The sequence below is a fragment of the Schistocerca americana genome, chromosome X (genome assembly GCF_021461395.2).
Source record: "Schistocerca americana isolate TAMUIC-IGC-003095 chromosome X, iqSchAmer2.1, whole genome shotgun sequence".
Taxonomy (NCBI): Eukaryota; Metazoa; Arthropoda; class Insecta; order Orthoptera; family Acrididae; genus Schistocerca; species Schistocerca americana.
In genome coordinates this window covers 318,480,653-318,769,010 of record NC_060130.1, presented here as the reverse complement: position 1 = coordinate 318,769,010, position 288,358 = coordinate 318,480,653, and the positions used below count along the sequence as shown (strand labels likewise).

Genomic DNA, 288,358 nt, shown 5'->3' with positions numbered 1-288,358 from the left:
GTATTAGTCAGGTCTAACCCTTGGTTATGGTTTGTACCGTCTCACGCTTCACGAGGATCCCAAATGCCCTCGTTGCTCTCGGATGGTTTGAGAAAATGTTTTCTGCAGTTGGGCGAGCAACGGTATGGTACGATGGTGACTTTCGAACAGCCGGGTTGTTATCAGCCTTATGCCCCATGCCAAGTTACCACCAGATGATAATAGGCGGCTCCCGAGCCACAGCACGTAGACTGGGTATGTAGCTGGTACTGTAACCATCTGTAGCCATCGTGAACTGCTCATGGTGGATTGCGCCAATGAGAGTGAAGTAAGATGGTCTTCCTTATCCATACGTCGTGAATAAATATTCTAGCCGGGATCTCACGAAAGGCTGGTAAAACTTGAGCAGACGCACAATTTCTGCTTCCAACAACTGTTGCTACGGCCCTATAAGATAAACCAGGGGTCTCCAAACTACAGCCCGCGGGCAGAAACCGGCCCGCGAGGGCCGGCAAACCGGCCCGCGTTGGCTGGCCGGACATCCCCAGTATCCGGCCCGCCGAATATTTGAGGTAGTACCTATACTGCCAACAATCGAGTTTCGAGGCCTATCGCGACAAATACACAGCGACTTGGCTCTGCTACTCGTTACAAGACTACACAACTAAACCTATTGTTGCGCCGCTTTAAATAACAATGCGTTGACATACTCTACCTCTGTTACGTCTTGCAGTAGTAGTGTTGCTAACGATGATTTTGAGATTTCGTTAACTTTGCAGGACGCTTTCGTGAAGAATGTGTAGTGACATACTTTTTTGTCGGTGAAATTCGCCAGAATAAAATACTCCAGAATTTTGGTCAGGTACGTCCACCAATCAAAATTATGTAATTAAATTAAAATCGTAGTTCGTTTCAGTGCTAGCTATTCCCACAACCTTAGATTTTTGCGATTGCATCATTCCTTTAGCCTTACGTTACCGTGATTGTGGAGTGCTAGGGTGCTTTAATCCCACTAGGTAGATCTTGGCCCTTATGACTTCGTAGAGGAGTTAATGTGGCCCGCGGACAAAAATGTTTGGAGGCCCCTGAGATAAACAATGCTTTCACTACAATTTTGCACCAAATATGAGATCCACATATCTCACCAAATTATTATAATGAATAGAAATGTAACGCGCATTTGTAAGTTAGATAAATTAAGACTACTACGAGAATGTTTAAAATAAACACACGTGCACAGATCTGTGGAAAGTTTATAACATGTTTTTCTATCTTTTTCTGCAGCCTCTTAACAGTGAGTTGTAATAAACAAGATGCCGTTGGCAGGTTGGGGGAGAAGAGAAATCTGCAATAAGGTCCACAAATAAATTACGTCACACAGGATTCTTTGCTCTGGACGGTATATTGTTTATGCCAATAGTAAAGGGGAACCCATAAAACACTTTCCTGGGAAACAACATTCTATTACGAAAAATATCAGAAAGCAATTTACTATCTCCGTCTTGAAAAGAATTTTGTTAAGAAAGTACCAGTTAGCACAGATACGCTGCCAGGGAAGCCATATAGAGGGTGTTTTCCCAGAATAATGTGCATCCAAGAAGCGTCGTACTCCTTACTTACGTCAAAAGATATTACTACACAGTGCTGTTTACGAATATAGGCCTGATGTTTTGTCGCCACTAGCAGGCTCAGGTTGTCGATGGTGGATCGACACCTTCTGAGTCCACTCTGTGAGGGGCTAAGTAGCTGTCTGGTATCCAGTGTCCAGACCAGACGGTGGCTGACAGCTCGTTGCAGTTTTTTAACTAGTGCGGTACCTTTGGTCCTTTCCACGTTTGAGAAGGGATATCAGTATTGCGTCCCTCATCAAACTGGGAGACTTTCCTTTTCGGCATATGGAATAAGAGCATTCTACGAGGATTTCTATTGAATCAGTTTGGAAGTGTCGTAGCATGCAATAGTGGACTCGGTCTTGCCCGGGCGGTGTCTAGTCCAGCTACCACAAGAAGATGGGCAGTTACATTTAGCAGTATTGTCGTACACGTAATCTAGACAACCCCTCTCTATTATAGAATGATAGCGACGGAATGCTAGATCCTGAAAGCGGTGGCAGTATCCATCGAAAAATGCTGTGTCATTGTTTGTACTACGTCTCCGGGTGTCGTTTGGAGACACCCCTGTTTCAGCACCGCTGCTATGGGTGACCGACTCCGTTTATCGGAACTTCTCTTATAGTATCATTTGCATTTTTAGAATAAGTGAAGCGGTTGATATAATTCAGGGACAGATTACTGAACTATTTCTTGTTCTTCTTAATGGTATGCAGAGTTTTGACTCTCAACCGAAAGGCTTCGTGGTTTTCCATTGTTGATCGCTATTTAATTCGTCGTACAGCTTCAGGCCTGACACGGGTTGCTGAACGGCACTCGTCATTCCCTAATGCAACAGCCCGCCTTCTAAAGTAGTCTGAAGACCTTGTAATGAATAAGCCAGCGGCATAGTCGACCACACTTGAGCTGTGAACACCCATTCCCGGATACAGTCTCGGCATTCAGAAACAGCCTGATGGCTACACAACGTCCAGCTTACATTGCTGATACTCCATATTTCGGTGACTGTTGAATCTAGTAGATGTTTCTAGCGAGGCTAGTTTTCACACGAATGAAAGTCGAGTATTCCTTCCTGTTGTTGTGGTCTTCAGTTGAAAGACTGGTTTGATGCAGCTCTCCGTGCTGTGCAAACCTCTGCGTCTCCGAGTTACTACTGCAACCTACATCCTTCTGAGTCTGCTTAGTGTAATCATCTCTTGGATTCCCTCTACTATTTTTACCCTCCACTCTTCCCTCCAGTACTAAATTGGTGATCCCTTGATGCCTCAGAACTTGTCATGCCAACCGGTCCCTCCTCCTAGTCAAGCTATGCCACAAATTCCTCTTATCCTTAATTCTTTTCAGCGTCTCCACATTAGTTACGTGATCTACCAATCTAATGTCCAGCATTCATCTGTAGCACATCATTTAAAAAGCTTCTATTCTCTTCTTGTCCACACTGTGTATCCTCCATGTTCCACTTCCATACACGACTACACTCCATACTTTCAGAAAACACTTCCTGACATTTAAATGTATATTCAAGTTCACATAATTCTCTTCTTCAGAAACGCTTTCCTTAGCATGGTCAGTCAACATTTTGTATCGTCTCTACTTCGGCCACCATCATTTATTTTGCTGCAGAAATAGCAAAACTCGTCTACTCGTGTAAGTGTCTCATTTCTTAATCTACATTCTTCAGCATCACCTGAATTAATGGGATCCATTATCCTCGTTTTGCTTTTGTTCATATTCATTTTGTATCCTCCTATCAAGACACTGTAAATTTCCGTTCAACCATTTTTCCAAATCCTTTGCTGTCTCTGATAGAATTAGAATGCCATTGGCAAACCTCAAAGTTTTTAATTCTTCTCCCTGGATTTTAATTCACACTCCAAATTTTTCTTATGTCTCCTTTACTGCTTGCTCAATATACAGACTGAATAACGTCGGGAATAGGCTACAGTCTTGTCCCACTCCCTACTCAACTACTGCTTTCCTTTCGTGCCCCTCAACCCTTGCAACTGCTATCTGGTTCCTGCACAAATCGTAAATAGCCTTTCGTTCCCTGTATTTTGTCTCTTCCACCTTCAGAATTTTAAATAGAATGTTCCGGTGAGCATTGGAATGTATAAACGCACGTTTGCCTTTCCTTAACCTATTTTCTAAGACAAATCGTAGGGTCAGTATTCCCTTGCGTGTTCCTACATTTTTACGGAATCCAAACTGGTCGTCCCCGAGGTCAGCTTCTACCAGTTATTCCATTCGTCTCTACAGAATTCGTGTTAGTATTTTGCTACAGTGACGTATGAATCTGATAGTTCGGTAATTTTCCCACATGTCAGCACTTGTTTTCTTTGGAATTGGAATTATTATATTCTTCTTGAGGTCTGAGGGAAATTCGCCTGTGTCATACATCTTGCTCATCAGATTACCACTTCTTCCCTTTCGTGCCCCTCGACTCTTGCAACTGCCTTCTGGCTCTGCACAAATTGTAAATAGCCTTCCGTTCCCTGTATTTTATCCCTTCCACCTGGCTCTCCCAAGTCTATCAGAGTTCTAATGGAATGTTGTCTACTCCTGGGGCCTTGTTTCGACTTAGGTCTTCCTGTGCTCTGTCAAATTCTTCACGCAATATCACATCTCCCATTTCATCTTCATTTACGTCCTCTTCCATTTCAATAATACTGCCCTCTAGTACATCGCCCTTGTACAGACACTCTATGTACTCCTTCCGCCTTTCTGCTTTCCCTTCTTTGCTTATAACTGGTTTTCCATCTGAGCTCTTGATATTCATACAAGTGGTACTCTGTTCTCCAAAGGTCTCTCTAATTTTCCTGTAGGCGGCATCTATCTTACCCCTAGTGATACATGGTTCTACATCGTTACATTTGTCCTCTAGCCATTCCCGCTTAGCCATTGTGCACTTCCTGTCAATCTCATTTTTAAGACGTTTCTATTCCTTTTCGTGTGCTTAATTTACTGCATTTGTATATTTTCTCCTTTTATCAATTAAATTCAATGTATATTGTGTAACCCAAGGAATTCTACTAGGCCTCGTCTTTTTACCTACTTGATTCCCTGCTACCATCTTTGTGTCATCTCTCAAACCTACCTATTCTCCTTCTACTGTATATCTTTCCCCTGTTTTTGTTTATCGTTCCCTAATTCTCTTCTTGAAACTCTCTACAATCTCTGGTTCTTTCAGTTTATCCAGGTCCCATCTCCTTAAATTCCTATCTTTTTGCAGTTCCTTCAGTTTAAATCTACTGTTCATAACTAATAAATTGTGGTCAAAGTCCATACCTGCCCCATGAAATTCCTTACAATTTAAAACCTGGTTCCCTATATAATCAACCAGACAACTTCCGGTGTCTCCAGGTCTCTTTCACGTATACAACCTGTTTTCATGTTTCCTAAACCAAGTGTTAGTGACGATGAAATTCTCCTCTGTGCCAAACTTTACCGTGCGGCTTCCTCTTTCATTCTTTATCCCCAGTCCATATCCACCTACTCCATTTCCTTCTTTTTCTTTTCCTACTACCGAATTCCAGTCCCCCATGACTATTAAATTTTCGTATCCCGTAACTATTTGAATAATTTCTTTAATCTCGTCAGTCAGTTCCTCAATATCAACATAATCTGCAGAGCTAGTTTGCATATAAACTATTACTACTGTGGTAGGCCTGCGCTTCGTGTCTGTCTAGGCTGCAATAATTAGTGCACTCTGCTCCTCATAGTAGTTTATCCGCGTTCCTATTTTTTTTATTCATTATTAAACCTGCTCCAGCATTACTCCTGTTTTATTTTGTATTTATAAACCATTATTCACCTGACAAGAAGTCCTGTACCTTCTGTTACCGAACTTCGCTAAATCCCACTAAATCTAACTTCAGCCTATTAATTTTCCTTTTTAAATTTTCTAAACGACCTGCCCGATTAAGCGATCTAGCATTCCACGCTTCGATCCGTTGGACACCAGTTTTGTTTCTCCTGATAACGACGTCCTCCTGAGTAGTGAATGAACGGAGGTCCGAGTGGGGGACTATTTTACCTCCGGGATATTTTACCCAACATGACGCCATCATCATTTAACCATACAGTAAATGCCTCGGGAAAAATTACGGCTGTAGTTTCCCCCTGATGTCTTCCGTTCACAGTACGAGCACAGCTGGGCCTTTTTGGTTGATGTTACAAGTCCTGTTCGGTCAATTATCCAGACTGTTGCCCCTGCAACTACTGAGAAGGCTGCTGCCCCTCTTCAGGAACCAGACGTTTGTCTGGCCTCTTAACAGATACCCCTCCATTGTTGCTGCAGCTACGGCACGGCTATCTGTATCCCTGAGGCACGCAAGCCTCCTCACCAACGGCACTGTAGATAGCTTGGTTCATGGGGATTGGGGGGTGGGGGAGGGGGAGTTATTCCTCCAAGAAAGACTGCTCCTGATACTTCACGAGGCTCTATGAAACCCAATCTTTGGGCCAGGTAGTAAATAATCCCCAAAGAACTTAATACGTATTGAAGTCTCTTAATAGCAGAAATGTTTTTCTTGTGGTGTATGTGCAGAGAGGAGAGAGTGACCCTTGCTCCCCGCTAATTTCAACTGCAACTCGTTTCAGGTTAGTTATCGAAGCTGTAACAGAGGAGTGGTGCATGCTGTTAAATGAACACAGTTATCTCTTCCTCTCTCGCTTCCTCAGTCAAGTGATCCTTTCGATGGAGTGTTTCAGTGTGTTTCAACTTGTTTCTTGCAAACACAAGGACAGATAAGTTGCCTGTTGTAGGAGTTTCAGACTTTCCACATGTACCCTGAGCGCAATAATGCCCCACTGCAGTATAGGAGATTTTATATCTGTGAAACGTTTCTTTCACCCGGTCTCTGTACCGGAGTGTGATTCTTGCGAGGGCTGGGAGTTTTGTTGAGGGGCTGGAAGCTCTGGTCAGGTAGATTTCATGTTCAATTCTCTCCCAAGCGGAATAATTACAAACTTTAGGCCGTCTGAACGTTTGCGTCATGTTTTGTCTTATATTTGTCACTTTCGTTTTGGTTTGTCTGTTGGAGTAGTCTTCGGAGGAAAGTTCGTAGCAGTAGTCAGCCTGTTTACTTTGTCTTGCCTGTTGAGGCGTTGAAAGACCTGCAGTGTTGGCACCCGTGGACTTTCTTGACAATCTGCAGAGTGTTGTAGGGTTTATGGTAACAGCGATTTTGCTATTACACTTACAAATGTTGGTGTTAGTGTTGGTACCATTTACCTCTGTTTGTGTAGGAGCATCTGCTTTCATAACAGACTTTTTGAGAGCCGTAGTAGATGAAGTAACTGAAGTTGTGGATTCTATAGCTTTGTAGATCTATTTATTTCACGGTAAATTATGCACTAGGTTGTTTTAGCTCCTGTGCCTTCTTTTCTTCGAGGTATACAGTACAGTCTCTTCTACAGTTAAAGTGCTCCCTAGAGCACTTCATCCATGTCAGGGGAGAGGAACAAGCAGTTTCGTCGTAGGCAGCCTTACCACATTTGCCATAAGTAGCTTTTCCCTTGCACTCTACAGTAGCGTGACCGAAGTGCTAGTATTTAAAAAGACCCATCAGATTGGGCATACAATGATTAAATTTGAAACGAGCTACTCCAGCGAAGATGTTCCTGTGTCGTGTTGTGATATTTAATGTAAGAATCAGGACATCCGCTTTTACAAGTTCACAATCTTCTCTTTTTACCGTTGTACGGCTTCTTGTTTTCACCCATCTTTCAGTTCTTCTTTGGAATTATCTGTAATCTGCATACATGGTACAATAGCTTCGCTATAGTTCAAGATATTGTGTATCTCTGATTCGATGGCGCACTACCTGAGGAGTTTAGCTGCCTGCATGTTTGTTGGTTGTTATGAAACAGAATTTACAACCAGCGATGTTCAATTTATGAACTACTTTACTTACTTTAAGGTGTCAGTAATGCCATCTCGACTCATTTGGGTAAAGAAAGATGAAGCTTTCTCAAAGCTGTACTCTTTTCTCTTAGAGATTCGAAACGCATCCTTACTAGGAGCAGGCGTTCTGATGTGACTTTTCAGGATTTCCCGGCGGATCTGTTGCATATACTCTTCTCTAGTTTGCTGCCTTGCAAATCCCACAATATTTCGTCGACACAACTGTCCGACACCTCCGGGTGGTGGTGGTTGCCGTTGGCACTACAGCAGGACACGACTGATAATAATCATTCACCGAACTCCAAAATTGTCAGGCCAGGAACAGTCAATACGCGTACCCGGGGAAGGCTCTCACTGTTGAGCGTCGCTCATCGTGCGCCTTCCCGGAAGCAGCAGAAAGGCCTTCCGCACGTACGCTGTGAGCAGTGACTGAGTTGCTGGCCACTCTTATGCTTAACAGCCGAATTCAACCTCAGAAATGCGCCGCGTAGGCTCATGAATCGGAAGTTCTTTTTCTCCTGTTTTAATTTAATGGGAGCCAGTGCTAGATTCCTGGCGGCGCTTACTTGGAAACCGGCACCCCTGTTGATAAGGTTGTCCGCAGTACGGATATGTATGGCCTCTATGAAAACACAGTCCCTGAAAGCTGACGCAGAGGATAAAACTTCAGTCTTCTCTACGACCCGTCTTTAAGCAATGCTCCACTGCTGCTGATTTATCATGTTCGGCCCGGTGGTGGTGTTCAACACAACGTTCTCGCACAGTTCGGCATATCTGCTCAATATAAGCTTTCCCACAGTGGCATTGGATCTTATATACGCCATGTTCCATAAGGCCAAGAACATCTTTGACCGAACATAACAAATACATCAACTTTCTAGTGATCGTGAATCATCCTTGATGTAGCATCTCTTCAGCAGTAACACAGTTCCAAAGGGTGTCTCCGCATCTTCATTTACATCCCTGCTTTGAACCTGCTTGGAACGGCTTGGAGCGGAATGTATAGCGTATCTGTCTATCAGAATAGTTGACCTATTGGAATATGGTGTCCGTCCCCGGTAGCTCAGTGGCCAGTGCGACAGACTGTCAATCCAAAGGGCCCGGGTTCGATTCCCGGCTGGGTCGGAGATTTTCTCCGCTCAGGGACTGGGTGTTGTGTTGTCCTAATCATCATCATTTCATCCCCATCGACGCGCAAGTCGCCGAAGTGGCGTCAAATCGAAAGACTTGCACCAGGCGAACGGTCTACCCGACGGGAGGCCCCCGTCACACGACATTTCATTTCATTGCAATATGGTTCTTAGGTGGTGTAGCTCATCAGGCAAACTGTCGGTATCTGAGACCACTACCCCATTCTGCAGAATTATGACAGCTTTTCGCCTGCAGATATAACTCTGTGTGAGTTGGTTTGCGGTAGACACCGTCAATTTTTCTTCTAATCACGACATCCAGGAATGACGTAATGGAATCTTTTTCGCAATTCTATGATGAACTGCAAATTCGGATTGAGGGAGTTCAAACGAAGAAGAAAGTTTTTAATGTCTCCATTACATGAGGCCACACAACGAATGTATTGTCTACATGCTATCAGAATCAGAAAGGTTGTATACTTGCGGACTGCAGTGCTTTCACCTCAAAGTCTTCCGTAAAGTACGCAAACAGAAAGAAATCAAAACACAATGGAGGAGTTGAGTGACGTAAACGATAGTTTGTAGGCTGTTTAGAAATTTGAAAGATGAGGATGAAAATCAGGTTTGCCTTAAATACATGTTGCAACGGTAGTGAGCGTTAGTTACCTTTGAGACTGGGAATGGTGAGCTGATGTAGTCAAGAATGCCTTTAAGGCGACAAAGACGCCATTGCCCATTGAGTTTGAACGAGGTCACGTAATAGGGGTACGAGAAGTTGGATGTTTCTTCTGCGTTATTATAGAATAGCCACTGTACATGGTTACTGTCAGCGGTGGTTACCACAATGTACGGTCGCAAAAAGATCAGGCTCCGGACGACCGTGTGGCACTACCGAGAGGGAAGAACGTCGTGTTCGGCATATGGTTCTGGCAAATCATAATACATCTGCAGCATCAGTCTGAGCAGCACTTGGTACCAGAGTAACAAAACGAAACTGTTGGAAATCGGTTACTTCAAGGGGAGTTCCGAGCCAGACGCCCTGTAGAGTGCATCCCACTGACCCCAAAACCACCGCCATTTGCGACTTCAGTGGTGTCACTCGAAAGCTTATTGAGAAGCAGAGTGAGGGTCTATTCTGGTGGATGAAGGCTCGTTCTGCCTGGCTGCCAGTGTTGGCCGTGTGTTGGCTACAGAGGGAACAGCTGAGGACCTGGAACCAACACGTCTGTGTTCTAGACACACTGGACCTACACCTGGAGTTACCGTCTCGGCTGCGATCTCGTATGACAGCAAGGGCACTCTCGCGGTTATACCACACACCCTGACTGCGAATTTGTGTGTCAGTCTAGTGATTCGAGCTGTAGTACTGCCATTCATAAAAAGCATTCCAGGGAATTTTTTGCAACAGGATAACGCCAGCCCACAGGACGTTGTTGTACCCCACTATGCGTCAACATGTTACCTTGGCCTGCTCGATCACCAAATCTGTCTCCAATAGAACACTTATGGGACGTCGTCGGACGACAACTCCAATGTCATCCATAAATAGCATTAACCGTTCCTATACTGAGCGACCAAGTACAACAGGCATGGAACTCCATCTTACCAACTGACATCCGGCACTTGTAAAACACAATGCATGCATTTTTGCACGCCTGTATCCAACTTTCTGGTGGTTACACCGGTTATTAATGTACCAGAATTTCACATTTGTGATGGTTTATCTCGCATTTATATTGACCTGTGATGTTACAACGTCAACCATTCAAATATGACCGAGCGAGGTGGCGCAGTGGTTAGCACACTGGACTCGCATTCGGGAGGACGACGGTTCAATCCCGTCTCCGGCCATCCAGATTTAGGTTTTCCGTGATTTCCCTAAATCGTTTCAGGCAAATGCCGGGATGGTTCCTTTGAAAGGGCACGGCCGATTTCCTTCCCAATCCTTCCCTAACCCGAGCTTGCGCTCCGTCTCTAATGACCTCGTTGTCGACGGGACGTTAAACACTAACCACCACCACCACCATTCAAATATGTTACCTAGACAAACGCATTCCCGAAATTTAATTACTCTACATAAATTATTTCATGGTGTTGAATTTTTTTCCCGCCGCGTTGTTCACCACCATGGGAGATAAAGGACTTCCCATGACTACACTGTCCACTTGTTCTAAATACTGGTTATTGTATAAGAAATAAGTTGAGGAAAGAACATGTTTAAACAATACAACAGTTTCTCAAACGTGCTACTGATAAGCTGTAATGAGTCCTGCAGAGGCAAATAATGATACAGCATCTAATCAAGTGATGTGACGCTTGTAACTTAAGTGACTTTAGTTGTCCTATGAAGCCTTCTCGAATTCCGAATACGATGGTCACATTTTCCTGCAAGTGGTCCCAACAGCGAAGTAAGGCGTTTAGTCAGGAAACAGGCCATGATCACATAGGAAACCGCTACGGTTATTACTCTATTGTAGATGTAAATAGGCTTAGTGACACATTTGAATAGACAAGCAGTATCATTTTCAATTAAACAGCAATGGACACTAGAATACACATTGAGCTCCTACTCCACGTCAGTTTGCGTTTAATAACGCTTCGTTGAAAAGAGCTTAAAAATCCCACCCTCGAACAACGGTTTCAAGTGACATTATAATCTAGGCAATTATGTCTCGTGTACATTTCAAACTATAACATTCGTCAACTTTTAATATTTCACCTATTTCTTAATTCTGCATTGGTTTCGACAAGTTAAGCTAAAAGTATGGATACATATACAACAGCTCTGTGTAAAGAGGGCTCTACGCAGCGGCGGCTAGCCAGGCTACAGGCATACTCTGACTCCTATCCACCTGTTTGTTAGACAAGTCTGCCAGTTCAGCGACCCCGCAGCTTGTAGAACTCGGCTGCCTCACTGTACTCCACTAATTCCTCTGATGATGTGCTCGTTACGGCACTCGTATATACCTTGAATGATATAATAGATCGGTGAAGAGGTTGGGTGGCAAACAAATAAATACGATAGTCATCTAATAAAAACAGAATATGTTTTTGGCCCTGTGTCCTTCAGGTAGGTTGATATACATGTCGTATTTATAATTAAAGCAATGTGTGAGTCACACCAGAACTGAAGAAGACTGTACGGGAGCCACTAATTCAGATTAGTTGCCTTCTCTTCAGGACATCCTTGAAAGATAAAAAAAAACCACGGGAGCGTTACTCACACACATTTAACAACACAAGTATGAAATACTCTGTCACGCGAGACCGTTCTCATTAATCGCCAGGATATTAAAATACTTCGCTGTTCACCAAAAGATTCTCAAGTTCTACCACGTTTCCTCACCCAGTCGTAAGCATAACGCCATCAGTCAGTATCTAAACCAGACTGAGAATATCGCACAGCCGGACAGTAAACACAGTGGAGCGCCTTGAAGCAATGGATTGACGTAGGCTATTTTTCATCTGATTTAGCCTCATCCAAATCTGTAATTATTCTCACCGTACAAAATTAAACATTTGTTCACCAGTCTAAACCACTACCAACACGATTTTACGGATTTCACTTGACAATTTCAAATGAGCTATTGATTCAACTTATTGCCGTACTGAGGTTCAACAGCCACCGATGGAATAATTCGCGATCCGACTAACCGAACGAAACCTATCCTCACCTCACTACCCGTCATTGTCTCTGGGCAGCTACTCCTGTTTGTAAGTTCTTTCCCGCCTGTGCAGCGCATATGCTACGTACCACGACACCGATGCGGGTATATAAGCACCGACATGTAGGCAAGCTATTAGGTCGCATTCGCGTCTTTCCAACAAGCTTGGGGCAAATCCGAAAACGTGAAGTATGCCCATGTTATTACCAAATGCGTCCAAACAGGACCAACGTGCTCTTATTCTTTTCTTGGCTGCCGAGGGACAAACAATGGTAGACACCATCGGAGAATGAAGGAAGTGTATGAGACAGTACGCCTATAGGAAACCACGACTGCGACAAAGCTTGGATGCTGCTTCATTGGAACGCACGTCCTTATATCAGAAATATCGTCACACTCAAGTGGGAGGCACACGAGCACCCACCCTACAGTCCTGATCTCTCCCCGTGTGACTATTACTTTTTCGGTCGGTAAAAAAGCCTTGATGGGTCGACAGTTATTGTCGGGCGAGGATATGCAGCAGGCAGTCACGGACTATTTCGTGCAGCAGGGCACGGTGTTTTTCGAAACGGGTATCTTCTAATTGGCGCGCAGCCGGGGTGATTGTCTCAAAGCTCTCAGCAACTTTGTCTGATTGACATATCGATTCTGTACTTTACGGCCTTCGAACACAAACTTTTTCATCGTCCCTTATACTTTTTCAGCTCTAACTGTGGAATTTGTCTATAGCCAATCGTATCAACTGTCATGAGAATTTTAGTATGCATATTTATGATACAAACAGGACTCTTTCTGGCAGACTGCTTTGTGTCTCTCACTCACTTCAAGAACGTTGACAAGTTCACTCCTATGAGCCCAAAGAGTAACCTCCCACACATTTTGCGTCTCAAGTTTCTTTCACTTGAAGTGCATTCATACCCCAACCTTCTAGAAGGTCTAAGAACCCACTTTGGCCGCTCGACATAATACACTTCCCGCCCACGCCAGCGTCCCCGCTGCGCGCTTAGCCGCTTCGCGTTTCACCTTCCCGAACAATAATACAAATCATTTTCTTCTGTGTGGGCAACACAGCCTCAATAAATCTGAAGAAGAGAATGAGTCTAGCAGTCTGTATATTGAAGTACTATATTCTGCACTCTGGGTCTCAGGCACGGCCCACTGTTAAGTGCATAGAAGAACATAACGACACATAATAACGAAAAAAGGTAAAAACAACATAAAAATCATACAGCTATATTCGAGCTATTGTTATACAAACATGTTAATTGCGTATAGCAACAGATTTGGATACATTATCCCCGTATCGTCAAAAAATTGTGTCTCATCTGTAACTGTGCATAGCACGGTCGTCAGAATTCATCATTTAAAATATAATGTACACACTGTCATAGTGGTTTCGAGACCAGTGGCCGGGGTAGCCGCACGGTCCCAGGCGCCCTGTCACGGTTCGCGTGGCTCTCACCGTCGGAAGTTCGATTCCTCCCTCGGGCATGGGTGTGTGTGTGTTGTACTTAGCGTAAGTTTAAGTTAGCTTAAGTAGTGTGTGAGCTTAGGGACCGATGACCTCAGCAGTTTGGTCCCACAGTACTTACCACAAATTTCCAAAATTTCCGAGACCTGTAGTAATATCATGCCATTAAAACGCCGTATGTAACCAGAAGTACTAAGAAGACAAACCTCGAAATACATAGCTATAAACTGCACTTATACACACTTCCTCATGAAACTGGCACATGTGTATCGTGTGCGAGATATTGTAACTTTCAATCAAAACGTAATAATATAATGGTCTTACAACACTATGGATACGATTTCTTAGTACATATATGTCTTATAATGAACGTCATATGGAAGACATGGTGACTTAACAACTTAATATTTATGAATCAGTGTCATAGATAAGCGCTGGTACACTGAATGTTTTGCTCAATACTCAGAATACAGTTCACGAGCAGAACAAGACTGTTTACACTGCATATACAGATTGGTCCATTTATCGTGACCGGCCCAAATACCTCACGAAATAAACGTCAAACAAAAAACTACAAAGAACGAAACTTAACTAGCTTGAAGGGGGAATCCAGATGGCGCTATGGTTGGCCCGCTGGATTGCGATGCAATAGGTCAAACGGATATCAACTGCGTTTTTATAAATAGGACCCCCCATTTTTTATTACGTATTCGTGTAGTACGTAAAGAAATATGAATGTTTTAGTTGGACCACTTATTTCGCTTTGTGATAGGTGGCGCTGTAATACTCACAAACATATTGCCCACATTTTGAGACGAACAGTTGATAACAGGTAGGTTTCTTAAAGTAAAATACAGAACGTAGGTACGTTTGAACACTTTACTTCGGTTGTTCCCATGTGATACATGTAACTTTGTGAGTTTATCGTTTCTGAGAACGCATGCTGTTACAGCGTGACTACCTGCAATAAATGTTCAAAACGATGTCCTTCAACCCTCAATTCATTTGGCAATACGTGTTAAGACATTCCTCTCAACAGCGAGCAGCTCGCCTTCCGTAGTGTTCGCAAACGCATTGACAATGCGCTGGCGCATGTTGTCAGGCGTTGTCGGTGGATCACGATAGCAAATATCCTTCAACTTTCTCCACAGAAAGAAATCCTGGGACGTCAGATCCGGTGAACGTGAGGACCATCGTACGTTGCTTCGACGACCAATCCACCTGTCTTGAAATTTGCTATTCAATACCGCTTCAACCGCAAGCGAGCTATGTGCCGGACATCCATCATATTGGAAGTATATCGCCATTCTGTCATGCAGTGAAACATCTGTAGTAACATTTGTAGAACATTACGTAGGAAATCAGCATACATTGCACCATTCAGAATGCCATCGATGAAATGGGGGCCAATTATCCTTCCTCCCATAATTCCGCACCATACATTAACCCGCCAATCCACTTGTCGCAGACATCGTGGATTTTCCTTTGCCCAAAAGTGCATATATTTCGGTTTACTTTACAGCTGTTGGTGAATGACGCTTCGTCGCTAAATAGAACGCGTACAAAAAATCTGTCATCGTCCCGTAATCTCTCTTGTGCCCAGTGGCAGAACTGTACACGACGTTCAAAGTCGTCACCATGCAATTCCTGGTGCATAGAAATATGGTACGGGTGCAATCGATGTTGATGAAGCATTCTCAACACCAACGTTTTTGAGATTCCCGATTCTGGCGCATTTTGTTTGCAACTAATGTGCGGATTAGCCGCGACAGCAGCTAAAACACATACATGGGCATCATCATTTGTTGCAGATCGTGGTTGACGTTTCACATGTGGCTGAACACTTCCTGTTTCCTTAAATAACGTAACTATCCGGCGAACGGTCCGGACACTTGGATGATGTCGTCCAGGATACCGAGCAACATACATAGCACACGCCCGTTGGGCATTTTGGTCACAATAGCCATACATCAACACGATATCGGCCTTTCCCGCAATTTGAAAACTGTCCATTTTAACACGGGTAATGTATCACGATTCAAATACCGTCCGCACTGGCGGAATGTTACGTGATACCACGTACTTACACGTTTGTGACTATTACAGCGCCACCTATCACAAAGCGAAATAAGTGGTCCTACTAAAACATTCATATTTCTTTACGTACTACAGGAATATGTAATAAAAAATGGGGGTTCCTATTTAAAAAAAACGCAGTTGATATCCGTTTGACCTTTGGCAGTTCCATCTAGCGGGCCAACCATAGCGCCATCTGGTTTCCCCCTTCAAGCTAGAAAAGTTTCGCTCTTTGTAGTTTTTTCGTTTGACGCTTATTTCCTGAGATATTTGCCCCGGTCACGATCAATGGACCACCCTGCATATCCTTTCGAATGTTAGTAACTGACATATATAAGACTGGATCTCAAGAACTATTATTGTAATACATATAGCTGAAATAAAATGAAATTATACATATTTCATTAGTGCCAAATAAAGCGTTCACAATCACGCTAAAAAAACCTTGCAACAACAGCATTGCACACTGCAACATGGAGGACGGATCCCAGGAAACTAGGTACAGGTATAAACATAGTTCCAGGGCTTCTAAGAATAACCGTTAGTCGGTACAAAGAACAACTATGGCAACATAATAATAGTGTATCCTGGGTACAACAGAGAACATTGGCCATTATGTAAGCAATCTTTTAACTGAAATATGTATTTCGTGGTGGATGATAGAACAGAAAAAATCCATCTTATGTAATGTAGATGTTGTTCAAAGAAACTGTTACAAAATTTAAAGAAGACATTTATTGCAATCGTATTAGCACAAAATTGTAAATTGTAAAAGTAACTGCACACCTGGCCAATAAATTTAAATGCAAAAATGAAGTTTTATTTCCTTAAGAATAATAAAAGCATGCCAATCTCGAACTGAGAGACTGAAAATATATTGGGCGGGATGATAGAAACAAAAAGTACAAGTTAACACTTAAAAATACAACAACGAAGAATGTAGGTAGCATTGCATATTCATGTACATTATTGAGGTTAGATTGTTAGCTCTACACTTGTTGATAGTGTATGGCACAGTGGATGAGATGCAGTCATCAACAGTAACGTTCTAGCTTAAAACAAGGCACACTCCAGAACTAACAGCAATTGAGTGCAGACAGTTCGATCGAAGTTTTCAGAAGCAAAATTTATATTTCAGTTTTGTTTGTTCATCGGGAAGATCTTCGGGCTGTTTCTTCAAGGATATTCTTCTCTCTACCTTTACCGACTTAGTGTAAAACCTGAAGTGTGCTGTCAGTGCCCCATGAGGTATGATTTTCAGTGCGTAGGTGAGCTCGGAAAGCAGATTTCTTACTCTCGCTTGGCATTGTACGTTTCTTATGCCGTACCTTAAAGTTCCGTCCCATTTGCCACAGGTAGAACTTATTACAGCTACTAAAACACATTTTGTGTATCAGTGATTGTGGGAACGATAGGGAACTATTAATAGTGTGACGGGTATTTTTCTCCAAATGAGTATCAGTACTGAAGCCTATCTGAAAGTCAGTGTTCCTGAACAGTATTGTTATTTTGCCTGGTTTGCCCGTACACATAGTATCAGTGCTTATCTGTACTTTTCAGTTACAGTTTCTTCGTCAAGTTTGATTGCTTAATGGATATGTGTTGTTTTTCTTGCATATTTTTGCGAACATTTTGCTAGCCATTTCTGTATTCTATACGTTGTTCCTACCTGTATCTTGACTGATTAGTAGCTCTTTATCTTTTTCTTGTTTGGTCACAGGTATCTTAATTAGTCTGCTCTGCGTAACATGGACTGGAATAAGGCTTTTTTATGTGATTCAGGATGACGTAAAGTTTTGTGGATGACTGTGTTGTTATTGTACTTTCCCAGTACGTGATGAACTGCTGCCTATGTTCTCTATTCGTTACTTTTAATCTAAGAAGCTGATGATCTTTTCCTTCTCTATCTCCATGGTAACATTTTTTATGGATGAATAATACTGAGTTGTATGAACCATGTATGCACTTCTTCAAGAGAGCCGTTAAACAGAACTAATGTGTCATCGACATAGCATTTGCAACATACAATCTTGTTCACTGTTTGTTTGTATTTCTAAAAAATTGTTTCTGAATATAATTCACAAGGATAGTTGTAGTGTACCCGACAGGCAACTACCCTTCGCAAATCCTTCAGGCTGTAAGTGTATTTCCCCTTTGAAACTAACTAATTGATGCAGAATATTTATTCTAGTAACGTTATTACTTCATTTGCTCCTGCTTTGCTGATTTTCTCATGCTTGGAAAAATTACCTTTAATAATGTTAACTGTCTCAGCTATTGAGACACTGGTGTAGATTCTCTCAATGTCGAATAAAACAAATGTACAGTTCTTTTGGTTCTTCATACATTTAACTGTAATGACTAAATTGATGGAATTTTTGATGGTATTATTGGTTTCAAACGTATAATATTCTTTAACTGAAGAATTGGAACCGTTGCTGAAAGTGTATGGTGGACTGTTGACGCAGTTAACGATCAGAGAGACCAGGTTATTTTTTCCATGTATCTTAGGTAGCACTCTCAGAATGGATGCTTTTGAATCTATTACAGTGCAATGCTTAATATCGTTAATGTCAAATAAATATTCAGACTGTTTGAAGGTTCTTTTAATTGGTACATTAAATTCATTTGTAGGATCCCTGTTTAATTTCACAATTTTATTAATGGTGAGGGATTCATGTTCCTTCTTCCCATATTTCTCTGCATTCTTGACGACTGACGTGTTGACTTTATGTGGCTTCTCACCTCAGGAACTACATGCTTTCAGCTTATTGCTTACATTACATGCTACTGTATTTGTTTTGTTATTGTGTAAACTTCTCTGCCCATCTAGCTTAATTTGTTGTGTGATCTAATTCGATACCTAACTTGTATTTTACATTTAAAATTTCCCATGCACACTCATACACGTCTGTCAAGTATCTGTCAGTGTCATTTCTACTATCCTTTTCGACGTTTATTTTCTTCGTATTTCTGCTTACATGTGGCGTTTAAATAGTGTGGTACTACCACTGTACTCGTAACCACTATCATTTCTTGCACTTTATGTTTTGGCTGATAAATGTTTATGTCTGTCTACGCACAAATTTGCATGACACACGATGTTTTGACGACATGAGGATGATGTATCCACAACTGTGGCTGTAGGTAATTCTCATGTTTGTGTAACGGTGCATCCAACTTGGTTGTATGGTTTTTACTATTGTCACTCCCTGTTTCCAAGATGGTTTGTAGTTATGTTCTTCTTTACACTTGAGAATGAGTGGTGTCCGAAACCGGCGATACATAATAAATTTAATATGCAGCCTGGCGAAACAACGACCTTCTTCGATGGCCAACCTAGTTGCCTTTCACTTCTTGAATTCTGATGTTCTACTGTCTTCAAAATTTCATAGAAATCAAACCATATGTTTGATTTACATGCAGATTGCATCGGTTGACTGGAAATTTTACGACTGAGTATTGTCGAGTCTAGTAAAGAGTAATACATTCTTTACCTTACTTTACGATATTACGTAATATTGTGGTCGGTAACGAGCGTAGGCAGGGAAATGAAGTATAACAATTACGTTTCAAATTGATGTGATGAGATACCTTGATGGATATTGTGCATCAGTATCCCGTATTTATTATCTGCTCTGATATCTTCGTTCGCTGAGTATGGACTGGGTAGCTATTAACACTTGCCTCGAGAGAATATTCTCCTCTTGCGCTACACTGAATTACAACGTAGCTCATGCTTACTGATCTAATATTGCATCTGGTCTCATTAAGCTTTCCACAACATTCTAATTCCAGGTTTGTAGTTCCATGCCATGACTAATGGACCGTGTTTTGCACGATAGTTGTGCTTCGCACCAGCGTTGCATCTGTTTCTCTTTCCCACTAGATGAAAGCGTCTGTAATATCGAATTCCTCATTTCCATACTCTCAGAAGGGTAAGTAGTATCAAGGAATTGCGTCAGCCATTCAAATAAAAAGGACTTACTACGCACGAATTATTGTTGATATGGTGGTTTTTAGTCCGAAGACTAGTCTGCTGCATCTCTCCACTCTACTCTAACCTGTGAAAGCCTCTCCATCTCCGAATAAATACCGCAAGGTACATCTTTTAAACCTGCTTCTGTATTCATGTATTGGTTTCGATCTACAATTTTTACTCCCAACACATCCCGCTCATACTAAATTGGTGAGCTTTTGTAGTCTCAAAAGATATCCTGTAAACCAATCCCATGTCCGCAGCTCGTGGTCTAGTGGCTAGCGTTGCTACCTTTGGACCATGGGGTCCCGGGTTCCATTCCCGGCCGGGTTGGGGATTTTCTCTGCCTGGTGACAGGGTGTTTGTGTTGTCCTCATCATTTCATCACCATCCTCATCATTCGTGACGGTGGCTATATTGGACTGTGACAAAGAATTGGACTGTGAAAAAATTGGGACTTTGTACGGGCACTGATGAATGCACAGTTGAGCGCCCCACAAACCAAACATTATCATCAAGAACCGATCCCATCTTTTAGTCTAGTTAGGCAAAAATTTCTTTTCTTCTCAGTTACATTCAATACCTCCATATTGGTTATATGAGTTATTATTAACAGCGAAACAACTTTTCTTAACTCTTGTGTCTACCACTGAAATGTCTTCCCTGTCTACGATATGTTGGTGTTGTTCATAATTTTCATATTAACATTTACATTCGTCATCATTTTCAGTAGACCTTACAGGAAAGATTATAGTTATATTCGCCAGCGTATGGGCTTTTAACGGAGTGAATATCTGACAAGGTTCAAATTGCTCTGAGCACTATGGGACTTAACTGCTGTGGTCATCAGTCCCCTAGAACTTAGAACTACTTAAACCTAACTAACCTAAGGACATCACACACATCCATGCCCGAGGCAGGATTCGAACCTGCGACCGTAGCGGTCACGCGGTTCCAGACTGTAGCGCCTAGAACCGCAGGGCCATTCCGGCCGGCTATCTGACAAGGGGAGGCTACGACGTCGGGATCACAGATTTACTTCAAACTATGTACACCTTCAGTAGGTCATTTAAACAATGTAATGCGCAAGTAGTAAGGTGCACTATCTGGGAATTCGTAGAAAACAGCAAGACAAATTTTAAACGTCTGTCATGTAATTGACATATCTGTGCTTAGGGGCCGGACACTGGAGTTCTTGACGGTCAAGTGGTTAGGGATGGAGCAACGTAAGACGAACGTGTATGAGGCCACGGTACGACTCCTGCTCAAACTTAATTTTTAATCTAGATTTTTTTTTCATCACAGGTCATATCATTTATTATATATGACATCAGAGGGGTAATATAATTTAAAAACCACGATTGTTTGCATGAACTTTTACTGAATTTCATGTTATTTGACTACTTCCTATCTTTAATTAAATGTAATTATTAGAACAAACATATTTATAACTATTGAGAAGTAAATGAAGGAACGCGTAGAGTTTTCCATAAAATGAATGCCTGTCGTCATTTGCGAAATCCCTTAGACGTGCAATCTGGTACGGTACCGGGAACTACTTTGCACCAAAACGCTTCGAGCTGCAGACACAGAGGCAAGCCCATTTGGCAGTCAACCTTTGTAGCCGTGAGACTTTGCTAAAGTAGCAAGAATAAATAGTGTAGGTGCAAACTTGTTGAATATCACAAAATTTACACTTTAACTACAAAATGAAATTCGAACTGTCGTCTCATACACATTCGTCTAACGAAGCTCGAAAGCTAACCACTTACCCATCATGAACTACAATGACCGTCCTCTGTGCACAGATACGTCAGTTACATAATAGCCGAGAAAAACTTTTCTTGCCGTATTCTCGGATCTGCCAAAGTAGTGCACCTCACTACTTGCTAATTATGTTGTTTTAATGGCCTATTGAAGATGTGCAAAGTTTGAGGTAAATCTGTGATCCTAATGTCGTGCCTCCCCTTTGTGAGTTTCGAAACTCCACCCGTCTCTTATTGTAAACCACACATATTCCCGGTTGTTGTAGGTAATTGCCACGATTATGTAACTGTGTATCTAACGTATTCGTGTGGTTTTTGCTGTTGTCACTCTGCGATTCCATTATGGTCCAATTTTAGATTGCCCTGTGGACTCTGCAATTATGTGAGAACTTAAATTTGGATCTGCTTTCTTCCCGAACAGCATGCTTCTTGCATAGCTGTTAGGCGATACTGTGTCATTTCAGCTTTCATCTGTTTTCTTACTCGAGATTTTATATTGCTCCTCTATCCAGAGTATCGTCATACTTGGAGCCTACGTGAGTTTACTGGAATGCATACTGCGCACAAAGAGAGGAACTGGAAGGCGGAGAGAGCTAAAAGAATGTTCAAGTGCGAACAAGTAAACTACGAAAAAAGGAGATATTCAGTGTATGTCACAATGTCATTTTAAGAGCACTTATAGCGAATACTTGATTCCGTCAATAAATGTGAGTAAGCGGCCAAAGCGGGAAGCGGTCTGTTCGTGAGTACGCCCTACTACCACCCAATGACGGCAGCATCAGAACAAATACTCGGTAAACATGACCATTCGCCTAACTTTTCCTGGTCTATGGGCGCTGCCTCCTTTGCTTATCAGCTCCCAGACAATGGTTATTTGAGCAGAATGTTTTACTAGCGAAAACGTCTGACCCTTGATTTATTAGTAGAAATGGAATTTCTTCGACAGATGAACGCCTCACACCTCATCTCCTGGTGGCTTCTAAGCTGAACTGAGACTACAAGGCTATTATTTCACGAATCAGAATAAATGAAACCATTAAGAAAGGTACAATATCAACGCAGGATTAGGCTAATGCCCTTTTAATAATAAATTGTCACCCAGGCCTCCTTCCACAGATTTTGCCTTACGGTGACTCACTTCGGTCTGAACGAGATGGGGGTAAAGGTAATGACGTTGTGCTATGGAGTAGTGTGGATATAAATCTCTATCTGAGTGTCAATATTTACGATTTTTTTTGGTTTACCTACATCATTTTAGATGAACGGCTGAATGGTTCTTTTGATGAAAAGAAATTAATCCGTTCTCCAACATACAAATTAAATTTGCCGCTGGGCGAGCTTTCTCTGGGGAGTTACTTTTGTTTCATTACAGGGCATGCTCAAATTCGGAATGCAACTGAATATACACTACAGGCCATTACAATTGCTACACCAAGAAGAAATCCAGATGATACACGGGTATTCATTGTACAAATATATTATACTAGAACTGACATGTGATTACATTTTCACGCAGTTTTGGTGCATAGATCCTGAGAAATCAGTACCTAGAACAACCACTTCTGGCCGCAATAACGGCCTTGATACGCCTGGGCATTGAGTCAAATAGAGCTTGGAAGGCGTGAACAGGTACAGAGGCCCATGCAGCTTCAACACGATACCACAGTTCATCAAGAGTAGTGACTGGCGTATTGTGACGAGCCAGTTGCTCGGCCACCATTGACCAGACGTTTTCAATTGGTGAGAGATCTGGAGTATGTGATGGCCAGGGCAGCAGTCGAACATTTTCTGTATCCAGAAAGGCCCGTACAGGACCTGCAACATGCGGTCGTGCATTATCCTACTGAAGTGTAGGGTTTCACAGGGATCGAATGAAGGGTAGAGCCACGGGTCGCAACACATCTGAAATGTAACGTCCAGTGTTCAAACTGGCATCAAGGCGAACAAGAGGTGACCGAGACATGCAACCGATGGCACCCAGTACCATCACGCGGGGTGATACGCCAGTATGGCGATGACGAATACACGCTTCCAATGTGCGTCCACCACGATGTCGCCAAACACGGATGCGACCATCATGCTGTAAACAGAACCTGGATTCATCCGAGATGCCTGTCATCTCGACTGCTAGTAATACGAGGCCGTTGGGATGGAGCACGGCGTTCCGTATTACCCTCCTTAACCCACCGATCTCATATTCTGCTAACAGTCATTGGATCTCGACCAACGCGAGCAGCAATGTCACGATACGATAAACCGCAATCGCGACAGGCTACAATCCGACCTTTATCGAAGTCGGGAAAGTGATGGTACGGATTTCTCTCCTTACACGAGGCATGACAACAACGTTTCACCAGGCAGTTTGTTTATGAGAAAATGGTTCAAATGGTTCTGAGCACTATGGGACTTAACTTCTGAGGTCATCAGTCACCTAAAACGCAGAACTAAACGTAGAACTACTTAATCCTAACTAACCTGTGGACATCACACACATCCATGCCCGGGACAGGATACGAACGTGCGACCGTAGCGGTCATGCGGTTCCAGGCTCTAGCGCCTCTAACCTCTCGGTCACCCCGGCCGGATGTGTATGAGAAATCGGTAGGAAACTTTCCTCATGTCAGCACGTTGTAGGTGTCGCTACCGGTGTCAATTTTGTGGGAATGTTCTGAAAAGCTAATCATTTGCATATCACAGCATCTTCTTCCTGTCGGTTAAATTTCGCGTCTTTAGCACGTCATTCTCGTGGTGTAGCAATTTTAATGGGTAGTAGTGTATTTGAGACTGATTTATCGTCGCATTCGCCATGTGAACACTCCATCGCCCACTCATCTATCACTGTGGAAACAATTGCTCCACAAAGTGGATGAGACGTAATAGCACCTGAGTCAGTTTTATGAAGTCACAGCTGTTTGTTGTGTTTTTCCATACAGGCGAAACGAGAGGAAATTACAGTGTGAGGAAAAGCACACTAGAACAGATGTGTGTAATGCTGAATGGATGCAATGTGCTTGTTAGTAGACGACCACTGGGTGGTCTGGATGGAATTTCGCTCTCATAAGCCACAGTGTTCATGGATTTCATGAAATGAGCATCAACGTTCTCGGAATTGCTAATTCACTCGTGCAAATATGTCATCCATCTCCACATACACTTTGGCGAATTGCGCTACGCCGAGACGCCTCGCGGCACCAATTCCGTGCCGGCTCGGCCTCCACCCTTAGAGCAGTTCGAATTTTTATTTACCACCGCGCGAGCACCGTCATTTAAAGTCTGTACGTCCGTCCAATGTGGAGCGTGGAGCACTCTGAGGAGAAGAAAACTATCAGTAAGTATTCTTCTACCTCTAATTGTTATTATTATTATTGTGTATCTGTTTTGGTATACTTAGTGCTTTGTTATTGTTACATACAAAGACACGTAAATGGTCCCACCTGATCCACCACAGCTGCAGCAGCTGCTTTCGGAACTTGGGTCTCAGCGGAGTGGTAGCAGAATACTGCTATTGGTCAGTAGGCATAATTTGACTGCAGGTCGATCAAAACGTGTGGATGTAGACCTAACACCTCACAGAGGTTTTGATGTATGCATTGAGACAGAGACTGTTCAATGTCTTGGCACTAGAGTGCAGTATTCGTGGTATGAATTGGCCCATCTGATTAGTATGGTGGAGTTCATAGTCAGAAAGACGACATCTGAATGCAACCCACCGCATACGCTTACCAACATCGGTATATAAATGTTTGAAGCATTAAGTATCGATATGTACGGAGAGGCAGTGCTTGAGTTAAAACTTGAAGGTGAGGTCATATACATTAAACATTTGAGTGTACCAAGTTAAACAACCTGTAAAATGCCTTACTGGTTGCGACAGTCAGAGTGAGTCGCTGGCGTCATTGTATTAGAGCTGCATATTTCGAATGTATCGAATATTCTCGCGTGTGCGAAACAGATATAACTCAATTAGAAGAGTGTATAAAATGCTGTGTCCATCCAACACCAAAACATGCATCTGAAATCATTAAATCACAAAATCTGTGGAGATTGAATTTACTGAAGGAATGCCTTTGTATGTAGTTCCACCTATAGGTATTAATGCGATACATGCCAATTTGAAGGCATATAGAAAAGAATTATTTGGACAAAACTATAAAAATGAGTGATTCATATGTATCATAAAATTTTTTCTACCTATAAAAGTTGTTCTTGTTTCCTTACACCATACAAAAGCTTTCATAGTGAAAAGATTAGGGTCTTTTATTAGGAATACTACTTATATAACAAATGAAATTATGGTTTATTATCATTAATAATACATTTTCAACGTTTTAACAATAATATTGCTTATGTACATGGACACATCACAGTGATACAACTCATTGTTCTGTATGTGACTAGCAACGTCAGACTGCAGACATACGAGGTGCGGCTAGAAAATAACCGGACTGATGCTGGAAAAAACATTTATTTACAATTATTTACAATTTCATGTTATCTCCTTCAATGTACTCTCCTCCTCGGTCTCTACACCGCTCCATACGAATTTTCCACTGTTCATAGCAATGCTGCAGATCATTTTCGGTAAGTCCATACATTACTTTCGTCGCTTTTTCTTTTACTGCTTCAACAGTCTCAATTCTAGTTCCTTTCAAAGCTGACTTGACTTTAGGGAAAAGAAAAAAGTCACAGGGGGCCAAATCAGGTGAGTAGGGTGGATGATCTAAGATGGGAATGTTGTGTTTTGCCAAAAACGTCTTCACTGACAACGCACTGTGAGCTGGGGCATTGTCTTGGTGAAGGATCCATGACTTTTTTCTCCACATATCGTTCCGTTTTCTCCGTACTCGCTCACGTAGGGTAGCCAGGACGCTAATGTAGTAATGCTGATTCACTGTTTGTCCCTCTGGTACCCAATCAATGTGCACAATCCCTTTGATGTCAAAAAAATCATCATTGCCTTGAATTTCGATTTTGACATTCGTGCTTTTTTTTGTCGTGGAGAACCAGGAGTTCTCCAATGCATCGATTGGCGTTTAGTTTCGGGATCGTAAGTAAAAACCAACGATTCATCGCAAGTAATAACATTTTGTAAGAAGGTAGGATCACTTTCAATGTTTTCCTGGATGTCAGAACAAATCATTCTTCGGCGTTCATTCTGTTCAATTGTGAGACACTTTGGAACCATTTTTGAACACACTTTGTTCATGTTGAAACTTTCATGAAGAATCTGCCTAACACTTTCCTTGTCAACTCCTGTTAACTCAGACACTGCTCTGATTGTTAAACGGCGATCTTGTCGAACAAGTTTACCGATTTTTTCAATGTTTGCATCAGTTTTTGCTGACAATGGTCTGCCAGTGCGAGTGTCATCACTGGTGTCTTCGCGGCCATCTTTAAATCGTTTAAACCACTCAAACACTTGTGTTCGCGATAAACAATCATCGCCGTACACTTGTTGTAACATTACAAACGTTTCACTTGCAGATTTTCCTAGTTTGAAACAAAATTTGATGTTAACACGCTGTTCTTTCTGTACACTCAACATTTTCCGACGCACAGACAAAACGTCAACTACTTAAAACAGACGCCACGGGCAGACTGAGTGCAGGAGGCAGATGAAATTCGAGCAGTAGGCGGAGCGAGAGTCACGTGACAGGCCACGCGACGTTCAGCCTTATTGCATTCGTTTTATTGTTTCACCAGTACTAGTCCGGTTTTTTTCTAGCCACACCTCGTACATCATACTGACACTAAGAGAGGAGCAGAAAGATTTTTACGTGAAGTTCATTGTTTTTATACGTGATCAGCAGCATCTGATTGCTAGTATACGGACTGGAGGTGTACCGCCTGCTCCACTAGTTTAATCCTGAGATACATTCCAATGATCTAATTTACACATAACAAAAACCAATTCAGTGGTCTATACCGATTCTCAGATCAATGTGACAGCCATATTTCATCACAGCTTTTAGTAATGAGAACAGCAATCGAAGCTTTTACGAGTGGATGGCACAAGTTTCTGGGTCTATCTACGGACTGCAAATGTCATTAGTCAAATTCTAACTGTAAACAGTCATATGCGGACTCTCTGGTACAAGATCTGATTTTTGTTCATTTGCCAGATAAGGGCTTTAACAATGAATCACTGAAATTAGATGAGTCCACCTTGGCTGTATGTTCTCCACTCATTCGGGCATTTGAGCAAACCATGGCGTGTTCAGCAGTCCTACCGGATACCCTGAAGGTTTTTCTGACTCGCTAGTCTCGTCAAGGCCAAAATCACTCCAGCTACTTATGGAATCCAATGCTTATAAAATCTACCAACTACACTCAGGATACATTGGGTCTTCAAGCTCCTCTGTGGTTACGTTCTTGAACTGAATGCTGTGTCACTCACGGACGGTTGCAGTGTTACTTCCAGAAAACTTGGTGTATGTTTTGTCGCAAGTCGGGCACAGGGACAAAGTTTTCAACTCTGCCCCTAAAATGAGTATGGACTGCAAACACCTACCAGATATCGACTTAGATAGTGAGCCGTATCTCTCAGGGGGAGGTCCTGATGTCCTTCAATTACATGCAGTCTTACGTTTTGCCCTTATGCTGACGTTGGAAATATCAGTGAACGAGGTTCTGGTCCACCTTGCGACGGTTCTCAACATGCCAACACAAAGGACATGATGTTCGCCGACCAGTCAGCCTTCCCCAAGACACTAACAAGCTACAGCAATAACATATTGCATTGCAGGGCTAATTCAGTCTAAATGTCACGCATAAATATTCAGTCAATTTAGCCATGTTATTGACCATAAGTAACTTGACATTTGAATAGTTAGGATAAACAGGCCCTCGAGATGATATGCACCACATATAATGATGTGGTTCACTTTCCTGGGGTGTGCTAACTTATACCACGGCAGTGAAGCACAGTATACCGCTACTACCGGAGGCAGAAGGAGTGATTACCAATCAAAAGCGCATACCGAATACCCCAAGCTCAGCAAGATGCACTACAAAAGGAAGTGGAAGAAATGCTAGGAGATGGGCTAATATCACGTAATACCATCCTGTGGAATTTCCCAATATATCAAAGAAACGAAATGTCAGTGGCCGGCAGGAGTGGCAAATAGTAGCTGATAATCGGAATCTCAACGACATTTCCTTAAATATGGTCTATCCGCTCCCTATACTAGACAAGATATTAGACAGCCTGGCTAAGGCAAAGCATTTCTCTACGCTAGATTTAGCAAAATGGTGCCATCAAGTACTAATAGATGAGAAAGACCAAGAGAAAACCGATTTCAGCACCCCACAGTGCATTATGAGTACAATAAAATGGCGATGGTACTGAAAGACGCGCCGTCGACTTTCCAGAGACTGATGAACACGGTACTCAGTGGAATACAAGGAAATCGAGTTGCAATATATCTCGATGACGTCGTAGTAGTGGGCCCATCATTAGAAGAACGTAACGCCCACCTAGAAGAAGTATTCTGACGCTTGAGATAATATAATCTAAAGTTGCAGGTAGACAAATGCGAAGTTCTGCGAAAGTAAGTTACTTCTCTGGGCCACATCCTAACCATCAGGACTACTGTCAGATCCCGCCAAGATAGAGGCCATCACAAAGTACATCTTAGATAAAATCCTTTCTCGATCTCGTCGGGTACTACCGACGTTTTATCAGTAATTTTAATAAAATGGTCAAACCGTTGCATGATTTGTAAAAGTTCCCTGTGAATGGGGATCGAGCCAAAGAGATGCATTCCAGCAACTAAAAGAAAAACTGATCAGTCCGCCAATATTACAGTATCCCGACTTCGAAAAGAAATTCATAGTGACCACGGACGCCAAAAACGATTCAGTCGGGGTCTATCACAGATCACAGTCAGCGACCAATGGGGAGAGGGGGGGGGGTAGGATTTACCCATAGCATTCATTTCGCGAACGCTAAATAAGGTAGAAAAGAACTACAGTACCGTCGAACGAGAGTTACTCGCCATAGTATGGACAGTAAAATACGTCAGGCCTGATTTGTTTGGTAAAAAGTTCAACACAAGTGACCGACCACAAGACACTCGTGTGGTTGGGAAGTGTCTCAGATCCATCCTCCCGGGTAATGAAATTCCCATCAAAACTAGAAGAGTAAGATTACCAGATAGTGTACACGGAAGGAAAACAAAATAAAGTAGCGGTCGCACTATCCCATACAGAAGCATGTGAGAGGGAGAAGTAGTGTCCGTACTGAAGATGGAAGACGAGATACCTGACGGACCGGAAACCGCGACCAGGAGGCACTCAAGGAGCAATTATGATGCAGAGGCGGCAGAGCAAGGAGAGACGCCACCGCCAGACAGTATGATAGAACTCAGAACCCGAAAATAGTCCTAGTGCATGATAGAGTACTGTTATCTGACGAGAGTGTACGACGAGGACGATCGAGAATACTGGATAGTCAATGGAGATGACCTTTCACTGTTGTAGACGTAAGAGGATCAAATTTAGTGATTAGTTCAAGTGGTGCTGCGCACTATGGGACTTATCATCTGAGGTCATCAGCCCCTACTACTTAGAACTACCTAAACCTAACTAACCTAAGGGCATCACTCACATCCACCACAGCGGTCGCGTGGTTCCAGACAGAAGGGCCTAGAACCGCTCGGCCACACCGGCCAGCTAGTAATTAGTCTAAAAAGACAGAAATGTGTGAAGGTTCATGCTAACAGACTAAAAGAATTACTTTAATTACATATGATTGGAGCGAACATGATGTGGAGAATAATACTGATCGGAAACCTTTGGTGTCCAGTTTATTGGAGATCAAGCCACCTCCCCAAGATATTCAAGTACAGCGATTCGTCATCTCCTGGAATATATTGCGATAATCAAGGAACCATCAGCCTACACAGCGCTACGGGGCGCATCGTAAGTCATTTTAATCCACAAGTACGGCATGACAAGTTTAGAGCACCGATTAGACAACCACGAGGGCGCTGATAAGTTGAATAACAAGGTTACAGAAGGCAAAAATAAGCACCGCCGAATGTGAGAATGCGCACCAAACCCCAACTTGACATGTCGAAAAGATAATGGAAGCAAGAAAACTAATAAATCAGTTGTCCAGACACGAGGAAAAACGCTCCAAAAGAGGAATTTTGAATTTGATTGCAGAAAGGTGTAAGATTTTATTCGGTACGCTAGATGAGGCAGACGCGTCATCCTTTAAAGCAAAGATCGATTTTCTTGAAGAACAGCGGAGGAAACTATTGAGACTGTCGAAAGAACAAGCAACGATGGTAAGGGTCTCCTTGAATGAAACGTCCCATGCTTCATGAGAGAGCGTAGGGGAACTATGCGGGAGAGCCGCACGGTCGTACTGGGCATGGTCCTAACGGAGGTGGTTTGCCGTTACCTTCCTGCGACCGTAAAGGGGATGAATGATAATGATGAAGACGACGCAACAACACCCACTCATATTAGGACACCGTGCACGGGAAGCGAGAACGCTAGCGCGAGACCTCCTTAATGGATTAAAATCAGACAGTGAATGCAGTAACAAAGAATCAGGGAATCATAGAAAGAAGCATAAGGAAATTATGCGCACACATAGAAGACTATGAAAATAGTACGAAGAAGATGTTTGACGATCAAGCCGGTCGCCCAAAGTGACCAACCACTAATAGACCAACTGCATCGCTTACAGCTGGAGGAAGAAGTCTTCGCAATAATGTTCATCAGAGGCAAACGCCGGTGGATCCCAGCTCGGATCATTAGCCTCGTGGGCCCTCTACTATCGAGATTCAACACCAGAATCACTCCAGGGCATACGAACATATTAAGCAGCTCCATTTCTTCAGGGGCCTCTTTCTCACCAATGATGATTCTGCCGTGATATCTTTTCTAGGGGCACCAAACCTTATGTGCGCTCCAAATAAGAGCTGATTCAGCATCTGAGGTTCCTGCAGCGGGAGCTCCTTCACAACACAACCACACGTCCAAGGATGGAGTCACAGCCGCGATAGAAGCCCCAATTATGATGTACGTCTACCCCCACGGACCTGGGCATCTCCACTAGTGAATATCGCAATGGAATAACCAGACATCTAGATGGTTCTACCATCTGCCCCATAGGCAGGGGGGGGGGGGGGGGGCACTATATTATATCACAGTTTCATGCTGTGAGTGGATATATCTGCAAGGCAACTGCATCTGTTGGTTTGCCATATCTTAGGTCCACTACTGACTTCACACGTGGCCCTCTTGAGAACTAACACATTAGCAGAGCGAGACGACATTTTGTTCATAAACAATCTTACAGCAGATGCCACGTGAACGTGTGGTCATACCTTAACCATCCGTGGCACTTGCTTGGCCACAAGTGGTGTCACATCTACAGCACTTCTTTACCTAAGCAGAAGCTGTGTCTGCTGACTACTAAATCAGTATCTATCAAGCAAGAATGTATTTAATTGTCAGCTGAACACCAGATCAGCATGTTCCTTCTACAGCCATTGTCCCAGAGAAACAACATTGAAGCACCAACAACGATCAGCCCAGCAGTCGCCAGGAGCCCTCGCTTTCCACAGACCGCAGGTTTATTAGACTAAGGAATGCATTTCACTGATCGAGCTTAGAATCATTTCCAGCGAATAGCCGCTCATTTCAGTGAACTGTTTTGCTAGTGACTAACTTTCAATGTTAAAATTATTCAGTTTACTTTATTTGTGCATAATTCAGACTTAATTGTACTTGCGTCCTCCAGGGTACAATCCAAAAGTTTTTGAAAGCCAAGATCGTTTCATCTGCTTTAAGGGAAAAGTTATGGTTAGAACTGCAGAGGCTGCAGGACGAGGTGGTCCACGCTCCAGTCTTAAACAGTCTGGGCAATACACTTATCATACAGGGTGATTCAAAAAGAATACCATAACTTTAGGAATTTAAAACTCTGCAACGACAAAAGGCAGAGCTAAGCACTATCTGTCGGCGAATTAAGGGAGCTATAAAGTTTCATTTAGTTGTACATTTGTTCGCTTGAGGCGCTGTTGACTAGGCGTCAGCGTCAGTTGATACTAAGATGGCGACCGCTCAACAGAAAGCTATTTGTATTATTGAGTATGGCAGAAGTGAATCGACGACAGTTGTTCAGCGTGCATTTCGAACGAAGTGTGGTGTTAAACCTCCTGATGGGTGGTGTATTAAACGTTGGTATAAACAGTTTACAGAGAATGGGTATTTGCGCAAAGGGAAAAGTTCTGGACGGCCGAGAACGAGTGATGAAAATGTAGCACGCATCCAGCAAGCATTTGTTCACAGCCCAGGAAAATCGACTCGCAGAGCTAGTAGAGAGCTGCAAATTCCACAATCAACTGTATGGAGAGTCCTACGAAAAAGGTTAGCTATGAAACCTTATCGTCTGAAATTGGTTCAAGCACTGTCTGCAGCTGATAAGATTAAAAGAATCTATTTCTGTGATTTTATCCTTGCTCAAATAGAAACAGATGAATCTTTCGTTTCAAAGATTGTTTTTAGTGATGAAGCAACTTTCTACACTAACGGGAAAGTCAACCGTCACAATGTCTGTATATGGGGCCCTGAGAATCCGCGGGAAACAACTCAGTATGAACGTGACTCGCCTAAGGTGAAGGTTTTCTGTGCCATTTCAGCCAATAAAGTTTTTGGTCTCTTTTTCTTCGAAGGTGCTACTGTAACTGGACTACAGTATCTGGAGATGTTAGAGAATTGGCTGTTCCCTCAGCTCGAACAAGAAGCACAACAATTCATATTTCAGCAGGATGGAGCGCCACCACATTGGCACTTATCTGTCCGTAACTACCTGAACGTCAACTACCCGAGGCGATGGATCGGCCGCCAGGCAGCCCGCGACAGAGCACTTCATCACTGGCCTCCAAGAAGCCCTGATCTTACCCCCTGCGATTTTTTCTTATGGGGGTATGTTAAGGATATGGTGTTTCGGCCACCTCTTCCAGCCACCATTGATGATTTGAAACGAGAAATAACAGCAGCTATCCAAACTGTTACGCCTGATATGCTACAGAGAGTGTGGAACGAGTTGCAGTATCGGGTTGATATTGCTCGAGTGTCTGGAGAGGGCCATATTGAACATCTCTGAACTTGTTTTTGAGTGAAAAAAAACCTTTTTAAATACTCTTTGTAATGATGTATAAAAGAAGGTTATGTTATGTTTCTTTCATTAAATACACATTTTCAAAGTTGTGGTATTCTTTTTGAATCACCCTGTATAATGGAAAAATCAGCTTACTTGTGGTGACTTTATTCCAGTATCTGTTCTTCAGGGAATGCTAATCCTCATGATTTCCTAGGGGAATTTCTGGGACGTTAGGATGGTAGGAGATGGGATACTGGCCGAAGAAAAGCTATGAGGACGGGCTGTGAGCCATTTTCGGCTAGCTTAGTTTGTACTGTGTTTACCCGCAAGAAGCCACGGACCTGGTTTCGAGTTCCTGGCCGGCAGACAGTTTTAATCGCTCAGGGATTTTCATATCAGCCCACACTCCGCTGCAGAGTGATCGTTCATTGTGGAAACAATCAACCAGGCTTTGGTTAGGCCACGTCTATGAAATATCCTTTCTTACTGGAGTGCTAGTCCTCCAAGCAAGGGCAATTTCTGCGTAGTTTAGATGATAGGAGATGAGGTTCTGTTGGCAGCAAAGCTGTGATGACGGCTCGTTAGTCATGGTTGGGTAGCTAATTTGGTAGATCACTTTCCCATGAGAGGGAAAGATCCTGGGTTCGAGTTTCGGAACGGCACGTAGCTTTAATCTGGTAGGAAATTTCATACAAGTTCACACGCGGGGGCAGAATGAAAAATTCGCCATCAATACTCTGTGTTGCTCATCCTAGAAGTAAACTGGTTTATAAGTGACTACCTAACCTTCGTTGTAAAACTATTCATTATCTTTTATTTGTATTTCAGTCAGACTTGCGCCCGCCATTATAAATTTTTCTTTCCTTGTGTGTGAAGAAACTGCTTACTGCACAGTTCTACCCGGGAATCACTTACTGCGTGTGCGTTGTTCCGCGTTAGTCACCACAGTCCGCAGCTTGTGGTCGTGAGGTAGCGTTCTCGCATCCCGCGCACGGGTTCCCGGGTTCGATTCCTGGGGGGGGGGGGGGGGGGGTCAGGGATTTTCTCTGCCTCGTGATGACTGGGTGTTGTGTGATGTCCTTAGGTTAGTTAGGTTTAAGTAGTTCTAAGTTCTAGGGGACTGATGACCATAGATATTAAGTTCCATAGTGCTCAGAGCCATTTGGACCATTTAGTCACCACAAATTACAAATTTAAATATTCTAGAGAAGATATGCGTTTTAGAGAGTAAATTCTTTTCTTTTCATTTTTAGTTGAGTCCTTAACTCTTACTTGAACTTCCAATTTCGTAGGTTACCTTGTTAGCATGTACTAGTTACGAAACCTCCGAAGATCGGCGTGCCAATCTTAGGAACACAAAATTCATACTTGGCAGTAGCGTCAAGGTGCAGCTACAACAATGCATACTTTCTTGACAGAAGATGATTTCTTTCCTCCACATGTCGTCTTGCTTGATATTCTTCTTCTTTCACTTTTTTCGGTTCATAATAGCAAATGATCCCTCGTTTTCTACTTTTTCTTTTTTATCATCGTCCACACGTTACGGTATCTGAATACTACCCGCGTCTGTTAACCGTCAAGTTCACATGGTCTGGCGTTTAGTCTCCTTCCTCAAGCCGCGTAACTTACACTGTTTGTTAGATAATTTTTGACTGCACGTCAATAACATACAACTGGCTATATATCAGACGCATTTTGAGCGATTGTCATACCATCACAGTGTTACGCATTGCCTTCTCACCCATCCTTGCCACATGATTTGTACACTCGAGTTGCACGTGACTAAGTCTGTTTGTTATCTTTATTCGTCCAGCATTGGTGGAATTACAACACTACGTCACAAAGACGCCGTGTGGACCTTCCTTTATTTAATAGGAATCTCGGACTCGCTGAAGCAGCCGAAAAACAAGCTACAATTACAGTACCGTTAATTGTACCACAAAATGTAATATCGAAGCATAGGCGGCGGTTCCCAGACACAGCAACTATTCGTAACTAATTAAAAGGCCAGCCCAGAGGAGCTAGTACACAACTAAAGTTATGTTATCCCTTAACTCACAATGGAATCCGACTAGTTCGGCATGCCAGTGTCTCTGACGCTTACAGCTACCTCAGGAAATGTTATTCCACGACAAACTGTTAACAGGTATCACAGATCCGTTGGTCTGTATCCAAAGTTCCACCAACGCCAGTGCACAGACGCTCACGTTTATTTGGCAGCGTTAATATTAGACCATGAATCACTTGAGTAATGATCCCTTTAAAAAATGATAAGCATTACCGAGGGAAAATAAATTTGGTTGTAGAGAAAAGTAGGAACACATGAGGCAATACCTGCCCTACTACTTGTATTTGAAGGGAGGTTGAAGAAAGACAAACTTAAATTTACAAAATTTGTAGATTTATATTGACAATATTAACTGGAATACACTCAAAACTTATCAGAGGTGCAACGCAGGGAAAGGAGGGTCGTACAGGAAGCAGGAAGAAGTTATATAAATCTTTCTGGCAGATTAAAACTGTGTGAAGGACTTTGTCCGTGTTCGTCACACAGTTTTAATCTTTCAGAGAGTTTGAAATCAGTGCACACTTCGCTGCAGATTGATAATTCTCTCTGGAGTCAGTTTATCATTTTAACGACAAAAATATGAGACAGCAGTTGAGAGGAAAGGAGACAGTGGGCAGATTGTCCCCTTGTGTGCAGTAACCAAGTAGTGAAAGGAGCCAAGGAGAAATGAGCAAAAGGAATTAAAACTCAATGAAAAGGTAAAAAAATTTATGATTTAACCATGATACTGTAATTATGTTAAAGACACCAAAGGACTTGGAGGAACATATGTAGAAGATATGTAACAAACAGTTACCATCAAAGTGAAACAAATAATGAATAATTACGGCAACGCTGAGGGAGTTAGGTTAGAAAATGAGCACTGAAAGTAGTAGACGTGATTTGATATTTTATCACCAAATAACTAATGATGGCCGAAGTAAGCAAGAAATAATATTCGAAGTGACAATAGCAAGAAAAGCTTTTCTGGATGCGAGGTATACATTAACATCGAATATAAAATTAAGTGCTATGAAGTCTTTTCTGAAAGCATTTGTCTGTACTTAAAGATCACCTGTGCACTTGCAAGAAAAACTTAAGGCTAACAATGGCGTTACAGCTATACTACGGCTATACAGCATAAGTCTCTCAGTGCATTGCATGCCTCTGTCTTCTTATTCACTTGTCAGTAGTCACTAATATTTACCATTGGCTGTTCCAACACAAAAGATTTATTTCGAAAATTTTTAAGAGGATGTTTTTTTTTATGTCCCAGTAATTGCATATCATTAACCACCTTGCCATGGTATTTTACCAGCCTGGCAGGGCTGCGATTATCTAACATATGTGAGACTGGTTCTGATATATCTTTCTACCACAGTTGCGCAAGAACGCCCTGTAAGTGTTTTAAGAATTTGGTGTTGAACCTACAACCTGCAAGGTAAGAACGAATCATCTTACGCATGCAGAGTTCAGAAGAGTGCAGCAGTATGGACAGTGATGTAACCAGACAATGATCTCAATGTCGATTCCATTACACTCCCTGCAAATAAAATGGTATCGTTAACAGAAATTAGTGTACGGGTTCAGGCGTAAATATTTGTCAGTGAAAATGAAAACATTAGATTTTTGTTATTGAGGTTTATTTTTTCTCCAAGTATGACACCATGACGTAGCAATGTTAGAAAAATTACATACAGGATTAAAATATTGATACTCGGTGTTCACAACTGTGAAGCGATATTCCTAACTGTTATAAGATTGTTTAATGGTAAGATGATTGACGACCATTTCTGGGGGTGGATAAAAATACAAGCAAATTAAATACCCCTGGGGCCAGAGATATCAATTACTTCAAAATGCACAATGAAAATACTCAATGTTGAATGGGGGTCGGTAAAGGGCAATCAAAAAGAAGTGCCGGCCGCAGAGGTCTAGCGGTTCTAGGCGCTCAGTCCGGAACCGCGCGACTGCTACGGTCGCAGGTGCGAATGCTGCCTCGGGCATGGATGTGTGTGATGTCCTTAGGTTAGTTAGGTTTAAGTAGTTCTAAGTTCTAGGGGACTGATGACCACAGATGTTTAGTCCCATAGTGCTCAGAGCCATTTGAACCAAAAAGAAGTACACAATGGAAACAATTCATAACTTTATAGTGGCTGATCAATCCATTTAATTAGATACTTCAGCTAAACCCGACTGTCATGAATATGTTTAACTATAGGTGATGGCTGAATGTACGAAAATTAGGAGAGAGGGAGACGTCTGCAGTTCTGAGTGTCAATTGAATATCACTTGCTAGCGTAGCATGAGCACGTGTGATTACCTTGCGTTGGCGGCGGCAGTGGCGGTTTTCGGCGCGAGCTGTCAATCTAAGAAGCTATTCTAAATCTCTCTCGATTGTTAAACACCATTCTGATACACTTCCTACGTTTTTGGTGAAGCCAAGATTTCTGTTTATTCCTAGCTAAGTTACTTGGAATGGTATATGCTATTTGGCTGGAATAGCACGTATGTTATTGGCCACAAATCGCTCGCAATTGTTAACTGTCAGTGCTTGGTGCGATTCTCTGCACTACGAGACTCTTCTGAGTTACGACGAGCCTGAGACCAAGTGTTCAGATAATGACTCACGAAATCGTCTCAGCGCAGCGCGAGTCTCCTTGCTCAAACACCCGACGGTTTTCTGCAAGAGATGTAGCCAATTACCCTGCAATTTGCCCATATCAAAGCTGGTGGCCACGCGTTTTCCTTCTGGCCACTCAGGGCGTTCGTACTTGTTATATGTACACCCAATAGGGTTTTTGTAAACTATCACAGGTGTCGTTTCCCCCGTAGGGCAGAGTTTAACATCTGCTAGGTAATACTGAGATAAACAGCTTTATCTTTCATTTGAGTTTTAATGGAGGTGGCTACAGTGAGTCACCAGTCTTTTGCGTTGGGTTTCTCAAGACCTTTATCTGCGATTTCCGGGCATGTTCGTGTAGAAAGGCTTTCCGAAGGGTCGTTGTTAAAAGCAGCAAAAGGGCTGCTTTTGCTGGTGGCTGTGGCGTCTCATTGTGTCCACTAGGTGACCCGTGGCGAGGGATTCGGCTGTGCGAGACAGCGTGCCATCATCAAATTCTCCTTTCCCTCAGAACTGCGTCTCGTAGCTCGGATGAGGGAAATTACTTGTGACAAATTACTAGCGTGACTGTTAGTGGTCTTTATTCACGAGATGTCGGTTTGTTTACTCGCTTCGCTTTGCTTATCAAAAAATTCGTACATTTTCACGTATCTGTGTCGTGTGACATATCGAGTTAATGGGAATTGTTTCAGGAATTCAGTATAAGGTGTGTTATTTGTTTGACACCTTACAAACGCACCATGACGAGAATTTCACATGAACCAGGTAGCTCAAACAATACCTTGACGACAAAATACAGGTTTCAACATATAGGCCAAAAGGTCACGATAAAGTCGCAGGCAAAAATCTTACGCAAGCAGTGGCCATATATTGGTGGAAGTCGAGTGGGACCTTATCGTGCCCTCTTCTACTGTGTTATGAACATAGTGGCATAACAACCATGCAATAGTATTTCACTTTCTTCCCAGGAAGTAAGAGGCGTCTGGACACAATAAGACAGCAGCCTGATAGGCAAGTTCAACGCATCAGGTTAGATTTGATAATTGTTTTTTAAACCAGTGCCAGTTCGATCTGTGGCCAAGATAGGCAAATGTATGTTGTAGCGTGTCTTTGCTGGGACAGCAACCGTAATAATCTGTGACATCAAGTCCAATACGAAACAGGCACTAATTGGTGTTTAACAGACTGTGTATCCCGTGATACCACGATGACACCACCGCTGTTGGTAGATCAGGGAGGTTAAGATGAAATCACACAGTCTTCCTAGAAGTTTTCAGTGATGTCCGTTCAACTGGGGCCTTGCAATTAGTCCGTCTCCCAACCATTACCAATATTGTGGATGTGAGATGCTGCTTCTGTAGAATATCAGCCCACAAATAAATGACAGCAATATAAAATCCAGGGATGTATTTTAATTGGATATTCACTCGAACAAATAACACAGAAGCTTTCCTTTGAGTACCGGGAAGTCCCCTTCGCGAGAGAATGGCACGTGCAGCCACCTCGTATCGTAATCGAAAAACGTTGTAATTCCATAAAAACGACTAAAAGTTATTTTATGTTCCTAGCCATCTTTACGGGAAGAGGCAATATCTGAACGATGTAATGTGCTTTGCATAAGCGTTGGTATTCAGGATCTGAACCTTCTGAAGTAGGTTAAGGGAGAGCCGTACATGTTCCAGGATTGCTACTTGTACCTTCTCTGTAATCGAATTCCAATTAAGTATAGCCATTTGTAATGATGGGCAGTTAATTACAACTACCAAAGACCCATGTCTATCGACCGTTGTCGCCCACGAAATGACAGCAGAGTGAAAACACCGTACTTAAAACATTCGACATTTGTCTTCGTTAACGCGGCCACCAGATGCAAGGCAAAAGACATCCAACGTAGTCTTGGGCAACGGAATCTAACTAGGAGAATGGAGTAAAACAACCACACTGTCCGCATATGCATGCACCGAGATCGTCTCGCCCAAGGTGTCCATCATTGTAATCAAGCGACGATTCTTCGAAGCAGGGGCTCAAGTGACAGAACAAATAATGACACTGACAGTTCAGTTCCCTGAGGAAAACCACTACAGATAGTAATCTGGAGTGTCAGTTGGCCATTAACAGACACCAGAGCTTGGATACGCTCAACACTTTATGCGAGACCCTGCGCGCGTCATTTGTGAACCCAAGGAATTCCGGTACCTGCTATGGATGACCCGGTCGAACTCCTCATAAAAATCCAAAAACGCCAGAGAAATAGGAACAGAAGTAACAACGACCACCGATTTGCTATCCTGATATTCTTCCACCCGGTTTATAAAAGTATAGTCAGGAATACAGTTTCGAAGGTGAACAATTTCTTTCCCCAACAACGAAGACAACCGTCTATTCATCTTCCTCGCCACATTCTTATAATGGAAATTTAATAAGGTGATCGAACGAAATTTATCTGTTACTGCCTGACCAGAACCTTCAGGAATTAACACAATTTTGCTAGCATTGAAAGAAATGGACACAAACTATTCTCTCAACAATTCGTTATAAAGCAACATAAAAGTAATACCCAACAAAGGCCAACAACTGACTTAAAACTCAGGCTGACCATCCAACATAGCCGAATTACGAGAATGCAATCTGGCAATAAAGTCATAGACATCGCCACATTGAAAAACTCCTAAAAACGCAGCGTTATGAACTGGTTTAAGTGTACGATACAGAGCCTCAACAAATAAATTGGATGCCGTATCGTCAGGAACGGGTACACCATTCAGCCCAACATATGATTGTTATCGAGAGTGCAGTATGTCGTTTTTTGTAGTCATTACATTGCCATCCTGTGCCTTGAGAGATATGATACACGGACGGTGATGACATGTCTGATGTCAAATTAGCTGATATAAAGAAGTTAGTTTATCCGCTATTAGGTAATGTGCTTTGGATGGTATCCTTAACCCTTCCATTTGAAGCTGCTTCAACCGTACCAATTTCACTTTTACACGCATGAGGTCTACAATCCCTAGCGGCGCCTGATGCACACTTTCATAAAGGTCACGTAAGAGAGAGAGAGTGATAAAATTCTAGCGTCTTCCGGAATTCTTGCGCTTTACCAGGGATGAATCGTATCAACGTTTGTCTGAGCCTCGGCTTTGCCAGCTGAAGCAACCATCCCAAAATGGAGACGTATCGCGCAGTAGAATGGAGACTACGTTCCCACACTTCCAGGGTCACCTCATCGAGAGAGGGATTTTCAAAGAGCGCCACAATCAGCGTCTATGGGAATCGAAATAATTTCGCCGACTTTCGCGAGTGATTTAAAGTAACACTCATTGCACAGTGGTCCACGAAGCTGCCGAGGATGACATGGACATCCTAATCCTACGGTGCAGCCAAGCAGATAAATAAAATCGGTTAAGCCTACTCCTAGAAGCACCAGTAAAATAAGTAAATTTGACAAAAGTCTAACATCTACAGATCAAAACGTCTTGCAGTCTCAAGGAACGAACTAAGTCCTGCAATTCCCGACAGAAATTGAAATTGCAAGACTTATCTACGGTACGCCACACACAGTTACAATCACCACCTATCAAAATACTCTACTGACTATTAAGTTACAAAGAAACCTCCTCACCCTTATAAAATCTCCAAACGGTCCAAACTCCGTTCGGTGCCGGACAGTGCATAAGAGAGTTTCGAGGTCAGGTGAAGGAAAGTACATGTACCTCTACCATTATCAATATGCTAAATCCCGTCAATGGCAATGCCCTAACTAAAAAACAAGGCAGTCCCCGTGGAACACGCGAGAGCCACATTAAACACAGTGCAAAAGTCACAGAGAAAAAACGATTACATTTTACTGCGTAAAGTAATATCACATTCGCAAAGGAATCATCGATATACTGACGGAAGGACGCGTGCCCCAACGATTCCACCCAACTAACGTTCAGTGAAAGAAAAGTATAAGTCTCCATACTTTAACAACAATAAACAAATTTGAGGTGCTGACCAACTGAATCATTTGGAGTCAAGATCCATTGCTGACACCAGTGGCTATTCAGAATATAGGGCCTCCCACCTCAGCCGCTAGAGTCTTTATGTTTCTTCTTTTCACGGGCCACCCCCCACGCAGATTGGACACATTGTTTATCACTACTACGAGGCAGTAAAGCATCGGCAGTCGGGGATGTACGCACTTCTTGAACATTAACCAAAGTAAGTGACAAACAAGGAGCAACAGTGGCCCACTCTGTAGGATGGAATCCTTGCAATTGGGATCGAAACACAGGAATGGGGCAGGGACCACAACATATGGGTCGTCAGGTAGGATTTCCTGGCCACCAACCACCCCCACTGGTTTAAAAACAATTGTTCACTCCAACTTCACTTGAGTGGGTGAAATCAAGAGAACAGTTAACTTCAGGGGTTCCTCAGTATACTGCTGCTGAATCATTGGAACATCAGAAGGCTCAAAGTCTACCCCTCTCTTGGATGATACCAGAGTGGCTACCTCAATCACGAAGGAATACTAGAAGGTATCAATAGCTGTTTCCGCACTATCGAATACATCAAGAAAGCAGGACTGAGCGCTACAAGATACATCAGTCGAAAAAATTACTTGAAGGAGGTGTTGGAGAGGAGTAAACACATTTGACTCCTCACCATCCTGCGTAGGACGTCTGTTATGTTGCTCTATGTACACTGTCGACTTGATGACAACATTTTCAGTACCGTGCTCCGAAAGTAAAGACGAATAGTCGTTATCAGTAAGCTGCGCAACCCGCTGTTATTCCATTGCAATCGAGAAAGCGGTGGCACCAACCTGGTGACCATAGTAACGAGAGTAGCTAACGTAAGTCTTAGATGTGAGATACTCAGTACAAATACCCGCCACGCGCAATTAGATCTAAGGTGGCCACTTCCATTGCTGAGGAAGTATTATATATGCTCACTTGCCCGCCATACGTTATATGAGTGAGGTAAACACAGAACCGTAGATGAGAAGGAATGTTACGTTCGGCTCCCATCTCCAGTGAACGGATTCCTCTACAACATTGGAACTGGTGTTGAGTGGACCGGCGTTCGCGTCGTATACCTCGCACTGCATCACGATTGAGCAACACCTACTAAAATAACTTTCTCGACTACCGGTCGGCGATTGAACACTCAGACATTGATATAATCCAGTCCCGCGTTATCAACAATCACCATACTTATGGAACTGTCACAATGGTTAAAGGGAACTTGAGAACAATAAAGCAAAAGCACCCTATCTACTGGTAGTGGGTCCAAAAGCTTTACATAAAAGACATAACAATTAGAACAGTCAGTATGATCTTGATGAGACGATACCTGAATTGTATTAAAGAGCCAATCGTGAATCCCTAAAGATGAAGGTTGTGCGGAACGCGTGGGTTTATCGAAACTGAAGCCGACTGTACCTTTTCTGCAAACACCCTCGAAACACTTGGCGAACATTATGAACGGAGTGCGCCACTGCTAACGGATATATGCACAAAATGTAACATTACTGTACAGTCAGGCACTGTGCGACCGCTACGGTCGCAGATTCGAATCCTGCCTCGGGCATGGATGTGTGTGATGTCCTTATGTTAGTTAGGTTTAAGTAGTTCTAAGTTCTATGGGACTGATGACCTCAGATGTTCAGTCTCATAGTGCTCAGAGCCATTTGAACCATTTTTTCTGACCAAACAACAATGCGACGAATACGAAGATACAAGTAAGACTAAGGGAAAGCTGTCCAGGCGCTGTGGTGCGGCGATTAACCAACAAACCTCCCGGTCGGAGTTCGAGGCGGAACTTCGTCCAACTTAGATAGTCAAGCGTGACTTACGCCCCGACCTCACAGGCTTACTTCCGGCAGTACCGGTACCTCTTATTTTGCCTTCCCAACTTCACAGTCGTTCTGCGAAAGTTACTGGACTAGCTGTCCTGGAAGAAGGGATATTGCGGAGATATGGTTTAGCTACAGGCTGGGGGATTTTCCAGAATGAAACATCTGAAAACGTCCCCCAGACTGTGGCTAAGTCACTTTTCCACATCTCCTCTCTTCCTGGAGAGCTAGTCCCGCAAGTTTTGCAGAACGTCTGTGAAGTTTGGAAGGTAAGGGACGAGGTACTGGTAGAAGTAAAGCTGGATGGACGGGTCGTGAGTTGTGGTGGGCTTGATCAGTTAGTAGAGCACTTGCCCCCAAAGGCCCAGCCAGCGAATTTCTTATCAGCACACACTCCACTGCATGGTGAATATTTTCGTTCTGTACCGTTATTTTATTTAAGTCTCGTATGTCATTATTTTTATATTATTAGCACCTATTCCTAATGGTTTCTTAGACAGAGCACATTTAATAGACATTGTTCTTCAGTACATTGTCAGGTTTAGAGCGGGGCAAAGTTGCGATGGAGGTCGATGTGGCCATTAGGTTTCGGTGGCTGTATGGTGCTTACACGCCGCGGGAAATGCTTCAACGTATTCTCCCTGGAGGGCGTAGTCACTCAATGAACTCTAACCTGTTTAGTGTGCCACGCCTCAGGTTACAATAGTTTTTGTGCATTTTAGTTATCCTGAAGTGAGATAAGTGTTTAGTTTGTGTATTTGTTGTGGAGAGGGAATGTGACTTGAGTCCCTTCAATGAAACAGTGTTTGAAGTATAATATCTTGACCCCATAAACCTTCTTTAATGTTTGACACTTCGTTCATGGACAACGAGTGCATGTACTACTAAGAAAAATTTTCAGATTCAATGCGAGAAGAGCATTGGATTTACTGCCATTCCCGCTCCCTCTGGGCGCACGAACTCTACACAGGAGGAACATAGTCTGACTTTTATGTGTGAGAATTGTAAATAATTTAATTCGAATCATGTTTACAGTAAAATATATTTAGTTATTTGTTAAAAAAGCTTTTATCCCTCATTCTTGAGATTTAAAATAAGTGATCACTTTGCCCACTCATGTCGCAAAAAGCGGTCATTTTGCGACTTGGTGGACAATGAATTATTTAAAGTACTTAATTTGATCCTAAATAGTTAAATTATTAGGTATTATACTTCAATAGTTGGAGACTATTATCATTCATTTGTATGCATATCTGTATATTGTTACTCAGCTTAAAAATCACGAATACCTTAGCCTCGTCACTTCGTTCGGCTGTCACCTACATTTGTACAGCAGCTAGTAAACAATAAAAATGCGTTATACAAAGTATCTATTGCGAAATACGTATTTTTGACACATTCCGTCCTAATCATCGACGAACGCGTCACACTGCAGCTTTTGTACTGTTCACGATAAACGTTCCAATAGCCCACCGTCAACGTCAGTGCACTTTTGCACTCTTGGGAGAACATGTTTGTAACTTGTCGGAGTGCCTCTGCACGTGCGTTGATGAGGGCAACAGCGTCCATGCTGGGACCAGGCAGTTTATTTCGTGTATTCATCTTTCCTTTGTACGCCTCAAACTTCATCCAACCCCACAAAAAAAATCCAAATGGCATAAAGGTAAGCCGATCTTGGTGGCCGGTTAATTTTACATCCACGGCCAATCGAGCGATTAAGGTAAGTGTGAGTAAGACGTTCCCTCACACGTCTGGTAAAATGTGGAGAGGTTACATCATGCTGGAAGTGTATTGGAAACCACATGGCCAAAGCAACGTCCTCACAGCGTTCAAGAAAAGAAATTTCAAAAGATGCAAGTAATGCCGTTCCACCATTCGCTCTTCCAAAATGACTGAACGTATAAACGTATTACTGATTATGCAGCACTAAACATTGACAGAAAATCTTGGCACTGGGTTTGTGGACTTTTCTGCGACCATCGATGATTATTACTTTTATTGTTGATGCCATTCCGCGTAACGTGTCCCATTCCACGTAAACGTGTCTTCCTCAGCGAATAGTGTTAATGGGAGCAAATGACGATCGTCAATTACCCACTGACAAAATTTGTGTTTTGGGGATTGTTGTCAATGTGAAGATTGTGGAAACGCAGTATGTGAAATGGGTACAAGATTTTCTCATGTATTGTTAATCATACACGTGTTTGTGGGAGACTGATACGTGAAGAAAGCTGCCTTATGCTTGTAGCAGAACTACGCTGCACCATTGCAACAATGTGTTGCTGTTCCTTTACAGGTTGCTGAACTACACATTCAGAAGAAAAATAGTAACTTGGTAGTGTACCTGTTCCACACAATGCGCTGAAAACTCTGGGCAAACAGCCCCGACATGTCGGTATGCGCCGACAAATTCATTGCAGAAGCCGTAAACGTACACCATATCTGCAAATACTTGAATACTTGATTATTGTATATATGTGGCATTTTGTCCTGCGCTTGTACGAACACCGTTAACCGATACTTCTCTTTGATATCCTCTCGAACGCTCGCACTACTTCAATCACAGGACACCACAGCAAGGGCAACTCTGCGTTCAACGGGTTGGGTTAATGGGAGAAAAACACCCAGAAAAATAGGAGATTGAAAGTCACGAGGTACGTTTTGCCAGAATAAAGCGTCAAATCGGTTGGGCTAGTAAGACACGTAAGTGCAGGCCAACTGCCAAAAACAAATGTGCATAACATCTTATCTGTCTCGGAAACTATTTGGAGTAGGACACATGTCCATTTAAAGGTTTTTCTTCAAATGGGAGTACCTGTCCTATGTTTCATAACGACAGTTCCTCCTGGGACACTGTGTATATGCTTTAACTCTCTCCTAAGGGTCATCATACGCAGATCCAATTTCTCTAATGTTTCTGCTGATATTTGTATTTTCGTTTTTTCAGTCAGCCCAAAGAACTATTGATCTTTAGGCAATTTATAAGACTCCCAGTGTCTAATGACAGGAAGAACGTAGGTTCGTTTCTAATTACAAACAAAACGTTTCATAAAATGCAATTTTAGTTATCTATCCGATAAAACCCTCTCAAGTCAGTACAGGTTATTGATATGTGTTAACCGGGACAACAGAACATGATGAATACTCAGTACCACAGCAGCTACCGAGTAGCGCTTGTGCATGGCGGTATTAGACAGACAGCGAAGCGTCGGGCAGCATACAATACAAGGTAGCTTGATCGAGAAACACGTGGTTTCGACTGTACTAGATACTGATACAGAGAACAGTTCTAACACAATACCCCACTTTCAAGGCGTTTTTGTAGAATGGCTTTTAGTTTCGGTTTACATGTATCTAAAACATTAATATTTAAGGTGTTTTATTATACTCCGGTATTCAAATAACAGTCAGCTCTAGTGTCTTCTAGTACTTATTGAATCCGTAAATAGTTGTTCACCAAGTCCTCTTCGCTCGACTTGCTCTGTTTCGCGTGCTGTGTGTGTGCTAGTGACGCATAGCAGCGTTGCTCAGTCGCTGCTTCAGCACTGCATATTCTTCTGGTATTGCTGTCGCTGGTAATACATATCCTTAACTCAAACATCACATGTGACTGATTTTGGACCTTTCTGTGCAGCGGGCACATAAAGTCCGATCGTAAAAGTATTTTCTTATTATTAACCTTTAGGTCCTACTGGTCACGCGATGTACAACAAAGGGCATTTTCGGTGCTTTATTTTAGCTTTTGGCTGTGCCCATATTTTTTTCAGTCTCTCAGAATAGGCTCTGTTCGACTCGTCAGGCCAAGCTCTTGTAGTATTCTCTGGTTTTTCTACCAGACCAACTTCCCTGTCATGTATTTTCGACCTATTTTTTTCTTTGTAGTATATGAAGTTCTGCTATCCCAGAGTCCTTCAAGTCTTCTTCAACAGCATCGATCCATTTCATTCTTTAAATTTTAGCTTTACAGCAACTTTCATAGAAATTCCGCATCCTGTCTCAGTTCCGTTGAACGCATTCTTTTAATATGCCCAGAAACTCTGTGCCTGCATTTCATTTCATATCCGAATAAATGTTGGTATACTTTTCAAATGCTTTATTTGCGCATAGTAAGTTGTATGTTCCTCCTTCAATATAATTTCAGTTTGAAATTTTCGTGATTACTTTTTCATTTTGCTTTCGGATTTGTTCAGTGTCTCTCTTCATGTTCAAAATGAGTGTTTCAGCTCATTAAACGCACTTTGGTTTGATAAATGTGTTGTTTCTGTCTCCATTTTGTGTATGTTGAGATGCATTTTTGTTATACATTTTGTGGCAACTAACTTCTAAACTAACATTTTCGGGGCCAATGTCCTGAATGGGTTGGCCAAATTTTTGTACTAAGTCTCTCGATTTTTATAGTTTTTAGTTTTACAATTCGGGATTCCAAATTGTTGTTAGAACTGTATTTTGTTGTACGAATGGTATTTTGAGTCTTACTCGTCATGCTCTTCCTTCAAAAATTTCAATTTGTCTCTCTGCTATTTAAAGACCTGGCTGAGGATCGTTAAATTGTCTGAAACGGCTAAGCAATCTGTCCAAATACTGGAAGTCCCTAATTCGACTAGATCGTCAAAAGTAAGTTCCGATCTCAGTTTTCTCCACTTCTGGATTATTTCTTCCAAGATACAATTCAAATGTAATCTATAAAGTCCATCATCGTGCCTCACTCGTAATTTAATTTCAAAATTTTACTAAATTTATCGCTTGATTTTTGCAATACGTCATTTGCTAACGTTCAGTGTTTCACTAAAATCTGGAGTGGTTTGGAGGTCAACATCTTATTTATTCATAATTTGGAAGAGACGCTTACAGTCTCCTGAGTCATTAACTTTTTAAACAATCTACAAAGGAACCTTGTGTCTCCTTTATGTTAGACTTTTAGTGCCTAAGAAATAACTTCAGAACTAAAATTTGTTCTGTCCAAAATCTATTAGGTGTGAAAACTGCTAGCTGTTCTCAAGTTTTGTATTCAAGCTGTTGTTATTCTCAGTCCCAGAGCCATTGTCATAGAATTTTGCAACGATCAAGAAGGAAGAAGCTTCCTCTACAGTTATTAATATCAGTTCTGCCTCCCTTTTTTGTAGTGGGTATTTCAATGTTTTTCCTTTGGTCATCCTGAATTTTTTCTGTTCTACAAATGCCTTGCACGACCAATTTAACTTTCTTTACTGTTATTCAGTCAGCTGCCACAATTTAGTCTTCACCTGATTAATTTGTCTAGGAATTTCCTCTTCATTTGATTCTTGCGAGTGTGGATTGGTTTTAGAGGGATTTCTGGTGGAAATGTTTCTGTAGGATCTGAGCAATTTATAAACTTTCTTAAGCATTTGAAAAAGCTCTGAAGTTTCCTTGATTGTTAAGCGCCAACTGTCCTTTTTCTTTCTTGAAGCAGAGATTTTGGAGCTGATAGCACTTTACGTTCATTTCATACAGTTTTTTTAAAAAAATCCTGTTATTCAAGTCTTTTTCAATTTTTTGGAGTTACCTGTCCTGATATTATGTTTTTGATTGTATTATTAATTCTGAAACTTCTTTTCTATTTGGTGGGAGTGAGTAACATGTAGTTTCTGATTTCTACTATTCCATCTTTTGAGTGGTGCTCTTTCCACCTTTGGGAAGGAATTTGGTGTCGGATAGTTTAGATACACCTGTGTTTGAGTTTTTCTCAATTTTGTTCTCGTGTTTTGCCGATTTCATTTGCTTACAGCAGAGGTTGTATTTTTATGATCTGAGAAATATTGCCGTCCCTTAGCTGAATTTTTTCGGGCTCTAATTTTGGTTCCAATGGAAGGTCACTGTCAGTCTTCGCTGCTTTGTGTAATTGAACGTTTATAATCTCCTTGCATGTGGATACGATATTGTGATATGATCAGTTTGAATCTCACGTATATTTTAGTGGGACCAGTTCCATGTGTGTATATATATGCCCTGTGTGTTTTCTTTCAATGGGTTCTATAATTTTGAAGGTGAAATTTTTACACCGTTCTGCCACTATTTTTCCATTTTTATTATTCAGTTTGTATGCAGGGAAGTCATAAATCTTTTCCTGAATGTTCTCTCTTTCCCTAACTGTGCGTCGATATCACCTATTAGAACTTTTACATGACTTTGTGGAAGTTATAAATGACATTTTCTCCAACTTCCTACGCTTTATTTACTCTTCCTTGGTTTCTTATATTTTCTTGTTTGATGTATGTATTTACATCATGTACCTTCTACATTTAATTTGCATATGCAAGCAAATTGTCATTAATCTGATGTTTGCTGGCTTTATCTCGATTATAGAACTTATAATATCTTGTAAAACATCTAATTCAAAACCGCAATGATATGTATTTTTAAGGATCCGTTGCCTGTTTTACTTTTGAACAGTCTGTAATATTCAAAATCCATTGCCCTCTCTTCTGGAAACCTTCTTTCTTGCGTGATTTAACTTTTACATTTGTCTATTTATGTATTTATCCTAGTTCGTTGATATTTTATGGCTTTAGAAATGACTTGATGTTAACTGAGCCAAGGGATGTTGCTATTTTGTTCTTTAGTTGCCAGAGGACTCTTGATTTCCTTTCAATTGTTATATTGCGTCTCAGCCACATCTTTTCAGAAAGTCAGCAGACTAGTTGCACCACCGACAGCGGAGACTATGTTACCTCCTGGACTATTTTGTGATTAGACTACTCTATTGCATCTGGAATTACAGGTTTCAGTTTGTATAAGCACTCAGTGGCTTAGAATGGAGGAATGAACTCCAGAGTTTTAAATCCCGGCTGCACGTCTGTTGACAGAAACCGACCACACCGTTTTGCTAAATGAGATGCCTCGTCTGATAGTTCTTTTGTACGCAAATGAATTCTCTCTGCCTTCACTTCCAATGAGGTCTTCGCTGCCACCCTAGCAAGGGGTCCTCACAGGGTTCTGTCAGGTGGGTCACACATGGCTGAAACTGGGATTTTAGCCAACGGGACAAGCTTAAATTTACTACCCTTCTTTCATCCCACCCCACAGAAATCAACCGTTTTAAATAACAATAATTTATGTAAGTCAGATTGGAATAAATCTCGTTTCATAGCACTGACGTATTTTTTTGACTGAAATAATGTCGAAGTCAAAACGAAGAAATTAATAAGTAATATAAAACAATGAAACATATTTATTCACTGTGCAAATAATAATTTAAAATTTCACTTTCTCAGATTTTCTTGTACAAAAACGTTTTTGATATCGGCAGATTTTATGGAAGCAGCTCGACTGTGCTCTGTGGAGATCACCCACAGATTTGTTAACCTTTGTCGAGAAGTCGCGCTCCTCATATACTTTTAATTAGTTTGTGCTTGCTGAAAGTCATTTCTCCAGAGGAAGCAAAAACTGTGATGTCATGGAACATTTGTAAGGCTATCGTAAATTTGGGTACCTTTCCATCAGTTTGTTTTTATATATTATAACTTATGTGGGTGATGCAGCGGTATCTTGGTGGGCTCTCTCTATTGCCTGTGGATGTTGTTTGAAACTTCGTGTTTCAAGAACAAATTCTTCCTTGTTAAGATCTTCCAATGCCGCTGCTTTGGCATTTACGTCTTAAACTTCCATTTCTTCAATATGGACGCCACACAAAAGACTATGCTTTGCGCTAATTTTCTCCAACACCTTAAACCTGGTACTCAGTTCCTTTATCACTCTGTCACTATTATTTCTAACAGAAATATCCTGCATAAATCTTCCTGTGAAAGTCTGGATACTTAATCCTCAGAAACCTCAATTACCAAACTTTTCTCTCCCCTAATCCTATTTCCTGAGAATTCCTCTCATATAATAGTATTTTCCACTAATGCTTTGGCCTGAGAAATAGCTTCGGATGCACAGGTGTCTCTAGAAACTTTAAGGATACTCAAAAGCCCTTGAATATATCGAGCTGCTTTACCAACCGTAAGATCTTCTTTCTCAAATACTGCTTGTCACGATCTGTTCTTTTTTCTTTCCAGTATTGCATACCAGAAACAAGTTAAAACAATGACTTTGAGGTTCTTCATATTTTTTTAAGAAGAGATTATATCTGTAACCTATTAATATGTCTTCAGTGAGGAAAGGAACAATAACACAGTCAACAGACCCACAACACAGGTCCACCATGGACTGCCTATGATGTTCAAGCAGCTTCAGATAATGCTGATTCTTAGCTGTCTAGTGATATATATTTTTTACAGTCGGCGTTCTGTCATTTGTAAAGAATGCTTCATCGGAAATGAGAAGCTTTTGAAGAAAGAACCTATTGCCCTGATGTCGTGTCAGAACGGAACAATAGCGTCGTATGTGTCTCCGCAGTTCTGATGGTTAACATGTTGCTGAAGATACACATGGCACAGAAGGAAGCCATTAGCTCGTAAACAGGGAATAATGTTCACCCTGTATAGACAGAACATTAAGAATTCGAGCGATTTCTCATAACATGTTCATCGTTCCCTCGAGTTGTTGCAGCCTTACTGCTTACCCTCTGCGTAGCCTACTGGTTCTCTTCCTAAAACAATTTGTGCAAATTCTCTGATCTCCCCTTCTAGTTTAATACCATCGGCCAGGTTATCTTTGTTTGTATATCTCACGTACCGTCTACACTGTCTGTAAAGAAGAGGAGTATCTAATTTCAGTAGGTTTATATAAGATATATATTTATTTCAGACTAACCAGCAATTGATACATATGAAGTAAACAGTTTCAATAGAAAGATATACTTTCTCTTTGCCAGTTTTATACCAGAGTTGCAACATCGTGCTACCTTCTTATCCAGCGTTGCATATTTTCTAATTTGAATATCAGATCATGAGCTTAAGTATAAGACAGTTATCATTTTAACAAACCCGAAATCTGAAACCAAGTAGTATCTCAGAAACGTCTAGCCAGATGTTGGAAAGTGAAAAGTGGTAGAATTCGTATATTTGAGCTATAATATACTGATAGCAAGAATGAGCGTATTTCTACATACAATGAGCTCCTCGTCCAGGCCATGTAGACCCAAGGCACAACGACCGTCTGCTATTTTGTCCTCTGCCTCCGGGCGTCATGCGAATGCGGTGTAGACGGCCATGTGGTCAGCGCACCGCTCTCTAGACTGTTTCTATGACTTTCCGGACCTCAGAACCAGTACTTCTCATTCCGGTATCTCCTTAGTTGGCATCAGTACGCTGAAAGCACACATATACACATGGCAGACACCTACTCTGATCACCTTTTTTTGTCTGAGATCTGTTTCTTCTTCGTTACATCTTCAGTAGTTTTCTTCGGATGTCGCATGAGGTTTTTATTATCCTGTTGATGAGACCCTCACTCGGTTTTTAATAGAACGGTTGCCAGTCCTCTGAGCGAACCCACTGAGCTACCCAACCGGCACCACTTGATTAAGGCGGACATCATACAGATGTGTTTGTAATTTTTATAGTTACGAAAAGTCGCTATACCTGAACAAATTATTTTTTAGTCCTTCTGCAATCAGTACTTCAGAAAATTACCAGATAAGAATTTTTCTTTCCAAATACGCAAAATTTGTCTTCAAGCCAATTCATATGTTCTAAAGATTACCAGTAATACGAAGAACAAAAGTAGCTGAACTTATTTGTTTGATAAGCTCAGTGATGATCATCTGCCAGTAAAAAATGTCATCGACATCTACACAAAATATGTGGAGGATACTGTCCTGTTTACTGACTACTATTCACATGCTAAATCAGTTGTAGGTATGTCTCCATTTGTTGCACAGTACTGAATAGAGTATGTTTTCTCAAAACTTTTGGTATGACTCCAATTTTTACATAACTGAATAGACTGTGTCTTTTCAGAATGGGGGCGAATCCATTTTCATAGAAATACATCATATTTCCTTGTAAATCGTAATTAACATTCGCCTCTTCTGCTTCCTATCTAGTAGGTTTTATTGTAACACTAGTATCGACTTAAAAATGTACCATTTCGGATAAAAGGGATTTGAGTGGACCCAAAATTGAGCCCTGTGGGATCCCCTTTATGGTATGTCCCTGATCTCTAAAACCTTCTACCTTCGAATATTGTGGGAATTATTCAGCACAATTTTTTGCATTCTGTTTGTTAAGTATGATCCAAAAAGTTATGTATGAGGCTATCAATTCTATTAAACTAGAGTTTTTCTAAGAGTGAAATATGGTCTACACAATCAAAAGACTTGAAAAGATTATAAAAAATACTAACTGCCTATATTTTAAGGACCATAGTGTTTGATGAGGGAACGAATAAATAGCATTTTCAGTCGAGAAAGCCTTCTGGAATCCAAACTGTAATCTGCTAAATAAATTGGTCCTTAATCTGCCAGAAAGTTTCAAATTGTTTCTTACTTAAATATGTCATGGAGTTCATTCCTTTTTGGAATATTTTTGTAAAAGATGTCAGTATGGAAACCAGACGTAATTATTTAAATCTTTCTGGTCACCTTCCTTGCTAAGAGGTTTATCAGTTGCTTATTTTAATCTGTCAGCAAAATCCCCTGTGTCAGTGATGCATTACACATATAAATAAAAATATTACTGATGGAGTTAGGATCATTTTCCAGAATTCTGTTTGAAATTCAATCAACACCATATAGCTTTTAATTTAAAAGATTTTTGTATTTCTTTTAGTTTCAGTGAAGGATATTGATGCTGTTACTAGTTGCTTAGAGTATTATGGAATGATATTTTTAATGTATTCTCTTTTTGATTCATCTGAACCACTTAATCCCAATTTTTCCGCTTCATTTAGGAAGTCTGTGTTAAAAGTACACGCAACTTTTCAATTAACTGTCACAACATTGTCATTTGGTTTAACTGATATGGTATCTTGTACACTTAATGGCTGTCCTCCTGTTTGGCGGTATTCCATATCGTTTTAAACTTATTATCTGCGTTATTGATTTCCTTCAGGACGTACATACTTCCTGACATTTAAATGATTTCCTTAAAATGTTACAGTATTATTTTGTAGTATACTAGTATCGTTGAATCCTGACTTATTCTGGCCTTTATACAAAATTTCACTATTCCTTCGAAATTGGATTTTAATTCCTTTAGTTATCCACTGTGTACTTGCTGTTTTTATGTCTCTTCTAGATAACTTCTTAGGAAAGCAACTTTCAGATACTGTAACAACTTTACTGTGGAATAAACTGAATCTGAAATTAGCTTCTCTTTCTATATATGCCTCAAGCATTCACTGTGATGTTGCTGTCTGCGCTCTGCTGCGAATCATTCGGGCAACAATAGTCATACGTCGGCAGCTGAGTTCTTAGACGTCGATTCAGTTCAAGAACGAAATTGAATTTACCGCAGTATCAAAAGGTATCGTTTGATCTTCACTCAGGCGCATATTCCCTTCGCGTCTAAAAGAGAATGCTTGAATAGGAACAGAAACAGCAATTTCTCAAGAGGCAGACACGAGAACAAAGGACACAGGAAATCTTCGTTACAGATAATTGCTCACAGTGATGATAACAGTTTGTTTAACGCCAACTTATATGCATAATTGCACACATATATGTGTGTAGTTGAACTGAATTGAGATGTGTGCTGCCGGCCGCTGTGATCGAGCGGCTCTGGGCGCTTCAGTCCGGAACCTCACGGCTGCTACGGTCGCAGGTTCGAATCCTGGCTCGGGCACGGATGTGTGTGATGTCCTTAGGTCAGTTAGGTTTAAGTAGTTCTAAGTTCTAGGGAAATGATGTCCTCAGATGTTGAGTCCCATAGTGCTCAGAGCCATATGAAGCATCTGAGATGTGTGCTGTACCTCTGTTGTAACTCATCATAATACGTTCCTATGAGTCATACGGTTTGTCAGTTTTCCAATCACACTGACTGCATGTATTCGTGAGAGAAAGAAATGCATGACAGATTACAGTAGCTTTATTTCAAATTCGTACTGAAGCAGCTATTTTGGGTTTAAACTTTTCACTACGACGTTTTAGTGAAATTTGCTTCCTTTTGAGTCCTTTATACTTCTCCATTACCCCAGAAAGTTTCATCCTGTTTGTTCCCAATTAGGCTGATAAGAGTGCTATGCTACACTCGTGCATTTAACTGTCTTCTTAAGTTGTGTTAATGTGTATGTACTACAATACCCTTAATGTCTTACACTCTCCACGTCAATTGCACGCTTATTTCGAGGTACAGCAGCTTTTGTAGACAGCGTGCTTCAGCCAAACAGCTTACGAGAGTACAAACTTGAGTCCGTTGTTGAAAATAAGTGATGAAATACGAAGTCAAAAGTACCTGGGTGCAAAATGTAGTGTCTGAGAAGTTCGAGGCATTCCATTACCTCTTGTGTCATTCATGCTATAGAAATAGCTTAACGATAGCACAAACACATACCACTGTTGTTTCCTGATAGTAAACATCTGAAAACTATTACCAGTTGCACGAAGCAAGAGGCTAGAGTGATTACGTGGCAGCGGAATGAAATTTCGGAACGATCGTTCGAGCATCCATCACAACAGCGACGAAACATTCACTGGCCGTCATTGCGAAAGCGAGAGACACCATGTAACATATGGACCAGACTGATTTGGACGTAACTGGCTTGGATATAAGTGCATAGCGATTACACACGAGAGATTAGGTGTACAGTCGACCAATTGTTATATTACGCACTTAGAAATTAAGAATTTGACGATAATGTGGTCCGTGTTTTGAAAATTGAAGTGAAGAAACATACTCCCTAGTGTCTGGTCGTAGTCTGTCTTCAGGCTCTAACTGCCTATGATGATCATCCCATATGTGAGGGGTTTGCAAAGACAGATAATTTATTATCACAATGCTCCAAATTGAATTGTATGGCAAGAGTTTAGTAGCTCCTAAACGCAACCTCCTCCATCAGTAATCAAGATACCAATACCTACGCAAGAAACACGACCAGCCTGTATCGACTCAAACGGTCTCATCGTACCATAAAAATTTCCAGACAAGCCCATTGCAAGATGTCAGCTAACAGCCCACTCACCTCATCAAAGGATGCTGGGTTTCCGTCACCAGGAAGTATTTCTAAATCACATTCTTCACAACCCTCAAAAACGATTCTGTTGCCAACTCAAGATAGTTTGCACCCTTCAGCACGCTCACTAGGGTATAATATCTGTAAATTTTGGATAATAAATCCGACAATGCCACTGCCAAACACGCACTCTAAAACGCCAACGAGAAGAGGTCAACAATAACGGAGACCGCAAAATATTACGATATCGGAGAGTTAACAGATGAAATACCACTACAGGCAGTGAAACCGAACCCACACCAGTCCAGTGTGGGATGACTGACTTGCCTTCCTTCAATAGAAGACCCACAAGAATTTGGACATGTCTCAATCCGAATCTTATGATCTTTAGATGATATGGACAGAAGATAGCCAGAAGTAGTGAGGCAAACTTATAATATCGTTGCCTCAAGCTTAAATTGTGTGACTTATCCTATCAAAATACTTGATTTGAAACAAAACCAAAATCGGCAGTAGATGTTGACGTAATACTACTTCAAGAAAATGACGCTTCCAAGGTAACTGATATAACAAGACATAAATCAGTAATAACTACATGCAGTCCGCCAGTAATGAACCAGCAGGTCATTGTATAAACACATGGGGCGTTTAATGTATGCACACCAGGAGCATTTATTCCATTAAATAGTGGCGTATCTTTTCCAATTAATGGACTACTCCTCACCGATATCTATTTTATCTGGATCTAACGCCCACATGACGGAAATTTTATCGAGAAGGCATTACAAGGCTGCTTGAAGGCTAACGTACTCCTATCGTCTTGGGCGGTGATTTTATCATATTCTCAGCCGCAAAAACCACCCACCTAATTTCTGTTGTTTCGGTGCGTCACAAGTTCTGGTCTGAGAGTTTCATCTTACGGATACATAGAGACATATCCATTCAAAAATCCCAGCATATACTTCGATACCGTCGCTGTGATGGCCAAAATGGACTGTGCTACTTTTTCTAAACCGCGTAATTGTCTCCCGCTGCTATGCATAAGTTTGAAATTTGGATCGGAGGTGCAAGTTACCTTCGCCTGTAATGGTTCAAAAGCGTGGCGCCCTACAACGTCACCATCGATCTCGGAGATACTTCAAATAGCAAGGTGTCGGCATATAAGAAGAATAGGCCAGATCTCAGAAGTTCATGTGAGGTGGAGGGTGGGTTAATGGTGTCACATTGCAATAAAATCTCACCACAAACCCCTGACATGTTCAGTTGATTCCAGCACATTTCGCGGTCAAAAACGACAATTCGCAGTGTGATGGGCAATAAGACAACGTTCTTGACAACCTTTGACACTGCTGACAGACCCCACACGTTTCGACCTTTCTCTAAGGACAACATCGCCTCCAGCCCTACTAAAAGTGATCGCACTCCTTTTGAGTGTAGTGGGACAGCCATTTTTACTTTGGTGAACAGGATGACACCACTAGGGAACATACGAAACCATTCGAAGACATCTGAACATGATCCAAAGCAGCAAATCGTGTTTATTCTTTTCCAGTTTTCCAGCCTTCCTGTCTCGAGCCTCCCGTGGCTGTATCGAGGTAGGGTGTTATGGGAAGGGGGTGCACAGCACACAACATTGCGTATTCTTTCAAGGCTCTGGCAGAAACAATAGCGGAAATATTACCGTACTTAACAACACATGACGCGCTCGTAGTTGCCAAATACTTTGCCTTACAGTTGGTGAATCGAACCAACAACATTATGTGAATAACTAGAATAAATCGGCAAAGTGTCACTATATGAGCCCCTGTTCGGCAACACCCTCGATGCCACCACTTATCTTTGTGTACCATAAAAATGTCCCTGTACAGAGAAAGCCATTTACTGATTCGTGATCGCCTGCGTGACAGGCATCCATTTCGACATCTGTTAGATTTCTCAGTAGGTAGTAATACAGTGATGTAGCGCCACTCAACTTTGGAAAAACTAATACATTCATAAGAAAAAATGAACTACTTCTTTCAGGAGAATGTACAGCAAAAGGAATGTGGAGAGAACAGTTGAGTTGCACACACCAAGGTGTCCTAACAGACGCTGTCCTACAAGGAAGTCAGTTCACCAAATGTGCAAAAAATTATTATTGGATGGTCAATTGAATACCATGCAGAGGTAACGAGCCCTGCAAAAAGCGGCTCTCCTACAGCAAATACTCTTTGAAGTACTTAGATCTAAGTGGTACGATAATGATTGCTTCGTACCATACTACATGATTCTGCCAAGGAAAACGCTCCCTGGTTCCATTTTTGTCGCTGCATTGGTCTTGAATGCTAGATCATATGGCGTGCACTTTCGTCTTACTTGACGCCACTGGGGGGTTTTCTTCAGGGTAAACTAAACGATAAAGTCTATGCTCAAGTTTCGACGACCCAAGAGTGTTTAAAACATCTCATTGTAGTATCATGCGCAATGAAATCGAATTAATCTCTTCAATTTTCCAGAAGTCCTTGCGATTTCAAACATGTATAACAGTAGGCTGTTGGTATTTCGAACACTTGATGATATAAATGGAATTATAAGGATCACTTTCACATGAGACTTTATTAATATTGTTTATATAAATTAGCACTGTTAAATATATATCTTGGCATTAAAATCATTAAGTGAAGTTACTATTAATAATCATTATACTTCAATTCCCAGTTTTACAATACCCCATCAGCTTTTGACGTGCACTTTCTTTCAAGTCTCTGGCCTTATTTTAAGTAGACCGTCTTAGCTGAGGCAAGCTGTAGCACCCTATTGGCCAAATGCTATTGTTCCGCATACGACAACAAATGATTTCATCTTAAAAACAGAAACATTGTAGGTTTTAAATGTTTTAATTTAGCAGGAAGTACTCAGTGGATTTCGAAGAGTGATACTATGTGGAATTCGTCTCTTTTAGACCTAAGATCCTAGCTTCAGAAATCACTATCGTTTCATTTGAAAAATCGAACTTGATAACGATTCCTGTCTAATTAATATAAATATGAAAAGAGAATGTGCGTCACTTAGTCAGAACTTTTTCACAGCTGGTTGATGTCAAAAGTGAATTATAGTATTTGAAGTGGTTAAAGATATATCAGGTGAACAGCATAGCTGAATCATCCTATATGCCCCACTTTCTGCGAACTTACTGAGCCGTTTCAGTTTTCAAATCATAGGTATAAACAGAAATAGAAACTGTTGTCGAACATCATACCACTTCAATAAAAATATCGTGATAGATTCAGAGGGACAGGGTGGACCTGCTGTGCCACGATGGAAATTACAGAAAACAAAATCGTAACACTAAGAAAGAGATGTGTGACACAAACGAAAGTTGGTAGTCGTGTTTCTACATCTGAAAGCTGATGTCTACTCAGATTTCGCGCCAGGCGGATAAGAGTGACTCTAGTAGCGCAACAATGAGGGTGGAAATCAGGTTTGCTTTAAATACATCCTCTAAAGGCTGTGAGGGTTAGTTAAATCTCAGACTGGACGTTATACGTTGATGTTTTTCAAGAATGCCTTTAAGGCGACAAAGACGCAACTAGCTACACCTCAGTGAGTTTAGACGAATGCGTGTATTAGTGATACGAGAAGCTGGATGGTGTTTCTCCGATATACCACCTACTGCACTTCCCTGACTTAAGCCATAGTGAGTTAAAACTCGATTTCTAAACTTCAGGAAACACTTCACGACATTCACTTCAGAGCTGCTACAAATTCGTCCGGCAATAGACTGCGCCGCCCGAACTGTTAACACAACTGGCACTGCTAACAGTATCCTACGACTTCCACATCGCTGGCAACGGGCTATACACAATGCTGGTGACTACTTTGGAGATAAGTAAAACTTTGAAACAGGTATCTATTTTGTACGAGCTGTAAATAAATAGTTGGCACTATTGAAGCTCCAACCCTCGTACATTATTGCTGGCAGTGGTGGTCACGGGAATGTACAGTCGATCGAAGACAGGGCTCAGGACGGCCACGTGGCATTACCAAGAGGGGAGACCATAGTGGTTGGGTATGGCTTTAGCACATCGTACTGCATTTGCAGCAAGTCTGCGCGGTAGACACACTGAACCTACACATTGAAATATCCTCCGGGCTGCGATTTGATCTGACAGAAGGAGTACTCTCCTGGTTATCCCATTCACACTGACTAAAAATTTATACACGAGTCTCGTGATTCGACGTGTTGTGCTTCCATTCGTGAACAGCATTACCGGAGGTATCTTCCAACAGGATAGCGCTCTCCACGTACCGCTGTTGTAACTCAACATGTTCTGCAACGTGTTGACATGTAGCCCTGGCCTGCTTGATCACCAGATCTGCCTCCAATCGATCACGTGTGGGGCATCATCGAACGACAACTCCAATGTTATCCGTAACCACATTAACCGTTCCTGTATTGACTGACCAAGTGTTAGAGGCATGGAACTCAATCACACAAACACACATCCGGTACCTGTACAACACAATGCATTCCCGTTTGCGTGATTGCATTCTACAATTTGGTTGCTATACCAGTTATTTATATACCAACATTTCACATTTACAATGGTTTTCCTCGCGCTTACATTACGGTGTGATTTTACAGTGTTATCCACTTAAATATGTTACCTAGGCAAATGTATGGCCGAAATTTCATTACTATACATTAATTTGTTTTTGGTGTTGCGATTTTTTTCCGTCACTGTAGCTTCCTTTTTAAAGTTATCTCTGAATTTGGTCCAATAAAACCAAGGTGTGTTATTTCTCAGCCCTGTAACATGTTTAAAATGAGGATGCTAATTTATCGACTAATGGCGCTATTAACAATAGTTGCAAGGCATATATAGGTCAAATATAACCCAGTCAGCTGCAAGTTACTAAGTTTGTGGCAAGGTTCCGCTCACCGGTAGCAGCAGACCACGGTCGTTCATCTTATAATTCAATAAGTCCGACACGCATGTGGCTAACTGATGAAATCTATGCAGGGCGAATGGAACGTAATATATAGCTCAACAGGATATAAAGAAATATATTACCCAGAAATTGATCAACACTTGATCAATACCACAATTGCAACGAACAACGGCACTTTATAACAAACTAAACATTTCTTTTAAGACTGAGAAAGTGTAGGCTGATAGTAAGCATGCTTCATGAAATAAATGATCATATAGACTTCAGTCAGAACTCTACCTGATCTATCGGATTATTTTGGGAGAGGAACTCACACTGAAATTCAATGTATTTATGCAAGGAATCAGTCTACCTCTCGTGTTCACTGAAGACGTTATGGTACTTATTGTTAATAAAATTCGATCTTGTGCCACCCAGGACTTCTCCCCTAAAAGGATGATATATCTTCTAATACGTTTTCCTAATACAAGGACCCCAACAATTTAAGCTTCTATACTACGCCCTTCAGAAACTAGCACTATGCACGGTCTTTATGGTGGACGCCTTGACCTTGCTAACCTAACTTAGATGCATAACACGTCCAAACGTATCGCCTGTTTTAGACTTTCGGCAAGCATATGATAAGTGGGAACATTATTATAACATTCCTCCGTCAAATCAATCAGATTTCTTCATCATTTTATTATTCTGATTCAGAATAGCAACCGTGATTGAAAAAGAGAATTCAAACAAATCAGACACTCACAAAATACGTGGATAGCTTCCAAACTTTTAATCAAGGATGTCACTTACCAACTATACTCTACGATATTCCCAATTGTACGGAAGCTATAATGCAGCTTACTTGGATTCACATTCTGTGAATTAGAATGTGTTTACGCATGCGCTGATGATATTAATATTGTGATTCACAGCAAAGAGGATATACAAACATAGAATATCAACAGGTTAGTAGCTCACGCCTCAACAACTTTATATCTACTGTTTTCACCACCGGTCTACATTCACAACTGATCTATATTGACTGTTGCCATGTCACCACATGCAAACAGCCTGGAATGCTATAATAGCATGTTCACAGGAACTACTCGATATTAAGTGGCGTAATGAACTTTGTGCCCGCAAAACTGTACCACATCGTCAAAAGGTGAGGTCGTTGAACCGAATGCAACGAGCTTTCTGTGTCAGCAACTACGTTTTATCTGAAATGTACCATAATGCGGCTCTTACTACACAGTAAAAAAGATAATGAGAGGTACATAATCATACATACGGAGCCCGAATATTTTTTAAATCCCACTGGCCACCACAGCCACGCCAACAATTAAAGGTGAATGCTGTCTCACAGGTTTACCCAATTATACTTAAATATTTACAAAATACACACAATAATTGGAATAAAAATTTTGGATAACTTTCATCCCTCGCTAGTGCCAACGTGTGTTCCATCTTGTCGATAAGACGTGATCAGTGGCTCGGTAGCAACACGGCACGGTAGCTACGAATAGAAATGTTTCATAATTAACTTAGCATTCACAGCGAGCTAAGATATATGCTTGCTCGATATGTCCACTGCTTTATATGTCTCGATAAAATGTACACCTGAAACTGAACAAGGAAAATTTTGACCCTTTTTAAGGGACCTACGACACATGCCATTGATTTAGCAGACATTATGCATCCAGACTGGCGAATGTTTCCACCACAAACAGAAAATATTTAGGTTGGGACTGCTAAACATGTTATATTAATGTCAGAATAATGGTGCAGAATTTATACTTTAAGTATAAAACCAACATTGGGAATATAAGACAGCGTGAGATGTCAGGGAGGGGGTGGTGGGGCGTCCTGAGAGTGAGAGGAAGACAGAGTGGTTTCTATTTTTGAGGAATATATTTACTTTGGATTTTGTTGTCTGTGATACCTTGATGCAACAGAACGTTCGACTGGATATATTTCACATCAGTATTTCCTTTGTCATATAGATAAACTTCACAATTCCAATTACAATATAACAGGGTGTTCTTCAGTGGTCTGGTTGGTTTATGCTTGTTTCGTACACTGAACGTTCGGGTTCGATTTACACTCCAATTAAAATTACTTTCTGTTGGACAGATTATAGTGGCAAGGGGCAGTGTTGCCAATGTGTAGCCAGTCTCGCTTCACAAGGCGCTGCGTGTACCTGCATAACAGGCAAAGCAGCGAGCACGTGACGTTCCGAAAGAATTACCATGGGATGGCGACTCGCTGAAACGTCAGTAACAAATTAATTTTAGTAGAAGTGTAACATGCATGGCTACACTACCTTCACATATGATTAATCGAAATGAAGAACACGTGTACGCCACTGTTACTCTCGATTCGGAGTACACGTTTAGTATGAAGTTGGACTATGACAAAAGTGGAGATCGTGGCAAGTAGAATCTATTTCTTTAGTACGTATCGGATACACAATAATTGTTTTAATAAATCAAGTGTACGAATAACTGCCAAGCCCTGAATTCTTGAGGATATGCCTCGTTATAAACAAACTCGTGACCTAATAATTAACTGAAGACCGTTATCTGATCATGGAAAAGAAAACAAAGTTCAAGTAAGAAACTTACGTTTACAAACATGGCGCTACTTAATAAATGGAAGGGATTTCCTGAATAACAGAACATCAATAAATATGAAAATAACTCATGGGTTCAAATGAAAACTACCAAAGTATGATAGTGAACAGGCTATATTCCAACATTATGCAATGGAATCGAGGTCCCTTAGCATAATCACAATACACATATTTGACAAGAGAATTGCTGGGATCACTTCGACTTAGAGTGGAATGAATGAGGCTGTTGTTTGAAAGATTGGTACACGCTACAGTTGCCACGTAATACTAGCCAAGTGGAGATAACATTATGTAATTTAGTTGTGCAACAAGAACAGATGCACTTTATTCAATCAGCCACACAACCTCTCCTCTCGACACCCGACGTTAAGACTTTCCCTATCTGCTAAAATTTGCATACATGAGAACAGGGCACATATTGTTATAAATAGGGAAAACTATGTGAGATATTAAATGCTTGACAAATTGTAGCATTTATAACAGTTAGTTAATCCAAATATGGCGCCTTGTAACACTTGACAACAATATGGTTGTTGACAGATAATATGCCACTATGTTCTAGAATGTTCAGTGATTTAATAGGCAAAACGGAAGTAAGAAGTAGTATGTGCATTGTGATTATATAACTGGTTCTGAAGCAAGTATCCATAACAAAGAAGCCATCTGCATTCGGAACGCAAGTGCAGCACCAGGTGGCTATAGTAAAAGTCACATAAATCCATCGACGAGATCCAGAACTCTAAGGAATAAACTAAACTGGATGGGAGAATGGCTGCACAGGTTGCATAATGCTTCCGATTAAACATATGAATAATATACTGTCACCAAATTAAACCTTACTGACTTCCCAATGCATGAAACTGTCATAACAGCTTACACGTGAATACCAGTTGTAGGGATTTGGTGACGTCAGGACACCTTTGGTATCAAATTGATATGCAAATTGATTAAATTGATCAATTAATCTGCTCCTCCCCCCACCCCCGGCCACCTCCGCCCACCCCCGCCCACGCTCACCTAAGCCCCCAGATGACGTCACATGTTTTCTCAGCTGCATGTGTGACTCAGGCCCCTCCTCACCCTCCCTCTTCTCCCCCCTCCCCCTCCCGCGACCTACGCTATTGGCGGGAGTTTCGAATTTTCGTGGGAATTTGGAATTTTCGTGGGAATTTGGAATTTTCGTGGGAATTTCGAATTTTGGCGGGAATTTCTTTGTCCCAGGGCTGTGCCGACATCCCAGCTCATCCTCCACCCGGCAACTGACGGAAAATTAAAATTAGCATTCCCCTTTCTGGGACTCGAACAACGGTCCTCCTGGGCGGAAAGCCCAAGTGTACACCCCTAACTCATGGAAACCGTCCAGATGCGAGAGAGGAAGGTTAGGTTAGCGTACTTTATTTATTTTGGTCAGGAAACTGACACAAATAACGAACCTAATTAACTAATTAGGCTTAAAGATTGGGCCCTTGTACCAATGCCATGTCATATCGTACTAGCATTTACGAAACAAATGGTGAGAACCTATCTAGCCGTGTGCAGGTGGGAGAAATTTCGTTAAAGGATATCGTAGCAACGAAAAAGAAACGCTTGTCAAGAATCATTCCATGGTGCCCTAGCCATCTGTTCCACGAGCCAGGCTGCACGACATTGCTATAATTTTAATAGGCTAATTAATGAAAATTATCATGTGAGTTACTTTGTTTGGCGAATAACTTTTTCTTTTCTCAGCTGTCGTCTTACACTTGCCAAGTGGGACAACTTTGAATCCATGGAGGGAACACGAAGTTCTTTTTGAGGAACACTATTGAGAAATGACATCTGTAGCTGACCACAGAGGGATTCTACAACCACAACTTACATTTCGCATGAGGACAGCATGCACCCTGCATAAAAAAGCTATCTCGAGTCTACAGGCACACACGGTCGCTGATAGTGTTACGATTTCAGGCAGAAATGCTGTCCGAAATGCTGTCCGCAATTTGGTATCAAGTCTATCCATTCAACTAGATATTTGCATTGAATCCTGTAGAGACGTCTTTTAATGATTACAGCCACTGGTGAATCATATTCGAGCCACTCTTGTATCTCCTAACGAGTCATTCTTTTTTTCGAACCTATCTGCTGAAGATCCCAAACCCCCAGAACTTCAGTGCTGTTTTTAGACAGGCTTTCTGCATCTTGTAACTCCTCCTAAGTCTCTGCACCGCACTCCCTGCAGCTTAGGCCATGTGATCGTGCCAATTTAAGTCTGACCTGTACGGAAGTTGGAGAGCACTATACCTAAGACCTTCTTCATCCTGTGGGGAGGCAGGACGAGCTGAGTTAATGCGACAGGAGCGCCTTTTGACCACTCGGTGGAAATGGGAACATCGTGTCACAGGTCAGCCAACCATGTACAGAGTGTAAGGCCAGCGCCAAACGAAGGTTTCCCTTGCAACACGAGGTAATAGAAGAGATAGTACGAGCAGTTACAGTGGTGTTCCTTGTTGGAAAAATTAGGAAGACTACAAATCATACATGGCATGGAGGAAGGACGAAGATTTTGCGACACATCTCCAAACTACGTACAGGTAGTCTGAAGGAGATCGTGTCTCTCAGTGTGGATTCATGTGTATCACCCAAACATATGTCGCGATCCTATTAAGTATACAGGTATTGTTTCATTGGGACAGGTGATACCTGATCGGAGTCACTTCCACCGACCAGTGTCAGGTTTCATCACCTGTACTGTTGGATGCCCATTTCCAACAGACTATCAATCACACGAGTGGGTTCCTGTATTGCTCATTCATAAGCAGTTTAATACTTTTTTTCTGTTGTAACACTCCCAATCAGTGTACACCGCCATACACTTCGTTTTTTCTACCATACTGCTGCTAAACTGACATTAACACGTTTTGATCCTCTGGCTCTCACAGAAAACTGAACATCGCATGGCATAAACTATACAGCTAGCACACCACAGGCTAGTAAAAATAAAACATGATCGCATGGGTTGAAGTGACATAAAAAATTGATAGAATTGCGAAAAATAAGTATAAATTGAGGGAAAATAGGGCCGAAATTCGGGGAAATTGAAGGAGTACTTGCATGTCTTCTGGTTGGTGCAGAACAATTCTTTTACATGGGATCGAGTATACGGCAGCAAGAGGAATGAGGGAAAATGACGAGATGGAAGCACTGGGAACCGTGGATACAATAGTTTATTTTTCGTAGAGGCAACGTTCTACTGGATACCTATTGATGTAATAGTGACACAAGCGAGTTGACAGCCGTCTTCGATGCTTTCCTGGAAAAAAGAGAACCATCTGCCTCTAAACTTACTTGCATGTGCGTTAAAGGATGACAGAGAGTGGATGGAGTGATAGGGTGGTATGGAGCTATAACGAGATGGGATTTAATGGCATGTTGCTGCAGGTCATTTGACCCTTTTTTCCGTTGCTCTGTCGGGATGCTTTAGTTGTGTGACATAACTTGCGCTCGACTGGCATTCAACTGCATGTTCTATGTGTGACATAGAGCACTGTCTACTTGCGATCGTTAACACCAAATCTCTCGGTCATCGGAGAACTTCCAACCTGTTTCGACACATTCCTCTAGACGAACGAAGATTTTGCGACGTACTCCATTCCCCTGCCGCATCCTGGGCATAAAATCGAGTCTTCAGTTTCAGAACTACGGTGATTCTAAGTTAGCGACAGGTGTTTGTGAAGTACTACAATCTCCATGTATATATCTGCCTGACAGATGTCCTTTTTATGGAGATAGTGGCGGAATGACATGTAATTTCACGTTTCAGACACCGCTGCTATGCGTTTGTCCCTTTCTTTGTAAGAGGAATTTCCCGTTACCAACGATCATTTTATATAGGACTGATACGAGCATTGTATGATTTCTGAACTGTGAACGGATGTGAATAGTGGTGCTATACACCTGTGGAAAGCTATAGTGTACGTGTATCACAAGGAATCGAGGTTTTTAAGGAAGTACTTTCTAATTTTACAGTTTATCGCCATAGTTTATAGTAGAGAAACATGCAAGGAGAATATATGTCATGCGCTGGAAATATATTTCTTACATGGGATAGTAAGAGCGCTGCATTCCAGAAACCGCAACGATCTAACATCATAGCGTGTTTTAAGTGCAGAACATTGTAGCCTTAGGAGTACATGTGTTTATGTTCTCTCTTACCAGTACCTTCTTGTTAATGACCACAGACACTACAACAATAATTTGGAATAGCTAGTACAGTTGATTGAGGTAAAATACAGCAAACTCCCTCCACCTGGAATGCCATCATTCATACAAACCGTGTCTTTCTTGATCTTAACCACCTGTTACATCATCACAATAGTTTCATATCTACTGTACACCGATAAGGGGTGCTTACCTCCTCGACATTCACGAATGTGGAGAAATATTGTGCTCTTGGATGGGTGCAGGGCAGCAGTTACAGCCTCTTTTCGCACTGTTCCTAAATGAAACGAGGAATGTAGCGGTCTACTTCTGGTCAGCTGTAGGGAGCGTTGGTCAAAGACAATGCGAAGAGATTTTTTGTGATCTAAGTTTATCATAAGAAGGGGAGCATACCCTGTGACTCCCATCAACACACAGTTACGCACTATGATCGAAGTGCTAGAGACATGTAGGTCGCTGTGTGGTATCCTTTGGTGCATATGTTCGAGAATTAACAATGAATGAACATACTGCACAGTCATCTACTTACATTTGCGATGGTACTCGCAAAGTAGTGGAGGGGCTTTAGCGATGATACAGAAATTGTTAAGCATGCCACCACATTTTTGGTAGGTGTTGAAATTACGACAAAATTGCTAAAATTGATCGCACTGTCAACTATGATGCTTATAATTACAGTACTGCGACAGTGTCTTTTCCATCCCCACAGCCCAGATATGCTGTTCATTACCACATAATGTGATAAACACCGTGCGATGTCTAGTTTCCTGGGGGAGTCAATGGACCAAACATGTTAATGTCAGTTTATAATCCGACGCAGACGTCGAAGCCACGGTGGAAAAATATGTATTGCAATGTACAAAGCGTGTTACAGCAGAAAAAGCGGTATATCAAACAATGAAACAAGGACTCTCTCCTGCGACTGATAACATGTGGGAGAAGATTCTCGTACAGTACAGGCGATAAAAATTTACACTGTTGTGTGCAAGCGACATCTATCACTGGTCACCAGCTCCAGTGGATACCACGCGGGATTAGCCAAGCGGTCTGGGGCGCTGCAGTCATTGATTGTGCCGCTGGTCCCGGCGGAGGTTCGAGTCTTCCCTTGGGTATGGGTGTGTGTGTTTGTCCTTAGGATAATTTAGGTTAAGTATTGTGTAAGCTTAGGGACTGGTGACCTTAGCAGTTAAGTCCCATAAGATTTCACACAAATTTGAACAGCTCCAATGGATAAATACCTGTATACTTAATAGGATCGCTGTATATGCTCGACGCCAGCTTGTAGACGGTATTCATTTTCGATAGGTATCAGAAGGAGTAGATGCGGTAAATATCTATCGGATGAAATTAAGGGAGTTTTATAGTTCGTAATTTTTCTCTGTTGGATGGTACAGAATAACGAAGATAGAATGTTTTGGTATAGACGTGAATGGATCCTGAGGGATGCGGATCTGCTTCGATGTTGAGTATTCCTAACTTTCCCAGCAAGGAACACCGCAGTAACTGTTTGTACTGTCGTCGTGTGGCAGGAGCAGACTTCATTTGAAGCCGACCTTACACATGGTGCATTGGTGGCAGAGCAACGTCAACATATTCCCACTTCCACCAAGAGGTCAAATACGCTCCTGTAATATTAAACCAGCACATTCTGTTTCTAAACAAGTTGGTGGATATTGCTGTCTCTGACGTCTGGGTAAAATTGCTAAAATTGATGTCGCTATCAACTGCGGTGTATATTACTGTGCATCGCTCCATACCAATGGCAACTTCCCAATCCCGACTGTCAACTGGGTATGCTGTTCATTACCGCATAATGATTGACTGACACCACTCCATTGAGATGGAGGGAACCTTGGCGGAACACTGGATATCTGCAACTTGTCGCTGTGAAACATGGGATCAAATGTAGAGGTCATCACCTTAATATAGTTGTTTGGGAGCGTTTATCTTTGCTAAAGACTCATCCTATTTCCATATGCTGCTATACCCTATACATATATCTATTTTTATTTTTTTTCCACCAATAAGATAAGAGTACCTATTTTTATTTGTGCTACCTCACGTGTGTTGTGAACAGCATCTTCTGGCGATGGTCAACACCAGAACTGTAATCACGCGTATTAGTACAAAATGAAGGAACAATGTTTTTCGAATCGGAACACCGAAACATCCGTTACCCCGTCGACGGGAAGGTGTGTTTAACTGTACAGTTAATCACCTTCGAATAGTTGTTGGAAGCGCTCTACAATTCCACAAACTCTTCCAGTTTCCATATGTTGCGATGTCTTCCACATTTTTGTCAATTAAATGCATCGTTTCTGTATTTTGTTTCTATCAGCGTGTGTTGTGGTAGCTGTATGGTTTATGCTATGCGTTGTTCAGTTATTTATGAGAGCCTATCAAACTGATATGAATGGTGTGCCGCCTGGCGGATGAAAGATATGGGTAGGGCACCACGGAATGATTACTGACGTTTCTGTTTTTTTTTTTTTTTTGTCATTGTGGTGATATCTTTTAACGACGTTTCCGTCTCTCACCTACACCGGGCGAGATAGGTTCTCACAATTTGTTTCGTAAACCCTAGTATGACATAGCATCGCATTGGTAGAAGAGAACCTGTCATAGTGTACAAAACAGCTACGTTCTCTTGAATTATAGCTTCTTGTTGTCAAACGCTAAATGAATGTTTTTTTTTTGTGACATGTGTGCCAGTGGGATGAAAGATTGTCGGAAATGTTTGTAATACACACGTGCATGAAAGTTTATTTGCAGACACTGAACACGAGAGACGCTGTCAGGTCATGGAATTTGTTCAAGAAGCTGGAAGTATTTGCTTATTGTAGATTTTTTTCTTTGGAGTTTAAGATCTCGCTTTTTCTTTATTTTGATGATGGTTTAGAAATAACGAGGACATTCTGCGGTGATCAGTAGTTCTCGCATCTAAATAGTCGAAGTTTTATTTTTCCTGATTTTACGTAGGATGCACATGTCTCTGCTGATCATTTGTGGTTGGCGGCGGTACACTTCGCTGGACGCCACAAAATAATGAGATGCGACTGCAGTCGAGCGTAAAAACTATACCGATTTTGCTCATAAAACTAAAAGAAAATGGACGTTACCTATTGTCGTGGAAAGAGGACATTTATTATGGGGGCAAATGTGTTTTGCCTTTTTTGAATAGATGATTGATTATAGATGCGTTGACCTCAAATACAACAGTTCTCCATCATCGAACGGTTGGCTGCTGCGGGCGAGGAGGGGGGTGGGGGAGGGCGTGTGTGCTGTGGTTGTCGCCGGACACCGCCGCTCTCTGTCCAGGAGGAGAGCGGCGTGTGGGGGCTGTGTCGCTATATTTTAGAGGAAAAAGTTGCACTTGGGGCGGCCGTCCTTTTATCTCCTATTGTTAGTTGACTATACACACTATTGTGCAGGCGTAGGAATATCACCTTAAGGCGGCTTCCAGAAGGTGGAAAGCCGAGTGCGGGGAGCGGCCTTAAAGGGTAGCGGCGGGGAAACTTGACGCTCGTCGGAGCATTGTAGAGGGCTAGTACTTCAATTTCACTGTTCACAACCCCCTAATAATACACAGTTATACGGCCAGTGCACTATTGTTTAACTTTCGGTAAGCCTCATTAATGATTTACAGACTCCACATACGACATAATAATTTACTATTGAACGTGAACACTGAGCGATAGAAACCTAAGCACAAAGTTCACAGATGTAGTAGAATAGTAAGGTACGCATGAAGCTGACATTGTTATTGTTTTTACACATGGCCTAATTGTTTATTACTTGTTCCACAGTTAAGTTGAAGCAATGTTGTTGTAACCATTACTGGTTCCTCGTCAGAAACTGGGCCCCGATCTGACTGTCTCGTGACCAAAAATCGGGTCATTTATAAATCATCACAATAGTAGGTACAGAAACTACACATTGTTCGAAGCCAAATTTACAGAAATTATAATCACATCTTAACTCATTAAATTAACTGAATACATCGAAAAATTCGCTCCTGTTAGCAGTTTCTTCTATTATTAGGTTTAGGCCGACTTATTTGTTTAAATTATGAAATTAACGAATATAGTTACTCAAAGAATACTTTTGACAAAACTGTTAATTCCTTTCGAAGTAAGTAAGATCTAGCTTTGCTAACATGTTTTCGAATAGATACAAAAGAAATGCTTTAAGACAACTCGTATTTTGTCTTCCAAATGTTTATGATCGGTACAAAATTTATATTTTTTATATGCCAAAAATAGAATTTACATTACAAAGCAACTACAGATATCACCCTATAACAAAAGGTACTAACTAGGCATAGTCAATATAAATAACAAAGTCATTTACATACATAAAACTAAGTATAAAATTAGATCTGATGTTATATTCTTTAAAACTGAGGGCCAACCTCTCACTTTTATGAGAAGGCTGATTAAATTCACGTATGTTAATGGCAATCAGTTAAAATTGAAAAAACGAATTTTAAGGAGGCAGGTGGTGAAACAAGATCGAAAGTAAAAATATCCCAGCTTGCTTCGTCATAAGGAGAAGTGAGAAGGCTTTGGTTCTCACCTGTTTGTGATTGTACATCGAGAAGAACGCACGTTCAACTACCACATCCTCTGCACTCTGCAGTATTTTAATACGACGAATTTCTCTCAGTATATGTGCTGCATTATGACCCATTCATTACGAGTGCTGATTTCTTCGCGACAATTTCAAAGTGTCATTAGAACTGTGACGTATTTATTTTCCATTAGTTGTAGTAGCGTGTACTGGTTTCGATTACTTGGGCTGCAGGATGGTTTTTGAGCAGGCATCTGTAGTGAACTCTGAGGTCAAACAGCGATATATACTGCATGCTTACAGGCCATACACTTTTTAAACTCCTTTCTGTCTAACACTAGCATCTCGTCAGTTGAACATTTGCCCACCAAAAAGTATAAAGATATTACGTTTGACCCCTGCCTTTTTGCAGCCAGCGTGTAGGTGTAGGATAAAGTTTGAGTGTGTCTGTCGCTAGTTTCGAGTGGCATTGCGAAATTTTTTCCTAGTAGTATAACACCAGTTGTATGGTATCGTCAATTTTTGATCTGTATTGCGCTTTTATGCCGTCCTTGTGTAGCGCTATGCATATTGTTGTGTAATTAGGCCCGATCTTCGTCATTAATAACGTAATTAGGATCGATATTTGTGTCAGTATCTCGACCAAGATAAATAAAATACACTAACCTAACCGTCCTCTCCCGCACTTGGACAGTTTCCATGTCTGAGGGGGTGCACTTCGGCTTTCCATCCAGCTAATTACGTTTCGAGTCCCGCAAAGGGCACAGCCATTTTCAATTTCCCGACCATTCCATGCACCTCTCGTGATTTATTTATGTTAGGGGGGTACACTTGGGCTTTCTGCCCAGGAGGATCGGGGTTCGAATCCCAGAAAGGGTTCTGCCAATATTAATTTCCCGTCAGTTCCCGGGGGGGGGGGGGGGGGGGTGTGAGCACAGACTTGAGACAATGAAATTCCCGCCAAAATTCGAAATTCCCGACAAAATTCGATATTCCTTCCAAAATTCGAAATTCCCGCCGATAGGGTAAGTTGGGGGAGTGGGGTTGGGGAGGGGGAAGTGAGAGAAGAGGCTTGGGGCACATGTGCAGGTGAGAGAATACGTGACGTCATCTGGGGGCGGGGTGTGCGTGACTGGGGGTGGGGGTTTGCGGGGGTGGGGGTGATTAATTGACCAGTTTCATTAGTTTGCATATTAATTTGATATCAAAAGTGTCCTGACGCCACCAACTCCCTACTACTGATACCAGCTTACTTCCACAATTCATAGTAAAGTCCAGCTCATGAACTAGTGAAAAGTAGAAGTGGGATACGAGACCACTCGCATGATAGAAAGCTTTTGCATATGAGCAATCACACAGAGTAACATAAATAATTGGAACTTACTCACCAATACTCCAGGACTACGACTGCGCATCTAACTCCAGCCAACCCATCTGGTCATACCTAGCACCCACGAACGAGTGTGTATTTCCAAGCTATTAATAAATGAGGGCTCCCAACCACCTACACACTGATTGGATCCTCACCTGGAAACTCCTGACCAAAAGCTTCCACCCAACATCTAGGAGAGACAATTCATATATCTTTAATGTCCATATCGATATTGATTACGGAAATGTTTTTACAAGGAATCGGTAAAGACAGTTTCGATAGTTAATCAAAGGGTATAATTAAAAAAGTGAAAGAGCACGGGTTTCATGCAGTCTTACACAAGTGAAGAAGAAGTTAGAAGAATACTAATTTTCATAGTAAATGATCGAATAATGTCTGCAGGGTTAATTCCACGCTTTCGTACAAATTTATGCCAAGAGTATGTATCTTCACAATGAAAGAAGCAATGAATCGTACAATAATATAGTGAAGAAACAAAAATTTAAATTATTTGAAAATCAAATGAAAATTAAATAATAGTTCGACAATGAGCTCACAAATCGTAAACAGCAATTATTTGCTGAACACACACCATTTTCTGTACAAACTGAATGAATCTATAACATTAAATAATGACATTAATGATAATGAGTGACCACTCTCATGGCTGAAGCTGAATGTTTGAGTGGATACAACGTAAAAAGACTAGTTTATCAGCATAGTATTTCAAATTAAAATAAACCTGATTCAGTGTAGAAATAGTACAAAATGGGTATTATCCCATAAACTTTAATAAAAATATCTCACACATGAACAAGGTGGAAGGCAATCGTTGTCCTAAAGCTATAAGGTAATTAGAAGGATATGTTAAACATACCACTAATTCTTCAGTAAAATAAGTTTCAAACATAGCCATTAAAGCATCCATGAAGAGTAAATAATGAAAAGTTCTGGAATAAAATTGTTTCGTAATGGGTTTATCAGTGCAATGAGGAACAGTTTGAAAACATAAAGAACTCAATTTCATTGCCTAAAGCCAAATAACCAAAACAGTAGCATCAATGACATTTAAATTAAAGTTAATATTAGCTCAACTTCTGCCTTACTTTATAATTCATGTAAAATATCGTTAATATTTTCAAAACAAGGAATCAAATAGTATAATATGTTTTTAATTTGAGTTACAGTACATTTAATACTTTTCACCCTAACATCCTGTGAATGAATAATAACATGCATTAGATCTTTGTAACAGTCGAACAGTGGCTGGGCAATCAACTGTATCGCTCAGTATGGCTCATCGGCTGAGTTCAGTGAACACAGTCTAAATCAAAAGAGAGCACAACAAGTACAATACGTCGTAACTCAGTATCCAGGAAAGTCGATGGTATGCACCATGTCAAGCTATCAGGTTCTCAGCATTCGTTTGCTGGGTACAGGCTTGGTGATCGCGGCGTTCCTGAGCTGGGAACTGATTAACACCGCCATCCCTCTGACACCTTAAGCGCTGGGCATGCTTCAGCGACCACCGTACCAAGCAGCAGTTGAACCTTATGCGTCACACTGCAGCATCTCAGTTGTATTCGGCTTACCTAGGCAACCAGTTCTCTGGACAGACATTTGATTCCTTAGCTGCTCGTAGGATTTCCATAGAGCCTAAATTTGTTCCTTCTACTCCCAGCTTTTCGGCTGGTTCCTTTGGGTAGTATTAACACCCAAACGTCAAAGAGTCGTCTTGTGGCTAGCCCACCTAAGGCGCCTTAGAATGCATTCAGTTTCAGTTAGAGGCCACATACTGTTGTTAATAACGTATTTGTTGTTGTAAAATGTACAGAAGGTTCATTGGAAAATTTGTAACTTTCCTATCTGTATAAAGCTCTAGAGGGACTTGTAGGATACCTCATATCTATGAGGAGGCTTCACAATGGCTCATTCCTGTTGAAGACGCTACATGCCAACAAAGTAAGCAAGTTACTGAATTCTAAATTACTTGGAGGATATCCTATCGACAGTAAATCCACACTGGGCTCAATTACTGTAAAGGATCTGTGACATACTGGGACATTATGAACATGGATACCAAAGAACTGGAACAGGAATTAGCTGGAGTGAAGGTCACTGAAGTACAACAAATCACGAAAAGGATTAATTGTGTAATCCAGAAGTCAGTATCTTTTAATCTAACTTTCAATTTACCTGCCCTGCAGGAATATTATGCCGCTGGCTTTCTCCGCCCTAAAATGAGGCCTTTTGCACCTAAAATAAATGCTCTGCTTTGGTCACACCACCAATGGTTGCAATGGTCAGAGACAATGGAAGATGCAGCTCCATGGCCTATGAACCCATTATTCAATGTACTGCCCCGTATTGGGAGTCAGTTGCTTCCAACCCTATTTCATTTGGAGCAAAGTGTGTCATGTATTTGGAGAAGAGAGGATCATCCAAAAGATTAAAAAGACACAACGGCCATCATACTCCGACCGAAAGAAACAAAACAAAAAAGTTTAAGAACGTGCATCTGGCTACTTTCATGAATTCGTTTGCCTCAGTGTTGAAGCAGCCTGTGCAGAAAACTGGAGTTGGCAACTGGTCTTTGAAGACTGATCAGGGCACCTCCACTTGCTCCTGTAAACGCTGTTCTAATTTTGTTTCACTAGTCTAACAATCCAGCCTACCCATCACAGCAGTAATGGTGGCTTCAGAGTCTAGTGTCAGATGGGAAACGGAACCCCTCAGCAAATTATTTCTTTTAAAACGGGCTTGTCAGCAACCCCAAACAACAGGCTGGGAACAAAACCCGTCAACACAATACTTCCAGATCCGAAGCCATCACACCACGCGATCTTCATCCTGTCTGATGTATCGTAAGGGTCTGGCGAGTCCCCCTAGCTCCCCTCCTCCCTTCTGATGTAATCTCACCACCACAGGAGAACGACAAGGGGAAAGACAGAGGAAAACTTCGCCCTTAAAATGGCTTCGACGCTTCAGTGGAACGTGAATGGTTTCAGGACATATGTAGAGGAACTATGGCTATTAACTCAAGGACCAATGTACCTCTGTCTTCAAGAGGCACATTTTAAATGCTCAGACGCTCATGAGCTACGTGGTTACGTTCGAAGCAAGAAGGACGACCTTCGTGGAGAGAGAACTAGAGAAGGAATGGTTAGTTTCGTCAACAACGCCTACTATTACTTGACTGTCTCTCTCACATGTACTGATACAAGCTTGTTGCAGCCAGCAAGATGTCGCTGTATCAGTACATGTGCGTCATTAGTTGACAGTATGTTCACACTACCTGTCCCCACATGAGTTTCTGGACGAAGAGGCTCTCTCTGACCTCCTTAGTTAGGTGCCCCACTCATCCATACTGTATGGTGATTAAAATGCACATAATGTGCTTTGGAGCACTGCAGCCACCTGCGCCATATGTAGAGCAATTGGGATCCCTCTCTTGCACAGAGGTGCATGTTGGTTGAATATAGGGCAAAACACAAACTTCAGCACTACTGTATGGTGTTCACTGCTGTTGATCAGTCGCTACGGTCCCCAGTACATCCACACATTGCTCAATGGGAATTGGTCTATGACTTGCACTCAAATGACCATTTCCCAATCTTGATTTATCTGCTCTATAGAGTGGTGTCTCAAAGACATCACCCACAATGGCTGCTTCGTATGGCAGTAAGGACGCTTTACAACCTACCTGCTGTGTTCGAACATCATGACGGCGTCAAGGAATTGGTGGATCACATAATCCAAGTGATCCATATCGCTGAAACATCGATTTCGCTGCCTTCGGAACAGCTGGCAATCCGTCCTGTCCCTAGGTGCATCGACGAATGCTTCACTGCAATTAGGTCCAGGTGGACGGCTCTGCGTGGGTTCAAGTGCCTGCCAGCTGGAGACAACTTCACAGCCTTTCAGGTAGCAAGGGCGTATTGTGGCCGAGTTATTAAAAAGGGCAAGAAGAGGTTGTGGCAACAGTTCGTGTCCGCTGCAAACCATTCCACTGAAAGTATAGTGGTATGGGAGGCCACGAGAACGATTTCTGGGAGAGGTGTGAGGTGCACAGTGACTGTTCTAATGGGGAGTGGAAGTCTCCAGACCACTTCACATGAGACTGAAGAGAATGTGGCAGACTATTTTGCCACAGTTAACGCCATTGCCATTCAGAAATTAGCTCTCTGACGCCACATGGTGGCTACTGAGAGGGGCCGTTGGGATTTCAATTCCACCACTGATGAAGAATACAGCTGCCCCTTCTCCATGTCGCAACTGGATTCTGCATTAGCTGCAGCTCATGAGGCGTTGCCTGATCACAATAGGGTCTATTATTGTATGTTACGGCACCTCACAGGGCCTAGCAGAGAGATCTTCTTCGCCCTTCCTAGCCTCGTTTGGGCGGCAGGTTATTACCCAGACTCATGGTCCGAGGCCACTTTAATTCCACGTTCAAAAACTGACTTGAACTGAACATACCCAAGTAGTTATCACAGTGACAGTTTTCTCATATTATCTGCCACGGTCATGTATTAATTTTTGAATCGTATTTCTGTAAATTGATTGTACAGACGTCTTTACCTTTTATTACTTTCATTATTTCGGTCTTAAGTCATTAACAAATACAACAAATACATCATAGTTGAGGTAATCCATGTTTCTGAAATAAATGTCTTTCAGGTATGTATAGGAACACAACCGGTTTCGTGATGTCATACCATATCTTCATATGTATATACGTCACTGAACCAATAAAGCCCTGAACGGGAAGGAGGGGGCTCAACCATCTCAAAATAAAATACTTATCTTTGCACCAAAGATGGCGTCTTAGTTCAAACTGAGCAGCTGAAAATGTGACATGTTAAAAGCGTGCTTGCCAGGAAGCGGTGAACGGCAACCCTCCAACCGCCTCGCCGTTTAGGTCCTCGTTGCTAGTCAATGTTCTGGAAAAAACTGGAAATTTGTGGGGAATTCCTACGGGACCAAACTGCTGAGGTCATCGGTCCCTAGACTTAAACAAAACTAAATCTAACTCAAACTAACATACGATAAGGACAACACTTGCACACATGCCCGAGGGAGGACTCGAACCTCAGCCGGATGGCGGGGAGAGTGGGTGGGGTGGGGGGGGGGGGGGAGGCCGCGCGAACCAATGTACTCATCGGAGGGCAGTAGTCCACATACCGGGTAAAGTCAAAAACTTTTTAGCGCTATCCAAATATAATGGGAATGATTGAGGTTCCCGTTACACAGTACTATCATATAAACTACAAAATACTTCCTAGTAAAAATGGTTAATACCTAAGCGACGAGACTCAAGAGCATGTAACAACAAGCCTTGGATCAATAACCAAGCAGGGAACAACTAATAAATTATGTCCTCAAAAGGCAATGAGAGTAACACGATATATTGCAATGTCTTCACTCCTCCTGACTGTAAAGGGTGTGTCAGGGATATAGATTCAGACTCCACATACACTCCTGGAAATGGAAAAAAGAACACATTGACACCGGTGTGTCAGACCCACCATACTTGCTCCGGACACTGTGAGAGGGCTGTACAAGCAATGATCACACGCACGGCACAGCGGACACACCAGGAACCGCGGTGTTGGCCGTCGAATGGCGCTAGCTGCGCAGCATTTGTGCACCGCCGCCGTCAGTGTCAGCCAGTTTGCCGTGGCATACGGAGCTCCATCGCAGTCTTTAACACTGGTAGCATGCCGCGACAGCGTGGACGTGAACCGTATGTGCAGTTGACGGACTTTGAGCGAGGGCGTATAGTGGGCATGCGGGAGGCCGGGTGGACGTACCGCCGAATTGCTCAACACGTGGGGCGTGAGGTCTCCACAGTACATCGATATTGTCGCCAGTGGTCGGCGGAAGGTGCACGTGCCCGTCGACCTGGGACCGGACCGCAGCGACGCACGGATGCACGCCAAGCCCGTAGGATCCTACGCAGTGCCGTAGGGGACCGCACCGCCACGTCCCAGCAAATTAGGGACACTGTTGCTCCTGGGGCATCGGCGAGGACCATTCGCAACCGTCTCCATGAAGCTGGGCTACGGTCCCGCACACCGTTAGGCCGTCTTCCGCTCACGCCCCAACATCGTGCAGCCCGCCTCCAGTGGTGTCGCGACAGGCGTGAATGGAGGGACGAATGGAGACGTGTCGTCTTCAGCGATGAGAGTCGCTTCTGCCTTGGTGCCAATGATGGTCGTATGCGTGTTTGGCGCCGTGCAAGTGAGCGCCTCAATCAGGACTGCATACGACCGAGGCACACAGGGCCAACACCCGGCATCATGGTGTGGGGAGCGATCTCCTACACTGGCCGTACACCACTGGTGATCGTCGAGGGGACACTGAATAGTGCACGGTACATCCAAACCGTCATCGAACCCATCGTTCTACCATTCCTAGACCGGCAAGGGAACTTGCTTTTCCAACAGGACAATGCACGTCCGCATGTATCCCGTGCCACCCAACGTGCTCTAGAAGGTGTAAGTCAACTACCCTGGCCAGCAAGATCTCCGGATCTGTCCCCCATTGAGCATGTTTGGGACTGGATGAAGCGTCGTCTCACGCGGTCTGCACGTCCAGCACGAACGCTGGTCCAACTGAGGCGCCAGGTGGAAATGGCATGGCAAGCCGTTCCACAGGACTACATCCAGCATCTCTACGATCGTCTCCATGGGAGAATAGCAGCCTGCATTGCTGCGAAAGGTGGATATACACTGTACTAGTGCCGACATTGTGCATGCTCTGTTGCCTGTGTCTATGTGCCTGTGGTTCTGTCAGTGTGATCATGTGATGTATCTGACCCCAGGAATGTGTCAATAAAGTTTCCCCTTCCTGGGACAATGAATTCACGGTGTTCTTATTTCAATTTCCAGGAGTGTAATTACAGTCTCTTCCAGAAGATTTAACGTCTGTCCCTTTGCTTCTGTGTGAAATTTTTAAAATATTAGCTACAGCTGTTACGAAGTAGCCAGAATTACGTAAATGTCTGCTTAAAGTAGTCCTCGAATTCTGAGACTATGATGTTTTTGGAACCCAATACCAAACCGTCTGCCAGTCTGCCCTACATTCCTGGTAGGACGACTGTCGCAGCAGATGCAATATACAATAGATTCGTACTTTTCATAAGCTAATTTCTGTTTACATACAAGTATTTGGCCAAATTCTATGTTATAAAGAACTATGGCATTATCATTTTTGTCCTTAAATTTTTGTCTACTTTCTGTGGAATCCTTATACGGAATCCTGTGATTTTGTTCACAATATGAATGTTATACATGAAAATGTGCCATTTACTGTAGAATAGAGTGAAAATGGAAGGCTACCATATTTGGATCTAACAAATTTCTTACAGGATACTGGGACTGAGTATGACATTTTTAGAAAGCCTCCAACGACGGATATTGTTATTTACCGCAGTTCTAATCATTCCCTTGCGTACGAGATGGTGGCCGTTAGATTAAAGTTGTATCACCTTCACAGCATACCCTTGTCTGAGTGAGACATGATCGTGAATTTCAGTGTATTACTCATATTTCACATGTCAATGGATACGATTTCAATCATATAATCCATATAAATAATGGTGTAGTGTATGAAAAAGAATTCGCTAGGAATAGGCACCGGCCAAATGATTATAAAATCACTCTGTGGATGTTGGATGAAGGGGACGACGAGTTCATTGGTTACCAAACGATACCATACTTTAGTACGATTTCACAGTACGTTGGCAAAAAGTTAAGGACAAAACAGACAAAACCAGCATTCTTTATCCCACAGTATCTTGGGCAAATACTTGTACATAGTGAGAAGGTAGCCCGTGACAAGTATGAAAAGTATATTGCATCAGCTGCGACAGTTGTCCTGAGAGGCAGGTGAGTCAGACTGGCAGAGGGTTTGGTATTAGGTTCCGAGACACCGCAGTCTGAGGAATTCGAAGTCTACTTTACGTAGGTACTTACATGATTCTGGCCCCTTCATAACAGGTGTAGCTAATAACGTAAAAGCCTTACTCGGAGAAGTGAAGGGCAGACATTAAAAATTCCGAAAGACATTGATATTATGCGGAGTCTAAAGCTATGCTCCCAAGACACACTAAACAGCCTTTTAAAGACATAACGTAACAGTTATTCTAGGGCAAAATTATCAGTCCTAGGCCTGTTATATGCTAATGCGTCTTGCCTCTTTGGTTGAAACTATTTTTAACTGAAAATATTTTGGGCTTATATGGATGTGCTGTGTAAATGGAGACTCAGTATTTTCCATAATATTTAGATACGCGCGGAAATGTTTATAACTTTCCCCGCTAGGTGTATGGTGTCGCTAGTTCACCCCAGGACACACACGAGCAAACTGACTAGCAGTACCGGTGACGTAACTGTTACATGTCATTTCTCTCATAACCATCGTCACGCTGTCAGCTTCTCTTGCACTTGTACTGCCTGCTCCCCACCCAGTCGCATATTTAGTAAACGTCTGACTTTTCCGTTGGTATGACTGAAATCTCACACTTCTTTGCACTATACAGGGTTTGTCACCTAACATTAAAGCTGGATATATTTCGTAAGCCACATCAAATACTGACGAATCGGTTCCACAGACCGAACGTGAGGAGAGGGGCTAGTGTAATTGGTTAATACAAACCATACAAAAATGCACGGAAGTAAGTTTTTTAACACAAACCCACGTTTCTTTTAAATGTAACCCCGCTAGTTTTGTTAGCACATCTGAACATATAAACAAATACGTAATCAGTGCCGTTTGTTGCATTGTAAAATGTTGAATACTTCCGGAGATATTGTAACCTAAAGTTGACGCTTGAGTACCACTCCTCCGCTGTTCGATCATGTGTATCGGAGAGCACCGAATTACGTAGGGATCCAAGGGGAACGGTGATGGACCTTAGGTACAGAAGAGACTGGAGCAGCACATTACGTCCACATGCTAACACCTTTTTATTGGTCTTTTTCACTGACGCACATGTGCATTACCATGAGGGGTGAGGTACACGTACACACGTGGTTTCCGTTTTCAATTACGGAGTGGAATAGAGTGTGTCCCGACATGCCAGGCCAATAGATGTTCAATGTGGTGGCCATCATTTGCTGCACACAATTGCAATCTCTGGCGTAATAAATGTCGTACACGCCGCAGTACATCTGGTGTAATGTCGCCGCAGGCTGCCACAATACGTTGTTTCGTATCCTCTGGGGTTGTAGGCACATCACGGTACACATTCTCTTTTAACGTACCCCACAGAAAGAAGTCTAGAGGTGTAAGATCAGGAGAACGGGCTGGCCAATTTATGCGTCCTCCACGTCCTATGAAACGCCCGTCGAACATCCTGTCAAGGGTCAGCCTAGTGTTAATTGCGGAATGTGCAGGTGCACCATCATGCTGATACCACATACGTCGACGCGTTTCCAGTGGGACATTTTCGAGCAACGTTGGCAGATCATTCTGTAGAAACGCGATGTGTATTGCAGCTGTTTGGGCCCCTGCAATGAAGTGAGGACCAATGAGGTGGTCGCCAATGATTCCGCACCATACATTTACAGTCCACGGTCGCTGTCGCTCTACCTGTCTGAGCCAGCGAGGATTGTCCACGGACCAGTAATGCATGTTCCGTAGATTCACTGCCCCGTGGTTTGTGAAACCCGCTTCATCGGTAAACAGGTAGAACTGCAACGCATTCTCTGTTAATGCCCATTGTCAGAATGGCACTCGATGATTAAAGTCATCACCATGTAATTGCTGATGTAGCGACACATGAAACGGGTGAAAGCGATGACGATGCAGTATGCGCATGACACTACTTTGACTCAGTCCACCGGCTCTGGCAATGTCCCGTGTACTCATGTGTGGGTTCATGGCAACAGCAGCTAACACACCAACTGCACCCGCTTCTCCTGTGACGGGCCTGTTACGGACCCGTTTGCGTGGCACGACCATACCTGTTGCATACAGCCGGCCGCGGTGGCCGTGCGGTTCTAGGCGCTGGAGTTCGGAACCGCGGGAGTGCTACGGTCGCAGGTTCGAATCCTGCCTCGGGCATTGATGTGTGTGATGTCCTTAGGTTAGTTAGGTTTAAGTAGTTCTAAGTTGTATGGGACTGATGACCTAAGATGTTAAGTCCCATAGTGCTCAGAGCCATCTGAACCATTTTTTTCTTTTTTTTTTTTTGCATACAGTTGGCGGTAGATATTTTGCAATGTGCGGCACGTTGGATGCTCTCTGTCCGGTTACCGTTTTGTATACACCCTGCAGGCTTCAGCTGCATTTCGTCGACACTCGCCATATATGAGTATCTTCTCCGCCATTTCAGAGTTCGAATACACCATGGTCACAGTTCCTACAACACTACACTATCACAGAAGTATGGTAACACGGTGTACTACAGTTGGTCTGCGTGCGGAGACGAATGCAGAATAACAATAGCAGCAAGCGCTACATGCGGACACTGTGACAGCTAGACCAAACCACAACAGTGCACTACGACCACACTTGTAAACACGGCCGTCATCGTAAACATGTCCCTGCAGATGCTGCTCGCCGACCGTGGCCCGTGTTTGTTACAACACGGAACTGAACGTCGGAGATTTCAAGCGTCAACTTTAGGTTACAATATCTCCGGATGTAATTAACATTTTACAATGCAACAAACGACACGGATTACGTATTTGTTTATATGTTCAGCTGTGCTAACAAAACTAACGTGGTTCCATTTAAAAAAATCGTAGGTTTGTGTTAAATAACATACTTCCGTGCATTTTTGTATGGTTTGTAGTAGCCAATTACACAAGCCCCTCTCCTCACGTTCGGTCTGTGGAATCGGTTCGTCAGTATTTCATGTGGTTTACGAAATATATCCAACGGAAACGTTAGGTGACTCACCCTGTATATTACAACACACTCTTGCAAAATATTTTTTCAAATATCTAATTGCTTCTGTGTTTCTCCTTCTAACATAGTTTTCAGAATGAGATTTTCACTCTGCAGCGGAGTGTGCGCTGATACGAAACTTCCTGGCGGATTAAAACTGTGTGTCCGACCGAGACTCGAACTCGGGACCTTTGCCTTTCGCGGGCAAGTGCTCTACCAACTTTTTTTTTTCTTCTTTCTTTTTGCAAACATTTTCTTTTCTTTTGAAAACCCGTTAATAAAATAGAACCAAAAAAAAGTGCCACCGCCACATTTCATCCTATAACAAAAAAATCTAGGCCACTTCTGGCGTTGGCTCCTGACTAAACCTACCCCTGAGAGCTGCCTATATACCAGGGGCAATATGGGAAATCAAGGTTAGGGCTATCCTTACAAACAAAACAAAATCTTCCTTTTCCTTAATTATTATTTTTTTTGTGTAATATGTTGAGTCACGGCTTCTCGAAATTGATGTGTTCCGTTCAATTGTTCAGAAATGTTCATTGGTTCAAACAGGAAACCTTCTTCTCTCTTGGCTTAACACATTCCAGCTGCGAGGCGGCTCGTGGAAAGCAATCCCAAGGAAGTTAGAGAAAAATTGTCAGTATTTTGGGTGACGGACAACGACATAATGACGGTCATTGAGGTATGTCCAAAAATCGAGTACAGAGTCTACAGTTTGTCCAAATATGTAGTGAATGGCATGTCTGCGAATCCAATTCACAGCATTGGTCTTTGTCCGAGGAAAATAGTCACGTTCCGGAAATAATAATGAAAGGGCAGTAATCCGATCCGGAATGTCCCGCGTTAGAAAAGCCTCAATACGTCGAACCAAGTGCCAAACCTCCTCCGCCGGTCCGCAAACAAACCGATGTTCATCATTGTCTGGCACTCCACACGTGGAGCATAGAGGTGATTGGGCGAGGTGGATACGATGAAGGCGAAATTGGTTGATTTGCTTACCATTGACAGTTAGGTACCAGACAGATTGTACATTCGTGTCAAGGTAACAGGCGAACACCGCGCGCCATACATGACGCCAGTCAACCTGGGGGAACTTTTGTTCAATCGGGTTAGGTGGACGACCTAATTGGAGGACATTGTATACTGCCTTTGTCTTGAGTAAAAGCTGTCTTGGTAAGGTGAGGCGTAGATAACTGAGTTCCAGAAAGAAGTACCGTATGTAATGGAACTGGGCCGGAACATCCGAGACCATCACTGGGGCTGACAGTGAGACCGGCGAGTATGCCGACAGGAGGAGACCAGTGAGGCTCGTTGGGCAACGGGTCCATAACGTCATCTGGGAGCTGACAAATAGGGCGCGAGCTCTATCCGGCACGTGAAACAGACCTATCCCTCCTCGTTCACGGGGAAGAGTAAGGGTTGCATAGTTAACTTTGAACAACATCCCAGAGCTGACGAAAGATGCCATCGCTGCCAACATGCGACGTGCCACAGTAAGCGGGAAAGGTAGAACTTGTGCTACATGGGGAACTCGGGATGCGATATATGTATTGACATATCGAGATCGTTGGAGAATATCTAGGGATCGAAGGCGATGGTCCATAAGACCTGCTCTGATCATTAAAAGGAGGCGTCGGCAGTTGATGGTGGCTGAACGCCGGAGATCAGATGAAAAATCTATTCCCTAACAACGAATGGTATCAACGGTGGTGAGAGGTGTAACGCACTCCACGGGAAGTCCCGTGCCAATGAACATAACTTGTGACTTGCGTACGTTTAAAGAGCTACCCGACGCCTCACCATAAGTCGCTACCTACGTCAAAACAGCTCGAACCTCGTCGGCATTACGTAAACAGATGACTACATCGTCAGCATAGGCCGTGCAACAGAATCGGTAGCGATCTATGGACAACCCTACCAAACGTTGCCTTAGTCCACATAGCAAGGATTCCAAGGAAAAGGCGTACAAAATTGCTGATAGAGGGCAACCTTGACGTACGGATCGACCTATTATTATCGGTGGAGTGAGTCTGCCATTGTACATATTCCTGGATGAGGCACCCCGCAGAAGGCGCATCACTACCGTGATAACGGCGACTGTGAAACCCATATGGTGGAGAGCGGCCATAAGGAACGAATGGTCAACCCTATCAAAAGCTTGGCTAAAGTCCAAAGACGCAATTGCCCCAGAGAGGCGTTGTGCCTGGGTAACGGCGATCATATCCCTGTAGCGGCATAAAGCCGTGCGAATATTATTATTTCCTCCCAAAGATGCTTGGTCTGGCGACACAACGTATCGGGCAACGTTTTTAAGTCGTGCTGCCAAAAGGCGAGTGAAGATTTTCATATCACTGTTAAGGAGAGTGAGGGGCCGATATTCACTGATATTGTTGCCACCGTGCGGTTTATCTATAGGAATTATAATTCCTTCCATGAAAGCGTCCGGCACAGGTACTTCCGGAGACATCAGTTCCCGACAGATGGAGGTGAAGGTGGACTCTAACAAATCACGGAAGGTGCGATAAAATTCGAGGGGAAGACCGTCGGGTCCTGGGGAGCGATTGAGGGTTCCTGCCGGGATCGCATCGCGGACTTCCTCATCAGTCACCTCTGACATCAAGTCAATCGCCGCATCTCCTGGGATACCACCGAAGTTGAGCTGTGAGACTTCCTCGATCAACTCTGGGGAATGTGGAATTGCGGCGTAGAGCTGCCGGTAGTGGGCGTGAAGCACATTCCCTATTGCAGATTGGGTTACGTAGCGACGCCCTTCTTGATCCGTTAGGACGTGAATCAATTTTCGGCGTCGATTTTGTCGTTCTTGGATGATATGGTACATCGACGGATGTTCATGAGGCATGCGATCAGCAGTACGAGATCGTACTATCGCTCCTTCCAAATGCCGTCGCATGAGATTGGAGATTTGGGCCTTACCTTGGTTCATCCTTGTATGGCGCTCAGGGGAGGCTGGCATCGTGGAGCATTCTCGTAGGATCCTGTAGTAAAGTCCATAGTGCTCTTCCTCCAAGCGACAACATCTTTGCCATACCGGATTAAAGTTTTTCGAAGAGCAGGTTTTGCACACTGGATCCACCAGGATATGGTAGACGGATACGTGGGTCGGCGTCTATTACATGTGATCCAAGTGTCTTCTATTAGAAGTCGACAGTCAGGTGAATTAAGAAGTGCCGTGTTCAGTTTCCATAAACCACGTCCGTGCCATACTGCCTGTCTTGTGAGAACAACATCACAGAAGTAAGCCTCATGGTCTGAGAAAGCAACAGGCCAGATTTCAGCCTGTCGAGTGTGTTGAATTAGGGATCGCGAGATGTAGATGCGATCCAGTCGGCTAGAGGAGTGCGCAGTGTAGTACGTAAGGCCCAAAAGATCACCGTGAACATGTCTCCACGTGTCGACAAATTGTACCCGCGTGACGACTGTTTCCAGAGCTGCGCATGGTGAGTGACGCGGCAATTGATCCTGAGGTCGCTGGGTGCAGTTGAAGTCTCCACCCATGACCCAGTCATCGTGGGGTCCCATAAAAAGGGGTGTAACTTCATTCGCGAAGAAGGCATTTCGTTCACGACGGTAGCTGGAGCCCGACGGCGCATAAATGTTGACGATGCGTTCACCAAAGAGAGTAAGGGCCATACCTCTGCCGCTGGGGAGGTATAGGACATCTTCGGCAGGAAGACCTTCGCGTAAGATGATGGCAACACCACTACCGGTGTCCGAAGCGGGAGAAAGATGCACCGTGAAGCCATGTGGTGGTGAAAAATCGGCGACATGCACTTCCTGAAAAAGCGCAATATTTATGTCCGCATCATAAATCATATCGCGGAGCAGCGCCAGTTTGCGGGGCGCACGAATGGTCGCGAGGTTAATCGTTGCGACACGATAATGCTGGTGTTGGAGTCCCACAGGCACAGGTGGGGCTTCTTCTTCAGGAGCGAGAGGTCGTCGATCTTGCCGGTCCGCTGAAGAGGCTGCTATTGTGGAGAGTTTGCGGGCGTGGACGCAACCGATGGGGGTGCCACATCATCAGCAGCGTCCACTCCAGTCCCTTCGGTTTCCACGTCGTCCGCCCAGGAGACTGATACTGCGGTAGGGCATCGGCTGTGCACATCATCCACGTGGAGAGGAGACGTAGTTTTCGTCTCATCGGATAGGCTCTCTTCAACGTCGACCTGTGGGGGCGACGGCGCCAGTAAGGAGGGGTGTTCGCTGCCAGTGGTCGCCTGTGGCGGGTCTTTCATATCAGACTTTTGGTCATCAAAGAGCGGTTTGTCGTCCATCTTCGGGTCGGCATCCCTGGTATCCATCCGTAGAATGGATTCATCAGGGGGTGTACGGCTAAGTTTCTTTCTCTTTCGTGTCGACCCTTGTTTTCGAACAGGTCGTTCAGAGTCCGATTGCGGGTGGCTTTCGACTGACTCCGGACCAGTCTGAAGGAAAGCAGAAGTAGGTACCACTCCCGGATCAACGTCCATCTCAGTAGCATTTTCAGTCACAGTGCTGCGATGATTCGGCAGGTCAGGATCTGGCGTCTGGGGCACCTCAGAAGGAATCTCAGGAGCGGTTGCATCTACCTGATCAGACGACGTCAACGGAGCAGGAAGACTCTGTGTAGACGTGCTACCTTCCTGGGCAACCTTGGCGTATGTGACAGGGATCTGAGTCATCACCGCTGGGGACGCTTCCTCGCCGACCGGCGTCTGGATCAGGCGGCGTCGCATGCAGGCGGATCTGACGTGGCCTTCTTGTCCACAACCCGCACATGTTCGGGGTTGGCCGTCGTACATGACAATGACTCGCACCCCGCCAATGGTCAGGTATGATGGTATATGTTTTTTCAGTTCGATTTTAGCTGACGCACACCATTAAGGACGTGGTAGGTCGTGAAGGTTTGCCATTTTTCCTCTACGTAACCGATGACGTTACCGTATGGTTGTAACGCAGAGACAACTTCGTCCTTCGGCACTTCAAAAGGTAGTTCAAACACCCTAATCGTGCGTTGACCGTACTCTGCGAGTTCAAGTGTTACAGCTCCGACGTGACCATCAGAGTATTTGAACTTAAGTCCATTGGCATGGCGGCGAATAACATCTTCACACACCTCGGTGTTTGTCATTTTAATATGAACGACACTACTCGTGATCGAAAAATGGATTCCGATTACGTGGTTAGGATCTAAACGAACTTCTTCACGTATGAACGTTTCAACTTCATGTGCACGAGGTCGCGCATGTTCAGCTGGGCAGGAAACTTTAAGGGTCGCACGGCGGTAAGCGCTCGACATGTAGTTCACGTTGGACGGACACAAGCCTTAAAGCTACGACGCAGAAGTAAACAACGCCTGCAGCGGAGCACTGGCCGGCGCGCGGGGCATTCCGCACGCTGCCACGGCTGAGAGCCGACTGCCAACTGAGCTACCGAAGCACGGCTCACGCCCGGTACTCACAGCTTTACTTCTGCCAGTGTCTCGTCTCCTACCTTCCAAACTTTACAGAAGCTCTCCTGCGAACCTTGCAGAACTAACACTCCTGAAAGAAAGGATACAGCGGAGACATGGCTTAGCCACAGCCTGGGGGATGTTTCCAGAATGAGATTTTCACTTTACGGCGGAGTGTGCGCTGATATGAAACTTCCTGGCAGATTAAAAACTGTGGGTCCGACCGAGACTCGAACTCGGGACCTTTGCCTTTCGCGGGCAAGTGCTCTACCAACTGAGCTACCGAAGCACGACTCACGGCTGGTACTCACAGCTTTACTTCTGCCCGTATCTCGTCTCCTACCTTCCAAACTTTATCGAAGCTCTCCTGCGAACCTTGCAGAACTAGCACTCCTGAGAGAAAGGATACAGTGGAGATATGGCTTAGCCACAGCCTGGGGGATGTTTCCTGAAAGAGATTTTCACTCTGCAGCGGAGTGTGCGCTGATATGAAACTTCCTGGCAGATTAAAACTGTGTGTCCGACCGAGACTCGAACTCGGGACCTTTGCCTTTCGCGGGCAAGTGCTCTACCAACTGAGCTACCGAAGCACGACCGAACGTTTGGAAGGTAGGAGACGAGATACTGGCAGAAGTAAAGCTGTGAGTACCGGGCATGAGTCGTGCTTTGGTAGCTCAGTTGGTAGAGCACTTGCCCGCGAAAGGAAAAGGTCCCGAGTTCGAGTCTCGGTCGGACACACAGTTTTAATCTTCCAGGAAGTTCCATATCAGCGCACACTCCGCTGCAGAGTGAAAATCTCATTCTGGAAACATCCCCCAGGCTGTGGCTAAGCCATGTCTCTACTGTATCCTTTCTTTCAGGAGTGCTAGCTCTGCAAGGTTCGCAGGAGAGCTTCTGTAAAGTTTGGAAGGTAGGAGACGAGATACTGGCAGAAGTAAAGCTGTGAGTACCGGGTGTGAGACGTGCTTTGGTAGCTCATTTGGTAGAGCACTTGCCCGCGAAAGGCAAAGGTCCCGAGTTCGAGTCTCGGTCGGACACACAGTTTTAATCTGCCAGGAAGTTTAACATAGTTTTGTTACAAATAGCGAAAAATAGAACTGGATAAACATTCGATTATGGTGGCAGTGCACAGAACAAAAACCGGTTGTAGACTGTTTTATTTTTCTAAAGGGTCCAAAGCTCTCTGGGCAAGCAGGAAATGTTGTTCCTCTTGTTGATAGTCAACCAGAATGTGGTTCAGGATCAACAGATAACATTTCAAAACTGAGATGATAAGACAGAATCAGTGAATGTCTCGGAGGATGATGTTAAAGATACAGAGAACCAGAAAAAAGTGTTTTCACCATCGTTCAACGAGAGTTTGATTAATTTTAATCCGTATCCGACTTGTTCCCCCACACAAATGGACTAAAAAGGACAATCTGATGGGAAGTTCTGAAGATGTAATTTATATTTATTAATATTTCTTCGAACAATCTCCACAGAGGATGGCTGGCCGTGGTGGCCGAACGGGGCGCTACAGTCTGGAACCGCACGACCACTACGGTCACAGGTTCGAATCCTGCCTCGTGCATGTACGTGTGTGAAGTTTCTCAGATGATTTAGGTTTAAGTAGTTCTAAGTTATAGGGGACTGATGACCTCAGAAGTTAAGTCCCATAGTGCTCAGAGCCATTTGAACCATTTGACTAGCAGTGTGGTGGCCCTGCCGCCTCCTGGTATAAGCTCTGAAGTTGTGATGTGACATCACGAAACCGGCCGTGTTTCTTTATTTGTTCATATACCACTGAAAGTGGTTTATTTCAGAAGCGTGAAGTAGGACAGTGTTGGGTATAATTAGACTTCGTTAAGTAAAGTGATCATTGAGATCTACCGAACTGGTCTTCTAGAGTGTAAATAACTGTAAAATCACAAAAATGTGTGGCAGACCGATGACTAGCATGTTTTCCTACCATAGAATTACTGAGACACAGAATGAACATCGATACAGGCGTTCACTCTGTGGCTCAGTTCTTCTGTGGTTGGGAAACATATTCGTTACTTGCCTGCCATATTTTTTGTGATTTGTACTTATGTAAACGCCGTGACACACAGTTCAATAGATCTTGACATTCTACCCAAAATTGTTGTACTTGATAATGGCTTACATCGGAAATCGCGATATTAATATAACATGGAGAAGTATGTACAGTCAGAGGGCGTAAATATTATTTAATCAAAACAATTTATCGTAGTTTTGCCCTCACTAGTAGGTGGAAAATACCTTGCAGCGGATGGTCAACTACCACCTTGTATGGATGTTAGGATCCAGATAGCTCCTAGCTCCTTAGTCGCTTGCAGTGTAGGTCCAGGATGTGACGCTCTACCATTGATAAACAGTCCCTGAAGCGGCTATACAACAGCCTTTCCCGTGACGTCATCACCTCCTGGTTACATTTTTTGACATTGGAAAGGCATACGATACTATTTGGCGGCATATTTTCCCTCTGACAGCTCTGTGAATGGCCTTTTAGAGATAGTTTTTCCATCTTTATAATGTCCTTCTTCTCACTCTGATATTTTACGTATCAAGTCGGTGACGTCATCTCTGACCAGAACGGTGACCCTCAAAGTACTGCTTTTAGTGTCACTGTCTTTGCCATATCTATTAATAATATCACGTCATCGACTAAAGTTTTGTCCCGTGTTCTTGGTCTGTTGATGATATAGCTGTCTTTTGTTCCTCTAGCCTTGCAACAAAAACTGAGTTACAACTGACTCCTCGTCAATAGGGTGAATGGACGGAGAGAAGAGAATTAAATTCTCAAACTAGAAGTATGTGTGTGTTCTTTTTAAACTTTCCAGTACGGTTTCAAAGGTTCTTGAATGCGGATGAGGAACACTCTTCTCAATTTTCATGATACGGTGAGATTTATGCGCCTCGCATTTGACCCGAAACTTACCTTATGGACCTAAGAGGACACTCCGTGAAAGAACCCAGCATTTTAAAATGTCTAAGCCACACATCATGGGGAGCAGATAGGACTTGTCTGCTCCGATTTTACATGACCTTCTTGCGATCTCGACTTGATTATGTGTGCACGGTCTATGGGTCCGCACTGACGTCTTATTTAAATATGTTGGACGTGGTATACCATGAAGCCCATATTGAGCGTCTATGCTGAGGCTGGTGAGCCATCACTTCACATCCAGTGACGTCTACTTATGGTGCGATGGACCTAAAACAGTGTTCATTACAAGCTCACCTGCATGCCACATTGTTGCTCAGTCTCCAATGGAAAGGCGTTATTACTCTCGACACAGAGATACTTAGCACTATGGGTTTCGGACAACATATTGCCTTCTAGAGATGGGTGCAGCTGGTTTTAACGTTTTATACCAAAGTTTGGGCAGAGTTCCACGTTGTCTCTTACAGTGGCACAGAATTATTTTAGATCAGAGGACTTTTAAGAAAGACGTCACTCCCTGTTTTACGTTTCTACTTCCGTTTCTTAACATTTTAGATTGTCGTCACAGTTTTATAGTCGTGTATTCAGACGGCTCCCCACAAGGTTACTCTCTTGGTTACTCAGTCGTCCCCGACCGTGTCTTCAGATTCACGTTGCTCATAGTTATACTGTATTTCCTGCAGAGCTCCATGCGAATCTGAAGGTACTGGAGCAGATGACACATCTTCATGACGCGTATTTTTCCATCTACGACTCCTTAGTAACCTGCAATCATTGCAACACATGTATTCAGCGGAGGAATTGGTCGTGCTCATACACGACGAGCTGTAACTCCTACAATGTCGGGAAAGAAGATGTCACTCTGCCGGGTGCGTGGACTTGTCCGAATTTAGGAAAATGAACAGGCCGACAAAGCTTCCAAGAAGCCCTACAGGGATCATACCATTACAGCGTGCGCCACTCCCTTGCAGACTCTCACTTCACTGGTGGGTCGCAGTTCCATGCAGTTAGGGGAGGAGGAGTGAATAGCATTGATGAACAATAAGTTGCAACTGATGAAGCCAGCTATCACACCATGGCGATCCTAATGCCAGTTGCTGTGGCGAGATGAGATGGCCCTCACCAGCCTCCGCATTGGGCACTGTCCACTCACACATGACATTTTACTCTGGTGAGAGGACCCTACTCTAATGAGAGGACCCCACCACATGTCTCTGATGCCTGTGACTTTGCGAGTCAGTGTGACTGAGTGCATTTTATTTCGTGACAAGCACGCAGAAGTGAATTTAGATGGGGATCTAACCTCTGTTCTATCTGATGATGAGACGATGGTTGTAAAATTTTCAAAAATTTTTCATATGTCTTAGGCTGGCGATTTTAGTGCGTTGCAGTGTGGCAGCCTCACACTCTTTTCTTCCAGTATTGAACATACCGCAACTGTCTGCTGCCTTTTTTTAGTTCTTTCCAACGTTTTTCCGTTGTTTGCAATGACTGTGTTAAATTCGACAATGTGTGTGTGCAAGTTTTCAGGACTCACTTTGTCTTCATTAGCAGTTCTCATTGTAATAAATTTTTGATATTGATCACCACTACTTTCAATACATTTTTGTATGGATGCTAAAGACGTTGCTGTCACCCGCCGACGAAATCTTATCATGATCATCATTATTCAACCTGTCAAATATAATTTTACTTATTTTGTTAGAAGGAGTAACCTTACATATTATATGTTACGCACGTTAAAGTCGCTTATATCAATAAATCTGCTTATTTGCTTCCTATACTGTCGCCAGGATGATTCCTCATTCGTCCCTTCTCTGCTTATATACTCTCCTGATAGTGTCACGCACTTGCAACTTCAGAAGGAGGCATTTAATCTCGCAGTGGGCAGTGGTCATAACGGTTTGGATCTACAATGTGTGATCCACACCATATGTAAATGACAAAGTGCGTAACATGAAAGTTCCAGGAGGTTTCTCACGGATGACGATGTTCACTAAAGACACACTACAAGGCAAGAAAATTTTAGCGAAATGGAATAGGACGTGTAGAAAATCGTCACTTCGTGTAGGGATTCCCAGTTGACTCTCACTACATGCACTGAAGAGCCAGAGAAACTGGTACATCTGCCTAATATCGTATAGGGCCCCCGCAAGCACGTAAAAGTGCCGCAACACGACGTGGCATGGGCACGAATAATGTCTGAAGTAGTACTGGAGGGAACTGGCACCATGAATCCAGCATCGCTGTCCATAAATCCGTAAGATGACGAGGAGTGGTGATCTTTTATGAACAGCACGTTGCAAGGCATCCCAGATATGCTCAATAATGTTCATGTCTGAGGAGTTTGGTGCCCATCGGAAGTGTTTAAACACATAAGAGTGTTCCTGGAGCCACTCTGTACCAATCATGGACGTGTGGGAAGTCGCATTGTCGTGCTGGAATTGCCCAAGTCCACCGGAATGCGCAATAGACATGAATGGTTGCAATTCATCAAACGGATGCTTATGTACTAGTCATCTGTCAGAATGGTATCTAGACGTATGACGGGTCCCATATCACTCCAGCTGCACACGCTCCACACCATTCCAGAGCATCCAACAGCTTGAACAGTCACCTGCTGACATGCAGAGACCAAGGATTCATGAGGTAGTCTCCATACCTGTCCGCGTCCTTCCTCTCGATACAATTTGAAACGAGACTCGTCCGACCAGGCAACATGTTGCCAGTCGTCCACAGTCCATTGGTGGTGCTGACGGTCCCAGGCGAAGCGTACAGCTTTATGCCGTGCAGTCATCAAGGGTACTAGAGTGGGTCTTCTATCCATAAAGTCCATATCAATGATGTTTCGTTGAATGGTTCGCACGCTGACACTTGATGTCTCAGCACTGAAATCTGCAGCAGTTTGCGGAAGGGCTGCCCTTCTGTCACGCTGAACGATTCTCTTCTGTCGTCGTTGGTCCACTTCTTGCAGGATCTTTTTCGGCCACAGCGATGTCAGAGATTTGATGTTTTACCGGATTCCTGGTATTCAAGGTACACTCGTGAAATGGTCGTACGGGAAAAACTCCACTTCATCGCTACCTCGGAGATGCTGTGTCCCATCGCTCGTGCGGCGACTTCGACAGCACATTCCGACTCACTTAAATCTTGACAACCTGCCGTTGTAGCAGCAGTAACCTATCTAACAATTGCACCAGACACTTGTTGTCTCACATAGGTGTTGCCGACCGCAGCGCGGAATTCTATCTGTTTAAATATCTGCGTATTTGAATACGCATGCCTATACCAGTTTTTTTGGTGCTTCAGTGTATACATGTAACGTATTGTGTAGAAATAGGCGCAGAGACCCGTAATTGTATGAGTATACGAAAGCACAACAATTTGGAAATTGGTGGTAAGGTCTTGTGGAGCCGAACTGCTGAGGTCATCGGTCCCTAAGCCTACACACTGCTCAATCTAACTTAGACTAACTTACGCTATGGACAACACACACGTCTATGCCCGAGGGAGGACTCGATCCTCCGACGGGGGTAGCCGCACAGACCGTGACAAGGTGCTTGAGACCGCGCGGCTACAACGCGCAGCAATACAACAATCATTGGAAGCAAGCAGAGCTATTAATATGTAGGAATGTACGTATGGAGTTGTTTAAAGATGAACGACCTCATAAAAATTGTCGCAGGTAAGGCAGTTGCCGGATTGAGAGTGATTGGTAGAATCTGCAGACTGTCGAGCCCACTCGTAAAGAATGTAGCTTACAAAACCCTCTTTCCACCAATGTTTGAACTTTCTTTGCCCTTCGATGACCTGTACCAGATAAAATTGACAGAGGAAATAAAAGTAATCGTATGAATAACAGCGCATTTCTAAATAGGTTCAATAAGTGCAGACGCACGATGGAGATGGTCAGCCATCTGGAGTCACAGACAGTACAAGAGAAGAATTCCACTGCATGGTGTACTTTACTCTCAAAATTCCGAGAGTGCATGATTCGGGAACAGTCCACTTAAACATTGCTTCCACCTAAGTGTGTATCTCGTGGAATGACCATGAAGGTAAAATTGGTGAGATTCTAGCTTTCAAGTAGGCCAGCCACGAATCATTCTTCTTGTAGAGATGCAGATGTAAATAGCGACGTAGAGGGTCACTGGCAGTTATGATCTCAGCATCAGTGTTCCCAGAATCAATGACATCAGCATCAGCTATCTCAGAATCGCTGATACCAACACCAGGCTCTCAGGAAACGGCATCATGCTCACAATTCGCCCCTTCCTCCTTCTTCTCTCCTGTCCCTTCCCCCACCCCCTAAAATGAGTGGTAAATGTATTTTGCGAAATCACAGAGCTTTGCCCCCAACCTTCAAGCAAACTCAATTTTTGTAGACTGATTGCATGTGTGCAATAATTTCTTCACTGTCAGTACATCAGTCCAATATGAAGTGCATCCAACAGCAGCAGTGATCGTCTGGGTTGGAAGACTATCAGTGAGTATTTTATTCATCTAGCTCTGCTTATATTATTATTATGTATGTATTTCATTATATTTAAGGCTTTTTTATTCTTGTTACAAGGGTGAACATACAGAAATTCCTACCTGAACCACCACAGCAGCAGCAGCAACGACACTCACTGTCGACAGCATGTCTTTGAGTCCAGTTTGATCTTCTGCCTTTTGACTATGCCATATCACAGCCACAGCCAACTAAGTGATAATCGAATACTGCTGTTGACCAATACATACAATTTGAGTTTAAGGGGATCTAAACATGTGAACTGATGTCTAGCAGCCCACAATGACATCGAGGTGGTGACTGAGATGGAGAACGACCTACATCTTGGGTGTAGAGTGCTGTATAAGGAAATATCGATGTAGTATCATAGGGAGAAAGACGATGACTGAACACAACCCAGTGCACGTTCCTAATAACATCAGCATGTGAGAGGATGAGGCATCAGCTGTCGATATGCATGGAGATTCAGTGCCTGAGATAAAATCTGAAGATGCCGTCATGTACATCAAACACTCAAGAGAAGTGAATTTATACAACCAATAAACAATGCAATACTGATGGTGGCAGACAGACAGAGGTGTTCACGTTCATATATTAGAGCTACATACTGTGACTTTATTGACTATTTGCTTTTGTACAGTATGAACATAAATCAATTATAAATGTGCATAAATGGCTGCATTCATCCAACACCAAAAGATTCATCTGAAAACCGTTTAAATTGTGGAGGCCGAATTTATTGGAGGAATGTCTGTCTATGTAACTGCTCCTATAAACCTGAATACCATCATACCAAACAGAAGAAGTATAGAGAAGAATGATTCGGACGATACTGTAAAAGTGAGTCAGTGTGTGTGTATGTACAAATAAAAAAATGATACTGCAAAAAGTATTGCTCTTATTCGTTTTCCATCCTAAAGTTAGTTTTATGGTGAAAGGATTAGGGTACTTTATAAATATTGTATAAATACGATAGGCAGTTTAATATAATAAATCACCCTACAGTTTTTTATCATTAACAATATGTTCTTCAACAACACTTACATTTTTAATAATTATCTTTTCTGGAGATACTAGAAGGTTTCAGATAGATTATATAATGGTAAGACAGAGATTTAGGAACCAGGTTTTAAATTGTAAGACATTTCCAGGGGCAGATGTGGACTCTGACCACAATCTATTAGGAACTGTAGATTAAAACTGAAGAAACTGCAAAAATGTGGGAATTTAAGGAGATGGGACCTGGATAAACTGAAAGATCAAGGGGATGTACAGAGTTTCAGGGAGAGCATAAGGGAACAATTGACAGGAATGGGGGAAAGAAATACAGTAGAAGAATAATGGGTAGCTTTGAGAGATGAAATAGTGAATGCAGCAGAGGATCAAGTAGGTAAAAAGACGAGGGCTAGTAGAAATCCTTGGGTAACAGAGGAGATACTGAATTTAATTGATGAAAGGAGAAAATAGAAAAATGCAGTAAGTGAAGCAGGCAAATAGGAATACAAACGTCTGAAAAATGAGATCGACAGGAAGTGCAAAATGGCTAATCAGGGATGGCTAGAGGGCAAATGTAAGGATGTAGAGGCTTATCTCGCAAGGGGCAAGGTAGATACTGCCTACAGGGAAATTAAAGAGACCTTTGGAGAAATGAGAACCACTTGCATGAATATCAAGAGCTCAGAAGGAAACCCAGTTCTAACAAAGAAGGGAAAGCAGAAAGGTTGAAGGAGTATATAGAGGGATCTATACTAGGGTGATGTACTTGAGGGCAATATTATGGAAATGGAAGAGGATGTAGATGAAGATGAAATGGGAGATACGATACTGCGTGAAGAGTTTGACAGAGCCCTGAAAGACCTAAGTCGAAAAAAGGCCCCGGGAGTAGACAACTTTCCATTAGAACTACTGACAGCCTTGGGAGAGCCAGTCCTGACAAAACTCTACCATCTGGTGAGCAAGATGTATGAGACAGGCGAAATACCCTCAGATTTCAAGAAGAATATATTAATTCCAATCTCAAAGAGAGCAGGTGTTGACAGATGTGAAAATTACCGAACTATCAGTTTAATAAGCCACGACTGCAAAATACTAACACGAATTCTTTATAGACGAATGGAAAAACTGGTAGAAGCCGACCTCGGGGAAGATCAGTTGGATTCCGTAGAAATACTGGAACACGTGAGTCAATACTGACCCTACGAGTTATCTTAGAGGAAAGATTAAGGAAAGGAAAACCTACGTTTCTAGCATTTGTAGACTTAGAGAAATCTTTTGACAATGTTGACTGGAATACTCTCTTTCAAATTTTGAAGGTGGCAGGGGTAAAATGCAGGGAGCGAAACGATATTTACAATTTGTACAGAAACCAGATGGCAGTTACAAGAGTCGAGGGGCATGAAAGGGAAGCTGTGGTTGGGAAGGGAGTGAGACAGGGTTGTAGCCTCTCCCCGATGCTATTCTATCTGTATATTGAGCAAGCAGTAAAGAAAACAAAACAAAAGTTCGGGGTAGGCATTAAAGTACAAGGAGAAGAAATAAAAACTTTGAGGTTCGCCGATGACATTGTAATTCTGTCTGAGACAGCAAAGGACTTGGGAGCAGTTGAACGGAATGGACAGTGTTTTGAAAGGAGGGTATAAGATGAACATCAACAAAAGCAAAACAAGGATAGTGGCATGTGGTCGAATTAAGTCGGGCGATGCTGAGGGAATTAGATTAGGAAACGAGACACTTAAAGTAGTAAAGGAGTTTTGCTATTTGGGGAGCAAAATAACTGATGGTGGTCGGAGTAGAGAGGATGTAAAATGTACACTGGCAATGGCAAGGAAAGCGTTTCTGAAGAAGAGAAATTTGTTAACATCGAGTATAGATTTAAGTGTCAGGAAGTCGTTTCTGAAAGTATTTGTATGGAGTGTAGCCATGTATGGAAGTGAATCATGAACGGTTAATAGTTTAGACAAGAAGAGAATAGAAGCTTTCGAAATGTGATGCTACAGAAGAACGTTGAAGATCAGATGGGTAGATCACATAACTAATGAGGAGGTATTGAATAGAATTGGGGAGGAGTTTGTGCTCAACTTGACCAGTGGAAGGAATCGGTTGGTAGGACATGTTATGAGGCATCAAGGGATCACCAATTTAGTACTGGAGGGCAGGATGGAGGGTGAAAATCGTAGAGGGAGACCAAAAGATGAATACACTAAGCAGATTCAGAAGGATGTAGGCTGCAGTAGGTACTGGGAGATGAAGAAGCTTGCACAGGATAGAGTAGCATGGAGAGCTGCATCAAACCAGTCTCAGGACTGAAGACCACAACAACAACAACATCTTTTCTTTTCATAAAGAGATTTGTTGCATGGAAAGTTACATCATTCTAATACAATTCGTTGTTATGTATGTGATTAGTAGCATTTGATTGCTTAACTGCAACGATATATCTTAGTAACACATATCTCTGCATTGTATATGACTAGCAGCATGCGATTGTAGAAATACATTATACTAATATTTGCTAGTGCTAAGAGAGGTAGAGAATTATATTATATAGGACTAAGTGAGTACCCAGTACTACCCAGTTATATGTTTATTTCAATGTTCTATTCGTCTAATTTCTGCTTACCCCTCTTTCATTGTAACTCCTGATTCCCCATCCCTCTCCATTTCCTCCACCACCTCGCTCTCTGTTCATCTCCTCTCTCGAAATATTTATCTTCTCCTCCCCCCTCCTGCTTTTCATCTCCTCCTTCCACCTCTCTCTGTCCAGCACCTCCTCTTTCGTTTCTTTGTCCATATCCTCGTCTTACTTCTTTCAATCCGTCTCTGCCTCTTCTCACTGTGTGACCATTTTTTCATCTCCCTCTCTCAGTCCAATTCCTCTCCACCCTGTCTGTCTGTACACCTCTCTCTGTCCAGCACCTCCTCTTTCGTTTCTTTGTCCATATCCTCGTCTTTCTTCTTTCTATCCATCTCTGCCTCTTCTCACTGTGTGACCAATTTCTCATCTACCTCTCTCTGTCCAGTTCCTCTCCACCCTATTTGTCTGTACACCACCTCCACCCTACACTCCCTACCCAGCTCCTCCTGTCAATCTTTCTGTCCTTCTCTTCCTGTCCCTCTCTCCACGCATTTGCCTCTCCCCCTCTCCATCTATATCCATCTCCTTCTCCCCTCTCTCTTTCTCCACCACCTTCCTCTTCTCCTGTCCATCTCCTTTTCCCCTTTCCCACTGTTCACCTCCTCTCTCTCTGTCAGTCCTCCTCTTTCCTTTCTCTCTGCATCTTTCCCTTTACTCTGTCCATCTCTTCCTCCACTTCTCTCTGCCCATCTCTTCCTCCTCTTGTCTCTGACCATGTCATCCGTGAGTATGTATGTCTCAAATAAAATACGCTGTCTGTGAAAGTCAATGCGCTCTGAAAAGCGTGCTGCAACGTACCAGGCCAGATCAATCTCTGGACATGTCCCCAGTCGACCATGTGTGTGATATGATGGGAAGAGAAGCACTCGTGGGACACTTCTGCCAACAACTCTTACAGAACTATATGAACAGGTTGACCAGTCGTGGCATAAAACTTATCTGAGGATAATATTCGTCATTATTCGGCATCTGTACGATCGACTGGATGTCAGCGTCAGCCCCTGCATTGGCGCCCATGGAGGCTGCATCACGCACTAATACGGTGGTTTCAGCATGGTCGATACCTGGTACCTCAGAACTGCTTCTAGCTGTTGATCTGTAAATGTAATCTCTTGATGTACTCTATATCGACTGTTGCAACAAAAAATCATTAGTGAATTGGAAAGTGTATATATTTTCTGAGGTACTTTAAACTGTTTCATCTTTAAGAGAAATCTCACTTCACACACGTAATCACTTGTTCCCTCTCCGGAACTGACTGTAGACTCCCACGCATTATTTTAAGATTAACAGGAGATTGCACATGTGTATAATGTGAGTCAGTTTGACACTAACTGCCCGGCGACAGACCGACGCCCACTTCTGGTGTCGGTCATTTTTGATTGTGTCATTGTGTTAGTGTTCGTAGCCTGTGTGTGTTATCTTTCTGGAATTGCTCTGCGAACCAGTCTTAAATTCTGTTTTAGAACGGTTGCTTGATGCAGTTTTGCGCTGAAAATGACATGGTGATCACGTGTTGAAATATTGGCGGTTGTGAGGGACGTCATCCTTCTGCTTTCCAGTAAGTTGTTTGACCATTGTGTATGCCGGGTTGCCAGGTGGCACTCAGGTCTCACACTGCTCTTCAATGTTTAGGGCACATGTACGACCATAACAAAGAAAGAGCTCAGAAAAATTGTTTGTAGTAACTGCAGGATAAACGTATGTGGTGACCAATCATCCTCTGTACTGAAGTGCAGCCATTGCCCTCTGAGGAAAAAGTCGTAAAAACAAAAACAGAAGTTTGTCAGAAATAAAGTCTATCGAGGTAATATAAAAATTTATGACAGACATACAGGAATTTCTTCCGGCGTTTATCATTTAATTAATTTTAGAAAAATTTATAAAAACTTTGTTACTTAACCACAGTGAATATGTGCAATGATATTAACAAAACATTGCTGATGTAGTATTTTCTCATATTCTCATTGCTGTCTAATTCAGAAAATAACATTATGAAGAGAAAATATCTATGAGTTTCACATACTCATCTCAGGTAACTAACCTGATATAATAGTTTGGCTGTTGTAGGGTCAACTGTGACGCCATCCTTTACTTTTTGAGATTCACTACGTTCAAGCCTTTTACTGTATTTTTTAGTTATTATACTAACATTAGTATCCATGTTGACCATTTTTCCATGCATGGCCATCTCATTATCCAGCTCGTCCATAACACAACAAATTTTGCCTAATCTACAGTAGCCACTATCCACAAAGCAAATAAATAACAAATACTAAAATACCAAGGAAGTAAAATGCAACCACGAAATTTGACATTAAGGAGAGATTAGCTAAAATCGCAATGGAGGTGGGAACGTAGTATATACGAAAGCTACTCAAAGTGGGAAAACTGGATGAAGACCAGATAAGGCAGAGTGAGACAGATGTAATCGGTCTATGCGTGACAAATCTGGAGGGAAATAAAGGTTTCCACACTGAAGCGCTTACAACAATTTATTTTGGTAGAGAGAAAATAGCAAAGCATGGAGCGGCATTACTTACCGTGCCAGCGACTGGTTAATGATGATATTAGTAGCACACTGCTGGACCAGTTGTTGAATCCAAAACGTTTCCCATTACCGGCTCATGAATAGGAGGAAGGGGGGACTTTGCAACAAGATACTGACAAACTGTTAAATCTGACAAACAAAAAGGTAACGATGCGATTATGGAAAATTTTAATGTCGTAGTAAGATCGCACGCAGGCATTAAGACAGAAAGAAATTTCGGCTTGTGGGAAACAAATGAAAGAGGTGAACATTGGGAAGAATTCTGCAATCATAATGATGTCATTATTAGAAACATACCATTAGAAGTTTAGAAAAGGTTGCAATTGTGGGGAGGAGCATAAGATAGAAGACAGTTTCGATTATATTGTATACTAATGGAACAAAGACACAGGAATCTGGTAAAATCATGTCACAGCTATCCTGGTCTAGACATACATAGTGATCGTATACTTCAGTTAGCCAAGCGGAACATCATAATTACAAGATCGAAGAGATCTGTCAAGAAAGATTGGATAATAGAAGCTTTGAAAGAGGAAACAGTAAACATGGCTTTTGGAAAAAGAACTGGTAAAATACCTACTGGAAGTGATGAGGTAATGCAATGGGATAGTATCAAGATGGGGACAACTGAAGCCACAAATGGAGTTGTAGGAAATATAAAATAAGAACCCAGAAAGCCTGGGCTGAAAGAAGATTTACTAGATATAACTCAGAAAGGAATAAGTTAAGCTAGGATAACGTTGTAGATGACTACGAAAGAATAAAAAAATCCAATCACAACAAAACACAGAGAAGAAAAAGAGAAATGGCACAAAAACATTGCCAAGGAGATAGAAGAAGACCGTAAAATGGGAAAACTAGATAAAGTTTACAAGGAAATCAATGCCCTTCAACACACACCTACAACGAAAGTAGTGGTAGTTTAAAATGAAGAGGGAATAATGCTGACAGACATTATGAGATAATGTGCTTTTAGGAAGATTACATGGAAGAACTGAACACTGAAAAGGACGGCAAGAATGAAAGTAATATTATTTAAGACATCAATGTGACCTAAAGAGAAGTGCAAGGTCCTCCAACATGAGACATGACTGAACGTACCCTAGAGTCGCAAAGAAGGAAAAGCAAATCGTCTTGATCACCTTTCTGCAGAGTTATTGGTACACTTAGGTAACAACATGAAAGACTAACTATTCAGACTAATAAATTACCTCTACGAAAGTGGAATTAGAACTTCGCGTAATGCAGAATCATTAACATAAATAAAATAGTAGAGACAGCTGACTGCACCAGTTACAGAACAGTGTCAGTGTTATCACATCCCTTCTTGGTACTCATTACTATTGTTAAAAGCCGGACAAAAGCAAATGTAGATAAGTGTACTGGTGAAGACCAGTTTGTTTTTAGCGAAGAGAAAAGAACAAGAGAAGCAACTTTGTCCTCGTGTATGCTGTTGGAGAGAAGGAAGGATAAGAATACTTGAACTCACTAAAACTTCATTAATTTAGAAAAAAGTTCTGACAGTGTAAGCTGGGAGCTACTCTTCAGTACAATCAAAATAATTGGACTTGGCTGGAAGGAAAGAAGAAGGAATTAAGTTAATCACCTGTGTCAGGAACCAAAGCACAAAAGTATGCACCAACAACGTAGAGGAAGTTGTCAAGATTGGAAAAGGAGCTAGACAAGAATGTCCCCCAATCCCTATTTTTCTTTTACATTCACTGAAGTAGCTGTTCTGGTCATGAAGGTTAGAGGATACAAGAGGATACATTGTGTCAGATTTTCTGATGATAGGAACAAGCACTGTGGTGACTGCAGTTGTTATGAAGTCCATCAAATGTATTCGCAGTCGCGAATATGGACACTCATGAGCTGTATAACGGAATGACGACAATGAGAATTTCTGTCTGAATATGACTCGAACCCAGATTTCCCGCTTATCTCGAGCGGTCGCCTTACCATTACGATATCCGAGCATGACTCACGGCCAGACCCGAACATCGATATGCCGCTAAGGATGTGTCACAATTGCCAATATATTTCATGTATATCTTGACAGCTGTAGTCGCCGAAGTGCCTGTTCATGCTTGCATGTCCAAAGGAACATTGCTCCGTAATTCGGAATAACACAGGTACTGCAATAGCGTACTGATTCGCAAACAATGGGCAAGCGACTTTCAAGTAAAACATCTTCCCTGTAAGAGAATATACATAATTGATGTATGAGTACAGGTTCCACACGTGATTGACGACATACTGAAATGTAGGTCCGGCAATGAGTCGTGCTCCAATAGCCTGATGGGAAGGCGACCACTCGCGATAAGCGGGAAATCCGGGTCCGAATCCCGGTCTCGCATAAATTTTCATTGACGTCATTCCATTATACAGATGATGATCTTCCATATTCGAAACCCCGAATGCATTTCATACATGTAATTCTAAGGAGAACCAAAAAAGCAATAGTATTACGGAAATGTACGGGTGCTATCAAAACCAACATAAAAATTGATGAATTCGTAACTCAGCGGGTAAACCAATTTCGCTATGCCGGTAGTATAATCACAGATGTCAATACAAGGTTAATGGTAGTGAAGTGAACGATAACATTTGCACCGCAGGAATTTATGACTAAAAAAATCATTTTATCCCACAACCATATGAACACAGAAGTCAGATAACAATTTTTAAAGCGTACACTGCTCTAGGGAAATGATAATAAGACTCAGGGTAAATTGGAAGGAAATAGATTTGAAGTTGATGACATGCGGCTATGGAAGAAAATGACAGGAACGTGATGGACAGGACGAAACACCAGTTAGGAAGTCTTCTGGGAAGTAAACGAGGAGAGAAGATTATCAAAGAAAAGGGATAAGAGACAAATGGAATTTATTATACATGGTATCAGGCAGAACACCTTCACCATTAATATCCTCTAAGCGAAAGTACTAGGAAACAAAGGAAGAGGGTTGGCTGGGATAAAGTATTTGGAAGGCATCGAGAACGGTATAGGATGTGGCAGTTACGTGGAACTGAAAAAATACCAGTGATAGATGAGAATGGTTGAATCACCAAGGCATTAGCGTTTAGAAGACGTATGTATAATGTTCACTGTTCCGGAACGTTTCCTACGATATTGGTCACGCACCTGTTATGTCTGCTTCCCAAGTTAGGGACTCAAAATGCAATGTGTCTGTAAATGTTCAAATAAAAGCTTCTTCTCCCTTCTGATAATAAATGTCTTATAATTGTCTTTTAAAGCCCACAAGATGACATGACAGTCAATCTCTAAGAACATGTCCTGTCACGCTGATTACACACCGTCTTCTAACAGTTCCCCCAGTTAGGGATGCCAAGTGGAATAATTATGTAAGTGCTGAGATAAAAGCTTCTACCACTTCAAATTATCAGTCTGTTAGAAAAGTCCCTTAAAGTTCACCAGTAATCTTCACTATGCAATATTTATTGTCCATGGACATTTGCTGCCATTCTGCTTGCACTTAATTTACTGACCATTCCGCCAATTGGGGATATCAAGTGTAGTTTTTATCTGAGGGTCACTTTAATTGCAAGAAATATTATTTGTAGTAGCTATGAGGGTTAATACTTCACTTTAAAAGAACAACCGCTGTTTTGTGAGATTTCCTCCCTACAAGCTACACCAAATGTAAAATTTATGAGGATGTTTTGGATGCCAGGTGTCGTAATTATGGGATTCAGTATTCAACCTGTTGCCGCACATACAGAACGAACAGAACGACGAAGGTAATGGTATGTGATTTACCAGTATTCATTATCTATTGGAAATTTAATGGCAAATGAAAACTGTAACCAACATACATTGCGCAATGGGTGCTGAATGTAATGGTTTCGACCAAAGAGATATGCCAGTTGCAACGTACATGGTAGACTTCTCAATGCAGCGGTTTCGCACACTGATCTCTTCTATTCTAAAGACTAGCTGTCCCAGCCATGCATTGTTGTCGCTCAGTCGGGTTAACTGGAAAAAAAGATAAGAGAAAACACATCCTAATTCCCTTCTCTCCCTTGTATCTACCCATGTCCTCCTCACCGCCTCTTTATCCATCTCCTCCTCATTCCCTCTCTCTATCACGTCCACCCTATCTTTCATTTCACCTTTCCCTTCCGACTGTCCCTCTATCTCCTCCTGCCTCCTCTCTCCCCCTACTCTATGTCTATCTTTCCTTCCCCCCCCCCCCCCCCCCTCACTATCTCCGACAAACTTTCTGTGTCCATCTCGTCCTTTCCGCTATCTATGTCCATTTTCTCCTACCATGTGTCCATCTCCTATCTCTCCCTCTCTCTGACAATGAGCCTTTACCATTAATACTGAAAATTCAGACTCTGTGATAGTATTCAGTCACATGGCGATAAGACATCAATGCATCTCTCCTCTTTGCTAACTGCGTTTCATTATTATATATTTCACACACAAACACTTATATATATTACAAATACATATCTTATATGTGTCCGTTTGGTCGTTTGTTTATTACAGTAATTTGAAGTAAATCGTTCGAGCTCTTTTGGAAATTTCTTAGAACAATGTTTCCCACTTATATATTCAACATACATTAATATACGAGAGGCTTTCATTAAGTAATATAGCAAATTTTTTTCTCAGACAAACTCGATTGAAGAAGTGCTGAATTTGGTGTGGAACATATTGGAATATTTCCACTTAAGACCCCATAGTTTCTTGAGGTACCAGTTGGTGACTGCGTTATATGTAGCCTTCAAAATGAGATCTACAACTCAGATATAGTCCAAGCACAGATCTGTCTTTGAGTCCCTTTTGGCGGAAAACCAGAGCATCGCAGAGGTTTCTTTCATGCATCAGCGAGAACATTATGACCACCGAACTACTACCGATATAAACAGATCCAGGTGATAGTCGCGTCACTTGGCGAGGAATGACTGCTAGTCAGGCACACACACGATGCTTATAGTATCAGTAACTGTGCTATACGTGTGTAGAATGGGGAAAGGGCACCATCTATCTGATTTTGACCGAGAACAGACAGTGATGGCCTGGAGGCTTGGCACGAGCATTTCAGAAACTGCGCCACTTGTAGGGTGTTCGAGGAGTGCTTACTTTCTGTAGAGGTGGTACGGCATTGCAGAGGTACGGACTCCAATACAGAGAGAAGAGCACCACTGTGAAGTGACAGGACTGCGGCATGACTTCTGTGGCTGACCGCAACTATCGGACGAAGCTTCGTTGTGCGTTAGGATTGTGCCACGGCTGAATAAACCTGGAACTGTACTGCCGTCTATTACAATCTGCATTTAGCATTACCAAACGAAACTGCGTAGCGCCGATGACTAACAAATTCCGGGATTGTGCCTCCAACGGATCAGACGTTGTTACTGCTGTTGCTGTTACCAACGTTCAGACTATGTGAAGTTACACTAGTTCCATGATGTTTCGATAATTAATTATGTCTAGGACGCCCAGCCTTTTCCTACCCTCTATAACACCCAGAGGGTTCACGTTGGTATCTGTTAATAGTACTATTGGGAATTATTATTTCAAAACTGTATGCACTTGTTATACTTTAGTTTTTTACATGATTTACGTGCTCCTTGAGATATAAAAGTGTGTATAAGTAATAAACAGGGCACAAATAACATTAGCTGTTAAAAAGTAAATAAATTTCACTGAAACTTGTAAACAAGAGTAAACAAGTGAGCCGGGGTGGGGGGTGGGGGGTTACTTAGTTCAAAATGCATAGAAAAGTTGAATTATTCATGTTTACAGCATATTTAGCTATTTTTATATACAACTGACACATTTGTTAGAAAAATAATGTATCCCTGAGCCATCAGCTGTACAAATACACATTTATTCCCAGTATATCTGCACACCAGTTAACTAACTCAAACTAGTTCCAGTTAACTGGTGTGCAGCTATACCAAACATAACTGGTTCATGATCCAGTGTTACTGGTGTCTTTTATTAATTTTTATGCCAATTGTATACTATGGGTATGTCGACAAAGCCTAATGTTAAAGAAACATTTTGTACATCAACACATAGTGATTTTATAATGTTCCTTTGATAAAATGGCATAAGATCATCTTCGTAATTGAATAATTTAGTAATGCCAGGTTTTTAAATGATCCTTAGATGTCTGTTGGTGTGGAGGATTTACTTTGTACTCTACCATTCAACAAATGTGATTACGGTTTTTTTTTCTGCAGTGTGGCAGCCCTCTAGGTTAACTTTTTGAGGGGCACACAATCGGCATAAAAATTTTCCCTAGAGGGGAAAGAACAATAATTTACATATTTCAAACCTTACCCACTTGTAACACTTTAGTTTTATTATTGTAAAACGTTTTCTACGGTGGGTTATGAAAATTAACCTTAACAACGACAAAATATTAGCATTAAATGTGGACACGCAGTTACACACCTCCCCATTTCGGCATACAAGTTCGATAGTTGGTGGTTCTACTTTTGCATAGTTTTCCTTTAACTTTCATGGTATCTCTTGAAAGAATTCGTGCCTGCTCTGAGGCGTGAAGATACATTGCACACGGAACACATCGACACAGTTCGGACCAGAGTTTTTCTAGAACTGAAAACTGCAAATCTTCTATTGGAGAACCACTGTATGTAAATGTTCTTGAGAATAATGAACGCATTTGTTACACACCAACCTACAAAGTGAAAGAACAGTCTCATCCATTATTTCTTGCTTTCTCCGTCTGTGGCACAGTCTGACTGCTGTCGATTAAAATCATCAACATAGTTCATACAATATTTGTAATCTTTCAACACAGGGGGGCGGGTGATGTTGGTTATTCATCCGTCTTTCATTCTGCTACATGCTGTGGACACATAAGATGGTGTATGACACGCGGAAATCAAGATGACTGCCCTCCATGATTGATAACTCTGCAATCGAATTCGCCTTTGTCACATTATTTTTCCTTCTTGAGTTTCAACGTTTTTTCCTTCTGTGATTTATTGTTCCACAAGCATGCGGACCACTGGACCTTAGGTTCTTGAGCAGAAGATATGATGTAAAATGATTTTCCATAAAAATTATATGATTATTTCCATGGTACTAACCCTACTGGAAACTGTGAAACGTTTCCTGTATAAATAGAAATTTCAAGTAGTATGACGATTCATCACATAACGTTCGCACTTTGTACCCTATCACTAAAGTTTTATACTGTGTGAGAAATGATCTGCCTTTAAATTTAACCATTGTTTCATCAGTAACGAGATTCTGATGCGGTGTATGACAGTCTTGGAATTCCCTGTTCAAGCAATCTAGCCAGAGAGCGCAGTTTTTAATAGTTTGTCAGAATGTTGACTGTTTCTGTCAGGAGCTACAGATTTATAACTGAGGTGCAAGATACTCAGTGAGCAACTAAATTCTTTTACTGGCATTAGCTTCGATATATAACTTTCACCAAGGTCTGGATAAGTGCTGCAGTAATCTCTGTGGCAAGAGTTTTTAGTGATTCTCTTGTAAGGAATTATTCCGATAAAAGATTTTATTTCATGTTCGTTGGTGGGGACGAAAGATTTGCCTTGTCTATGTTGCATACAAATTAGTCTGAAGCACTATGTGGTTTATAAATGCTTCATCAAAAAATTCACTAAATAAGTCAACTGGTTTTACGTTCAGCTTTTATTTCTGTAATCACACCACCTGTTCCAGTAAATAATGGCACTTGGCCAACACTTGTTTCTTGGTCCCAGTTCATTGAAACTGTTGATGTATCAGTGAGCGGCACCGCATTGTTTTCACACAACTCGTCGCCTTCACTGTTATCCTGAGAACCACCACCACTCGACACACGACTGCAAAAATAAAATTAGAAGCTTCACGGTCGGTAGTGAATATCGGGTCAATGTCATCACTTTCAACAATGCTAACGCTGTTGTTACTAGAAAGTATTTCATGGAATAATATTCGGTAACATTCTTCCTCTTTTATTCTATTTTGCAAAGGCATACTGAATTGAGAAGGAAATTTACTGGACGGAGAGCAAGGACGGCGGATTGCGCCACTAACCACAAAGGTATCCTTCTGTAACGTATAGAAAACTATATTCGAAAAAAAAGTAATATTACTTGTAGATTTATGCAAGGTCAACAAATAAATATAAAGAATTTATTACCAAAAATAATTGTATAAAGAAGAGCTACACAGAGAAATGCACTACCCCTTCACGAACAACACCAGCATTGTATGAGGTACCAGCACGTGTCGTAAATACGTGGGACAAGTACTGCACTGTGATTCTCCTGCCATGTCGTGAAACTTTGTTGAGAGAACTGCCGCCCCCGAGTGGTAAACTGAGAAAAATAACGTCGTTTGCTACAGTGACCACTGCTCTTTCCACGTATCTACATATATGTTAGGTTAGAGTTATGCCGCCGTTCAAAGAGTTAATACCTGCTCCATAGACGTTATTCACATAAGGTAGTCTAAACATATTCAATAATATTGTCTTTATGCGATATTTATGATTAGATGCAATGTCATTGCTGGCTTCCAAAAATACATCGATGTTTTGGGTACCATATGTGTTAACGAAACTATTCATGTCTGCCAACCTTGACTAGAACATACAACCTATAGTCTTTGATCTACAGATTGTTGATGTTTTCCGTAAACTTTGACAATACTGTCTCTGACATGCAACTAGGAATATATATCTTTTTGAGTCTAAAATAATCGGTCGTAACAGATAAGGACTACGTTTTATACAGTACAGTATTTGTACCAGACAAAATAATTTTAGTTCATTTCAGTTTATGGAGCAATTGTATCGACGTAAGACTGGAGTTGATTTATGGATAATATTTTAGTGACTCATCATTCTACAGCTTTGTAAGTATTTTCTATCGGGCTTCTTCACACGTGTGCTTCTTTTGTCTGTGTATACTACATACGTTTCTTCTGTTTCCATATCTTATAGTCCTCGTGTGAAGACGGTTATCTAACTGAAACTGGTCGGGAATGAAAGTGTATTTGTACAGCTGATGCCTCAGACAGGCATTTCTTCTAATATCTGACAGTTGTAAACAGTTATCTTATAAAATTTGTGGCACATATACATTCAGTTTTATTTGTATATTTTCCACAAACCACATTCTTACAAACAGTGCACTTGGAAGTAGTTTAATTACATTTGCAGGATTTAAGAACTTACTTTTATGGCATTTCAACGTTATTTCTTCTTCTTTTTCGCGTCGCTTCTTATCATAATCGTCTGTGGTCCTACTAAACGAAAGACTCATCACATACTCAGTGTCTAGTTCCTCTGCAAGTGGCCGAAGAAAAATCGTCTTTTGATATTCTTCCCAGTAACAGCCCTGAGTACTCCATATGCATTTACTCCTGCTAGGTCAAGAGCAATGTAGAATGCGTGTACTCGCCATCCTCTTCAGGAGGCCTTAAGTGAATACTGCCTGGCCATTTAATCTAACATTTGTCTTCTTTTAATAGCTTGTAGTGTCTGGAGTTTTTCCTCATTTGTACTTGTAGTAAGCTTAAGTTTAAGGGAACTTATTACTAGCATATTCATTACCTTCCTTCCTTGATGGACAATCAAGGAAATGTCATCATATTTTAAAATATTTTTCAAAAGCAGAGAGGCCTCCAAAGATTTCAGAACATGTGATATTCCTCTTCTTGCTTTATTTACTGTACATACGATGGAAGTTGACTTTTCCTTCAGTTTCCTGAATTTTGAGGGAAGTGAAGTTAATATGTGCATTGATGTTTCTGCATTTGGATAGAAATGGTTTAATAAGATGCATTATGACATACTCCGAAACCCTTACAAAGCTAAGTGACACCACTGAGAATGTACTTGCTGTCAACACCTATAGCTAACCAATATTTTTTTCCGTACTTGTCAGGCACTGAAGCCATGAACTGCATGTACAGACACCTAGATTTACTCGGGAAGGGTTGCTCATCCATAATTAAGTAAGATACGGATTCGTAACACATGGTGCAATTTTCTATGAATTTGTTCCAGACAGCAGAAGCCGATGCATATATACTACTCTGCAGGTGTACAGGGTGTGTAGGCTGCTCGTCTCAACCAGAGTATCTTGTAATTTCACACAATATTTTTCTATTCGTTATTTCCACACAGAATAATATGACTCAGCACGAGCATAACTAATTGCAATAAACGCTTTCTATTTCTTCCGTGATCATTGACCAAATGTCACTTCCTAGCACTCCTCTTCTGAATTATCAGAGAAAAGTTCGTCAACGTTTTCTAAAGACACGTCTATCGACAAAATCGAATGAATAGTTTAGATTTTGGAAATTCGTTGCTAGGTGTTGCTTGTATAATTTACAGTCAGATACTAAACTTTAAACTAATAAAGATTTTGAATATCTGATTACACCATCAGAATCTTCGTGCAAATAATGGTAATATACATGTTTCTTTTTAAGGTATCATGATTCCTCTGGCTATTATTGATTTCTACATGAACTGTGAAATATCTGCCATTATGATTCTACAAAGTCCGCATCTTTGGCACTCCTGACATACAAATCTTCTTCATCGACACAAAGAACAGTCCTCAACACAGCGTCAACATGGAATTCCCAGCCATACGGTCGGCCTGGACCACGCACTGGCCAGCCGGGGTGGCTGAGCGGTTCTAGGCGCTACAGTCTGGAACCGCGCGATCGCTACGGTCGCAGGTTCGAATCCTGCCTCGGGCATGGATGTGTGTGATGTCCTTAGGTTAGTTAGGTTTAAGTAGTTCTGAATTCTAGGGGACTGATGACCTCAGAAGTTAAGTCCCATAGTACTCAGATCCATTTGAACCATTTGAACCACGCGCTGTGCGACCATGCCAACTCAGAACTTGAATATTATCAGGAATTCACAACTCGCCCATTAATCATCCTCCAGAACAATTTGCAACTCTGAAAGTATCTCATCTTCCCATAAATAGTGTTTCTCATACATTTCAACCTTCACGTCACTATCACCATTGTAACACTGTTTTTTGCAAGGTAAATTGTATTGTGTCCATTGTTGTCTGTTCATACCACTATAGAATGAACAAAATTAATTATTGCATCACAAATTCAGATAGCAGCACTTTGGGAGTGCATGAAATAAACTTAAGGCAAACGAATAAAAAACATTATAGAATTATCTTAAAGGGGTCAACTTGACTACTCTCAGTGTTAAAGGTGAAACCTGCGAAAAATCGTAATCAGTGGTCTGAAATGAGGCGTTTTTCGGTATAATGGAAGTATATTCCAAATAAATGAAGAAAACTTATGAAAGGAAATGTCGCTCCAATCGTTCTGTGAAACATAACTATCACTCAAAAACAAAATAGGCTCACTTTGACAGCTCTGGGTGTGCGAGTGTCATATGCTTTAATCTAAGAAACCAGTCATGGAACTTCATTTCTCACAATGCTTTTAGGGGATGTGTGTTATTAATTTATCTTCTTACTTGTAGACACTGTTGAAGACTACATCTTGCAGGGCAATTAGGAAGAGTCTAAAAAGCTTGTAAGTATTCTATACCGTACAAACCGCCTTAATGGTGTATAATTGAGCGTACCTCTGGTTCTGTCGTAATTTTCCACTTAGCCTTTTTCATTCGTGAACAGTGCATGGGAAGAACGACTGTCGGCAAACCTCCGTACGAGCAACAGCTTTACTGATATTCTTCTCGCGGTAGTTTCGCGAGATGTATGAGCCATTAATCCTCTTAGTACGTACGCTCTTGTAATCTTAATGATAAACCTGTCCATCATGCACAACACGTGTCTCATAGCGACTGCTACTGGAGTTCACTGAACGAAACCGTGGAAAAACGTGCAGCTCTGCTTTGAATATTCTCTATCTCCTGTATTAATACTACATTGGAGTTTTCCTTTTTTCCATTTTCATTCCCATTTCCGGCCAACCCTTCCGGAGTTCAACAACCCAATTCACACCTACGGTTTCTCTTCTACTGTCCATTGTCCCATTGCCCCCCATAATGTTTTCGTTCATTCTGCCTATACTCAGTGAACTCCAGAAAGTTCCGCCCTTTTCGGTCTGATTTCTCCTGATATTATCCTCATTACCGGATACAGTTCTTCCCTAGGTCGTCTCACCAACTTTTCACCACCTCTTTAAGGGTCCTCTGTCTTCCCATGGTCTTCTCACCCATTTTTCGCCATCTCCGTATCGGTCCAGTGTCTTCCCCCGCAGTTTTCGCCGCTTTTTCTTTTGCCGTACGATCTCGTACTAGTACTGTCGTCTCAGTCGTAAATCGAATAGCATTTCTTACCTTTACCTTTTAGTGTTTGGTGCTTGCATACGATGACTTGTTTTTTAATTTGTATACTTTACTGGTCATACTCAAAGCTGAACTCATCGGCTTCTTTACCAGCTGTATTACCCCACCAGTGTCTTCTTGTTATATGATCTTCCATAAACACGAGCACGTATTCCTACAGAGACGGCAACCATGCCACATACCGTCTGGAATTCGACATAGGCGTTTGCGCTTCGTCTTGCACATTAAGGTAGTACTATCCACTGCAAACCACGGGAGTCCCATACCAAAACATTCAGAAAATATCCCTGAACAACTTCCTAAATTTTGTCGGTGGCTTTCAGGTTCACTCTGTGTGTCTTTTTTTGGCTATCCTCAAGTGTACAATGCTGTCACATTTTATTTATTCATTTTTCTTTTTATTCGAGAAGTTCCCATAATATTATTATCATGGATACTGCGAATGTGGACAACCGTGAGCTGCATTGTAAAATGGCGACTATGAAAATTTCTGGCGGACCGGGATCCAAACGCAAACTTCCCACTTATTGCCAGAGCTCCTATTCTGTACCTTCCGGCCGCTCTGCCGATCCCTCTAGCCAAACGAGGAGCTGTTGTTAGTTCTTCTCTCCCCAACCAATCAAAATCAAGGGGGCGTAGATCCCCCATGCCAAGCCGACACTGGCACGCTATTCTTTGCAGTACCGAAAAGTGTGTTTGGCGTATGTAGTGACGCTCAAATTTCGTAGGTTATGTGTTTCAGTGCATGAATAATAACGATAGGTTATTTGACTGTGTTCTGGAAATTGTAATGAATGCCGCATTATGTCGTTTTATTCTCATTCACATTGACATCTTGTTTTGTATTTTACATTCCGGAATATGAGTTAGGAATGGTGTATAGTACCACATTGTCGAAATAAATATATAAAAACACCCGAAAAATTCTTTAAGAGAGCGTCAAAGAATAAGAAGACGCATAGAATGTGGTTGTAACTAGCTCCTAGCTCCTAAATTATGAAGCAGCCTAATTTGCCACATCATACATCAACGAGTCTGGTCTTCAAAACGAAATTTAAAAAATGCCTTTTCGATAACGTATGGTGAGTGCAGCTACTGAAGTTCGTAGAAGTTTATTACATGCATCTGATGTGTTTCATATAGGGTGGTACAGTCGAAAAATACTGTGGTGGGGATCTTTCATCTCTTTATAACGCCGCTAAGGATTCGATCGCAGATAAATACTTGTGACAAGCAAGAGTATAATGACAGCTAGGCTCCTTGAGCCCTGTCTAACCATACACTCATAAATCGCTACGTATCCGGAGAAAATGGTGAATTATTTGTGACGAGAAAAAATATAAATGTCGCTGTAGGTTGTTTCAAGCACAGCAATTTCATCTTTCATTTTTCAAACATACGGAAATCGCGAGATCGAAGACACTCTTTACAAGGAAAGCGCGCACTTACATGTAAATGACAATGAATATTGCAGAAAAATACTTAACTTTCACTAACAAACTCTTAGAACATGTTACGAAAACGGAGACAAAAAAGTATACCCAACCGGAACCTACGACCTTCAACACTCCAGCACTTAACCACTTTTATATATATAAGAACCTTCCTGCCGCCCAAAGGGAGGGGTAGGGGCAACGTGGGCAAGGGTCGCCACCCGAGGCCTGGCCACCATGTCCTGTTCTCAACCTCCAGGTTCGGCAAGTGAGAAAGAGGAACTTACAGAAAAGGAGATATAAGATGATATATATACGTGCGTGTGATAAAGTCCTTCCTTCAAAAATATTTCTGTTCTTCATACCCCCTCTGTATTACCACAGATAAGTCACAGATATAATTTGTACTAAGATTGCAGTATACGCGAGATGCCTATTTGCTTCCACCGCCCTGAGTGGAATGCATAAGTTCTAATAAAAGTTCACCATCCAGAAGTCTTCTACAGTTGTTGTTCCCTGCACAGAAAACAGCACGTAGATCGTGAATCTTTTATCTTGAGGCTGTAAGAAACTCTTAACGAGGAACTGTTGAACCATTTCGGCTCGATCCGAAGATCACCGAAGTACTTCGTCTGCTTTTTCGTTTAACAGTTGTTTATTATTCTGCTGGTTATTAATACTTGTGAAATAATGGAATGATAGCACGCAATTGAGAGATGCTTCAAATTTGAAATGAAAGTAAACACGCTGTTTAATTTTGCTGATTTTAATAACATCCTGGTGCGCAACTTCCGAATGTAGCAGCCAGTCGCGGAGAACGACCACAATTTACACCTGAACATGACATTAGGTATTATGTCATTTTCTATGGCTTCTTCAAATCAATAGGCACCAAGACCGACTTTAGATGATTCCGTGCTCAGGCAGAAATCTTGTGACAGATCTGGATGAGCTAGTACTGGCGCGTTAAGAAGCGCTTGTTTCAAAGAATTGAATTCCAACTGTGCCTCTTCGTCCCAGTTCCAAATAGTATTTTTTTGCAATGAGAAAACAAAGTTTTAGTGTTACTAGAGTTTGCATTTCAGAAAACGACGGTAAAAGTTTAAGAAACCTAGAAAACTATGGACTTGTTTTTTTGTGGATGGAACTGGAATGGCTCTCATTGCTTCTAATTTTTCAGGATACGGCTGAATGCCTTCAGAAGAAATAATGTGTCCCAAAACCTTCACCTTTGTCCCACCGAATTCAGACTTTTCCAAGTTAACTATAATTTCAGATTCTGCAAAAATACGTAACACACTGTTGAGGATGCGATTATGTTGTTCCCATGAAGCTTCTGCTATTAGAATATCGTCCACATATAAGCTGATAGGACGTTTTAAGAACTCAGGTAATATGGAATTTAGCCCACGAATGAATGCTGCCGAAGAAATGTTCAAACCAAAAGGAAGTTCCCGAAATTGATAACAAACGTCGAAACAAAGAAAAGCTGTGTATTTCCTACATTCTGGATGAAGTTAGATCTGATAAAAGCTGGATCTAAGCTCAATAGAAGACAACTCTTTTACGCCATTAAAATTTTGAAGAAGTTCTTCCAACGTTTGAGGCCTGTTTGTTTCAGGAATGATGATAGTATTGATTTGTCTCGAATCTAAGGCAAGCCTGATCGATCCATTTTTCTTCTCAACAACAGTAATGGAATGTTGTACGAGCTTGCTGCAGGCTCAATAACTCCCTCGTCAAGCATAGATTGTATTTCTGTTCTAACACGGTCCCGATAATGTGCCAGAATTACATGTGGTCTAACACAAGATTTAGTATGCTCACGAACACGAAACTGGTATTGATATCCCTAGATTGCTCCTGTTTTGTGAGTCAAGACTGTGGAATGTACTTGTAAAATGACAAAAAGGTCCTGCCTATCAGTGTCATTACAGTTCTCAGTTGTTTGAATTTTATTCTGAATTAAGTCGTTAGTATCAAATACGTCGTCGATATCATCTCTGTCAATACTTTCAGAGTGATTGATGGTGTCAAGTTCCGTCGAAAGTTCCGAACTATTGTCTTCAAATGGTTCAAATGGCTCTGAGCACTATGGGACTTAACATCTGACGTCATCAGTCCCCTAGAACTTAGAACTACTTAAACCTAACTAACCTAAGGATATCACACGCAACCATGCCCGAGGCAGGATTCGAACCTGCGACCGTAGCGGTCACGCGGTTCCAGAGTGAAGCGCCTAGAACTGCACGGCCACATCGGCCGGCAACTAATGTCTAACAAGAGGTAAAGCTGATTAATTTTCTCGTCATGGGTTGAGAGCCAATCTTCAAATTGCAAAGCTATTGACTTATCTTCTATCTCTAAATTTATTTCAGTATCGTTAAAGTTCAAGGTTGCTTTGTATTCTTTCAAAAAGTCTACTCCCAATATAATTTCTGTCGACAATAATGGAACGATAAGAAGGTTCATAGCGAATCTGTGACTTTGACAAAAGAAATCTAAGTTAGTTTGCTGGCGTTCATCTACACCATTTCCAAAAACTGCACCTTTTAATTTAATCCTACGTAAAGGAAGAGTAGGGCAATCGTTCGATTTGTTGCATTTGCTAGAAGCTGTTTCACTAGTTACTGAAATGGGGCTGCCAAAGTCAAGTATTACCGTACATTTTACATCATTCACTGTAATGTGTATTACAGGATATGCGATGTTTTTCTGTTTTACCTCGTGTTCCTGGAGTAAGGTGTCCCTAACGTCTTCCATTTTTACGTAATTAATAGCCACGGCAGCTACGTCGTCAGCTTCATAAGTACATTTTGTGGTTGCCAGCGGTGTGCCATTGTCTACTGTCTCTTTGTTGTCGCACGTCGTTATTGGGATTTGGAGATCTAACTTCTACAATTTCAACTTGTCGAGGGGGCCCTGCCCTGTTTGAATCCCGCCAGTTCTGATTAAATTCTTCTCTGTTGATAAGATTATATCGTCTGTCGTCATGTCAGTAGTTTCTGTAATTTCTTTTTTGTCGGTCACGTGGTGGAGAATTTCTCGCTGAGTTGCAACTGCGCGGTCAGCTGTTGCGTCTGAAATTATTCTGTCTCCCTTGATAATAATAGCTCTGGTTCCCATATTGTATGTTTCCATGAGTGTCTCTGTCATAGTCATTTCTGCGGAGAGGTGATCTTTCCCTGTAACTAGTATAACTCTGTCAACGGTTGTCATACGGATGGTGTTGTCTTTGGTCACTATTTGCGTTATGAAAGTAGTCTTGTAGTGTCCAGTTATTATTTCTGTCGTCATGAAATTGTGACGGATGTGACCTGTAATTGTTGTGTTCCTGTCTTCGCATTCCGCGACTGTCAGTGTCAATTTCCCATTCTTGCAACAGTCCCTGAAAAGCTTCGATGTCGTCCTCGCAACTTCCTGCCAAAATAATATGTCTTAAATGTTCTGGCAACTTAATTAAACAAATGCGGATGAGTTCTGATGAGCCGTATGGGTTTCACAGGTACTGATTCTTGTGCAACATGTCTTCAAATATTTGACAAGACTGGAAAATTCAGATTGTTCAAAGTGTTTCATCGTTATGACGCTATGCTTTACTCGGTCTTGAGTAGCCAATATGCTGAGAGGAAGGCATGATAAAATTCTCCTTCACTGTGACAATCGCGAATGATCGAACGCATACTTAAAACAGGTTCATTTTCCAAATAGCCAAACATAAATTCCAGTATGTGCTCTTATGACCAGTTGGGAGGAAAACAGTGAGAGAATTGATGAAGCCACACTTGTGGATGAATGTCGTTGCCAGAATTCTTAAATGATTTGAAGTTACGTGTAGTAATAAACAGCTTATAGTCAAAATCATCATGTCAGCGAGTCGCATATCGGTCATTGTTACGTCGTGTCGGCGGTTCCATCTCAAAATTCAGTGCACTTTCCCTATTTCTTTCATAATTTCCGAAATATCCTGTGTGGTTATTTGTGGCTTTTTCGTATTTCTAAATCCTTCTTCCCGTATTGGAGCGCGACTGTCCTCTGAAATATGTAATTCTCGTATTTCTTGTGCCAACTGATCTTGTACTTCCCGGATTTCTCTTTTGTGTTGCGTACTAATTTGGTTCTGATTTTGTTTGAATTTCCTAATTTGTTCGTCGTCTTCTGTGTCAGTAAAGGATACCGTTCTTGTGTCATTCAGATCATCATCTACCTTCGTAGATAAATTATTTAACTGATCCGAAAGTTCGACTACTTTATCTGATAATGAACTGGTTTCCTCCGCATGTCTTTCTGAACCAAGTTTCAGAGTGTCCATTTGTGTTGAAAGCGTATTTACTGCGTCCTTTAAGTTTTCTTGAGTTTTTGCAAGTTGCGTAACCGAAACGGTAGATGCAACTGAGTCAATTTTAGCTTGCAAGGTGTCGTGATTTTCATGAACAATAGTTTGCTGTTCTTTTATGGCTGCTTCGTGGTTCTGTAACGCAGTTTCTTGACGCAAATAAATAGGTTGAAAATGCTCACAAATTGGTGTTTTTACGTCAATACAGACTTTTTGACATTTCGATTCGATTTTAAGTAATTCAGCAGTTAAATCTTCACGGGTTTGTTCACGCGTTTACTTAGTTGTGTTTAACTTTCGAAGATTTTGTTCCATTGTGTCTAACTTTTGTGGCTGTTGCTGTTTTCGTTCCTAATTTTGTTCCATTTGTTGCTATGATTGTTTTTGATTTTGTCCCATTGCGTCTAACTTTTGAAACTGTTGTCCCATTTGTTGTATTGATTGTAATAACAATGCACTGATGTCTGAAACATGTTCCTCTGTATGAAACTTCCTGGCAGATTAAAACTGTGTCCCCGACTGAGACTCGAACTCGGGACCTTTGCCTTTCGCAGGCAAGTGCTGTACCCCGCGAAAGGCAAAGGTCCCGAGTAAGAGTCTCGGTCGGGCACATAGTTTTAATCTGCCAGGAAGTTTCATATCAGCGCACACTCTGCTGCAGAGTGAAAATCTCATTCATGTTCCTCTGTACTTCGGCAGTGCATTTGCACCGGCTACATTCGCATTTTGAAAAGCAGAAAATGTGTCTTGTCTTGACTGAGAAACGGGTAGTGACGCAAAACCTGAATCTACAGTATTTGCAAGATTGTGTCCTGTCATTTCGGATTCCTGGGGCGCGCTGTTGCCGACCGATCGATTGACAATACTACCCTGTTCACGAGCTGTTTCACTGTCTACACCATTATTTATTTCCTGCTCTATTTCCCTATGCACAGTTACCAAATTACTATTCCGAATATTTGTTATTTCATTACACGGTGGCGCTAACACACTACTCTCGTCTTCACTGTCATTTCTCAGTTTATTTTGCAGCCTAGTTTACGTTTTTCACATGCCATAATTGTCAAAATATTTCACAGGATAACACAGAAAAGCACAATTTGAAGAGCAAAATAAGAAAACACATTAACATATCACTGGAAATAATATCTAATTAATTGCAAGCAAGGCTGCGAAATATTTGGTGCAAATCTACATGCATGCCACAACTGTTTTACCGTACAACAATGAAAAACTACAACTACAAAGGAAATTCTCTCTACAATTACGCGCTAGCAATAAGTAATAACTAAACGAATTACTCAAACTACAAGAAAAAATCAGAATATCCCAGTTAGGTATCCTCGGCTAAGGGTCGACATATGGAACTTCCCCTTCGAAAATTAAGAATGACTGTGCTGGTGAACTTCTACGTTATTTGATATTCAAACAGTTAAGCAAAACTGAACGTACTCAGGCAGTTCTCTCTTTACTTATTCTGATCATCACTAAACTGACACACAATATTTTTAAAGCAACGCAATCTGACTTTCAATAATCCCTATATCAGTTCATGACATCGAGCCTTACAGATTTTCTTTTTCTCACCTACACACGTCCAGATCGTCCGCTCTCAAAACTCTGGCATCTCTCTCCCCACATCCACCACTGGTGGCGACTCACCTCCAACTGGCCAACGCTAAGCGCTGTTCCAATTCAACAGCCTACTAACACTACACAAGCGAATAGTCCAACAATGAGACCAACCAGCCACAGACTGCACACAGCGCAGTCAGCGATTTTCATACAGAACACGGCGTGGCGTTACCAACATAAAAACGTAAACAGTCTACTTACAAGCTCCACACCTATATGCGTGGCGCTCGATTTGCGGACGATAAGGCAGCTGCCAGAAGTTTCGCCGTTGGTGGTAACCCAGCCCAGTGGCACCTTGACACCAGCACCGCTACGAAGAACGATGACGACACCGTCGGCATAAGCAGGGCAGCTGAACTTCCCAGAGAGCCGCTGTCAGAGGCAGCAAAGCAGAGGTTCCATGGAAAAAGCATACAATAATACAGAGAGCGGGTAACCTCGCAAAGAAGTCTGATCGGATTAACCCACGTACCGAGCCGTCCGTTTAAGCTGCGCAGCCAACAGCTGGGTAAAGATCTTTTTGTAGCTGTCGAGTAACGTCAAAAAGAGGTAATCGCATATCCGTGAGCTACCCCAAGGATTGTGATTGAGAACGAAGAAACCATCTTGGAAACCGTCTGGAATCGGTGTGACAGGTGACATAAGACGCTGACAAATTTCCCTCCACAGTGACACCAGAAGGGGATGCAATATCCGATAAAACTCCAGTGGGAGACCAGCAGGGCCAGGCGACCTGTTGGCGAAACTGTCCAGGATAGCATCATGAACTTCGTTCTCTGTGACGTTTGCAAGTAGATCCATGGGAACCGAGTAAAGGAGAGTCTGGAGACAGGTGTAATGTCTTCAGGGTGGTGATGTTGTTCGGAGCACACCATAATATAATGTTCATAGAGGGCAGACCCTATATCCCGTTTGGCATGAAAACGGCGTCCATCGTCGGTCGTAATAACTTTAATCAAAGTTCTGCGACGTTGTCGTCGTTTCGCTATCACATTAAAAACACGGATGGACGCACATGCACTAAGCCATCGTGTGTGCACGCCCTGACCAAAACTCCTTCAAGGTTGGATGTGAGAGAGGGATGTTACCTGTGCCTTGGCACGATTCACCATCACCTGACGCTCTGGCGATTGCGGCATCCTAGTACATTCCCAGAGAATGGTGGAACAGAATTCCTGAGTTCGTCGCCGCCACACGGGAACCCCGCTTCCGTAATCAATCAAGACCTTGTGGAGGGCAGGCCTTGCACGGAGCACCCAGCACGATAGCGCAGACTGATAGGCATCACGTCATCGACGACAAGTTGTCCACGTGGTCTTCATGAGCTGCCGGCATTCGGGTTCTGTTTCCCTGGTCCAAGGCCGCGCCAAACCCTCTTGCGACAGAGATTGATAGCACAGACAGATGCGTCATGGTCAGAGAACACAATAAGCCAGAGTTCGGCAGCCTGCACTCCACTGACAATATCGCGGGAGATGTAAACACGATCGAGATGGCTGGAAGAATGGCTAGAGAAATGCATAAACCTCGGACGATCACCATGAACATGCTGTCAACAATCCACATGACTGAGGTGGTGGAGAACTCTCGCTAACGCCGTGCACAGAGAGTGACGTGGTAGTTGGTCTTCGGGTGCGTGGATGCAGTTGAAAACCCTTCCTATGATCAAAGCATCCTGCCGACCCAGGACAGGAGGCGTGACTCTCTGACGAGAAGATGGAACGTTCATGGCGGCGACCTGAACCAGATGGCGCACAGACATCGACGATCCTGACGCCACAAAACGTGAGAGTCACACCTCTTGCATCAGGGAGATACGCAAATGCACCAGCGAGGATACCATCATGTAAGAGGATGGTTCAAATGGTTCTGAGCACTATGGGACTTAACAGCTGTGGTCATCAGTCCCCTAGAACTTAGAACTACTTAAACCTAACTAACCTAAGGACACCACACACATCCATGCCCGAGGCAGGATTCGAACCTGCGACCGTAGCAGTCGCGCGGTTCCGGACTGCGCGCCTAGAACATGTAAGAGGAGCGCCACCTCATTACCAGTAGGGGAAGCATCAGAAACATCTACTGTAAAACCATGGGGTACACAGGAAGTTACAACGGCACCTCCTGAAGGACAGCAAAACCTGCAGCGTACAACATGTCATGGAGTAAACAGAGATTGTGATTTAAGCGAATTTTATTGACATTTATCATGCCTATGCGATATGTCTGGAAAGCTGCTATCGCCAGGAAGACAGGCGAATCAAACATGGGGGAAGCACACGGAACTTCCTGTTAGGTCCCCATGGAAGGGCACGTTACTGTGATGAGGAGGGAGCCGTCCCCACCAAGGGAGCTCTATCGCTCTAAACACCTCGAGAATGTCCAATCTCAGCATCGATGTCAGTCGGCCAGGAGACAGATATGTATCACCAGGCTGGTTCAGTGGAACACTATCAGAGGTGCGCCGACAGGAAGCGTCAGACAGAGAATGGGAGGCAACCACTTGAGATGCAGGTGGGGGAAGGTCGGTGTCCGTAGGTGGACGCTATCTGGAGATGGAGGTGGGGAAGGACGGTTCGTCGTCAGGTGTCAGGGCGTCAGAGGGCAGAGCACCATCAGTAACTGGGTCGTCATCCGGTGCACACATGGGATGGAGGCAGTCATCAGAAATGGTACGGCGTGGTCTCCTCCGTTTCCCCAGCGACTGTTGCTTCCTAATATGCTATTCCGTGTCACATGGCTCCTGACGGCCATCGTTCATTTGTATTGCCTCCAGCAGGAGTGCAGGATAGACAGGCAAAACGTCCGTAGCGTCCTCGAGAGGAGTCGACGCTGATACCGAATTGTTCAGAGGGGGCGCAGCAGGCAGTCTCACGCAGATGCTTAAGATAGAGGAAGAGCTAGGGGTCTGAACCATTCTACGTCGTAGACATTCAGAAAGGACATGACCTTCCTCGTCACGACCTGAACAGGTGCGCGGCTGCCCTTCGTACACTACAACAGCCTTGCAGCCACCAATAACCAAGTAGGAAGGAACGTGTTCCTATACCTAAATTTTTATCTGACGGACACCTTTGAGGACACGGTTTGTTAGGAACATCTTCGACGTTTCAGCAAGATGATGTCGACTTTGCCATAAGGTTTAAAGGCGACCACCACAACATCAGGCGGTACCTCAAAAGGAAGTTCAAACACCCACAAAGCTCGGAGGCCAAAACCATCATGATCAAGCATGACAGTCCCTGTATATCTGTCAGAGTACCGGAACTGGAGAGCGTTAGCGTGGCGCCACTCAACGTCGGGGCACAGCTCGTCATCCGCCAGCTTTATGTACACAGTAGTACTGATGATCGAAGAATGAATTCCGAGAAAATCTTGTGACGGGAGACGCATAACATCCCGTGTAAAACGTTTTACTTCATACCGCTTCTGTCGTTCGTGATCCAAAGGAAAATTTAATTTAATTATGGTTTGTCGGTAAGTAAACGCCATGACGCTTGATGAAGTCGGACTCTGAGACAAGCCGCTACGCAGAGCCGGCCGGAGTGGCCGTGCGGTTCTAGGCGCTACAGTCTGGAACCGAGCCACCGCTACCGTCGCAGGTTCGAATCCCGCCTCGGGCTTGGATGTGTGTGATGTCCTTAGGTTAGTTAGGTTTTATTAGTTCTAAGTTCTAGGCAACTGATTACCTCAGAAGTTAACTCGCATAGTGCTCAGAGCCATTTGAACCATTTGAACCGCTACGCGGAAGTAAACAAACGCACGCTCGCCCGCAAGCAGAACAAGAGGCAAGAGGCAAACAAGGCGTGTGCACCTTACCACTGCCGAAGGCAGACAGAGCACCACTTGATGACGACAACTAATACGCACTGATTGCTCTGCTCCTGCTGGTTTTAATGGAGAAGGATGCAGGATGACTTCGTTGCCAAAGTATGCAGGCATAATGCACGAAATTTTGTAACGTCTCCACTATCAGAAAATTCTTTTCTGTCATTATTTAAAAGTTATAATCACATTTAGATAACTAATAACTAGACCATTTAGGGGTAAAAAGTACCCAAAGTCAGTAGTAATTTCAGATAGTACTTATGTAGTATACGTAAGCAGAGCTGACGTATTGAAAATTTAATGATTTTCAATTCGTAAAAAACATAAAAATAACATGGATAATGTGAGGAGAGAGAAGGAAAATGTTTTTTGATTTTATAATCATTCACAGTTACAACAATACAAACCATACTTCTAACAAGTCGCTTTCCACTCAGATGCATTTTGAGGACTCTTCGCTGCGCGAGGTTAGCCGAGCGGTCTTAGCCGGTGGCCGAGCCGTTCTAGGCGCTACAGGCTGGAACCGCGCCACCGCTACGGTAGCAGGTTCGAATCCTGCCTCGGGCATGGATGTGTGTGATGTCCTTAGGTTAGTTAGGTGTAACTAGTTCTAAGTTCTAGGGGACTGATGACCTCAGAGGTTAAGTTCCATAGTGCTCAGAGCCATTTGAACCATTTTTTGGTCTTAGGCGCTACAGTCATGACTGTGCGGCTGATCCCGGCTGAGGTTCGAGTGGCTAAATGGCTCTGAGCACTATGGGACTCAACTGCTGAGGTCATTAGTCCCCTAGAACTTAGAACTAGTTAAACCTAACTAACCTAAGGACATCACACACATCCATGCCCGAGGCAGGATTCGAACCTGCGACCGTAGCGGTCTCGCGGTTCCAGACTGCAGCGCCAGAACCGCGCGGCCACATCGGCCGGCGGAGGTTGGAGTCCTCCCTCGGGCATGGGTGTGTGTGTTTGTCCTTAGGATAATTTAGGTTAAGTAGTGTGTAAGCTTAGGGACTGATGACCTTAGCTGTTAAGTCCCATAAGATTTCACACACATTAGAACCTTTTTGAGGACTCTTCAGTAAAGCATAATGAGTAAATCCGAAACTAAAAGAGATCAATATTTCTGATATAACAAATTGTAACTGTAAACAAATCACACACAAGCGAACGAGAGGCCATACTGAAACCTAACTACCTCCTGTTACAGTTGCCGAAAAGTCGGTGGGCGGAACGATCGGTAACAGGTCTCAGGAGCTTACAGAATAGCAGCTTCCACTAACGAACCGAAAATGACGTAAGTAGCGACGCTAACCTGTCACACAGGTCGATATGAACGATACACAATAGTGCACCAGCTGTCGTCTTACCATTAGCCTATCTGAGCAGGACTCACTGCTTGGCCAAAACTTCCATATGTCGTCAACCATGTGTCTACAACCTGCAGTCGTACATCTATTATGTGTATTTACGTACAGGAAAGATATTTTAAATGAGAGTACCTTGTCCGGTTTCGGCGTATAAATACGATATTGCACAGGCTGTGTAGCCGCGCGGGATTAGCCGAGCGGTCTGATGGCGCTGCAGTCATGGACTGTGCGGCTGGGTCCCGGCGGAGGCTCGAGTCCTCCCTCGGGTAAGGGTGAGTGTCTTTGTCCTTAGGATAATTTAGGTTAAGCAGTGTGTAAGCTTAGGGACTGATGACCTTAGCAGTTAAATCCCATAAGATTTCACATACATTTTTGAACAGGCTGTGTATTAAGAACTACGATGCAAATTTCCTTCTGACATGCAAAACGACTCAAAATATTATGTGACGGTTTTCCAGGAGTGTAATCGAAGTGCAGCCTCTAATCTAGGTTGCAACAGCGTTGCCACTTCGGATGCGGGCATTCCTGGAGACAGATGAGCTTGCTCACGGAGAGCTGCTGCTTTTAATAGCTAGCCGCCAGACGACACTATTACTCGTGTTTTGTGCATGTTGTAACCACTTGAACACCCTTACCTGAGGGCGCCATGTCGGTGTAGGATGGTAGTGTATGCAACGGACCGTGTGGAAGATAGCCCGTGCGCCAACTATTTGTTAATCCTTGTCCGCCAATACCCCTAGGTTCCAACTGCTTGCGGGTAGGCACACGAGTTGAAACAGCCTACTCTAACCTGTGACCAGGTGATACGAAACGCAGATTTTTTGCGACACAGTAAATAATTGTAAGTAAAATTTTATACATCAAATAATTGTTGCGTGAAACCCGTCCAACCGAGCGAGGTGGCGCTGTGGTTAGACACTGGACTCGCATTCGGGAGGACGACGGTTCAATCCCGCGTCCGGCCATCCTGCTTTAGGTTTTCCGTGATTTCCCTAACTCGCTCCAGGCAAATGCCGGGATGGTTCCTTTCAAAGGGCACGGCCGACTTCCTTCCCCGTCCTTCCCTAACCCGATGAGACCGATGACCTCGCTGTCTGGTCTCCTTCCTCAAAACCAACCAACCAACCAAACCCGTCCAAACTGTAAGTAAAAGTAAATGAAAAATCGAGGAAAAACTGTACACTATAGACGACCTTAATATAAATGTCGAAATGGATCTGGGACGTAAATAAAGATTATATTGCAGCAAAGAAAGCATTTCGTGGTTAACATTTAATTGTTCGGTGTGGAAGAAGCCTACACAAACTATCTACATCTACATCTAAATCATACTCCACAAGCCACTTAACAGTATGTGGCAGAGGGTACTTCTGGTACACTAACTGATCTCCCATTCCGTTTCACTCTTGAATAGCGTGTGTGAAAAAGGATTGTCGGTAAGCCCTAGTTGTCTGTTTTTCTCGTCGAGGTTACATCGTAAGTAGTATGCGGGGGGAATTATTATGTTTCCGACTCTTCTGGGAAACTGCTCACTCGAAATTTCAGTAGTGTACCTTTCCACGATGCTCAACACCTCCCTTCTAACGTCTGCCACTAGAGTTTGTTGAGCATTTCCGTAACGCTCTTGTACCAATTAAATGAACACGTGTCGAAACCCATCGCTCTTCGCTGGATATTCTCTAACTCTTCTATCAGTCCCACGTGGTAAGGATCACTGACTGATAAATATTACTTATAAATCTCTTGAGCTCGGGGCTTGTAAGCCAGTTCAAAAATGGTTCAAATGGCTCTGAGCACTATGAGACTTAACAGCGGAGGTCATCAGTCTCCTAGAACTTAGAATTGCTTAAATTTAGCGAAACTGAGGACATCACACACATCCATGCCCGAGGCAGGATGCGAACCTGCGACCGTAGCGGTCGCGCGGTTCCAGACTGAAGCGCCTAGAACCGCTAAGCCACTCCGGCCGGCGTAAGCCAGTTCTTTCGTTAATGAGCTACATTTACTCAAGAGTATTTCGCTGAACCTCAACCCGTGATCTGCTTTCCTTAGAACTCATTTTATGTGGTCATTCCACTTTGGGCGCTCTGGATGGTTCCTAGATATTTTATCGTCGATAAACTTCGGTGATCTGACGGAAACTGGTGTTACCACTGCGGTAAGGCCGTTGGCCAGTCCTCTGTAGGCAATTGTCCAAATCGACACTGGCTTGTGGCGTTGCTACTTTCTTATAGAGACCAGCTTCATCTGCGAACAGTCTTAAAGAGCTTCCATTCATACATCCTTGGGGTACTCGGGAAGTGATCTTTACATCTATCGATTTTGTTCTGTCAAAGACGACGTGTTGAGTTCTGTCTTCAAGGAAGTCTTGTGCAGCATCAAATCTGGTCCAATTTTAGTTGCGCTAGTATTATTGTCTGTAAACGGCAGTGCGAGACGTTTACAAATGCTTTCCTGAAGTCAAGGAACACGGCGTTAAGCCATGCTCCCTTGTCTACGCTGCTATGAATCCCGTGGAGAAACAGAGTGAGCTTACTTTCGCAAGACTACTGATTGTGAAATCCATGTTGATTCATATGGATGTGATTTTCGTTCTCCAAAGACGTTGTAATTCTTTAGCATGAAAGACTTTCCATAATTCCACAACTTCTTGGCGTCAACGATATAATATTACATTTATGTGCATATGTTCTACGACCCCTCTTGAAAACGGCATTGACCTGCACTTTTTCACTGTCACTAGGTACCCTGCGTTATTACAGTAACCTACGATAAACTATAGACAGAACAGCACCAAGTTCGTTCGCATAACCTTTGCAGATTCTTATAGGGAGCTCATCCGGTGCTGCTGCCTTTGCACCGCTAAGCGATTGTACTTGCTTTTTTATTCCGCTATCGGTTATCTCAATATGTGACACAATTCGCCGTTGGTACGATGATTTAAAGGAGAGACTGTGCTACGATATTCCGCATTGAAACAGTTTGTGTGAATGTGTGTGACATCTTATGGGACTTAACTGCGAAGGTCATCAGTCCCTAAGCTTACACACTGCTTAACCTAAATTACCCTAAGGACAAACACACACACCCATGCCCGAGGGAGGACTCGAACCTATGCCGGGACCAGCCGCACAGTACATGACTGAAGCGACTCAGACCGCTCGGCTAATCCCGCGCGGCGAAACAGATTCGGAAGTCCAAATTCAGTATTTCAGACCTCTCTCTGGTATCTCCAGTTTCGGTGCTATTATGGTGCAAATGGCTCTGAGCACTATGGGACTAAACTGCTGAGGTCATCAGTCCCATAGAACTTAGAACTACTTAGATCTAACTAACCTAAGGACATCACACACATCCATGCCCGAGGCAGGATTCGAACCTGCGACCGTAGCGGTCGCGCAGTTCCAGACAGTGCTATTATGCTCACTGAATGAGTGAATGGAGGATTTCGAACCGCTTACTAATTTTGTATGAGGCCAAAACCAAAACCTCTCAGAAATTTTACTCAGATCGCTTTCCAAAATGCGACTTTCAAAGTCACTAAACACTTACGTAATAGCTTTCCTTACGCTCATTTTCTCTTGTTTCAGCTTTAGTTTGTCAGCTAGATTTAGACTTCTCTTGAATCGGCGATGAAGCTCTCTTAGTTTATGTAGCAGTTTCTAAGACGAGTACTAAAACGTGGTAGGTCTGTCCCGCCCCTTATGGCCTTGCCCTAAACTAAGTTGTCTCGATTACGTTGTGGAGCGGCTCCTTTGCGCCTTCTTCCGTCTTACTTTATAGTGAACATAATTTGTGTCGCCCACTAAGACAGACTCTGAGCAGCTGTCGTGTTCCGCAGCGGTGGACCCTTGCCTGCGGCTGGAGTGTGGGCCGTGGGCTCAGTGCCAGATGGCGTCGGGAGTGGCGTCGTGCGTGTGCCTGCCCTGCCCGGCTCACCACAACTCGCGCGGCCCCGTCTGCGGCTCGGACGGCCGCGACTACGACTCCGAGTGCCAGCTGCGCGCCGCCGCCTGCCGCCAAGGCCTCGACGACCTCTATCTGCGACACCGCGGCACATGTGGTCAGTAGCTTCATTCAGTTTGCCTGCAGCACTATCCAAAGTTTGTTTTCTGAGTTGGAAAGGAAACTTTACTACATTACGCATTTCTTGTTCTTATTTTACGATTAGAAGTGGTTACTACCAGAATGATACTTTTAAAATTGTAGTTTGTAACGTTACTACATTTGCTGCTGGTAGTCAATATTTCCCTTTACTTACGTCTGCATCTACATCTACACTACACGATCACTCTGTAACTCACAATTAAGCGTCTGACAGAGGGTTCATAGAACCACCTCCGAGTAATACCGGGTGATCAAAAAGTCAGTATAAATTTGAAAACTGAATAAATCACGGAATAATCTAGATAGAGAGGTACAAATTGCCACACATGCTTGGAATGACATGGGGTTTTATTAGAACCAAAAAAATACAAAAGTTCAAAAAATGTCCGACAGATGGTGCTTGATCTGATCAGAATAGCAATAATTAGCATAACAAAGTGAGGCAAAGCAAAGATGATGTTCTTTACAGGAAATGCTCAATATGTCCACCATATTCCTCAACAATAGCTGTAGTCGAGGAATAATATCATGAACAGCACTGTAAAGCATGTCCGGAATTATGGTGAGGCACTGGCGTCGGACGTTGTCTTTCAGCATCCCTAGAGATGTCAGTCTATCACGATACACTTGCGACTTCAGGTGACCCCAAAGCCAATAATGACACGGACTGAGGACTGGGGACCTGGAAGGCCAATTATGACGAAAGTGGCGGCTGAGCACACGATCATCACCAAACGACGCGCGCAAGAGATCTTTCACTCGTCTAGCAATATGGGGTGGAGCGCCATCCTGAACAAACATAGTACGTTTCAGCAGGTGTTTATCATCCAGGATGGGGATGATGCGATTCTGTAACATATCGGCGTATCTCTCACCCGTCATGGTAGCAGTTCTGCTGTCCAGCGCCGTCTGTCGGACTTTTTGTGAACTTTGTTTTTTTTTTGTTCTAATAAAACCCTATGTCTTTCCAAGCATGTGTGTCAATTTTTACCTCTCTATCTACATTATTCCGTGGTTTATTAAGTGTTCAAATTTATACTGACATTTTGATCTCCTGGTATTTCTACCGTTCCGCTCTCGAACACCGTGCGGGAAGAATAAACACCTAAATCTTTCTATGAGAGCTCTGATTTCTTTAATTTTATTATCACGGTCGTTCCTCCCTGTGAAATGGGCGCCAAAAAGATATTTTCACACTCTAAGGAGAAACCTGGAGATCAAAATTTTACGAGAACATTCTGTCGCAACGATAAACGCCTTTGTTTTAGTGACTTCCACCCCAATTCATGTAACATGTCCGGCGGTGAGGGGCGGGGGGCGCGGGGCACACTTCCTATTTCGCGACAATACATAACTAGCTGCCCTTCCTTGAATTTTTTCGATGTCCTCTGTTCATCTTGTACAATGCGGATCCAACACCGCACAGCAACACTGTACAAGAGTACGAACAAGCGTTGTGTACGTAGGCTCTTTAGTAGACTTGTTGCGTTTTTTCAGTGTTCTGTCAACAAATCGTAGCCTTTTGTTTGCTTTACCTACAACATTATCTACGTGAACCTTCAAACTTAAGTTATAAGTAACTGTAGCCCTTCAATGTTAAGTTTAATTTACAGCCTTTATATTTGTGTGATTTACCGCGTAACCGAAATTTATTGGATCCGTTTTGGTACTCATTTGGATGACTTCACACTTTCCATTAGTTAGAGTCGATTGACACATTTTGCACCATACAGATATCTGGTGCAAATCGTTTTGAAATTTGTTTTGATCATCCGATGACTTTATAAGACGGTAAATGAGAGGACCATCTCCAAATAATCTAGGTGTGCTACTGAGATTGTCTCCTAAATTGTTTATGTAGATGAGGAGCAACAGCTGACCTATAACCCTTCCGTAAAGAACGCCGGATGATATTTAGTTTTACTCGATGCCATTCTGTCATTTACAGTGAACTGTGACCTTTCCAACAGGAAATCACAAGTCGAGTAGCACATTTGAGACGATTATCCATAGGCTCGCAATTTTATTGGAAGTCGCTTGTGAGGTGCGGCGTCAGTGGCCTTTTGGAAACCTAAAAATATGCAATCAATTTTAATTTCAATACGTTTTGGAAAGTAATTTTCATTATCGAGTTGGATTTTAGTCTATTATGACTTTTTTAGGCGTGATGTTTGCTATGTGTGAGCTACTGCTTTTCAAAGTGCCTTTACCGTAATTCAAAGATGCGCAACGGTGTAATTACGATTGCATTTTTCCGTGTAGATAATGGTGAATTAAGAAATAGCGTTTACTTAGTATTTTTTGTGGTTCCTTTATTAGGAAACCTCAGGTAATGTGTTGTCCATAATTTACAAAAGAAGAAGTAAACGGAATATTTCTTTAGAAAGCCAAATGCAAGAAAAGTTATTCTTTCTTCAGAGTTTATTCAATTATTTCCCTGTGTTACAGGAAGAATTATAATATTTTAAACAGAACGTATCTTCTTTCTATCACATATCTGACGTATTTATATTAACTGCGTACAAATCATTTTCAACCAAATTTCTATCAGTTTTACTTTGGGAGGAACAAACGTTCCAAATTGGCTGTGTTCAGATGGATGTTCAGGCAGCGGAATGTTCATTTAAGTGAGATGTTCAAATGAGTTTCCATATTCCTGTAGGTACTACTCAGTAGGCCTTCTAAAGTACCTGTGACCCAGAAATAAAGTTGTTGTCACTGAGCAACATGCTTCCTTGATACATCCTCGATGGGGATTTTTGGTCCTGTGACATAAATAGAGACATTTTTATTCGGTGTCAGTACCCGTGGCTGACTGATCTTTGTTTATTTTTGGATACCGAACAACCTTGTAAAAGGTAGAATAAGAATACCATCATGTATCCGAAAATGACTTTGAACAGCACATCGTGGAAAGCTGTTGCTCCCTGTCACTACCAGTTTTACAATTTATCTGCGGGTGAAAATGCATTAAGAAAAATGTACATTCATTTGAAAAAATCTCTTAAATTAACATACTGCTACCAGAACATCCATCTAAACTGAGCGAACTACACTGAAGAGCCAAAGAAACTAGTACACCTGCCTAATAACGTGTAAGGCCCCAGCGAGCACGCAGAAGTGGCGCAACACGATGTGGCATTGGACTCGACTAATGTCTGAAGTAATGCTGGAGGGAACTGACGCCATGAATTCGGAAGGTCTGTCCATAAATCCGTACGAGTACGAAGATTTGGAGATCTCTTCTGAACAGGACGTTGCAAGGCATACCAAATATGCTCAATAATGTTCACGTCTGGTGAGTTTGGTGGCCAGCGGAAGTGTTTAACCTCACAAGAGTATTCCTGGAACCACTCTATAGCAATTCCGGACGTGTGGGAGGTCGCATTGTCCTGCAGGAATTGCGCAAGTCCGTCGGAAAGCACAATGGACATGAATGGATGCGGGTGATCAGACAGGATGCTTACGTACGTGTCACCTGTCAGAGTCGTAGCTAGACAAATCTTGGGTCCTATGTCACTCCAACTACACACTCCGCACACCACTACAGAGCCTCCACTAGCTTCAACAGTCCCCTGCTGACCTGCAAGGTCCATGGATTCATAAGATTGTCCATCCACTCGACACAATTTGAAACGGGTCTCGTCCGGCTAGACAAGATGTTTCCACTCATCAACAGTCCATTGTCGGTACTGACGGCCCAGGTGAGACGTAAAGCTTTCTGTCGTGCAATCATCAAGGGTACACGAGTGGACCTTCGGCTCCGAAAGCCAATATCGATGATGTTTCGTTGAATGGTTCGCACGTTGACACCTGTTGATGGCCCAGCACTGAAATCTACAGTAATATGGGGAAGGGCTGCACTTCTGCCACGATCAACGATTCTCTTCAGTCAACGCTGGTCCCGTTCTTGCAGGATATTTTTATGGCCGCAGCGATGTCGGAGATTTGATGTTTTACCGGGTTCCTGACATTCACGGTACACTCGTGAAAATCCCCACTTCAAAAATGGTTCAAATGGCTCTGAGCACTATGGGACTTAACATCTATGGTCATCAGTCCCCTAGAACTTAGAACTACTTAAACCTAACTAACCTAAGGACAGCACACAACACCCAGCCATCACGAGGCTGAGAAAATCCCTGACCCCGCCGGGAATCGAACCCGGGAACCCGGGCTTGGGATGCGAGAACGCTACCGCACGACCACGAGATGCGGGCAAAATCCCCACTTCATCGCCACCACGGATATAATGAGTCCCGTTGCTCGTGAGCCGACTGTAACACCACGTTCAAACTTTCTTAAATCTTGATGACCTGCCATTGTAGTAGCGGTAACCGATCTAGCAACTGCGCCAGACACTTGCTGTGTTATATAGGCATTGTCTTATTAAGGCGTTTTATTATGCCTGTTTACATATCTTTGTATTTGAATACGCATGTCTATACAAGTTTCTTTGGGGCTTCAGTGTATGTACGGCCTGTCTCACCTACTGCTAAAGCTTTGAACGTTTCTAGCTCCATAAATGAAGCTAATCTAAATTTTACATGAACTGATTTGTGCAGAGATAGCTTAATTATATCAGGTATGTCATAAGGAAAGGAAATAATCTGTTAAGAAAATTACTGCTCGTTGTTGTAACTCTCTGGAAAAATAACTACATAATCTGTGTTTATATCTCCGCAGAAAGACTGAAGTACCAATGTTTACCTTCCTAAACTTTCGTTTCTTTCACGTATTATGTTGTAAATTACATGGAAAACCCCTTCTCTAAAACATCCTGTAAATAAAACAACAAGAAGACAGTAAGGAAAGGCGATTTACAAATCCGACATTGTCTGTAGAGAAAAACAGATCACTAATTACAAAATTGCCTGTGTTTATATTACAGTAAAAGCACCATACAAATGCCGCAGCATACACATTGCGAACATCACGTGTCAAATCGTCATGAAAAACGAGAATCACACTTGATAATAGAAATTATATCCCGCAACGTGTCATGTAGGAAATAAAGGAAAGCTTGTTTGGCAGCATTATATGCTGTTATATAACAAACAAAACCAAGTTAAAGTTAATCACCATACATATGGCCGCTTGCAGTGCATCGTTCGCCTTGTGGCGACTGTAGTCACTGTGTGGCGACATTCCTGTCACCGGTTCGGATGTGTATTCTGTGTCAAATAGTTTCAGTCTTCACGGAGACGAACTTTAATAGAATCTGTACATAGTTCCTACGGCCAGCATTGTCAAGGTACCAGTGGATACAAAAACATCAATGAGTTAGAGACATAACAGAAATCCAGCTGTGTTCCCAGGAGTCACCGGCCACGACTGAGCGAAATGGCTAAAAGGATTTGAGCGTGTCGCTACATATAAAATATGGGATGCCATGTTGTGTCTTGTCAAAATCTACTTTTACTGGGTTGGCAAAGCCCAACAGTGGTTTAAGAATAACTAGAGGGAACTCAAGAACTGGGACCAATTTCTGTCAGATGTTAACAAAACACTTATATCCAACAGCGGCAGCATGGTGTGCAAACCCAAAGAAGTGAATAACAAATACCAACGCCAAGAAGAAACTGCGCAGTCGTATATAGGATCAACGCGAACACCACTGTCCAAATTCTGAACGATAATTAATGAACATTTTCTGAATATTCTGGAACAAAAGACCTGGTGTTTCCGGCAATTTCTCACAAAGCAATCCAACCTCTCTTAATTTATCACTTCCTAAGAGGTTATAAAGGCCCAGTTCAAGAATAGAGGCAAGGGGAGGAGGCATTCCGCACCTCCTATGATGAGATACCGCTGTAACTGATAATTAGTAGGTAAGCTGTGTATGTTGTGGGACAGATGACTGTCATATCTCAAGGTCACTAATAAGGACATTTTGCGTCACGATACACAGATATGCTAGTTATATTCATGGTCACCATGCCCCACTGCCTCTCATCCCGGAAAATCATCTGCAGTTGCCCACGGCCATCCAGGGAATAACTATCCTACTCATTCATCTTAGGCAACTGAACTAGGTGATGACATAACTCATTACTATACCAAATTTCAGGGAAACTCCACTATCAATGGGAGCGCACTGAAATGACGAGAAACCAATGCACTCACGCTGTACCAATAAGATTCAAGCTCCCCTTCCCTCTTATTGTCCTTTGTAACTAGCGCAGTTACATAGACCTCTTCATTTAAGGTCTGTGCATCATGGGGGAGGTTCGAGTTCCTTGCAAAAAATCGTTGAAAACAATAATGCTTTAGCTAAAGGGTTTGGATGTAAAAGCAATGAGATAAATTATTAACAATTGTTTTGTTACTAACAATTTCTAATTTTTGCAATGCAGTTTGTAAACTATATTATTTGATATTTTATTAACAATTTCTTCTGTTCTCTGTTTATTTCCAAAGCTGTTTGTTACTGATGGTATATGTTCAGTGATTTCTTACAATTTCTCTTTTTAGCGAACAAGCTATTTGTATCACACATACAAAAATTTGGAAACATATTTGTTGTGACATTTACATTGACTGATTTACAAAGCTATTATTTTCTTCTGAAGGCTTATATTCATTGTTAATACTAACAAGTACATTAAAAATTTGTTTATTACGTTCCCTATAAAATTTGTTGTTTTCCTTTGTATATAGCCTTTCACCATTTTTAATCATTTTTGTTCTTCCCTCCTATGTACAGTATTTACATTGTCGTTTTGATCATTCTATATACAGTATTTACATTTAATCAATCAGTATCTATATGTTTTCTATATATATAGAAAAGAAGCATTGGGTGTTGGAAAACTACACATACACATAAATATACACAACATTTACAAGCAAAAATAGTGTGTACAAAATTACCACATACACATAGTGTGCAGTCATTCACACATACTCTTACAGACAACTTTTGCCAAGCGGTTCATCTAACTATTCCGCACACACATCCGATGTTTACAATCTAATGCACAACCACACACCAAACCACTCGATCATTAGTGTGACAACAGGAGGGTACGAATCCTGTCCCCACAGATGAACCATTTGCCGCCATGATGTGCCGGCCCTACCTTCAGCTGCAGGGCCGTCTGTACCTCATGGCATTGCAATGGAAAGGCTGCCTGGTGCACCACATGTTGAGCAGCACAAACGCCCTCAAGTAAACACCTCCCCTAATTCTCTATTGTATGAGCCTTTGAGGCCACACTGTGCACACCATCAGCCTGCCTCTGGGTAGCACTTGCATGTATGTGGTATGCACACATTTTCGGCATGAATCCCATAAACATTACAAAGTGTATACCATTCACCTTATCTTTCATCAGATGGATTACTTTCTTGTTTAGTGGTGTTATTACAGAGTGATCATTGGCTGCATTTACAGACATGTCGAATTCTTCGTAATTGTACCTAATTACTTCATATCGATCGCAACCTTTCACCCAGTAGGTCAAACTCTCTGTATCCATATAAAGTAACTTGGAATCGGCGACGTTAGAACTCCACAAGCTCATAGAGGAATTTGTGCATGTGGAGTTCGGAGAGGTCCAGGACACACACACCGATATATGCAGGCTTTGTAAACCACACTGATACCAAGGCGATCTCCACAGCTACCACTCCTTCAATGAAAACGGCGATGATGTTAAAAATTGGCCTGAAGATGTAATCTGTTGCGCCAAACCGACCACTCACCTGTAAACTAAATGAATTCCGAACTCCTATCCAACATTTTCCATGGTTTTCAAAAAATTTAATCGTTCATTAATCTGCAAATACCTTCTCCCTAGCTACATGTCAGTAAAGCCCTCTATTCAGTATTTATACCAATGCACTTTTTCAGCCAGTAACGTTGCTCACATGAGATGCTGCAGTTGATTCTAACAATTCCCATCCCCAACCTGGACACCTTGCTGGATGTTTCTCTAGTGTAATATACATCTCTGCTTGTTCTCCACTGGTGCGAACACCTTCGCGACAGAAACATTTTGGGGGAAAGGCACACAGGACACTGATTGTATCATAGAAATGTGTGGAGTGTGTCAGTTCTACCTCCATAAAGCATCCGTCAACAGAATCAGCTGTCAAATCACAGATGTTTTCCTCTAGTCTGGCTCTTTCATCTTATGAAATCAATCGGAACCCTCCAGATGGTACAGTTTTTTCGTGGCTTACCTGTAGAGATAGGTTACATCACCCAAGTAAAGGAAGTGACTTAATTCGTTAGGTGGCCTATACTCCTCCTCGCTTACTCATGCGTTATTCACATTGGCATACCTGAGCACACACTGGCAAAGTTCCGCTCGAATCCTGTGTTCGAAGAAGAGCAGCATGTCAACTTCGATCAACAATTTGAGGCTGATATGTGTCATTCTTAACATTGTTTCCCATGAAAGCCCTGGCACGGTGAAATAGAAGGTAATATCCAAAGCGTATGTTCGAAATCACATTCTCTGGAATTTCTTGAACGTATCTTAACTGTATCATTGACATGTGAGTGTAAAAAGAGGTGAAGTACACTTTTGAGCGCCTTCCCCAATCCTTTTTCCTGTCTTTCAGAAATATGGCTTTGTGTGAAGCTATTCACAAAAGTTCAATCCCAATGTGCGATTGAACTGCCCTGTGATATCACGCTGGTTGTCCCCCAGATTTAGATAATGCTCTTACTTGGTGATTCTTAAGAAAGCGGGTTGCAGTAGTTTTGCAGCTAGGCCCAGATTGACGTCTGAGGGCGACGACTGTGAGATGGTCTAGGGTACAGAGACCACTGATGCGTCGGTAAATGAGCTGTTGTCAGTCTTTATCAAACTGATGATGACAAACCCACATGCAGTGGTGTTTTTGGGTAAGACAAATACATCGTTGATGTAATGGGCTGTGGCAACAATACACATCATCATCATCAACATCATCTTAATTTCAAGTGCTGGAATAGATACCGATAAAAGCCTCCATCCGCATACAGCATACAATTTATCTGCAAGAAAAGAAAAAACGAATAAGTATCATGCACAAAAAACACGTAGGCAGACGTCTATAGTAACAGTACTTTAAAGTTTTTTCTTTCGCTTTCAAAATTAGCAGTGTCCAAATAGGTCCATGAGCATATCATCACAATATTGTTTGTCGCTATGACTTGTATTCCTTATCTTGATGTATCATCACAATATTTACGTCAAGTGCATGTAGAGAAATGAAGTTCAATGATTATTGAAAAATGCTCCAGGGAGCTGCTGTTTTGGGAAGCTCTCCTGTATCATTAGCCATACGACAATGATGATGGAGGACTGGACTGTAGTGGTATTTGCAAGTACAGTGGATACATCATTAACGAAACTAGGCTGGGGCACTGAAACTGTGGTCATCATCAAGTGAGGTTGTAATTTGGCAGTTGCACGTGCTACCTCAAGTCTGCACACACCCATCACATCTGAAACGGAACAAGACGAAGAGGAATAAGAAATTAATCATTAAATTGGAGCTATAGCGAACATACACGAACGTGTGAAAATAGCCTTAAATGCATACATACACGAACATGGGAAAAATAACCATAAATGCATACCTATACGATCAATAGCTTGAAATCATAGACGTTTGCTAGTCCTGATGAACCATCATCATAACCATTTCCGTTGTGGCATTTCATTTATGCTGATTCCGTCGGCGCTGTTGATTTTCCTACTAGCAGGTCTCAACTTGTAATTGTCGTGTCACCGCCAGACACCACACTTGCTAGGTGGTAGCCTTTAAATCGGCCGCGGTCCGTTAGTATACGTCGGACCCGCGTGTCGCCACTATCAGTGATTGCAGACCGAGCGCCGCCACACGGCAGGTCTAGAGAGACTTCCTAGCACTCGACCCAGTGGTACAACCGACTTTGCTAGCGATGGTTCACTGACAAATTACGCTCTCATTTGCCGAGACGATAGTTAGCATAGCCTTCAGTTACGTCATTTGCTACGACCTAGCAAGGCGCCATTGCCAGTTACTATTGAGATTATGAATAATGTACCCTCAAGAGCGATGTTCACCATTTATGGATTAAAGTTAAGTATTCCAGCAGCTACGTACGTTTTTTGATAAAGTCTAATTCCCTTGTCCTGTTCCAGACCTCACGCCAGCGTGCGTGAACTAAAACGCGTGCCTTTCGGCTTCCTCTCAAAACCGGTGTTGGCTCTCCTGCCAACCCACAACAGTAATAAGTTTTGACACTGAAACGACTCTTACTTATAATCAAAAACATATTCCTTCGTTTATATCAACCAACAAAAATTGAGCATGACTAGCTCCAGTCATGTGGATTCAGGCAGGCCTATGTACACCTTACAGCTGTACATAGGCAAAGGATGTCATACACCAACTCCGCTGGTCTTTTTAAATTGGGATTATATTTCAGAGCAGGTACATACACTGCCCCATATTGTGGACGGTCCATCCACTGACGATTAACTTTTTGAGCCTTTGAAACTTGCTACAATTGTCGACCGATATTTGCGGAGTATTACCCATGCATTAGATGCTGTCGACGACTCTGGTAAGGGAATTTGTAACATAGTTTAGTCACGTGCCTTTTGCTGGATTTCACTACTGCTGAAGCCATTAATGTCATATGTAGGCATGGAAATTCGCTCATCCAGTAGCTGTTATGGTACGCACCACTTCCATACTAACAATAATAGTAGTGGAAGGAAGTGAGAACTATCTTTACCCCGCCATCGAGTCAACACCTTGGGCTGAGCAGCGTCGAGTAGCAGTGGGCAATGTCTATCGCATGCAGTCCACCCACAGACCTCTCTGCGCCATCTGGACGTGGAGACTCATGGCTGTACTAGCCTCTAGTGATTTTTTTTAGGTATGATAAAAACCCAAATATTTTTACAAATTACGCTCTGTGACCAGTTTTTATAAACCTTTCTGTTATGTTTTATACTAGAACACGAACAGCTTATGTTTGTACTGTCGATTTCTACGTTAAATAACTAAAATACGGACAAACAGTATTTTGCATTAGACCAGTAGCTGTCAAAAACAGTTCAGTCGATTATTCATGTTGGTGGCAAAATCCGCTGAGTAAAGACCCAAGATGGTAGCACTTTCGGTCATATTCTCGAAGTGTGGGCATAATTGCAATTCAATTACGCTATTTTGTTTGTGTTCTGCGAGTGGAGACCCCAGGCCCAAAGACACGGTTGATGCGACTTTTTTATGTGCGTAGTGTTACTCAACACACCAAAATGAACACTAATGAAGGCAAATCAAATTACGTCATGCAGTTTCACTTTATAATAAGAGAGTAACTGCTTGTTTGAAAAAATCAGTATGAATAACCGTCGAATGTTAAATCCGTGGGACTACGACAGAAGCTTGCAGGCTGTCACATAACGATGACAGATCGCCTTGGCGAATCAGCGGAGCCACAACTAAGCTTCCACAACATGGAGATGAGATGTGAATCAGATATCAAGCTGACAGCATCTCAGGACTTCTTCCTCTCCTGCACGTTAACTCTCCTCCAAACCAGTCAGTTTTATATATGTCGAAAGCAGTATGATTCCCACAACTGATACCGCTGGAGAAAACAACTAGAAATTTGTTGAATGTAAGAAAAGTTGTTAGAAACTTAGGAAAACACCAGGCAACAGTATTAGGTGATAATCTATGTCATGTTAATAAAATGTGTGCTACCCATTTCGTGCACAGAGCCCTTTAATCACCTACCAGTAAGCGTCTTGTGTATCGTTAATATACTCTCCATGAATCTCGCTTATTGTTTATGGAATCATACCAATTTACATTTCACCCAAATATTTGATTATTCCAAGTACATATGACCTGCAACTCACGTGTATTGCGAGGGATATCACAGCATTCAGAACCCATTTAAAAACGTTAGAGTCTCCTCACATACACAGATCTATTGGGAGGATGAAAGTTTTGTCGTATCACCATGTTTCTCTAGAATGCGCCGTCTCTCCAATATTAAAGCATCTATTGTGTCGATCGCTCACTTATATCAAGTTGATATATTAAGAATCTACAGCCCCTCTCTACCGCATATTCCAATTACTCCATCTACATAATGCTTTTTTATTTCTAAGTGCATGTGTGTTATGTCTCTCCCTCCCTTCTCATAAACAAAAAAAATGCATATTTTTTCCAGTGGGTCAGCGAGCTCTCTTACCTTAAGTGCACAACTCTCAGTCATTATGAGATTAGATGCTGCTGTGATTCTGATAGTTATGTTTCATCTGAGGAACCTGTAGCCTTTTACGAAATATGCAAGAGATGCCCAGACATATTTATCTATAGCTTATGTCACAAATTTCGACGTCTTCCTTTGTATAAATACAGATATACTGTATGACAATTTCTTCAGTGGTTTTACTGTATTTTTTTAAAAAATTACCGTTTGTTCAATGTTTTTCCACTTTTTTGATTTTTCAGTTTTTTTCATACATCTCCACAATTTCTTACTCGTATATATCCTCTAATATTCTATATTAATTGTGCAAGTATGTATATGCTCTTATTGCTTACATTAGCTGTTGAGTGTTGCCGTTTCTACTATCTAGCTGTGATATGGAGACCCAACCCAATTCCAGTATATACTTCTTACAAATGTGAGTCCGCATAACACTGACTACCAAACCCAGCGGTAAAACACACAGACGTACATGATTTGCTGTGGGGATAGAGTGTTGATGTTATTGCGTTCTAAACATGCACACTTAGATTAGTTAAGCCGGCCGTTGTGGCCGATCGATTCTAGGCGCTTCAGTCCGGAACCACGCGGCTGCTACGGTCGCAGGCTCGATTCCTGCCTCGGGCATGGATGTGTGTGATGTCCTTCGATTAGTTAGGTTTAAGGAGTTCTAAGTCTAGGGGACTGATGACCTCAGATATTATGTCCCATGGTGCTTAGAGTCATTTGAAATTTTTGAACTTAGATCACTTACAGTATTCTGTGTGTCCATTTCCTGTAGGACCCGCACTCCCTGTGCTTCTACACCTGGGCCTGCTGTGGTGGATCCACCTTCAGATGCTACCCTGGATCATACGAGTACATATTTCTGGGCATCCACTTTTGGACACTACCTCAGACACGCCTCAGGAGGGATCCACATTCGGATGCTACCACATACTTAACACATGTAGATCCACATTTTACCTCTATCGTAGATAGATAGATACGTAGAACAACCCCAGACACCTCCGTGGGCGTAATGCAAGTGGATCCACCATTGAATATTTTCCCAGACTTAACAATGATCGGTTCATGCCAGACAGTATTCCAAGCACAGTTCTAGTGGATCCACAATCGGACATCACACCAGACTTTATGTCGATGGGACCATGCCAAAAATATATTCCGAGTATTACTAGCGTATCCACGTTCGGACATCTTATCAACCCGTATCCAAAACTAACCTGGGCAGTTGGGGCCCCTTGGGAAACAAACACATAAAATAGCTAAACTGATCTATGTGTATAACAGCACAAAGTTACACACTACCCCCAGAATAATGCCTGCTCGTACATAGTTTTAACGCTGATAGTTATTGGTATCTGGGTAGACATTTCGGTGAAGTCTAGTATGGCTGTGTTGGAACTTTGTATCACAGTTGGATGGTATAAGAAGGAAACAAAAAACCACACCTGGTAATGTAAGCAATATGAGCGTCTGTGCATTTACATACAAAATGTGGAAAAATATGGATAAGCGATAAAATTTTTAGAAATAGGGTAAAATCCAGACACAAACAGGACATGTAGGATATCTGAAATTACACACAGGATGTAGTCGAAATGTTTGACAGAAGCGCTAGTCTTGAGAGCTTTTGGATACATTCCTAGAAAGCTACAAGTTCGCACCATGGAAGAGAACGGTTAGAATCGCAGTCCAGTCTTCCCCCAAAATTACTGAGACATTGCGCTAAAGGTTGAGAGAAATCGCGAACCGTTGAGGAAAAATAATAATAGTAGATGAAGTTTCTGATGCGATGCCTTCTGTGCGTATTCCTAGCTTTTAGAATTCTCGGGTGTCCGTGATATTTGGGCAAAAAGACCTGATGTCATTTTCAGGTGATCCCTGATGAATACTTCTCTGCTCCTGTCAGCACCCTATATATGTTGGCCGTAAGCCTTCCACCTCTCCGCTCCTATCACTTTCTAAGTTTTTGCCGAGGTGGTGGTGTTGACGGAGGTAGTGGCGCTCGGCTCCAAACTCTTGTCTCTCGTGTCCGTGCTACCGCTGTTGGGTGCAGACCTCACTGAATTTCTCAAATCACCTGAAGTTGCTGCACTCCAGTATACCGTTACCACAGAGATAAAGCGAATCTCTTGACGTCATAGTGAAACAAAAAGAGATGGGCAGCTGGGACACAGTGTGTACAGGAAACCAACATACAGGGTGTTAAAAAAGGTACGGCCATATTTTCAGGAAACATTCCTCACACACAAATAAAGAAAAGGTGTTATGTGGACATATGTCCGTAAACTCTTAATTTCCATGTTAGAGCTCATTTTAGTTTGTTCTTCCACCTACGCTCAATGGAGCACGTTATCATGATTTCGTACGGAATACTCTACCTGTGCTGCTAGAACATGTGCCTTTACAAGTACGACACAACATGTGGTTCATGCACGATGGAGCTACTGCACATTTCAGTCGAAGTGTTCGTACGCTTTTCAACAACAGATTCGGTGACCGATGGATTTGTAGAGGCGGACCAATTCCATGGCCTCCACGCTCTCCTGACCTCAACCCTCTTGACTTTCATTTATGGGGGCATTTGAAAGCTCTTGTCTACGCAACCCCGGTAGCAAATGTAGAGACTCTTCGTGCTCGTATTGTGGATGGCTGTAATACAATACGCCGTTCTCCAGGGCTACATCAGCGCATCAGGGATTCCATGCGACGGAGGGTGGATGCATGTATCTTCGCTAACGGAGGATATTTTGAACATTTCCTGTAACAAAGTGTTTTCAGTCACTCTGGTATGTTCTGCTGCTGTGTGTTTCCATTCCATGATTAATGTGATATGAAGAAAAGTAATAAAATAAGCTGTAACATGAGAAGTAAGCGTTTCCGGACACATGTCCACATAACATATTTTCTTTCGTTGTGTGTGAGGAATGTTTACTGAAAGTTTGGCCGTACCTTTTTGTAACACCCTGTATACTCGTCTGCATTAGGATGCCTCCAGTAGCCCCCACAACTCACATCATGAAGGCGTTCTCAGAGCATGATTCATCTGTGATGAAGACAGCCTTCCAAATGAGCTGAAACTCCTCGAGACGACATTCTTAAGGAATGGGTACAGCAGCCAGCAGATGAGACGTCTATTTAGAAAGACTGTACGGGGACAACACCAGGGAAAAAAGGGCGCAAGTCACTAGCGTGAATCCCGTTTGTTGGCGATACTTCCAGGAAATTAGGCGGAATGCTGGTGCTGCATAATGTTAAATGTGTATTTCGTTCACCCCTTGAAATATCGCCTCTACTAGGTTCAGTTAAGGTCGATCCAGACCTTCACAAAGCAGGAGACTATCAAAACCCTTTCGGGTGGCAAAAAGAATACACCGGAGAAACAATGTGCACAGTAGACGAGAGGTACCATGAACATAGACGGAATCATGTCAGACCATCAAATCAGCCGTCGCCGACCATAGTGTAGAAACAGGTCGTACTATGGACTAAAACAACACCAAAATGCTTAGGCGGTCTTCCTCCTTCTTGGACCGCGTGATTAACCCTTTATGTGGGCATGACGGATACATCTGTCCACGGTCCGCTAATTGCGAGTGAGTTGGACGGATACCTCCGGCCACCGTGTTCGTGGCTGTTAGCTAATTGGAATTACGAGTTATTGGTCTGCCGTTGAGCTTCGTTCGCTACGTGGCGCAGCGTATTCTGAACTAGTTATAACATTTCCCACTCGAGCACGCGTCGACATATGCGTCCTGTAAAGTAGCCGCAAAAGCGGGCCTTTTACGACTGTGTTTACCGCCGCGTTAGTGAATGCTCTTTCGCAATGGCGAAAATCGTTTATCTGATTCAGAGACAGAGCAGCTGCTTTTAGAGAGTGACCATAATTTCAGACAGTTCCGAAAGTTTTCAAGACGAGGACGCTGATGCTAGTGAAAGTAAATTTGGTTCAGAGACATCCGGTGACGAGGCAAGTAACTTTGGTTCAGAGACATCCGGCGACGAGGCACTACTGCAGCCGTAGTGCGTGCTGGTTCAGTTGGTAATCGTTATCTGCTCAGTGGTAGCAATGATACAATTGGGTCTCTAAAACGATATAATGTGATGAATTGTTTTTTGTGTTTCGTGGATGATGCTTTCGTGCAAAGTAATAGCTGAGCAGATGAACTTGTACGCAGGAAAGTTCATAGCGTTTCGTCACAATTCAGCAGCACGCTGCAGGGATCGCAGTTCGCAGGATACTACAAGGGAAGAGGTAAAAACACTTATTATTTTGCCCATACTTCAAGAGTTCTTTACAAACCAAAACACACGATACACTTTTCAAAGAAGAATGACTTCACACACGTTTATTCAGGCTACTGATGACTCAAACACGCTCCACTTTGCGGACAATACCTTGTATTATCCATTATGCACTTACAGCATAAAAATTCAAAAGTCATCCGATTGTGGAAACTGCTGCGGCATTAGTTCAGATCACTATAAATGCCAGACAGGAATATCACCGTTGAAGAATCATTGTTGCCCCGGGAAGGCTTGAAAGGAAGCATTTTATTCCACCAAAGAGCAGCAGATTCGACATCAAATTTTATGAACTCTGTGAAAGAACCTCCGAGTATGTATGGGACTTAATTGTTTTCCTGGAAGAGACACTAAATATCGTAGCCACTACCCAGAAGAAACAATAAACTATCGAATAGTTCTGGTTGAAAATGGTTCAAATGGTTCTGAGCACTATGGGACTTAATATGTGAGGTCATCAGTCCCCTAGAACTCAGAACTACTTTAACCTAACTAACCTAAGGACATCACACATATCCATGCCCGAGGCAGGATTCGAATCTGCGACCGTAGCTGTCGCGCGGTTACAGACAGAAGCGCCTAGAACCGCTCGGCCACACGGCCGGCAATTGCTCTGCAGCCTCAACGTGATCTACTCGGGAAATATCACTGCATTTATCTTGACAACTGGTGCACCAGCCCTGATTTGGTATGAAACACCGTCGTTGTCGGCACAACGTGACAGGTCAGGAACGGATTCCCTGACTTCGTAAAGAAGGAGGAAGCGAGGAAAGGAGAGTACATAACAGGGTTGAGAGGCTAGCAGATGCTAATGAAATGTAAGGAAAAAAGATGCGTAATTATGACCAGGACATTCCACGACGAAACTTTTTTAAATTTAAATTCGAGGAAGGGATTCTTTCAAAAGCCACTAGTGGTCATTGATTTCAAACTAGAATATGAGAGTAGTGGTTACACCTACCAGATGGCCAGGAGTGGGCTGAAAATATTTTGTATCAGGAGCATTTCCGGCGCTTGTTGGACATTGCATGCTACAGTGCATCCGTTCTGTGCAAGAAGCATCGTGACGAAAAAAAGTAGAATGAGCTGTGTGATTAGTCTTGGCGAACAGTTGGTCACATCTCCTCCATAAAGGACATCACTAGGAAGCCCACTTGGAACACCGAAAACAGCACGTCTTACAACCAGGCATTTTCCGGACGCACAACGAAGAAGAGGCCAACAGGGAAGTGTGGGGTGTATGACAATAGCCCTAAGCACACATATTTCATACTGGTGCGCAGAATGCCAAGTTTCCTTGAGTGCAGCAGCTTGCTTTAAAATGTTTCACACTGAAAACGACTTGTAACATCGTGAAAATAAATTTTCGTTGACTTCTGCAATATATTTTAATAATATCTACCCAATATCAATTCATATTCAAAAACTAAAACATGCAGGAAAACTCTTATGTGTGAGAAAAGTACACAGCACCACCATGCCAGGGCACGCTGAGCATATTACCCACTGATGAAGAGGCACGCGCATGAGAACTACCCACATAAGAGGTTAAAGACGTCATTGTTATCGGGGTCCAAGATTAAATAATAATTAATGAAGAAGCTTAATAAAATTAGTAGGTAATAATTGAGTCAGGTGTGCTGAACCAAAACAAAAAAAGGAAAGAATTCCTCTACAGTGAATTCTGCACCCGACTGAGATAGTGAATGCACTAGAGACCAGAGTTCGGATGTAGGTGCCATTGCCCCAACCACCACCATCACCGTGGCGGCTGTGTGAAAGCAATTAGTGCAGATTGGTGGAAGGAGGTAATGGCCAGCATATACAGGGCGCCGACAGGAGTGGAGCAGCGTTCGTCAGGGACCGCCTGAAGATGGCAACATATCTGTTTCCCGAAATATTGTGGAATATTACGATATGACTCAACTGGTCACCAGAGTATTCTACAATCTACATATAGTTTTCTATTAATACAGAGCGAGTGAAAGACGTGATGTCACACATACACTTATAAATGTAAAAGCTTTGTATACAGACAGAATACTCACAATATGTGGTAAAGAGGGCCTGCAGGTCCTTAAGGAAACGACTTGATATAAGCGAGCGATTGACACCAGGTATGGTTTAATTCTGTAAAGACGGCGCACTCTTGAGAGGCATGGTGACAAGACGATGTAGTCAAACTCTCACTAGTTCTGTGTCATCTGCATCTACAGCTACATGAATTCTCTCCAAATCACATTTAAGTGCCTGGCAGAGGGGTCATCGAACCACCTTCACAATTCACTACTATACCAATCTCGTATAGCGCGCGCAAAGAATGAACACCTATATCTTTCCGTACGAGCTCTGATTTCCCATATTTTATCGTGGTGATCATTCCGCCCTATGTAGGTGTCAACAAATTATTTTCGCATTGGAAGAAGAAAGTTGGTGATTGGAATTTGGTGAGAAGATTCCGCCGCAACGAAAAACACCTCTCTTTTAATGATTTCCAGCGTAAATCCTGTATCATTCCTGTGACACTCTCTCCCATATTTCGCGATGATACAAAACGTGCTGCCTGTCTTTGAAGTTTTTCGATGTACTCCGTCAGTCCTACCTGGTAAGGATCCCACACCGAGCAGCAGTACTCTAAAAGAGGACGGGCAAGCGTAGTGTAGGCAGTCTTCTTAGTAGGTCTGTCACATTTTATAAGTGTCCTGCCAATAGAACGCAGCCTTCCCCACAACATTTTCTATGTGTTCTTTTCAATTTAAGTTGTTCGTAATTGTAATACCTAGATATTTAGTTGAATTCACGGCTTTTAGATTAGACTGATTTATCGTGTAACCGAACTTTAACGCGTTCCTTTTCGCACTCATGTGGATGACCTCACACTTTTCGTTATTTAGGGTCAACTGCCACTTTTCGCACCATTCAGATATTTTTTCTAAATCGTTTTTGAGTTTGCTTTGATCTTCTGATGACTTTATTAGTCGATAAAAGACAGCGTCATCTGCAAACAACCGAAGACGGCTGCTGAGATTGTATCCCAAATCGTTTATATAGATAAGGAACAGCAAAGGGCCTATAACACTACCTTGGGGAACGCCTGATATCACTTCTGTTTTAATCGATGACTTTCCATCAGTTACTACGAACTGTGACCTCTCTGACAGGAAATCGCAAATCCAGTCACATAACTGAGACGATATTCCATAAGCACGCAGTTTTATTACGAGCCGCTTGTGTGGTACAGTGTCAGAAACCTTCCGAAAATCCAGGAATACCGAATCGATCTGAAATACCTTGTCAATAGCACTCAACACTTCATGTGAATAAAGAGATAGTTGTATTTCACAGGAACGATGTTTTCTAAACCCATGTTGACTGTGTGTCAATAGACCGTTTCCTTCGAAGTGATTCATAATGTTCGAACACAATATATGATCTAAAATTCTGCTGCATGTCGACGTTAACGATATGGGCCTGTAATTTAGTGGATTACTCCTACTACCTTTCTTGAATATTGGTGTGACCTGTGCAACTTTCCAGTCTTTGGGTACGGATCTTTCGTCGAGCGAACGGTTGTATATGATTGTTAAGTATGGAGCTAATGCATCAGCATACTCCGAAAGGAACCTAAGTGGTGTGCAGTCTGGACCAGAAGACTTTCTTTGACTGATTTGAGTTGCTTCACTACTCCGAGGATATTTACTTCTACGTTACTCATTTTGGCAGCTGTTCTCGATTCGAATTCTGGAATATTTACTTCGTCTTCTTTTGTGAAAGCATTTCGGAAGGCTGTGTTTAGTAAATCAGCTTTGGCAGCACTGTCTTCGATAGTATCTCCCTTGTTATAGCGCAGAGAAGGCATTGATTGTTTCTTGCCGCTAACATACTGCACATACGACCAGAATCTCTTCGGATTTTCTGCCAGGTTTCGAGACAAAGTTTCGTTGCGTAAACTTTTATAGGCGTCTCGCATTGAACCCTGCGCTAAGTTTCGAGCTTCTGTAAAGGATGGCCAAACTTGGAGATATTGCGTCTGTTTAAATTTGGCGTGTTTGTTTCGTTGTTTCTGCAACAGTGTTCTAACCCGTTTTGTGTACCAAGGAGGATCCGCTCCGTCGTTTGTTAGTTTGTTTGGTATAAACCTCTCAATTGTTGCCTATACTATGTCTTTGAATTTAAGCCACATCTGGTCTAAACTCATATTATTAATTTGGAATGAGTGGAGATTGTCTCTCAGGAAGGCGTCAAGTGAATTTTTATCTGCTTTTTTGAATAGGTATATTTTTCGCTTATTTTTCGAGGATTTGGGGATTGCTATATTCAGTCTAGCTACGACAGCCCTGTGTTCACTAATCCCTATATCGGTTTTGATGCTGGTTATTACCTCAGGATTATTTGTTGCTAAGAGGTCAAGTGTGTTTTCACAACCGTGGACTCATGGACTAACTGCTCGAAATAATTATCAGAGAATGCGTTTAGCCCAATTTCGGATGATATTTTATGCGTACCTCCGGAATTAAACATGTATTTTCGCCAACGTATCGAGGGTAAATTAAAGTCACCACCAACTATTATCGTAAAACTCAACTTTTCTTTGAACCTTTCAGCAACTGTATCATCTGAACTGGGAGGTCGGTAAAAGGATCCAATTATTATTTTATTCCTGTTGCCAACAATGACCTCTGCCCATACTAACTCTCAGGAAGTATCTGCTTCAATTTCGTGACAAGTTAAACCACTTCTAACAGCAACATACACGCCACCGCAAACCATGTTTAGCCTATCTTTTCGCAACACCGTTAGGTTCTTCGCAAAAATTTCGGCTGAGCTTATATCTGGCTTTAGCGAGCTTTCAGTGCCTATAACGATTTGAGCATCAGTGCTCTCTATTAGCGCTTGGAGCTCTGGTACTTTCCCAACACAGCTACGACAGTTTACAACTGTTATACCGATGGTCCCTATATTTATGTTTTTCCTGTGTTCAGCCTGCACCCTTTGTGACTGAAGCCCATCTTGTGTTTTCCCAAGACCCTCTAACCTAAAAAAACGACCCAGTCCACGCCACACAGCCCCTGCTACCCGTGTAGCCGCCTCCTGCGTATAGTGGACACCTGACCTATTCAGCGGAACCCGAAACCCAACCACCCTTTGGCGCAAGTCGAGGAATCTGCAGCCTACACGGTCGCAGAACCGTCTGAGCCTCTGATTCAGACCCTCCACTCGGCTCTGTACCAGAGGTCCGCAATCGGTCCTGTCGACTATGCTGCAAATGGTCAGCTCTGCTTTCATCTTACAAGCAAGACTGGCAGCCTTTACCACTTCTGTTAGCCGCTCGAAACCAGAGACAATCTCTTCTGATCCAAAGCGACACACATCATTGGTACCGACGTGAGCAACCACCTGCTGTTTGCTGCACCCTGTGCTCCTCATGGCATCCCGGAGGACCCTTTACACATCTGAAATGACTCCACTCGGTATCCACACGGAGTGCACATTGGTTTTCTTACCCTCCTTGTCAGCCAAGTCCCTAAGGGGCCCCATAACGCGCCTAACGTTGGAGCTCCCAACTACCAATAGTCCCACCCTCTGTGATTGCCCGGATGTTGGAGGCTGAGTAGTTTCCTCTGAAACAGGACAGGCGACAGCATCCGGCTCAGTGACAGTGTCAGCCGCAGACAGCACCTGGAACCCGTTTATCAGACAAACCGGGGAAGCCTTAGTTGCGGCCGCCTGGGAAGTCTTTCGCCGCTTGCTTCGCCCCAGGGCTACCTCCCACTCGACCACAGGTGAGGGGTCAGCCTCAGTGTGTGTAGTAACTGGCTTGGCCACTGGTGAGGACCGATCGGAGGACTCTGACGCGCTGGACGTCCGTTGGATCCTCACGGCCGGCCCATAACAATGGTGCCCATCCACTGCAGCCTCAAGCTGTGTAACCGAAGCCGTCACAGCCTGAAGCTGAAAGCGAAGTGTCACCAACTCGGCTCGCATCTGCACACAACAGGCGCAGTCCCTGTCCATACTAAGGACCGTGGAAAACTAAACTATGCCGATAAACGGACTATCGGCAACTCTACAGCGCAACTCTACTGTGGGCCCTGACGAAAAGGCGTGAACTGTGACTGGTAATACGCAGATATTCAAGAACCTAACTACCGAAGCACTCAGGAGAAACTAAATAATTTGCCCCTGATAAGGAACTTGAAATATGTCACAAAATCGGTTTACTTTCTGACGCAAACGGAAATGCGAGAATTGTGGCTATTAGATTTTAAATTTGCACGCAGAAACTCAAGAAACTAAACTATTAAAGCCCAAAGATGATATAATAAAATTCGCTCCTGGTTAGAAAGTCGTAAAAGTCACAAAAGCGGTTTACTTATCTGTTCCTGCGTCTGTCGCGGTCGGCTACTACTGCCTGTACTGCTGCATGAGAAAACATTAATGATGTTTATTTGGATCCTCAGTGCTGTGTTATTTTTTACCAATGCATGTAAATTGCAAGTCATATGTAATTGGGATCGTGATTTATTTGGAAAGAAAGTAAAGTGGTATGATTCATGAAACAAAAAGTGATACACATGGATGATGTACTGACGCTTCTACAGATGAAATCACAAGAAGTTTCCGGCTAGTAGATTTAAGGGCTCTGTGTACAACACGGATAACGTATATTTCATGCACCTGACTTAAATTAGCACGTAACACTACTGCTCGGCGTTTGTCTGATCTTTTAACTATTTACCTTACTTTCAACCATTTTTTGGATTTTTGTGTCCAGCAGCATCAGTTATGGGAAATGTACTCCTTTCTACAAATACACATTTGGCTTTTTTGGAAGAAAGTTAACACATGCTGGATAGAGACGTGTCTAGAAATGCTGTCAACTCGATGTCTGATCCATATATCATTACTACGATGTGTAATCTCAGGTTTGCCTCACCTGATTCGCCAGGGTTGAGGCACCATTACCTGCCAGCCTGCGAGCTTCCGCTGTAGTCGTATGATTTTAGTGTTTGACATTGTGCCATTATGAATTACTGTTTTTTAAAAAGTTACTCCCTAGGTATAAAGTGTGTCTGGCTGACATTAAATGACTTGTGTCCATTAGTACGCATTTTGGTGTGTTGAGTAACATTACGTGTACAAAAGAAAATCAAAGGCACGCTAGAGTCGACATTGTTGTATCACATGCTTTCCATCAGATCCTTCATTAGGTCTCTTAGAGTTGCTTAAGGCTGTCAACTGACTGCGCAAGGTGATTCCGTTCGCGCTCTCCAACACTATTACGCAGAGCTATATGCGGTGGATTATAATCTGATATCCTTTCCCGATTGTGTTCATGGAGCCCTAAGTGAGAATATCACAGCCGCTGCGAACATTAAATGGCCTTCTATGATGCGACCCTCACGGTGGTTCTTCTCTGCTGTAACGAAGAGTTTCCGTTGCTATGGCTGATGCACAGTTGAATGAGGGCAAAAGTAAATTTTTTACACTTCAGGGCTTTGATGATGTTGCTGTTCCATGTGCTTCTGCTGCAGACCGGCATACGTCACTGGGGGTCATCGTCAATCGTTGTCCACTTAAAATGACGACACTTAAATGGAAGACTGTAACCGACAAATACTGTTTCGATCGGATAGGGGTTGGTGACACAGAAAAAAATATAGTAAGTGGGCTCTTATATATACCACCCAGCGTCGATTTACCTGCTGTGATCATTTAGCAAACTGGTATTGGTTCCAGAAACAGCTGACTTTCCTTACCAGCCCTATTGACATCGTTCTGACATTGTTCTGTACCCCGCAACTCTGTTTCGAGACGTTGGTCGATGTGTTATGTTTATTTATTAAAAAGGGGATTGCTTCAATGGAAGAAAAACAGTGCTGTTTGTCACAAGGTGTGGAAGCGGGTTCATGGGTCTTCGTTCACATACTCCCTGACTTTTTAACCGCTTAAAAATAGCGATAAAGTATCTGGCTATGAACAGAAACGTTGTAGAATCGAATGCTGGAATTATAATTTTTTTCACTATGTCAAATAAAGAAATAAAGAAGTTACAGTGGCGAATAATAACCCAAAGATCAAAGACAAGATCGTGGACCAATTTCCCGTGCAAGGCAGAAGTCCTGAGCTCGAATCTCTGCCCGACATACAGTTTTACTCTCGCAGGAACTTTCACAGCACAGCAAATTCCGCTGCAGAGTGAAAAATTCATTCGGAACCATCCCCCAGTTTATGGCTAAGCGAAGTCTCCGCAATATCCCTGCTTCCAAGAGTGCTAAACTCGCAAGTTTCGTCGGACGTTTGGAAAATTGGACATGAGGGAGTGTCGGAGGTTAATGTGTGGGGATGGGTCGTAAGTCGTATTTGGGTATCTCACTCAGTTGGTGGAGCAATTGTCCGCGAAGCGGAAAGGTCTCGATTTTGAGTCTCGGTCCGGCGTAGAGTTTTAATCTGGCATGGAGTTTCAGACGACGTTGTTTAATAAGGTCTCGATATCGGTCGGACAATATTTTCATTTAAAGGTCGCTGAAAATATTTTCTTCTGAAATAAGATGTCGTTCATTTTGAAAACAACACCAGCCGAATAACTTAACTGGAAAACTGCTGATTCTGGCGGTAATGATCTACAAAACAATTCAGAATTGTAAAATTATCTCCAACAACATTAAAAACACTTAATGGAGAGTATTAGTACCCTGACTGCTAAAATCTCTTGACAGCGACTTGGTATGCTGTAATAAAATACACTCCTGGAAATGGAAAAAAGAACACATTGACACCGGTGTGTCAGACCCACCATACTTGCTCCGGACACTGCGAGAGGGCTGTACAAGCAATGATCACACGCACGGCACAGCGGACACACCAGGAACCGCGGTGTTGGCCGTCGAATGGCGCTAGCTGCGCAGCATTTGTGCACCGCCGCCGTCAGTGTCAGCCCTTGCCGTGGCATACGGAGCTCCATCGCAGTCTTTAACACTGGTAGCATGCCGCGACAGCGTGGACGTGAACCGTATGTGCAGTTGACGGACTTTGAGCGAGGGCGTATAGTGGGCATGCGGGAGGCCGGGTGGACGTACCGCCGAATTGCTCAACATGTGGGGCGTGAGGTCTCCACAGTACATCGATGTTGTCGCCAGTGGTCGGCGGAAAGTGCACGTCCCCGTCGACCTGGGACCGGACCGCAGCGACGCACGGATGCACGCCAAGACCGTAGGATCCTACGCAGTGCCGTAGGGGACCGCACCGCCACTTCCCAGCAAATTAGGGACACTGTTGCTCCTGGGGTATCGGCGAGGACCATTCGCAACCGTCTCCATGAAGCTGGGCTACGGTCCCGCACACCGTTAGGCCGTCTTCCGCTCACGCCCCAACATCGTGCAGCCCGCCTCCAGTGGTGTCGCGACAGGCGTGAATGGAGGGACGAGTGGAGACGTGTCGTCTTCAGCGATGAGAGTCGCTTCTGCCTTGGTGCCAATGATGGTCGTATGCGTGTTTGGCGCCGTGCAGGTGAGCGCCACAATCAGGACTGCATACGACCGAGGCACACAGGGCCAACACCCGGCATCATGGTGTGGGGAGCGATCTCCTACACTGGCCGTACACCACTGGTGATCGTCGAGGGGACACTGAATAGTGCACGGTACATCCAAACCGTCATCGAACCCATCGTTCTACCATTCCTAGACCGGCAAGGGAACTTGCTGTTCCAACAGGACAATGCACGTCCGCATGTATTCCGTGCCACCCAACGTGCTCTAGAAGGTGTAAGTCAACTACCCTGGCCAGCAAGATCTCCGGATCTGTCCCCCATTGAGCATGTTTGGGACTGGATGAAGCGTCGTCTCACGCGGTCTGCACGTCCAGCACGAACGCTGGTCCAACTGAGGCGCCAGGTGGAAATGGCATGGCAAGCCGTTCCACAGTACTACATCCAGCATCTCTACGATCGTCTCCATGGGAGAATAGCAGCCTGCATTGCTGCGAAAGGTGGATATACACTGTACTAGTGCCGACATTGTGCATTATCTGTTGCCTGTGTCTATGTGCCTGTGGTTCTGTCATTGTGATCAAGTGATGTATCTGACCCCAGGAATGTGTCAATAAAGTTTCCCCTTCCTGGGACAATGAATTCACGGTGTTCTTATTTCATTTTCCAGGAGTGTAGATATGGAAGATTCATGGCCCCACGTTGGGTGTCAGAGATGTTGTGAATTCCCTTTAATAAAGCAGGGAAAAACTTAGAACTATGCATAAATTATAAATTTAAGGCTCTTAGGACCCATTTTATTAGGCACGTACCGAGTGATATTAGTCACTGTAACTCTCCCTGCGAAGTCGGCGAGCAGGAGCATCTGGGCGGCTGGCGTGATGTCGTCGCGACGTGTCAGTTCCATGCGAGAGACCATGTGCTGTCACGTGGCTCTTGATTGACACCTGCACGCTGTAACTCTGAATATCGATAGTGAAACAGATGAGAAAATATTGCAAACCAGTCAGTTGTGCATTGCATGCTAAAACAGCGCTCGAGTTTCTGGACAGAAATGAGTCGTAGGAAACACACTTTCTGATGACTGACTGACTTTAGTCAAAATACTGTGCCGGAAATAAATAACAATCTGTTGCGGTAACGAAACATCATCTAGTGAACCTATTATGTTAAGTACTCCCCTATTATCGCAGTGACCTAAGTGTATAACATATACATAAATGAACACTGAACAGAAAGCACCATGGGTTCGCAGTAAATTCTACTGCAACACTGAAATGGATATCCTGAAGTCATAGTACCTGACGAAACTATATGAACTTAGTAATTGAGTCATACTATCGCCAAAAAAGTTTCTTGGGCAACATTTTTAGTACCCTGCATAGACATTTTAGCTACGACGCTGCTCTGAAACCATGTTTACAGGCAATCTAAGAAATGATGCATATCATCTTCGAAGATAGTCTCCCACATCCTTCATAGGTTCTGTCATAATTCTTAAAGAACTATTTCTGGTAATGTAGACTAAAAAAGGGCTATCTCATCGTTTCCATCGGATGCTCCAACACGTAAAGCTCTTTTGAACCTCCGCGTCAGACGAGATAATGAACATTATTAGGTCCACAGTGGGACCAACATGTTAATACATAATAATCAACCACTTAAAATGTGCATGCGTTATACCACATGTATGGAGATGGTATCCGTTCTTTCGGACATGTGAAATAACAGACACCATCTCCATATATAGTTCAGGCTACCCGACCATGACCTCCTTCTTCAGTGCGGATGCACACGCGTTGCCCAAGTCTTACGGGACTCGGTCAGATTGACTGCAGCGAGTAATGAGTGTAGTGGGCAGGGTCACTACCAATGTAGTGTGTGGACATTAAGTTGGGAATGTGGGTCTCCGAGGAACGTGCAAGGGATAAACTCCTGCAGTCGCATTATCCTCTGTGCCCTCGGTGTCTCAGATGGATAGAGCGTCGGCACACATATTCAACTGTCCCCGTTGATGTATATCAACGCCTGTCGACAACGTAGGGTCTTGATTTAATTATCATTTCTTATACGACATGGTCTGTCTGAAATTGGAAAGAGCATGTATTTAAAGAACTGAGTTATGATATGTGTACATTTAGTTTGTGTACATGCTTCACACAAAGCTCAAGAAACTAATGTTTCCCTTGCAGATAGTTAACGTGGTTAGTAATTGTATTATGATGAAGTGTACTCTTCTCATTCTTCTATAACCTACGCCAATGACTCTTGAAGTCGGATCACCTCAGTTATCATTTTGTGTTCATGGATATTGATAGTAAACATGCTAAGAAAGTATTTCTTCGGATTCATCCAAGAGAAATAATTTGATGCATCAGTTTATATCTATTTCTTGTCATTCCAAAAATCAGATACTGGGAAAGTATTTTTGTGATTTCAGACGCATGCTTGAATCACAGGTGTCCTGCATACTCTGTATGCTTCACCGACCTTCATGGGATGCCACACTGCCGCTGTTCTAACATCTGTGCTGAGGTGAGTATCACTGGTTTGTGCGTTGTATATGTGACAATATATTGTTAGTAGCGTGCATTCTCTGAAGTATCGAAATACTAAGCACAGGGGGTTACACTGTTTCTTTTGTACTTTACGCCGTCCAGACTGGACGGTATAAAAATGATGTCTTTACGTAGCTGGTAAAGTCGGTAGGGATTTGTCTACTCTAGAGTCACACGATTTTCAGGATTCAGCGATTTTTTGGTAGCAGAAACAGCGTTCATCACCTATAGGGTTCGTGGGCTTCATTCAGAAGTAACGGAATATTCCGTCTCGGTTGTATAGACGAGAAAAGCGTCTCTGATAAAGCTTGTTTTGAGGTTATAACAACAATGCTGCCATTGTTCTTAGCGGGGAATGTCTTGGCTTAAAAATATTCAGACTCAAAATTAGTTCCAATCCACAGGTTTCAGTACGATGAAACGGGATAAAACACTCATAATATTCAGCCGAGTAATCGTGTAGTCGCTCTAAAAGGACAATGCTTAATGAGAACGTGATACACATTGTTTCAGCACAGCAACGTTGAATACACGAGACTAGTATATATTGTTAATAATGGTGACTATTTACTAATTTTCCTCATTAGAAGATATAGGGAATCAGAACTGCAACAGATTAAAAAATGAAGATATTGACAAAAATGTTGATATTTTCAAAAATGAAACAAGATTATCATTGAAAAGAATAAGGCGAGTGGGTATTGCATACTGTCTAAGGTTGACATAACACCAAGTCTCACCAACCACCTTAGTTTCTACACCAGTATAAAAGTAATATTATTCACCTTAGTTTCCTGAGAAACACACGTTAAATTTAAAAAATCTCTAGATGAGACAGATCACATTAATTGATTTAAGGGTGGCGTACATCTTAAGTGTAAACTTCCATGCACTCCAGTACACGAAGTTTGCAGCCAAGAAGGCTTAGTCTTAGCGTTCCCGTCCCGATAACATCGTGAGAGACAAGAGTTAAGTTTAGGAAAGTAGAGGAAATGAAATCAGCTATCCGTATGTCAAGGGAGCCATAATACCATTTGCCCCAAGCGATGTTGGGGATAATAGACTAAATGTTCACATGGTAAAAAACAAGTCTCCTTAATGTGGGTGCTGTCGGTCATTCATTGTAGTGTATCGCTTGGTCATCATGAGGTAGATCAACCCCTTCCTATGCTGGCCAGTGGGCAATAGTAACTGCGAGCGTCTATCAGCTCTGCTGTATATAGGTGCGGATAGTATACACCATCTGCCAGGTAATCATTCTGCACATGCTCTGGGCATCCCCGAGCCACTTGGCTGCCCCAGAACCCAGGAGATCGGCCATTGCAGTATGTAAGTGCGGTCGCGCATACGGCCCAACCTGGCTGCGTGAATGCCCACGCCTCAGCTTTTTGCCCACTCCCCACTGGAGATCCGGAATGAGCTCTATACACTAGCTTTAAACTCACCAGTGGGTCTGTGAATTCATTTCCGAGATCAGAGATTCGATTTGCTTGTCTGCGCGTTGCCCATGTAAGTTTTACTCGTCACTTGAGTCTGTTGTCGGGTACAATTGACTATACCAGCACAGAGAGTCGAGTACGGGATTTCACACGGAGTATAACCAAGATTTCGCGACACTGCCGCTGTATACGTAACCGCATGACACGATTGTTGCAACCAATAAAATGATTGATCAGTTATCAGTGAATATACCTCCTAGTTTCACGTCGGACCTCCTTTTGACGGTCTAGTACAGCAGCTCGACGTGGCATGGACTCCACAAGTCGTTGGAAGTCTCCTGGAGAAATCTTGCTGCCTCTGAAGTTGTCCATGACTGCATAAGCGTAGTCGGTAGCGAGTTTTCTGCACAGACTGATCTCTCGACTGTTCCCCATAAATGTTCGATGGGATTCACGTCGGGCGACCTGGGTGGCAAAATAATTCGCTTGAATTGTCCAGACTGTGTTTCAAACCAGTAGCGAGCAAGTGTGTCTCGCTGACATGACATTGTTATTTGGAAACATGAAATACACCAACGGGTTCAAATGCTCTCCGAACATAATGGTTTCCAGGCAATTATCGGTTCGCCGGCCGCGGTGGCCGTGCGGTTCTGGCGCTGCAGTCCGGAACCACGGGACTGCTACGGTCGCAGGTTCGAATCCTGCCTCGGGCATGGGTGTGTGTTAGGTTTAAGTAGTTCTAAGTTCTGGGGGACTGATGACCACAGCAGTTGAGTCCCATAGTGCTCAGAGCCATTTGAACCGTTTTTTGTTAGTCCACGTTGTGCTGCGTTAATCATGTCGGAAAAATTTTCACATGAACCACAGAAAATAATTACAGGCCCGGCCATACCCTGTGTACGCGGTATTGTCGCCATCCGTGTATGTGTATATCGCTATCCAACGACTTTTGTCACCTCGGGATCTCTCTCTCTCTCCCTTTACATGTGTGTGTGTGTGTGTGTGTGTGTGTGTGTGTGTGTGTTTGTATTAATATGTACTGTGTAAGCGTATGTATGTATGTAGATGTGTAAAACTGTTTCGAAGGCTGCTGAAAGTATATTTTAATCCTCGCTGTTACCCGAAACTGCGGTCGACTATCAGTAGCTTTGATATGATGCCTAATGTTGAGTAAGTATGCTAGTAACTTTTAAATACCTGGGTGTATAGTGGTATAGATATTAATGTGTGCATGAATGAATGTTTATAGTGTTGGTATACAGGTACATAATGAATGAATTCTCTGTACATTCAGAATCGTTTCTTTTTTTCTCACCTTGGATATTATTGCACCACGCTCTGCTTCATTGATGGTGATTGTCTAAAGGAAGCAAAGAACCAATTATATGATGAATTTAACCTTGAATCATAAAAGTAGGCGAAAAATTTGGCATTTTGACATCTGCAGCCACACCAACTGAAGTCATCTGAAAGAACGCGTTATATTTTCTAATTATACTTAAACGAAATCGCTCGAATTCACTACATTCGTGCAGAAGTAGTAATTTTAGGGTTTCCTTTGGCTTACCTTGCTCTGTAAGTAAGATTTTCCACCAGATCAACACTTACCAACCGTTCCTTCATCCTCTTTCAACTTATTTCCGCATTAAAATGCCTACAGTTTTGATCCATATCCCCTAAGATACCAGATCGATGATTAACCTAGCCAATGTATCACAATGAAATGAAGCCTCACTAAGACCGTCCAACCTTCTGGATGTAGAGGCACGACGTCTCTCCGATTGTCATACAGCCTTTAAATAGTGCCGTCATTGTGAGTTGTCAAGCGTTTTGGAAGCTAAAAGAGACGTGGGACACTCAGCGTCAAAAATGCAACGGGCTTGTGACTCTAACGGCCCTATAACGTACTGCATCTGAGGTACGACGGATCTGAGATTGCTCAGAGGTCTGTTGCGTTCAAGTAGCTATCACAGGCCGAGGTCTATGATCTGTGCGCTAAATCACACTTGAGTTTTCAAGGCATATCACAAATGCCTTACATACTGTTCTCGGGCTCACCTTAGAATTTTGTTGTTGTATCCCCAAAATACTCTCTAGCTATACGACGAAATGTAGCAATTAAATATGATAAACCGCGTGGAAAATAATAGTAGATACTCACTGTCACGGAATAATTTATAAACACTGAGTCGCCGACCACAGAGGGAGAGTCATCTGCATTCTACCCACGTAGAACATATTTAAAAAGTTAATAATATTAAAAAAGGAATACATCTTTCTAAAGAAGCTTATGATCTTCCTCAAGGTTCAAGCTATTCCCATATCAGATTTGATCGGAGCCGGTTCAGTGGTAGAGTCATGAAAGCATAATAGCCAAATTACTTTCGCATTTAATAACATAGGTATTATAGTTCAATTCTTTTATCATGGCGGCTAGCGCATGCCCGCCCAGTCGCGGGAGACTGCTGCGTTGCCAGTTGCACACGACGCACGCGCAAATAGAAGCAGCGCTATAGTATAGCTAGTTGGCAAGCTTACGTTTAGGGGGGAGCGCGCAGTTCATGAAGTAAAGCCACCACGGCCGCATTAACCCTTTCGCTGGTACAAAGACGTGCTCCCTGCATTCCGCGCTGTGCGCGATTTTGTCACTGCACTGGTCACCTGTGCAGACACATGGTGTTCCCACTGCTTTGGCACACTTATCATTCGATTTCACAAAAACTATTTGGCCCAAAAATTAGATTTTTACATGTCTTCTTGACTGATACCTTCCCCCCATAAATGACCTAATTTTGTTTCGATGTTCAACGCAGTTATTATGCAGCATTAAATGTAGTAAACCATTGCACGAAATTTTGAAGAGTTTGCAGAGGTAGAAGTCCATAGCGTATATTTCCGTATGGTCGACTTTAGTTGCCACAGTGTTGAGAATGAAATGTGGTCAACATACCTAAATTTCATATAAAATTTACTGTATAACAATATCTCATTTAGGCACCACATAGGTGTCGTATGTAATATTGAGAAATATTCCGTCTTTCGCGACTGTAACAAAAGTTTTATTTACACCGGACACGTTTGGCTTTATTTTAAAGCACTTCAATGAATCAAAAGGAAGTAGACAAAATACATTAAACAAAACTGTGGACTTACAAAAACATTAGGACTTCAATATACCGTCTATCAGTGAAGTGCTCTCAGCTATGTCAAATATAATTTTTGTGTGTGGCACACACAAACATTATTTACTTGCTAAAACACTGATCAGCCAACACAAACGTTGAATATTGTGTTACCGCAGCACAAAACTACGAAAGGTGACTTGGCAAAGGAGGAGACAAAATACTGTCCACTGAAGATGCTTCAAAAGGAGAAACGCGTCTGGTCTAAATAAGTCGCTTATTACAGTTGCAGAAGAGGAATATATTTCAGTACCATTGGTAAAACTGGGACTGTGGAACAAAAACAAGGAAGAGAACATGAGTACCATTGTGTATGTGTCATATCTTTCATTGATTGAAGTGCTTTAAAATAAAGCCAAACGCGTCCGGTGTAAATAAAACTTTTGTTACAGTCGTGAAAGACGGAATATTTCTCAATATTACATACGACACCTATGTGGTACTTAAATGAGATATTGTTATACAGTAAATTTTATATCAAATTTAGATATCTTGTCCACATTTCATTCTCAACATGGTGGCAACTAAAATCGACCATACGGAAAGTGTACGCTATGGACTTCTACCTCTGCAAACTCTTCAAAATTTCGTGCAATGGTTTACTACATTTAATGCTGCATAATAACTGCGTTGAACATCGAAACAAAATTAAGTCATTTATGGGGGGAAGGTATCAGTCAAGAAGACGCGTAAAAATAGAATTTTTGGGCCAAATAGTTTTTTGTGAAATCGAATGATAAGTGTGTCAAAGCAGTGGGAACACCATGTGTCTGCACAGGCGAGCAGTGCAGTTATGACAAAATCGCGCACAGTGCGGAATGCGGGGAGCACGTCTTTGCAGCAGCGAAAGGGTTAATGAAGAGACAAAGCACTAGAAATATCAAAAAATTGCATTCAAACGAATATAATTCATGAAGTAAGGCACTTCGATATTGTTTTTAAATAATTAAAATATAAAGCACTGCAGAAGGTTTGAACTCATAACTTTTTTGCGTAGAAGCCAAATGCCCTAACCATTACGCTAACGCAGATCGCATGCATACAATACGCAGTGAGGACTCTAACAAGTCACGCAAAATACTGACAAACACTTTTGGTATGACTATGAATTACTCACGCTTCGTCGAAGTACAATAGGAAATAAACAATTACCGCTCTTCTTTAGTGCGGAAAAGCGGTTCGTGAGATTGATACAAACACCTTTCCTTGCTATCGCCTGAATTAGGAGTCTTATTTCTTGTTTGGTTTAATTAATTAATAGAATATGAAGCAGTTGGTATAAAGAACGCTTTTTCCAAACATTCTATAAAAGAAAGTCTGCTATCAAGACATTGCTTTTGTTCTATTACTTTATTTATGACTGAACGTTTCTAAAACTGAAGACATTCGTCCATGCTATGCACTGCAGTCGAGATCTGGCAACGTCGTTCTCTGTTCATTGGCTGACTGTGTTTTGTGACGTCAGATGCGCAGAACGAACCTACCGCCAACATAAATGACGCGCACTAGTATGGGAATAAGGATTATACATGTTGAAAACTTTTTAAGCATTGAATGGAATATGTTGTATCATATTATGTAGAACATGTCAACCAATAAAAGCGTTTTCATAAATGTGATAAGAATCAAACGTGAAATAGAATTTAACTTTGTCAAAGAATATGTATGTTTCCATAAATCGCATATTATTCAGCAAATGGACAAATAACATTTACTAAACACTTGGTAAAGCAGACATTGCTCTTCCTCAGGATGCAATTTATCTCATACCAAATTTTATATAAATCACTTCAGTGGCTTAGTGGTGAAAACGTATGAAACAGAGTTACTTTCGCATTTATAATACAAAGATTAGCCTCGGGCATCGAAAGCGAGACCCTATGGTGGAAAGTCAGCAACACTACAACCTGTTGGTTGACATCCATAGGCATTTTAGAAACTAAAACAGACACGTGACGCTCACCAGCTAAAATTCAACGGCCCTGTGGCGGCTATTAGTCTCGACGTATGGATTAAACACATGTATAAGCTATATATGACGGTAGTATCTGTTCCCGAAAGAACAGTTACCGTTGATGACCATGCAGCTTTGCTAGAAATGAAATGATAATTTAATGGACACCCCAGCTGCAAAAAGGCGTTGTACTTCATTGGGGACATGCTGAAAATGTGTGCCCCGACCGAGACTTGAACCCGGGATCTCCTGCTTCGAGTCCCGGTCGGGGCACACATTTTCAACATGTCCCCAATGAAGTACATCAACGCCTGTTTGCAGCTAGGGTGTCCATTTAATTATCACTTCATTTCTAGCAAAGCTGCATGGTCATCAACGGTAACTGTTATTTCGGTAACAGATACTACCGTCATACAAAGTTAAAATATGGCTTCCCGGCCATTGACCCTCTTGTGCAAACGCACGCGCTATGCCCGAACTCATACGGGACTTGGTTGATTAATCTGCACGAGTAATGAGTATGATGGGCAAACATCTATTAGGCGCACTACGAATGTAGTGGTATGAACATGTTGGGAATGTGGGTCTCACGGGGAGCGTGCAACGGATAAGTCCCTGCAGGCGCACTATCATCTGTGTTCTCGGTGGCTAAGATGGATAGAGCGTATGCAATGTAAGCAGGACATCACGGGTTCGAGTCCCGGTCGGGATACACATTTTCAACATGTCCCCAATGAAGTACATCAACGCCTGTTTGAAGCTAGGGTGTCCATTTAATTATCATTTCACATGTATAAGCGTTGTATTCATTACATTTAATCGTGTTATGACGAACGTATGAAACAATAAAAACATTTTTGCATATATGAAAAAGTTAGAAAGTCAAAGAGTAAATGGCTATTTCAAAGAGAAATCATTCTGCAGTATTCCGCGTTAAATTCTTCAATCAATAATTACGTTGTACAACATACTTTATAATGTTGCCTGTGTTCTTCCTCAGCATTAAAGCTCTCTCCATACCAAATTCCCTCAAGATCGGTTGAGTGATTTAATCGTGAAAGCATCAGAGGCAAGATTGCTTTCGCATGTATACTATTCGTATGACGCTATTCAGAGAATGCCTAACAGTTACTCTGACATAAACAAACTTTATTAATGTTACAGGGTTTGTGAGGACAGTACCAGAAAACGCAGAAGCGCCAAAGAAACTGGTATAGGCATACGTATTCAAATACAGATATGTAAACAGGCTGAATACGGCGCTGCAGTCGGCATAGCCTATATAAGACTACAAATGTCTGCTGCAGTTCTTAGATCGGTTACAGCTGCTGCAATGGCAGGTTATCAGCATTTAAGTGCGTTTGAACGTGGTGTTACGGTCGGTGCACGAGCGATGGGACACAGCATCTCCTAGGTAGCGTTAAAGTGGGGATTTTCTCTTACAACCATTTCACGAGTGTACCGTGAATATCAGGAATCCGGCAAAACATCAAATATCTGACATCGCTGCGGCCAGAAAAAGATCCCGCAAGAACGGGACCAACGACCCCTGAAGAGAATCGTTCAACGTGACAGAAGTGCAACCCTTCCACAGACTGTTGCAGATTTCAGTGCTGGGCCATCAACAAGTGTCAGCGTGCGAACTATTCAACCAAACATCATCGATGTGGGCATTCGAAGCCGAAGGCCCACTCGTGTACGCTTGATGACTGCACGACACAAAGCTTTACGCCTATCCTGAGCCCGTCAACACCGACATTGGACTGTTGATGACTGGATAAATGTTGCCTGCTCTGACGAGTCTCGTTTCAAATTGTATCGAGTTGTGGATGTGTACCGGTGTGTTGACAACCTCATGAATTCATGGACCCTGTATGTCAGCATTGGAATATTCAAGCCGGTGGATGCCCTGTAATGGTGTGGGGAGTGTGTGGTTCGAGTGATACGAGACCCCTGATACGTCTGGATAAGACTCTGACTGGTGATACGTACGTAAGCATCCTGTCTGATTACCTGCATACGCTCATGTCCATTGTGCATTCTGATGGACTTACGAAATTCCACTAGGACAATGCGACACCCCAACACGTCCAGAATTGCTGCAGAGTGGCTCCAGAAATACTCTTCAGAGTTTAAACACTGACGCTGGTCACCACACTCTCCTGACATTAACATTATATAGCATATCTGGGATGCCTTGCACTGTGCTGTGCAGAAGAGATCTTCACCCCCTCCATGCAGGATTCATGGTGTCAGTTCCCTCCAGCACTCTTTCAGACATTAGTCGAGTCTATGCCACGTCGTGTTGGGATGCTTCTGCGTGCTCGTGGGGGTCCTACACGATTTTAGGCAAGTGTAACAGTTTATTTGGCTTTTCAGTGTAGGAAATGAAGGTGAACTGTATTTTATGAATGGTGGTTAATTATTAAAGATAATTTACAGCTATAGCGCTGCTTTTAGTCAGAGCAGTCATGAAGTCGTTGGTGAGGTCACGGTCACTAGGGCAGTAGAAATGGGGCGATGCAAAGTGGCCGCCCCGGCTGGTGGACGCACTCGTGCACGTCTGAGGAACAGCCGAATCAGCTTCCAGCAGCTCAGCAGGGACAGAATTAGTGTTCCAGAGATATCGCCTCTTCACTAGAGGAAAGCCGTGGACGCCAGTGTCCACTCATAGATGCATCTCTGGAGGCAGCAGCTAGCATGTCACCCCGGTACTGCAACAGTTTCACAGCATGGTAAACACCATCCGTTTAGTCTCCAGTGAACTGATAGTAGAAGACTCCAAGTCTCCACATCAGCGGAGAAGTGGATGGAAGCCCAGAACAGCTAGGTCCTGCATACCTGGTTTGTTGAAGTGTTAAAGATTCTAGTCATCTGGGAAATGGTAGTCAGTATATCACAGGAACTGCCTCGATGCTGGCACGCTGCAACTGGAAATGAGAACGGTTCGAGTGCATGATATTTGTGGCTGTCTATGGAAGGCAATGACATTATCCATCAGTGAGGAGCACCGAACGTGGCCTGGTTTTCTGGGCTCATCAGTAGACGCCCCTGCTCCACAGTGTCTCAACTGTGGCTTTCATCTCTTCTGCTTGGCACCTCTGCAACTTCGGCAGGCTCTTCAATATGATTTACATGTTGTTATGACACCTTGTAATTCTGTCAGAATGACTTTATGTTCCGTTCACCGTGAGATCACACTGCGAAATTGGCAAATCGGATACATCGCTCGAGAGATGTGTGGCAATATACGAAGTTGTGTGCCACGATACTGGCAGTATCGGCTCTCCTGCATTCCTGACGCAATAGCTTGTACACTGTGTTCGAGCTTGCCCTGGCCTGGCTTGACGATGGCTGAGAAAAAATTTAAAAAGGAGATTGCAGTTTGCCACTATCCATCGATGCCACTGAGTGAAGTCTGCGATATCACTCAGTGCAAAATGGCAAATCCGTCAATCTAACTAACACAAGTTACAGCTTATCGAAAACCTTATAAGCTGAACAAAATAAGCAGTTGTTCTTCGGAAGCGAGTTTGCACCTATGAAGCCCAAACAGAGAGTAGGTTCCGTACCGAAATTCTAAAACGAAATAGATCTTAGAATGACTAAGTAGAATGAAAACTACTGTGTTTACTATCCGGCTTCAGCATCACCAAATAGAATGAATGCTGAAAAGCTGTTACCGAATAGAATGAATGCTCAAAAGCTGAGAATGTCAAACAAGAAAGATCAAATTTTCGCTCTCCATGACTCACCATCTGCGCTCGGAGCAGTGCGCTCATTCCACCACACGACCAGTCACGAGGCAGCCGCAAGATGAAGCTCCCAATAAAAATAATTTACAATAATGTTTAAGCTCCACAGGTGTGCGCAACATAGTGGAGTCAACCAGCCTCGTCCCCATCTCAGGCAAAATGCAAAGCACAAAACCATCAGCGGCCGGAGTGGCCGCATGGTTTCAGGCGCCATGTCACGCACTGCGCGACCCGTCCCGCCGGAGGTTCGAGCCCTCCCTCTGCCATGGGTGTGTGTGTGTGTGTGTGTGTGTGTGTGTGTGTGTGTGTATTGTTCTTAGCATACGTTATTTTAAGTAGTGTGTAAGACTATTGACCGATGACCTTAGCAGTTTGGTCCGTTAGGAATTCACACACATTTGAACAGTTTTGAACAAAACCATCTCTCCATCTCCACATGAAAGTGCTGGACTTCCTCTCCCATTGTAATTCAGCCAAATACCGAGCACGTAAATCTAAGTGCTCATCTGATTTTACATTTTTGAACAAAACCATCTCTCCATCTCCACACGAAAGTGCTGGATTTCCTCTCACATTGGAATTCAGCCAAATACCGAGCACGTAAATCTAAGTGCTTATCTGATTTCATGATCCTAGAGAAGATTTATCGCCTCTGAAAGGTGTGCTCTCTTGGAGACGCGGCAACCAACATCCCTCTCGCTGCCTGCAGGCCCCGATGACTGCACATGCTCTGCTGCAGCTGCCTACTCGCTGCATTAGGTTATTCTTACCCAACATCGCACTTCGCGAACTGCCAGACCGCAAGTGATTTATGATTAATTCTCTCAAACAATACTACAAAATGACCCGAATGTTTACCAAAAACTAATGCCCAGAATTTTGCATCACTACTATAGTCCTATCGGCAATGTACGAGCAAAAAAATTAAATGAAAAGGACTGAAAATATGATTTGCGACGTAATGGCTTCTTACTCTTCCTGCACAATCTGTTTGGTTTTAGTTAGCAATCTGAAACGCTATTGGTCAATGAAATGCTCTAACTGAAAATGTATGTTCCTGATGTCGTACGGTAGGGACGTACATGTCTGCCTTACGCTCGGAAGCTAACATAGCGAAATAATGAGCTGTTTGTTGTGATCTTACATTCTAATAAATTAAGCATAGGTAAATTAAGCGGTCAATTAATAATATATGATTGCAATTCAATCGATAATCAAAAATGGTAAAACAGAGAATTATTGGAAAATCGATATAGGTGGAACCATTCGTGTAAGGTTACAAAAGCCTGATAATTTATTCAGAAATAGAGCTATGTTATTTAGGAATGGTGGTCCTCCAGAATATACTTATTTGGGGTTATAGAGTAATAAACATTAAATAGCAGCCGGAATTGTATAGAACGTAGTGTGAATGGTAGTAAAGTCCCCAATAATTTAAGTTTCTTTGCTAATTCGAAAGTTACAAGACTCACTTAATTCTGAATTTTACTAAGTACAAGAGTGCAACTTTGATTGTCTTACAAAACTTTCTTATCAGATCAGCAAATTGCCAAGTACTGTGTGCTTTTATGGGATGACATCAAAGTAAAACTTTGCTACTATCTCCTCTGATGTACATACAGAAGTGCACTCCTCGTTTCTCGCTTTCCCCCAACACGCTTTCTCTCTCACCCTTCTCCATGAGCCTACCGCTCCCCTCAATGAGGACTGGAGATACACCGACCAAATGAACGACTTTGTTACCATGTCATTAAATACACAAAATGGACCACCATTTTAATAGTAAAAATTCTGCAAAGAGACATATGTTTGAATTAAACACTAACTGACGTTTCCAATGATACACAACACATAGCAACGAGTCTGGCGCACACGTGCTTATACTAAAAGAATAAATGAAATAATAAAACCACCATACTGCTTCATTTAGTTGTGTGAATGTGGAGTACTCTTCTGATTCGATACGTTTACGTAATACAATACATAAAGCTACTATCTATGCAGGAAGTAAAACATTTATTGTGATTTTACTTTGTGCACAAATAGCAATGGTGGTATGCTACGACCTCATTGATCATGCTTTTCAACATAGTCTAATACTTATTACTTGAAATTTTTCTGGAAACTTAGTAGTTTTGCTGCAATTTCTAAATCCTATATTACTATTGATAAAACTGCTGTTGAGATTTTATTATATACATTGCATTGTGGTGATAATTTTTAATATGCTTTGATTTGCTCTAACGTTTTTAAAGTAATTACTGACCATAAATGTATTTAAGAATGTCCGTCTCTTGCAAGTTTTAAATTCTAGCCAGTTTCCAGAGTTACTACATCAAAATAGGCGAGCTGCTGGCACCTTTTCAGTGACTATTAGGGTAAAAACCACTGAGTACCGGCTTTCATCCTCCCATTGTCGCAAATCGCTCAACCTTGCCACAGGAATTCCCAGCCGCCATGCTGAGCTCAAAGCGCCTCGATCCGGACCAACACTTATATCTAACTCTCCAGTATTTTCGTCAGCCTGCGACTTATCAACCATACATGTTAAATTACACATTCTACAAGAAGTGTCTAGTAACCACAGTTTAGTCAACTATCAGCCGCCTTTAGTGAATTAGCAGTCTAGTTAAAAGTTGATTAACTCTCTACAGTAAATTGATTTCTTAGGATGGATAGAATGTGTGACTGCTGTGTACAACCGCAGGAGGACCAGGCCGCTGCTCGCGAACAACTGAACGTGTTGATGGCCGCGGTCAGCCGTCTACATGCTGCTGCCTCGGAGTGTAGCGGCAGTGGGGTGTCTGGTGCGTCGCGTGGTACACTCCAGGTGTTACTTGCTTCACCCACTGTCCCTGCTGTCGAGACACCTTCGCGGGTAGCGGGCGCGGTTGGGCCGCCCTCTCCCCAAGGGGAGTGGTGGGTTCAGCAGCGTTCGCGGTACACGGGGCGGAGGGTCAATGTGGAGGCTGGCCGTGTGGCTTCGCCCGCTCTGCCTGTGAGTGGACATGTGGCCGCTCCTTCAGCAAGGTCCGAGCAGGCACACAGTGGGAGGGGTTTATTAGTAATTGAGAGCTCCAACGCTAGGCAGGTGATGGAGCCCCTTAGGGAAATAGCGGAAAGGTCGGGGAAGAACGCCAGTGTTCACTCTGTCTGCTAACCGGGGAGTCTCATCCGAGATGTGGAGGAGGCCCTGCCGGCGGCGATAGAGAGCACTGGGTGCACCTGACTGCAAATTGTTGCTCATGTTGGCACCAATGACTCCAGCCATCTCGGTTCAGAGGTCATCCTCAGTTTGTACAGGCGGTTGGCGGAGTTGTTGAATGCGGAAAGCCTCGCTCGCTGGGTGGAATCGGAGCTAACTATTTGTAGTATCGTTCCCAGAACCGATCGCGGTCCTCTGGTTTGGAGCCGAGTAGAAGGCTTAAACCAGAGGCTCAGACGATTCTGCGGAGATCTGGGGTGCAAGTTTCTCGACCTCCACTATCGGGTGGAGAAATTTAGGGTCCCCCTGAATAGGTGAGGCGTGCACTACACGCAGGAAACAGCTACATGGGTAGCGGAGTACGTGTGGAGTGCACATGTGGGTTTTTTAGGTTAGAGAATTCCCTCCCTATGCCCGACAAGATGCCTCGTGAACGCGGCAAGGTAGGAGTAGGCAAAATGCAACAAGGAATAACAATATTAATGTGCTAATAGTAAACTGCAGGAGCGTCTACAGAAAGGTCCCAGAACTGCTCTCATTAATAAACGGTCACAATGCTCACACCGTACCAGGGACAGAAAGTTGGCTGAAACCAGACGTAAACAGTAATGAAATCCTAAACTCAGATTGGAATGTATACTGCAGAGACGGGCTGGACAGTGAAGGTGGAGGCGTGTTTATAGCGATAAGAAGTGTAATAGTATCGAAGGAAATTGACGGAGATCCGAAATGTGAAATAATTTGGGTGAAGGTCACGGTTAAAGCAGGCTCAGACATGGTAATTGGATGTCTCTATAGGCCCCCTGGCTCAACAGCTGTTGTGGCTGAGCACCTGAAGGTTAATTTGGAAAATATTTCGAGTAGATTTCCCCACCATGTTGTAGTTCCGGGTGGAGATTTTAATTTGCTGGATATAGACTGGGAGACTCAGAAGTTCATAACGGGTGGCAGGGACAGAGAATCCAGTGAAATTTTTTTAAGTGCGTTATCTGAAAACTATGTTGTGCAGTTAAACAGAGAACCGACTCGTGACGATAACATATTATACCTTTTGGTGACAAACAGACCCGAACTATTTGAAACAGTTAACGCAGAACAGGGAATCAGTGATCATAAAGCGGTTACTGCATCGATGATTTCAGCAGTAAATAGAAATATTAAAAAATGTAGGAAGATTTTTCTGTTTAGCAAAAGTGACAAAAAGCAGATTACAGAGTACCTGACGGCTCAACACAGAAGTTTTGTCTCAAGTGCCGATAATGTTGAGGATCAGTGGACAAAGTTCAAAACCATCGTACAATATGCGTTACATGAGTATGTGCGAAGCAAGATTGTAAGAGATGGGAAAGAGCCACCGTGGTACAACAACCGAGTTAGAAATCTGCTGCGGAAGAAAAGGGAACTTCACAGCAAACATAAACATAGCCAAAGCCTTGCAGCCAAATAAAAATTACGCGAAGCGAAATGTAGTGTGAGGAGGGCTATGCGAGAGGCGTTCAATGAATTCGGAAGCAACGTTCTATTTACTGACTTGGTAGAAAATCCTAAGAAATTTTGGTCTTATGTTAAAGCGGTAGGTGGATCAAAACAAAATGTCCAGACACTCTGTGATTAAAATGGTACTGAAACAGAGGATGACAGACTAAAGGCCGAAATACTAAATGTCTTTTTCCAAAGCTGTTTCACAGAGGAAGACTGCACTGTAGTTCCTTCTCTAGATTGTCGCACAGATGACAAAATGGTAGATACTGAAATAGACGACAGAGGGATAGAGAAACAATTAAAAACGCTCAAAAGAGGAAAGGCCCCTGGACCTGATGGGATACCAGTTCGATTTTACACAGGGTACGCGAAGGAACTTGTCCCCCTTCTTGCAGCGGTGTACCGTTGGTCTCTAGAAGAGTGTAGCGTTCCAAAGGATTGGAAAAGGGCATAGGTCATCCCCGATTTCAAGAAGGGACGTCGAACAGATGTGCAGAACTATAGACCTATATCTCTAACGTCGATAAGTTGTAGAATTTTGGGACACGTATTATGTTCGAGTATAATGACTTTTCTGGAGACTAGAAATCTACTCTGTAGGAATCAGCATGGGTTTCGAAAAAGACGGTCGTGTGAAATCCAGCTCGCGCTAATTTTCCATGAGACTCAGAGGGCCATAGACACAGGTTCACAGGTAGAGGCCGTGTTTCTTGACTTTTGCAAGGCGTTCGATACAGTTCCCCACAGTCGTTTAATGAACAAAGTAAGAGCATATTGACTATCAGACCAATTTTGTGATTGGATTGAAGAGTTCCTAGATAACAGAACGCAGCATGTCATTCTCAATGAAGAGAAGTCTTCCGATGTAAGAGTGATTTCAGGTGTGCCACAGGGGAGTGTCGTAGGACCGTTGCTGTTCCCAATATACATAAATGCCCTGGGGATGACATCGGGAGTTCACTGAGGCTCTTTGCGGATGATGCTGTGGTATATCGAGAGGTTGTAACAATGGAAAATTGTACTGAAACGCAGGAGGATCTGCAGCGAATTGACGCATGGAGCAGGGAAAGGCGATTTAATCTCAATGTAGACAAGTGTAATGTGCTGCGAATACATAGAAAGAAAGATCCCTTATCATTTAGCTACAATATAGTAGGTCAGCAACTAGATGCAGTTAATGCCATAAGTTATCTGGGAGTAGGCATTAGGAGTGATTTTAAATGGAATGATCATATAAAGTTGATCGTCGGTAAAGCAGATGCCAGACTGAGATTCATTGGAAGAATCCTAAGGAAATGCAGTCCGAAAACAAAGGAAGTAGGTTACAGTAGGCTTGTTCGCCCGCTGCTTGAATACTGCTCAGCAGTGTGGGATCCGTACCAGACAGGGTTGATAGAAGAGATAGAGAAGATCCAACGGAGAGCAGCGCGCTTCGTTACAGGATCATTTAGTAATCGCGAAAGCGTTAAGGAGATGATAGATAAACTCCAGGGGAAGACTCTGCAGGAGAGACGCTAAGTTGCTCGGTACGGGCTTTTGTTGAAGTTTCGTGAACTTACCTTCACCGAAGAGTCAAGCAGTATATTGCTCCCTCCTACGTATATCTCGCGAAGACACCATGAGGATAAAATCAGAGAGATTAGAGCCCACACAGAGGCATCCCGACAATCCTTGTTTCCACGAACAATACTAGAGTGGAATAAAAGGGAGAACCGATAGAGGTACTCAAGGTACTCTCCGCCACACACCGTCAGGTGGCTTGCGGAGTATGGATGTAGATGTAGATCATATTTGGAAATCAGTAATGTTCTTGAAAATGGGCTTATAACCCGAAACTTAGGTTGTGCAATAACATTAATAGTAAATTGTGAAACAAAGCCAAAAACAGTGTTTGTTTACTTATACAACTCTCCTTAATATGCCATTTAGTTGTTTAAATAGACATATTCAGTAGTATCTAATATTGCTTTATGTAAAACTAAGTTCAGTCAGCAGTAGTGTCTGACGAGAGGTGTAAAATAACTTCGTAGTGGTGTATGTAGCGGCATGACCTAGGTTACGTGCCTAAGGAGAACTGAATATAAAACTGATAAAAACTGACTTATTGATTAAATGTCAAAATTAGTATGAACAGTCTGTTTTTTAAGATAGCATAGCCATAATTTTTCCATAAAAATCCATCTTCTGCACTGTTGCGCTATTTAAAATAAATATTTGGTTAGGTTTTAAAAATTAATTTGTTTCCTGTAACAATGTTTGAAACACTATTTAAGCATTTGTCTGTAACTAGTCAGCATTTTGTGTTGCTTAACGCTGTTAATACGTCACACTACACTTTCACTCATGTGCACAGAACATTTTCGTAGCCTTGGCGTCGATTTCTACTCTCCTCCGTCCTCCAGAATCTACTGTGGATCTGCATGGCTTGAGCTGCCAGCTACTGCACTCATATCTGTGCTAGCTTGCAGCCACGGCCAACACTGAAGAAGTAAAATATTTTGTAATACGATCAACGTATTGATCCAAGTATTATTATACTACAGCGTGTCCTTGAAAATCAGACGCTGAATGGCCTCTCCAGTGGAATTGACACATACGCAAGACAAAACGGCAAAGCAAACTGACTCAAGGCTTTGACAAAACATCCTTCATTTAGTGTGGAAGTCGCTCTAACACTCCATCCATGTTTCCACGAGAAAACATGAATCTCCTCGTAAAAGTTGCAACAAATTTTTCCACAATCACTCACAAAATCTGCGTGAATTCAAAACTGTAACTCATCGCTGACCAGAATTCTCCCCACTAAATTTTCTCATATCAGCAGATAGGCTATGTTGTGTTGGCAGAAGAGCCAACACCGTGTTACTAGATGAGGCCAAAATGCACGCATTTTAGCTCACGCAGGCTGGCGTGAGGAGGGAAGAACTACACTGACGTGAGGTCTGGAACATGACAAGGAATTAGATTCATAAAGCGGACGTAATTAGTTTGATACTTAACTTTAAAGACCGAGCGAGGCGGCGCAGTGGTTAGACACTGGCCTCGCATTCGGGTGGACGACTGTTCAATCCCGCGTCCGGCCATCCTGATTTAGGTTTTCCGTGATTTCCCTAAATCACTCCAGGCAAATGCCGGGATGGTGCCTCTGAAAGGGCACGGCCGACTTCCTTCCCCATCCTTCCCTAATCCGATGAGACCGATGACCACGCTGTCTGGTCTCCTTCCCCAAACCAACCAACCAACTTAACTTTAATCCATTAATGATGAACGTCGCTCTTGACGGTACATGATTCACAATATTATCTGGTCATAAGACATAGTAACTGAATATGGCGCCTTGCTAGGTCGTAGCAAATGACGTAGCTGAAGGCTATGCTAAGCTGTCGTCTCCGCAAATGTGAGCGTATGTAGGCAGTGAACCATCGCTAGCAAAGTCGGCTGTACAACTGGGGCGAGTGCTAGAGAGTCTATCCAGATTAGACCTGCCGTGTGGCTGCGCTCGGTCCGCAATCACTGATAGTGGCGACACGCTGGTGCGACGTATACTAACGGACCGCGGCCGATTTAAAGGCTACCACCCACCAAGTGTGGTGTCTGGCGGTGACACCACAGGCTACATTACAAAAATTTTAGCGTTCTTAGCTACATAGTTAAACCTGTTTAACCACTAAAGAAAGCTTTCCTTAATTCATTTCTTGCACTCATTACCACATTAAAACCCTTCCAAAATAGTATACGCCTTAATACCGTTACCCCAACAAAATTAACCACAGATAGTTTACCTTCATACAGCACTGAAATTTACCTTCTCGCTCTACAGAAAACAAATATATCTTTCGATCATCTTAAGTCAAACTTGGTCCATTATAATTTTTCTACCTCCATGAACGTTTTAGCGTACGTTCTCATTCATTTTCCGTACCTTACCATTCTACAGAATTTTTTCATATTACAAAATTTTAATGCCCAACGTACATTTTATTAAGCTATACACGAAATACACACACATACACACACACACACACACTTGCGCCATAAATATTGCGGAAATAGAAAGTGATAATGATGTGCGGTTTTCACAGAAACGAATGACAGACAGGGTCTCCTACTATTAGTAAAAATTAAATAAATAAACAAATAAATAAATGAAAAGTAGAATACATTAATATGGTGGTGGTCTTTGTTGCAGGATTCTAGTGCTAGGCGTTTACGAGGTATCGTTTTCTGAGAAGTTCCCACACCGACACTTGCACAATACCTGTTGTAGCACACACTAAATTACAACACAAGTGCATACACTAGTTATGTGGATTCTGACCAGTAACGAGACAACTGACCATCAAATGTTGTGTTCAAAGTGACCACCGGCAGCGGCAATGGACACTTTCAATCTGGTATGGAACGACTGCTCCACGTGTGCTTGCATTTCAGCGCAGATAACCGAGCAGGCTACAGTCTGCAGCAATATTATCGGTTGTAAAGCTAATTTCCTTGTAGACACCGTCTTTCAGCTTTCCCCACAGAAAATGGTCAACAGGCTTCAAATACGCAGAATGGGCCGGCCAAGACACAGGTCCTCTGCGTCCAGCTCAACGATTTGGAAATAATTCGTAAAGACATGTTGTAATACGTCGTTCACTATGAGTTGGACATCCACCACGTTGGTACCACAGTTTTCTCCTAGTCTGCAGAGGAACATCCTCTAGCGTTTTTGCCCTATCAGTGTTCCTTACATGATAATCTGGTCTGTGAGCTGAAGGTTCACTATCCCACCTCATACGTTTACACTACAGGGACCCTGACGTTCGAACTAACGAAGCCGTTCCACCTGACGAAGCCAACGGAGATTACCAACAGACCAAAAGTGCATGTTTAGACAGTTTATGTGGCCATTATTTGTAAATATTGCTTCATCACCAAACAAGATGCATGATACATTTGGAGTGCCTTGTTTTAACGACCATTTACAAAAGATAACACGATTCTCATAATCGTTTCCATGCAGCTCATTCTGTAGAGAGATGTGATAGGAATGGAACCTATGTCGCTGGAGAATGAGTAGGACAGTTGCCTTTCATCACACTTCCTCGTGCGATTGTGCGGGAGCTGATGTGCGGATCAACTGCAATAGCAGCAAGAACATTAATTTCCCTCTCTTCTGCCGTCACTTATTTCCTGCTGTTGCGTTGTCTAGGTGTTGCACTACCACTTTCACGTAACTGGTTGAAGATGTTGATAAATAATTGCCGAGATTGTTGACGTCTATGGGAATATCTTGCCGCATATGTTGTACGAGAGCGGACTGCATTCTTGCTACACTCTCCATGTATCATGAACATGTCGACTTTTTCTGCATTGGTAAATCCTATTGCTTGAAATGTCACACACTAACTGTCTAGCAAGTCACAATGTACTCAAGGAACACAAACTCAGGCTGTAAGCAAACGTAACGACACCGTACCTAGTAACTACGCAGGTTGAACGGCACAAATAAGTGTCGGTACGAAAACTTCTCAAAATACGGGTTCGACTCGTACCAGTATCCTCCTACGAACACCACTGACATTCTAATTTACCGTAGATTTAGTTTGTTAATGTCAATAGGCATTGTTTCACTTGCAAAAGTGTATGTTTACACAACAGTACACATTCTAAGTAATATCACAGTCTGTTTATTGGCTAACAATACTAGTCTCTGACTACCAATCCATTCAGTGAAAACTGTACATCAGTAGCACTTTCCATTTCCGTAATATCTGCTTTGCAAGTTTTAGGCGATTCACACTGCATCACATTCTTCTTTCACAAGGTGCAACTCGGCCACCGTTGCTTGTCATAAGATTTTTCTCTTCAATGTGAGTATCTTTAGAGTCTCATCTTTTTGTCCTTTTGATCTGCTCATATCTGGGGCCTGTTTCCTCGTTCACCAACGGACTTGTACTTTTAAACACAAAATTTTTGAGTACAGCACAAACATTTTTAAACTTAAGAAACGACGCTTTCTTCCTTCATAAACGTCGACCTTTATACTTGTAGGTTCCATATTCCTAATTTGTTCTCTCCTGAAACATTTCTCAGTTAACGTATCATTTATAATATCGCTGTCTTTATTTTCAGCTTCCATGGCACATATATTAAGTATCCACAAATCTTCAATATCATACTCTCCCGTAAATAACTCATTAGATAATTCTTTCGGCTCCATTTCATCTTCTCTCCTCTCAGACTCCCTCTGCCTCTTTATTTTTAATATGTCAGCACCAAGAAAGAATAATGTCTTTCTGTATTAAACAAATTGACCTGCCGTCTACCTCATCAACTTCATATTCATGTTTCAGCATCCACTCGATATTCACGTCTCTGTCAAGAGCCACCAGTTGATTTCCATCAATAGAAACAAACGCATGGTTCCTTCCTCCAAAATATTTATCTCAGTAGCTTCCCTTCACAATAAATCAGCTACTTCTGCAGATATAAAATATAATTGGACTCCAACTGACGAGCCAACCGCTACGCCACGTTCACCGACATCTTCACTTAAGTTCTCCCGCCTGCATAACAAAAATTGTTCCTACTGACCAGTATTTCATCAGATTTCTTCATACATTCAACCGCCATCAAGTTCGAATTCACTTCTACCTCTCCTTAAGTAACGGAATTTTCCGTCGCGCATATATCCACTCCATTTTTCACTTTACCCGAATAAACTAAAACATTCAGCCCCATAACCTAATAATCTAATTCAAAAGTGCGTTCCTCTAACTTCACTGCATTCTCTTATTCTGCTCTGCCGCTTCAAACTCCTCCAAAATTTGTTTGACGTACTAACGATATCCACCTGTGACATTTGACCCTGATCTATGACATTATCACACATAATTAAATTCCAATTTTGCCACCCCGGGTTTTGAGATATAGTAAAATTTTCTTTTCCGTCAGCATGTCTCGATTTTGCAGTGTATAAATCGACGGTCCCTCAAGCAGTTGCTTACGATCCACATATCTAAATTGAAAACCCTTACTATATTGAAAATTCTGATTGTTACTACCAAACAGATAACCAGTAAAATACTTCGTTTCTGTTTCCCGCTCTTCATGTGTTCCATCTTCACTACCCTCACCATCAACAGTATTCCCACTTTTCACATTCGTAGTCTGTAAATTTACTCTGTTTTTTCGTATCACTGCAACTTTGACCGCCAGTGGAAAGCGTAATCTCTACCTGCTGTTACTGCTCCGTTGTTTCTTTACCATCTTCACCTTCAATATCAATTTAACTTTCTTCATCTTTAAACTGGATGTCTACTACTATGTCCAGTAATTCTACTTAGCCACTTCCTCAAGTAAATTTTGCTTTGGCTCGCTGTCCTCTACATTAACAAATATCTCATCTTCTAACCCATAATTCCATATCCTACGGGATTCTCAGCTGAATCGATTCTACTGTTAACAAGTCCCACATTGCTTTTGTACTTTTATGTCATGCAACTTATCCTCAAGTTTCCCTTCAATACTAACTTTAACTGTTTCGACTTCTGGTTTAACACTAGTAATGGCTCTCGACAGCAACCCATCTGATTTTCTGGAAATTTATTACACCTTTCTGATTTCCCACCAACCGATCTACTAACTTTCTCAGATCCGCTTATTCTTAGTGACTATTTCATTTCATTACTCTCTATCTCTGACAGCAGACTCACAGTCCACGCACGGACACACTGTCTTCACCAGTACTTAACTTTTTCTGCCATAATATGTGTCTCTGCAGTGCTGCTGACCCTGAAGGTAAAGTTATTCCACCTTTTAAGACGCTGGCGGGGCTGAAGATGAAGTTCTCGTATATGCTGCTGTGGCCCCGCGATGCTGTCAGCTGCTCCCGCAGTCTGCTCTGTTCACTGCGTCCCCGCTAATAGCTGCCGAAGTCTGGCACAAAACATACCTCTGCACTATCTTCTTTTTCTTCTTGCTCTTCTCCCACGTCTTCTTTCCCCTATGCCAATCATCTATTCTATGTACGCAACAGACAAAAATTCTAAGCTCGGGGCGCCCATTCACAAATGCCGTGATGTCAGGACCTATATAAAAAATTTCACCTGTGAATGCTAAAGGGGATTAAAAATTACATCCACATCCCGTGTGAGATAACATCATATTTCTCTCATGGGATGTCTTCGTAGACACCGAATGAGTGTGAGTTTGCAATAAGAATCGGTACTGGGCTAGACAAAGCTCTAATTGAAAATGTAGCTCGCTGATGTAGAGTTGAGCCGTGGACGTCTGCTTTACGCCCAGTTAGCTACTTAATTAGTTAGTTACTTTCATGTTCAATGGATCATTTTGTATGATCAATCGTCATAATGTGGAACGAGTCATATTACATTCATATTGCAACTTAATTTGTTCATCTATTTGTACTCTAAACATCAAATTACTGTTATTATTAATATTATTATTATTATTGTTATTATTCCCGAAATGAAAGCGAGATATATAGATTGAGTTATCAATTACTACCCACCACCCTTTACGCATCACAAACATCGAAATTCTTCTACGGAATAGAAGGAGTTGTCAAGGAGAAACTTTTTCAGTTTATTTTCAAATTTTAATTTGCTGTCTGTTAGACATATTATATCAGTAGGTAAGTGATCAAAAATTTTTGTGCACCCCTTTCTAGGCTAAAGACAACGTTAATGGTGAGTAATGAATGTAATTTTTCCTTCTAGTATTTTGATTATGTACCTCATTGTTCCTTTTGAATTGTAGTGGATTATTTAGAACAAATTCCATGAGGGCACAAATATACTGTGAAGCAATAGTGAGAATGCCCAACTCCTTAAAGAGATGTCTACAAGGTGATAGCAGGTGAGCACCACATATTATTCTTACAGAAAGGTTTTAGGCAATGAAGACCTTCCTTCTTAAAGACGAGTTACCACAGAACAATATTCCATATGTCATTACTGAATGAAAATAAGAAAAATATGTCAACTTACTTATTTCCCTCTCCCCAAAATTTAATATGGTTCTAATTGCAAATGTGGCTGAACTAACTTGCTTTAGGAGTTCCTAAATAAGTTTTTTCCAATTTAAATTCTCATCAGTATGAGCACCTAAGAATTTTGAAGTTTCCACTCCACGTAATATTTCAATCACCATATGTGACACGTATCGCTGCTGCAGTACTCCTAGTGGTGCAGAATAAAATACGATTTGTCTTTGTGAAATTCAGGTTGAGACCATTCGCAGAAAACCAGTCAATGATACTTTTTAGAACTTTGTTCACCATTTCTTCCATTTCTGTATGTGCGATGGGAGTAGTTACAATGGTGGTGTCATCTGCAAAAAGCACAATTCTGCTTGTTGTACATTAGATGGTAGACTCTTTACATATATGAGAAACAGTAGTGGCCTTAAGATTGACTCTTGAGGAACCGCATACATGATTTCCCCACATTCAGAATTATGTCCCTGGACTCTGTTGGTTAAATTACTATTAAATATCACATTCTGCATTCTTTTGGTTAGATATGACGTGATCCATTGGTTGGCCATATCATCAATCCCATAAAACTTCAATTTATCTTGGAGTATACTATGATTCACATAATCAAATGCGTCAGTTAGGTCACAGAAAATACCTACCGGTGCTATTTTGTTATTAAATGCTTGTAATATCTGGTGAGTGAACATTTAAATGGCACTCTCAGAATAGCAACCCTTCTGAATCCTAAACTGTGATTTGCTGAGGCTGGTATTATTGCCAAGATGAGATAATATTCTAAAATACATCACCTTCTCAAAAATTTTGGAAAATTATGTCAGCAGAGAAATAGGACGGTAGTTACTGACCTCTCTTTACCACATCTCTTGAAGAGGGGTTTAACAACAGCATATTTTCCTCTCTCTGGAGTTAGTGATGCATTACATATTTTGGACAATACTGCACTTATTATATGGGAACAAATCTGTAGTACTCTATTGTTAACAACATCAAAACCAGACGAGCTTGTATTCTTGAGAGAATGTATGATCCTCTCAATTTCGGAAGTAGAAATTGGTGGTACATTCGTATGATGTAATTTTATGAGAGTTACTCCTTCAACATATTGCTGTGATCATTCTCTTGAACTGTTGGTCTCTATGCTTTCTACTATGTTTAAGGAATGATTACTAAATACATTTGCTACCTGTAACTTGTCATTTATAGCCCTTCCATTCAGTTAAATAGTAATGTTACCCTCTTCTGTGCTTGGTTGTCCTGTCTCTTCACTATATTCCATATTGCCTTAACTCTGTTGTCAGACATACTGATTTCTGACATTATGTGCATATTTCTTGATTTTTTGGTAGCCTTTCTTAGTAATTTTGAGTAGATTTTGTAGTGCGCAACTGCTGCAGGGTCTCTACCTGTTCTTGCCAAATGATATGTTTCCCTTTTCGTTTTACAAGATGCTTTAATCCCCTTAGATATCCACGGTTCTTTACATGGCTGTTTAATGTCGCTTCTGATTACCTTATGCGGAAAGCTATTTTCAGATACTGATATTAATTTATCATGGAATAGATTAAATTTTTTATGGCATTTGGTTCTTTGTAAATTTCATCCAAGGCTGTTTCTTGTAATCTACTCTTAAAAACGTCTGCCCTGTAGTCAGTAATAATTCAAACTGACTTGCACTGAAGTGTATCCCCACTGTAAGGCACTATGTCATTTATCCTGATTAAATATGCATCATCATCAGAGAGATCATTTGTTACTGTCTGCACAGCTTCCTCATAAATAATTCAAAATTTCGCAGTAGGGATCTATATACTGTTACAATTAAAAGTGAACTGTTTTTCAGCATTAATTCACAAACACTCACTACTATGTGCTGATCACTAGAAAATCTACTCGTGTCAATGCTTTTGAATGTGTGTTCTATCTTAATATATGCAACAACTCCTCCTTTTCCCATATTAGTTCAGCATAAGTAAGCTGCTAGGCTGAAATCTTTTATATGTAACTTATCTTACCCTGTGATTATTTGGTGCTCAGACACGCGCAGCATGTCTAACTTTTCCTCAAAATTTTGCAAGCGAGTAGGAAGCTCTCCTACCGTATTACTCACTCCTCTAATATTTCGGTGGAATAAGCTAACCTTACTTTTCTGTGCATTCGTATGGGGCTCTTCTGTAATAGGGACTTCTTTCAAAACAGGGTGCCAGAAACTTGATTCTTACCTAAAAAAAGGTGCCCTTCTGACACAAGCAGCCACAGGGATCTTACATTATATGATGGTGGTCCCCTGTACATTCCCTGCAAGAAGTTCAGCCAAGCTATCTTTCCCTATCGTACTCAGATGCAGGTCATGTCTTGTATAACCCCATCTTCCAATTGTAGCAACGGGCACTGCAAACATACGATAATTCATTTCAGCAAGCAGTAGCCTGCTCAACTCAGAATTAGCACGCCTTACAGCAGTATTAATCCAGGACTGGTGATGGCGCTGCAAGACCTCCATGAAACTCACATTTGTGAGTGTAGTTGCTACTCCTATTTTATCCATGTCACCCCTAAAGCTGTAATTACTGTTCTTAGCCAGTAGCAAATAAAGCCAAATAATATGTAGGAAATTGTGATCTTACCGTCTAATAAATTAAGCAGAGCCGAATGAAAGGAATTGGTGAATAATACAAAATATCAGTTACGGGCAATGATCAGCAATGATAAAGTTGGGAAATATCTGCGAATTAACGTATGTGGTACCACGAGTTTAAAATTATAAGAGGCTAATAATTTATTCAAAATTAGACTTATGTTATTCTGAAAAGGTGATCCTACAAAATACACCTAAACAAGGTTATAGAATAAAGACTACTAAACAGATATTGCGCAGATTGTAGCATGAATGGCACTAGAGATCCCAATAATTTACCTGTCCATTGCTCCTTCGAAAGTAGCAAATCTCACTTATAGCTGAATTTTACGAAGTATAAGAATGCATTTTCGTTGCCCCAAACAGAAGTCTTAAAAATCGTTCGTATCGCGGGAGTAAATACCAAGTCCTATGTCGTCTTATACCACAACATCAAATTAAGACTTTCCTACTGTCTCCTCCTAAGGCCCATACAGAAGTGTTCTCCTCGTGTCTCCCTTGCGTCCAATAGCCCGCCACTGATGACTTGACCCTCTCCCATCAAAAGCACGATTTTCTTAGTATGTCATAACATCCACTAAATGGACGTCCATTCTATTGCTATAATTCAATCAAATTAGACATATGTTTAAAATAAGAGCTAACTTATTAATGTTTCCAACGATACTCGGCACAATAGCCTTCACGTCAATTCTCTGACTTAAATAAATACATATGAATCTAGTGCACACTTGCTTTTAATAAAGCATCAAAAATTACGTCATAGTAAATGAAGCGATGAGCATGAAACAACCATAGTTCTTCATTTTGTTGTATGGAAGTCGAAGACTCTTCTGGTTCGAATCATTTACATAATAGGAGTGCTGAAACTACTTGGTAGGCAGGAACTAAAGAATGTATTGGCATTTTTCTTTGTGCAACAATAGGAATGCTATTATCCAGCTTGACTACATCCTTAATATTTAATACGAGATATATTTCTGGAAGTATTATTAGTTTTTCTGTAAACTCTAATTCCTATGTTATTACTGATAAAATTGTGGTCGACATTTTATTAGATGCATCACACTGTGGCGATTATTTTGATATGGTTGAACTTGCTTTCCAAAATTTTTAAGAACGTCCGTTTTTTGTAAGTCTTAAATTCTTCCCAGTGTCTAGATTCACTCACCTGAAAGCAGGCTAGCTGTCCGCACCTCTTCCTTGGCTGTTAGGGTAAAACCCGCTGACTGCCTGCTTTGGATCTTGCTTGGTCGCTTAATCTTGCCAGAGGAAGTGCAGGCCGCCATCCAGTGCCCAAAGCTCCTTCCTCTGCACCAACACTTAAATCAAATTTCAAAATATTTTCGTCAACTTGGAATTTATCGACCTTACGCCTCAAGCCATGCATTAGACATAAACCTCGTAATAATTCATTAACTCATTGAGGAAATCTTGATTTTAATAAGGAAATGAAATGACGTAAACTCTATTTTAGTTTGTAAAAATCTTTAACTAACATGCAAGGAGGAGGCACACGTCGAGCCGATGACTCTCACTGTCGCATATGCGACCACTTGTAACGCTACTGAAACCACAGCATTTCCCATCGCACAAGTGACCACCGGTAACGGTACACAATCCTTCGCTCGTGTGACTACTCAAATCAGAACATATCCCGTCTCACAAGTGTTCACTGGTAACACTACACAATTTGTCGATTGGGCGACCTCTGAAATCTCGGTACCATGACAGCATTCTTATCCAACGAGCTCGCTCTCATGTGCGTATGTATGTATGTGTGTGTTTGTGTGTGTGTGTGTGTGTGTGTGTGTGTGTGTGTGTGTGTGTGTGTGTACTTTTATATACCGCATCAGTGATCTTGCAGCGGAGCAAACACATCAGACGTCTCTACTCTGTAAATCTGTTGGCTCCCAAAACTGGGGACACAGTGAGACTATCTGTAGGGAACTGTATTTCGTTTTTATATGGGCTGGAGCCTTGGCATTGCATAGTACCGTATTGTGGCCAACAGTGTAAGATCGCAGCTTGACTAACTGTGCAGACATTGCCACCTATTGGCCTGTACTGTTAGCTCATAAATTGGTCATCTGATCGTAGTAGTGTGGCTGGATGAACTGTGCGATCACCAGTTGCTGGCGCTACAATGATTTGCTATAAAAATCATCATCATACTTTTACCAAACTTCTTAGTCATTGTTTATATCCACATGTCTTATGAAATTTTTGTTGGATGTGTGCAGATTCATTTCCATCACTTTTAATGCTTATATATAATCAGCCAGATTAGATTGATTTCTGTATGTTTCACAGTTTATATAAAGTGTTAAATGAACTCTAGATATTTGCGTTGTTCGTTCACTAACAATTTCTTCTTTTTTTTAAAGGTTCCAGAATCACTTGTATGCGGCTCTGACGGTGTAACATACAGAAGCGATTGTGATCTGAATAAGGCTTCCTGTGAAAAGAAAGTGCATATCGCTGTCTTGTACAAGGGTCCTTGCGGTAAGTATGAGGTTTTAATTTCTTAAGCAACAATGACAGAGATATCCCCGAATGCGGATCCAATATGGTTTTAATGCTATAACTCTAAACAACAAGTCGTAAAAATGCTCAACTCCACGTTTCACTGTCGAATCATAGGTGTAATCTGTTTTCTCAGTCACTTCATTTATATACTTAAATGTCTCCTTCAGTAATCCTGCAGCCATAGACTCCAATACTTCTGGTAAAATAAGCTACTCTTCTGTCCCACAAAGTTTTCGTTTTGGCGAGATATTAAACACTTCCAAGGGTTAAACTTTGCCTGAAAAATTATCTTTGTAGTTTCTAGGGAAAGTGCTATTTCCTCGCACTACATATTTTATAAATGAATTGTGTATCAAGTATCACTATATTTTTTGCATATATGCAACTTTCCTGAATTTACATAATATTGGTTATATTGTATATTACTGTATTGTTGTATTTTCGCCCCCAGATCTACAATATTTCCGAAACGGGCCAAGAAATTGCTCTTTTGTGTGACAAAATTAAATATAGGAAACGTAAAACGATTAAACATAAGAGACAAGCAAGATAGTACACATTTCTTTAATCGTTAGGTCCCAGCATTTTGTTCTCTCTAATATTGTTACTTCTTTATTCCTTGTTGCACAAGACTCAATTGCCTAGTCAAAGTTCATCAAATGTTTTGCTACATGAAAAATCAAAAGTCTTGTCGAATACAGAAAAAGCTGTTAATACGAATAGAATCAGAGAATTGTGTGGTTTCTCGCTGTGATTACGTCTATTTTGTCACTGTCTGTTTGGTAAAACAGCATGAGATCGAAAAACATTAGTAGCATGAAATTTTTAAATAAATTTCAAATCGTCATAGTCTTCCATATAATTTGTGAAGTGTCCCTATGTTTTCTTCTTCCTCGTTCTAACAAACAATGACGTCATCACTATTTCTGTAACTGTTCCTGCCATTGTCAAAACTTAATCTCTGGTTAACTCTACTAACCCTGCCAGAACCATCGGCTCTGTTATCCCGCGTTTGTTCTCTGGTCATGCGTTGTTACATGTTCGTACTACGCGTTTTCCGTGCTATTCCGAGAATAGAACTTAAGCGGCAGCTAACTGGGGACTGTACAAATGGCCCTTAGTAGTGTAGTTATCTTGCCAAAGTTTTCTGTCAAAATTTCATTTTTTTGGATACACCGAGAAGGTAACATGTAATCTGTCTTACGTTCGTCATGAAATACATACTGTTTTCTTAGTAGAGCACGAAAGTGTTCACAAGAATGTGTCAATTTTAATTATCCTTAATTTGATGAAGACAGTAGTCACTGAACAGAGGAGCATATCAGTGATTTTGAAATAGTCAGTGATCACAATTCTCTTGACGAATAAGAGTATCATTCAAAGGAAAAACTTCAGGCCAGTGGTGTTGGACACCTTCCTGTTTCTCCAAAAAAGTATTTGAGGGATTAATTAACTAAGTGCTAATAAGGGAAAATGTTGATCTCAACAGTGAATGTCATTTTCACTGTCTTTCTTTCTGTCCTATCGAGTACTATTACTAACCCGCAATTTAGTTTTATTTGAAAATTTACCTTTTACAGAGATACTATAAATTTTCTGAATGTAAAATCCAGTTCTCTAGTAGTTTGTTTATGCGCACTGTTTAGAAAACAGCATGTAGGTATATGATTTTGTTTGACAGAAACTAAACTACAGCAGACTCGATTTCAATGAAATCAATCAGGAGCATTTAAACAACGCTGAAATAATTATAAAATATTATTACGTAACTGAATCGAAAATTTCCAAGTGATTTATCCCCTAAATCTCAGTTTCAACACTTGTGTCCCAAACACCACACCTCATAGTACATGTTACAGAAAAGTCACCTTGTGTGATAAGGGTTAATAAGATACATGAAATACACTTTATTTTTTTAAGAATCAGAATATAAGTAATTTCCAATACTTTTTATTAACTTTTTTCACTACTAAACAAGTAATGAATTTACAATTAAATCAAAGAAATAGTAATAACCATAACTTACTTTACATATCAAGGAAAGTTAATGAATTTCCTGAAAACTTACCAAAATTTTGATTTTTAGCCTTAACAATACGAATAATGTATTATTTATACATATATAATTTGTTTCAACTTTAGTAAGACATGTGATTTATACTTCACAAATAATATCATGTTTTAATCATTAAACATGAAGTTTTCATTTATAAATTTTATCATAGGCAGATGTATTCCTACTTTAGATTGTGTAAAAATATGGTCTTATTCACCATTAGTCGCACAAAAAGCAAAATTTGGCGGCTACTGCTCAATTTAGCTATGTATTTCACAAAGCAGAATGCAGCAGTCGTAGAAAAATTTAAAAAAATTATTTTGATGGCGAATAGCTACTAAAGTATTGATTATTTTCTCGTGTATGGTAAGAGGAAATGTATTTATTACTTTGAAATAGCATTTTTGTTAAAAGACAAACCAGCTTGAGGCTAATGAAACAAATGATACTACTGATTCTAAGATCTGTGATGTAAAATATGGTAGACATATTGATGACACTCTGAAAAATGTAACTTAACTGAAGCAATATTTCCTTAAAGAATGATAAATTAATCTTCAATTATACCTAACTATTTACGGAAAGTGCATGAATGAAACTGTAATTTGAAATAGATGTACACAGTGACAGATTTCATAAATGACCTTTTATCCATCACTATTAAACTAATATTCTAGACTATGTGGGCTGTAATGTACGAGACAAATTCTCATTGTAGCCCACTGACCTAGCACAAATTTCCTGCCAACAAGAATATTAATATGACCCATTTTGAAATCATAATTTACAGTCAGGAACTCTCATTTGCGAATACCTCTCCAGTTGCCATAAATGTGGCAAGCATTACAGCACATCAATGCTACAGAATATTTCACCATAGTTGCAGTACAAAGAGTACTGTAGAAACAGATTCGCCTAATAGTTCCTGAAAAGGTTACAAGACCAGTGCCTAAAATTTTCGGGAAGGAATAATAATTTCCTTTGCAAATTTGTTTTGTTTTTAATAATGTCATGAAACTAAGTACTAAACTGAAATAGAGACCGTTTTCAAATATTTTATATGATGTCCTAACAACAAGAAAATTGTCATTAAAATGTGCGATGTACTCTAATTTCAAGGATTGCTCAGTATAGAACATTGAATATATGAATGTATTATTGAAAAGTCATCTTAACCTGTAATAATGAAGCCTGTGAAAAATAAATGGGAAGTAGAAGTATTCTGAACGTTGTCAAGACTGTACAGTTCTAATGTTTATGGTATTACATGAAAGTTTTTGCATAACGCATTGTATAACTTCTTACGCAGGAACTGTGTCCAAGCCTCCATGATACCATTGCGTCAACAATTTATTTTCCAGCTATCTTCATTGAGATGAAACGTTAATCAGTTATCTGTTGTCATGTAGAGCGGAATGCTTTGGTAGCGCGTGCAAACAGTAATAGTCACAATTACGCGATAACTTGCATGTTATCTTTCAGAAATCAATTCCACGTCTACAACTACGTGATTAATTGAAATAAGGCTATATCTGATTACTTGCCTCGTGCAGTGGTTCCAGATGCTTGCAGAGGAGTGGTTTGCGAGGAACCCGCCGCTGTGTGCCATCACGGGGTATGCACTTGCAAGACCAGCTGCCCTCACGACGACCCTAAGCAGCGCCTCTGTGGCAGCGACGGACGCACATACGACAGCGAGTGCGAGCTGCAGCTGGCGTCCTGTCTTCGGCCACGAGGACAGCACCCCATCACCGTGGCCTCCCTGGGCGATTGCAGAGACGTCAACGCCGGTATGTCTAGCTGTATTTCAAATGTTCATAAGTCTAAAATTAGTCACCTCCAGGAGACATAAAGCGAATATCGTGTAAAACCAGTTCTGGTCTTGACAGTAAACTCAATTCGGGGACGAGGAGCATCCTTCAGTTTCTTCATACATGCTATATTCAGCTAAAGGCGCCCATTTGTGATTAGATTCTGTATATTTATCAAAATGTTGATGGTTCTGTTTCAGCAGCTGTTCCAAACTGTCCTAGACAATTTTATGGAATACATCAGATGATTCAGTTAACCCACCGAGATGTGACTGGATGCCTGAGCATCCATAAAAGCAGAAATATATGCATGCATTCATGTTGCCACCTTGGAAGACAGGAATAACCTTGTGGATAACATCAGAAGTTCACTGAGGCTTTTTCCGGATGATGCTGTACCATATCGAGAGGTTGTAACATTGGGAAAATGCAGGAGTATCTGCAGCGAATTGAAGCATGGTGCAGGGCATGGCGACGGAATCTCAATGTAGACAAGTGTAATATGCTGTGAATACATGGAACGAAAGATTCTTTATCATTTAGCTACAATATAGTAGATCAGCAACTGGAAGCAGTTAGTTCCATTATCTAGGAGTGGGCATTAGGAGTGATTTAAAATGGAATGACCATATAAAATTAATCGTCGGTAAAGCAGATGCCAGACTGAGATTCATTGGAAGAATCCTAAGGAAATGCAATCCGAAAACAAAGGAAGTAGGTTACAGTACACTTGTTCTCCCACTGCTTGAATACGGCTCACCGGTGTGGGATCCGTACCGGATAGGGTTGATAGAACAGATAGATAGAGAAGATCCAACGGAGAGCAGCGCGCATCGTTACAGGATCATTTAGTGATCGCGAAAGCGTTACGGAGATGACAGATAAACTCCAGTAGAAGACTCAGCAAGAGAGACGCTCAGTAGCTCGGTACGGTCTTTTGTTGAAGTTTCGAGAATATACCTTCGCCGAGGAGTCAAGCAGTATATTGCTCCCTCCTACGTATATCTCCCGAAGAGACCACAAGGATAAAATCAGAGAGATTAGAGGCATACCGACAATCTTTCTTTCCACGAACAATACGAGATTGGAATAGAAGGGAGAACCGATAGAGGTACTCAAAGTACCCTCCTCCACACACTGTTAGGTGGCTTGTGGAGTATGGATGTAGATGTAGATGTAGAAATGTCCGTTTATATTCAGCAGGAAGATGTAGATCAAAGGACAACAGTCGGAAAACTTGACAGTGTATTTGTCATTGTGAGCAACGGCCTATTTCTGGTACCCAACTGTAACCGCCCATTTCATGCATTTCCCTCCCAAATTTTGCCTCTGACACCAGTTGAGATCGACTTGCATTCACTGAGAGGAGCAGATCCTGTTGAGTTTAATACCGACTGTCCCTGAATATGCGTGATACTCACCTGTATACCCTGTCATTAAGTACCTCATTTTCACCACTGTTGCTACGCTATGATACACGCCTGTGAATGGTACACCTTTCCTTGTGTGCCCCGGGACTGTCTGCAATGATACACATACAAATCGTGCAATATCATTCACAGTATTGTCATGGACAATTCCTAATACAAGAATTTTTTTCTGCCATTAGGCACATCTGCACTGTGACACTTCTTACTTCGCTAAATCCATGCAACGTATTTTCACATACACACCACTTCACTACTATGACTGGCGTGTCAGCGGTGGAGGATCATATAACGCAACGACCAGTGTGCTGTTTAACTGGTGGCAAATAATTTTTCAGGTGAGCTCATTGCATAGAACTGATTGCCCAATATTATCAACAGAATGTATGATGAAGTCATTTAGTTTCAGTATTTAGTAAACACTCTCTAATCACTTTCGGTCTCGCATACTGACATACGGCCGGTAGAGTGGTGTGCTGACCACATGCTCTTCCATTTCCGCATCCCGTGACAGCTGTGGGAAGAGGATGGCACGGCGGCCGGTTGGTATCGTTGGACCTTCATGATCTGTCTGGGCAGAGTTCAGTTCTTTAGTCTAACCTGTTTATCCAAGAAAGACAACGCCCGAATATTTGTTGATTATATGCCAAATAATTCCGTACATTAAATTACAAAAGATTTGAATGAATAATTGAGGTAAATTTTGGGGATGATAAATTGGGATTCATGAGAAGAATGGCGAATCTGTATCCCTTAGGACGCCTGAGGATGTTTTGACAAAGAATGATACAAGTGAACTCTGATGTATACATCAATTTTGTTGGTTTGGAAAAGGCTTTACACCTACTTTGCTCAGGTCATCTCCTTAAAGTCCTTGAAATATGTTGGTAAAGACTAGGAGAACAGATGGCTGATACTGGAATTTTACAGAGGGAGAATGAACATCATGAACTGGCACTGAGGTAACAGGTAGGATGCCATTAGGAAAAGTGGTACAGCAGTAGGAGGAATAACGGTTTATACAATGAAGTACGCAAATAATCGAGTAGTGTTCGTAGAATAAGAGGACTCATTACATTCTATGTTGGAGGGCGACGAGTAAGTGGTAAAAGACAAATAAATGAGAAGAAATGTGGGAAAGATCGAAGTGAAGAGACTCAGCTCCCTCTTATATTCCATGAAAATAGCATTTGAATGAAAGCTCTTGGAACGACTCAAATCTTTTAGCTGCTTGTGAAGTTTGGTGATAGAAAATGGAAACACCCTGGAGAAAATAAGAAATAGAATGTCTCTGGGAGGAAGATCTTTTGAAAATTGAAAGCTTTATTGCTTGCAAAACGATTTCCGGTGGGACTCAGAAAGAGTTCAATCATGTGGTATGGCTGCAATGTAGTATTTTGTGGCACTCAGTCACAGAAAGTCGAAAAGAAAGAGAAAATATACTTGTGCCAGTAGTGCCAGTGTCGTCGTAACTGCCATCTGCTTCACGTCTGCTGTGCAGCGAGCTGCCTTAATTTAAGTATTAACTGTATTTTTCTTACTTGTCACTTCTTCTTCCGTGTGTTTTTGCTTTTAGGAAGCTTTAATTGTCGAGTGCTAGTAATAGAGTTCCATAGATTTCGTGTTTCTTTTGAATACAGTCAGAGAGAGTTCCTTTAGTCAGCCATAGTGCCAGTAGTGCTAGTGTTTGTTTTCAATACAGTCCAGAGACAGGTTGTGCTATTTTCATTGTTTTCTACAAGAAGTGGCTAGCAACCACAGTTTATTCAACAATCAGCCGCCTTTAGTGAATTAGCAGTCTAGTTAAAAGTTGATTAACTCTCTACAGTAAATCGATTTCTTAGGATGGATAGGATGTGTGACTGCTGTGTACGGACGCATGAGGAGCTGGCCACTGTTCGCGAACAGCTGAACGTGTTGATGGCCGCGGTCAGCCGTCTACATGATGCTGCCTCGGAGTGTAGCGGCAGTGGGGAGTCTGGTGCGTCGCATCGTACACCCCAGGTGTTACATGCTTCACCCATTGTCCCTGCTGTCGAGACATCTTCGAGGGTACCGGGCGCAGTTGGGCCACCTTCTCCCTAAGGGGAGTGGCGGGTTCAGCGGCGTTCGCGGCGCACGAGGCGGAGGGTCAATGTGGAGACCGGACGTGTGGCATCGCCCGCTCTGACTGTGAGTGGACATTTGGCCGCTCCTTCAGCAAGGTCCGAGCAGGCACACGGGGTGAGGGGTTTATTAGTTATTGGGAGCTCAAACGTTAGGCGGGTGATGGAGCCCCTTAGGGAAATAGCGGAAAGGTCGGGGAAGAACGCCAGTGTTCACTCTGTCTGCTTGCCGGGGGGTCTCATCCGAGATGTGGAGGAGGCCCTGCCGGCGGCGATAGAGAACACTGAGTGCACCCGACTGCAAATTGTTGCTCATGTCGGCACCAATGACTCCTGCCGTCTGGATTCAGAGGTCATCCTCAGTTCGTACAGGCGGTTGGCGGAATTGGTGAAGGCGGAAAGCCTCGCTCGCTGGGTGGAATCAGAGCTAACTATTTGTAGTATCGTTACGAGGACTGATCGCGGTCCTCTGGTTTGGAGCCGAGTGGAAGGCTTAAACCAGAGGCTCAGACGATTCTGCGGAGATCTGGGGCGCAAATTTCTCGACCTCTGCTATCGGGTGGAGAAACGTAGGGTCCCCCTGAATAGGTCAGGCGTGCACTACACGCCGGAAGCGGCTACATGGGTAGCGGAGTACGTGTGGAGTGCACATGGTAGAGAATTCATTCCCTAGGCCCAACATGACGCCTCCTGAGACGCGGCAAGGTAGGAGTAGGCAAAATGCAACAGGGAATAACAATATTAATGTGCTATTAGTAAACTGCAGGAGCGTCTATAGAAAGGTCCCAGAACAGCTCTCTTTAATAAACTGTCACAACGCCCATATAGTACTAGGGACAGAAAGTTGACTGAAACCAGACGTAAACAGTAATGAAATCCTAAACTCGGATTGGAAAATGCCGGCCGCGGTGGCCGAACGGTTCCAGGCGCTCAATCGGGAGCCGTGCGACTGGTACGGTCGCAGGTTCGACTCCTGCCTCGGCCATGGATGCGTGTGATGTGTTTAGGTCAGTTAGGTTTAAGTAGTTCTAGGTTCTAGGGGACTGATGACCACAGATGTTAAGTCCCATAGTGCTCTGAGCCATTTGAACAATTTTTTTGATTGGAATGTATACCGCAGAGACAGGCTGGACAGTGAAGGGGGAGGCGTGTTTATAGCGATAAGAAGTGCAATAGTATTGAAGGAAATTGACGGAGATTCGAAATGTGAAATAATTTGGGTGAAGGTCACGGTTAAAGCAGGCTCAGACATGGTAATTGGATGTCTCTATAGGCACCCTGGCTCAACAGCTGTTGTGGCTGAGCACCTGAAGGTTAATTTGGAAAATATTTCGAGTAGATTTCCCCACCATGTTGTAGATCTGGGTGGAGATTTTAATTTGCTGGATATAGACTGGGAGACTCAGAAGTTCATAACGGGTGGCAGGGACAGAGAATCCAGTGAAATTTTTTTAAGTGCGTTATCTGAAAATTATGTTGTGCAGTTAAACAGAGAGCCGACTCGTGACGATAACATATTGTACGTTCTGGTGACAAACAGACCCGAACTATTTGGAACAGTTAACGCAGAACAGGGATTCAGCGATCATAAAGCGCTTACTGCATCGATGATTTCAGCAGTAAATAGAAATATTAAAAAAGGTAGGAAGATTTTTTTGTTTGGCAAAAGTGACAAAAAGCAGATTACAGAGTACCTGACGGCTCAACACAAAAGTTTTGTCTCAAGTACAGATAGTGTTGAGGATCAGTGGACAAAGTTCAAATCCATCGTACAATATGCGTTAGATGAGTATGTCCCAAGCAAGATCGTAAGAGATGGAAAATAGCCACCATGGTACAGCAACCGAGTTAGAAAACTGCTGCGGAAACAAAGGGAATTTCACAGCAAACATAGACATAGCCAAAGCCTTGCAGACAAACAAAAATTACGCGAAGCGAAATGTAGTGTGAAGAGGGCTATGCGAGAGGCGTTCAATGAATTCGAAAGCAAAGTTCAGTGTACTGACTTGGCAGAAAATCCTAAGAAATTTTGGTCTTATGTCAAAGCGGTAGGTGGACCAAACCAAAATGTCCAGACACTCTGTGACCTAAACAGAGGATGACAGACTAAAGGCCGAAATCCTAAATGTCTTTTTCCAAAGCTGTTTCACAGAGGAAGACTGCACTGTAGTTCCTTCTCTAGATTGTCGCACAGATGACAAAATGGTAGATATCGAAATAGACGACAGAGGGATAGAGGAACAATTAAAATCGCTCAAAAGAGGAAAGGCCGCTGGACCTGATGGGATACCAGTTCGATTTTACACAGAGTACGCGAAGGAAGTTGCCCCCCTTCTTGCAGCGGTGTACCGTAGGTCTCTAGAAGAGCGTAGAGTTCCAAAGGATTGGAAAAGGGCTCAGGTCATCCCCGTTTTCAAGAATGGACGTCGAACAGATGTGCAGAACTATCGATCTATTTCTCTAACGTCGATAAGTTGTAGAATTTTGGAACACGTATTATGTTCGAGTATAATGACTTTTCTGGAGACTAGAAATCTACTCTGTAGGTATCAGCATGGGTTTCGAATAAGACGGTCGTGGGAAACCCAGCTCGCGCTATTCGTCCACGAGACTCAGAGGGCCATAGACACGGGTTCCGACGTAGATGCCGTGTTTCTTGACCACGAAAGGCGTTCGATACAATTCCCCACAGTCGCTTAATGAACAAAGTAAGAGCATTTGGACTCTCAGACCAATTTTGTGATTGGATTGAAGAGTTCCTGGCTAACAGAACGCAGCATATCATTCTCAATGGAGAGAAGTCTTCCGAAGTAAGAGTGATTTTAGGTATGCCGCAGGGTAGTGTCATAGGACCGTTGCTATTCACAATATACATAAATGACCTTGTGGATGACATCGGATGTTCACTGAGGCTTTTTGCAGATGATGCTGTGGTATATCGACAGGTTGTATCAATGGAAAATTGTATTGAAATGCAGGAGGATCCGCAGCGAATTGACGCATGGTTTAGGGAATGGCAATTGAATCTCAATGTAGACAGTGTAATGTGCTGCGAATACATAGAAAGATAGATCCCTTATCATTTAGCTACAAAATAGCAGGTCAGCAACTGGAAGCAGTTGATTCCATAAATTATCTGGGAGTACGCATTTGGAGTGATTTAAAATGGAATGATCCCGTAAAGTTGATCATCGATAAAGCAGATGCCAGACTGAGATTCATTGGAAGAATCCTAAGGAAATGCAATCCGAAAACAAAGGAGGTAGGTTACAGTACGTTTGTTCGCCCGCTGCTTGAATACTGCTCAGCAGTGTAGGATCCGTACCAGATAGGGTTGATAGAAGAGTTAGAGAAGGTCCAACGGAGAGCAGCGCGCTTCGTTACGGGATCATTTAGTAATCGCGAAAGCGTTACGGAGATGTCAGATAAACTCCAGTAGAAGACTCTGCATGAGAGACGCTCAGTAGCTCGGTACGGGCATTTGTTAAGGTTTCGAGAACATACTTTCACCGAGGAGTCAAGCAGTATATTGCTCCCTCCTACGTATATCTCGCGAAGAGACCATGAGGATGAAATCAGAGAGATTAGAGCCCACACAGAAGCATAGCAAGAGTCCTTCTTTCCGCGAACAATACGAGACTGGAAGAGAAGGGAGAACCGATAGAGGTACTCAGGGTACCCTCCGCCACACACCGTCAGTTGGCTTGCGGAGTATGGATGTAGATTTATATGTAGAACTGTTTGACAGAATGAGGAATTAAAAGTTATTCTCAGATTAAGGACGCAAAGAAAACTAATAGAAATGATATTAATAAGCAAAATCGCTTGAATGGTAGAAAAACAGTGAATTCATACCCTACAACGAACAGTTATCGAAACGTACATTGCAAGGAAGAGTAGACGAAATAGAAAGCTGGGATGATGGGTGACGTTAAAAACGGGGGAGGTGACCAGCCTACTGACGGAGAAACTAATGGTAGAGAGAAGTGTGGAGCGTCGAGTTGAAACCTGTTCGAGAAGTCGAATATTACACAGGAATTAACATGCGCGTCTAATGTTTTGACGAATGGTCTAATAAAACAAAATTAAAAACTTAGTAATAGAAGAGACAAACTGAATACCGCTATTCGAGTTCACAGTTACATCTATTTCTCACATGACACTTTGGCAACAAGTAATAAGCTTCTCAAAATCGTTAGTGAAGGATAATGTTAGAACCAATTGATGCGTTAAGAGTAATCAAGAATATATAATGCTGATTGTCGTTCACTAGTAGTATAATGGCTCTCTACTCTTCTCTGGGTCACACTGGTGGCACTTGAATTCATCCTCTGTGGAGACTGTTTGAAGAAATATTAATAAATATTAATTAAATCTTCAGAAGTTCCCATTAGATTGTCCTTTTTAGTCAATTTGTGTGGAGAAACACGTCAGGTACGGATTCAGATTACTAACACTCACATTGAACGATGGTGAAAACACTTTTTTCTGGTCCTCTGTATCGTTAATATCATCCTCCGAGACAGCCTCTGGTTCTGCCTTATCATCTAATTCAGTTTTTAAATGTTATCTGTTGTTCCTGAACCACAATCCGGTTGACAATCAACAAGAGGAACAACATTTCCTGCTTGCCCAGAGAGCTTTGGAACCGTTAGAAAAGAAAAGTCTACACCCGGTTTTTGTTCTGTGCACTGCCACCATTATAGAATGTTTATCCAGTTCTATTTTTCGCCATTTGCAACAAAACTATGTTAGAAGGAGAAACACAGAATCAATCAGAAATTTGAAAAAACGTTTTGCAAAAGTGTGGTACATATATAATCCAAACAAGTGTGAGATTTCAGTCATACTAACTGAAAAGTCAGACCTTTACTAAATATGCCACTGGGTGGGTAGCGGGCTGTACATGTGCAAGAGATGCTGGCAGCGTGACGTTGGTTATGCGAGAAATGACATGTAACAGTTACGTCACCAAGAAAAGTAAGAAGGTGATAAAGGAAACAAGATGTTATCAGTTCTGTTGTACCCTGCAGAAACCTGTATCATGAAGGCAGTGAAAAAAAAGGTTGATGCAAACAAGTGAAACCAAGTTTTTGTGATTTCGGTTAGGTATAAAAAAAATGGAAAGATGAGCAGTGAAAGTGGGCAGCAGATTACACATAAGGGGACCACGATTGAGAAAAAAAGATTAAAATCGTATAGGAATTTGAAGGGAATTAATGAGAATTGTAAGTCTAGGAAAGTACACCAGATGACGAAAGACTCCAAGATACCTAGTGGAAGGCAAACGGAGTGGCTAAAGGAATTAAACACGTCACACGGAAGAGAGGGCAAGACTTGTCGAGGGCAGTGACAGAGAATTGGTGGGAGTGTGGTACTGGAACATTCTTCATGCTAAGAGATACGTTACTTAATATAATTATAACAGTTAATACCATAAGAATATACGTTCATTTAAATTTTGGAAGGTTTTATCGGAATGAAATTGTAACATCCAAAAAGTCATTTATGTGACAACACAGCTTTAATTCGATGCAAATATTAAACCAAATTTAATATAAGTCACCACGTAATGAGAAAATAGAATAAAATATGCAAAACTCGTAATAAAGTCATTAAGCGAAAACTTTTGAATAGAATCAGACTAAACGAAAATATTATTTTAAACTTTAGTGAAATCTGTCGCGCGTACGATTACGACTGTTCAGCTCAATATGGGAGTAATTGACATGAGCTCAGTCCTCATAAATGTGACACAAACTACTCTTCTTCTAACGTTTCATTGATCGAGCAAATGGTGTTTGGTTTTCATCCCTGAATGTTCCGGTTCCATGACCACTTTTTTGTTTTCCCCACTAAACTTTTTGTCTATCAACAAATACACTTCTTGGAACCGAATAGTGACACTCGCTTCCATGATCGTTACTTCAAGAAATATGACTTTTCCTATAACTTTGTTCATGTTTCTTACTGTACAGGTATTATAAATTTACTGACAAACAAAACACAACAATTAAAAGTGAAGCACATACACCTTTTAGACCACGATAACTTCTTACTACTGCGATATTTCTTTTATTTTTATTCAAAATAGTGAGAGCGGCCTTGTTTCTCCATTGTTCACACTGCGTATGGTGATAGTTTCTTATGTATCCATACATTCTGAGGTATGCGTTCTTCGTAAGTTTACTCTCAGGATTGTTGCTACAACATTTTTCTTTCTGGTCCTGTGACTGTCTGCAATTTTCAGATTTAAGTGCTCTTCTTCTATGGTCAACGCAGATTTTCTGGGGCACATTTAAGGTTTATTCAATTCTATGTGTGCTCAGATATATGAAGTTACGCATCGCATATCTGTGGCCAGAGCGGGGGTTCATTCAATCACGCAACAGATTTTAGTAGAAACTGTCAATACGAAGTGAAGCAGAATCGCAGCGCCGAAATTTTGGAGGGTGTGCAGGGATATTTTATGAATATTTTTGTGTGAGGGACGCGTTGTCTCTGGTTGCTTGTTACGGAGTAATAATATTATTATGATTTACTCGGTTTGCTTCACCAGTTACCTTTATTTCTGTGAAAATACCTTCACAGTAGTAAATAAACACCTGTAATATCCAATTACCAAACCAGTATTACACAAAACAGAGTAATGAAACAACACTCAGACACAAAAGCATTCTAATATGGTTTACTGTCGCTGAGTGAACAGCCCACTGTATTCAGTGAGCCTGTACACAAGATGCATCAGGCAGCAAATCGGTCAACTCTTCATCATTAAAGCTATCCATATTGCTGACTATCAATGTAAAAGTGCTATCACCACTGACAAAAAGTAAAGGAAGAAAACGAGATAGAACCGACTAGTATTGAATGCATTTTTCAGGACGAAGGTTAAAGTGCACACTGCTTTTGTCAACAGCAAGTACAGTCAGTGAACGGAACAAGTTCGTTTCCAAACAGCATACACAGTGCGTACCACATACACTTGCACTCTTGCGCAGATTCTTTCAGAGCAGTACATAATCAAAGATAAATGTGGGAAAGAAATGAAACGAAATGCAATTACTCTGTAACGAACCACCGGAGGCCACAGACCTTTTGTTCCGTAATATCTGAAAATTGTCTCTGAATGGACTATGAAGTAATGGAGGGGGAGACTGTTTTCGTCTTCTATGACGTGCTTGGCTTGTGTTTACACAAACCGAGCGAGGTGGCGCAGTATTTAGCACACTGGACTCCCATTCTGAAGGATGAATGTTTAAATCCCCTTCCGGCAACTCGATTTACGTCTCCCTTGATTTTTTCAGAATCGCTCCAGGCAAATTCCGGAATGGTTCCTCTGAAAATGGTGCGGCAGATTTCCTTCCCCGACTCTAATAACTGCCACTAGGCAGTCACTGTTCATCCACTCGATTAAATCCCTCTGTCTGTTTCATAAATAATCTGCCATTAAATTGAATTAACTGTATCATTTTGAGACTCACCTACACTTAACTTTAGATGACATTAATTGGAACCCCCCCCCCCTTCCAAATAGCGCAGACTCAAAAATCAGCAACTCCCGTGGACATAGTTATTTTCAAGTGAAGAAGTTAAATGGGCCTTGCAGCCAGCGTCGGGTCGCCAGGACGGTAATTAGGCCACAAACTAGGGTCAGGCAGCCACCCGTTAGCGACCCCCGAACTGAGTGGACTTCTACTGAAGCTCTCCACGTAATGAAAATAGGCAGGTCACCAGGAAGATCTGCAGCTCGACCAGCTGCCAATTACGACAGCCGATCACTCTCTTCATTTCATGTAATTCAGCGTGACACACTAACGCCGTGACTCTCTCCAAGTCAGCGAGCAGATGCAATGTTTAAGCCTGTCGAAACAAGCCCGGCAGCATTAAGCCCGATGGGTAATATGTAACGCCAAGTCTCTATCAACCAGAGCCGCCAGCATCGCCATTGTCTCAGCTGGGTCACAGACGAGGGACCTTTGCCTGCCTTCCCAGCCCAGGCAGCAAATATTGTGCTGAACACTTGCCTCTACTCTTGAGCGTCAGCCCAGACTTCGACTCTGGGCAATGCCATCGCTATGTAGCTGGGACACCATGACCATACGCTACGCCAGTTAACCTTTCCAGCCGCCCTGCGCTGCAGAAGACCACGAGTATCGCTTGACCACCACTGACAACTCAGCGCCGGCATAATAGGAGGCACCAGCTCAGCGTGCTGTTCCCTGAGCAGTACACGCCTACCATACACTTCGCTACCTGGTCTGGAATACAACGGCAGAATTTTACGTGAAGACGGAAACATACTCCTATGACTCTGAGTTGGCAAGGTTAATTAGAGATTTGTTGTGTACATCCTCATGGATATCCACAACCATTTCGGACCAATTACATGGTGAAGTCCCAGCTGTATAAATTCCTAAAGAAGTAGTAAAGAAATATTCTCATTATGATCTTCGTGTGCTGTTGTATGTCGATCCCGTCTTCGGCAGAGGGTCATACATCCACATCATAGCAGCGCACCTGTCTTTCTATTACAATAGGCGTCAGGAAGACAGATGAAGATGTACATCCGGAACACAGCAGCTAGCTCCTTTCCGAAGGGGGAACTGTAGGGGATTACAGAGAGCTGAGGAATCGTCTGGGACAGCAACGTATGTAAGTAGCAACCATCACTTTAATTTTCACTCGTGGTATTCCCTACATCATTCGGTGTGGCCTTACGCAATTTTTCCCATATATCCAGGGTTGGATAATGTTGTAATGTTCCTTAAGGGACCAAAGGCCAAGCGTTACCTCTATTAATATGCACCGAGTACAGTTAACCTCGGAATTCCACCCCATGTACTGAATCACATCCCATAGCACGCTAGGTTTCTCATGATAAAGGGCTGTAAGCCTGCGAGTGAAGAAATAGTTCGTGGCTAAGGCATAGAAAACCTGGGATACGCAGAAAGCTTCGGTAATTTCTTGAGGATAAGTCAGAATAGGCATACAGCATTATTGTAAATAAGAGCTGTATAATGTAAATGTTTTACGATGAGTAAGTAAGATACTAGGAATAACATACATATTTGTAGAAAAACACAGGCATGATGTATTATTTATAGTCATAGCTAAGTCAAGGTTATTGGGAGATGAAAACTGGGAAAATCTGACATCCAGAGATAATACACTCCTGGAAATTGAAATTAGAACACCGTGAATTCATTGTCCCAGGAAGGGGAAACTTTATTGACACATTCCTGGGGTCAGATACATCACATGATCACACTGACAGAACCACAGGCACATAGACACAGGCAACAGAGCATGCACAATGTCGGCACTAGTACAGTGTATATCCACCTTTCGCAGCAATGCAGGCTGCTATTCTCCCATGGAGACGATCGTAGAGATGCTGGATGTAGTCCTGTGGAACGGCTTGCCATGCCATTTCCACCTGGCGCCTCAGTTGGACCAGCGTTCGTGCTGGACGTGCAGACCGCGTGAGACGACGCTTCATCCAGTCCCAAACATGCTCAATGGGGGACAGATCCGGAGATCTTGCTGGCCAGGGTAGTTGACTTACACCTTCTAGAGTACGTTGGGTGGCACGGGATACATGCGGACGTGCATTGTCCTGTCGGAACAGCAAGTTCCCTTGCCGGTCTAGGAATGGTAGAACGATGGGTTCGATGACGGTTTGGATGTACCGTGCACTATCCAGTGTCCCCTCGACGATCACCAGTGGTGTACGGCCAGTGTAGGAGATCGCTCCCCACACCATGATGCCGGGTGTTGGCCCTGTGTACCTCGGTCGTATGCAGTCCTGATTGTGGCGCTCACCTGCACGGCGCCAAACACGCATACGACCATCATTGACACCAAGGCAGAAGCGACTCTCATCGCTGATGACGACACGTCTCCATTCGTCCCCCCATTCACGCCTGTCGCGACACCACTGGAGGCGGGCTGCACGATGTTGGGGCGTGAGCGGAAGACGGCCTTACGGTGTGCGGGACCGTAGCCCAGCTTCATGGAGACGGTTGCGAATGGTCCTCGCCGATACCCCAGGAGCAACAGTGTCCCTAATTTGCTGGGAAGTGGCGGTGTGGTCCCCTACGGCACTGTGTAGGATCCTACGGTCTTGGCGTGCATCCGTGCGTCGCTGGGGTCCGGTCCCAGGTCGACGGGCACGTGCACCTTCCGCCGACCACTGGCGACAACATCGATGTACTGTGGAGACCTCACGCCCCACGTGTTGAGCAATTCGGCGGTACGTCCACCCGGCCTCCCGCATACCCACTATACGCCCTCGCTCAAAGTCCGTCAACTGCACATACGGTTCACGTCCACGCTGTCGCGGCATGCTACCAGTGTTAAAGACTGCGATGGAGCTCCGTATGCCACGGCAAACTGGCTGACACTGACGGCGGCGGTGCACAAATGCTGCGCAGCTAGCGCCATTCGACGGCCAACACCGCGGTTCCTGGTGTGTCCGCTGTGCCGTGCGTGTGATCATTGCTTGTACAGCCCTCTCGCAGTGTCCGGAGCAAGTATGGTGGGTCTGACACACCGGTGTCAAAGTGTTCTTTTTTCCATTTCCAGGAGTGTACTTAATAGATACGACTTGGATCGTCAAGAGGAGTTAAGCCATGGTACAGCGTCGATAAATCAAAACCATTACAACTACAATAAAAGCTCCCAACGGTATTATCTGGTTAGGTTTTACTCTCTCCACATTGATCGAAATGGTCTCAAAACAGCAAGAGCGCTGAGACAACACACTGATGTTAGATTGTCGTTAGAGTTGAGTTCATTAATTAGACCACTCCAGATCCCTGGAGAAGCTGTGTTCGTGACAGCGGTAGATGCATTGGCAACAAACAACCAAGTGAAATAAGTGACATGGTGGGATTGGATGATATTGGGAAATAAAAGAACTAAAGGGATTTTTTTCCATCGTACGACTCCTGTGGGGCTTATACAGAGCCTCTATTCGTTGCAGGATGAAACAGAACTACAGGATTATTGTATAACGCAGGCGAGGCTGGTATAGCGCGTGTAGCTCAGAAATAAGAGGATTCTTGCACAGTACAGTTGGAGCGGATGTAGGATGTGTAACTGGGTGGTATCAGAGAGCTCTTGAAGCGCGGCCACGGTAGAAATTTCTCAAAGTGATATGAGTAGTTAGTAAAGGGAGAAAATAATAATAGGTTATGGAATTTCAGATAGATTCTCCAGTCACAATGTCTTGAGAACACGACGAGAGCACAGTTGTCATGGGTGTCCTAGAAAAAATGGTTCAAATGGTTCTGAGCACTATGGGACTTAACTTCTGAGGTCATCAGTCCACTAGAACTTAGAACTACTTAAACCTAACTAACCTAAGGACATCACACACATCCATGCCCGAGGCAGGATTCGAACCTGCGACCGTAGCGGTGGTGCGGTTCTAGACTGAAGCACGTAGAACCGCCCGGCCACCCCGGCCGGCATGGGTGTCCTACTGCTGTAAATAAACCTTTCTGTAAGGTATAAAAATATCGAGCAAAATGGTAGTGTACATACTACGAGGTTTACGTGGGTCAATCTCGCCAAAAAACAGGGCTCAAACAATTGTGTTGATGTAAGTCAGTTTTGATCACCATAGATCAAGGAACGGTTTAGCCTGAATTAAATGCTTATTCCTTGTCAGTCGTCGTTGTTGTACGGTCTTCAGTGAGAACACTGGTTTGATGCAGCTCTCCACGCTACTATATCCTGTGCAAGCCTCTTCATCTCTACCTATATTCTTCTGAATCTGCATACTGTATTTGTTTCTTGGTCTGCCTTTAAGATATTTACCCCCATTTTCCTGCAATACAAAATTGGTGTTCCCTTGACGTCTCAGAATATGTCCTATCAACCGATCTATTCTTTTAATCAAGTTGTGCCACAAATATCTTGTCTTCTCAGTACTATTCAGTATTCCTCTTTCGTTATATGATCTATCCATCTAATCTACAGCACATTTCTGTAACATTACATTGCAAAAGCTTCTACTCTCTTCTTGTCTACACCGTTTTTGTCCACGTTTCACTGCCATTGCCGCGGGGGGTAGCCGTGCGATGTAGGCGCCTTGCAAGTTGCAACGGTTCCTGCGGCTGCCTCCGTCGGGGGTTCGAGTCCTCCCATGGGCATGGGTGTTCATGTTGTCCTTAGTGTAGGTTAGTTTAAGTTAGATTGAGCAGTGTGTAAGCCTAGGGACCGATGACCTCAGCAGTTTAGTCCCACAGAACTTAACATAAATTTCCAATTTTTTTTCACTGCCATTCACGGTTATAATCCAGTAAAAAACAGTCAGAAAAGACTTCGTAACACTGAAGTCCACCTTCGATGTAAGCAAATTTCTCTTCGTCAGATACGGTTTCCTGCCATCGCCATTCTACATTTTATATCCTCTCTACTTGTCCATCGTCAGTTATTTTGATTTCCATATAGCAAACTTCACCTACCACTTGAACAATGTCGTTTTCTAATCTCTTCACTCAGCATCAGAGGATTTAATTCGACTACATTCCGTTATCCCTCTTTTTCTTTTGGTAATGTTCTCCATATCAAGACACTGTCAGTTACGTTAAACTGCAATTCTAAGTAATTTTCTGTCTCTGTGCAGAATTTCATCGGCAAACCTCAAAGTTTTTATTTCTTCTCCCTGAATTTTAGTCCCTACTATAAATTTTTCTTTGGTTTCCTTTATCGCTTGCTGAGTGTACAGATTGAATATCATCGGGGATACGCTACAACCCGGTTTCACTCCCTCCTCAACAACTGCTGGCCTTTCATGCCCCACGAATCTTATAACTGTCGTCTGGTTTCTTATAAGATGTAAATAGGCTTTCGCTCCCTGTATTTTACCCCTTCCACCTTCAGATTTAAAAAAGAGAGTTGAAGTCAAAATCGCGAAAAGCTTTTCTAAGTCTGCAGATGTTACAAACGTAAGTTTGCCTTTTCTTAACTTATCTTCTAAGAAAAGTAGGGTCAGTATTTCTCCATTTCTCCCTAACCCAAACTGATCTTACCCAAGATCATCTTCCACCATCATCTCTTCCGTTCTTCTCTAAATAGTTTGTGTTAGTATTCTGCAGCCATGACTTACTAAAATGAGAGTTCGGTAATATTCGCACCTGCCAGCACCTGCTTTCTTCGGAATAGCGATTATTACATTCTTCTTGAAGTCTGAGGGTATTTCGCCTGTCTAATGCATCCTGCACACCTGATGGAACAGTTTTGTCATGGCTGGCTGTCACAAGGGTATCAGTAGTTCGGACGGAATGTCGTCTAATCGCGGAACCTTGTTTCGAATTACGTGTTTTGTGCTCTGTCAAATTCTTCTCACAGTATCATATCTCCTATCTCATCTTCCTCTACGTCCTCTTCATTTCTATGCAACAGCCTTGAAGTTCATCTGCCTTGTATGGCCCCTCTATATACTTCTTTCACCTTTCAGCTTTCCCCATCTTTTCCTAGGGACTGTTTTTGCACCTGAGCTCTAAATTCCAGAATGAGATTTTTACCCTGCAGCGGAGTGTGCACTGATATGAAACTTCCTGGCAGGTTAAAACTGTGTGCCGGACTGAGGCTCGAACTCGGGACCTGGTTCTGCAAGGTTTGCAGAAGAGCTCCTGTGAAGTCTGGAACGTAGGAGACGAGGTACTGGCAGAATTGAAGTTGTGAGGACGGCTCGTGAGTCGTGCTTGGGTAGCTCAGCTGATAGAGCACATCCCCGCAAATCAGAGGTCCCGAGTTCAAGTATCAGTCCGGCACTCAGTTTTAATCTGCCAGGAAATTTGGTCTCTTAATATTCATACAGCTGCTTCTCTTTTCTCCAAATACCACTTGAATTTTCCTGTAGGCGCTATCTATATTTCCTCTGGTGAACGTGCTTTTAAACCCCTACATTTGTTCTCTAGCCATTCGTGCGTAGCCTTTATGCACATCATATGAATCTCATCCTTCACATGTTTGTATTCCTTTTAGCCTGCTCCATTGGCTGCATCCTTATACTTTTTTCCTTTCACCATTTAAATTCAGTACTTCTTGTGTTAGCTAAGGATTTCTGCTAGACTTTGTTTTTTTAACCTGCTGCCTTTATTACTTCATCTCTTAAAAGAATTCGTCTTCTCCTGTATTCCTTTCCCCTGCACCAATCAACCGTTACCTAATTCTCCGACTAAAACTCTCAACAACCTCTGATTCTTTCAACTTATTCAGATCTCATATCCTTACTTTCATACCTATTGGAATTTTTTTAGTTTCAGTCTACAGTTCATAACCAAGCAGTTGTGGTCAGAGTGCACATTTGACCCTAAATCTGGTTATGAAATCTCCGCCTTGCAATTATACAGTATGTTAAAAAAAGGGGTCGAATACTTTGAGAAGTGGTAATACTCATCAAAACTACAAAAATAAGTCCAATGAACAAGGGTCTGGATTAACACGTGTTTATGGGAAGGGCTACGCGATGCTTAGTTGCGAATATTGACACAGTCGTTGCAAATGTATCGGCAGGGTATTACAATTTCTTACTCACAGTACTCTACCTATCATTAGATGGTCTGCAGTCAGTTGTGTGGTTCCAGTCGTGTTGTAGGCTACGTAAGTTTTCGTCGTGGTTGTGTTTTTTGTTCAACTTCAGGTATCCCATTCAAACTGAAAATTATAAATCATGAAATTAATGCCTTAAATGCATTTACGTGCTCAAATAAGAACTTTTATGAGGAAACGAAGTTTTGTAGATGGTATCAAAGTCCCATATTGCTTTTTTGTGTATATTCCCTGTTTCTTCAAGTCGAGAAGAATTAATGTGGCATTTTCTCACTCGTCCTGAACTTTCTTTCCTATTGACAGTCTGTAATTTTCTTTCCCAGCCCAATATTGTGGGAATGGAAATAACTTCCTGTCAGTATTTTGTACCTAGAAATACTCTTACATTTTAGGTATCATGTTAATGTATACTAAAAATACTAACTATCAATCTTCAGAGACAAATTATCTTGGTGTAGTTCTTTAACTAGTTTTTGTACTGTATGATGTTTTGAAACTCACCGGATAAAATATATCAACACGGGCAATTTTCCGCCACTTGACAAAATTCCTGCGGATGCCCATGCTGAGGATAATTTCAAGGGATGAACGAAATATGAAAAGTGGAAGCTCAAGAAGGGAGCTGATATAGTATATCTAAGTAAAAAGATTAAAATGGACATAGATCGGCAACTTCAGGATATTTTATATTGTGGCCGGAAGTATCCGTTATGCTGCATCTGAACTAACTTCATATTAATCTGAAACATTAGATATACTAAGATCGCTTGTAAATCTTTTTACTGACTACCGGTTACAACAGATCCGTGTGGTCATCAGTGAATCTGAAAATTTGGTGAACAAATATTTCATGTCAAGGTGACTAATATATACTGTTGGAAGAAAATCACAGCACAAGGAAGGAGTTTTGCGATCTAAACCACAGTTGGTGGCCGTGCTTCTACATCTGAAAGATGATATCTACTTACACTTAGCGCTAGTCGCCTAACAGTGGCCGTAGTTACGCCACTATGAGGATGCAATGTAGATTTGCTTTAAATACACTCTGTGAAGATTGTGAGTGTTAGTTAACTTTGAGATTGGACGAGGTGAGTTGATGTTAGTCAAGAATGCCTTTTAGGCGACAAAGGCGCTATTGTCAGCACCTCACTGAGGTTGAACGAAGTCATGTAAACAGAATGTTGTTAGAAATGTAACCACTGTACGTGACTGCCTGCAATGGTAGTCGTGAGAATGAAAGGTTGCAAGAAGACCGTGCTCTGGAATGCCATGTGGCACTACCGAGAGGGAAGACCGCGCGTTCGGCCTACGGCGCTGGTGCTTCATAATGCATCTGCAGCAGAAATTTGACCAGCAGTTGGCACCACAGTAACACAACGAACTGTTACAAATCGGTTATTTCATGTACGTCTCTAAGGCAGACGCCCAACATAAGCTACAAATTACATATTAAATTAGGAAGGTGTAATCGAAGTGGCCACACTAGTGTTCAGGGTAAGTATGGGCCCAGTGTTCTCATTTTTCTCCCAGTAATCTCTCAAGTTCCTTATGGAATTCCGAACTGTCTGCCAGTATTTGAAGGAAGAGACAAAAACAAAATGGCATTACAAACTCATTAAATGATCCCAAGTGGTACTCACTTGCACTTGATTGGAGGACACTGTCACTGCACTGAAGCAGCTGCAGTCGTCATTGCTTCCCTACACTGCTAGTGTAGCTGCTTTTGGGTCTACCTGTCGGCAGCAAAATCCCAGTATAAGTCGATTGGTCGACACTCTAATTCCAGCTGTAATGGCGACAGCATCTGCTAACATTAACGAAACTAGTTCTAATGAGCAGCTTCCACAATCCGTCATTGGTAGCTCAGGTAGCGTAGCTTAGGTCACTCAGGAACGCGTATCCACTCTTCCACCCAAGCGTTATGCTTTCAATTGGCAGGCATGGTTGTCAAGAACACATCGAAGTTGAGGATGGTCGCAGCGACGTACCCGGATTGTAGTAAAACTCTTTACTGGTACATCAAGCAGGATGGGTCACAGGTGCGTGCCAACTTCCAGTGGTCACAGCCGGGCGTCGACTCACATGAACTTCATACTCAGTGCAGCAGAGATAGCCGTGCCAGTAGCCACCGTACACAGTGTTAGGTGGAGCATTGACCATACCCTGTGGTGTACGAAGGCATGATTTCGCGGCGATATCCGTTAGAAAACATTCTCGGGTTTCAAGCCGCGTCAAGTGGTTTACTGCTCACTCGACGCGGCTTGAAACCCGAGAATGTTTTATTATCATACCCTGTGGTGGTGGGCAGCTAATGCGTATGCAGTGTCCTTGCAGCGTAGAGCAGCTGCAGTTACAGCAGCCAATAGCGACTAGTTAGTGGCCTGGTGGTTCCACAAGTTTCCAAAAACTGCTCGGTGGCATCGAACCTCAGACCATAATAAGCACGGCCGACGGCTGGTTGGTAGATGCTGCCTGCTTTATGCAGAAGTCCATTAAGTGAATCGTTTGCTGCCATGGTAGGTCATCCTGCACGCCTTTTCATAGGGTCCCTGCGCCGAGATGTCTTGTTCCATGGCAGTGGAGTCACATGCAGGCGATTGATGCAATTATGCACTGGCGTTTACTCACAGGTGTCTTGCCACATGTTGACATAACAATAATGGCATTTAGCACGTCAGGTCTGTCGTTAGCTACGAGCTTTTGGGAACAGTAATGGACCACCATGCCACGAAACTGCACTGCATCATCGTATTCCATCGGTGCTTCAGTGATATATGTGACGTCATGCTGTTGGTAGCATGGTAATACAGGATGTAGAGCGGCTATCCATACCGCAGATAAAGAACAATAGCGTCATATCTCTGAACCAGCAGCCTAAGGGAATTAGAAATGGTCTACATTCGTTTTGTGGTCCCTGCAACCTCTGCAGTCCGTAGCCTTACATCATTCAATTTATTTTCTGTCGTACTTAATTACAGGGAGAAAGTTGCCACTACACAGGTGTGACGCATTCTTGATTTCAGAACTCACCTTCAAGAGGAGCTTCCACATTCAGGCCCTCAGCATTCCTCTCGTGGAGGTGCACACGTCATTGATGCTGTAATTATAATAGACTGAAACTACCACAGTGCATCCCACAAACACTTGAATAACACGGTCATTGTATCAATAGTTCTCCACAAAATTATTCCTATGCCTTTCAATCGACACTTATTATTTGGAAAGTGCACCCACATACACACATCAAAAAAAGTTTTCCATCACCCCAGTTCAAAGAACTCCTGAAGACAGACGTTGGCTGTGGACATTGTATATAAGACCAGTCCCGTTGACTCTTCAGAGATGTTACTAAACCCGCCCAAAGATGTAAACAACCATGCATGAGCAGCGCCTATAAGACTGAAGGGCCCGACAGCCGATCAGTTCCAGTCATTCCACCGGGAAGGAGGTACACAGCTCGTGTTGTATGTAGTTCAACCATGCCTAGACAGTCAATATCACGGTTCGATCGCGTCCCCATTGTTACTTTATGCCAGGAAGGGCTCTCACCAAGGGAAGTGTCCAGGCGTCTCGGACTGAACCTAAGCGATGTTGTTCGGACATGGAGGAGACACATAGAGACAGGAACTGTCGATCACATGCCTCTCTCAGGCCGCCCAAGGGCTGCTACTGCAGTGGATAACCGCTACGTACGGATTATGGCTTCAAGGAATCCTGACAGCAACACGACTATGTTGAATAATGGTTTTCGTGCAGCCACAGGACGTCGTGTTACGACTCAAACTGTGCGCAATAGGCTGCATGATTCCCAAGTTCACTCCCGACGTCCACGGTGATGTCCATCTTTGCAACCACAACACCATGCAGCGCCGTACAGAGGGGCCCAACAACATGCCGAATGGGCCGCTCAGGATTGGCATCACGTTCTCTTCACCTATGAGTGGCGCATATGCCTTAAACCAGACAATCGTCGGAGACGTGTTTGGAGGCAATCCGGTCAGGCTGAACGTCTTAGACACACCCTCCAGTTAGTGCAGCAAGGTGGAGGTTCCCTGCTATTTTGGGGTGGCGTGAAGTGGGGCTTACGTGGTCATGGAAAGCGCCGTAACTGTCGTACGATACGTGAATGCCATCCTCCGACCGATAGTGCAACCATATCGACAGTATATTGGCGAGGCATTCGTCTTCATGGACGACAATTCGCGCCCCAATCGTGCAAATCTTGTGAACGACTTCCTTCAGGGTAACAACATCGCTCGACTAGAGTGGCCAGCATGTTCTCCAGACATGAACCCTCTCGAACATGCCTGGGATACATTGAAAAGGGCTGTTTATGGACGACGTGACCCACCAACCACTCTGAGGGATCTACGCCGAATCGCCGTTGAGGAGTGCGACAGTCTAGACCAACAGTGCCTTGATGAACTTGTGGATGGTATGCCACGAAGAATACAGGCATGCATCAGTGCAAGAGGACGTGCTACTAGGTATTAGATGTACCGGTTAATACAGCACGCAGGAACACCACCCCTGAAATTCTCGCTGTATAATGGTACAACATTTAACGTGGGGTTTCCATGAGCAATAAAAAGGGCAAAATTGATGTTTATGTTGATCTCTATTACAATTTTCTGTATAGGTTCCGGAACTTTCGGAACCGAGGTGATGCGAAACTATATTACATGTCTGTATATACCGTTTGTTGACCGCTAAAAGTGCAACATTGTGAGAACGGGTTGCAGCAAACTTGAAAGTGTCGTGAAGTGCACTAAATGCTTAGATACGCAAATGAGCATTTGAGCCCAACTGCTCAAAGCAGTTTACAGTAACACAACCTGTATTCTTAATAAGTGGAAAGATGACGTAATGGCATCAGCTTTGATTTCATCGCCGGCCGAAGTGGCCGTGCGGTTAAAGGCGCTGCAGTCTGGAACCGCAAGACCGCTACGGTCGCAGGTTCGAATCCTGCCTCGGGCATGGATGTTTGTGATGTCCTTAGGTTAGTTAGGTTTAACTAGTTCTAAGTTCTAGGGGACTAATGACCTCAGCAGTTGAGTCCCATAGTGCTCAGAGCCATTTGAACCATTTTTTGATTTCATCATCGCATTTGCTCAGATTAGATCATGGCATCAGCTCAGGGCTTTCTTATCTGTGGTGTCATATTACAGCTGAGACAATGGTGCATGTTGTATTCTGCTGACATGAGCAACCCCACCACCTTATCTGCAAGGCAATTCCAGGAACCACATCCAGCCATACTCATGGGCCATGGAGAGGTAAGGGGTAGGGAAAACTACCACAGCACACATATTAGAGTGATTATATTCTCTATAACTTACAGAAATGTAGGTGTAGGGGCGGAAGTAGTTGTGTTATGTAATGTAGTGAGTCAAAACTGGAGATGATTTTACAGATTCCACCAACTCTTGATTTTGCTACAGTGGAAGTATACATTTAATATCCAGTCTCAACTATTTCGCTCATGTTCAGACCTCCAATAAACAAATTTTAAACGACGTACGCTACTTCAACATCGCAGTGTCACAGTGTGACATTGCTGGTGTGCAGAGATGATAATACCAAAGTTATGAGACAGATAAAAGAGATATGATACAATGTGATTACAGCAGCAATAGCTGTGGGGAATTATCAATAATTGTCGAAGTATCGTAATTATATTCCATAACAAAGTAGTTGAAAAGGTGGATAAAAGTCATCACGTATATACCTAAACAGTCTAGCACAGGAGTCAGACACACAATCCATTCTGTAGTGGACTTCACCCTGGTTAAATCACAATCTTTGGCCAATAATACGTAGAGGTTTCGCATAGGTGCATGTCTGGACACTTTATAACATATAATGTGACACCAGAAACATATACTATGTGATCAAAAGTATCCGGACACCTGGCTGAAAATTACTTACAAGTTCGTGGCACTCTCCAACGGTAATGGTGGAATTCAATATAGTGTTGGCCCACCCATAGCCTTGTTAGCTCCTGCCACTCTCGTAGGCATACGTCCAATCAGGTGCTGGAAGGTTTCTTGGGGAATGGCAGCCCATTCTTCACGGAGTGCTGCACTGAGGAGAGGTATCGATGTCGGTCGGTGAGCCATGGCACCAAGTGGGCATTCAAAAACATCCCAAAAGTGTTCTATAGGATTCAAGTCAGGATTCTGTGCAGGTCAGTCTATTACAGAGATGATATTGTCGTGTAACTACTCCGCCACAGGCCGTGCGTTATGAACATGTGCTAGATCATGTTGAAAGATGCAGTCGCTATCCCCGATTTGCCGTTTGAAGCAACAAGGTGCTTAAAACATCACCGTAGGCCTGTACTGTGATAGCGCCACGCAAATCAACAAGGGGTGCAAGCACCCTCTATTGAAAACACGACCACACCATAACACCACCGCCTCCGAATTTTACTGTTGGCACTACACACGCTGGCTGATGACTTTCACCGGGTATTCGCCACACCCACACGCTGCCATCGGATCGCCACATTGTTTACCGTGATTCCTCACTCCACTCAACGTTTTTCCTCTGTTCAGCTGTCCAATGTTTACGCTCCTTACACCAAGCGAAGCGTCGTTTGGGATTTACCGGCATGACGTGTGGCTTCTGACCAGCCGCTCGACCATGAAATACAAGTTTTCTCACCTCCCGCGTAACTGTTACAGTACTTGCAATGGATCCTAATGCACTTTGGAGTTCCTGTGTGATAATCTGAATAGATGTGTGCTGATTACACATTACGACCCTCTTCAACTGCTGGTCGTCTGTCAGTCAACAGACGAGGTTGGCCTGTACGCTTTTGTGCTGTACAAGTTCCTTCACTGTTCAACTTCACTGTCACATCGGAAACAGTCGACCTAGGGATGTTTAGGAGTGTGGTAATCTCGCGTACTGACATATGGTACAAGTGATACCCAATTACCTGACAACATTCGAAGTCCATGAGTTCCACGGAACGCCCCATTCTGTTCTCTCACGATGTTTAATGACTACTGAGATCGCTGATTTGGAGTACCTGACAGTAAGTGGCAGCCCAATGCACCTAATATGAAAAACGTATTTTTTTGTGAATGGCCGGATAATTTTGATCAGATAGTGTAGTTTTTTCCTGATCTTGTATTTGAGATATAAGTATATCATATAAGTTCTACTCTAAAATGGGATGTCATCCACGTTAAACAGTCAACCTCATCTATGTTATTGTTCAGTATAATCCTAGGTGTCGTTTTATATCCGAGATGTCACCTCAAATCGAACATGGCACTCAACCCAGGAAACTTATGGAACTACCAAAACAAGCTGTTCCCTATGACTGCTGCATTGCGGTGAAGTTCTATGGAGAGCGTTTCAAATCTGTTAATGTAGATTTATAGCCTTTTTCCGTGTGACAGTATAATATTTGATTTGCATGTGCGGTTTGTATAAATTATAGTGTCATAAGGTATTCCACAATATGGCGGCGAATAATAATGTAAAAAATAATTTAAGAGTAGATTTCGTGATTTGTATATGACAGAACACCAAATCGCGACGGACGGACTGTGGTATTTTGGAGAACCATAACTTCCCCTATTTTAATGTAGCACCTGTTGTCTTATTTCTCAAAGTCATAGTAGCTTATTAAATCCGTCTGTTGATAGAATACAGTTCATGATTTACCTGTATGTCAGTAGACGAACAGCAGAAACGTTGTTCATAATGTTTAACACACTTAAAAATAATTCCACAGGGTCAAACATACCAGCTATCCCGTTCCCAGTTATATGACCCCCACGACCGAATGATTACTTGATGTACGCTCCGCCATATGAGTAGATTCTTCATCACCTAGAAGACACCCCTTACAGTCTTTAAATCAGATCCTGTGTTACCTCACGGTCGACATCAGTAACCAGTCTCTGGTTGAGACCTAAATCTGTATGGTATGCGTTCGTCTTCTATCTGATGTCTGAAAACTCCACAATCTTTGAGCCTTTACCCTGGTCTTTCAGTAGACCGATAACCTTCTTGTTCTGAAGTGTTATGCCGTAAGGTTATCGACCGCATATCCAGACGAGTCGCATTCCTTGCAATGTTCCCAATTACTTCGTATGTATCGCAGTTTTGCACCCATTAGATGAAACTATCTGTATCCATATAAAGCAACTTGAGATCAGCCATGTTTTAGGAGGTGTAGTGCCTTGCATATTGCTAAACTGCGGAGAGCTGGTCGTTAGCCTTGTGACAGTTGCAGGATCTGTGAGTGTGTGTTGTGTGCATAATGTGTTAGGCTGCAGATGCATCTGAGTAACAGTGCCGACCAGCCTCATGTAGAGACAACCTCACAGTGTTTCAAATATAGTTGCGTGCATCTTATTCTCACAGAAGTTATTATTGCAACATTTCTCTCTCGTTTGCGGTTTCAGCCGCTAGACGCTGACAGCTACAGCTCTAGTAGGAATTTCCCGTAACTATATCTATTGGTGAGTCAGTGCGGGTTGCACAGTTCTGTAGTAATATACATTACAGATGTAATTTCCTCATAAAAAAGATAGATAATATTTCACTGTCTGACAAAAATGTCTATTTTAACATAAATAAACATTACATTTCAATCATATGAGAGTGACAGTCACGCACCAATGTTCCAATAAATTCCCATTTACTCAGAATTTTGTCCAAATTCACTTTCAGTCAGATCACAGGGAGTGAGAAACGCTTCTAGACCCCAATATTATAGACACCGCATTCCGGTAACACGTCATTAAGCCACTTACCTTTCTTCTAGCCCTTCATGAAGACAAATGATACAACTGGATTAACTTATCATATGCAACTCAACAGCGTTTTCAGTGGTATTCCACCAGGGTCCATACTATGCCTGTGGTGATTCACCATTTATTACCTGCAGAGCGCACATCAAACTCATAATGGGGCACTGTCAACTCCGTAATGAATTCACCAGATGCGATTACACTACACCGAGCTCCATGCAGCATCCAAAACGCTAGGTAATTCCTTTGCAACAAATCGATTGTCTGTAGCGCGAGATCCCTGCGATAAAAGAATACGTCATACATGACTCTACTTGCGATAGACTAACACTGATGCTTCTGGTATCAGCACTCAGACTAAGATTTACTTAATTTATAGCTGTAAAACTGGTCACATCTAGATTCTGTGCAGGAGTGATGAAAACAACACAAGCTCCCTACTGGCTTATAAAACTGGTGGGCTGCATTTCCCCCAGAACCACCACCCATGATTCACCAAATACTGGAAAAAATTTACATTCCGACCTGTATACCGCAAACTGAGCTTGTATGATCTTAATACTTATGAAGATGATACAAGAAAGTTTGCCTAATTCGATCACTACAATGTAACTATGCATGTCTAAATGCCGACAACTGCATTTGTTATTTATTACCTGCATGTAGTGGTGTAAATTATAACGCAGACTCCAACAGATACGAATAGTAGCAAAAAAAAATGGCTCTGAGCACTATGGGACTTAACATCTGAGGTCATCAGTCCCCTAGAACTTAGAACTACTTAAACCTAACTAACCTAAGGACATCACACACATCCATGCCCGAGGCAGGAGTCGAACCTGCGACCGTAGCGGTCGCGCGGTTCCAGACTGAAGGCCTAGAACCGCTCGGCCACTGCGGCCGGCCGAATAGTAGCAGTGTATCTTTAAACAGCAAGAGTGTATATATATATATATATATATATATATATATATATGTGTGTGTGTGTGTGTGTGTGTATGCCTTGCTGCTAATCATTAAGAAGTAAATTTGTTAACTGCTGGTACACAGGTCTATGACTAAATGACAAAGTTGGGTGTGAGAAGATAATAACAATCGTTTATTTACGATCATTGCTTTGTAGCACAGGATTTTGCTAACAGTCATCTTCCATAAACTTCAAATTCAGCCTGCATTACATCGAATCCAATGATGTGAAAAAGTACATTGAACTATTGTTCATAAGTTCCGACTCTCCAAACTTGATGACATCGACACTTTTGCACACTTTGGTACATGGGGAATACAGGTACTGGTGCATTGTTCCTCTTGGACTTACACTGTTGTTGTGTAAGTACTCGACAGTCATAGTACACCATCCTTCCATATGGACATCAGCTTGTTAGTCTACCTACCGCATGTTCTAGCTCACAGTATAAATCATACTTACTCAAAACACTCAAAAATGTTGTGTGTAAATGTGCACATCCCCAGAAGTTAATTGAGGCTGGGTAAATAGTCCTACTCGACCCATAAATACCGCACTGTAGCACCGACATGATGAACAGAATGTATGCCTATAACGACTTCAAAGTTTGTTTCAAGTACTAGCCACATTAATGCGCTGAACGCCACTGGCGGTTGCGGTTATATGTATTAGTGAAAAACAGTATTCTTATGGGACACGACCGCTGTGGCTGCGCTGTGGTATAATCAGATGACATCGTGTCAGGAAGACATCCTGCATGTCCTAGCCCCTAACAATAATAATAACAAGGCGCTAAGTATAACGATATACATAAATAACGACAGTAGTAATAATAATTCATTTTTATCTTCTTCTGTCAGTGTTCCATCCGTGACTGCATAACTTTTGTAAAATAAAGAACAACTGCCTTCAGTCACAATCGTGATTTTATTTTAATACATGATGCATTTCGAGCCATGGGGGCTGATCTTCAAGTGCTTTGAGAACCTACATCTATTATCTATCCAGATGTAGGTTACCTTTGTTCCTGGTACAATGGTTTTGATGAGCTTCATAAATTATTCAGTTCACTCCACAATAAAATCAAGTTCACAGCTCAATGGGAAACAAACCGATCCATAAGTTTCTTACATCTCACAATTGTTAATAAACAACATGGACATAATTTTTACTTTTACAGGAAACGAACCTACACGGGTATTACAATACATATATTATCACAGTATCCTAACACACACAAATATGCTGTATTTAGGTCCATGTTGACCAGGGCACACACAATACCTTTCGGATCTAAGGCATTAACCCAAGAGTTTGGTATGATCTAAGCAATTGCAGCAATAATGTGTATTTCCAAAAATGAATCGACAAACTATCCAACAAAATACATTAATAGAAGCACTAAAAGAATAACAACTGACACAACACATTTCTTCCAAAGAATTCCCTATTTAGGCACAGTATCACAAAAAATTTCTAACTTATTTATAAACGCTGTTATTAAAATATCATTCTCCACAAACCATAAATGTGGACACCACTTACCACAAATAGTAAACACAAACACATCAGTAAGAGAAAAAAATGGAATACATAAATTACAATGTAACAGCTTCCCCGCATTTTACATAGGCAAAACAGGAAGAATTTTCCACACACGATGCAAAGAACACATTCATACTTTTAGACTCAACCACACTGACAAATCCGCAATAGCCAACCACATATAACTTGACTGACACAGGCTAAGAGAGCTCAACAACAGCCTAACTGCACTCCATACAGAAAACCATGGTATGAAACTTGCCGTACTAGAACAAGTAGAAATATTCTTACACTAAGTGAAATCTTCTGAAAGCATGTTGAATGAATAAACAGAGTTTAGCAGCCACAGTTTCTCCAGTAACTTTAAAAATTAATTTTTTTTCCTGAAGATATAAATATTTAATAAGAAACCATTTGATGACATAATCCACATTTGACACATTCACAAGTATTAGTTTTGTGGATAATATCCTGTATAACTAATAATACAATGGCTGTGCATCTCCTTTTAAATAATAATATATGTGTATTTGTAAAAATGCAGCATACTTACATTTGAAATTCTTTGACTTGTGATGCTGTAGATCGAAAAGTGTATGTATGTACATAAGTATGTTTACTCATACTGTGCTTCAGAAACCATGAATCCACCACTGGAAACACTGATTTATTTTTCGATGTCTATTAGTTTCTTACGCTTATATTTACAATGTGCCCGCTTTGCAGTACACTGTTGTAGTCTTACCAGGACCACAATTAACCTAATTCTGGATAAATAATCGATGTACACTGTCAAATCACTTGAAGATCAGTCCTCAGAGCTCGAAATGCATCCTGCACTGAAATAAAATCGCCACTGCGACTGAAGGTGATTGCTTTTTATTTTACGAATAATAAAAATAATAATAAGAGATGGATTGCTGTAATACATACCTATAGCTTTCTTCATCCAAGCTGGTTGCTGCCGCTAGCGGCACTTCGTGCTGGGAAGCAAATGATGACGCACACGTAATAAAATTATTATATAAAAATTGCTCGAAAGGTGGGGAACTGAACTTGCATGCAATTGGCAGGCTGTAGGAATCTCTCCGAATGGCTTTGACACATGTCGACAGACTTCCACGTGTTATTTTGGTCAGCTTATCTTGCAACGCATTGAGTAGTTATAGTAATCTGGAAAATTAATAGAGACGATGTTGCCCAAAGCATGGCGACCTCCTTTTCTTACCTGTGTGATAGTCATTGTCTCCATGACAATACACCGAAGAATGCAGAGATCAGCTACACATGAAGATATTAATGTATACGGGTGTCTCTGCATCCCCACCTCCGTACTCCTGGTAAAGACATATGGAGTACGTTGCAGATGGAATCCTGCATCTATATCTCAAGCCTTACAAACTCCATAGTATCTACTACCATATTAATCATGTGATCAGCAAATAAGAATGTGAAGTGGATGTGCCTACAGAAAAAATCAAGGTGTCTTTACTTCTTACGTCATTTTAATACATTTTGCGGGCACTGTTTGTCATTTATATCAATGGACGATGTTCATACAGTGGTTGGCTTACGGAGAATATCAATATAATGAGTGTTGCAGCTTGTGAGTAACATATCTAGCTGTGAAAGGTGGTCATAGAGTGGAGTGCTTACAAAGAATGTCTTGTGTTCGGTTACGCGTTAGGCGTTACCTGTTAGGGGCTATTCATTCGGTATTATGCGTTAGTCATCAGATGTTAGGCGTTAGTCTTTAACAGTTACTTGCATGTGATGCCTGATTGTGCTTGCAATTTGTGAGAAATCTTACATGTAGTACATCAATATTTTTTATGTGGCGGTGGGGCAGAAGCCACACCCTTTTCGTCTCCTCCCCTTCCCCTTCCCCCTCCATGGCCATGGCACTTACCTGGATGCGATATCCAGAATGGCGTTGAAGTTAATTTACTGTTGATACTGAAGTCAGCGGAATATGACATGTGTAGTGGTCTTAGCTATAATATGACACCAAATATAACAAAGCGCAGATGTTGACCTCACTAGGTTCTCTGCCAGTACGCTCTTCGCAACCGCATAGGTCGCGAACCCGCGACTGTCAAGCGAATATGTGATGCCTTATTCAACACCATCAAGATCTAAACAACTGCACGCTATTCAAGGCATGTAAGGCATCTTAGTGAATACAACTTTTTTTTCTATATAGAGACGTGCACGTATTTTGAAATAACACTCATTATTTTAAGCAGGTTAGCTTGGTGTGACTTCACCATGATACGTTCATAAATGTATCGATAAAAAATGGTCATTTCGTCATAACTATTTACTAAATCTCGATTATACCTCGCAACGGATGGACCATGATGAACATAATAATTGTTATTTTTACTTTCAGAAGAAAGGTGATCTGTTGTAGCAGTGCGACTCATCGGCGGGAAATTAGAAAAGACAAAATGGCATGATTTGAAAGCAGAACGGGCAGATCTATATTTCTTCCAGCAGCCAGTTGCGCTAACATCACTGACTGAGGCCCCCTTATGATAATACAAAAGGTCTTGAAACGTTGAACCCAGATTTCTAGAAAATACTTGAGTAGCACATCATATCAGAGGAACATTTCTAAGGGAAGCTGTTGCCTGTCAGTTTATCACAACTCCAAGACGCTTTCAGTTGATTAAGCGCACTTGTCTAGATGCTCGTTAATCATAGCGACACTGAAGCGGGATATTATAAAATAAAGGCCCTTAATATAGTTCACACTATTGCTTCGTCAGGAGAGATTCCTTATCTTTGTGGAAATTTAAAATTTTACCACTAATTCACCACCTCAATAGCATATTTATGTGACAGCTAGCTTAGATCAATATTTCATCAGTTTCAAGTCCGTATCGTTGCGTAAATATATCCGAATATTCTTAAAAGATACAAAATATTTGAATTATTATTGATGTGTTCGTTCACTTAACACTTTTGCGTTGTGTTCCACTGGTATTATGGAACTTGCATTACGTCTGAAACAGAACTGAGCTTCTAAGTCTGTTGACTGTCTACATGCAGGGTGTACCATTCATCAAGAGTGCCTTACAATTATATGAACAGCACCAGTACGTTCCTTTAAGCAGCACCCTACTTTTTTTATTCGGTAATCCACATTTTCTCCTCAAGATCTGACCATTAAAGTGTCATAGGGTAGAATTAACGTAAGAATGATATTACTGAAAACGTGATACAAAACTGACTTTTACTTTCCTGTACCAGCATACAATACAGGCATCCGGCATAGTGTAAGCTGAAGTGACTGGTTCATTTGCCAGAGCAATTGTCACTAAATAAATGAATACACAAGGAAAATGCACGCAGGTCATTCAGTCAACAGTCTATATATGGAGGTTTGTGTGAGTACAGTGTACGCCAACGCAGAAATGATACTCATACATGGAGAATGAAATTTAGCAGACGTACACGTGACTGAGTGACTGGTGTGCATTTTCCTTGCGTGTACATTTATTTACTGTCATATCCAGTAAGTTGACTAGTTACGTAAACCCCGATACCGACACTATGTGCTACAACGGGTGAGACAAAATCGGTTTTATTTTAAGTTTTTAATTGCGTCTGTTGACGTGAACTGCGTACTTAAACAAGTTTTTGAACAGGTATTGAAGGGAGGTAGAAGAAAACTAACTAACAAATTTGGGTGTTATTTAAAAGAGACATATTGCTGTTTATATTGCTTTATTGGTATACAATAATTGCTTGAAACATTTCGAATTTTTCTTCTGGACAAAATGTTATTTTGGATTCTCAAGGTAAATGGGACTCCTGGAATAAAAAAAGAACGAGTTATGACACTAGAAATTTGACTTATCGTTCTATCTGTTACTGCATATCTTTTGGATTTGGTTATGACATGTCCATCGACGAACAAGAACCCATAGAAGAAGGGAATCATTTGAATGTAATTATGGTAGGTGTGGTCTCGCAATCGAACCCTGTGGTGCCCTTCCTCTGACTGGTTCCCAGAGAGGATAAGAATCAGATATCACTGAAAAATCGGGATATGGGCCTTATGTCTTTATCTATATTTATATGTCCTCCTTCACATCACTGACACTCACTCATTACTCGAGATTCAGGGTAATTGACAGATTGCTTGTACTGTCTGCAGAGGAGGATCGGCAGATGGTTAATGCTCCCGCCTGCCAAACATCGCCATTCGGATGCTGCCCGGACGGTGAGACACCTGCAGACAATGGCTGTCCACCACCAGGGACAGAAGATGACAGCGACAAGTGTGGCTGCAAACGAATCGGTAATTATGTTGTCTCACAGTTCACCTGGCTATAAGATCCCTGTCTGACTGCCCGTTGTGACCGTCAGTCTGACTCTTTCATTCTTCCTTAAGCCAACTGGTCATTCTGTGTCATGACACATGACAAAAGCCATTCATTATATGCTAATTGAAATATCAGCATGTTGAACCTCTACTTCTCATTTTAAATTTCAAATTCCACAGATACCTGGAGAACATCCTTCCAATTAGTTTACAGGTATTACACGTGAAGCTAGAATTTTTGTACATTTTACGACATATTAGAAATCTTAGTATCCTCGTGGTCTCCATGAGATATATATATGTATGAGGACATGGCGTATTATAACATTCCTCTTTCAAAACAGCCTCATCATATTTTGAGAATCAATTTTTTGTTATATATAATTCTATAGAGATTAATTCGTATTTCTTTTACTCTAACCTTTTGCCTAAATCCTTCTTTAAACCATTTTTCCGCTTGTCTGGTAAGGAGTACACGTGGATGGACTTCGTAACCACAATAAAGTGCAAATCCAACAGTCTGGTAGTCAATGAATTGCAGAACTAGGCACTGAAAGTCCCTTTATTGCGAGCATCTGCGTACAAATAGAAAATAAATTCTGCTTCTTGAGATAAAGTGATGCTATTATTACAGATATCGAATATTCCATGACATGTATGCATTACAAACACAAGAAATTTCAAGAGCCTTCCAGAAGTGATACATACTAAACAACAAATAATTTATGGTAGTGCAGTTTGATCTAGCGACCCGCAGCACGTCAGCCAGAGACACTTGCCACTGCGCCACATTGCGTGCAGTATCTCTTACGGCTGTGTTTTCAGAAATGGACTGGGCGAAATCATCTTATCCAGTACAACTAACATTTTAGTAACTGTCCTCTAGCCATAAATTCTAACAAGTGTAGAAAACGTTCTTCGCTTATTTCCACACACGCATGCACTCGTAGAATCATGCAGTCACACTGGTTCAGACACGCCCAAAGCGTTTCGCAGGCAACCACGACGCTTTGCTGAAGTGGCTCCTCGTAGTAAACCTACACTGCATAAATAAGTTGTTTCTCTGCACAGCGAAATATGCGGGCTATGGATGTGGTCTCCCTGTAATTATCGATACGTTCTGACAGATTTCATTCATTGCATTTCTAACAATACGATCGAAATTTTACGAGGTTGCGTCATTGGTAAAGTGTAAGGAGTGTTTAAATGAAAAGGTAAGAAGAGACGTAACAACCAAAACGGTTGAAATCTGCGTATGCCGCCTTGGGATAACGTAGAGAGATATATATAGGGAAAAATCTGCATATGCCGCTTTGGGATAACGTAGTGAGGCATCAAGGGACACGAAGCTTGGGTCGTCACCTCCCCTAAAAATATGAAAGCTGTGCCGTTAGTGGTCAAGGTAATGCTCACCGTCTTTCTTGACGTGCGTGGTCTGATACTTACCGAATTGCCTGAGCACGAATAAACTATTAACAGCGACGTGTACTGTGAGACACTCCGTAGCCTAAGCAAGTCCATCAAGACCAAACTGCCCGGGCTGCTCACGGAGGAAGTGATTCTGCTCCATGATAATCCTTCGGCTCGTGAAATAGTGGCATAGTAGTATTCAGCCTCTGGCGATTGTTTTCGAACAAGGGCTTCAAACACACCCACAGTGTTGTTACGTACTTTTTATAGTTAATAGCCCTCATACATGCTTTTATTTGTCGGGAATTGTCAGTTAGTAATTTTGCAGCAGCTTTCTGAAGAATGCTCTTGCAGACGGTACCTATCACAGGTGCTGGGAGGTCACATTGACTTCCAGACACTCACCTCAAATCCCAGTCTGCATATCAATCTGAACACTGCTGTTCTTTTGCGGTCTCCAGAAGAGCATTACTGTTTTATTATTGCCTTTGTTATAAAACGATATATGTTTGTGAAAGTCGCTGTCTTTGCCCTTCACTGCATTAGCTATTTGAGTATCAAAACTGTTTCTGAACGTTACAGTAGCTTTGTCCCAAATGTTATATATGACATAACGGTACCCCCCTACCGGCGTCTTTGAGTTGGTAACGGAATTGCAAATCTCCGTCCAAAGCCGATTGTGGTCGTGCGGGATCCGGAAGACATAATGAAACACGCTTGCTGAGCCAGGCCTCCAGCGGCCAGAGGTGTGCAAATTCTTCTTCCAGCCTACCTGCCCTATCTCTGCCACAACCAGTAGAGCAGCCCATCTGACGCAACGATAACACAGGAGTACATTTGTACTAAAGCACAGGGGTTAAAGCAGGCGAAATTAGGCTTCCGCAAGACTCGCAAGTTCCAGGATACAAGTTCAGTCTGTCGCACCTGACAATAGGCTGCACTATCAGTCCAACGTGACTATCCACGTATGTATTTGTTGAGGAAGGGAGCAGCAAAATGAACAAACCATACTTAGAGAAGACTGAGGAGATATTAAGAATTCGCAAATATTCACTAGTCAAGAAACAGAGGCCAAGTCCAGCAGGAGAAGAGAAGTCGTATGTTTATGGGTCAAAAAATGGCTCTGAGCACTATGGGACTTAACATCTATGGTCATCAGTCCCCTAGAACTTAGAACTACTTAAACCTAAGGACAGCACACAACACCCAGCCATCACGAGGCAGAGAAAATCCCTGACCCCGCCGGGAATCGAACCCGGGAACCCGGGCGTGGGAAGCGAGAACGCTACCGCACGACCACGAGATGCGGGCTCGTATGTTTATGAGGTAGCTTGAAAAAAATTGATAGGATTCTCGCAATGTAAATTGTGTAAAAAGTTACTGAATACTCATTCGGGAACCTGGAGTATGGTGCGACATGTTTGTAAATTTTACCAATAGCTTCCTCCCAGAAGGAGGGCAGAGACATAGTGGCTGACAAGTGTGTGGAACTATCAACCAAGCACTTGACGCTATTTAACATTATATAGGCTTTCTAAATTTAGATCAAACATTGATTGAAAAAGGAAAAAGGTATGCCTCAGTGAATATTAAAAACAATATTCTGATGGTATACAACGTAGTGCGAAGAAAGCTTAGTATGAAAGAAATGCTTCTACTTTCTGATATACGGGTATTATATTAACATTATATAAAAAACGACATTCGCGTTTGCTACAATGCGTTTGAGAATTTAGATGGAATTGTTTCGACCACTTACAAAGAATTCAGCGAACCCGCAATACACATCCTAGGAAAATTTATTAAAAATAATCTAGCTGGCCTCATAATCGGCTAGAAAACAGTAAGGTTACAGAAACTAGACGTGAAAACTTCTGTTTACTTGGCGTTCCAGTATAACAGACATCTTTAGGTTTTTAGGTGCAAAGCGATGGCTCTACTTACTACATAGAACATACATTATTGGCCATTAAAATTGCTACACCAAAAAGAAATGCAGATGATAAACGGGTATTCATTGGACAAATATATTATACTAGAACTGACATGTGATTACATTTTCACGCAATTTGGGGGCATATATCATGATAAATCAGTACCCTGAACAACCACCTCTGGCCGTAATAACGGCCTTGATACGCCTGGGCATTGAGTCATACAGGGCTGGGATGGCGTGTACAGGTACAGCTGCCCATGAAGCTTCAACACAATACCACAGTTCATCAAGAGTAGTGACTGGCGTATTGTGACGAGCCAGTTACTCGGCCACCATTCACCAGACGTTTTCAATTGGTGAGAGATATGGAGAACGTGCTGGCCAGGGCAGCAGTCGAACATTTACTGTATCCAGAAAGTCCCGTACAGGACCTGCAACATGCGGTCGTGCATTATCCTGCTGAAATGTAGGGTTTCTCATGGATCGAATGAAGGGTAGAGCCACGGGTCGTAGCACATCCGAAATGTAACGTCCACTGTTCAAAGTGCCGTCAGTGCGAACAAGAGGTGACCGCGACGTGTAACCAATGGCACCCCATACCATCACGCCGGGTGATACGCCAGTATGGCGATGACGAATACACGCTTCCAATGTGCGTTCACCGCGATGTCGCCAAACACGGATGCGACTATCATGATCCTGTAAACTGATCCTGGATTCATCCGAAAAAAAATGACGTTTGGCCATTCGTGCATCCAGGATCGTCGTTGAGTACACTATCGCAGGCGCTAATGTCTGTGATGCAGCGTCAAGGGTAACCGCAGGCATGGTCTCCGAGCTGATAGTCCATGCTGCTGCAAACGTCGTCGAACTGTTCGTGCAGATGGTTGTTGTCTTGCAAACGTCCCCATGTGTTAACTCAGGGATCGCGACGTGGCTGCACAATCCGTTAGAACCATGCGGATAAGATGCCTGTCATCTCGACTGCTAGTGATACGAGGTTGTTGGGATCCAGCACGGCGTTCCGTATTACCCTCCTGAACACACCGATTCGATATTCTGCTAACAGTCATTGAATCTCTACCAACGCGAGCAGCAATGTCGCGATACGATAACCCGCAATCGCGATAGGCTACAATCAGACCTTTATCCAAGTCCGAAACGTGATGGTACGAATTCCTCCTCGTTACACGAGGCATCACAACAACGTTACACCAGGCAACGCCGGTCAACTGCTGTTTATGTATGAGAAATCGGCTCGAAACTTTTCCCATGTCAGCGCGTTGCAGGTGTCACCACCGGCGCCAACCTTGTGTGAATGCTCTGAAAAGCTAATCATTTGCGTATCACAGCATCTTCTTCCCGTCGGTTAAATTTCGCGTCTGGAGAACGTCATCTTCGTGGTGCAGCAATTTTAATGGCCAGTAGTGTATATTAGCAGTGACCAAATTGAGAATAACCTGTAATAGTAGAAAGAGAGTGAAATTGCAGAGAAAGCCGTTTATATCAAATTATATTAATAGCTCCGAAAGAAGCCGAAAAGCAGAAAAAAGGACAAATTAAATCCACCATTTTGTGGCTTACAATGACCCAAAACGAATATATCTTTCATTGAGCTTTGTCTTGCTATACTCAGGTAAAATAAGTATGTGCATCAACTTTCGAATGCTGCTGTTCACACAGCTGAAAGCGTAAAGTACAAAATGTTACGTAGCGTAACGTAGCACAGCGAGAACACGGAACAAAGTTCCTTCAGCCTACTACGGTTGTGACAAGCTTGCTTGGACGGGAGTAAAGCACCTCCCCATTCGGCTGATAACGTGCGGCAGCTTGCCTGCCTATCTAGCAGGGAGGCTTTGGCACGTTAAAAGAGGAATGTGTACACCTCTGCCAGAGGCACTGGACCACAAGCGCCCTCAGCCACTTCAGTAGTGAATGACCAGCGGCAGACACACAGCCCGCTTGCGCTCGGAGCCCTATCTTCACGTGACGCTACGCAAACGCCATTTACTTATGGCTACAACAACATAGTTCGTACTTAGTACAGTGAGAGTCTTCCTTGTTGCCATCGATGAGCTGGACTTGCTGCGCTGTTTGAATTCAGTCTTCGTCTGCTTGGAGAAATAAAGATTAAGTAAATCCTCTGTTTTTTGCCTTAACTTGTCCGCTAATCATTTCTGCTACTGTCCTGCTTTCTACGACAACAGTTGCTGCTCCACTCTGCAGCCCACCTCTGCTTACCATTATATACAAAGTTCTACTAATATTAGAATCTTTTCTGGGTTCTACTGACATGTTACACATGACTGATATCCGGTATTTACTTTCATATAACAATGGATGAATTATAAACAAATGATTTCTTTTGCATTATTTTTCATATGAAATACCATTGACAGAGTGTTCTCTGCATTGCTCAGTTGCTGTAGTGTAGTAACGTACATGAATACTCACCATAGCAAATAAATCACTAGTGATCCTGAAATAGAAGCGATTGTGAACCGTTCTGACTCGGAAGACCATACATGGTTCTGAGAGTCAGTATTACGATGTTTTATACAGTCAGCATTCTGTCAACAATACACTATTCTTCTTCTGTGGAATACCGGCTACGTCCACTTCTGCAACACAGCCACATTTCTGCAGCCAAGTTGTCAAGAATACAATTGTAATTACAAGGTTCACAGCCGCCAGAACTACTAACAAAGAAAGTTCATTTGAAATAGCACTTTATGCAACAACTGATAATTTAATTATGAAGTGACAAACACTGAGATTAAGCAAGAGTTGTGCTTCAGCTCACAAGTAAACTAAGACGGAAAAATGTGGCTTGTGAAATTTTTTCAACTTATTTCTATTTGGAACAGTAAGAGACAAATATGAAAGAGAAACTACTAAGAATTATGCCACAAACAATACGCAAATTACACAGGAATAATCTACAGGGGAGTTCATGGTCTACCATATTACTTGACGATTGACACTTTAGTGATTAATCGCAGCCCAAAGAATAACAAAAATGTCTTCAGAATGAAATTTCACTCTTTAGCGGTGTATGAGCTTAGTGTTGACTTTCTGGCAGAATACAACTGTGTGCCCAACTAGGACTTGAATCTGAGACTTTTGAAAATTTCCCAGGTTCGATTACCTGTCCGGCACAAAGTTATAACCTCCGAAGACGTTTCAACAAAATTGTCATAGAATAACAAAAATATATTCAGAATGAAATTTCACTCTTTAGCGGCGTATGAGCTTAGTGTTGACTTCCTGGCGGAATAAAACTGTGTGCCCAACTAGGACTTGAATTTGAGACTTTTGAAAATTTCCCAGGTTCGATTACCATTCTGGCACAAAGTTTTAAACTCCAAAGACGTTCCAAAAAAAATTGTCATACTTACGTGTACGACAAATATCGACATCTAAATCAACAGTAAAGGTGACTAACAAAAGCAAAAAATGATCGAGGTCTGCAACAGACCTAAAGGGATTGTTGACGCACTTTATCAGGTAACAAGTACTTTGACCTGTAAACAAAGGACCAATCGCCGGCCAAAGATTGTTTTTTAGGTCGCACAGGTGATGATACACACATGACTTGAGTGTTGTGTACTTAAGTAGAACTCACGTCAGTGGAACGCAAAGAAATTCGTAAGTGTGAGATTATTCTTAGAAGAACTTGAAAACACTCATATAGTACCATACTGAAACAGATTTCAACTCCGTAGGTCGAGAAAACTGCTGAATTGTCAAGAACATCCAAGAAGCCGAATATACTGTCCCACTACTGAAATGTAAAAGATATGGAAAAACCAATAAAAGTACTAGTGACATTTTCTGCCCATCAGGTAGTAACGATGAGATGATCTTTTTGCGTCAAAACTGTAACAGACATGTTTACAAAACTCACGTCATCGATTTGTGTCTAAGGTGCAGCAGTGAATACCAACTTTCAGTCTGAAATTTATAAACATATATGTCATTATAAATGTCACAAGTAATAATACGAATTCATTAGGTAAATTAACCCAGTAATAATAGTATCACAAAATAAGTTGTATTGAGCTGTACACAATGATCAATATTTCTCCTTCTGATCAGTAATGAATTTTAGGAACTTAGTTTCCGGTTCCTGCACACATTTAACAGATTGGATCACATTAACTCAGTGGTGTCAGCAGGGAGAGAAGGTGGAGGGAGGCAGTGGGCTTCGCTGCCCCTGCTGTCAGTTTATTTTGTTAACGAATATGAAAAATATCTGTACCGCAGGGCCTGCGTTTTATAACATAAATTACCTGAAATAAATCACTAAAATTACACATAAATATCGATAAAATCACATGGAAATGACATATTACAAATTAAAGTGAGTTACAAAATAACTAGGTTAATGAAATGATTTATGGAAGGTTGCAAATTAAATTGCAAAAAGGATAATTATTTTAAAATCACTGTTTCCCTTTAATAAATACTATTCGTTGTAAATGTACGAAAATTGCTGAGTAACCAACTTGCAGTTTATGACAGTCGGCATGCTGAGATTGCCGGCCGCGGTGGTCTAGCGGTTCTAGGCGCTCAGTCCGGAGCCGCACGACTGCTACGGTCGCAGGTTCGAATCCTGCCTCGGGCGTGGATGTGTGTGATGTCCTTAGGTTAGTTAGGTTTAAGTAGTTCTAAGTTCTAGGGGACTGATGACCATAGATGTTAAGTCCCATAGTGCTCAGAGCTATTTCAACCATTTCATGCTGAGATTCTGGACAGTAAGGGGACGTCTGTTGCCGGGCACTTCAGCATTTGCTGAAACAAATAGAGAGTGGACTTTCATATTTTCCTTTAATTTCAAAAACGAATCTTAAGAATCAATACGAATATCAATATTTCACAACTAGAATTTACGTTTCGTACAATATCGACAATAAATAACGGTTGTTGCTTGTGCTAAAGTAGTGCTTTGACTTAAGCATAAATTATGTTTTGCACCATGATTAATCTATGCATGTTAATAACTCTTCATGGCCCCCACAATGCTGCAAACAACGACTGAAAATGTGTGCCATCTGAAGTTGAATCACAATGCGATACGAGACCAGTTATAACAAAATAAAAATTGAACCATCACAAACGCCGACCGGTTGCAGTTATTTTACAAAACTTCATTCATCACAGTCACAGTGTTTCATGGCCATAACGTAAAAAAACTTTCTACACAAATACACTGACGTAAAAATACCGCAACACCAAGAAGGATTTGTACGCCATAAACCAAACTTGGTAGGCGTGTTTCAACACCAGAAAGATGATGCCTGTGCAAATTTCGCGCCAGTCACGTAAGAGTGACGCTAAGAAATCCACTATGACGATGCAGATCAAGTTTGCTTTCAATACATCTTGTAACGGTCGTGATTGTTAGTTATCTTTCATATTGGACGTGGTGAATTGATGTTAGTCACAAATGCGTTAAAGGCGACAAAAACCCCATTATCAACACCTCACTGAGAATGAACTAGGTCGTTTAATAGGGTAATAGGGCTACGAAAAGGTGGATGTTCCTTCTGCGATACTGCAGAAAGACTCGGCAGGAATGTAGCAACAGTGCGTGATTGCTTTAAGTGGTGGGTACGAGAATGTACGGTCACAAGAAGACAGAGCACCGCACGTCGGTGTATGGCTCTGACGCGTCGAGCCCCATTGCGGCAGCAATCTGAGTAGTAGTTGGCGCCACAATGACACACCGAACTGTTTCAAATCGATTACTTAAAGCACAGCTCCGAGCCAGACGCCCCGTATCGTGCATTCCACTAACTCCAAACCACCGCCATTTGCGACTTCAGCGGTGTGAAGCGAGAGCCTATTTGAGGGCGGGGTGGAGGTCTGTTGTGTATTCTGACGAAAGCTCGTTCTGCATCGATGCCAGCGATGGGTGGTTGTTGGTTAGAAGGACGCCAGTTGAGTGCCTGCAACCAGCCTCTGTGCGAGCTAGACACATTGGACCTACACCTGGTGTTATGATCTGGGGTGCGATTTCGTATGACCGTAGGAGCACTCTCGTGGTTATTCCACGCACTCTGACTACAAATTTGTACGTCAATCTGGTGATTCGACCTGTTGTGCTGCCATTTATGAACGGCATTCCAGGGGGGTGCTTTCCTAGAGGTTAACGCTCGCCCATAAACCACTGTAGTAACCAAACATGCTCCACACATTGTCGACGGATTGCCTTGGCCTGCTCGAACTCCTATCGGGTACGTACGAATATGGGACATCATCAGACGACAAGTCCAGCGTCATCCACAAACAGCATTTGCCGTCCATGTATATAACGACCAAGTGCCTCAGGCTTGGAACTATATCCCACAAACTAGCGTCCGGCACCTGTGCAACACAATGCATACTCGTTTTCATATTTGTATTCAAAATTCTGACGATTACACCGGTTATTAATGTACCAGCATTTAACATTTTCTGTGGCTTATCTCGTGCTTACATTTACCTGTGATCCTACAATGCTAAGCACTTCAATATGTTACCTAGACAAATATATTCTAAAAATTCCATTACTTTATATTAATTACTTTTTGGTGTTACGATTTTTCCCGTCAGTGTATATTGGTGCTTTTTTCCCAAGAGGTACATACCTTGTACGTTCGTGCCAACATTAAAACAATATAATCTTGTCCTTTAAATGGACGGTAATTACAAATGTATAAAAATTAAGTAAAATCTTGAAAGTGACACAATCGTTAATAAATTAAATAAAGTATGTTGACTAGGTGTCGAAAAACATCGAATAAAATTTACGTTCCTACGGCCAGAATATTCAGGATTACAGTGCTTGTGAACAATACGTACCTCATAAGGAAAGAAAGATTATATGTCAGCAGTCTCCGCATACCACTAAAAAACTGTAATAAAATGAAGTGAAGGTGTGATCGACTGAGTGGCTGAACTACTACATGTGAACGCGGTCGCATGAGGAAGGATATCCATAGTGCGAGTTCCATCTCTGAAATGTTGTCTTCGTAAGGAACGAAAAAGTCAGCCTCTCGGTGCCCACGTCACTACATGCACACAACTTCATAAACTTCAAATGGCTATTCGTACAACAGAACAGTCACATATCAAAATAGACTCGAAAAAGGCTAACTACTTCCATTTTCCAATTGTAGCTAGTAACTGTCCAGCATTAATTCAAAGTAAGTTATTGCGCTATATTTATTTACATTTGTTGTGGAAGTGTTCATTCTTAAGGCATGGTCACTGATTAGTAATTGTCGCTAGTAGTCGTAAGTTGTCGTCAATGAACTTCTGCTAACCTAGAGGATCTTACAGTGGGTGGCGCTCCATGAGTAACTGTTGTCTGACACCCTTCATTTAATTTATCTGACAATGACTACTGTAAATAATTTGAGCTTGAACGTCTTATTAATTCCCTTTCACAACAGCTGATCGTTTCGGTGCAAACCGTAAATAAAAATGAGATAGTCAAAAATATACTACCTGCGATGAAGTACCAGAACTAACAAAGGGAGTCAAACTCAAACATCACTATTTAAAACCCAGTTGTTGTACTGATGGAGAAATTAAAGACCTAATCAGTATCTCTATTGGTTTCAAGTGCTTTGATGAAGATGACGGTGGTCTCCTGGTCAGTATTTCCGATGTCGAAAGACATGTTGGAGGAACGTAATGAGAAAGATAGATTGACGATTCTCTAATGTATAAGATTTTATTGAATCTAAGGAAACCTGACTGAAATTGAAATTTCAAGAAAAATGTAGATGGCATGAAGAGAACATTTCGATTGGACTGTCTGTGATGTTCATAGTTGGTTAATACAAAAGCATATAAAGTGCGCTTTGTAAATTCTGTATATTTTACGGTCACAGATATCAGGGCGCGCTCACAAGCTGGCCATTCACCAGTTTTAAGAAGTTTCACTTATCTACAGACACGCACATGAATTCTGAATGGCACGAAGATTCAGCTGGAAAGCCAACACTTTTGTTAATTAGGACAATTCTCATTTATTGTTCCGTCTCAGCTGCTCATTCTTAACTAAATAACATGTTTCGATCACTCTGGATCATTTTCGTGTCAAAGTAGTTGCGTCAGCTACACGTCTTGTCTACTCAGAACCACATATCAGATTACCCTGATTTGTGCTTCTAAGTAGACAAGATGGGTTTCTGACGCAATTGCTTTGATCTGAAGCTGATCCATAGTGATCGATACATGCAATCTAATTAAAAACTGAGCAACTGTGACGGAACAATGAATGAGAATTATCTTAATTGTCTAAACAGTTGCTGAATATCTCAAGGACGATTATATCAACTATAATGAGTTTTCAGAATGAGATTTTCACTCAGCAGCGGAGTGTGCGCTGATATGAAACTTCCTGGCAGATTAGAACTGTGTGCACCGACCAAGACTCGAACTCGGGACCTTTGCCTTTCGTGGGCAATTGCTGTACCATCTGAGCTACCGAAGCACGACTCACGGCCGGTCCTCACAGCTTTACTTCTGCCAGTATCTCGTCTCCTACCTTCCAAACTTTACAGAAGCTCTCCTGCGGTCCTTGCAGAACCAGCACTCCTGAAAGAAAGGATACTGCGGAGACATGGCTTAGCCACAGCCTGGGGGATGTTTCCAGAATGAGATTTTCACTCAGCAGCGGAGTGTGCGCTGATATGAAACTTCCTGGCAGATTAGAACTGTGTGCACCGACCAAGACTCGAACTCGGGACCTTTGCCTTTCGTGGGCAATTGCTGTACCATCTGAGCTACCGAAGCACGACTCACGGCCGGTCCTCACAGCTTTACTTCTGCCAGTATCTCGTCTCCTACCTTCCAAACTTTACAGAAGCTCTCCTGCGGTCCTTGCAGAACCAGCACTCCTGAAAGAAAGGATACTGCGGAGACATGGCTTAGCCACAGCCTGGGGGATGTTTCCAGAATGAGATTTTCACTCTGCAGCGGAGTGTGCGCTGATATGAAACTTCCTGGCAGATTAAAACTGTGTACCACATGACTGATGTTTCTACCAGTAAGAGTAGATTAGAGTAAAGTAGAAAACAAAGTATTCGACAGCAAGTGAGACTACAGCATAGCGGTTGTGTTTGAATGATGCAGGGTCACTACCAGGAAGCTGCACTGGACAAGGGGGCTGCTTGTGCCGGCCAGGCGTCGGTGGCTCCCGCTGTGACCGTTGCCTGCCTGGCTACTGGGGACTGGCCACGATCTCACAGGACCAACAGGGATGCCTCCGTGAGTACTCAACAAGTCTCCTGCTCACGTATCCTCAGCACAATATCAAAGCACGTTTACCACACAGATGACCTAAAACATTATGAATCGCTGTTTAATACTGTGTTGGTACGTCACTGGAAAAGAATACAGCCGCGATTCTTCTTGGCATGTACTCCAGCGTTCTAAAAGCCCATGGCCGGCCGAAGTGGCCGTGCGGTTAAAGGCGCTGCAGTCTGGAACCGCAAGACCGCTACGGTCGCAGGTTCGAATCCTGACTCGGGCATGGATGTTTGTGATGTCCTTAGGTTAGTTAGGTTTAACTAGTTCTAAGGTCTAGGGGACTAATGACCTCAGCAGTTGAGTCCCATAGTGCTCAGAGCCATTTGAACCATTTAAAAGCCCATGTTATCTTTTCGGAGGTATGTAACACCAAATCTGTAGACATTGGTTACACAAAAACTGTTGTATCCACGGACCCAACCAACCAACCAACTCGCGCACGCGCACCCTGACCGTGACATCGCTGGCCACAGTTCCTGTCGCGGCCGTCGGCGTCTCAGGGCGTTACCGCCGACGGAAGAGGTCGTACCATGGCTGAGCTCGGGTCCGCAGCGCCCTCTGCCTTTTGCATATAAAGAGGAGCGCTGGCCCCCAGACGGACAGTCTATTCTTGAATGGCTATTGCTAGCCTTTCGTGGAGTTTATAACGGAGCCATTGCAGTGTGGTATTTGCTATTGTATTCGACTAGGCTCAGTACACGGATTTCTCTTGGATATTACTTGGACTTGTATTGCTGGTGCACGTTTTGTCAGAAATAAAGATAAGTTATCTCTTCACTCTAGTTGGCGCAATTCTTGTCATTAATTATTTTTCTGCCAACAGACATAGCTACATCCTGGTCCCTACCCACGCCTTATACAATTTGTGGTGGCTGCCCCAAAAGTACCGCCGAGGACCTTGGGTTTGGGAGCCGTCACAAAAAAGCCATTAAATTACAGACTGGTGATTAATGGCCGCAGATCTGGCGCTCGATATATTCCCACATGTGTTCCATCAGGCTTAGATAACACGAATTTGGTAATAAATACGTCAACGTGAGTCCACTAACATGCTCAGAAACCACTGGTAATGTAACAAGTACAGTTTCCTTGCTGGATGATACCATCGTCGTCAACAAAGACAGCGAGAATGATGGGATACAGTTGGTCCAAATTAACGTTCACGTAGTCCACAGGTTTAACTGAGCCTTGATTACTACCATAGGTCCCATGGAAGACAAGGTGAATGTCCTGCGGTATCATAATACTACACCACCAACCTGCGCAAATGGTTCGCCTTGATGATGACGAATCCGTAGGTGACCATCTTCCTGGTGTAAGAAAAATGGTAACTCATCAGCCCATGCGACATATTTCAATCGATACACGGTGAAATCTTGATTTATGATTTTGATGGGTGAAATGGTAATACATATGGGCTACAGGCTTGAAGCCCCTTGTTCATCAGTGAACTCTGAAACTTCCATCAGCATTGTACTCTTTGTCAGGTCTGACCCTAAACGCCACATATGCGGCATTATAGACACCTGCATGCTCTGTAATGCAGAGTGGGTGTCGAATATCTCGTCACCTGCACGTGGTTTCACTGCCTTTCATTCACTTCCGTAAATGCTCATGGCAGTAGCATGTGAACCGCCGACGACCTTCGACACTTCCGCGATGCTCCCTCACAGGCCCCGGGCGGTAACAATGCACTCTTTGTCAAAGTCAGTTACATCTATAGAGTTTCCCATTTTCGGTCAATATCATCGCTACATTAATTGCCTATATCGCCAACAGGCTGCATTCAGTGTATCAGTGACCAGTGGTTATACTGTTTTGCTCATCAGTGTGTTTATTAGTTCGCTGCTACGACTTTATATACTGCCACAAAGCTACTATGGCGGTACGTATAAGGGGCAATCAAATGAAAAAACAACACCAATCACAACGGGATCATTGTATGGTTCCATTAAAAAGTAATTATCACACGCAATAAGACATTTATCCCACTGTGAGACGAAACGGTTCACTCCTGTTTTGTAGAACGCTGTCGGCAGCTGATGGATTCACAACCGCACCCACTCATGCACTTCCTCGTCCAACTTAGGCCGATGTCCACGCATGCCTTCCTTACGGTCACCAAAGAAGTGAAAATCATACGGTGGAAGACCCAGGCTGTACGGGCGACGTAGCAGTGCTGTCCAACCAAATCGCTGAAGCATAACCTTCGTCAAACTGGCTGCGGGAGGTCGGGTGTTATCGTACAACAGAATGATTCCGTCCAGTAGCATTCCGACAACCCGACGCCAAAAGACAAAGCCAATAGTGGAAACATCCCATATCTCTGCCGCCAAAGAAATCCAAATGCGTTCAAACGTATTCTGATAAAGTCAATACGATCTTTTCATCGGCTGCAGGGGTGCTCGCGGAGTTCCTCGAAGGTGGAACCACAATCGTTGAGCAGCACTATGAAGACACTTAGTAGAAACTGTGATGCGCTATAAAGTCAAAGTGCCCAGGAATTCTGTCGGACGGACTCATCCTGTTGTACAATAACGCCCTTCGCCAAACTGCCAATCAGCTGTAAACCACGCTTCAGCTCTTACGTTTGGAAAAACTGCAACATCCTCCGTACAACCAGAATCGTAATTTTTAACTCCTTCACTACCTGAAGAAAGATATGTGTGGATACCGGTTTCAGTCGGACGAGGAAGTGGAAGGGTGAGTGCAGTTGTTGATCCGTCAGCTGCCGACCGCGTTTTACCAAACAGGAATAGATTGTCTCGTCCTCCAGTGGGATAAACGCCTTAAATCATGTGGTGATTATTTTTGAATGAAACTATTCCACCGTTACCATGTGGCAGGTGTCCGGTTTTCATTATATATTTCATTAATAAGAATAAGCACAGTTTTAACTTTCAGAATTTACAGGGTGAGTCACCTAACATTACCGCTGGATATATTTCGTAAACCACATCAAATACTGACGAATCAGTTCCACAGACCGAACGTGAGGAGAGGGGCTAGTGTAACTGGTTAATACAAACCATAACAAAATGCACGGAAGTATGTTTTTTAACACAAACCTACGTTTTTTTAAATGGAACCCCGTTAGTTTTGTTAGCACATCTGAACATATAAACAAATACGTGATCAGTGCCGTTTGTTGTATTGTAAAATGTTAGTTACATCTGGAGATATTGTAACGTAAAGTTGACGCTCGAGTACCACTCCTCCGCTGTTCGATCGTGTGTATCGGAGAGCACCGAATTACGTAGGGATCCAAGGGGAACGGTGATGGACCTTAGGTACAGAAGAGACTGGAACAGCACATTACGTCCACATGCTAACACCTTTTTATTGGTCTTTTTCACTGACGCACATGTACATTACCATGAGAGGTGAGGTACACGTACACACGTGGTTTCCGTTTTCAATTACTGAGTGGAATAGAGTGTGTCCCGACATGCCAGGCCAATAGATGTTCAATGAGGTGGCCATCATTTGCTGCACACAATTGCAATCTCTGGCGTAATAAATGTCGTACACGCCGCAGTACATCTGGTGTAATGTTGCCGCAGGCTGCCACAATACGTTGTTTCATATCCTCTGGGGTTGTAGGCACATCACGGTACACATTCTCCTTTAACGTACCCCACAGAAAGAAGTCCAGAGGTGTATGATCAGGAGAACGGGCTGGCCAATTTATGCGTCCTCCACGTCCTATGAAACGCCCGTCGAACATCCTGTCAAGGGTCAGCCTAGTGTTAATTGCGGAATGTGCAGGTGCACCATCATGCTGATACCACATACGTCGACGCGTTTCCAGTGGGACATTTTCGAGCAACGTTGGCAGATCATTCTGTGGAAACGCGATGTATGTTGCAGCTGTTTGGGCCCCTGAAATGAAGTGAGGACCAATGAGGTTGTCGCCAATGATTCCGCACCATACATTTACACTCAACGGTCGCCGTCGCTCTACCTGTCTAAGCCTGCGAGGATTGTCCACGGACCAGTAATGCATGTTCCGTAGATTCACTGCCCCGTGGTTTGTGAAACCCGCTTCATCGGTAAACAGGTAGATCTGCAACGCATTCTCTGTTAATGTCCATTGCCAGAATTGCACTCAATGATTAAAGTCATCACCATGTAATTGCTGATGTATCGACACATGAAACGGGTGAAAGCGGTGACGATGCAGTATGCGCATGACACTACTTTGACTCAGTCCACCGGCTCTGGCAATGTCCCGTGTACTCATGTGTGGGTTCATGGCAACAGCAGCTAATACACCAATTGCACCCACTTCTCCTGTGACGGGCCTGTTATGGAGCCGTTTGCGTGCTACGACCATACCTGTTGCACACAGTTGGCGGTAGATGTTTTGCAATGTGCGGCACGTTGGATGCTCTCTGTCCGGGTACCGTTCTGCATACACCCTGAAGGCTTCAGCTGCATTTCGTCGACACTCGCCATATATGAGTATCATCTCCCCCTTTTCAGAGTTCGAATACAACATGGACACAGTTCCTACAACACTACACTATCACAGACGTCTGGTAACACGGTGTACTACAGTAGGTCTGCGTGCGGAGACGAATGCAGAATAACAATAGCAGCAAGCGCTACATGCGGACACTGCGACAGCTAGACCAAACCACAACAGTGCACTACAGCCTCACTCGTAAACACGGTCGTCATCGTAAATATGTCCCTGCATATGCTGCTCGCCGACCGTGGCCCGTGTTTGTTACAACACGCAACTGAACGTCGGAGGTTTCAAGCGTCAACTTTAGGTTACAATATCTCCGGACGTAATTACGATTTTACAATGCAACAAACGGAAATGATTACGTATTTGCTTATATGTTCAGATGTGCTAACAATACTAACGTGATTCCATTTAAAAAAACGTAGGTTTGTGTTAAAAACATTTTTTATCGTTTGTATTAAACAATTACGCTAGCCCCTCTCCTCACGTTCGGTCTGTGGAATCGGTTCGTCAGTATTTGACGTGGTTTACGAAATATATCCGTCGGTAACGTTAGGTGACTCACCCTGTATACAGGGTGAGTCACCATATCAAATACTGACGAATCGATTCCACAGACCGAACGTGAGGAGGGGGGCTAGTGCAATTGGTTAATACAAACCATAAAAAAATGTACGGAAGTATGTTGTTTAACACAAACCTACGTTTTTTAAATGGAACCCCGTTAGTTTTGTTAGCACATCGGAACATATAAACAAATACGTGATCAGTGCCGTTTGTTGCATTGTAAAATGTTAATTACATCCGGAGATATTGTAACCTAAAGTTGACGCTTGAGTACCACTCCTCCGCTGTTCGATCGTGTGTATCGGAGAGCACCGAATTCCGTAGGGATCCAAAGGGAACGGTGATGGACCTTAGGTAAAGAAGAGACTGGAACAGCACATTACGTCAACATGCTAACACCTTTTTATTGGCCTTTTTCACTGACGCACATGTACATTAACATGGGGGGTGAGATACACGTTCGACGGGCGTTTCATAGGACGTGGAGGACGCATAAATTGGCCAGCCCGTTCTCCTGATCTTACACCTCTGGACTTCTTTCTGTGGGGCACATTAAAGGAGAAAGTGTACCGTGATGTGCCAACAACCCCAGAGGATAAGAAACAACGTATCGTGGCAGCTTGCGGCGACATTACACCAGATGTACTGCGGCGTATACGACTTTCAATACGCCAGAGATTGCAAATGTGTGCAGCAAATGATGGCCTGACATGTCGGGAAACACTCTATTCCACTCAGTAATTGAAAACGGAAACCACGTGTGTACGTGTACCTCACCCCTCATGGTAATGTACATGTGCGTCAGTGAAAAAGACCAATAAAAAGGTGTTAGCATGTGGACGTAATGTGCTGTTCCAGTCTCTTCTGTACCTAAGGTCCATCACCGTTCCTTTGGATCCCTACGTAATTCGGTGCTCTTCGATACACACGATCGAACAGCGGAGGAGTGGTACTCAAGCGTCAACTTTAGGTTACAAAAAAAATGGCTCTGAGCACTATGGGACTTAACATCTGTGGTCATCAGTCCCCTAGAACTTAGAACTACTATCTAACTAACCTAAGGACATCACACACATCCATGCCCGAGGGAGGATTCGAACCTGCGACCGTAGCGGTCACGCGGTTCCAGACTGAAGCGCCTTTAACCGCACGGCCACACCGGCCGGCTTTAGGTTACAATATCTCCGGATGTAACTAACATTTTACAATGCAACAAACGGCACTGATTATGTATTTGTTTATATGTTCAGATGTGCTAACAAAACTAACGGAGTTCCATTTAAAAAAAACGTAGGTTTGTGTTAAAAAACATACTTCCGTGCATTTTGTTATGGTTTGTATTAACCAATTACACTAGCCCCTCTCCTCACGTTCGGTCTGTGGAATCGATTCGTCAGTATTTGATGTGGTTTACGAAAAATATCCAGCGGTAACGTTAGGTGAGTCACCCTGTATATAGTTATGGCACAAAATAAAAATTCAATAATTAACCTACTCAAGAAAAACTTAATGAAGAATGTGTGATAGGTTATGCATCTGTATGCAACACCTGGCGAGACGCTGGGCACTAGGAATGCAATAGCGACCAGTCACAGCGACTAAGAAGTGTTTCCGTATCAGTTTAGCAATCGCACTATTGACGAGTGGTTTTCAAAACATGAAGTTTTATACACAGCACAGTATCACCGAGACTGAACTTTTTAGTGCCATATGGGCCGTCTGTTTCACAAATTATTCAAACTGGATACTGAAAGGTTAGTGGGAGGAATTGCTTTGAAGTTTAAAATGAAGTGAATATGCATAGCAACCCTACACACACACAAACGCACTCAAATACCGAGACTATTAAAGTCCTGAGATTGAATCGAAACTGTTTTGAGTAACTGTATGGCAGAGCAGCGACAATCAACTGGGGAGTAATCGACGATGTGTGTTGCAGCGTGCGATTGCTCGCCACTGGGGTCGGCGCGAGAAGACTGCGAGCAGATGACGGGGCGGTGTGCGTGCAGACCCGGCGTGCTGGGCCTCAAGTGCACCAGCTGCGCAGACGCTGGCCGCGTACTCACACTCGCCGGCTGCCTCACAGGTAAGCCAAAGTACAGCGGTAGTCACTCTCGGTTCTACCGTAAAGTAGTTTTACTAAGATTTATTCCCACTTTTCAAGGAAAGTTTGTGACGAATAAAATCATGCATCATAATATTTTGTTTTGTGATGGACATGCCAACTGGATTTGAAACTTCTGAAAAGATAGTTATTCAGGTGACGAAATCAAACAGCTAATCACCAGTCCTGTATTCCACAGCGACCATCCTCACGTCTACAGAGATCATAGAAAATGAACGGAAATACGGTGTAATCTAAACAGTGAACCCAAACTCAACCGACATTATTTCGGAGGTTGTTCAGTGCCACTTTTTGAATATTTTGGTATAACAAACAGATGACATCCTGAGGCTCGCTACGGAGTAACAATGAAGTTATGACGTATTGGGTTCAGTCCCCCAGGTAATATTTTTCCTTCGAAAATACCTTTAGAACGATCAGAAATTCCGTTGTATACAATCACCGTTACATAGAAGCATCGGTTTCCTCGCAGGTGCCTATGTATAGATGAAATTTGATGTGCTGTGGTTGCCGCCGTCGTGGCAGCGCGGCATAGCGTCTTTCAGCCGCTCTTCCATTACATTTAGTGAACCTATATACGAATTGCTTTTTGACCAACTGTTCATCAGTGCGTCTGTCCTTGCAGCTGTGTGTCACTGTTAACGTGCGACTTCCGCTGGCGCTAAAAGAATCCACAGACAGTATCGGGCAGTAGTGAGTGCAATCCGGAAGGCGAAATGTAATGTGGGCATTACTGTTATAAACAGCAAGTAGCGTTAGTGAATGCAACAGGTTTGTTTCCAAACAAGACACAAAGCGCACACCGTCGACAGCAGCACTGTTGTGAAGGTAATTTACGTGAAATAAATATACAAAGACAAATGGGACTAAGAAATCAAACGAATGCAATTAATCTGTAACGTTCCACCGAAAGCTGCTGGTTCGTGCTACGAATATAATCAGAAAATATCACTGGATACTCGCCGAACTTATGTGATTGGAATTCGTGTTCACCCTGTAGTCAGAAGCTAACTGCAACAATAGTACTCAGTGAAAGGTACATATTACAAAGCTGTCATACCGTAATGTCGTTCGTGGGTTTAGGAAATCTTTAGGGGTGTATAATAAGTATTGCTACTATGGGGTCGATTACATCAGTTCCACAGTCTTTGTACAGCATCCACGATTTTAAAGCCTTTACCGAAAACGTATTTAGTATGCTTATCGCACTCTCTTAAATTCAGTTAACGAGTGGTTATTACTTTTAAACTCCACCTGCAGCATCGGGTACAAATTGCAGTGCTTCCTTTTCCGTTACTCGTGGCTGTCAAAAGGGGGAATTATTCTGAAAATGGACCGGGGTTTCGCTTCAGATCTTAGGGCTTTGTCAGACTAGGGGATCTTCTTACGCCCGTCTGATGCGTAGCGCGTATTGTACCTGTAGCAGCAACAAAAAGGACACCCCATGTGACAGAAGACTTTATTGTTTCACGTTCAGTCTCGGAGAAACAGTTAGTCTGGTATTCTACACAACTATCTGCCAAATAGCGGGTGACAGTGTAAATTCTCCGTTTCTACCTCACTACTTGAGGAAACTTTTCTGAAACCACTACCTTACTTTCTGTCAAATGTAAAAGACGATTCACAGTAAATTTTTTGTCTACGATCAATCAAAAACTTTGCAGATAAATGAGACAGCTTTCAGTGTTACGTAGATCATCCGCACTGAAATGCAAACTAAGTACTGTAGGAGACACGGTACCAAATCCCAGCTATGAAACATATCCTCGAATTTAGATAAGAAAGGAAACCAATAAACCCTGAGTATTGTTGTTTGTGCTTAGTGGTTTTTATTGTGGCATGTGGACGTTAAATTTATGGTCCTTGTTTCAGTTGCATAGTCTTTAGAAGTTCCAAAGGTATGCAGTTTTCTTTGTGCAGTACAATAACTAGGTTAATTTGTTATTTATTTGAATATATTTGTTACAGAAAAACACAAACTTCTAAGTTTATCAGTAGAGTTCAGTTCTGTCACCGTCACTAATAACCTCGATGTCGACGGGACGGTAAACCCTATTCTAGCTTCCCCTTTGTTTCGTTTTTATCAGTTTCTGAAAAAACTAGGCGTACCATCAAATGATTCTCTAGTCTAGATATTACGGGCAGTCATAGTCCAGCACCTATTTCAGCAATGAATGTCGTGTGTAGCCAGTTGCTGCTATTTATAGCCAGCGGGCTGGACAACACAGGCTCAAGCGCGTACCCTATTTCTTGAAGAAGTAGGAGTAGGCACGGAGGACAAAGGCACCAGTAGGAGTAGACATGGAAGACAAAGGCACTAGTCGACATTTTTCTTTTCTTTTAACAGTCACGTACTCTGGGCACGGCGACCTTTTGCGGCTCTCCTTGATGGATTTGCAGAGAGAAGTGCGCCGATAGTGGCGTGATCAATGGCAGTAATGGATACAGGCTTAACACCACGCCCTCTTTTCAGGCGAGTTCCGGTTCTGCGTACAGCACCAGGATAGACGTATACCTGTGTGGAGTTTCCGAGGACAACGAACTTTGTTAGACTGCATCCATCACCGTCATACGGGCCCAACACCTGACGTGGTAGTATAGGGTGCGACTGGGTACACAATGTCACCTTAAGTTCCCATAGCCAGTAATTTGGACGGCTGGATTTATAATTCCGGCGTGTAAAGGCCGGTGACTGTGTCTTACTTTCGAGGAGTTCGTGAGGTCATCTTTCAACGAGATAACGTGTTATCCCTGTTGCCTGTGTTGTCCTGACCTACCTCGATACAGAGGGTCTTCGCTGTTGCTGTAGCACGCACGATGAAAACAACTAATCATATATTAACGTGAGAGTAGTACGCTACCAATCTCCAGCCACTCCGATTAGCGAACCCTAGCATACAGTTGATGCAGCATAGAATGAAGTAGTCGTATCTGTCGTCCAAGCTCGTTTCAACCAGACGGGTATAATAAGCGAATTGTGGTGGCAGTCATTAAAACAAAGGCGTGTTTCATTACGGCGGGATTTTCTCATAAGATTTCAGTCACCAGCTTTCTCCTCAGAATTTTCAAATATATTGTTGGTGCCCATGCACATAGCTAGAAATTATCATTATAATCAAATAAGAGAAATCAGGACCCTCACGGAATGATTTAAGTGTTCGTTTTTCCAGCGCGCTGTTCAAATTACAGCACTTAATTGTGAATTACTGAGTAACCACGTAGCTGTACATGTGGATGAAGAGCCGTATTGTGTTATGTTGTGGACTGGCAAGACAGGCAATCCACAATGACGGGTAGCCGAAAGGCACGCGTTTAACTCACGCAGGATGGCGTGAGGTCTGGAACAGGTAAAGTAATTATACTAGCAAGAAAAGTACGTAGTTGCGGGAATACTTAACTTTAATCCATAAATGGTGAACATCGGTCTGACGGTAGATGCATCACAAGATAAATAGCAAATGATAGTGGCGCCTTGCTAGGTCGTAGCAAATGACGTAGCTGAAGGCTATGCTGACTATCGTCTCGGCAAATGAGAGCGTAATTTGTCTGTGAACCATCACTAGCAAAGTCGGCTGTACAACTGGGGCGAGTGCTAGGAAGTCTCTCTAGACCTGCCGTGTGGCGGCGCTCGGTCTGCAATCACTGATAGTGGCGACACGCGGGTTCGACATATACCAACGGACCGCGGCCGATTTAAAGGCTACCACCTAGCAAGTGTGGTGTCTGGCGGTGACACCACACGTTACAACCATTGTTCTTCAAATTTGGCAAATCTGTGTACTAAGCTTCCCATATTTCCTCAAATCACATACAAATTTAATGAATCAGTATTGCAACGGAACCGTATACCAACGATCAGTACAATTTCATTATTTGCTTTCTTTCCTGCTGCTGCAATTTTAATGACCAGCAGTATACCTCTGTGACATAAAACAACGTGGAATTGACGCCACGTAGTGAGCCGCAAAGATACCATTACTCTCACGGCACACCACACGCATATTATTGTGATGTGACTCTTAGATGACAACACGTGCGCATATCATACCATGTGACAAGGTTGTTGTCATTAAAACATTTATGTGCATGTTCTTAATAGCTTGTTGTTCCACCTTTAGAATGCAATACAGCAGCAGCTCGACAGTTCGACGTAGCAAAGATACAACGAGTTCTTGGTAATTTTCCGAAGGTATGTGGCAGCACATATCTACACAGATGTTAAGCCATTCCCGTACATCACGTGTCTATGGATTATGGGCGAAGAGATGGCGACGTATATTTAGTCAGATGTTTTCCATTAGGTTCGGATTAAACGAACTTGTGGCCAGGTCATCAATACTAGTGCACTATCATGCTCGTCAAACCGCTGTAGCACTATTTTGGCCAACTGATATGGGCAGTTAAGCTGCAGGAATACACCGTCGCCATCGGGAAAGACATCAAGCTTAAAAGGATGCATGTTGTCCTCAATAATGCTGTTGTGGTTGTATCCGTTACTACCAAAACCCCCATGAATGCCTAGGTTAACGTCCGCCATATAATTTTAGTGCATCCACTAGCCTGAGTCCGTGGTGCAGCACGCTCATCGACTTGGTGTAACAAGAAACGTCATTCATTCGACCTGACGACACGTTTCAATTGATCGACGGTCCTGTCTATAAAATCATGTTCAAAACACAGTCACAATTGACGATGTCGTTTAGTTATCATTGAGACATACAGGGGTCGTCTGCTGCTCTACTGCAGAGTCGCACGTTCAGCCATAGGTGTTGAACGGTCAGTTCCAATACTTTTGTGTCTACACCAGAACAGCACTTTATCATCAAACTGCCACAGATTGGAACGTTTCCTACTTTGCAGAGCGGACAAGCTCCCGATCTCTACGTTGTGTAATGAGGCTTCACCTTGTTTTACTGTCCTTCAACAAATCTCTGTTTGTGTTCAAAACAGTAGCACGCGATCAACCAGGAGCGTAATTTCCGAAATCCACATTCCCACGCGCTTCCCTTTTTCAGTGTCGCTTCTGTAAGTGGATTTGCCCAATTTTCAGACTGTATCGTCGCAAGGTGATTCCTCATTAGTCCTGCTCCGCCTATACATGGTGGTCTGAAACAGTATGATGAACTTACAAGGATGTTGCAGGGTAGGCTATACTGACAAACAACAGTTAAGAAAAGACCTGGATACGTTGCGCTATTTCCGAGTAAATTAACATTGAAGCTAGTCAGTCAGACCGTTGTAGGCAGAAATCCAAGCGGCTCGCCAGATACAATTACTGTCAGCTGTGTTCTCATAGCGGAGACTGCTCAGCCTTTGATTCGGGTCTGTTCCTAACTGCCGTTCTACGTCCAATTTTCGTATCGCTCTCTTGTTTGTGTTTAGGAAACGAAGTCAAGAAACTGTTACCGAGCGAGGTGGCGCAGTGGTTCGACACTGGACTCGCATTCGGGAGGACGACGGTTCAATCCCGCGTCCGGCCATCCTGATTTAGATTTTCCGTGATTTCCCTAAATCGCTTCAGGCAAATGCCGGGATGGTTCCTTTCAAAGGGCACGGCCGACTTCCTTCCCAGTCCTTCCCTAATCCGATGAGACCGATGACCTCGCTGTCTGGTCTTCCCCAAAACAACCAGACCAAACCAAGAAACTGTTTCGCAACACCGTCTCTGATGGGCCCCTTTAATTTTCGCGCGCAATGACCTAATTGTCTAATTGCAATGCTAATTAACTTGGAAACAGCGCAGGGTGTAGAAGTTTTTTCTTAACAATTATTTCTGAGAGCAACATAACCTGCAACTTCCTTGTTATAATTTTTTGGCTTATCAGTGAGGATGAAATTTTGCTTTCTCTTCTGGTGGATATTTTATGCAGCAGTGCAGTGAGGATGAAATTTTGCTTTCTCTTCTGGTGGATATTTTATGCAGCAGTGAGCCCACTGCCATGTTGTGTCTGTGTGTGGAATGCTAAAATATCGAAGCATAGTCTGAAATACGAAATCGTGGTTGCATGCGGGGTGGCTGCACCATCACGTTAATATCCGTTAGATAAAGAGGGAGAATGCAAATTACGTCCACTCCCATATTTTACGAGATGAGTTCTGCAACAGCTACTCGAGTAAATGAAATTAGTACCAAGATGCTACAAGGATTAAAATTGATACATTTTCTTTCGTTTTTTAGAGCGTGTCAGTGAAACAATTTTTATGGTTGCAACAAGGGCGTCATCAAGTTTGACAGTGAATCGGTAATAGTTCTTCATTTAGGCACAAGCTATGTGATACACCTTTCAAAGTATACATCGTACAATAAACGTCACTACTTTTTAAAACAGGGTTATTTGATTTTCTAAAGCGCTGATATCAAACGTGAGAAAATGTACGTTTTTGAAGTCTCAAAGAAAATCTATATCGTGATCATAAAGGTCTATTTGTGAACTGAAACGTAAATAATACCTGATTTTCGATTGATTGGTCATATGAATCGGTTAAACCGTTTGTCCCTCAAAGTTGATGATGAATGCATACCAGATAAACTTTGAATGACTTAATATACCACTATCAGTAGCTAGAAAAATTCAGTACCCTTCTGCAGACGATGATGCTGCGACTGGAGAAACAAATTGCAGTTCAGAGTTGTCATTAACGACTAAGATCACAAACAAAGGAAGGTCATCGTAAACGCACAAGACTGCATATCGTAGAATATGAGACTGTGAGACAAATTATAGATAACATTGTACCAAACAAATCGGTCTTAAAACTTCAAATGACTACAGGCAAGTGACCGCGTACCGGTATTTAAGCACAAAGCTCTGCTATAGGGCGTGCTCATTGCATTCTTTGCTTCCTACATCTGCGGAGCCGCAAGGAACTATATCCACTTGTCAGTTGCCGTACTCAATATCAATACAACACATTGAAAGGGAATCCTCATCAGTGGTGGATACAAGAACAGGTATTGTCCTTGGGCAACATTGTAGGATTATGACATCAGATCGTTGGTACAGATTTACTGTTTGGTTTCTAAATAATTTCTGTGGGCCGGCCGGTGTGGCCGAGTGGTTCTGGGCGCTACAGTCTGGAACCGCGCGACCGCAACGGTCGCAGGTTCGAATCCTGCCTCGAGCATGGATGTGTGTGATGTCCTTAGGTTAGTTAGGTTCCAGTAGTTCTAAGTTCTCGGGGACTGATGACCTCTGATGTTGAGTCTCATAGTGCTCAGAGCCAGTTGATTTTTTGAATTTCTGTGAACTGATGCCTATGTGGACTGTAACGTTTTCCTTTATCGTGAAAATACAGATTAGAAACTGGTCATGCCATTCATTTTGCTGTCTTCTGTATTAGAATTCCAGAAATATAACATTTTTTCTAATTAAGAGAAGTACAACTGCGCATAATACCCTTGCAAACGTCAGTATCACGCTTTAACTATTTCACAGTAAACTGATGCTTGTGATTTAGTTACTGCAGCGTGCGTTGTAATCAGTATACTATACTGCGTTTAGTTTCCCCTTTTTAGTATCCCCGGCAGCGGAGGTCACGATGGTGGCAGATGAGCTGGCATGGGTAGAACGGCGGGGTGGTTCTGAAACCTGACATGGGGACGCACGCATCACGTCATATAGGCAAACCCACTAGCGGAATTGCTTACTTGCGGGCATCAGTAAGCGAAGCAGGCCAGTGCTCCTGCGGAGTTAGACTTCCTTGAACCTAGTCTTTCGCTTCGTGTCGAGTGTTGTCGTCTGCTTAGCCCTTAGCCACCTGCTCCAGCAGTGTGCAGAGTAAATCATCGTGGGCTTCTCTATGTGACTTTGGATGCTCCGCTCCCGGTAGTTCTATTTGCTCGGCGAGTTCATTCCACTCGCAGGATTATGTTCACTTGTTTTAACCGAGTCACCATTGGCCCGTCAAGTACATGCACCGACTATGTTAAGTAACGGCCTTGTCAAGCCTTCTGCAGCTACTAAACGCTTCAACAGTAGTGTATGTTTTCTTCATTTATAGTAAAGTAATTCTGTTCTTTAGTTTGTCAGCGACAAGAGCCTCATAAATGTTTCAGGATATCAGTAACTTTCATCCCAGAACCTCCTGTTGAACTTATTGAAATATCGCTTTTCATACTGATTTTTTAATTTTTTAAAGAGAACTAGTAATACTTTTAACGTATCAGATCTACAAATTAAAACAGAATTTGCAGGTTTATTTTAAAATTAATTGTTTCCTCTCCAGTACAAACCTGGGTCATCTACAATGCTACCACACTATGAATGCTGTTCTCGAACGAGGGATGAGTTCGTTGACCTTTACAAGGTGCGGGAAATCGTCATGTTTAGTGTCAAACAGTTGCAAGCTGCTGTGGTGGGTGTGTTGTGAGAGCTCACGAGATCCATGCGTCAGATATACTAAAGGTACGTTAAGTACTATCATCTCCAGAAGATGGGGTCTCCTCTGTAGAGGAAGTATCCGATCTGTCACTACTTCTCCACTTGACTGTGAGTGGCGTGTCTGAGGTGTCCAGGTTCCTGACTATGTGAGGGGCACACATAATCAGATTAGGCACTCTCCATTCAGTCAAAATTACGTAGCTGTAGGAGACCCATTAGTGTCAGTATAAGATGCCCTCTACAGGCGAGAGTATTTAAGTCCTAGCGATTAACTGCCGAAGCATTCGCAACGAAGTGTTAGAGACTGAAGCGTTAGTAAAAAGCTGTGAAGCTCATATTCTACCAGGTACAGAAAGCTGGTTAAAATCTGAAATTGACAGCAGTGAGACATTTATGAAAACTTTAAGCGTATGTTGAAAGGAACCCCACCACGTGAAGCAGGGACTTTTCCGTTGGTGGAGAGGCATGCATGCCTCAGCGATACAGATAGCCGTACCATAGGTACAGCCATAACGGAGGGGTATTGTTGAGAGGCCAAACAAACGTGTGCTTCCCGAAGGGGGGCAGCAGCGTTTTCGGTAGTTGCAGAGGCAACAGTCTGGATGACTGGTTGTACTGGCCTTGTAACATCATCCACAACAGCATTACTGTGCTGGTGCTGCGAACGGCTGAAAGCAAGGGGAAACTACAGCCGTAATTTTTCCCGAGGGCACGCAGCTTTACTGTATGGGTAAATGATGAGGGCATCCTCTTGAGTAAAATACTCCGGAGGTAAAATAGTGCCCCATTTGGATCTCTAAGCGGGGGCTACTCAGGAGGACGTCGTTGTCTGGAGAAACAAATTTGGCGTTCTAGCGATCGGAGCGGGGAATGTCAGATCCTTTAATCGGGCAGGTAGGTTAGAAAATTTAAAAAGGGAAACGGATAGGTTAAAGTTACGTATTGAGGGAATTACTGAAGTTCGGTTGCAGGACGAACAGGATTTCTGGTCAGGTGAATACAGAGTCATAATTACAAAAGTTACAAAATCAAATGGGGTAATGCAAAAGTAATGAACAAAAAATAGGAGCGAGGATAAGCTACTGCGAACAGCATAGTGAACTCATTGTTCTAGCCTAGACAGACTCGAAGCCCAAGCCTACCACAGCAGTACAATTTCACATGCCCACTAGCTCCACAGATGATGAAGATATTGAAGAAATATATGATGAGGTAAAAGAAGTTATTCACATAATTACGGGAGACAGATATTTAATAATCATTGGGAACTGGAATTAGATAGCAGGAAAAGGAAGAGAATGGAAAGTTGTAGGTGAATATGCACTGTGGTAAGGAAAGAAAGAGGACACTGCCAGGTAAAGTTTTGCACAGAGCATCACTTAATCATCACTAACACTTGGTTCAGGAAACATGAAAGGGGTTGTACATGTAGAAGATACCTGGAGACACCGGAATGTTTCAAATTGATTGCATAATGGTAAGACAGATATTTAGGAACCTGGTTTTAAATTGTAGCACATTTCCAGAGGCAGATGTGGACACTGATCACCATTTACTGGTCGTGAACTGTAGATTAATACTGAAGAAAGAGCAAAAAGGTAGGAATTTAAGGAGATGGGGCCTGGATAAACTGACAGAGCAAAAGGCTGTAGAGAGTTTCAGAGAGAGAATTAGGGAACAACTGACAAGAACAGGGAATAGGAATACAGTAAAAGGAGAATTGGTGGGTTTGAGAGAAGCAATAGTGAAGGCATCAGAGGATCAATTAGGTAAAGAGATTACAGAGATCATTGGAGAAAAGAGAACCACCTGTATGAATATCAAGAGCTCAGACGGAAAACCAGTCCTAAGCAAAGAAGGTAATGCGGAAAGATGAAAGGAGTATATAGAGGAACTATACAAGGCGATATACTTGAGGGCAATATTACGGAAATTGTAGAGGACGTAGATGAAGATGAGATTGGAGATATGATACTGCGTGTAGCATTTGACACAGCAGTGAAAGACCTAAGTCGAAACTAGGCCCTGGGAGTCGAAAACATTCCGTTCGAACTACTGATAGTCTTGAGAGAGCCAGCGATGACCAAACTCTTCCATGTCGCGTGCAGGGTGTATAAGACAGGCGAAATTCTCCTCATACGTCAAGAAGAATATAATAATTACAATTACAAAGAAAACAGGTGCTGGCAAGTGTAAAAATTACCGAACTAACAGTTTTCCCATGACACCGTTGCAAAACACTAACACGAATTCTTTACAGATGAATGGAAAACTGGTACAGGCCGACTTCGTGGAAGATCAGTTTGGATTCCGTGGAAATGTACGAACACGCAAGGCAATACTGACCCTACGACTTACCTTAGAAGATAGGTTAAGGAAAGGCAAACGTAAATTTATAGCGTTTGTAGACTTGGAGAAAGCTTTTGACGATATTGACTTGAATACTCTCTTTCAAATTCTGAACGTGGCAGGGGTAAAATACAGGGAGTGAAAGACTATTAATATTTTGCACAGAAACCAGATTGCCGATATAAGAGTCTAGGGCCACGAAAGGGAAGCAGTAGTTGAGAAGTGAGTGAGACAGGGTTGTAACCTATCTCTGATGTTATTCAGTCTGTGTATTGAGCAAGCAGTAAAGGAAACATAAAGAGAAATTTGGAGTAGGAATTAAAATACAGGGAGAATAAATAACAACCTTGAGGTCTGCCAATGACATCGTAATTCTTTCGTACACAGACAAGGACTTGGAAGAACAGTTGAACGGAATGGAAGGTGTCCTGAAAGGAGGATATAAGATGAAAATCAACAAAAGGAAACCGAGGATAATGGAATGTAGCAGAATTAAATCAGGTGCTGGTGAGGGAATTAGATTAGAAAATGAGAAACTTAAAATAGTAGATGAGTCTTGCTATTTGGGCAGCAAAGTAAATGATGTTGGTCGAAGTAGAGAGAGTATAAAATGTAGACTGGCGATGGCAAGAAAAGCGTTTATGAAGAAGAGAAATTTTCCAACGTCGAGTATAGATTTAACGGTGAGGAAGCCTTTCCTGAAAGCATTTGTACGGATTGTACCCACGTATGGAAGTGAAACATGGACGATAACCTGTTTAGACCAGAAGAAAATAGAAACTTTTGAAATGCGGTGCTACAGAAGAATGCTGAAGATTAGATGGGTAGATCACGTAACATATGAGGAGGTGCTGAATATTACTGCGGAAAAGAGGAATTTTTGGCACAACTGGACCAGAAGTAGGGATCGGTTAGTAGGACGTGTTCTAAGGCATCAAGGTATCACCAGTTTAGTATTGGAGGGAAGCGTGAAGGCTAAAAATCGTAGAGGAAGACCAAGGGATGAATACACTATTCAGATTCAGAAGGATGTAGCCTGCGGTAGTTACTCCGTGATCAACAGGTCTGCACAGGATAGAGTAGCATGAAGAGCTGCCATTCTTTGGACTGAAGACCACAACAACACAACTTTGAAAGGAAAGGCTAATGGTAAATGAAAGTGATGTATTTGTCATTGTACGCAAGAAACTCAAATCCAAGGAGACAGAAATTGAAATTGCATGCGAGGTGGTCTAGACAAGACTCAGTAACAAGGACGGGCATGAGCAGTTGTAGTAAGATCCTTGTATCGATCACCAGACTCATGTCCAGGTGCAACACAAATAGTTAGAGAAATCTTTAATTCACTACTACGCAATCACCCCGGGCTACTGTCATCACTGAAGGAGGATTTAATCATGCAACGATCAACCGGGAAAATTATAGTTTTCTGAGTCTTGGTCGTGACAAGATGTCCTGCAAAACCTTACTAAATGTGTTCCCTGAGAACTACCTAAAATTAATTGTTCGGAGTTCCACTCATTATGGAATTATATTGATAGAATAGCAACAGACAATCTAGATGTCTCTGGGACGTAATCGAGAGTTCAGTTGGTGCACAAAATCCTGCACCGGCAACACTTTCGAATTTGTGGACGGCTATAGAGGCCGCATGGCTCAAAATTTCTGCATGGGACTTCCAACGACTTGTTGAGACCATGTCACGTCGAGCTGCTGCATCGCACCGTGCTAAAGGAAGTCTTCCACGATCTTAGGACGATTTCCATGACATTTGTCACCTCACTGTATATCTGTTAATGTCTTGGACTTCAATGCGGTGATGTCTATGTTTCGTTAGAAATTGTGGAAACATTAAAAGGAACGGGAAATAAATCGGACAGTGGTCTGAACAATGATCGTTATGCTAATTAAATATCAGAACAAAAGCAGATTACACTGCAAACCCGAGGAAAAGGTGAGAAAGAAAACGTTGCAAACTTTTTGATTAAACTTAAGCAGTTTCCAAACCTGGTTTCGTTTCGTAAAATGTGAACTTGAATTGTATAAATGGAAAAAAGTTTTTCACGAGGTACGAAATATCCACCAAAATACAACTCACTTAAGTTTGAAAGAAAAACTATATGAAAGACTGCGCTGCACGTGACAGTCAGTGCACCGTGACTGAGGGAGCGCTACGATACTCGGCGCTCTGAGTTACAAGTGAGGTGAGCAGTATTGATTTCCAAGTCGCGACGATACGAAGTTTACCACAAGTAAAGGCGTAAATGAGATGTCATTAATTGGTATTACTGTAGAGACATTCTTAGCTTATGTGAAGACGAAGCTTCTTGTTATTCCTTAAAGCTGTTTATAAAGCTAAGCAGTCACGTTCCGTGCAAACAGCACTTTAACATTTCGAGCGAAATAAAGTCATCGTAGCTTGTGCAGTCGAGGAATCCCATGACACATTCGTAAATACCAGTTTCAGTGATATGTATTAGTGGATAACGGTTTCCGCAATTTCACATCTGTCTTCAGGAACATCAAGACAAATTATGATAAAAAAATTGAAAAAACTAGGCTGTTTACTTCTAAAAGTCTTATAATCCACGTATCAAAAACTGGAGAAATGGGAGACGATAATTTTCAATGTTACATCCGAAAAGCTTTCTTACTTTTGGCAGAAAATGATTTAATTGTTTTTGCTGGACTCTTGGCTTGGGCATAAAAACGCGTCTTTAGGACGACGACGAAAACATTTTTAACGTATTGTCAAACTTCAGTCATTTCTACATTGCCAGTCTGCTTCAAACAGTTTATGACTTTAATCATGTATGCCTGGTACGCAGCGCTATAGACAGAACAGCGGCCGCGGCGATTTCTTACCCCATTCCAGTTCTGTCTAAATGAGTCTCGTAATTACTTTGAAGTGTCGGAATGAATTAAATTTTCGAATTAAATTTTCTTTTATTAGCTGCGACTCCCATAAGGAAACTGTTTGTCTTCGTCATCCAATAGACGCTTCACATTTTGTGACGACTACAGGGAATAAACAAGGAACTGTTTCATTGTCAGCCAAATAAACATTATTCAAAAATTATAATTAGAACCGCGATACAGGAATTGTTACAAAATATTTAACGTCAACAAATTAAGGTTCCGACTGATTGAATATAACATCATACACGGCTGTGATCAGAGCCTGCCAAGGCGTACCAAACTTGCCGCGGACGGCGTGTGTGGGCCGTAGGAGGGCCAAGGCACGGCCAGTCACTCAGCTATGCTCGGTTCTTCTCGGAACAAGGCCACATTTCATTTAGCGTTACGGTGCGGCATTTTGCGGTCGGCAGAGCTCTCTGAATTGGGTAGGATCATGATGTCACCCAGTTTACCTTTCGCTATTTGTTCGTAGCATGAAGGACGTTCACAGGTCCAGTGGCTGTTTGCGCAAAAAGAGGCAAGCTAGCAATCCATCGTAATAATCCTTTAAAATCAATGGTAGTCACAGAAGAGAGGGATAAGAATTTTCAGTTCGCATTAGTGACCTGTACTGCTTACTTCCTACGAAACGACATTATAGTATCAGGCAGAAAGAATTTAATCTTTTACATGACAATAGTAGAGCCAAAAATTACAGCGATCGACAGACGGGATTCATTGTTATGTACGAGGGGCGTTCAGAAAGTAAGCTCCGATCGGTCGCGAAATGGAAACGACTACGAAAATCCGATAAAGCTTTGCACAGATGTGTTGGGTAGTGTCTCTAGTATAACCCCAGTTAGCATCACGTCGCTCTTCTCATTTCTGAGCTCGCAGTGAGTGCGTAAAGATGTCTAGAAAATAGTGTCTGCCGCCAAGTACGAGGGCCTGGTGAGAAATTTCGCCTGAAGCTATGCAGCTAACATTACATAACTGTCGTGCTGTTTCGTCTTCACGACAATTCTCAGCCGCATTCTGCAGGGGCAATGAAGATGCTCCTGCATCGTTTTCAAATGGAAATGTTAGATTACCCACAATACAGTCCGCAATTGTCTCCCCCTGAGTTTCATCTCTGGTCACATCAACCGCTGTCTTTGAAGACAACATTTTGACACAGACAACGAGGTGTAGGCCAGCGTGGAGAATTGGCGGAAAGCACTGGCGGCTGCCTTCTATGATGAGGCTATTGAAAAGTTGGTACAACGCTATGACAAAAGCCTAAGTCAGAACGGCGACTACGTAGAGAAGTAGCTGAAAGGTGTAGCTAATTGTTACAAGTAAAACATTTCTGATGTTCACTGTGGTTTCAATTTGGCAATCAATCGGAGCTTACTTTCTGAACAGGCCTCGTACATCAAGAAACACTTTGACCGTCCACGCATGGGTCGATTCGCACTCGTAGCGGACGCAACTCGCGTCTTGTCCGTCGCGCGCGTCATGTACGAACCATGCCAACGACGGCCGTCCGTACACGGGTCGATAGGCACTCGCCGCGTGCGCGATCTTCTGTCAGTCAGCTTGTGACTTGGAACAAGGAGCTACAAAACATTGTTGGTTATTACTTTCAGTAATCAACTGTATAATGAACAGTTCTAGCGATGAGAGTGATGCCGTGATGTTATTGTGGTGGCAGAAGAAAAGAAAGACACAGAGAGTGTTATGGGTGCATCTGTACCTAGAAAAGGATTTCCATCATCGGTTGTTTGCTGGTGCTAGAGAACTGCAAGAGAGTGATTCAAAATATGTAGCATTCTACAGAATGTCAGAGAAATCCTACATCGTCTTAGTGAAAATTGTAGCTCCAGATATTCAACACACGAGTACTAATATGAGGGAATGTCTGAGTGCAGAAGAATGATTACTTGCGAGATTAAGGTAATCCCTTTAATTCAAATTTGTAACACACATATAAAAGCATGAAAGATATCATAGTTATACCTATGTAGGGATTATAACGATCTAAAATTTTTCTGAAGGTAGTTATTATATTGTAAAATAAGAGAATGTGAAGTACTTTACAAATTGTGAAAAATTGCTTCGCTTGTTGCTGAAGAGAGAGAGTGTTCAGGGTCAAATGGTTCAAATGGCTCTGAGCACTATGGGACTTAACAGCTGTGTCATCAGTCCTCCAGAACTTAGAACTACTTAAAACTAACTAACCTAAGGACATCACACACTTCCAAGCCCGAGGCAGGAGTCGAACCTGCGACCTTAGCGGTCACGCGGTTCCAGACTGAAGCGCCTAGAACCGCACTGTTCAGGGTGATTTGCTGGCTCTAACAACATGGAAAAACCCTTACAGTTGGTCTTTCTTCTGTGAGGGAAGATTTCTGAAGTTGGTAGTGGCTTACGCTGAACCCTGCCGTGCCTGGTAGGATTGCTCATCTCTTGTACTAGGATGGTACAAGAATTCTGGAGAGGTCCCTTTGACTTCGTCTGTGAGGAGCAATGCCTTTCTTTTATAACACCTCAACTTTACATCGCTCATCTGCATGAGGTTTGGGACGAAGCTGAGCAGAGAACTGTGTGTACTGGCCTCTCTCTTACCTTTGTCAGTTGAGGTTTGAAATCTTGGCCGCGTTTGCTGAAAAATATTCATCAGAGACTTTCTCTGCGTCACTTTGAAAATCTGAACACTTTCTCTTCCTGCCTCGTCTTCTCGTGCCCATGGGATAAGGTAATGGTGTCATGCGCCCAAAGAGGTCCTGCAATCACGCAGGATATGACTCAGGTGTTGTTGCATTAGGTGTGGGTTGGCGTGATGGTGGGAAGGAGTGCGGTTGCTGCTGGTCAGCTGCGATAACTTCAAGGTCCGATAAAGTATTTTATGAGAAGACCGCTACTTCGTTGAGATTTTCTATTTCTAAAACATCTTGCTTTGGTTAGGGATGACCGATTGTAGGTAAATTACCCGTAGGAACACCAGCTACTTTTACGATACGAATAGCAAATTGCATTGTATCCCTCAGGTAATATGCTTCCATCTTTGTTGCTCCACTACCAATCGGTTCGAGCTTGAGATTCTTCACGAACGTACTCCACAGGTTCCACCACTTTTCCTTGCATTCAGCCACTGTAACCAAAGAACTAAATATAGAGTTTTTAATTGATGAGGATTTAATTGCTTACAAATAAATATTTATATTTTGTAGGTAATAAGCTTTTCGCTTAACTGTGTGCTTAATTTCAGATGTTTGGCTACAGGGTGTACATTTGTTCCGCTGGGACTCTTCTTCTGTCGGGGAGAGACCACAGTTGGGCAAATAGTATCCGAAACCACGCAGGTCGTATGGAATGAGTAGAAAGACACTTACATAACATTGTCTACTCACGAACAGTGGAAAAGAACTGTAAAGCGCTTTAAGTCCCTATGGAACCCTCTAAATCGTATAGGGGCAATCAATGGGAAGCATGTTCGCACAGACAAAATCCCTAATACTGGTTCGACAAATTTTAATTATAAATCATACCTCCCGGTAGTACTATTAGGATGCTGTGATGCTGATGGTGTTTTAACGACGATTGAAACTGGGTACGCTGATATAAACTGTGATGCAGGTATTTTAGAGCGAAAGCAATTAAAAGATTGTTATCTAATTCACTACATAACATACCACCGCCGTCTAAGCTTCCCTTAGATGACTAGTATGACTGTGTTTTTCCTTATTACTTTGTAGGAGATGAAACCTTCCCCGTACCCAATATTTACTAAGAATTTAGTCAAAACGAGCTCTTGACAATATAAAACGATTCCAGAATGAGACGAGATACTGGCAGAAGTAAAGCTGTGAGTACCGGGCGTAAATCGTGCTTCGGTAGCTCAGATGGTAGAGCACTTGCCCGCGGAAGGTAAAGGTCCCGAGTTCGAGTCTCGGTCGGGCACACAGTTTTAATCAGCCTGGAAGTTTCGATATAAAACGAATTTTCAGTTACTGCTGAAGTCGGACTAGAAAATCAGTTGAATGTACGTTGGGTTTGATGAGTGAAAATTTCCAAGTACTTGGAACTGTGATACGTTGCCAGGACGAGAAAACGACCAATAACATCACAAAATGTGCGTATTTCATAACTTCTTTGGAAAGAGAGAAGGGTGTCAATTACACACCACAACAAGTGCACCACAATGTAAAACATCACTCGTTCTGCAAACCGTGTTGGCTTTGCGTCACCACCTACAGCCAACATAAACAACGATTTTGGAACAAATGCTATCAGAGATTATTTATCTAATTATTTTCTGACACCAATGGCATCACTGCTCTGGCAGTGGAATTGTTGCATTTAAAAGACAGTTATGGGTTTAAGTACGTGTTCATTATGTAGATTGTGTATTTTTTTATTGGAATCATCTTAATTTATGTATGGTTTGTTTTATTAGTAATATACTGAGCTATGGAAGAAGTATACTGTAAAGATAAGACTGAATGTAAACACTTGACAAGTTTACTTCCCGCGCAATCTTATTCCACGGTTTATCCATACAGTCCCTTCTTGAATATTCATAGATGGTGTAATCGTATAGTTCAGGACGTTTCTCCACTTCTCCCGCATATTTCGTGTTGAACAACTAGAAGAAGGAGTTAATTTTTTATTGTCATTCACCTTATTATTCTGCGCTATTGAAACAGTTTGTGTAGAACCCTGAAGGTGACTGTTGCATCGCTATTATTCACAGTAGGATCTGGTTTTGTTGGCACGTACTCTGTGAAACTATTGCTTGTTGATTCTGAGGACACGATTTAAAATTTGTGCATTTGATTGGTCATATTATATATTAAGTATTTATTTATTTATTAAAAGTTTATTTCAGTTATTGCACGTAGATAATATTGACTTCAAAGTGTTCTACGTACTCGAAATACAAAAAAATTATGGGCAAATACAAGGTAAATTATCTCCATGACTTGCGATCCGCTCGCTACGTTCGAATTTTCCCGTGCAGTGCTGGAGGCAAGAGACAAGCGTCGCTCGCAACGACTTCGAGTCGAGTACCAGACGACTGCAAATCGATCCGTTGGCGGCCACCGATTCACTTACGTGTGCAGTCGAATCTGGACAGAATCGCGTCAAGATCGTGTCGCCTGCACTACGAGTGCGAATCGACCCATGTGCGGATGGCCTTTGTGATAAATTTGCAACCATGGAGCACTTGAAGAAACTGATAGTACGAAAAGTAAAATTTCTGGAGCCGCACCAATTACTCCATTTTCAGTTGCAACAGGTTTCGTAGAAACAACGAAGAGTATAGAGACCTCATATAGGCCCTACACACATCAAAAAAAGGTTTGCATCACCTCGGTTCCGAGAGTTCCGGAACCTGTACAGAAAAGTGGAATAGAGATCAACATAAACATCATTTCCGCCCTTTTTATTGCTCGTGAAAACCACACACTGCATGTTGCACCACCATACAGCGAGACCTTCAGAGGTGGTGGTCCAGATTGCTGTACACACCGGTGCCTCTAATATCCAGAAGAACGTCCTCTTGCATTGGTGCATACCTGTATTCGCGTGGCATACTATCCACAAGTTCATCAAGGCACTGTTGGTCCAGATTCTCCCACTCCTCAATGGAGATTCGGCGTAAATCCCTCAGAGTGGTTGGTGGGTCACGTCGTCCATGAACAGCCATTTTCAATCTATCCCAGGCATTTTCGATAGGGTACATGTCTGGAGAACATGCTGACCACCCTAGTCGAGCGATGTGATTATTCTGAAGGACGTCATTCACTTCACAAAAGGTGCACGATGGGGGGGGGGGGGGGGGGGGAATTGTCGCCCATGAAGACGAATGCTTCGCCTATATGTTACCGGTATGGTTGCACTGTCACTATCGGTCGGAGGATGGCATTCACGTATCGTCCTGCCGTTACGGCGCCTTCCGTGACCACCAGCTGCGTAAGTCGACCCCACATAATGCCACCCCAAACCAGCAGGGAACCTACACCTTGCTGCACTCGCTGGACAATGTGTTTAAGGCGTTCAGCCCGACCGGGTTGCCTCCAGACATGTCTCCGACGACTGTCTGGTTGTAGGCATATGCGACACTCATCGGTGAACAGAACAAGTTGCCAATCCTGAGCGGTCCATTCGGCATGTTGTTGGGCCGATCTGTACCTCGGTGCATGGTGTCGTGGTTGCAAAGGTGGACATCGCCATGGACGTCCGGAGTGAAATTGCGCATCATGCACCCTATCGCGCACAGTTTGAGTCGTAACACGACGTCCTGTGGCTGCACGAAAAGCATGATTCAACATGGTGGCGTTGCTTTCAGGGTTCCTCCAAGCCATAATAGGTAGGTAGTGGTCATCCACTGCAGTAGTAGCCCTTGGGTCCGAACAACATCGCTATGGTTCACTCCGAGACGACTGGACACTTCCCCTGTTAAGAGCCCTTCCTGGCACAAAGTAACGAGGCGGACACGATCTAACAGCGGTATTGACCGTCTAGGCATGGTTTAACTACAGATAATAAGAGCCGTGTACCTCCTTCCTGGTAGAATGACTGGAACTGATCGGGTGTCGCACCCCCTCCGTCTTACAGGCGCTGCTCATGCATGGTTGTTTACATCTTTGGGCGGGTTTAGTGACTGTGTCTGTGATACAGTATTAACAGTCTGCGTCTATCTTCAGGAGTTCTGCGAACCAGGGTGATGCGAAACATTTTTTATGTGTGTATTACTGCAAAGTATGTTGGTTATGTCAAGGGGTATGACTGCGACAATTTTCCCATTTAAATCTCGCTGTGTTGAATTATGAAGGAAAGAGGAATGCAGCAACGAAATTTAGTAAGTCTTCAATGGATAATAGACTTTGCATTTTGGAGGGGGAGGAGATTAGTGTTTAACGTCCCGTCGACAACGAGGTCATTAGAGACGGAGCACAAGCTCGGATTAGGGAAGGATGGGTAAGGAAATCGGCCGTGCCCTTTCGAAGGAACCATCCCGGCATTTGCCCGAAGTGATCTAGGGAAATCACGGAAAACCTAAATCAGGATGGCCGGACGCGGGATTGAACCGTAGTCCTCCCGAATGCGACTTTGCATTTTGAGTGGACTTGACCGCACAGTGCTCGCAGTTTGACACTGAAAGGTAACTTCCTTCAGATTTGATGGAGATGGATTGAAAAAGAAAATCTGACGAAGACAATCCAGTTCCCTTACATCGCTGGCGTTAAAGAAAGGTTATTCTCGGTTTCCATACGTGAATCGAACGGAAAGAAGCCCTACTAACTGGTCCAATAGGAAGTGTCAACTGAAATGCACATCACAATGGAATGTAGAGTGTATATGTAGACGTGCAGCTACTTTTCCGCTCTGGAGATTATACTCGAATACCACTCTAAATCTTGGTAAGCATTTTAGATACAAATATTTTCGAAGCATGATCTATCATACACCTACGTGACAAAAATGTGAAGCACCCAGAACACAAGGTCGAATGTCAGTGAAGCTCTCTACACTGGCGTGTAAGAAAATGGTTATAACTACAGTCCTCTGTGACAGGAAGAACAGCCAGCAGAGAGCATAAGTGTTGGTCGTGGTTTTTATTTATTTATTTATTTCTTGGCTTTCGAAACGTGACCATACAGCCATCCAAACACAGGAAACGTTATATTACTATTAGTTTTGACATTTCATGGTAGACATTATTTTAAGTCGTACCCTGGTACGATGTAACACTGGTTTGACAAAGAATCGATTCGATATAAGACAAGATTTGTAATCAGAGTATACGGAAACGAGTAAACAATACGAAAATAGAACACAGGATACACAGTGATAGTGTACTACGAAAATCCAACTGGTAACACAATAATAAATGTTGAATCGCCGTTGGTACACAGCTTGAATTTTCCCTGTTCAATCCACGTTAATGACTATGTATCTATGTTAACAATAAAATGTTCTTTGTATGTCCTGTGACAATTCTTTTTAAAAGCTACTGATAGAGAATGTAATATTTGATCAGGTACCGTCTAGACGGGTTTACAAGAACCAGAGTTGTCTCTTAAAGTCATGAGTATAGAGACACCAGTATCCGGACACATACATGTAGCAGATGCATAATGACACATTTAGAAGCTGGGCGTTCCATGTTCTGCACAGTAGCACGTGGGGATATAGTTAGTTAATTAAGCTTTGCTCTTCCCTTGGCATTCTAAGTACTTGGAGCATTAGATTAGCACTGCTGGAAGCTATATTTTGATGTCGATACTGTTGACGATCTCGTACAGAAACTCATACATTTCTATATCGTTGGATGCTAACAAGGTTTGTAGGCTGCTTGGAAACTTATGACCAAGAGCCCGAAGATTACTTGGATATTCTTCCTCTCCGCAGACACACAAACGGGCAGCGCGTAGGTTGAACCGACAGACATGTTTGATGAACTTCCAATGATTAAATTGCAGCAGTGTCACAATTTTCGTGACGTTCCTTGATGTTTGAACCTTATTATATCGTGGTACGCTTGGAATCGTGGGATGAACTAGTGTATAGTGGCTGCCTTTTGCTTGAGATATATCTCGCGAGTCCGAGGAAAACCGGTTTCTAAGCATAGGTATCCTATCTGTGACAGGGATTTTATCATATATGATAGCTCTATGCAGAGAGGCCTGCGTTGCTTGTTCATTTCCAGGTATTCCAGAGTGGCCTTTCATGCATACCATCACGATGTTGCCTGTGCACCAAAAGCACGACGTCGACAATTGCTGCAACCATAGGGTTGGCACAATTAGTAGGATGGTTTCGAATCAATCATAGGGCTGACAGAGATGTTCACTGTTGTATCAGCTGTGGACGTTTGTGCAAATAGCAGGGCTTCAAAAATGGCAATGAGCTCGGCTGTCATAATTGTGGAGTGTGAAACCAGGCGTCGTTGTTTGCCTCGGACTACCCTATAAATACTACCAGCGTCTTCACTAGACTTAGACCCATCTACCTACACCACTCACGCATCGTGATAGTGAGACAGGGTTATTTGGGTTCTCGCCTGACACTCGGAACTGGTACTGACGTCACTCTACACAATAAACGTTTCATATGGCCTGTGGTAGTGCTGTAGAAGAGGGCTTTCCCACACCTGGTGCCTTAATGCCTGCATCTTCATATACTCGGCCACGACCCGTGGGAGTTGTTTATCTATCCAGGTATCTTTCGCACACACTATAGGATGTTAATTCCCGTTTTTTTCGTAAACTGGCTCATATTCGTCGAAATAGTCATAGGAGGAATTTGTTGCATGTGAATATTCGTCACAACTTTAACGGTGGTTCATTCGCTTCAACCAGTAAAGCAATGATTGGAGTTAACATGAACGCTCCAGTAACTGTGTAGTGTCGAGTCTTTGGAGCGTGCTGTCTGATGCTTATCCGCAGCATAAGTGTCCGTAATCAAAGTGTGTCCTTAGTAAGGAACCAATACGAAGACACTACTATCCACCTATCATAGCCCCAGCATACTCCAGTGGTGGCTCTGACGAGATTGCAGAATTTTTCACATCTGGTAATGATTGAGGAGTTTTCGCAACTGGAAAAGTATGTTATCCCAGTTACATTGTTGGGGAAGTGGGCTACTATGGCGAGTAAAGATCATAAAAGTGGACTTGCTATCAGAGATTTCGAAGCCACTTTCTGTGCACCACTCGTGCAGACAAATGAGTCCGCTGTGCATTTTTAGATCACATGACTGAAGAGTACTGGCTTCGGAATATACACCTACGTCATGTGCGTCATTTCGATGTCACTGGCAAAGAGGTCATGAATGTCGGCAGTATAGAGACTGAACAATGAGGGAGCCAAGACTGATACCTGTGGGAAACCTCTGCTAACTTCTCTGGTCCCAGTGCAGTTCCGTGTTGCAAGATGATTGTCTTCCTATTGTTCACAAAGCTTACAAAGTTTTGGACGAGTGTTTTTGGAATCTGGAGTTTCTTCAGTTTTTCTCAATAAGATTGACAAGACGACTTGGCCTATGCTTTAGTCAATTCTATGAACGTAACTACCATATAATTATTCCAAGAGAAGTTTATCTGTACGTCAGCAAACAACCGTAATCGGATTTCAGGTGTCCCTTTTCCTTTTCGAAATGTTGAAATGTATGTGAATTCCCAAGGGACCAAACTCTTAGGTCATCGGTCCCTAGACTGACACACTACATAAACCAACTCAAACTGACTTATGCTGAGAACAACACACACACCCATGCCTGAGGGAGGACTCGAACCTCCGTCGGGAGGCGCAGTACCTTTTGGAAATCCAAGTTGCTTTTCCGGTAATAGTATCTAGGTCCCGAGTTCGAGTCTCGGTCCAGCACACAGTTTTAATTTGCCAGGAAGTTTCAATAGTATCTTGTTTTCACACCACCATTTCATATGCAGCTTAATAATATCTTCCATTACCTCCACCGAACACGCAAATAAGGTGACAGGCCGATATGACGCGGGTTTTTCACATCTTTTTCACAATTTGTGGATGAGTGGATGAGGAAGACACTAGATGTTTTGAGTGAGTCGATATTGACTTTTTGTGTCCATATACTATTGTAAAGTTTGACCAGCAGCGGTTTCACTTTATGTGAGATGCATTGTAGCATTGTATAGTGAATATAATCTGGGCCAGGTGCAGTACTCTGCCCATGGGGGAGCGCAATGTGGAGTTCTTCTAGTGAAAAGATTACGCAATGCCACTGTTGTTCTCTTCATATTCCGCCTCGTCTTCCTTGTCCATTATGTAAGATGGAGCTATCATACGCAAGAACGATTCTAAAAGTTAGTCGGATGGTGCATGTGTGGCCATGTGCATTTTCAGACTGGTTTTAATGTTCAGTATTACATTTCAGATCCAGATTAATGGAATTTCTCTGTAGATAACAGTGCAGAAACTGTGCCACGACTTTCTTTTTCTGTGCTTGAACATTATCTTGGCTGCAGCTTGTGCTTTCTTAAGGGCAAGAAAGTTTGTATCGTAAAAGAGATTTCTGTATTTTCTTAATGCCTCCTTTGATTACTTGAGGACTACGTCACATTCTGAACCACTAGCACTTTTTTTTTCACTAGCTGCTTATATTTTATGACCCACCGTCTAATTTCTTATGGTTCAAATGGTTCAAATGGCTCTGAGCACTATGCGACTTAACTTCTGAGGTCATCAGTCGCCTAGAACTTAGAACTAATTAAACCTAACTAATCTAAGGACATCACACACATCCATGCTCGAGGCAGGATTCGAACCTGCGACCGTAGCGGTCACGCGGTTCCAGACTGAAGCGCCTTTAACCGCACGGCCACACCGGCCGGCTTTCTTATGGTGGGTCGTATGTTGCCACTTAGCCGCTGTGACTGGGTCCGGGGTCCGGAGTGACAAAGTAACACCACCCCGGCTCCCGTCCCCACTCACACCGTTGCCCGTGTCCCGCCACGTGGGGGCGGGCTCTATTTGTTTAGATCCATTTGATTTTTTTTTGTCCAGCATTACAAAAACTTATAACTAATACAAAATCAAGTAAGATATTAATATACAAAGCGAAATTAAATATTTAGGATGAAGGAAGGGAGAGAACTGAATAGAGAAGGGATAGGTATAATATTGCCGTCACCTGGTTGTGGGCGGCGGCCCGGGTCTTAGAATGACCCTCAAGACGCTGGCCGTCTCTCACCATCCTAAAAACTAACTTAACTAGAAGAGATTTGAGTACGTTAGAGCTAGAAACTAAGACTAAGACCTCCATGTCCAGCCTGCTAAACTGTTTACGATATACAATAGAGAGGTAACTGATTTTGTGCTTGGCTCAAAGTTGCTAATGAAAGGGTACTTGTGGTAAAAGTAATAAGGTAATGACGCTAACGGTTTGTGTTGAGCCTACAAGGCTCCTAGTATAGTACATCAGGCGCAAGCACCTCCCGGCCCCGCCGACAACACGACCTGAACGGTGGTTTTCCCCGATCTACCATAGGTATCCGTCGGGTTGGGCTCAAAAGAGAGGGACCACAATTAAGATCCTTCCATCCGGACTGTGCGCTGCCTCTTAACGGAAGGCGTAGGTCCCTTGAAGAGGTACCCAACTTTAAGCTCTTATTAGACATGGAGATGCTGTTAACTATTTACATATAAAGTGCAATCTGTTTTTAGGATTGTGTGTGACTTGTGCACCTCTTGTCGGTTGTTCCACTCTGTTCTCTGAATTTGACTTGGTTGACACTATGGATCATCTGCGCTGGACGCTTCAATATCTGCGTTTGTGCTCTGGTCTGTATCTGTTTCTTCTTCATCACCCGTGGTGCTAATCATATCTGTGTCCCCCTGGGCATCGTGACGTCTGTTTGGACCGACTTGCCTTCGGTAGGGTCTGTTGCGCAAGTAGTCTATTTGTTGGATCTTCGAGATTTCGTCCGTTACTTTGTTGAGTTCAGTCCACCTCTCCGGGTCGCGTATTATGGCATATAGTTCGTTCTGCGTGTTCAGGCAATTTATGTGTACTGTGTGTCTTATGTTCGTGCGTTGTCCGCAGAAGAAGACAGTATGTTCAGGGGAACCTTCTTCCCCGCATGTGCATCTATTGGTCTGCTGCAGACTCACGCGGTACAGGTGCGTGGGATAAGGGCCATGTCCTGTGATGAAATGTACCATACCGCGGCTGGGATCAATATGTTTTAGTTTTAGTCATTCCCGGATGTCAGGGAAGAAGTTGTATACACGGCGGCCCTTATCGCTGTTGGCCCACTCGCTCTGCCAGGTATCCACACGCCATGCTCTGAGTTGGCGTGTTGTCTCAATCGGTACACCAGTGATCTGCCGAACCTGGTCTATTCTCCCCATCCTAAGCCAGTACATTGCTGCGCGGTACCTGATGGTGATATCTATGGGGAAGATTCCCATGGCGACACATAGTGCGTCATTTGATATTGTGTTGAATGCCCCTGTTAGTCGAAGTAGAACACTTCTTTGGCCTCGACGTACAATGGTTCTGTTGATTGGGAGATTTAACCTGTGGGCCCACGTACTGGCAGCAAAGCATAGTACTGACTCGAAGAGAGCGCAATGGTATGTTCGTGTCACTGACAGGGGTAGTCTGAATTGTTCCGAATTTAGCCTAGCCAGTTTGTGTAGTATCTTTTCTGCTTTGTTTGTGCATATTCGCATGTATTCGTGGAAGTTTCAATCGTTCATCAATGTATACTCCTAGATAGCGTGTGACTGCTAGTCTTTTTATGTTTGTGTCCCCGAGTTTGACTATTGGGTTCCTGCGCAGGATACCCCTCAGCAAAGTATAAGTTGTTTTGTTTCCTGCTATCTTTAATTTATTATCTGTGCACCATTGGGTTATTGTCCTAAGTGTTCCATTGGCTCTTTCTTCTAGCTGGGCACGGTTATTTGCTGAAACTACGACGAGTAGATCATCAGCATAAGCGACAACTCCATCCGTCAGGATGTGCTCCTCTAGTATCTGTAGGAGCGGTTCTATAACTATGTCCCAGAAGATGGGGCCACAGATCGACCCTTGTGGACAGCCTTTTGTAATTCGTTTAATCACTTTCTGGTTGTCCATTTGCCAAACGACCGTTCTGTCTCTGCAGTAGTCCATGAAACTATTATACAGGGACTCCGGTACCTGCAGGTGTCTGAGCCTCTTGAACAAGGTCGGCTATCAGAGGTTGTCACCTGAGATGTCTATCATAATTGCAAGTGTGTATTTGGAGGGTGTGTCGTGTACTATTTGGAGTGCTCTGTTAATTGCGTCGTCTATAGATTTCCCTTCCCTGAAGCCGTATTGGTGTGGTGTCAGTCCCCGTAGTGTTTGGTGCGCTTGTAGTCTTTTGCAGAGTAGTTTTTCTTGTATTTTACCGAGTGTATTGATAAGGCAATTTGGTCTGTATGATTTGGGGTCTGATGGGTCTTTGTCTGGAGCCTTTTTTGATGATAACCGTCTTCGAGGTCTTCCACACTGCAGGCACACGGCCCAGGCTTAATGCATCGTTTAACAACGTTGTGAGAAAGGGGGTGATCTGCGGTGCAATTTGTTTCAGTACCTCAGAGTGGATACCATCCGGTCCAGGCGCCTTTTTGTTTTTGAGTTCTGAGATCGCTGTCTGAATCAAACCAACAGCGTGATGGCGATGGGTAGTCCCCCTAGGTTCTTTTTGAGTTATTGACACTTCCACTGGTTGATTGATAAACGCCGGCCGAAGTGGCCGCGCGGTTCTGGCGCTGCAGTCTGGAACCGCGAGACCGCTACGGTCGCAGGATCGAATCCTGCCTCGGGCATGGATGTGTGTGTTGTCCTTAGGTTGGTTGGGTTTAACTAGTTCTAAGTTCTAGGGGACTAATGACCTCAGCAGTTGGAGTCCCATAGTGCTCAGAGCCATTTGAACCATTTGATTGATAAACGATATCAACAACTCATAGTCTCTTTCGTGATTCCCAATTCCGATGATCGATTCCAGTTTGTCTCCCAGTAGAGTTTAGTTTATGCTCCAATGGACTTTTCTGTGTTCCATGTCGGGCTAATTCCATGTCTGACGGTCCCCCTAGGTTATGAGTTTATTATAATTTGAATTAGGAATTGATCCAAAACTAAAGTATTCGGCATTGCTTCCTACGTTATTCCGGAGGACAATACAGAGGATGCTACGCTCAGAACTCTTCATTTGGCAGAACTCTTCGTGTGTGAGAGGCATAATTTAATAGTATGAGGTTTCCTGAAACTAGTACATCCTCTAGAATTTTTAACATTGCGTTGTCATGTCTGTAGCCTCAGAGTGCTTGGTGGCGGTTCAAGTCACCTAGTAGCATAAGAGTTTTCCCAAGGAGGGAAACGATTATTTTTACCTGTTGTTTGGAAAGTCTGTCGTTAGGTCCTTTGTTTGCTGAGATCAAATTCAGATGGAGGTCCTTGATCCGCAGACGGATACCAACCATTTGCAGTAGGACATCATGAGTACCAGTATTTACAACAGGGAAGTGGATAGTTTGTTTTACCAACAGCTCTTCACCACCGTAGCAATAATTTTTCTAGCGACAGAGTAGCTCGGGAATCGAGCGGTGTGTTCTGTTTCAACCATGTTTCGGTGATGGCACAAATGACTGCTTGAGATTCGAGCAGAAAATATCGAAGGCTGTCTTTGTTGGCCTCGAGTGAGCTTGCATTCTATTGGATGATTTTATAAATCATTATGGACGTAAGGAGTGGGGTCAACATATTCTGGATTGACATCAGGATCGAACCTGTTTGTAGTACTCAAGTGGGACCATATATTACTCATCACGATCGTGGTTAAGGATTTTAATGGGGTGGGGGGTTATCAACATCACTCTATTAGTAGAGTCTGTGAAAGTTTGGTGGATAGGGCTGGGAGTCATTGGAGCAAGCGGAAGACAGTGATCTGGATGGTATAATTGGTCCCAATGAACCATGCTTTGGTGCAGTGCTCTACGTTCTACAGAATTTATGCATTGCTGGTGTAGTAGTTTGGCACCCTGTATTAGACGAGAGGGCAGTGGTATCAGCGATGAATCCATTGGAGTCACCATCCATGAAGTCTGAGACATTATCGTTATGATATGGGTTGGACGCTGCGGATCGTATTCTGTACCCTGTCTCGAAATGTTTGGGGGAGAAGTAACTAGATTCGCTTAAGACTTGGTTTCAAACACAGCTGCTGCTTCCCGGAAGGTAATATTATTGTCAGACCAAATTTTGTTAAGTGCAACACTCCAAATTTGCTTTGTCTAAGAAAGAATGTTGACAGACATTAGCAGTTAAGCCTGACACAGTCTCAATTTTCCCATGGGTTTTTCCCTACCACCGTAATATTGAATATGTGCTTCATTAACGACTCTCAGTTCCGCCTAAGTTTCCTTAGTGCTACAGGATGGAGAATGGCTATGACTCTGCCTCTACTTTCAACAAGTAAGATGAAAAGCCCTTTGTCTGTAGCTGTATATAAATTAGCAGTGCAACTTAGATGTGGTGTGTGATGGTACCTTCTCGGGTGGCGTCGACACGTAACACTTTCCGCATTTTGTCTCGTTGGTTGTCGCCTCCTTCCTCCTCCGTACGACCGTACGATTCCGTTGACATTTCTGCGAAGGCTGCAGCTCTTTTGCTGTTGTTGCATCGACAGGTGGAAAATGTTGGTGTGTGCATGCGTTGTGAGACGCGATGATTACGTCGCTAATCACTTCACTGGTGGGTGGATGAAGTGCTTCAGTATTCATTGCACCACTGGACGCCTAGTTTTGTGAAGGCTGTGAAGCAGGGCAGGGAGGCAGTATTAACCATCGTCCATGGTGGTGATCGCAGCGCTACAAAAGGTTTTACGATTCGGCAGAGGCTATGGAAGTAGAACAAATACCGTAACGGGTATCACAGTATACAGTCAGCGAGCACTGGCCAGATGACACAAGGTTGTGGGCCTATGTTGCTGTCTCTTTCGCTCCCCGTAGCGAACTGCATTCTTAATGTCTTAAACAGGCCTGGTAGGGTACGTAAGGGTCATGAACAGTGTCAGATGTTGACTGGTCGCAGAGAAGGTCATTGAGACACCGCGTACTCATGAGAGATACCGATATCAGATCGTGACAGAATCCTAACTGGGCATCATTTTGTGTTTCCATGCGCCGACTAGTCTAATCGTCTAATATCCATATTTTTCCGGCATTCTTAAGAGGCAATGCCCCCATATAAGACTGTATGAGAATGCGAGGAGAGCCACGCACGTCGTCAGGGTTTAGTTGGTGTGTGTGTGTGTGTGTGTGTGTGTGTGTGTGTGTGTGTGTGTGTGTGGGCGGGGGGATTGGCTTATGGGCTCTCAGCGCTCAATAGTGATGTATCAGCATACTTGTCTAAAAATGTATAAAATGTCACGAAACAAGAAATAAAAAGTCTTACATAAATACACTCACTGTCTCCCAACGTCCCTCATGATAATGTATATAATCACCCTTTCTAAATTCTTTAAGATTGCGTAAATTTGACAAGATGTTCTATAACTGTTCATTAAAACACAATTAATGCAAGAGGAAAGGTAAAACAATGACACACGAACATGTAGGTGCCTTATAATATGAAAAACAATGGATGAGCCAACAACTCTGATAACCAGTTAAGAATTTCTCCCTAACTGTGCAGGGAACAAGTTAAAATTTCATGAAACATTAAAATTTGTTACACATTCCTTTGCTTGTCAGTTAAAACAGAGGGAAAATCTGATAGTTAGCTGCTGCCCTCATTTCTGAATATAGAACACTGTTCTGCTACACGGTGATACTTGCGCCACAAGGACTGCACATTGCAGGTTCCTCACATTGCAGCAAGAAACCTGCGTCATAAAACTGTTTACCATGCGAAGACAAGTGCGAAACAACTCATCCCATCTCTCTGACTACAAGGTAGTACACCACGGCCGAGCTGTTGTCTTTATTAGGCGCAGACAATTGTCTGTCACTTTCTTCCAATTCACCCATGACTCTGTACCTCAGCAATGAGAAGACAACATATAAGCGGATTGTACACTGAACAGTCTGATTATCTACCACTTAGTTTCCATTAGCAGTCATGTTACTTGGTACCCAGCAGAAAGTCACCTACTTCCCCGAGAAGGGCATTCTGGATTCTCCACAATACTTAATTTTCTGGGTACAAGTGTTATAAAGAATTAAACACACTCAGGGGGGCAGAAGAGACGAGTAATTTAGCAGTCACAACACATCTAATTCGTTCCAGCGCGCTCAAGACAGCGTACAGTTTTGCGCCAAACTCAGTGAGTTCTGGAGATAACTTGAATTTGTGTACAGGATCAGGTGCAACAACAAAGCAGCCAAGTGACTTTAGACCAATCCGCGAAAACAGCTGCAGAGCTGTGGTGTTCATTTAAAATGTTATAAAATTTTGTATTAGAAATATGTCAAGGAATGCAGCGTCTTCTGTACTTCAATGAATGTAAAATTACGCTGCCCGCCTTCAGCAACGAAGATGGCAGCTCTGATCCTGAATTTGTGTATGTACTTGTCCCATACTAAGTGACTCCAGCTTATGCTTCACACGAATCCCATTTGGCCTTGTTGCTCCTGGACAGTTCGATAAAAGGTGTTCCATAGATGGAAGGGCAACAGTATGATACGCTGGTAAACTGAGAACAGCGAATACCTTGTATACCTGACTCAACCTAAGGAATTGCCACTGGATTGGGAATGGCGGTTTCCCAGCCTGATAATAGGGACCTGGTATGTGACTGGTCCTGTAACCACACGATGTCAGCCAAATCCGCTTATGGTGGATGGCATCAATGATTTGCAGGTAAGAAGGCTTGGTTGATCTGCACCGATAATCAAGTCACTATCACACGAAAGCCCTATGAAACTAATGCACACAGCCCTGTCTTCTCACCAAGGCCTGTGGATAAAGGGACGTCTGTGTCCTTGCCATCAGGTCCCTTAGGAGTGGTAATCACGATAGTTTTGAATTATTAATGAGGCCAAGTAACCTAACCAAGTCTTCAGACTGTAGAATGATGTTTCTCGTCTAAAATTCAGTTTACTATAAATGACTGCGAGAACAATTATAAGTAACACACCCGACCCACACAGACACTCTTATCTCCAGAAAATTTAAAATCTGCCTCTGCAGCCCGCTCCTCTTTCGTCTTCATTGTAAGTTGTAACTGAAGAGTCGCTGTTACAGTGTTGGAGGAGAAACCAAAAACTACGACCTCCCACAAATAAGGAGATATTCACAGGACTCTTTACCGTAGGCATTATACTGTTTATGGCTACTGAAATGTGGGTAACACTTAAACCACTACCCTGGCGAATATCATTCTCTATTTCAAAATTATCTGATAGCACTTCACCAATGTTTTGGTAAGAAGAATCAAAGCTGTACGAGTAGGTGGCCACAAAAGCCCCATTTGTGGACCTATCAAAGAATATTCTGCCTCCTAGAAGTGTCGTGCCCCTTACTGCTGTCAAAGTATAGCCCTATAAAATGGATTTTACGTGAAAAAGCCTAATGGGTTGCCATCCATAGAGGATCAAGTTGTCGAAAGTGTATCGACAGTCCGAAATTCCAATTGGATGCGGCTAAGGGGCTTTCTGGTCTCTAGCTTACAGACCAGATGACGGCTGGCCATTCGCCCCAAGTTCTTTCCTACACAGCTACTTTAGGCAACGGACCGATCATTACTGGGACAGTATCAATCATTTTCTGGTTCGAGGGGATGTATCCAACTTACCTCCGTGCACGAATTGGAAAATTGTCCAGTCTACCATGTCGAACTAAAACTTTCTACGAGAAATTCCTTTGACACTGTTTGCAAGATTTGCAGCATAGACACTGATTGCAAGATTCGCAGCATGCCGTATTAGGTCAGACACAACCGAATCCTGCTCCCAGAAGAAGAAACGGCAGTAGCATGAATCTGAACTGATGGATCAGACGTCAGAATTATTACTCTGCACGGTCGCATCATAGCTACGGAACGCAGGATTGCGGCTGGCAGTTGCTACAGTCATGGCAAAATACTCTGCCATTGTGAATCTTCAGGTTTTGGCGGCGCAAAGACTGTTACATTAAGTTTCTGGTGTGCAGCCGCAAGAAATCTCCTCCTTCTTCTAATATTTCGGCTGTAAAACGTTCCGCCATCTTCAGAGTGAGCCGCAAGACTGCCGCTCCAGTGCTTGCTTCGTCCCTTTATACTGTTGTACCGCGCGACTGCGCATGCGGCCACAGATGCAAATGCGCCAGAGATGTTGGTCGGCGGCAGAGACCTGCATAATGCGCGAGTTGTATCTACGACTCCGCAGTTGATCTTTGTTGGCATATCGATATATCATTGTGAGCTGCACTGTGACGACGTCTTTGTGAGTTTATTACAGCAAGTGCCGGATTCCAGGATTTATCAAGATTGAAACCACTGTCTCTATTAATTAAGTTCGTCGTCAAGCGAATTTCAATTGCCTCCTTTACTACCGAGTCCCAAAATGACGATGTAGTTGCCAAAATTTCGACGTTGTCATACAACATACTGTGACCATTATCAATACAGTGCTCTGCCACGGCCGACTTGTTAGGTTGTAAAAGTCGTGTGTACCTCTGGTGTTCTGTACATCTTTCTTGGACAGTACGAGTTGTTTGTTCGATGTAAGAGAGGCCACATTCATATGGAATTTTGTAAACTCCAGATTTTCGGAGCAGAAAATCATCTTCGACGGAGCCCACGAGTGCCGCTGTCTTAGGTGGAGGACGAAAAATAACTTTTATTTTGTGTCTGCCGAGAATGCGTCCTATTTTTGATGAGAGGCTACCCACATATGGCAGGAAGGCCATATATTTAAAGGCTTCTTCATCTTCTTCTGCTTTCTTTGTGGCCTCTTTCGGTTTCATTTTCAGTGCCCTCTGTATTTGTTGTGGAGAGTACCCATTGTCTTCAAACACTCTTTGTAAGTGGGAAAGTTCATCTAGCAGACTGCTTTCGTCAGAAATAATATGCGCTCTGTGAGTCAAAGTTCGGAGAACACTCATTGTCTGGGCAGGATGGTGGCAGCTATTTGCACGTAAATACAGATCGGTGTGTGTCGGCTTCCTATACACTTCATGTCCCAAAGTGCCATCCTCTCTGCGCCGAACCTAAACATCCAAGAATGGAAGGCATCCCTCCTTTTCAATTTCCATTGTGATCTTTATTTGATCGTGGAGGGAGTTCAGATGTCTTAGAAAGTCTTGCAAGTTGTCTTCACCATGTGGCCAAACTACAAAGGTGTCATCAACATACCTCCACAATACCGTGGGTTTCAAGTCAGCAGATTCAAGCGCCTTCTCCTCGAAGTCCTCCATAAATAAATTGGCCACCAGAGGGGATAAGGGACTACCCATGGCGACTCCGTCCGTCTGTTCAAAAAATTCGTTGTTAAATAAGAAATATGTGGAGGTCAGAACATGTTTAAATAAAGCTGAAATCTCTTTGTCAAAATTTCTTTCAATAAGTTGTAGAGATTCTGGAAGGGGAACCTTTGTAAATAAAGCCACCACATCAAAACTAGCTAATATATCAGACGGGTTCATTTTCAATGATTTCAGTTTACTAATGAAGTCAGCCGAGTTTCTTATGTGGTGAGTACATTTTCCCACAAGAGGCCTCAACAATGATGCCAGATGTTTGGTAGCGTCTTAGGTCGGAGAGCCTATGTTACTCACTATGGGGCGTAGAGGAACATCTTTCTTGTGGACCTTTGGTAGACCATAAAGTCTAGGAGGCACCGGACCACTTGGTTTCAATGTCCGAACAACTTCTGGTGGAAAGGGAGAATCATTCAGAAGCGAAACAGTTTTCTTCGCCACTCGATTAGTGGAATCCCTGCTCCGGACATTGTTTGTAGAGAGCCCTGTTTCAGCAGCGCTGCTGTTTATAGCTTACTGCAGTTATCAGAAATCAACCTGATGGCTTCGCATACCTTCGTAGACAGACTTTCATTGTTAATTTGTCGAACTTTGACACTCACCACTGGAAAGGCCGTGAGATCTTCTGTTGTTACCCGGCACTTAAATCGTCACAGAGCTGCTTGCCTGACCCGGATTTGTGAGTGGCATCATCAGTCCACCAAGGTACAGACTGGCTTCTATAATGACCTGACAGCTTCAATATAGTGTAAGTAGGCAGCATGGTGGATCACACATGTGACGTAATCACCGTCCGCCCATTTCTGAATGCTGTCTCTGCTGTCTCGATGTCGAAATACAGCCATCTGGCTGATCATCGTCCAGTTAACTCCGTTGATCATGAATCTTGGCTTCTTCCTTTCACGTATTCGTCCATTTGATACGTGAATCCATAGTGGGAGTTGGTCACTGGAGCGAAGGTCATCAGTAACTTCCCCCTCAACAGAATCTGCGAGGGCTGCCGAGCAGAAAGAGATTTCTATGGCTGAGGGTGACACAGCAGCAACGTTGAAATCAGTTGGGTTCCCCATGCTGAAGCTCTCTAACACACGGCCCCTCTATCATATAAAGCCCCATAATACATTACGTTCATATTGCGTTTTCTACATAATAGCTTATTCACATCTCTAACTACACACCCACTTCACGGGCCTTTGTATGGTGCTTGGTGGAGGGTATCGTGTAACACTACTAAACATTTCCTTTTCTGTTCCATTCGCAAACAGAAAGAGAGGATAGTGACTATCTATATGCAGCAATACATCCCATAATTTATCTTACCTTATCTTTGCTGTACTAAGCTGGCGGCAATAGAACCATTCTGCGGTCGGCTACGAATTACGGTTCTCTACATTTTCCCAATAGTGTTTCACAGAGAGAAAGTCGTCATCCCTCCATGGATTCCTATTTGAGATCACGAATCATCTTCGTAATACTCGCGTGTTGATCGAACCTACCAGTAACAGATCTAGCAGCACACCTCTGAATTCTTTGGATGTCGTTCTTGAATTTCACCTATCAGGGATCCCAAACTTTTTTTTTCCTTCACTGATTTTCAATTCCCCCCCCCCCCCCCGAAGGGGTCGGGCTGGCAGCAGCTTAGTACGCTGCTCTACAGCCTACAGACCTTTATTTTAAAAAACGGAAGAAGAAAAGAAACAAGAGAAACAGGCGATAAAACGGTGACGTCAAGTGTAAAATCGCGGAAAATTGCGGAAAGTTAAAACAGAAAGCAAAATGGGTTGGCAACAGACATAGGAATCAGACAAGTGACATAGCACACACACAATTAAAAAATACGACGACAGTCTGGTTTCTGTTCGCAAGAGATAAAAGGCACACTCAGCAACAGTATGATGGCCGTTCGCAACACTTTCCAAAAAACACAACACGGAACACCCACTGTAAAACACTCACTGTAGAACACTCAGTGTAGAACACTGCACGAAAGTGGCGGCACAAAGGATCCCAAACAATCGAGCAGAACTTAAGACTAGGTCGCAGCAGTACTCTATATACGCAACAACACTTCCTTAAAAATTATTCCAATAAACAAAAGCCGACCACTCAGCATCCCTACTACCGTCCGTGCGTGATCGTTCCATTTCACATCGTTTTGCACCGTTACGCCTTGATATTTAACTGATGTGACTGTGTCAAGCAGTACACCACTAACTCCATATCCGTACTTTACTGTATTTCCGTGAAGTTTCGGGCTCGCAGCCAGATGGCGTCGACTTCTTGCCACGACATTTCGGCTGACAACCATTCAGCCTTGCGCAGGAGAGTGATAATTCGCATCGCTAACTTTATATCAAATATTTGCGGAGAGACACATGCGCAAGTGTAGCCTCTAACTGAGCGACCTCTGTCGAGTTTCGCGGTCTCTTCGAACATTGCTAGATCTATGGCGCTCAGGCGTATGGATAATAGTGATAATATATGATCACCCTCTGTCGGAATACGGGCACGCGGAAATAAAATTCAGATGTCATATTAATGAAATTAGCTGTTGCTAGATAAGTCATCACTTACTAGATATGTTATTTCTGGAGTAATTAGTGAATCACTGGATCCCAAGCCTTATACAGTTGAAAGGCTCCATCACGATTAATAAGGTCTTTTGCTAAATGTATTTCCACAGATTCCTTAATGACTGAATCCTAGAAGGATCTCTTCCAGTCAACTGGTAGAATGATACATCGAATGTGCTGTGGAGATACAATGCTCGACTGTGACTGACTTGCTGGGCTGCAAAAGGTGAGTGTGGCGATCACCTTTAACGCACTTTTCAGGTAGTGTGCTCGTAGGTGAGGCAAATTTAGGCTTTGCCACACTGGGAAGGTATTCTGTAGAATCCAGCCCTCCGCAATTCAAGATCGTCCTTTACCGAACCGAGAAGGACACAATTCTTTGTAGGTGGTAAAATAACTTTGACATAATAATTTCTTATAATTCTACCCAATCTCGCAAAAAATTGCCGACAGATGGGAGAACCGCCCTGGACTTCAACCGCTCCTCCTCCTCTTGATCATGTGGGTGGTCATGTTCCACTTTCCTTAAAGTTGTCTGGTCTGATCTGGAGTATATTCATTATCTTTGAGCACGGATTGTAGGTGTTTCAGCTCCTTTGCGAGGCTGTCTGCATCAGACACAATATGCGCCCGATGAACCAACGTTCGAAGAACACGCATAGTCGATGGTGGGTGGTGACAGTTAGACACCTGTAAATATAATTCTGTATGTGTGGGCTTACGGTAACCAGAATGCCTTAGTGATGCATCCCCTTCCGGACTGACCAAGACGTCCGGAAACGGCATACAGCCGCCCTCCTGAACTTCCCTAGTAATTTCGATATTCTCGTGAGTTGAATTCAGATGCTGTAAAAATCGTGACAGCTCATCTTGCACGGCGACAGGGGGTGGGTGGTGGGAGGGGGAGCGGAGGGGGCACTGCAAATGTGTAATCTACATGTCACCAGAAGACTTCTACAGAAATCTTGACCTTGACGAAATCGTTCTGGAATTCAGTCATTAAGGTGTTGGTGGAAATACGTCGGGTGGAAGATATTAATCTGGATGGCGATCTTCAACTGGATAAGACTTGGGACACCTTATTTTTCTGCAGGATCTTCGGAAAGGAAAGAGGTTATGACAAATGACACGTGAATAGGTAGTTAATTTTATTAATCTGACGTCTGAATTTTAAGTCCATGAGCCCGCATTCCTAAAGAGAGTGATCGTGTATTATCACCCTTACCCATGTTACTGCGCGCCATAGATCAAGCAATCTTCGAAAAGGGTGCGAAACTCGACAGAGGCGATTTTACGTAAGGCCAGAGTTACCTTAGGTTCTTGGTAGCATCTTTCGTTATGGTATTACGATGGAACGTGTAAGGTACGCGCATCGATCTTTTTACAGACGCACTAATTTCTAATAACTTTGCCTGTCGTCATTCCCACGCTCATTTTTGAGCCGAGAGTGAAACAGTCTCCGTATCTTCAGCGTTTTCCATTCTCACAAGCCTCAGTCCGTTTTCCGAATTTTGTTATTAAACCACAGTGGGTCTCTCCCGTTCTTAATAAACTTACCCCACATATTTCTCCAGAGCACGATTAAAACGAGTTTCAACTTCGCACATAATTCTTCGGCGTCCATCATACTTGACGAAGATGATGCCCGTTTATTGTCTAAATGGGATGCTAATAACTAGGGTCGTTGTTTGAGTCCTCGTATCTTCACAGCTAGACTCAAGTACGGCCTCACTAGACACAACATATTTGTGGACTGCAATGAACACTTCACCTCATATGACATCTAAACTTTCTTTTTGATATTCTTTACATGCCTCACCTAACATTTCGCATCTTTATACTTTGGATTCCAGATAGCTCTTGCTTTCGGGACAAAATTGAGCGCAATAACTGTCCTGGGGGGGGGGGGGGGGGGGGTAGCGATTTCAGGAACTTTGTTACGAATACTTTTACATTACACTGTTATAAAAGTCATAGAAATTTCCCAATATGGTGTCGCATCTCCTTTTGCCTGACGTAGTGCCGCAACTCAATGTGGTATGGACTCCACAAGTCGTTGGAAGCACTTGGCAAGAAATATTGATCCAT

The 288,358-nt window shown here is 42.6% G+C and overlaps 1 protein-coding gene across 1 annotated transcript; it reads left to right on the top strand.

Moving 5' to 3' along the window:
- Positions 1-105,459: 105,459 nt before the first annotated feature.
- Positions 105,460-255,363, top strand: LOC124555995 (agrin-like). The gene is made up of 7 exons (XM_047130039.1): positions 105,460-105,507; positions 105,891-105,939; positions 133,684-133,905; positions 195,323-195,559; positions 229,132-229,275; positions 248,932-249,078; positions 255,296-255,363. Exons 1-7 carry the CDS (start codon positions 105,460-105,462, stop codon positions 255,361-255,363), a joined length of 915 nt encoding a protein of 304 aa, XP_046985995.1.
- Positions 255,364-288,358: the final 32,995 nt, after the last annotated feature.

Bases quoted from the DNA above. Each gene is read 5' to 3' on its own strand.
- LOC124555995 (XM_047130039.1), top strand. From the start codon at position 105,460: ATGGCTTTTGGAAAAAGAACTGGTAAAATACCTACTGGAAGTGATGAG. The intron at 105,508-105,890 runs GTAATGCAATGG...ATGTGCTTTTAG, and splicing joins TACCTACTGGAAGTGATGAG to GAAGATTACATGGAAGAACT. The intron at 195,560-229,131 runs GTATGTCTAGCT...TACTGTCTGCAG, and splicing joins TTGCAGAGACGTCAACGCCG to AGGAGGATCGGCAGATGGTT.